The sequence below is a fragment of the Nipponia nippon genome, unplaced genomic scaffold (assembly GCF_047370975.1).
Source record: "Nipponia nippon isolate SJK-2023a ecotype South Korea unplaced genomic scaffold, ASM4737097v1 scaffold_14, whole genome shotgun sequence".
NCBI classification, from domain to species: domain Eukaryota; kingdom Metazoa; phylum Chordata; class Aves; order Pelecaniformes; family Threskiornithidae; genus Nipponia; species Nipponia nippon.
In genome coordinates, this window is record NW_028262330.1 from 7,915,463 (window position 1) to 8,139,872 (window position 224,410).

Below are 224,410 nucleotides of genomic sequence, written 5' to 3' on the forward strand. Positions count from 1 at the left end.
CGATTCTCAGTATCAAGGTGGATAGTGAAAGGTGTGAGACTCCAGCCCTCGCGGCGCTGTCAGAAGCTGGGTGATGCCTCCACCCACCCTGCCTCTCACAAGCTGGACCAGTACTGAGGCCGCAAAAGAAACTTTTTTTTAAGGATGCCTGTACTTCCAGGTGTGAAATACAGACTGGAGAGAGACTTCACATGGAGAAAGCCTCATCCCTACGTCACCCACTGGGTCTTCACCTGCAGACCTGGCCCCCAAGGTCACTGGGGTTTCCTGTACACAACCGAGTCCCGTATCGGAGCCCCTTCAATGCTGGAAGCAGCACTGAGAAGAATATCCCCAGTATCTATTACGCAGAGGGGACAATAACCAGAGAGGAACCAGGAGGCAGATTTTTTTAAGTTAAAAGAGGAAACAGTGGATAGCTAATTAAAAAAAAAAAAAAAAAGAAGCAGCTACCCCTGGTATGGGACTTCCCATCATGTAGGGAAAATCGGCGCAGTCCCCCAAAAGACAACAAGTGCCCTTTGGTTGGATTTTTCCTTCACAAAAGCCACTGCTGACAGGCGGATGGAGACAGGCTGAGCACTAAGCTCTACCTCATTGCCTTGAACCGAAGGAAAAGCTGTAAAGGTTGCCTCTCATGGACACCTTTGTTGAAACCAGCAAGCAAGTGGCCATCAGGATTTGTGCTGTAGGACCTGAGCCTCCACATTAGGAGCATTTACACAATTCTTGACATAATTTTCTAGAACTAGAACCAGAAAAAATTCATTGTACTTTTGAGGCACAACATACACCCAGCTGCCAGCCCTTGTTCTCTAGAGGGGCAGCAACATCCAGAAACATATTTATTACCATGGGGCCATCCTGCTCTCAAGCAAATCCCTGGGTGGTGCTTGGGAGAGTTCTGCCTGGGTGTCATGGCACTGGGTCTGTTGAGCCCTTTCTGCCCAAGGAGCACAAAGTGCAAATTTTTGGTACCATTTCTTCTAGGATCAGATTGCACTGCTCCCCCTTCTCCCAATGTATCTGAATGATCGTATCTTCCTCTGCCAAAGCCCTATTGATTGTATGAAAAGGCGTTTTCTTCCACTGTAATCCTTTCAAGAAAGGTTAAACAATTAATATTAGCATCTCTGTTGCCCCTTTTCACTAAATGTAGGGGAAGCTCAGTAAGTGTGAGGTCAGTGTCTCTCCAGACTAGACCCAATGGCTGCTTGGACATATGTTTCATTAAGAGTCATTAATGATTTTTTCTTTTTAGTAGAAATCATAATGCTGTGGGAGAGACCATCAAAATATTATTTTAATCTTTTCTCCTTTTGCTAGTTATGCTTTCTAATCCTTTCATAGAAGCCTGGAAATCACTTGCCCAGTATCCTTTCTCCCCATAAGAAACCGGGGGGGGACTGGGAACCTTGCTGTATCACTGAAAATGAGGAGAAACTGAAGTGCTATTAGACCACATCCCCACTTCTGCAGTCCCCAGCTATAGTCCCCGAAACCAGGTTCTGGGCTTCTCCCTCTCTTCCCAAAGTGGCTGAAATTAAGACACTTTTTTTTTCTTTCCTTTGAAAACAAATCTAACTTGAGTCTCCTGTTATCTTGAGAGCATATTCCTGGCCCTTTCACATCACCACTGACAACTCCCCCCTCCTTTTTCACAGCATTTGCATTGGTCAGGATGACTGTTCCCCATGGTCCTCCTGGTCCTCCAAGAGCCCTTCCAGTCCATGGGGTTGTACAGGACGTAACCCAGCCCCATGAGGGGCCTCTGGGGACTGAAGCAGTTCCTAACTTGCTATTAGTACACTGGAAAAGGCCAGCACGTTCCCTCCCACATGTCCCATGTCCCCCTCTAAGGTCTTCTAATAAAACATGCAGATCAGCTCATTACTCGTGACGCAGCGGGAGCCCCTGATAGGGTTGGTGGCCATGGCAAGAAGCACCAAGGGGAGCAGGAGGTTGCTGCCACCTCCTAAGTCCCAGCTGCTTCTTTCTGAGATGAGTTTGTTTTGTAATGGGAACATTTCCACCTGGGGGAAGCTCTAAAAACTCCTAGAAAGCAATAAAAGCTGAAATCCTCGTGTGGCTAATGCAGAGTCAGGCTGTGAGGGCTACAGGGCAACTCCGCTGCTGCAGTATTTCAGATCTGTGAAAAATACCGGTCCTGAGGATTTTGTTAGCAATATATTTATGGGTCTATTTACCTCTGTGCACTCCCATTAATGTAAATGAGAGCTTCCACACAAGCCCCTTGCAAGCTGAAAGGAGAGCGCTCCTATCGTCTTAATCATGCATGAAGGGTTTTGCTTGGAAATGGCATTATGGAAATAGAGCTTTGCAACAGTGGAGCTGACTACGATCCCCATTCGCCTGCCTGGTTGGTTAAATTAAACGAGAGCACTGCCATGATATGTCTCTCCCACTGAAGTAAGTTGGGGATGATGGTCAGCTCTCAGGAAAACGGGGCACCTCCTGCTCCACGCTCCTGCCAGGCGTGGAGGACGTACCAGCGGGACGCCCGTCCCCGGGATGGCGTGGCACGGGGGGCAGCTCCGGGGGGCAGAGACAGAAACAAACTGGCAACAGAGGCAGAGATTTCTGAGCACATTTTTTACAGATCCAGATCTGCAAGTCAGGGCTTGCCTTGGGCATTTGTAACATATGTTCTAGTGCTTGGTCCCATTTACCCACCCCGTCTGTGCAACTGATAATAGACTCATTAAAAGCACAACAGAAATGCTGAAATAACTGCTTATTATTCTAGCCATAACTTTACACAATAACATAAATTCCATAGATTTAACCAGTATGCCATTGTCCTTTCATTACACAGGCATATACCTAACATGAGAACAGAGAGAACAGCTTATATTAAATTGATTTCAGTTCATAAAGACGGTACTATCAATGCAGGCTAAAAACTCACGTTATTTAATACATTTAAAAGTATGCAGTTTCCACAAGCTTATAAACGTTCACATCTGCTGTTGAAGTGAGCACAGATAATGAGACGCTTATGTGATACACCTGACACCAGACAACACTGGAGATGTTGATCTGTCACGCGTGGCTGCAAGCACAACGACAAAAACCTGTGGGCCAGATCCCTGGGGTTAATCAGCACTGAGCTCTTGCCTTCAACAGTTTTAACGAAGCCACGGTGCTTCAGAGCCGCTGATGGTTTGGCTCTGCATTGCCAAGCCGGAGCGGTGGGAGAGTTTTGAGCGGGGGTGGGCTGTCGTGGAGGACCGCTGGAACAGCCCCGTCAGCAGCTGAGGCACTGCTAAATATCCTGACCTCAAACCCAGCCCTTTCTCCTGGAGTGCACTAAAAATATAATTTGCCTAACACTTCTCTCTGCTATTCTACTGATGCAAATTAGAAGGAAAAGATTACACCAGTATAAAACCTGCTGTACACCACTATAAACCAGTAAGAAAAAAAAAAAATCCAGGTGATATTTCTTCTCTTGATGACTGCAGGGAGGCTGAAGCAGCTGGGGACGTTCTCCCTGACTACTAGAAGTTGCATGGAGCCTTGCCACCAGCCTGAAGTGGCAGCAGCCTTTCTGCAGAGGGGAGCCGGGATGTGTTTTTTGGCAGTGGGGACAGCCCGTTTCCTTGGGCCACCCCCTTCATTCTGAATGCTTCGTGCATTAGCTCAGGGAACTCACCCAGTTAAAAATAACCCTCCCCCGCACAAAAAATAGACAAAGAAAAAGGCTATTTATACCCTGGATCAATTCCTGGGGCTGATTCACGGTGCGGCCCAGGAATGGTTGCATGGGGGCAAGGCCCGAGGAGCCCCACGGCCGCGCCTGCTCCGGCAAACCCAGCCCAGGGCGACCACGGGCACCGCTGACACGGGGGGACGACACCCATTTACCTGTAAAACACCTTGGCATCTACAGATGACTTTTTTTCCTACAACTCTCACAGGTTGGAGATGGGAGGACTCTTGTGTCCTTTTATAATTTTAATTTTAGTTCATGTGTTTTCAGTTTATAAATGGTTTTTACGTTTACCTCACGTGGCTCCCCTCCCGGCTGAGTCAGGGCTGTTCCTTTATGTGCTCTTTCCAAATTCTTGGGTTTAAAGGCCTCATACACAGACAGCAAAAGGGCCAGATCCAAATGCCCGAAGAGAAACAGATGATTAGCCAAACAGTTTGATAAAACTCAGGGAGAATTATCCATCCACCTCAGCAGACAAGTTTAAATATGGATAAAGATAGTTGGAATAATATAGATAGTTTTTTTTTTTTTTCATGTTGTTTTCTGTTTTGGCTTCTTTGGGATCATTCAAAGGGAGGTTCAGGCTTTGATCTTCTCTATTGGCAATATTTTTTTCATCTAGGTTTTTATAGTTTGAGAAGAGATGTTACATGCTTGCAACAGAGACTATCAATATGATGTGGGTCTGAACAAAAAACCTGGTGTCAGGTTCTCCATTTGGAGTGTTACCTCAAGCTTTGAAGTTTGTAATGATTCAAAAGCATCTAGAGCTGCTACAAATGTTAATAAAATTAAAGCCATCTGAAAGTGAGGCTTGCATGTGCCTTTGAAAATAGGTCTGTGATCAGTTATTACCCTCAATTACCTTGTTGTCCACTCTTTTAGCTCGAGGTTAAACTCTTAACACTTTGCTTTGAAGTGGTTATCCTTTTATCTATGACCGGACTGAGGAATTTAAGGGCAATAATCAATGAGAGCTTCATAAGAATAAAGGGGAGACGAGGCAAGGAAAATAGGTGTGAATGTTCCCTTCACGGCTGGCTGGGGGTTTGGAGGGGCTGGGAGGGACACCGAGCCCTGACATGATCCTTAAAAAAAAAAAAAGAAAAAGGAAAAAAGAAGGAAAGAAAGAGGGAAAAAAAGGGGGAAACGAAAGAAAGAAAAAAGGAGCCCCAGCAATTTCCAAATCACTGCTAAAAATAAAGCAAAAGCACTAATTCAGGGTGGGGCTGGGAGTGGGGAGAGCGCAGAGAGGTGAAGCCCTCATCAAAGGCGCAGGACGAGTAATGAGGCACGGAGATACGATTAAAGTATTGGCTTAATCACGGCTTTGATGTCCACCATGGCACCTCACCCTGCCGAGCCTCAGCAGGGACCCAGGCGGGACGGGTCCCCCGCACCGGGGTCCCGCTGCCCTCCCGGCCCCCAGCCATGACCCCCGCCCCAAAGCAAGCGGGCCCTGGGCCAAGCGCCGGCTCCAGGAGTTGGACAGCGGGATACGCTGATTCCTTGCTGGCCCGCGTAGGATGCCCCAGCAAGGGGGTCTCTGCCCTTGCCCGGGAGCAGCAGCATCTCTGCCACCTGCACCCCGCTGGCCCCCACAAGCCACCACAAAGCCGCCGCGGGACGCAGGAGGCCCTTCTTGGAGGAAGGCAGGCCCAGGGAAGGGGGCTCAGAGAATGAACCTGCCTGCTGTCTTGGTCTTGGCCACTTGCTGTCAGCTGGTGGCATCCCTTGTCGCACCCCGTGAGGACGCCGGCGTGCGACCCAGCACTTTCCGCTTTCACTCTGTCAGGGGAAAATTGGTGTAATACTCCCGGCCAATTTTTTTTTTTTTTTTTAAATCCAAGGTGCCTAAAGCAAGGTGTTGAAACGCCTGGTGAGCACGCAGAGTTTGGCAGGGGATCAAGTCCAAATGGCCTGGTTTTCTGAAGTCCTGAGCACAACCTACAACACTGTCAAGTGAGAGCTGCGTGTGCTCAGCATCTCTGAAAATCGCACCGCTTCGCTTTGATCCGGTGCCAACGTTTGGATCTGCGTGTCTAATTTAAGGTGCTTGGGTTGGAAAACGTTGACAATTATTGTTACTCTAAAATTAAATCAGTGCTTAATTATCGAAATTGATGGTAACTTAAAGTGGCATTTTCAAAAGAGCCTAAGGGAGTCAGAAGGAGATTTTCAAAGGCAGTTTAATGTCTCAGGGCCACGTCTACCTCCTCATACCTGCAATTTCTTACTGACTGTTCCTGCTTCAGCACCTTTTTAAGGCCATCTGAGAGGTGCTGAGGTCTCTTTACTGAGAAGGTACAAGGTGGACCTGAAACCATGAGCGCAGACCAGCCCTCCAAATGCACTTGGCTAATTCACAGCGAAAAATCAATTGGCTTTGGGTGCCTAATTCTCCTATAATCCTTTAGATAATCCCAGCTTTAGGCTTTCAGATACTGATTAAAAAAAAAAAAAAAACAAAAAAAAACCCAAGAAATTTGTGCAAATAGAATAGAAAACAAACATATATTTCATATAACTTTCAGATACTCTGAACTTAATATGAAATAGGTTGAGGACAATAGCAATAAAATATTGCTCAAGAGAGAGTAAAGGCACCGAGACCATGAAGCCTGAGGCTGAGAACACTGTTTCGTAATTAAGGTAGCCTCCAGACAACGATTGTCATACGCAGGCATTGCTCAAGGACCCAACCATTATTGCTTTCATTATAATTTTTCAGGAGAGGATCTTTTTCTGGCTTGGCTCCACCTTCATTCAAAGCTCCCACTGGCCCCAGTCACTAACGAGAAAGTGTTGATTGAGAAACGCTAATGACAGCCTCCACGGGCTGCAAAGGAGCGCACCCGTGGGAGCCTTGCCCTGCGAGGGGCGGCCACCGAGCGGGCTCGTGGCACCACGGGTCCAGACCAGGAGGTCTGCTGAAAGAGGTGGCACCAGCCGGGGACATCAAATGCCACGTCTGGGATGAGGAAACCTCCAAGAGCAGCACAGCAAGACGTGGATTGCTGAGCCTTGCGGAGCGAGAGAGAGCACAGCCGGCTGCCGATGCACCCCGGGAGGATCCTCGTGCTGCTGCAGCCCGGACCGGGTGATCGTTTGCTGGTTAAATGAGGTCCTGCTGGTCTTTGTGCATCGAACTGGTTGAAAAAGGACTGGCAGGAAGGGTTTTCCAAAGAAAACTGAGCTGACTTTTAAAAAAAACCCTGATAAACCTTATATTGCAACCAAATAGCTTCTTTTTTTTTAATTGCAATACAACATGGGAGCTGTAGTTTCTGTGTCTCCTGCTCTGCGCTTTTCCATAGACCTAGACTGCGTCTCCCACAAAAGGCTGGGCTTTGTGCTTGGACAAGGAAAGCGTGGGGCAGCAGAGGAGCACACGTGTGGCTGGGAAATGGCAGCGTCAGGCATCCCCCACAGCGATGTCCACTACGGATCACTGCTGCATTTCAGAATTTACGCATTCTGGGTTTTGGCTGAAATTGGCCCTGGAGTTTCAGCTTTGCCGTGGAGGGGGAAAAAAGCATGAATTAGAAACTCCTCTCTGTAGACAATTTGATTTCCTATCAAAATCCAAATTTGACTAAAAATTTCCAGTTGGTCATAATTACACCATCTGGTCCTGAGTGAATCCCATTGGAATCGCAGGATTAACTCCCATCACCTGACGTTACGCTGAGCATGACCGTGCCTGTCTACACTTAACTGCTGACCTATCTTAATCACCCTAGTAATGAATATGCTGAAGCAAAGTCATGTTCCAACACGGTCTAATTTTCTAGTGAAGACAAGTGGATTAGAATCCAGGAAGGATTAGAAACAAATGGGAACACCCCGAGATGGCTTCCTCATACACCGAGCCACCGTGGGTCATTGCTCCTCTACCTCCAGAGCCCTTCATGCATGAAGCCAGGAGGACCAGGAGGACGCCCGTCCCAGCTCATTCCTGGCTGAGCAGAAATCCTGAATTGTGGCGGCGAGGCCGGGGCTGAGCCACTTGCTCCTGCTCTGATGTTTGGCCAATTATCAGCACCTGGCTACTCAGGCAAGAGGGAGGTAACGTAAGGAGGTAACGAAGGAAGAAAGAAACACTTTCAAGTTCTCGTTGCTTCTGTAATAATGCTTCTGCTAGACAGCCTGCCCGGAGACGGTCAGGGCACAGCCCAGCTCTTGGGGAGCCTCCTTGGCCGCTGGAAATCCCAGCCGGCTGTGTCGTGGGGAGCACGGGCTCATCCCATGGAGGGCTGAGCCCCATCCCATAGGACAGGACTGGCTGCAGCGATGTACCCTCTTGCACTATGACTATTACTTCTTTTTTTTTTTCCCAGCTCATTATATCAAAGAATGGAGTCAAATACCATAGAGAAGATCACTTTGCTCTAAAACGTCCCGATCCCTCTGCACAGCAGCGGAGGTGGCCGAGCGGACGCCGCTGTGCTCCCTGCACCGAGCCCCCGATAGATGCGCGGGGCTTTGTTCCTCCCGGGGCTGGGACTGACCCGGGCAAAGGCTGCGCCGGTGCCTGCACCCGAGAGCTGCTGCTGCGCTCGCAGGTGGAAGAGCCTTGTCTGGGTCCTCCCCCAGACCCAGCAAACCTTGCAGGGAGGGGACCAGCTTCCGTAATCCTCGAGAGAGGGGAAAAACCAGTGCCGCCAAAAGACCAGATATTCAGCGGAGCAGTGCCTGGAGCTGCAGGACCTCTCACCGTCCCAGCCCCACCACACCTCCATGAAGGGGGGGCTCAGTGTAGCAGCAGCTTCCCGCAGCCAGACAGGAGTCACTGGCTAATGAAGATTAATCAGGTTCTTTTAAGGCTTTAGTTCATTTTCTCCCCCACCCAAGATAAACGGTCCTCTCCTGGCTCTCCCACCCACTCCGCCCCCAGCACCTTCCACTACATGAGATCTTTCCTTTTTCTCCCTCCATCAGGTTTAAGAGAGAAGGCAGATAACAAGAGAGAGCAACTCCCCTCCCCGTGTTTTACCCATTCCTCTAATGTATTGCCCCAAAAGCCCCCCAGGACACCGTGTCGTGCGCGTACTGGGGCAGACTGGTCCTATTACGACTTCTCCTTGCTCTGGTACATGACCCACTGCCGCTGCTTAAACCAAATCTCCCAGCTCAGGTGTCCCTTGCCTTTAAAAGAGCAGGGGGTGATCCCAGGCTCCTGCAAAACATCCTCCCCTCTCCCAGAGGGGAGCTGGGGCTCTGCAAAACCTCGCTGGGTCCCCCCTGAAATGGCAAGGGGGGGAGAAGAGGCGCAGCCGCCCTTTGCGAGGCCGCAGCAAGGTTTTGTGACTCCACAGAGTTGGCAAATCCCCGGTTAAAAGGGAAAATATGTTCATAATAAATAACACTGAAGTAACACGTTGCGAAATATTTACTCCCTCGGAAAGGCGGCTGTTTGCTTTCAGTGGAGCTGCTATCTGATCCTCTGCCAAACAGCACTGAATGGCTGTAAAAGATACTTTTCTGTGGCTGGCGAGAGAAAACCAGGTGCCCCAAAGTGCAACGCCTGCGTGTGCACGGGCACGCATGTGCGGGGGAGACGCGCACGGAGTCGCAGGGGTCTCCAGCTCCTGCGAGCCCCGCTAATGCTTCTGCAGAGCGGAGACGCCATATCATTGAAACTTTAATTTTAATACAACTAATCATATGTCAGTGTAGAGACTGGGGAAAGGAGAATAGAGGGGGGGGAAAAGAAAGAGGTGTTGATAAAATACTTGTTAGAAAGCAAATTGGATTAGTGGTGCCATTCTGGCCATGAAGTTCTTTGAGCTAGAGAAAAGAAAATAATAATCTTGTTCCTTTTTTCCCCCCTCTCCGCAGCCCACAGAAGGCCTCACAGCCAAAACATCAGTCCTTCTAATCTTATTTTCTTTTTTCGAGCATGTATTTTATTAACCCCTTTTCTCATTTAACTACTATGAATAGCTCAGTGGGTAACATCCTTCTTAGAAAGTGAAAACCTCCTTGGAGATGCGGTGCAAGAAGAGAAATGCAGACAAACTTCCAGCTCCCGCACTCAGAAGAAAAGCCCCCTCTGTAATCCTGTCTGGTGAATCCCGACATCGTACCCCAAGGTAGCTGCCAGTTCCAGGTCCCCTCTTTGGAGCAGGGACAATCGGGGAATTTATCTGCCGACACGCTGGGAGGCTGTTCCCGGCTCTGTGAGCTCCATGGACACGGAGCAGAGATTAGAAAACAAACAGACGCCCATGCTTCTTGTTGGGAAAGCATATATACGCCTATAGCACTGTAAGATGAAGTCGGGCACTCTGAATTACCTTCCTTTTACAGCTTCCCTCACCAGCTATCGGTCACGTACAACGAAATCCCCCAGCGTGGGCTGGGATGCTCGCGACGGCGAGCCCAGCACCCCTGTGCCAGGGCTGGGGGCTCTGGGCCAGCCACCGTGCTACTGGCACGGGGACTTGGAGTGGTTTTATCCTTACCAGCCCAAAGGGATGCCTGATTTGTCCTCTTACACCCATGGCAGGATTTTGTGCCCCAAGTAAGACGTGGTCAAACTGGGATCTCAGAAGCCTCAGGGGCCAGTCTTCCCTCTGTGCAACAGTGATATAAATGTGGCCAAAAGGAAAAAAACCACAATTAAAACATCAAATCCAATGGAGAGAGTCCTGCCCTGCACTGCTGTAAGTGAGAACAGAGATTTGGCCTCGCCATAAAGAAAATACCAGCTCCAGCGAGCTTGGCTGCCGCCTCCTTCCCTGCGAGCAGCAAACCTTCCTGGGAGAGGAGTGGGAGCAGGATCCAGCCCCGTGCGATATTTCTGTGTTATTTTCCTTGACAGCTGTGGTGCATAGTGGTAAGTGCATGTTTAATTCATTCACAATTTATGGCGTAATGAGAACAATGAATGTGTCTGAGGGAATAATTGCTTCACGGCGGGGATGCTGGAGAGTTCAAGTTGGTTGGCACCTGGACTTTGAATCGGGGCTGGCGGGGATTGGCTCCGCCGGCCCCACAATAGCACCGATAACAAAGCTGCCGGGGATGGGGAGGGGGTTCAAAGTCACCCCGCACCCCCGCGCGAGCTGCGAGAGCCTTTCGCCGGGACGGCGGCAGCCGGATCCGAGCCCTGTTCGACCCGTCTGGCCCCATTTACCGGGTGCCCGGTGAGGGCTGCAAATGTGGTAGCTGGCTTTTTTCAACCTGCATTTACAAGCGAATTTTGCTGTGCTGCAAATCCAAGCCCCTTGAAAACCAGCGCTTTCCCCCGCTCTGTCTCCCTCTAAGACCCCTTCACCACTTGGTCCTGGCCACATCTACCAAACCCCTCCTTTTGTTGGGGGGCAGAGGGGGGGCTGACCCTTTCCAGTGTCCTCAGCAGCCACATGGAGTTTCGGAGGCCTCAGAGGTCAAGAGCATCCATATGGAAGGCCCAGGAGCTCGGTGCGTCTCCCAGCTGTCCCCACGGCAGCTGTGCTTGCAGCCCCCGAACAAAGCTCGTTAGGGGGCTCGTTAGGATGCTCGGGGGCTGCTCTGCGCTGTCCTGGAGGAGCCCTGAAATCAAACTACCTCGAGAAGGCTGCAGCCAGAAGAAGGCACCACGCTTGGCTCCCATACACGAACGGCTAATTATTCATCAGGCTGAGAGCAGCTAGATCGCATTCTCTGTCGCAGGCTCTCTCCTGCAGTGGCCGAGCAGGGCCAGATTTAGAGTCGACACTAAAGAGATGCCGACAAAGCATTGCTCGAGCCTTGGCCCATGCAGTGCGAGATCTGCAGCAGCAGCCCTCTCGGCAGCTCCTGCCTCTTGGCACCTAGCGGAAGCGCAGATCTAATTTCTCAAACAGATGTGTCAAAGCACGAGCAACAAATCTCCCATGCCACAAATCCACCCCGAGGACATCATCTATCAAGATGGGGCTCTTGGGCCCAGCATCACACGTCTGAGGGAAACAGGCTTGTAAAGCGCTGTGAGACTCTCAGATGGAAGGTGCCATATAACCACAGAGGCTGGTGTTAATTATTACACCGTTATATTGGGGAGCTGCGCTATAGACCATCAGCGCTCGAGCGTTTCCATACATGGACCGCACGGGATGAAGCTGGGACCCCATTCTCCTTCTCCATATGGGAAAGCCGTGGGCTGGGGATGTGCTTGCCTTGGACATCTTTCAGAGATGCTGAGCCAAGAGCCCTGTTACACATTAACCCCCGCGCAGGGCTCTGTGAAACGTTTTGAACATGTATGTAACATTTGGTAGCAAACGGAGTCTGCTTTTAGCTGGAGCAACATCTGGGTACAAGCAGATGTGGGCCAAGCCGATGAGCAAACCACCGCAAGGGCTTTGCTTTAGGGACTGGAAGGCACCTTTTAAAAGTGTTTAAATGGTTTAGGTGCATAAATTCAAAACTGTCACTTGCATTAGGAACCTAATTCAGATTAAAAGGATCAAGATTTTAGGCTCCTATGTCCCCCTGAAAATATTCCACCTGTCTACATGACGGAAATAACCACAGTTAGGACTGGAAGATAGAGTTTAGGTGCAGACAAATAGGAACTTGTAGTCCTGACAGAGAACCGTGTTTTATCCCATCTAGTCTGAGGTTAAACACAATGTTCTGTCAAGCCACATACGGAGGAAAACATGGTTTGGCAGCGGCGTCTCGCGTAACCACGGTTAAACATGGCATACCTCCGCGGGGCCGCCGCTGCAGCGGCACACTATTTGCATCGCGTAGAGCGGCTGCCAGTTTTACTTTCATCTGCGTCTTAGGAACATCGAGGAAGCAGCGTAAATACATCAGCCGTTACGTCCTCCCTGTAATGCTCTGTCTTGTCACCCCTTTCTCTCTGGAGCTACAGCTGCTCACCGCAAACCCTGATACCTCTTTGCCTGGGGAGGAAAAATAACAGACGCCAAGTGCTTAAAGAGAGACCCCGCCAGGATGCAGCCTTCATCTCTCCATGGGCAAGAAAAGTTTAAAACCAGACGTGACTGCAGATATAAAATGTGAATTTGGCTGGGGTGAGACACCTTCTCCCCCTGCCCCATCCCCTCCCGAAGCTCAGCTCTGGCCTGAGCCCCGCAAAGGTCCCATCCCCGGGAGGATCCAGACCCACCCCCGAGCCCCATCTCCTCTTCCAACACGATAAACGCAGCCCAGATGACAGGTCGGGATACAAATAAAAACCATCCATAGTTGCACATCGTTAATTACTGAGGGTGTTTGGGTTTCTTGGAGAACACTAGGTTGTGAAGAGTCTCAAAGAGCCCTTAGGGCATTCAAATCAAGGCAAGCATCAAAACTCATAGCTGTTTTGAAAACACAGCTTCAAATGCACGCTGTGGAGGGGAAAGGCTTGAACCCGCCTGCCCAGTAAACAACACGCCCTGGAAGGGCTCCCTGCTCCAGAGCCGGCTGTGCGCAAGGGCAAAGGCTGCGACCTCGGGGGTACGAACATCTGCCGGAGCCTCCAGGGAGTCCCAGGACGCCACGGAGGGCGATTTCAGCAGCTTTAACCACAGCCTTCACCCAGACACTGGAAGTAGCCATCGTGCCGCAGGCAAGGGAGGGAGGCGTTTCCTCTACTGTATTTTCTCCGTTGTTCTCCCAGGCCTAATCTTTTGTGCCCATGCAACGCAGCTCTGCGGCTGCACTGCGAGAGATGCATTTTGCAGCATTGTTCTTCACCGGCTTAGAAACAATCAGAGGAAAAGTCAACTTAGAGAGAAACTTTTGTCAAAAATTGTGACTGATAATTGCAACCCCTGAAAATATTTTTAGCTAGACCAAACCAATGTATAATATGTAATTATGTTTTTATAATGATGGAACAGTATTGCAGGCAAGTAAAGCGTGCAGAGAGGGAGCGAAAGCAGCAAAAAGTAAAATAAAAAAAAAAATCACAACTTAAAAAGAGAAGGTAATGAATACATGCCAAATTCAGGGAAGAAATTACAAATCAAGAAAAAGGACATGGTAAAACCTCTAACTAGCAGAACTGAAGACAGTTCAAAGGACAGTTATTTTTAAGAAAACGTTCCAATGAAACATGATTTGCATGATAGCCATCCACTATGAGATCAAAATGAAAGACTAATGGTGAAAAGTCAAAAGTGATCTGTATTTGGAAAAGAGCCAGGTAAGCTATAAGAATGGAGATGAACCCTTTCTATGGCAAAAGAGAACATAAGAATATATTATACATCCTACAGTAGAACACGAATATCAGCAAAGCTGCCCAAGGCTTTTTCGGCAGCCCACTGCCACGCTCTGTGAAACTCCCTGCTTGGAGGGGAAGGCCCGGGGCCCACAGCAGACGACTATGTTGTGTCCATATCTAAAGACACGGGGGATGTTCCACATTATTATTGACCTAAGCCCTGAATTTAATTGCAAATGGGATAAAAGACTGATGCTGAATAAAGATTTAAAAGAATGCATTATAATTAACGCCAGTCTATTTAATAATGTCCGATTGAATTAACTTGGTATTATTTTTCATGGGATTTTAGAGAAGAAACATGATGACGACTAAAAGACAGGAAATTACAACCTGTTGTGAGACAGAGGGAACTTGCTCTGTTCTGCTTAAAAAGGTTTAATCAGAGAGGATCTGATCACAGTAAGAACATAAAAGAAGATTTCGATAGTATTTGGGTAGTAGTTCTTTTCCTGATAGAGATGTTCTATTTCAGCCAAATCCACTGGATATCAAGCAGAACATTAATTCAGAGAAGTTTTAGGAATGGTGTCCCTAGGCCATTCCCGAGTCCCCTTTTGGTCTTTAGAGCTCTAAATACAAGTTTCTAAGCACCCATGCAGCTATTTCACAGCTTAGCACTCATATGAGTATACGTACATTTACTTGGAAATAGCTTTCATATGAAAAAAAGAGAAATAAAGGTCTGTAGATCCAGAGAGATCTGCGCACATCAATTAGAAGCTTCTAGCAGTCGCATTCATTTCAAAATATTATTTCAGTTTAAGCTCGGCATTTCTCACCCTTCTTCCTTACGATGACTAGGCACCTTACAGTGACTATCTGGCCAAAACCCAGCGCCTTCTGTAACACAGCACTTGGAGGCAAAGGGCCATCAGTCCCTCCTCCACCAAACGCTTCCCATCCTATAGTTTAACATACCAGCAGCCATAATTTTCAAAAAAAACACGTGCACATTGCATGCATTGCACATTTGCTCAACCTGAGCAAAGCACTCCTCTTCCTCTGCAAAGATAAAAGCGAGGCAGAGCGGTGAACTGGGGAGGGCTCACCCGCGCTCCCGTGGGGGCACTCCCCGCAGCGGGGGCCGGGGCGGTCCAGCCCCCGGCGCTCACACGCACCTCGGGATGCTCAGGCCCATCTGCTGAGGTGGCACCGCGCCAAGTCACGAGCGGGCTGGATCCTGCGCCAGGCTCAGCATCGCAGGCCAGCTTAGTACTGCTTGTCACAAGGGTGCGGGCTCGCTCCTGAGAACAAAGCTCTTGCATCTATCCTAAAATACGGTTTAGCATTGCCTGGAGAGAAAGCATCAACTCCCACCAGAAGTACGTGAAATAAAATAGTCCCCAGCCCTTATTAGATCCATCAGAAAGGTTAAATAACTTGATTCCACCAATGTATCACAAAGCACTACTGATGCACAAGCCCACTCCACGTGAGAGCCCGCTTCTACCAGCATGAAACCCCACCAACTTACTGCGGGGTAAGGCCTTCAGTTGTCCTTTGCAGACAAGATGTCAGCAAAGCTGGAGCTGCTGACACACAGGGCTGCGCACACAGCTCGCGGGGTGCCGAAGGATTTTTCGGGCAAGAAGAAGGTAGCAAGATGTATAATACTGCTGTTTAGAGAAGGGCTGACCTCAGCTTTGAAGAAGACATTTGGGAGCATAACCCAGCTCAGGTATAATCTGCGCTAAAGGCAGAGGCTCACCATCAAACCTGGCTGGAGGTCTGAAGCTCCCAGAAGGTCCCTATTCATCAGCACATCCAAGCATGGGGATGGGCCTGGCCTTAAGGTTAAGTGTCTGCACATGTGCTTTATTGAATTAGGGCCACAGGTTCAGGTGGGGAGTGCCCCACTGGGAACCGGCTGGTTTGTCCTGCTGCTTTTTGCCCGTGATCGGCAAGCGCTCCGGCCCTGCTGGTGTTGGGGCAGGGTGTGGGGTGGCAGCTGGACCCCGCTGCTGTAACCGGAGCTTGCCTGCAGGTGCCTGGTTACTTTTTTACTACACCCAGTATTTATTTTTCAAACTGTAGCATAGCAGTCTAGTGGTTTATAGCACCCATAGACCTGGCAGGAGGAACCATGGCAAAGGTCTAAAAAAGGCACTGAAACATCACCGGGGCCACCATCAGGGGACAGGGTTGGCAGGAGATGCTCCTCCCGTCGGCTGCTCCATGTGTGTGCTGCTGCAGAAAGGGGGATCCACGCCTTTGCTGTCCTCTTGTTTAACTTCTGCCTTTACAGCGAGGAAGCCGGGCCTCGCCCAAACCGCGTAAGCTCTGTGAGAAACTTTCAGGAGATTGAAGTTGGCTCTAGGTGAGAATTTGTGGGTCTTGCTGCTCCTTGCTCAGGAGCAAGCTGGAGGAAATGCAACACATGAAGCCCCACGTGCCCCATCTCTGTGCCCGTGGGAGGCTCAAATCCCCTTTCTCTATGCTAAATGCTCCAGTAACAGGACGGGGAGCTTGGATCGGTTGTATGACACAAGCCCCAGGGGCTGGACCACCTGTCCAAACGTGCAGATGGCAACACGGAGGGCCCGTTGTTCACTGTTTCATGGTAGGTCTTATTGCTTTGCACTTGTTCAGATGCAGCCACAAACGGGTGTCCTGCCAGCCGTGCCAGAGCAGCAAAACGGTTAAGTGCGTTTCTGTGCCTGCCTCCAGCAGAAGGACGTGTCCACCTCATGTATGTGGCAGCCACTTCTTACAAAACCACTCGATGCTCATGTGCCAAGAGAGGAGAAGGCAAGAGAGCAACTCCAAGTCTCCAAAACCACACCAGCTCGATCCTGCGGCTCCCGGGATTTCCCAAGCGGAGCAGCAGTGAACTACCCCGCTTGCTGCACCCTCCGCTGGAGATGGCAGTAACATAGGTGGTCCTCTGGAGTGAACCTACAGGGCTTGGTCTAGGGCCAGCTGCGGTCTCCTGAAAGTTTCTTTTTGAGCCTAAAGAGTTTCGATTAGGCCCAGCTTCATGGCTGTAAAGGCAGGAAAGGTTTAAACATGAGGATAGCATATTCTGCGACAAAATTGGGTCTCTATTATGAAGTCAGGGGAGAAACTGGAGACTGTAACTTCTGGGGCATTACTCAAAACCTTCAGAAAGAGGCAAAGTAGGTGGCCAGACCGTGGCCAGCCTTGCGACCCGCCTGTTGCCTCCACCTAACCCTGCCCGCTCTGCAGCTTCTCCGTCACTTTAGCTATGAGACACCTGCACTAAAAACACCCTTGCGTTCTTTTTCTCTGCGAACCGATCAATCCCATGGGTTACTTTGAAAAAAATGGTTGATTCAGTTGGTTTCTCCAGGTGTTTTGCTACAATCAGTTGAAATTGCAGAATAGTTTTAGGAGGGGTTCAGAAGACTTCTAGCAGCAGAGCCAGGCTCCCTTCCCTCTTGCAGGAGCTCCATGGTGGTGACCCACCTGGCACCATCACTTTGATAAACAGCCTTTAAAGAAAGGGAGAGAATTACCCGAGGAGGAGCCAGCATCTCTCTCTGGGAGCTGAATCCCCATTACTGATGGCTTTATCACCCCATTACACTGAAACCCGGCTGGGGCTGTTAATTTTATATTTTGGCAACTTCAGCTTCCCACTAAACCATTAGGACTCTCTGTCTCCTAGTGGGTGGCAGGTTTTCTTCCTTCCTGATTTATGAAGAATTACAGGACCTGGTGAGGGGTATGGCTCGGTCAGAGCACGTTGCCTTTACTGATCTAACATCTAATAAAATGGAAGATCTTTCTCCAATTATTTCAAGTGCGAAGCACTTGATTTTGTGTTATTTCCACTTGCATTTGAAATATATACGGAGTGTGGATAAATTCACGTAACCTAATTTTTAGGACTTTCAGAGATTTTTCCATAACACCTTTAACTGGTGTGCCCATGCTGCTCTATAAACAGGGGAAAACCAACAAAACACGGTCTCCTCAGCACAGGTCACTGACAATTTCAGCTGTAATATTCAGCTCTATTAGGAGCAGTAATTAACGGTAAATGGAGTCGTCAAATGTTTGCTCTGCTCCAGAGCCGTGCCTGGATGAGGCCTGGATGCCCAGTGGCTGGATCATCTCCTAAACAGGTTCTCAGTGGTGTAAATGCACCGTGGGCTCTGTAAACAAGCGTGCGGGAGACACCCTTTCTGGTGCTCGGAGCACCCTAACAGAGGCATTTTGCTGAAATACTCAGCTACAGACTTCGGAAGGTATTTAGATTTCATAGAGTGCTAGCCTGGAATTTATGGAAACAGTATGTTTCAGGTACCTGAATGCCTGAGGAGCTTTATGTTACACCCACTGTTACCAGGTTTGTGGCAGGACAGCAAACTGCACACCGGTTCCCCTAAGTCCAAGGCTGGCACCCTGACCGATACATAAATCTTACACAATTGGGCTAAAAATCTGGCTTAAGCAGAAGACTGAAGACATAAAACTCAAGTTTCCTCACTCCATTTTGCCGGAGCATCCTCACGCAGATCCAGCTGCTGTTCTGCTCTGCTATTTGAGCTCTGAATTTCTCTTGAAGGAAGCAAATGGGGAAAAGGGATAGGGGAAGTGTCTTCTCCTCCTCCGCCTGCAAACTTCTGCACAGTGGTTTTGATGCAAATACATTTATTGCTGATAGGAACAGGACGGTGAGCTCGTTCGAGCAGTATGGGCCGTGGGCCGGGTGCTTTTGGTGGAGAACTCGCTGGCACTCAAGTGCCATCAGTGGTCACTGCCAGGGCCACGGTGCATCTGTGCTTCCTGCAGGTGCGGCTGACTGGGGAACGGAAAATGTAGGCTTTGTGGGCTGGGGTGTTTTCAGGCTGCTGGTGAGGTCAAATGGAAATACTAAATAAAGCATTCAAGATATCCTGTATGGTCTGTGAGCATCAATTACATACGCAGCTGAGCTGGCCCTTTGAGGTTTCATCCAACTGAGCTTTAAAAACATGAGCTTCAGCACCTCTTTGTAGAAGAGGCTGTCAGCACCTTCTGTCAGTGGGCTACACAACGTACCCTGCCACGGCGACAGCGTGCAGCACAGCCAGGAGCAGCTCCCGTCTCCCAGTGCCAATTCCCCATCCCTTCGCTGCCCGACTGCGCTGTCCTCCAGCAGGAACCTGGGACGAGCAACATTTCATGTACGACAGCCCAGGGAAGATGAGGGAGAGGGGAGGAAGAGCTGGTTAAAATCAGAGTTTTCATTCTAGATTCAAATCTATACTGAAATTAGTCAGCCAATGACCTCATCCAACAGCCATGAACAAACAAGAAGATGACAAGCAAGTGTCGATAAGTCTCAGAAGACGTAACATCATTCCTGAGCACAATTAAACACAGCCAGGCTCTGTTCATGAAATCCATATGGAGTCATTAGCCTTCTTAGGTCTGTTTTTCCACCACCCTTAGATGCAGAATGAGAGCCTCGCTGTATAAAAACTTACTGAGATTTAGGTAGGCTCTGAATTTAAAGAGAAAGAGCCAGTTCTGAGGAATCCCTTTCTCAAAAGGCTTGCTCTGGAAGAAGAGTGGTCAGCTGTGAATCCCCGGGCCATTGCAGACCAACTCCCTAGGCTGACCACCCGCATCTTCAGTGCCGCGTTGAACGGCTGAGTCTGTGCTACAGCTAATGGTGGAGTTCAGCAGGAAGGAAACCAGCTGGTCAACAACGGCATCGGTATTGTGTGTTAGGGGTAGGTGTTACCTCTTGGGTCACACAGACTGTCAACTAAATCTCCTTAAACATGTCCTGCACCATCCAGGAGTTCTCAGCACATTGGTCCTCAGCACATTGGTCCTCAGGGAAGAGACAAGGGTGGTATTATAGAGTCCTCAGTTTTAGCTCAGGATCACTTTGACCGACAGATTTCTTATGGATTCTATGTCCAGAATTTTAATAAATTCCTATCTTTCTTTGGGCAAAACTGGACAAAGTTAACTTCAGCATTAGTTTGGCTGGGATAAGACAACTGCAGAATTAGGACCCACAACCTTCTTTTGCAATGATGGCCAAATCTGCCTGTTATTAAACTTTAGTATCAGGCTTCAAATGGGAGAACAGGATTCCTAAAGTATAAACTGTCCAGCTGAGATAAAGGTATTCCTTTACTTTGCTCATTTCACAAACACACAATCCCTTGTTTTCAGTTCTAAGTACTGAGACTGTCTGATAGATGTGCTGACGTGTATAATGCACATCTCTCTTTTCACTAAGCTATACGTTATGCAGCATATGAGACAAAACAGGCTGCTGGGACCCAGCTGTGCAGATAAAATTGTTTCAGAGAGCTGCTCAAAGGAGGTCACAGCTCTGAGTCCTCCTTGTGTGAAGGTAAGCTGTTTGTCCAGCTTCCCAAGGCTCTTCCAAAAATACCACCCTGAATATTGGATATATCTGAGTTAAAATGAAAATTAGTTCACCATTGCTAGCAACAGCATTAGGGGAACCATCAGGAAAAAAAATGTCTCTCCTCCCAAGGAGGCCTTGAAGCAAGCACAGCACTTAACGGCCGGTAACCAGCGGTCGGGTTCCTGGGATAAAGGCTGGATCAGCAGAGATCAGGAGCAGGGACGGCAAAGCACAGGCATGACACAAGGTCTTCACTCTCTTCCATTACCATGTTTGTCCGACAGTGAAGGAGAGATCATCTCATGGTAGCAAATGGTAAATAAATGATATTTTGTCCAGGGGCTTGACTTATTCACATTATTACAAATGTCAGATAACATGCAAGAGCGCTGCATACCTGCTATGTAAAAGTGGTACGAACTGCTGCCAAACACAGCACACACACAGACACACTCTTTCTCTCCCACATTTTTGCAGGATCAGATCCTTATTCAGTTCTTTCAATGCTTTTTCACACAAAATAACTTCTAATTTAGGGAGGAAAAGTTTGATTTAATTATCTTCATTTTTTTAGTTTGAATTGACTAACTGCGTATCTTCCACTGGCTTTATCAAAGAAGCCACCAGTACCAGAGCACATCTAATGTTAAGTGGGCTTTAGTTGGCAGACTTAAAATTGATCATGCATTTTAGTTTCAGTAACTTGCAATTTCTGCACTCTTTGATAGCGCACTTTAAAGAACAAGTCTTCTTTAATGACAAAGGCTTAAAAGAAATGACCTTTCTGAACAACATATCAAAGCTTAGAAAAGACAGTTCCTTGAAAAAAAAAAGTCTGAATTAAAATGACCTTGTGTTCTGAAACTTTTTCATACAATATCTGACGTCTTACTTTTCCTTTGTACCCTCAGAAGGAGACCAAGTATGATTTAGTAGTGTGGTGCCTCCAGTACATTTTCTGATTTGGGAAGGACTCGCAGTGCATTAAGATAATTAAAAAAAATAAATCAGATCCCATGTACACTATCAAGACTGCTCATTGTTAGAATCAAAGCTGTCCACGTTTTTTCAGAAAATTCAATAAAACAATGTAAGATATTCTAGTGATCACAAATATTTTCTACTAGTCACAACAAAATCTTTTTCTGCGCAGCAAAATCATTTCTCAGTTTGAAAGCACAGTCGGCAGGGATTTGGGCAAGTAACGGGAGTATCTGCTGTCGCCAGTACAATTAAAGCACTGTTGTAGGAGAAAGCAGGAGAAGGAGGGAGGTTGTATCCCTTTTCTTCAGCCGCACCAGAAATGAGCAGATTTGTTACGCGTAACACAAGAACTGTGAGTGGCACTGAAATAAAGTGTCACCTTGATACGGGTCACCTCCCTTGATACTGGTGAAAAATGTTACCGTGCCTTTTTCTTGTGGGGTTTTATATAGGGTGAAACAATTTTCTCTCCCACAGCAAAAATAGGTAAAATTAAATACATAACAAGTACAAATAAAGCTCTAACCATACTCAAGCTGGTTTCACCAGAGCTTGTTTTATGGGCAATGAAGCCCGCTACTGGCAGCTGGCAATTCCTTACCTAGTAGGTGAAAAGAGAAGTAGAGAGCAAGTAACATATATGAAAATATTTCTAATCCTGCAATTTGGACGCCAACTCTTACTTGTTACAAAAATGATCAAAGAAATGTTAACAACAGCTACAAGAGGACTCCAACCAACCTTGAATCTAAGTTCTTATCAGGTTTATAAACACCTTCAAAATGGTCCTCACACTATATGTGATGCTGGAGAGAGCTGCCCAGAGTTTTAAAACTCCCAGATTGACCAAGATCTGCTTTTCTCAAGCTGCTTTTTGATCATCAATGACATCAGCAACCCAATTCCATCAAAAAGAAGGAAATTGAGGCCTGAATTCAACTAGCTAGAAGAGGGTCCATGTGTTTCTTTATGGATGTACCCCCCCTTACTGCTTTCAAAAGCACTACAATCACCCAGATGTCATGCAAAAACACAAGCAGAACAGCAGAATCAAAAATCCCTCGTTTCCTTCATGCATGAGAAATGAGATTTCCCTATCCCAACGTCTGCCGTTTGGACACAGGGCAATATCCAACGGGTAAATCCCAGCGCGCGCAGCCTGCAGCTGTGTGAGCTCTCGGTGCTTCTCCCGAAGAGCCCAACCATCGCTGCCGTGCACCTCTCTGAGTAAATACATTTCATTTTACTGCCCACAATTAACTAAATGCATCCTAACAAATTCCTCCTACTAAAACTCACCGTTGCCCCAGGCGAGGCTTTGTGGCACCTGCCGCAGCACCTCCTCGCTTATCAGAGCCATGACAACCCCTTATCTATAATGAGAAGAATCACTTGTTGATTCAAGGAAGGTGGAAAACCTGCCCAGGCCCAGACCAGACTGACAACCAGCAAAGCACCCAGCAAAGTTGGAGCCTGTATTTGGCAAGGAGCTCCCTGCCGGCACTGCCAGGAGGTGGGGGTGGATAGAGCCCAGCCTGCCAAAGCCTCTCCTCATTGATCTCCATGCCAGGCGGAGATAAGAGCGCAGCTGGCAAGCTGCGGCTCGGCAGGACAGCCGCGACCAGCCGCGGGCACTCAAGCGGTCAGGACCCTCCGAATTCTGCCCGGACTGCGGCACGTTGAGTGCCGGTGCCACCAGGGCGAGGGAGGAGAAGCGGCCGTCTCTGACAGCAGCGATACGGAGGGTCTCGCCGCTGCTGCCAGTGCCACAGCTGGACATAGAAGACAGGAATTTCTGGCCCCCTCTCAAGCACTCAGACCATTAACTATGCCTTGATACGAACGCTGCCGGCACGATGGTGCCTAGGGAAAAAAAAAAGCTATTCTTGTATTCGGCATATCTAAATTTACAGATTACAAATGTACTAATGTACACTCTGGCTCAGGGATGGCCAAGAGATAAGGAAGCCTTCCTATGCCTGGGAGGCAGAGCCAGCTATGAGGAAGACTCCCTGTCCAGGTCCTTCAGCTTTCCACCGCTGCTCAAACCTCATCCCTGCAAACGCCTGGGAATCTGCTTAGATGAACCAGGATCATCCAAAAAAGCCTGTGTACACTCATGCAGAATCAAGGCCGTATCAGTTACGACTCTTTTTCAGTAACACACCGTAAGTGTGTTATCAGTAAATGACGAAGGGCTTTCCTGTGACTGGCCATGCAACCCCAATGATCGCTTTATATGCTATTAACTGGCAACGGTGGCTGCCATTGTCATCAATGTCATCAATGATGATCAAAATCATCAATTTGTCATCATGGTGTTTTCATTCTTGCTAGAAGATTTTTCCTTGAAACACAGCATGAAATATTTTCCCAGTTAACAAAGCCATACAAAACCCTCATATGCACCGTGGCTACTTAGGTGAGTGAGATGCCCAAGCAGGACAATAATGTCAAAACAAAATAGTACAAAATAATATTTTAATATTATGTAAACACATGGACACAAAACAATGTCAAAATATGTTAAAATATCTCGGACAATAATAATAGAAAATGGGATTCTCTTCATGTATAAAAGCGAAAAGAATGGTACTGGGAAGTAATAACAAAAACATTAATAGAGGAAATTCTACTGGCTCGGTAAGCAAGCTCAGCACAGAGTCAAACACACAGTATATCAAAAGCATAAGTCTGTAATAAGATAATGATAAAAAAATAATGGAAGGAAGATACAACTAAAAACATGCTGGCACAAGCAATGGATGCGTTTTCATGAACTTCATTACATTTTATGTGCTAACAAGACAGCCACTGATCTTTGTATTTTAATTTACAAGAGCCAAATCTTCAAACCTATTCAAAGCAGTCCATTTGGCAATCGAAGAAATCCAACAGCTCCAGCAGCTACCTGAAAATGAAGAGATTCTCATTAGTTATATCTTATTATTCTAACTACAAAAACGTAACAGGCTGAAGCCAGGGCTGGGTCCGGTCGGCAGCAGGCCTGGAGACGGCCGTGACTGCTGCCGTGCCGGGTGTTCAGAGGCACGCCGGGGAGCGTGCCGCGGGGGAGCTCCAGCGCATCTGCAGCCACGGGCACACAAGTGCGTTACAGCAGCAAAAAGCAGTATTTCAGGGAATGAGAGTCAGGCAAATGCTAGCGCAAAATTTAGTGTGTATGTAGTCTTGGAAAAAGATCTGGTCAGGAAGAAAATTTCCCTGACCGGAAGCAGCACGAAAGCTTTTCCAAGTCTACGAGCAAATGCCGGGGCAGCCTTGCCGGGGAAGAGCTGCTGTGTGCCATGCCGGCTCGGTCCCTGCCCTTCCTCTCCATCAGGACGTGGATGGGGCTCCTTCCACCCCCAGTGTTTCAGTCACTTGTGGCCTGGCCTGACCTAATGGTATGGGATTATTCATCTTTTTAAATAGCTGTTTTCCTAACTGTGAAGACACTAATTCAGAATAAGTTTGAGACAAAACGCATCCCTTGGTAATGCTACTGCTGCTACTGGAGAGAGTCTAGAGACTACATTGCAGCTTTATATTCATCTAACAAAGTTACCTACGCCGGACATATTACCAAGAATCTATGACATGTTCAGTTTCCAATTAGCTGTAGCTAATTCTCGTTAACAAATAGTTTAGGATTAATATTTTCAGACAACTTTCACACTGTTAACATTTTTACAAATGTTTAAATATCTGACAAATTTTTACACTATTTTTACAAGCACACATTCTTATTTGCAGAAATCCTCATGTGAGATATGCAAGTATCATCAAAGTCTGTAAATATAAAAAAGATGGAGTGGCTTTCCTAGGAAGTTTGCTTTTACTCACCTCTCCATGTGAATCACTTACTCTAAAGGCACAGCAAGGCTTTTTATTGCTGCAGCACTTGCCATGATTTATATTGGAGGGTGTAAACGTCTGAAAAAAGCTCAGGCTGATGAAGATCCGGTACTTTGAAGATGTGATCTGTAATATTACGCATTGCATCATTGTTTTCTATCTTAAAAGGAGGTGGCATCACCGCAGAGCTGCAGCTGTGCACCGAGCCACTGTCTCATCATGAATGTCGAGGCAAAGCCCAGACTTGTAATGCACCTGCAGGTTCTCTAATCTTGCTCTAATAGTACTGACTAAGCACTGGGAAAATTCTCAGATGCTTGTTTACTGAAAATAAGGATCTTTTAAAACTGCAACCATATTTGAGTGTTTTAATTAAGCCGTAAAACTTCAATAACTGGGATCCACAGGTGTGAAATGGTACAAATTGATCAAAGATAATCACGTACCTTCTGGCATGGTAGGCGTTCAGCTCTTCCTGGAGGACAGAGACTCTTTTCTGCAGAATATTCACCTGTAAAACACATCCCACATGAAAATGGTGTACAAAATTCTAATTAATAAATTTGCACTCATTTCATAAAGGGTCTTTTTCTGCCTAAATAAAATGCAGTAACACTTTAGCTGCATACTAGAATTGATACTTGATAGACGATCGTTAGCATGGCTTCCCTGGCCCTGCTCCAGCTGCACACTCTCTACTCCTTTAGGAACAGAGTCAAAACAGTTTTTAAACTCAGCTGGTGGTACCATCGGGGTTAGGCAAGGGTTTGGGAGCTCCAGTTCTACTCTCAACTCCCATATGATGCCTGTGCTCTGATCCCGGCACTTTTGCTCTTGTGATGAAGGTACTCACCTGTTCTTGAAGGGTATGGAAATTAATGTTTATTAATACACTGCGGCCACTTTTGGACAACTCACCAAGAGCAGACAATTGGGCAGCATACTGTATATTTAGGAGCGTTTTTAGAAAACTTTACCCAAGCCTCAAGTATTTTCTTTTTTGTTGTTGTTGTTTATTTTTATCACTGCTCAGTGCTTTTACCCAGCCTATCCTCTTCATCATCCTCCAACAATAAATAATCCTGACAGGTGCAGAGGTTCCACTGCCGCCCTTGTCTGATGTTTTCAAACAGGAATTTCAACAATTTTCAAAGACCAGGACACCTGTGCTTCAGAAAGAGCCCCGCTCAGCGAGTGGACTGCAACGACAGCGTACCGCTGGAAATACAGCCGGCAGCTATGTGTTTCTGGGATAGCACCCAGATTTTAGTGTGTGTAGTTACTTTTATTCTTTTAAAATGCTGCTGCTGCTTACAGAAGCCCTGCAGGTGGATATCAGATTCTACTTTTTTTTAACTCATTAAAAGGTGTGGTATTCTTATATTAGCTCCAGAGTAACACTTCCTACCAGACAGCGCTAATAGTCAACCACACTTTTAAAATAGCTTTTTACTATCAACTGGAAATAGATTTTCTCAGCAGATCCTTAACTCTTTATTTCTCACAACTATTTATATGAGAAAAAGCATCACTTCCATTAGGAATCCTTTGACATGTAAGCGGCGTGTTTGCAACCATAATGTTGAAGTTGTGTCACTACTAGCACATAGGAATATGAAAGTTGCCCCCTATGAAAATTTCCTACTTCTATTAAAGGCACACTTTGCCAGGGATAGTGTCTCATGCATAGCAAAAAATACTACAGAATAACCCTTATACATTGTAAAGAGGAAAAAAAAGGGCGGGAAATCCCAAATGCATTAAATTACCAACCATCTTCATAGAGAGAGATTGCATAAGAAAGAGAAACTGAGAGTTTGTAGATCTATAATTGCTTGAAGAACATTTCTGAAAATTGGTATAAGGTGTGTCCTGGTATCAAGCCTAAACTTGTACGCCGTGTCCTCAGGGCCTGTGCTCTTCCCAGAGCTCACGGGCAGCTCTGAGTCACCAGCATTGCCCTGTCTTTCTCTCATTTCTTCCCTTCAGCCCAGGACAATTCCCAGTCCTTCCGACACGTTTAAATGTGCAGTCCTGCACTGGGCCATATGCGAACACGGACAGTGTTTTCTTTGGATTACCGTTATTCCACATCTATGATCACTCCTCTTTTCTGATATTTATCCTTCCTCCTGTGAGTTCAAGCAATCATGACGTTTTGTTTTCTTCCAGCTCATAATATACTGAATGGGACAGGATCAAATAACTTCTGTGGAAACCACGTACAAGAAACACACCCACTTCATTAGTACTTCCCTATTTACAATGACATTTTGATATTTCTATTAGCCAGTTTTATAGTCTATTTCATATAAATAATACTGATTCTGTATTATTCTAGATGAGCTAGTGTTTTACAATATTAAAACCAAAGCAGTTACAGAAGTCTATTAGAGGCTCTTTATATTGGAAAATGTAGAAACAACACGATTATTTGGACTACTATCTTAAAAGAAATACCCCATTTGCTTTATTATATAGGCTGAAAGAAAACAAAATGATTTGTCATTCTCTTCTGCACCCTGTATATGCATCCTTTAAATGATTCCTTCAGGAGAAACAGGGTAAAGAAGATGAGAGATAACTGTGTGCTATATTTGAAAGGTTGACCAAAAAAACCCTAATACTGAATACAGCATAATTTATACTTTCAACTGCCAACGGAAGCAAAATCTGGGGTCAAAAGATACGATATGGTAGCTCTCAAGGTGAGGAGACTGGAGGAGAAAAGCCTTGTGAAAGATGACTGAGTGAGAAGCATGCAAGTGCTGCCATAATTTGGTTTTGAGACTTATTCAGTATTTTTGGCCAAATTTTAGATGGCCATAATTTCTTGTCTAGAAGAGAGAGTTTTTATCCAGTCCAAAAAGTTGAAGATGAATAATAAAAATTTACCTGAGATTTTAAAGACACAATGGTGTCTTCAAGTTCTTGTCTCAAAGATGCTGGCATCAGACCTTTGAATGCGGTTTCATATTCTTGTCGTATATGGGTCATCTGTAACAGAACAAAAAGAAATTTCTATATAGATGGCTACTCCTGGAAGCCAGAGAGTAACTTTTTTGCTTCTTTTGCCCAATTTGGAGTCCAAGTGAACTCAGAATTGGTATATCAAGGGAAAGGGAAGGAGAGAGAAGAAAGATCAGCAAAGACCTGTAAAGAGCAAAAGAGGTAAAAAAGAGGAAGAAAGGAAAAAGAAAACATAAGAATAAAAAATATATGGAGAGGAGGAAAAAATCATGAAAAGGAAACAGTAAGGCATTTGCTGGGACATGGTCTGAAGGAGCAATTATCATTCCTAAATCTATCTCAATAGAGCATTTTTGCAGACATACACTTTGCAAATTGATAGTCAGAAGTTTTCTTTTTGTCTGTGGTGGGATCTGAACCTGGTCAGTAGAGCAATATTTGCCCCTTACTCCCTTAGACAAGGTGAATTACTGTTTGCCAAGATTTTTTTACAAAATTTCTCAACTTCTAGGTGCCTTTAAGGCCTTTTTTTATTTATTGTGCAACTATTTTTCATTGCACTTTGTGTCTTCCTCACTTCATTGATGCTATGGGACTTTCAACAAATAGGTTCGAGTATCTTAGATGTTATGAGATCAGATGTTCACACCAAAACGATTACTTCTAAAGGAGGACATTTCAGTCTATAACCTCATTCAACAGATGCTGAGTAAACAGTACGGTTACAAAGCAATGTTACATGAAGACAGATCAGCTGGAAGGATTGTGCTTCGTTTCTCTCTGGTGGGGTTGTATTTGCTGAATCTTGAACCCAGGAAAAGTACGGAGAGTCTGGGTCAGCTCTGTCCATCCAGTCGCACAGGACTGCTCACACACGTTATTACTTGGCTGAATCAGGGCCTCACATCTGTACTTAACTTCCAATAGGATTAACCGCTTAATTCAAATTAAGCAAGTACTTAGGTGTTTTTCTGGATTAGCAGCTGAATATGTAAATAAAGGATAAAAGGGATTCAATATCAGATTAACTTCTAAAATATCTTTAAACTTTCAAATTGAATCTTTTTTCCAATGATTTACACACCAACACCATTTTGTGCTAATTTTGTTTTAGTTACCAAATTGCTTAAATCTACCATTGCAACCACAAATCAAAACCTCAGTCGTACATCTGAAGAAGCCATGAGTTATAACTTCCAGCTCCCAGCTTGCGAGGAGCGCACGCGCTTAAACACGTGAGAACCGAACACAAAGTTCACTGCAAGATGTGCCAGTTACCATCTTTTGGAAAAAGCAGGTCATGCCAAAATATGCATCATGCATAATACAATTATCAATACAAAAGGAGTAAAACAATCTGATGAAACTTTAGGAATATTCTGTCTATGAGTCATTCCAACATGCAGAAGAAATCTCCAAATCTCTATGCAAATAGGCAATTAGAGGCTTTCCCTGTGAGCTGCAACTAAGTGATGCCACTATGCAAATCCAAAGGAAAAAAAAACGGTGAGACAGGAAACCTTGTTTGAACTCTGCTTGTATATAAGCCAGTGATCAAAATTTATGTTTTTGAAAGTTACTCTGATAAATTTATGCTACTACTTCTATAAAGGCTTACAAAGCTATGCATAGGTGCTTTGCCAGGATAAATATTTTCTGAGCCAACAGCTCATTTGGGTGGGGACCTCGATAGAGCAGAAACATATATTTCAGTTAATTCAACATGTTACATTTGTTCTTGGTGACATGGGAGCAGAAACAGGCAGCTAGAACAGCAAAATGCTTTTCTTTCCTAAATGTTGAATCTGAATAAAGATCTGTTTCACGATGAAGAGGATCTGGATGATCGATCACCTTGACGATATGTTGGGGTGACCCAACCAGCACAGAAACTCTATCGCAGGGGCCTGACTCGCACTCAAGCTCTCCCTTTGCAGGCGTTGCAGATGCCAGGAGCTGAGCCTGGACTCTGATATAACTCACTACACCACGATCTAGCCGTGCCTACAGAGCATCGAGGACTCACGCCCGCTTCCTCAGGTGCCAGGCACACAGCAAGAGCCCCTCATTATAATTGCTCCTAGAGGAAAGTCAAGAAAGTTTCATTGTAGGTAGATGCAACAAAAATTTTAATACCACTCTCTGAGTGAAATAATAATGTTCTAATTGTGCAACAGTCTTCTTTCAACCAGGTCACTGGTTTTAATAGTTTAATCTGTAAGTGTCTTCTAAATACATGCTTTCATAACACTGTTAATGTTCGTTATTAACTCTACAAAGGAGCAAGGAGATTGTTCCCTTTTGACGAAGCTGTTTCTTGGAAAGTCAGGAAGAAATATGTACTGTGCTTTAAAGTAAGGACATATATCACTGGGTCGGCTGAAAATGGAGAAAGAAAATGAGAAACAAGCCCTGGTAGCTGAAGTATTGCTTGGGGCTGATTTCTTACTCTGTTTCAGAGAGAAGACACACACTTTTTTTGCAGTGCAAACTGTTCTTTGGGATACAACTGCAATTTGTTTGCTAAGCAAAATATGCTACTTTCAACTGTGCTCACTAATAATGGCATCACAATAAGATGAAAATAAGATCCCAGCTGTTTCCTGTCATATTATGACAAACAACATGCTGATATTTTTGGCTGAAGTTACTATCAAGGTTTATTGCCCCAAGAGATTAAAATAGTGCATCGCAAAAATCTGAATCACTTCTTATAACTGAAAAATAACATATAGTAGGCTAATGTATACTAATTTTAATGGGGGAATGTTTTTATTTTTTAACACTTATTTTTGACCAATGAAAGCTATGTCTGCAAGGATTTTTTTTTTTTTTTTTTTGTGCCTTAAAGGCTTTTTTGTTCTTTTATAGCCTCAAGCTGCCTCCCTAGGATCCACAAATACTGTGTCTCCTCTTGCACTCTTGAGAGATGTTTAAAATTGCAATTCTTCAGCCCTCAGGAGGGCTTTAGTCTGCTGGATGAGGATAGCTCTATTTCATTTACTGTTGTGTTCGTTTTTCTTCAGTCCTGAGAAAGATTTTTTTGAAAATTCATTTTGGTGAGTTGATTTAATCCGTGAACCCCCAGGAAGGTTTTATAGCTTTTAATATTAAGCTGCCACACTGGTCTTTGTTTATTCAGGTTGGTGGCTAACATATGAGGTTTAAAGTTTTACCATCAATCATCTTTGGTGTCAGTAGAAACAACTGAAAGCTGAGGTTGCCACACATAGCTCATGTATGCTTAGTCACACGATAAATTAGAAAAAAAAGAAGACAAATATTCACACAGTTATAGAAAGTGATGCAAAAAGCGGGGAAGTTATAATTTCACAGACTACCATGAGATCTTGTCATAGTTGGGCACTGACTGTTCTCAAATGAGATAAAAGTTGGTTTTGATGCCCAGAAGAGAAATATCCAAAACAGAGCTTTCCAAACCAAGCAGTCAGCCCTGGCCCAGCGCTTTTCAGTAGCATAAGACGAGTTTTAATTTTACTACTTGAAGGAGTCTTCAAGTGGCACAATTCAGTTTTGCAGCTACTCAGTATTTCTAAAAGCTCCCAAAGGACATTTGTGGGGCTGGGTTAGAAGGGGAAGAGAGCACAGGGCTGATCAGGAACAAGTCCCGCTGGCACCGAGCTGCACTGTAGTCACGCTCCTTCCTTTTTGAAAGAAACTACTTAAGCACACCCAGGAGAAACGAAGTATCTTCAGGATGACCAGATGCATTTTAATCCATGTGCTAAGAAGAGCCCGCAAAGCAGAGGATATTCTGCTTCTCTTCTATGCTTTGTTGCACAGCCACAACCACACTATATCTTATTCAGGCTCCTGATAGCCAGTGCTCCCCTTCTTACTTCTGAGAGGCCTGTGATGCTGAGTTTATCATCCAGAACACACTGGCTCTGGTGCAAAAGCCTCATCTCATTAAAAAAAAATATTTAAAAGACCCCAAAACAATTGCAATCTTCGCCAGATCTCCCAATTTGGTAAATTACTTGATTTGAACTGCAAAAGCATAAGGAAAACGCAAATGAAACACTGAAGTATACATTGCCAAAGCAAACGAAGGGACCACAGAAGAGTTCTTCGAGTTCTTTTAAAAAAACATAAATCTTGTCTTGAAGGGCATGAAGTTGACATTTTGTTTATGTCAGATAAGCATCAAAAGGCAGTTCACTTAACTAAGGTGTTGTGGTTTCTTTAGTATCTTAATTTCTGCCTGTTTATAATATTTGTGAAGGATAATAATTCCACGTGTGCCAGGAAATACTAGGATAGTGACCAAAAGGCATAATTAGGATCATTTAATTATTATCAAATTTTCTCCATGTTTCAGGGGGCGGCGTAAGATATGAGAAGTAATTTCCTTTCTCAAATCCTTTCCTGCATTATTTAAACAATGGTGTGTTACAATGCTGTTTAAAAGAGAAATCTCTTTAAAAAGGTTATGCATCTGTTCTGCAATACACCTCTCTGAAAGAAGACATGAAAGATCTGCTGTAATAAATCTGAAGAAAGGTTAGAGTACCAAAAAGGTAAAAATAACTCCTTCAGCCTCAGGCAAATCATTTCATCTCAGACTAAAGTCTCGTCCTTCTAAATGAGGATAATAATAATAATAATAATAATAATAATAATAATAATAATAATAATAATAATAATAATAATAATAATAATAATAATATAATAATAATAATAATAATAATAATAATAATAATAATAATAATAATAATATTGCATAGGTCAACTTCATTCAGGTGATGTGAGGATTGCTGAAGTAATTTTCTAAAAGCATTTTGAAAAGGGCAAGCGAAGGACAAATTACTACAATGCCATCTCAATTAAAAAAAAACCCAATCAACAAAAAAACAAAAAAACAAACAACAACCCAAAGAATGTCAAAGTAATGATTAATCACTGCTTGTTTCTGCTCTCCCTAATGCAGTGACTCCTCCTCTGCATCTCAGCACTCCTAATCTCTAAGTGAGCATAGCTCTACTCCCACAAAACTGCTACGGGTCCGTATGGGCCCCTTCGGGCCCCTTCCTCCACCAGCTGGCCTGGGGACACTGAGCAATGCCTATAACCGAGGAACCAAACCTACCAAAATCTGAAATTTCCTTAAACTTCAGATCTCTCAGTGTTCTGTCGTAAGAGAATATTTAATTGGAGCTTGAAATCTTCTCCAACAACTTTTCCTAATGAAGAGTCAAATGATGCATCCATTTTTTCAATGAAGAACAAGGCCTGAATATTTGTCTTTTCACAATATAATCAAACACAAATATCCACTGCTTTTTAGTCCACATCCTCTCTTATTTCAGGCAGTGGGAATTTCTATTCTTACTGTGAAACGTATGTTGAAATATGTTTCTTCCAGATTTAGAGAAATAGAATGCAATTTGATACAAATGTTCTCAAGTTCTTAAGAAAAGTAATGAACGCTATAAATCGCATGAATTTGGCTCAGCTGAAAACAGTAACCAAGCAAGATCAGCCGAGCAAGATATGTTGTCAAGTGTACACCATGTTGTTCTCCACAGCGAAAATACTGCTGGAGAACCTCCTCTGTTCTGACAGTTTCAATAAAACATAAATTGGTGGCATAGCTGTCCTCTTTGTTTTTCTATCTTTAGCTAGTAAACCATCTGAGCGTCCAAAACAGTTTTGCCTTGTTGTTTTACCAACCCGCGGGGACCTCCAGTTACGCCGAGCTGCTCGCTGCACACTGAGCTTTCTGCTCTATGTCAGGTTTTTTTTGCCAACCTGCATCCAAGAAGCCTTATTACTTCAGTGGCTTGTATTCTGATATCTTTCTTTTCTTAACCAAGATCTCCCACCTGGAAAATCCTCTGTTTGTAGTTAAGCAATACGCGTCTATATAATTCATAGCTGCAAAGGAAGGGAAGGCAGGGAAAACTTTTTAAAAAAAAACACCAGTGGGCTGCGTATGGCAAGAACAGCATTCTTGGGATTACGCGAGTTGGAGAGGAATAAAAGCTTTCACTGTCAACACCATAGAACAACCAGGAATGTTGTGGCTAGAAAATTCGCGCTGTTCTCTCAACCTCCCCCTCTCCAGGGCTCCGCTATTGTTCCAGCTGGGATTTGGAGGATCCCTGACTTCTTTTCCCCTCCTTCCGAATGACTCATCGCAGATGCCATCTTTGTCCCTGAGCACTACTTCCTTCAGCTCTTGTCAATGCCGGCCGGAGAGGCCATCATTGCGCCCGGAGCGGTCCTCCCCTCTGCGGGGCGAAGGGGACTCAGGCACGGCTCGCACCCCCGGGCCTGGAGGAACAGAAACGAAACCAGCCCAGCCACTAACCAGCGCTGCCGGGCCAAAGCTGAAAACACATGGTGCTCATTTCTGGCTCTGTCGATTCCTAATACGCTATCAAGATAATTAAGTCTGAAATAAAGCTATAAGCATCTTTGACACCACCACTGGAATGTATTTATGTATTTCAGTTTTACATTCCAACATGTGTTACCTTCTATATAATCCTTTCCATCCTGGGGTGGTTCAGCAAGTCAAGGTTTCAGTGTCCGATACGCAGAGGTGCTGAGTGCTTGCTAACAACAGGGAGACCCGACAAAGCTCAGCATCATGCAGGATTATGCTCGGTACTTTCACACTGACTGTGTGAACAAGCAAATCTTTGTAGGTAATGATCAGAAGCTGCTTTTACTATCACCATTTCCCCTCTTTCAAGAACAAAAATCTAATCAGCATCTCAACTGGCAAACGAGCTGCCAGGTTTACAAAGCACCATGGCTGGTAAGAGCCTGCTCAGCTTTGGGCACGGGTGAGGATGGGTAGTGCAGGAGACGGCCACCGCTGCGCTTCCCCGACGGACGTCTGATCGATGGCATTTTGTGCTGATTACATTGCAAACAAAATAATACTTTAGAATTTAAATTATGTTAAAGATCAGCATAAAGCTGGCCTTTTTCAGTCCTTTTTAGCTCCACACAGGCACCTCATCACCTAGAAAAAATGAATGGGACAGTTCACTAATTGAGCACGCATCGCTGAGAGCCCGCACTGGAGATGAGGTGCCTCTGCTCTTATCTTCCGTCATCCGACTGGCTCCTCCATGCATTGACATTTCTTCTTTTTTTTTTAATTCCCTGCATTAAATACCAATATCATTGTCCCTTGTAGTCCTACTTTAAACATTTATGAAAGAACAAAATTCCCTTAATTGATAATATGCAAGCAAGCCACAGACACTCTAAAATGATGTACTGCGCTCTTAAAAAGAAAGATCTCTTTCTCATTCGCTACTATTTAAGACGAAGAGCTAGAAAACTGACATTTTAAAATACTCTCTAATTCCTGCATGCCGGCATATGCTTCTATTCTTTTTTGGTTAAAAATGCTCTTTTTCCTTTTAACTATTTGTTCTGTAGTTTCTGTTTTACTGTCTTTCTCCAGCTGGCCACTTCGTTCCAATAATTCATTCTGTTCTATGAAGTAGGTATATATTTGTGTATTTTCCAGTTGTGTCTGATTACCAAAGCTAACATTTGATCGTTGACTTCCACACGTACATCATCATCTACCTCTTTTCCCTTTGACAGTTGCACAGTTGGTGAGAGCTTTCTCTCCTGCAGTTCCTGCCATATGGAGCTCCTGGGAACTTTCAACTCCATTGATTTCCATCTCCTTTCAAATCCCACCTGCAAATCTGTTTTTCTGTGCTTGCATCTCAGCTTCTATCTCCTTCTGCTAATCTGAAACTTCATGCTACACAGTATAACTTACTATATTTTGTTTAATTCTGCATTCCCTTCATCACAGGCCGTTAAAGAAAATGCTATCCAAAATATAAAATATGTCAAATGCAAAGTTATGATTTATTCTAACAATCTCAGTCTTCATGAAAAATTGGGCGGTGCTTTTGTATCAAAGCGATTAATGAATATATCAATGGAATTGCATGTACAGTAGACACTAACCAACGTAAAAGTGGTAGGATTGGGCTCCAAATAATGTCAGTAGTCATTTTATGGTACCTTCGTCAACATTGCCATACACCTATAGGGGCACCTATATCCATGAAAGGTCCCTTATAGAGATATAACCAGAATCAGTCTGATTCTCCCCCAACGGCCGCTATTGGGAAGTCTGAAAAGAGAACAACATACTAAGAAATGGATGTCTTGGTCTGTGTACGCCAAACAGCCTGACCAGCGTGCTCTCGCTGACATCAGATTCTGCACTGCTTGTATGTGGCTCTCCAACATCTTCTCAATAAAAATGTTTTAAATTTGAAATTTGTTCACCGTAAGTAGTTAGAAAAGAAACCTTCTATTGTGCTGTCTGCAGACATTGAACCAGCAGATTTTCAGGTGCCAGCCTGTGGGGAGCTACACCCCTCTGGCTGTTTGTTTCCTATATCACAACATATACACATACATGAAATGCTTTATGGGAGGAAAACAGCTGAAGTATGCAATACCCTCCTGACGCCAGTGCTCGGGGTGTCGGCAGAGCAATGGATGGACAGAAGTGAATGGGCAAGCAGGGAAGGACCCTCCTCCTCGCAGAACTGCAGAAAAACAAGTGCTCTTCAGATGCAACCTCTCCGGTCTGTGCTGGTCACATACAGAAACTGCAGGAACTATTTTAATGTGACAATATTTGGTGTTGCTGTTCTTGAAAGTCACAGTGGAAACTTCTTTCCCATTCTCACTTTCTTCTGCATCGCAGCAGAGGCTGCTGAGCCCTGGTGCCAGCGCTGCCTGCCCAAGGGGTTAATCGCCTGGTCCGCAGGCAGCGACAGTGCAAGGGCTGCTCTCTGTGAATCACTGCTGTGGTTAAGATCATTCAAATCTAGACTAAGCTTCCCATTCCTGTGGGAGCAGAAATGGGTCTCTGGGGGAAAAATCTGGAAGCGTTTCAGTGACGTGGGCTGAAGCAACCAGAGCAAATGGCAGAATTTCATCACTACCTCCTGTGCGTGCTGTTTGTTTCTCAGTTTCCAAAGTGCTCGTTGGCTCTGCAAAACAAGGGCGGCCTAAATCCTCCTCACCTGCAGCTGGCCACAAAGCAAACTTTTACTTTTAAATACCTAACCTAGAGCTTATTAGCCTGATTTTAGATGACTCCAACATATTCTGAGAAAGACAATCCTTTGAGAAAGTCTGGAAATTGAGGGCAGGGGCCCCAGAAGCACTGCCTGGCTTTCGCAATCATCTGGGGCACCTGAGCTAAAAGTCCTGTACCAGGAGAGAGGCTGGGTTTGTAACAAACGTCCTGCAATGGCTCACCCACCTCCAGATGGGGAAACTCCACTGCTTCCACGGGATTTTTCCAGAGCATATAGAGCAGGGCAGGATGACAGAAGCGAGGGCAAAGATTTTCTATGAATTTATCTGATTGCATTTAAGACTCTGTGATATCTTTAAAAATGAATCTGAAAAGAAATATAGACCAAAAGCCCTAAAGTAAAGGGATATTAATATGACTCAAGTCTTCCAGCCATCGTTGTATTAAGAACTATTTGGGACCCATACCTTGGACATAGGCATACATTGCTCATTGCTGTCTTACTGTTCCTTTACTCACAGCTCCACAAATCTGCAGGCAGTAAGTAGCACTATTCCCATCAAGGAGAAGGTGTGGCAAATGTTAGAAGTTCTCTGTGCTACACAGCAACTAAAATTTCAGAACAATGCATCACAGCATTCATCTGAGAACAAATAGATTTAGTTGGCATGGAAACAGTAAGTTAGGCTGAATGTGGTAAATATCCAGCAGTCATAAAAAATTGAGCAAGTCAGAATAATAAACATTAAAAATGAAAACTCGCTGAATGCTTTTGAATCATAGCTCTTTTACAATTATCGCTCCTGTCTTCATTTGAAAATGAGTGAAATCCACTTAACAAACTAAGCTGTTCCATTTTATTCCAAATACTTCTTTAACATCCTTATTCAGATAACTCCTTTCTCCCTTTTTTATAATCTATTTGAGAAAAAAAAAATTAAAGAGTTGGAAATCTACATTGGTATTCTCCTTCATTTCCTCAGTAATATTCATCAATTGAACATAATTGATTTTCTGTCTTCAGAGAATCTCTCTCCTTTAAGACTCTATTTGTGACTTGACTGCTTGCAGGAGTATTCCTATGGTTTGAGTATCTTATAGTGATGCTACTTCAGTTGTTTGTGAACATGAGGAACTTTTTTCCCTCTATTATCCCCAATTGGAAATTTTACATCATACTCAATCCACCCCTACAGTTAAAAACATTAGAACGAGGAATGAAAAGAATAGGTTCTTCTTCTGAAAAAAATATTGCGTGTAATTTCCAAAAGAGAGATTCTTGGAGCTTTTTAGTATACCGAGTTGGGGTGATTGCCCTTACAAAAAGGAATTTGACATGAAATGAGGTATTCTAAAGAAATCTAGGTAAAAAAGCAAGAAGATCACTACCATTAATTTTTACATAGGCCCCAATTCAGCAAAATTTGTTGCCCATGCCTGAATTTCCATTCAGGCACACACTTAAGCTCTCAGTGATGTGCGTCATTTTTAATTAGACATTCACAGGATGTAAAGTCTGCTGTATGAACAATTTAGATTTTTTAACTATGACTGACAACTGCACAGAGCTGTATGACTCAAGGAAGAGAAACATTTTTAGTAGAATGAAAGATCTTTCTATCAGAAATCTTGTCTTACATTAGATCTAGGCACGATCAGAGACAACCAAGTGATACACCAGAAGAGTACACGATACAGGAACACAACCTAAATGGGATTAGTTGACGAGAAGCCGGTTCCCACAGTTACATATTACTGACATATAAGAAACTTCAGCATTGCTTTGGAAGGAAAAGGTTTGGACGCACCCAAATTTCCTAGGAATCTTCCCAGACTGCTTTAACTGTCTTGGGGCTATATATCAAGAAACTTATACATAAAAAACTATGTATTAAGTGTCACTTACACTTTATTTACTGCTAGTTTGTCACTTTCAATGAATACAATTACATATGTCTCAAGAAGTCGGACATCTGATTTTTGAAGGAATCATCCAGCATTTTGACATGAAGTTCTGAGATTCCAATCTAGAAGTAATATTACTGAACACATGGGCCGTTGTGCTAGAAAACCATGCCTAGCAGAGACAGGACAGCCTTTATGGAAAAGATAAAATTACTCAGGTTCGTCAAAGCGGGAGAAGTTCCCAGGCACTTTTGACAAATGTATGTTCATCTGCATTGGAACGCATCATTTGGATAACGTTGCCATACCACAGGACTGATGAAACAACACAGATATAACGTGATTGCATCTACTCACACTGTAAAGAGGATCGAAAAAGTAAACAGCAGTAAACACAAGTTCATACAAGAACATGAAGTACTGGAATGAAAAAGCTCCATAAAAACAACAGCTCATCTTCAACTGCAGTGCCACGCTTGCCTCTAGACAGCTCAGGGCTTGCCATCAGAGTCCTTCTAACATATTCCCCCCTCCTTATTTATAGGATAGTTTATCTCTGTCTCTCTGGATAATTATAATAAAGAAAGGTTAACTCTGTGCGATCACCAGAGGGTTATTGTAACAGAGTTAAGCTTCATGGATCCGTCAGTCACTCTTAGAGACTGAAGAGTTATAAGGACATTGCACTGAAAAAAAGACAAACATGGAGCACTAAGATACCACCCAACAAGCCATAACGAGAAACAGCTTTTTATTTTTAATTAAAAGCACAACAAAATGTTTTTTCATGTCTCATTCATTTGTTTGTTGTTGTTATAGAATCAAAACACAAGATTTTTCCTTTTAATGAAAAACAGAAGCTGTTTAACCCTCTCTCCTCCTTATTTATAGACATGTAAAAGCTCAGAAAAGTGGCCTTTGTAATAGCGCCAGCACAAATTTTGATGTTTTATGCAATTCCGATTCAGACAATATTTGGTAAAAGCAGAAAGCAAGTTCTAAGTTACTGCCTTAAATATTTCAACTCCCTGATCGGCTCATGAGTCGTTAGCTACTGTTAATACTTGATGAACATGTTTACAGGTAGCCTGGCCAAGACATAATAACTGGAAATATGTCAGAGCTGTCATTTTTGCATTTTTCTTCTGGAGAGATAAGCATAACTAATGGATTAACCAGGCACAGAGAAGACACACTAACAGCTTTCAAAATGTTTGTCTGCAAAATAGACGAAAGCCACCTAAACAAAAACATCCTCAATGGCTCCAGCTTCTTCAGAAAGTCCCAACGGAGGAATGGCAGAGACAAGCCCTTTGACGGACTCAGATATGAGCGTTACCAGAAGTCTGCTAACATATTACCACCTTGCAGGAAAAGCTCTAAGCTGGATGATGCAGTGTCATCTAAATAACATTTCTGTGCAATTTTTACTGGGGAATGGGGCATTACCAGCTGAGCTAGTCCTTCATTAATTTAGTGTGGACAGGATAGTCCTGTAGGTTGGTTTGGACCAGGTGCTCATGTAAGAGAAAACCTTGAAGGCAGAAAGGGGGGACCATCCTGTGAATCTGCATGTCTAGCCTTCTATGTCCGTATTGCACAAGTCATTTTTTGTTTCTTCTTCTGGATCCTCTCTCAAAATGGGTCAGGAAAAAAGCAATACGGTAGTGGCAAAGATGAAAAAAAAATTCTAAAAAATAAGAGATTTGGAAGAGGACTCCCATAGCGTGCAGGCCAGTGCTGTTCCCTGGGAGGGACAACCATGCACCAAATAGCTCATTTTCCTTCTTCTTTTCCAGGAGACTCTTTGAAGCCAAAATGCAATGCTTGGAGGCCAACTCGCTCATTACACCAAATTCCTCTGATGCTGCAAGCATTGCAGCTAAGGGTGAACCTGGCCCAACATCTAGATTTGGGAGGTGGAGGGGGAAGAGCAGAACAGCTAATCACCAACTCTCCTGAGAGGAAATACATGAACGTAAATGGCAAGGGCGAATGAGGGTTCCTATGTGCCAGTAGGATGTCAACAACTGGGGAAAAAATATTTGAAATTAATGATTATTACTCTTCTACAACCACCCCAACTTACTATTCCTGCAGGTATAGATTTAGAAATGCTTTATATAGGATATATGTTATGGATACTGTTTGCTCAGCACCAAATAATGTTCTCAAATGCCGCTATTAGGAATCTGTAAATTCATATGTGATTCAGATATCCACCACCTGTATATTTTCCTGAATGCTTCAATTTAATCTTGTTTGGGTGCAGATCATTGACTTTCCGTTTCAATATTAGTCTGTAAACTACATATACTATTTTGCTTGAAGCACACTAAATCTCTGATTTCACTGAAAGTGTCCAGAATAATTTTAGCACTATTAATCATATGAAACTGGTTACAGACAACATGCTAGGACAATGAATGCGTAAGATCAGGAATAAAGCTTATTTTTAGCTCAGTTATTGTCCTATTATAATTCTCCTCATACAAGCCATTAAACAACAGGTTAGAAGAGTCTCAGAAACCTCTATTAAAACAGTATAGTCAGTTCAAAATAAATGCGTCATTTAACAGCTAGAATAGTTGAAATACCAACTTGAAATAGAGAGCATGAGATAAGTATTTGCCTGTAGGGTTCAGACAATTTAATTCTCTTTTATTACCAAAAAAACAGAAAAGAAAGCTAGCTGAAAATTTTGCAGGAAAATAGGTGCTTTGGCTTTGAAGCAAGATATTATTTTTAAACATCGAACCTCCTTGCCCAAGGGAAGAGGACTGCGGGGGGACTGCACCCGGTACCTGCTCGTGGGTCTCCAGCTCCCTGCGTTGCAGCTTCTTCTCTGCAGCCCGCGCCTGAATGCGGTAACTTTCCACTTCATCTTGTAAGACCTGAAACAATACCAATGGGTACAAAACACACGTGAGAAACACAGGATGGCAGAAAAACTTACAGGTAATATCATTCAATGAGCAGATTAAGAAAACAGTGCAATATCTGCAGCTCTTCAGCTACAGTTTCTTCCAGCCGTACATGATAGATGCTAAGACGTGACAGACCCAGTTTGGCCACCCTTACTGAGCAAAGTTATTCTGCACAGGTAGGACCATTGATTGAACAGGAATAGTTAAATCTAAGGAGTTTTATCTTATTATAGGCTACAAGTATTCATACTAAAAAGGTAATGAATATCCTCAAAGATTGAATGGGAAATGGAAATGTTGCATTGCAACAATTGCATTTGTATTTGCAATTGCAAATGTCTCAGATTTTTGTTATCATCATATTTGTACAGCCTGTGCTTCCTAGGAACACTTTTGCAGTGTACCAATAACTTTTCCTTTAAGCCAGCAGAATAATCCTCTCTCTGGAAAACCATGTCTGGAATTTGCAGGGAAAATGTATTCCATATTATTGAAACGGGATGCTCGCCGAGACGAGGGGCTCCCCTCCCGCCCTGTAGTAAAGTCTAGCATGTGATCTACAAATGAAGTCTAAATGGCAATAAATAAAAGGAATATTATGATCATGTCACTTTACCACAACTATCCGGTCTTTATTTAGTTCAGAAATAATCACTTCTAAATCAAGCTCATAAAATGCATTGACAAATTTATTTTGTCATTATTGTTCTTCGTATATATTTATTTTTATTACGGCAGTCCCTCAGAGCCTTGATCTTTTTGTTATACGCCTAACAAAAGAACAGTCATGCCCCAAGGAACTGATAGTCTATGTTATTTCTAACAGATACACACCAAACAAACAATACAAAGTTTCAAAGATTTTTTTTAAAGTTTCCTAGTCATTGTTGAATGTTTGAATACACACTTAACATTTACTTACACGTTTACTAAAAGCTTAGTTATGTTGTCAGCTTGAATAAAGGCATTGTTAACTGCAAGTGCTGACTTGAAGCAAAGTGCACAATGTGGATGTTAGATTGACATCAACACAGAGGCGGCTGTGGCAGCAGAAAGGGAATATTTTGAGTTATCTTTTGTACGCCCGGAAATCAGGGCATTGCTACCCATCAGCTGAAAAGCGTGGCGCAGGGTCAGGACTGGACCTGGGAAGGGACTCCCAGTGGAGATACGCTAGAAATGACACTGAAGGTGCCTCCAGTGTGGCTTTTGAAAAGCTGAGCTGCAGAGATCTTCTGCAGAGCGCCCTGGAAAGGAGAGACCAACGAGTCCATGGACTCTTAGTGCGCTTGGCAGAACATGCGATACGGTTAACATTTGCTTCCTCCAAGTAGAATACCCATACACAAACCAGGATCATTAAAAGTACTTGCAGTGCAAAGATTTAACAGAAAAAAACCTTTGCTCTTTTCCACAGCACTGAAATACTGTACTCTCAAATCATTTACAGGATAAAATTGCTATTGAGATAAGATAAGAGGACTACTTATGATAGATCTTGCACATTGTTTTGAAGTGATGCCAGGCATTAACTTTAAAGTCTTATAGCTATAAGACTATTACATGTTCTGATGCCAAAAAATTTAACCAGACCCAAGCATGAACTTCAAATCTGCCCAGGGACTTTTATGCTATCACCATTTCTGAGAAAAGTTGAAATCCAGGCTTTGAATATATAACCAGTCTTCAATACTCAACAAGTCTTGCAGTACCAGGAATTTACATTAATGTAATGAAATATATGTGTGAATCGTAGGCTTTTTGTTTTCTTTTTGTACATCTAATTTTGTAAGGTAAAATAGAAACAAGAATACTTTGATTTAAAAACTAAAATGATCAGGTCATGCAATAAGGAGCAGGGCCATTTCACATATCAGAAAGATCACCAAAGACCCAGTTAATTTGACAAAAGTCCTGCGATAACTCCAAAGTGTCCAGACATAATCAGCACAGGACGACTCTCAGGAACATTCACAGAGCACGTGTTGGATAAACTACAAAGTATAACCGGTCGTCTCCTGCTAGTTCCATGTGATCAGCTTATACAGTCCAAATAGCTTGGCACGGCAGAAAAACAAGGAGGGAGGAAACCTTGCTACACGTCCGTCGTCCTACCCCGACTCCCTCCGTGTGCTCAAGAGCAAGTTTCACTCTTTCACCAGACTTCGAAGACGGTCAAGAGATAGCATGTGTACGTACGAATGTATATGTATATATATGTACATATTTGTCTCAGAGAACAGATTTATATCACACTCTGTCACACAGATCTGCAAGTACCGAATACAAAACAGGATCTCCAATTGTTCCTGATAAAGACAGCAACCACACGGTGGCAAAGAAGAGACTTGGTGCGCTGCTGTTTCTGTCCTTAATTTCTCCAGTTTTCTTATTTACAACAAACAAACATATTTTGCAGAGCATAAAATAAAAGTTTCCTTTAAATCTGAGGGTTTGCAATGCATCTTAAAGTAATGGGAAATTTGGGAAATTCAGATAACACAGTCTTTGTTAGGTCCACCTACTCTAGATAGTGTTTGCCAGCATGGAGCGCACGTGTTTTGTTTCGTTGTGAGAGCAGACAATGTCTTAAACAAGTACAATTTAGAAATAAGGTATTTTTACTATAGCACGTAAGTGTAGCAAACTATCAAGTCTTACAATTTGTCCATTCACCAACTGTCCAAACCAGAGTATACTGTATGAGTTTACAGACTTTTCCAATCACATCATAACTGGCTGTTAGTACGTTTTGTATTTGGGTGGCAGAAAAAAAGACTAACTCCTCTGAGCAATCATGAATACCTCCAACTTGACCGTTTTTGGACTATTGCTGTGTTGCACACCAGCTCTCCTACTGGTCACTCTGTAGAATCTAGTTTGGGGTATAAAGGATGTTCTATGAGTAATTAATTTTCATTTGGGTATTTCAGCTTGCCTATCAGCCCAAGGACCAAAAAGTAAACCCAAAAGATCAGTATTTGATCAAAGCCATGCCAAAAAAAAAGTAACATCAAAATCTCACGGTTGCTGTAGATTCCTGCATATGATTAGCTCTGAAAATAGTAATTAGAAGTAAGCAACTTTGTTGCCCATGATTTAATTTTCTAGGAGGAATCACGATGGATGTCATGAACAATGCGCCTTTTTGAAGATCACACCGAAAATTCTCTCTATTGTCAAAAAGCTTCACATGCAGTGGCCAGAGCCTGAATGCTGACAGCTGTTTCTGAAGCTACCCAGTACCCTCAAATCTTTTTCTGTATCTGACAGAGAAGCTTTTGTCACATAGAATACTCTTAAAAACAGCAAACGACTTACCCCAGGTACACCACAGAACATCTCTTTTGTAAAATTAAACAATGGGGTTTGGTTTGGTTTGTTTAGAAATGCAGTTTTTATTCCACAGCTTCAAAGTGTCAGATTTTGCCCAGAGAGTAACAGAGCTTATGTTTAATAACTGCTGAGATGAAGAAAAAGGGATAAAAAAACCTAAGAAAAACAGGCCAATTTTTAAGTGTCAGAGGCTTTTTTCCCTAAATGGAAAACAAAGCCTAACTTATTTAGTTAAATTTTTCCAGGTACAGAATTAACCCCCGTCCCTCAGCTTTGCTAACTTGACTTACATCATTGTTATAAAGACAGCATTTTTTTTTTCAGTTAAACCGGCTTTCAAATGCCGTGTAAACATGTTTGCTGTTGGAAGTCTACACCATACCTGACCTTGGAAGTGCTTTGTGTTGGCCTGAGAACAAAGAAATGAAATGTTTTGCTTTCCAGCCCAGATATCCTACACTTTGAAAAGCACTTAAAAATGTAAATGAGATAATCAGCTCTACTGCAACAATGTGGGTGAATTACAGCTGTATAAAAGGAACATTCATTTGATTTATTTATAAAAATGGAAAGGATCCTAAAATAAAATAATATTGTAAATGTTTTGGTCGCATACAACATTGAGAGACATGAGAAGGATGGAAGGGAAAAGCAATGGCTTTCAGACTAGACCACTGAAATGTCACAGTCAGATTTTGGGACCTCAAGTGGAGCTGATGGACGAGTCCATCATTGTCACCGTGATGCACGAAATGTTTGGGTACTGGCTGATAGGAAAGGAGAAGGGAACATCTGAACTGCATTTCTGGGTAGGCACTTTTTTTCTTTCCTATTATTCTATTGTGGCTTGATTATCACCAGCAAAATGTTTAATGAAGTGTATTTCAAACCCAAGTCTGCTCGTTGGAGCGCTTTGGAGACCACAGAGTGGCACATGTGGAGTTAGTGCGGCGTTCGGCCTGCGCGGCTCGCAGAGATGTTGGGCTGATGCACGAGGCCGGCGGAATTCCGCCTGACTTCTGCGTGCCAGACTGAGGCGGCAAAAGAGGGGATTTTTAAAAAAAAAACACAACAACTTGTAAAGCGTATAGTTTTGACAAGGAGCTATAGAGAGACAAAAAGGTACGATGCCAGCATTACAAAATCCCTTTTCAAGGCAGGAATAAATTTTTTGCATTAGTTACAGGGCTTAATCTAAATCAACTAAAAGCTGGTAAGAGAAAGAGTTCTAAGAATCACAGGAACAAGTATGGAACGGGAATATATGAAGGATTTAGTTGTTAATATACGAAAACTGATTTGATTATCCTTCAACCACAGGCTATTTTTAAAAAGAAGTGTTGGATGCCCTGAAAGAAAATTCAGTTCTGGAAGAAATACATAAACAGAAATCATTATTATTTTTAATTCCTTGGTATTGATTATTACTGTGAAGATACTGTATTTACAAAGGCGTGATGTTTGGCTTCTTCAACCTGAAATAATCTCCCACTTTTGGTGTGTTCCTGAGAGCAGACAGGGCTCGCGTGCTGCTCCCATCACGTCAATGGCAAGTTTGGGATCACAACGATTTCTCTCTCTGGTACTGAGGGATGAATAAAAACGTGACACTTACAAGGAAAGGAAAATCTTCTAAAAAGTGTTAAATACCAATGTGTTTACACTTTGAAACAAAAAGTGTCAGCAGGAAAGTCGCTGCTCATCCTGATCAGATTATGCCAGATAATGGCAGAGTCTTTTTTTGATATACATACGTAACTCTTAGTAGCTGTACCAGCAACTCAGCACACATGGATGTGCATCTGTATCAAGAAAAGACCTCCATATTTATGACCAGTGCAGAGTAATACTACAACTAAAGGTAGTAATAGTTAGCACTTTTCATCTTCAAATGATTTTTCAAACATTACCAAATTAATATAATTAGTTAATGAAAGATGCAGTAATAAAAGCTACCATAATTACCTACTGTAGTTTTAATTATCTCCTTACTCATGCCCACAGAAGAAGGCTTCCACTTTACATCCTCAAAACATGTGCCAACAATAATTCTGAATACAGGCCCCTCTTTAAGTGCCTTCTAAATTCAAATTACATCCATTGATGTGTTTTCTCTCCCCGTTCATGAGAAGAAAACCTAGCTCTGGAACGTTAAAGAAAATCCATGTGAATGTTAACAAAAATTAAAGCAAATTTTGTTTGAGAAATATATAGGGAGATGCTCTAAAATTTGTCATTAAAACACTCAATCTTGAGTACCTTTTTCTCTCCGTGAAGCTGGCAGTATGGGCCGTCTGGGCAAAAACTTCTTCTTTATATTAGGCAGTCTCACAATTTAGAGTCAAATGCAACTCTATTCAAAGAAAGCAGGCCAAGTATCCCATCAAAACTAATCTCAGAATTTTTATAGTAATCATTATTTTTGCTAAAATATTTTATGGAGATAAGTACATTTGTCTGGGTTTATTACAACTATAAATAAATTGGGAAAAATCTATGAAGATCACTGATGTAATGCCATCAGTCAGAGCAAAACGAGTGTAGTTTTAAGAAGTGAAATACTGATGTTTGAGCCAAATTGTTCGTGCATCCACAATGCTTTTTAGGTTTTCACAGAGCTTTTGTCCACTGACACTGCTCCGAACCTCAGAAACTGCTCGTTCTCCGTACTCCATTCCAGTGCACGACTATTTGAAAACCTCTGTACTTAAGTTCTCTCTTGTTTTTGGTGTAAAGCAAAGGAAATCTTATGGCTTTAACCTAATACATATGTTTGCCATTCACATATGGCAAAATTCCTTTCTGGTGGGAACTTTTTCGCTGTTGTTGCAACACACTATATATCCAAGAAGTCTCCTTTGATGTTGAACTATTCCTCCGCTACTCATTATGCTACTGATTCAATATGAAAGGCAAAATTTCTGTGGTTTTTGTTAAAACAATAGCTTTGTTTCTGCAAACAAAGTTTTCCACAACCTATATGCAGGGGCCAACATTACTGCAACAGAAAAGAAAATCTCTCTATTATTTTATACACTGAAAATAGTTATGGTGTTTAATAACACAAATTATTCTTCCATCCTATAGGTAACATCACTATTATGACTGTACAGAAAATTCATGCTTTATTGCTCTTCAGGAACAGAAATTAAAACACCTTAAGCAATATTTTACGTCTCTCAAACACTTTTTTTCCACTGTCATCCTAGCGTTTTACCATCAGCTCAACTTCATTGCCTGGGTGAAGTTGCTAACAACTATGTATGGGTGGGGGAAAAGAGAAGTCCTGCGAAGACCAATCTGCATGGTGTCCTACTACGCAATGACAGAACGGCAAATTTGGGAATCTTCATGCCTAATACATGATTTTAACCACTAAACACTGTTTCATGAACTGTGAACATGAATTACTATATGGAATGAAAATGCAAATGGTAATACCTTTTTAAATGTGTCCCTAAAGGAGCTGGTTGCCCATTTTCTGCTATCATTATGAAAAGAAGGTTTCTTCAGTCAGGAATCAGAGAAAACGGCTAATTTTCAAAGGTACAGAATTAATCAACTACCACTTGAAATAACTGGAACTCCCGTATACTGGGCACATTTGGAAGTCTGGCCCACTTTGCTGACATTTCAGAATGGGAGTGGAGATCTTGCAAAACCACCTGAGCTGTGGGCTTTGTCCATTCAAGCAAGTCAAGCAGCTCCTTTTTGCGCCGGTCTATATTGCTTCTGAAATTTGCCAGTAGGAGATGCCGTTGTGAAGTACAAGAATTTCTTCCCTTGGGGGAGTGTGGGAAGAACGAAAGGGGTTCAGGAAGGAAGGGAATAATTTGATTGCAGAAACAAAATTGAGTCTCTCTAGTGGTAGTGAAAAATTTTAAAAGTAGGTCACTTAACATAAAAGAAACATATATGCAAACATTTTTCCAGTGTGGTAGGCTCTAATGCTACACTATTTTCATTTTTCGCAATTCACAGGCAAGAGACTGATTGGCAGTATATTATGTGCTTTGGCTCTTGAGTGGCTCATCAGCATTAGTTCCTGAGCAGTCCTTTAACACTATTTCACATCAGACTTCATCTGGATTGGTGTCTTTTGGAGGTTCCTTGAGCACTGTTAGGATTGTCAACATGCATATTTTTTCATGCTTTGCTCCTATAAAATACTGGTGTGGTTTTGGCATTTTCTGTAAGTATCTTGTTGAGCTGACCAAAGTTTTAGGACCATTTTTCTGCAAAGTCTTTAGCCATGTATCCCTAAAACACCTTGATAGTATCAGCAGAGCTATTCATAGGCTTAAAATTAGGCAAGGGCCTAAGCATTTTGCTGAGTCAGGGCTTCACTGCATGGCACTATAAACTCAATTCTCTTTGAAACACAAAGGATGCTGTAAGTCAGAGCAAGTCCTGCAAAGATAAAAATGCAAAGAAAATAGCCGTATAATTGTACAGTTAGGCATTTTTTCAGGGGAAGCCAAGGAAGGAACTGGTTTTGCTTTGTTTTTGGTGGCTCAGGTGATCGGAGAGGGGGAGGGAGGCAAGGTTCAAAGAGCAGTAATAAACTTGCTTTCATCTGCTTCTCTCAATGAATCACAAAAGCCAACAAGCAGCTGCCATGTGCAAGCATTGCTTTGTCTATTACCAGGACGTTTTAGGGTTGTTGCGATGAAGTCATTCAGAAAGCTGGTCACCTTGGAAGATTTACTATAATATTTACCTGGAACATTTTGTTAGTATGCTTTAAAACTGGCTTTCCCTTTTTTCCAGCCTCCACAAGTTTCATGGTCAAGAGCAGGGGCAGAGGTCGCCAAAAGGAGAAAACTGCTGAACTTTTTCCTCCTTTCACTCTCAGAGGTGTAGACAGAAACACCAGTGGTTCACATACACCAGATAAAATGAATCTTTTAAACCCAAAGATACCGTGACATCTTAAGCATACACTTAGGAAGGAAAAGTTCAAAACTCCATTTTAAACCACTTATGAGAGGATTTACCAAGATCCTGCCTAATGTTCAGCTGACGCATTGTCAAAAACATTTATCACGAACCTTTTGAAGTTTCTTAGCTCCCCCCTAGTTATTAAAACTTGAACTGCAGAGTTTGTTATCAGCCTCGGAGCACACGCAAAATACATCAGGTATTTTTTAAGTCAACCTTTCAGTCTGATTTTGAGACTATTATACAAAATAAAATGTTCCCAATCAGGCTAATGTCTGACAGATAATGCTGAACAGGCATAACTGCTGTGCCTGATTGATCCACGAGACAATTTTCATTTCCTAATTTGCTTTTTATTAAACACTTTGCAATCAAAGGGAACGGCAAGGAGTCTGCCATTCTCAGAGCAGGCTTCCTGTGAAGACCTGATGTCGGCTTCAACATTTTCAGACAACTTCTTGAATTTTTGATGCTATGTCGTAAGAATGTCTAAAACGTCACGTCAATGGATATGCCGTGCTAGTGAAAAACTGCTATTGTGAATACAAATGAACTAGTAAAACATCTGGTTTTGCTGCTTGCTGTATTCTTACCAACAGCCCTGCAAAAACAAACATCAGGGGCTCGAGCAGAATTTCCTGCAATGACTTAGAGAACATCTGACTCACGATAAAGCATATTTATCAATCACTCGCTGAACAAGGCAATCTTCTCACCGCCGGGGGCTTCATTCCCAACTAAGTTTATCACCAAACTGCCACTTTAAGTGGGTGTTCGGAAACTTTACACCTGGAGACAGACCAGCGGTTCCAGTAGACCCCTGGTGCTCTACAAACGTCTCCTTAAAATGCATTCCTTGTCACAGATGCATGACGACCTGGAAATATAAACATTTCTAACAGGCTTTACAAAACATCTTATTTTGCTATGCTTTCTTAAAAAGTAAATATGAAAGGCTCAGATATTTCTAACCAATAGGCTAATCTGATTCCCAGTAAGAACAAAAGAAAAGCTATTAATTTTGTGCAATGAACTAGCAGGCTGCCCAATATTGCTGGAATTCTCCCCATTACATAAAATAACACACATTCTCTGACACACACACACAAAAAGAAATCTAATAATGTCTTTATACCTTTCAAAGTAACCTTAATCAACAATATTAACTCGCAAGGCAAACCACTGCTTTTTGAACTGAACAAGAGTGAGCTTGACTCAACAGTGCCTGCACACTCAATACGTGTAAGATGTGAGGCAGCAAAGTAGTATCTTCTAAAATTATGTCTGTAAGCCAAAAAGGGGATGATTCTTGACAGGGGAGGATGCACACTTGGAAACTTGGAAATTCTTTTATTCAAAGTCTTTAATGACCTCCAACCAAATTACATTTGCAACAAGACATGATAATGCAATTGCTCCTATTTAAAAGTATGTGTGAAAGCTGAGCATTTTTGAAGCTCGATTCTTTTTTTTTTTTAATCATGTTGAGATGAAGCTCATTTACTTAAATAGAAAAAAAGAAAAAGAACGTCCTCTGCAGCTGGTCAAACAGATTATGAAACTCTAATCTCACTAGCCTGAGGAAAACGAAAACTGTTTTTCAAGTATCTATTTTACAGAGCATTGGCTTTATACTTTTTAAAAGATGCATTAACATAACCGATCAGAACATCCCAGAATGTTTCTGATCTAGTTAATCATATGACGTTATGACAGAGATACTTGCTGTCATAATGCCAATGTTTCTAAACATTTCTAAAATCCTTTAAGTTCATATTTTTTTTCCAAATTAGACATGGGTAAGATCTATTTCAGCTTCTTTAGAAGTTTTTCCTTCCATTTTAGAGCTCTAGCATACTAGTACAGAATATTTTAGATAGACGGAGATATATACACGTAGCAAAGAACAACATCAGGCTCCACAACCTATTTAAATGTTTCTGCTAGCTTTTTATTCAAAACATTTTACTCTCATTCCTGCACAACTCGTTTCTGGGAGGACCCACCACCCTATTTCTTTAGCTCTAAAGTAATCTTTTTTGCTGAACCGGAATCACCAATAAAAAAATTCAGCATTTGTCTAGCTTAAATTTATTGGCCATGCTTCCCTTAAAAGCCACACTTGTTGCACAGCTGAGTACCCACGCATGTTGGGCGATTTTGGTCTGCAGAGTTCTCGCGGGTCGGTGCCCCTCCAAGCCAGCCCGGTAAGATCAGACTGAGGGTTCCCCGGCAGAGCCCCCTGGTACAAGCATCACTGCAACAGGCAACTGCTTGGCTGCACTTAAAACAAACACCCTACATTTGATCTTTTGACACTGGCAATTCCACCAATACAAAGGTAACAAATTAGGTGTAATTTATATACAGGCAAACTAGGAAGAGGATAAGAAGGGGAAAAACACATGCCAAAGCTATTGCTGCCTCTCAGGTATAGTTTTCGTGGAATGTCAAGAGCTCTCATCACGGTTGTGACAAAGCAGATCTGATTTCAATGGACTTTTGATTTTTTTTTTTTTGTCAAGTCTTTTTTGACTCACTTTTGAGCTGAATGATGGCTGAAAGACTGTGCTAATTTAGTTAGTGGATCTTTCTGCTATGGCAGAAGAGTCTTACATGGAAATGCACAGGCAGGAGAGAGCCTCAGTGCCACACAGCAGAAGTTTTTATTGAGTTACTTGTGAACATAACCAGCATCTCCAAGATATCCCTCTGCTGCTTCTTCCAAGGAACTCCCACAGGGTCATGACAAGGCAGTTAAAATACTCGCAACAGGTACACCAAGCCCTGAAACCATACAGTGGGGCATGTTTTGCCTCAGACCATCATCAGCAATAAAAGTATTGAGGAAACGTCCCTAAATCTTCAGCCTGCTCCTACGCTCTTTCCTAGGCATCTGTTATCAGATCCCACGTCCCAGAAAACGGAGACAGATGGACTCCAGTTTGACCCAGCACAGCCACTTCTGTTTTCCTTGAGCCAAAACAATCTTTGCAGTTTCTCTTCTACAGGACTTTCAAATGACAAGTGTCAAATCTTGATATCCACAATACACTTCAGTCATCATCCAAAATGCTCTGAACAAGAAAAATAGCCCAATCGGTGTCTTCTGTTTTCAGAAATGCTTGGCGAGAATGTTTCTGCGCGGGTAGAAAATGCTACAAGAGTTTGCCTGGCTGAGCAACGCTTGATCAATGCTAAGCGACTGACTGCCAAACCTGTTTGGCACATCTAAAAGCAAGGCAGGCTCTTTTCATTTTCTCTTATTTTTTTATATGTAAGTAGTTCCAAATATTCTTATATGGATGACATTTTTAAAATGCAAAAGCATTAAAAATAACAGAAAACAGATCAAGTTCTAAAGCGCCACCGGTTTCTCATTTGTGCAGCTACATACTAACGTCTCTCATTAGACGGGCGCAGCACAAAGAGCAGAGCTTTCCAGCTACTTTATGCACACTCAGAAACCTTTCCTTATCACAAATGAGACATAAACTGCAGGAAAAACAATATATAGTGCAGTGGGAAAGAACTAAGAATTCCAGTGTTGTTAAAGTTGCATAAATCTTGATCTAGTTGCAGGATCTGATAAGGAAGCAGAAATCAGCTTGTCCTCTGCAGAGGCAGGTTTCGCCAACAGCGCGTTAAAGAGGGAGAAGGGACATCAGCCTTCTCACATACGCCACGAAGGCTGGATTATTAGAGACAGGTGCTAGCAAATGAGTCCACAGCAATGCCAAACTTGACTTGGAAATGCACATTTCCATATGATTCAGGACGGAGGGGAGACCTGGTAGAGGACAGTAGAAAGGAAAAAGCAGCATGTAAACACTTAAGACAAGTATTAACGTTAGCAGTGACGACAAAGACCACACTGTATTCTTTGCCCATCAATCACTTCACATTTTCCTGTGTCCTTCTTGCTTTTCGGATTTACACAAACGTAAGTAGAAGTGATGTGTTATTCTGGTAGGAGGAAGAAAACAATAGATCAGATACGAGCTGCTCCTTGGAGTTTAGAGCACAGCCGTGGTCAAAGGTGTTTCCAGGTATGCAGACAATTAAAATCCACTGATACAATTCAAATTGTTACATAGTCTTCAGTAATTGCTGTTTTACCTGGCTGAATTACAAGTGCAAAACTGTAAAGGTTAAGAATGATATTAACATGAGGAACAAAAATAGAAGGAATTTAAATATAGCCATATTGAGAAAAGCGATGCTTTTTTCTGAAGCTAGAGAGAGCCAATACACGTCTTAGCTTTCTCCTTCAAACTGCCTGCAGAGTTCTGGCTCGGTCCAATTGTGCGGGTGTTCCTGCAGGTATCTAATGTTTGATAGCCTGAATTTTCATTTATACAGTTTCATTCTGCCACTCCCAAGCTTCTCAGTAAGCAAACAAACTCACTTTTCATGTTTAGTTTTCTCTCCTTTGTACTTTGCCCCCCTCTTACATAACTAACTTGGAAGAGGGCAGCAGCACGGAGAGCGCCCGGGGCTCCTGGCCCGCGTGCAACGGGCCGGACACTCGCCTGCAGGCATCGTCCCTCCCTCAATAAGCACATCCTCTTCCCATGTCTCCTCCAGTTCACATCCTGGTGGTGGAAGGGCGGACGCTGGTGAGAAGGGAGTCACACTGGCAACAGGAATAAAAGGGTCAAGCTGGACCACGATACCACATATGGGTACCCATGGCAGTCCCTGAGCAGTCATGTAGAAAATACAAAGGAAAACGTTACAGCACTTCAGGCTTTAACATCTTTTCCACAGTTCTATTAGGAGAGAGCTAGTACGACCTTCTATTGAAATTAAAATGTTGCACTCCAGAGACGGTGACTCTCAGGAGCCCAGATGAATTCTGGACTAGCACTGCTGCCCATCTGGCAAGAAGGCAAATGCTGTGCTTTCCTAAACCACAGTATATCTGCATGAAGCTTTGGTGCTGACATGTCCTAACTAATTATTTCCCAGGAAAAGGGACTGCTTTGTTTTCTCCTGATCTGGTTCTGGAAGAACTTGCATTCATTCATTTTTGTTTCACAAATGATCTGATTTGTTTTCAGGACATGGTTGAGTGATGCTCTCCTTCCTCCCCATGCAGCAAGTGATACTCCTTTGCAATGGTCTAAACTGGAAGAGAGCAAACCCCAGTGCAACCCAGAGTGCTACCCTAGAGACGTGACCTTATGGCAGATCTCAAAAAGGGAGTGAATGGTGCATTGCATGTTTTGTCTTCTAAGGCCAACATGGACAGGTTTGAAAGCCATGATCTCATGCCATGCCGGGCCATGAAAATGGCATATTCGGGGCATAGGTTTCCAGCATAAAAATACTCGTGAGGTGATCTGACGTGACTCTATTCACCTGCCAACAGTCCTGGCAGAAAAATAAACAGGTTCTGGAGATGAGCTGCTGCTGGAGGCAAAGCAGGAACCATTAAACGAGCTGCCCTGACCTGCGAGGAACTGGCCTTGTTGCTTTGAACTTCAGCAGATCTTAATGAATTCTTCATAATTGGCAATTTGGGGTTTTCACTGAGGATATATTTCTTCAAGAGAAGAAATGGTGCCAAATGCAGGAGACATATTCAACATCAGAAATACAAATTTCGGGTCTCCTGGTTGGTTGGCCAAGCTGGTGAAGGCAGTTCCAACAGGTATCCTCACCACTACTGCAGATAACTGTGCTGTGTCAGGGATTAGATTCATACATGAACATGCATCAGTGCTGAAGGGTTTGCTTTCATAATTGTTAACATATTGACTTAATTGAAGTTATTGACTTCAGTGTTGTGAAAGCTTGAACTAAAAATAAGCAGAGCCAGTTTTAGTAACAGGAGAAGTTAAAAAGTGGTTGTGTCAGAGGAGCAAGTCTTTTGTTGTGCCTGACTAATCTCTGCTTTACTGCTCTTCCAGTCTTCTGTTATCTTGCAGTTTCAAAGGGGATGTTGCCAAGAAGCTCATTTAGAGTCCTAAATTTTATCCCGTAGGCAACACTTATTTCAGTTTCCTAAGAATAAATTTAATAGACAGACCCCTGAAGAAGAAAACAGGTGAACTCTTTTTGCTCCATAAAATAGTCTCCCTGCTGGAGGACCTCAGGCTTTCTGAAGAGGCCAAAGATACAAAACTATTGATGCCTGCACAGAAGAGTTTAAGAAAAAGCTTCAGCCTTGACGTTCCCAGTCTTTCCTATGAGCTTCAGCCTCAAGTCCCCAGTCTTCTTCATGCATGTTTTCAAGGGTCAACAAATAAAATATTTACTATATCAAATCCTGTTCATCAATGAAGAGAATCAACACAGTGTAGATGGTGCATGAATCAGCAACAAGAAGCCATTCCTAGGGAAGGCATCCCAAACTCCAGTGCAAGATTGGGTATGCACATTAAGTGCAGAATCCATGTGCAAAAGGCTCAAAGAATAATGTATATTTTCAAAAAAACCTTAGCTTTTCACCTTCTGGTATATGCATGTACTATATGAACACACAGAGACGGTTTCCTTGAACTGCAAGGCAACAAGGTGAACTGGGCCTAACTGAAAGTGTTTACAATACAAATTTTAATGGGAAAAGGAGCAAAGTACAATATACAGGAATATAATTTTATTCTGTTTCTGGACTCTAGCACTAATTTGGCTGCTTATAGTACACAAAATTTCCACTGAAGGGCAAGTCAAACCAATTTCCCTTAGGATGGAGGCATCCAAAAACTTACTGAGGTTATTATATTAGTGCCTACGCATTCTTTAAGCAGATGAACTGCTTCATTTTGAATACATGTCAAACCACAAGAACTGGCTGATAATAACATTCAACTAAAATGATCTTGTTCTTCTAGAAAAAATTTGGCTAACAGCTACATCTCATATCTTCTCGCTGGGCACAATAAGGCAATTGATGCTAGAAGGAAACAGGACAGGTTTATACCAAGGATCCAAAGGGTCAGGTTTGGTGACAGCGTTTGTAGGTTTAACCTCTTACACAAATTTTTTAGATGAAAAAGCCACTTCTGCTGAGCATGAAACGGTGAGAAAGTCAGAGCTAGAACTCACAAATATGCAAGTTGTGCTAATTAGACAGATGTTTTGAAAAACCCAAACTTTACACTCGATGCATATTTGTACCGTTTGATGTTGTACTTGGTGCTGCTTCACACCACTCAGGGCTTACTGAGAAAAGCAGAAGCTGTTCCCTGCTAGGCTGTCTGGGTGAGTTTGCCATCTGATCTACTGAATACACAGATAAAAGTTGCCGCATACTTTTTTCCTTTTCGAGTACGGTACTGTAACTTGGAAAGTTCCTTTATTCTCAACTCCACTGATGCAAGAGAGTGGCAGAAATATGGCAGCTTCGGCTGCTTTCCTTTAGTACTTCTTTGTAACTAATCCTTTAATACTAAGGAAACAATAGGTATTTTCATTTTGTATGGAAAAACCCACTCTATTTATAGAAAATAAAGGCAATGCCTTCCAAAGACTGTAAGAGTGCTCCTGACCACTTGATTCTACTGCTACCCTGCCTTTAAATATTGGTAAATAGTTACCCTGTACAGGTATCAGATGCACCAGGTTTCTCTTGTTACGGCTAAGAAAAGCCCAACTATTACGAAAATGGTAAGTTTAACAAAGATATTTCTATTTCACTGTGATCTGCCATTCAAAAGTGTTCGCCAGTCATTTTTTAAAAAACACTCTGATATTTGATCTGCTTGAGTTTCAGTTACACGTAAAGCTGGAGAGCCAGCAGAAAATTCTAAATGGAATCTGAAGATTTCTAAAGTCAACACAAATTTTGGCAAGAGCATTTTAATGCATAAAGCTGAAATCCTCGGTGACTCTCTCCTGCTGATATCCCTGAAGCAGCCAGCACCATGATTAGTAAAAAAACAAAAGCAACCTATATTAGAACATACGGTTTTGCAAAAAATGTTTACACAAATACTGGAAATTGTGCAGGCATGCTGGAATCAGCCAATGCAATCTGGTGCTATTTCAGCTCACTCCTGGGATCAGCCACACCATAAGAAAGATATCTAAGGGAAATGTATGTTGATAAGTAGACCAGGTCCACATCCCCAGATCTCTATTTGCCAAACCCTGCAACTTGTGTTACTGTGCCAGGCTTTAAAAATCTTTACTACAGAGTAATAAATGTTTGTGGACTACGGCAGGTTTGCTTTGAAGATGTCATTTTCTCCAGCAATCTTTTGTTGGTTGAATATATAGTTCACACATATTGTGTTTCCACCTACACGGCTGGAGAAGCCCTGCAGTCAAGGCTGTTCCAGGAGCAGGGAAGGAGGCTGCGTTCCAGGAACTCACTGGAACTGGAACAAAGAACAGCCCTTGGAAAGTCTACACAGCCCTATGCACAGACTGTTTTACAGATGCCCTGTGTTTGGAGGACATTAGACACTTGTTTTTATCTTTATCTCCCCCCCCCCCCCCCCAGTAAAGTCTCAGACTTTTGAGCACAGGCTCTTCCTCCCAGGCAGTCTGCCTCATAACTTCTGGGTATCTCCCCAACTCTGTCTTTCTAAGCACCACTTGCTCCTCCACATAAAAGTCCCTGTGCTCTTTGGAGAATAAAACGTCTTTGAAATGCAACAGTAAATGGTAACCATCACAGCAGCCTTAAAAAAAGCTAATTTTCATTTTCTTATATCATAGTTATAACCATTGTCTGCCTGTCTTTATTAGCTGCGTGGGCTTACGTCAGCATTACGTGACACTTACTAATAAAAGTGTTTTCTCTGTACCTTTCTAATCGCCTAGGACCCCATTCGGTGTTGTTATTCCTGTCTGGTCAGTTAAAAGCAATGAATTTTCTGGCTTGTTTTGAATTCCTTTTCACCATTTTTCCAGTGCAAAATTAGTGTAGTCCACCTCATGAAAAGAAAGTGATAGCTTAGCTACATAAAACTTCATATTTTGTTATGCATTTATGGAATCTTTAATTCCGTAATTTGGAAACTGGTAGATGTAAGGTGGCATCACTTCTAGGGCTAAAAAAGAATAAAAAGGACTACACGCAGCAAAGTGCCTTCTGGAGGGAAGGCAAAACACCAAGGCCAACAATAATAATGTAGGAAAAAGTAAAAATACAAACTTTTAAACCTGCTGGATAAAACTGGACTGCAGTTCAGAGGACTAGGCAAGCACTAGTTCTAGTCTTTTATAAAACTTGTAAGTATGATTTTGCTGTTGGCCATGGTAAGTTCTTCAATGTGTTGAGACATGAAAAGTCAAGAAAAATGCCAGAGTGCGAAGCTTGCTGCAGGAAAAAAAGATGACTCAATTCTTTGTCTCACAAAGCATGTCAAAGATATTATAAAGTACTTACAGATGCTCAGCCACTCGGATTGCCTGATTGGCCAAACATCTGAAACCCTGTAATTTGGAAGAGAAGGTACTATGCTTCAGACAATGAAATGATTTCTGTGGCAGCAGAGAGAGAGATATGATTAAGAAAAGGAGAGAGGACTTTTTAAAATCAGAATTTCAGTTGTGATTAACAACTGCTTAACCTTAACACAAAAAAGAAGCCTGTTTTTATTACCATTTATAATGAATGTGTCAATACAGCCTTTCAAAGATAACCATGTAATGGAATCAAGAGACAGAGCATGAGCAACAGTCGATAAGCTCGGGGCTAAACCCTCATTTCTCTAACAGACTGAATCTGGGTGAAACTAGTATTCATACAAACGACGACTGAAAAACAGGTGCCTCAGAGTTTGGACCCCATGTAAAAGAGAAAGCAAAAGCGTAAAAGCCCTGCAGATTTCATTTACCTGTCCTTTTGGAAGACACAATTTCCTCCGCTGATCAAACAGAATATAGGAAATTATGAGCAAGATAATGTTATTTACCTGGTAAATTTTAATGACTGCTTTACAATGCTAAGGTACAAATGTTGGTGCCTTGTAATTCTCCACTAACAAAAGACACTGCAGAGTTATTAGTAGTATTCTAGACTAAAGTCAGCGACAAAGAAATAGAGATCCATGAAAAATGACTCCCTGTATTTAACATCAAGAGGGTCCCTTAAAACTCTTTATTTCACCATGCCAAATAGTTTCTCATGGTAATGGTTAGCCACAAAACCAATTAGATGGATTTGAGATCCCTCTGGAGAACTCTGTGACATACACATCTCTGAAGATCTTCAATGACTGACAGAATTTGGCATGTCTGTCGCCATCGAACCATCACAAACAGTAATGCATGTTCTGACCAGATGTCTTATAAGACCTGAGTCAGTGTCAGGTTCAACAGTGAAATGCTGACCTCCTTTTTACAGGCACCGATAGCTAAAAAAAACCCAAAAACCAAAACAACCCAAACACCTTCAGCCAAGTTTAAATAAAAAATACAATAAAATATAAAAAAGCTTATAAATAATGTGGATCTTATTAGCAAAAGTTTATTGCGCAGCTATTCAACAGTAGTCTAGATTATAACCGCTAACCCTACTGCATCAAAGTATGCTGGAGAGGAGAGCAAGTCAGGACTCAATTAACAAAAAGTCCTTGAAATAATATATATCTTCACTTTACCCTAAGTTTCAGGTTTTCGTGTTTAGTTTACACTAAGCTTACAGGTTCTTTTTCCTAATTAATGTCCTCAGTGCTATCGGTTACACATGCTCATAGCCTTCTGAACAACCAGTCATTACAGCCTTTCTGCTGTAAATACAAAGAAAATGCTGAACATGTAAATTGTTCCCCCTTTATTTGCCACGGCTTGGAAACTTGTTAGCAGCCTTACAAAAAGGTAAAGAACTGAACTGGCCCAGCTTTCTCAAAAGGGTCTGGCGAGCCTGCAGTGCACTTGTTAGATGTGGCTTTATCACCGAGTGATCTCATTTCCAAAAATCACTCTACAGTTTTGTTACTGTTTGGATCCCCAAACTGTTCTCGCAGAAGGGCCGATGCACCGACCGACGCACGGAGTCGGAGCTCTGGAGTCCGGAGTGAATTTCCATCTTTGCCACAAACCTTGGACAAAGTCAAAGCTCTACCTTCCAGTGTCTCATTTGTAAGACAGGACCAAAAATGCTTCTCTGTACTCTAGATCAGGTCAATTTAGGTTGTATGCTCTCTGATGCCTCTCCTCCCTTAATAAGCACTAATAAGGACATATAAAACACAGAGTTAGCTTTGCTCTGGACTTTTAAACCAACAAATTAGAATTATTTATTTCTTACTAAAGCCAACATTGGCTATTGCAGAGTACAATGGTGCCTTTCCAAAAGGTATTTTGAGGACAATAGACTAAATACTTCTGCAGGACTACAGTCACTCGGTTAATGTTGCCATAGCTCTGACATGCTTTTTCTTTCAATACAAAATATTATTTGTAATTATAAGTGGAATTTGCTAATAAACATGGTTGATAATGAAATATAACTACATGCAAAATTAGCCTGTTCACTAAATTTTTAAAAACAGTTTTTCTGATACACTGCATTTTAGAGACGTTTGTAAATACCGTCAGTATATTTTGACAACTACTTTCTGGAAACAAAGATATCAGGTGCCCTTAAAGAGATGTTCTGAATGCTTTAAAACATCCCAAGGTTTAAAATAAATTGTTTTACTTTTAGCAGGAACCAAACATGAAAGGGAGGGGGATTATGCAAGACAAACAAGAAGGACAGGCGGCCAGGCATGTCACCCTGGCGCAGCGGGCCGCAGGCAGACTCGAGGGGTGGGCTGGGCGGCAGACGGGTGCTCCGAGCACCAAGCCCAAGTGACCACGCACTCTCTTTATGGGGCAATTTGCTGGCAGGACATGCCTAAATAGAGTGATACCAATGTAAACCCACCCCGTGCGGAAACAGTATTCCAGAATAAAACAAAGCAGAGTACCCCACACAAGGACTGACTCAAGCCTAACTACAGCAGAGTAAGTATCCTGTTATAGTTGCACTGAGAAATGTCACTGAGTTGATAAAACCCTCAGTCCAACCTTTGCATAAGGAAATTCTCTTTTTGCTCCGCGATACGACAGCATCGAACAAATATATGATGATGCTGAGAATACTCAATGCCTGCATTGGTCCAGACAATTTAAAAGCAGAAGTTTTCTCCTTTGTTCTGCTATGGCTATAAAACACACTTTTGATTTTTTTTCCCTCTCAACATTTTTAAACATAACAAAGAAAAGCAACTGTTTCAAAATTTTTCACACGAAGGGGAACATTATTATACGACATTCTTTCCTAGAAACCTTTTAAGTCTTATTTATTAACAGAATTAATCTGATCGTAAGCTGGCTGACACACAAAGTGTTGAAATATGTCATCTTCAAGCCATGTTTTGCTAATGAAATTTTGGTGTTAATTCAGGGGATATAACAGAATCCTAGAATCTGTAATATGAGCCAAACAACAAATGTGGTTCCTCTGGCAAAAAAGCAACATTTTCTCCCTTTTCTGTTGTGGGTTTGTCACTGCGTGCTCTCCATCATCCATTTCTTTCCAGAATCTACTTTTTGATGTGGAGTCCCCACTTGGCCATCAACTTCTACTTTAAAATGCTCTGAACATGTTTTGCAGTTCCAATCCCAGAAACTGTTTTGCACTTTCAATCCCAGGATCCAAAAGGATTTCGTAAAAAAAAAAAAACTAAGGCTGGGATTTCATAAATAACCTCAAGGTATCTCTGCAATGCGATCAACTTTATGCTAGTGCCGAGTCCAGCCAGTAACCACTGTCAAAAGCAACAGGAAAGTTAGGTAAATGCTCTGACCATTTGGCTGTATTGAGCTCCAGGTTATTGTGGCTAGATTGCTATCGGCATGCAAGAAAGCTAGTTTAAATTTGGCCTTAATAAGTTTACACTACACTTCAATGACCAACATAGACCCTGAATAGACATTCTCAAGCGTTCAGCATCCAGACCCTTACTGGAGGGTGCCTTCCGAAATCCCAGTCTAAAGCATCACAAATGGGTTAACAGACATGGCAATTTAAGCAGCTTTTCCAAGCTTCTGCAGGGCATTAATATAATTGTGCTCTCAGCTAATCCTACGGTCTAAACCAATGGTTCCTGATCTTTGAAGTATAAGCACATTACAGGAGAGGCATGGCACAGAGACCAGGTGAGCTTTGCTGGATTTGCCCCATGCCAGGCCAGTTGCAGTGTCCTTGTACTCTGCTCCAAAGAACGCAAGTCCTGGTAAGTTCAAAGCAAAGATATCTATTCGGCACTGAACGGCGAGCTGTGCTTTTGGGATCGCTCTCTGTGCCAACGCTGTCGTAATCCCAACAGGCTCAAACTCAACAGAGGCGAAAAGGCAGCGACAGGAGTCACTCAGTGGTTCAACACCTTGTCAGACTATTGCTTCTTAGGTCTTTGCTATTAGGCACTGCAACTCGATGGCATCCAAATCGGTTACTTTATAAGCCACAAGAAAGGAATGCGATGAGCCAAAATTTTATCCTAATTTTATGACTCTGATGGCACAAACTTTGACTTGCCCTTAGGCCAGACAAATCATGGTGTAATACAGAATGCCAAGTGCTTCAAGCATTTGTCTCAAACTGACAAAGCCAAAAAGGGTTGCTCAGATTGGGTTTTTAGGTTGTCAAAAGAAGCAAAATGTTCTTAGAAGTTTCATTTATTCTTTTTCACTAATGTTTAAGATCCTATTAAAAAACAAAAAGATTAAGGAGATAGATACAATTGTGGAATAGTAACAACTTGGAAATCTTTGACTAGCAAAGAGAGTCAGGAATTTGAATTAACATCAAAACCATGTATTATGGTATCCACATCTGGATATCACTTTACTGACTAAATCCAAAACTTTTCTGAGAGCCAGTTGGTTTCTGTAAAAATGTATTTCTCCCTTTGAAAGGAAATAATAATTGGAAGGTCTTACAGGAAGTCAACCCAATACCATTGCAAGGAAATTGCAATCTGTTCCTCAATGTTAGTTTAAATCAATGTTATATTTAGCAAATGCCAGTTTTTTAACGACAGTCTTTTCAATAGCTTATAGTATACTAAGTCTTCTCAAAGGCTTATGCTGTATTAAGAGTTGCTTTGTCTTTAGAATGTTTCTTTAACCATCCCTCAAGGTCTTCAGCCTGCCCTAGGTTAGATGTTGTTCCCCATCTCTAGGACATCTAGGATTCCACTTTCACCAAAACCAATTTTTTTTGCCCCAGGCTAATAAAAAGCGAAGTATTTCTGCATATGCTCATCTAGAAATATGTGTGGTTCTTAAAAATACTAAGTGATCGAGTATTAAAAACACCTCTTTCTGCTTCCAGAAGCATACACAGCAGTTCATCTTCCTAAGAATTTTCTGTCTGGGTATCTGACTTTCAGTAAATTTCCATTAAATCAGTGGTTTCAAGGGAAGATTTTTTTAAAAGTACAATATTAATGATACTAAACAAAGTTCAAGAACTCCAAGCATAACAGCTCCTGCAATTTCTTCCCCAAGCTGACCAAATCTTACAAAACGTACTTGCAGCACCAGCACTAAAATCTCTCTGAGAGACTGCTCAGAAAGCCTGTGCAGAATTCCCCTTTGGTTTTTATGCATTTCATTACGTTTTGCGGTAACAATGTCAAAATTAAGTTTATAATAGCTGAACACAGGTTTACATGGAGAAGGACTTCACACAACCTATCATCATTAGTGTTTCAAAACCTGTTGTTATCAACAGCTGAAGTATTTCCACTGAATGTAATTTAGTTTAGGTAAATCCATAAATTCAACAGTAGCACTTGCATCAGGTGCTAAGAAAAAAGCTGGTAAACGGTCTAAAATACATATTTCAAATATATAACTCAGGAAGGTATAATGCATGCTAACTGTTGAATTACAGCATATTTCTGACTGCATGGAAGACTATTCCACTGTTACAGGGTTTCTGTCTATCTAGATGGCCACTGGAAAAGTGGAGAACTACAAATAGCACATTTTCCTAATTGGCAAAAATCCACCTGTACCACAAAATAATGTGATTTAACTATTTGGAGATCCTAGTGATAATAAAAAGCTACCTCTAGTGATTCAGTTTGGATAACAGATTATAGCCAACATCTATATGGTTATACCTTTGACAGAACAGACTAAAGATCATTTGGAAAAAAAATTCTGTTCCTCAACACACGAGGACAGACAGATATTTTTCCTTGAAGGAAAAAAAAGATCATTAAACAAAAAGATGATGAGATAGTAAGGTCAACCTAATTTCCTTATGCAAACCATTCAGATGTAGAAGACAACATTAACTGTACCGTAACTGAACATCAGATAGGTCCGACATGTAAAAACTCCCATGGTTTCTTTTCAGCACAAAAAGTTAGGAGTTCATTTTTTCATGAGTTTCTAGATTTAACAACAGAATTCTTTGTTTGGTACTAGTAAATGTCTTTACAGAGAAAAAAAGGAATTTCCTTCTTCCATACAGCTCTTAATGAAGTGTTTTGGTTGTCAACCCTAGCAGATTACATACTTTCAAAAATCTTCCATTGCTCTTCACTACTCTGAAAGGAAGAATGTCTAAAAAATAATTCTACTTGCTTCTGCAGGTGGGATTCTCTGCAGCCGCTTTGAATCAGGGTGTCAAAGCAGCAAGGAACAGAGTCCGAATATTCAGAACCTGTAGTCTCTTAAAGCTTCTTTGAAAAAGACCAGAAAATGCACCTCCGATACAAAATATGTAGAAATCTAATGAAAAAAAGTTACAAATAATAAATATTTCTTTCCATTCATATTTAGCAGAGACTTTGTTTTCAGTGGAACCTAAGAACACATTTTCCTTCATTGCAGCCTTAAACATGAAAGGTGAGATTGCCTTGTGAAAACCAAGCTAAAGCCCGTGCCGTACTGCTGGCTCTCAGGTGGTGCAACTCGGCTCTCCTATTTTTCACCTTTTTTTTTAAGTACTGAAAGCACCGTATAAAGGTGCTGAAAACACGTTAAAATATCAATATTAAAAGAAAGAGAACAGGAAAGTTTCAACTTTTGACTGAAGTGGATGGATTAGACCCGCCAAAACGAAACGCTTTATGCAGGCATGTGATCAGCTAGAGGAAAGGGAGCCTGAGTCATCAGCTACATCAAAGTCAAGGTCCAGTGAATGGAATTAGTGAGCGCTGTGTGAACAGGAACGATACCTGCATTCATCTGCCCACTGCAGAACTTTTAATTGCACTCAAACAGCCAGTAGCATCAGTGACTAAAATCCCCAGATTACCTTGATTGCTCTGTCATTATCTGTAATCAGCTGCTGCTTCTTATCTTCAAACTTTTGTACAACTTCCTGAAGCCGCTGCTCTGCGGCAAGCTGCTGCCGGCTGTTCTCCTCTGTCAGAGAGGAAATGGTTGTCTTAAGTTCAGCTATGATCTAAAAAGAAAACAGCATGCTAAATCTCTCTTCAGTAAAAGGCATGTATTTTGCATGTTTTTATGCTCAGTACAAGCATGGCATTGGCATACTCTGCTGCGCAAGCTAAATATTTTAAATTAACATATTACACACTAGCAAGCATGAAATTCCACGCAGAGAAAAAGGAATATAGTAAGGTTGCGAATGACAAAAATTGCTGAACACAAAATATTTGGAAGGGTTTTCCACTATGACATTCCAAAATATTTACTCATGAGAACAAAGCACATCTGTGATCTTCAAAATAGAGCATGTTTCCAGTCTTCCACTGCCCCGAAACCAGTACTGCAAATTTACATAGTGATGGTGGCGTTTGTTTTCTGGAAGGATACTTTACAGCTTGATACTGCAGAGAAGGAAAAAACCCCAAATTTACATACTGGACTGAAATTTAAACTTGATAGTGAAACTTCTGAGCTGCTGAAAGGAGCATATTCTGCTTAAGCAATAGAGCGGGGACCTGATTCCGTGTCCAGGACCCTTGAACTAGACCTTTTACATGATTCACTCAGGATTTGTTGAAACGTACTTCTTTCACCTTTTTTATCACTGTGGAAAGTCATAACTAAAGCTGATCCTTCAGGCATATTTACAGAATTTTATGCTGACATGTAAGTCATCACCCAGCAAAGCACTTAAACATATGGGAGTCACTGACTTTAATGTATATATTCAAGCTTAAGGTTAAGCTGCTGTAGCAGCATAATATAGTCTAATTCTAAAAACACTTCAGCATACAGGCAGTTCAGGGAGAGACTACCAGAGCGCTCGGACTCGGGTGTTTGCAAGGCCTCCTCATTGGCAGAGAAACATTTAACTATACTAAGACCACAGTTATTTAGGAAAAAATGGGGTTTTTTTAGAACTCCTAACAGGATATAGGACTAACATAATAAGAAATACTCTACAAAGGAAAGTACTGGAATCACTGAGGAAGGGAAAAAGGACTGATTAAAACTCTACTGTAAATTTATTTATGTTTTACTACCTGAAAACCCCAGAGAGTAACAAAGATTATGAGTAAAACCTACACGGGTATTTCTGTATTTCTTTTCTAAAAACAAATATGTATTAAAAAAGAAAATATACTGATCAAAAGGAAGGCTATTTGCTCTTAATGAGATCAGGGGGCCAAAGTTCAGAGATTATCTGGATAGGTGTAACTCTTTAGGCAGAATTAAGCAGTACAACTGGGCTTGCAATTTCAACCATCTTTCAGATGACACACAATTTGCACAAATGTGGCTTTGCTAGGTGTGTAACACATGCAGCGAGAAAGCAGGAGAAAGCAATGGATCACAACTTGAAGCCATGCACACCTATACCACTTTGTGTATGTTCCATTTTGTTACTTTTAAAAAAGAAAACAAAATAACAAACCCTTTAATATAACGCAAGAGTGAAATCTAAAGCTTTGACTGGGTGAAGACCCTGGACTAGCATAAGAGTTCTGAAATGCATGCAAGGAAATTTCAGCATGAATTGATGGAGAAAGATCTGCTTTGTGCAGTACTTTTCAGAGAAAAAAATCTGTTTACTTTGTATAAACTTCAGAGGAAATTTCTTGAAATATCTTCTCTGTGTGGGTGTTAAAAGTGAATGTTCCAAGAGGCCACAGAGAGTAAGATTAGACAGATGCTGTCAGCAACATGACCACAAGAAAAGTTGCAATTGACCTATTATTAATACTGAGCTACAAAAAAAACTATGTTCAAGTAACTTTAGGGATTTGGATTCAAACCCACAAAAGTAAAGAAATTCAGACATCAGGGTGAAACTCCTTTATTGTGCCAAAGAGCCCTGACATATGATGCATGTGTTGTGTCTGCCACAGAAAGCGCAGAGGAACGCCAGTTCTGGTCGTTGGGTCCATCTCTCCCCAATAAAGAGAACAGTGTATTAGCTACAGCAACGCCTCGCTTAAAAAAAACATGGCTCAAAATTTTTCCATTTTGAGACTATGCTACAGGCCAATAAATTTCAGTCTGACAAAATTTATTACGACATTTAGGTTAAATAGTTACTACCTTGTGCTATACTACCTAGGTGTTCCCACTGTAACAATTAAAGCAATTTTCCTCACCCCTTGTTTAAAAATTGAGAGAGACTTAAATTATTCCATCTGTGTTTAATGAATGGACCACAACCCGTCTCTGTTCTGACAGTAAACTATGTCTGGCACAGAGAGGCTGACTTCTGATTACACTCACTAGGCACTACAAAAGCATAAAAATGACAATGCCAAAAGGTAGCATGGAGTTAGCAATGAAAAGCATCTCTTCCTTAACGTCTGGCATGCATTAAATGGTACTTTTTGAGCTTTATCAATTTTCTGCTATTCAGGTTCAGATGGCAAGATAAAAAATTAGGGTTTTTTTTTTGTTGCCGTTTCTTTCTTTCTTTATAAATAAGGCTCTCAAAAAATGACTAAAAAGGCATTTAGGAGAGCATTCTCTCTGATGTATCACAGAATCATGGAACTGGTGAGGGTGGAAGGGACCAGCTCAAAGCAAGGTGACCCAGAGCTGGTTGCTCCGCATCATGTCCAGTCAGGTTTTAGGTATTTCCAAGGATGGAGACCCCACAACCTCTCTGTATGCAAATAAATGTGCAGAAAATACACATTAGGTTTTAGAAATATAATGTAAAAACGCATTTACCAATGATTCTGATAAATGCAGTCTCAAAAAGTGTAGTGTGAAAAAGTGATAGTCCAATAAATTTCACTGAAACAACTAAAGCGAAAATTTTGGACAAGTGTTACAGAGAATGAGACTCAAAGGTTGCTGAAAAGCTGAAATCAGGACTTTTAAAATATTTTGAAGTGTTTGTAAAACAGCTAAGTTTACAGTTTCTTGTCATTCTGTCACTGATCACTTCTGCCTAGTTTGAGGCTTCTGAACCATTCTTTGTAGTGTTTTTATTGATTTTAAAAGAGTATTATTAGACTATTATTACTATTGCTGAAAACACACTTTGCAAGTAAGAGGCAGGCATTCTGCTGTGGTTGGGAGGAATGAGAAGAATGACACCTCCACATAAATCCTCATGGCAATTTTCACATTATTAAAAGCTTAACTTCTGGTTGCAACTCCATCATTTTTTACACTTCAGTACTACCTGTCAATCAAACTGAGAGCTGAAATATTTAAGAATCATTCTGTCTTATCATTTTTAAGCATATATGTAAATTCAACACACATTTTCATCTTCCATGTTCAAAAGACTACTCTGAAGAACGAAAACTCAAGTCAAAACCAGTTTGCTTTCAGGACACTGACACTCTTCAGAGCATTGTTTGGGGCAAAAATGCTCAACTGGCTAGGAGCAATGACAAACATCAAGATGGCACAGTTGGGACTGCTGTCGTACCATCGGTTGAGTGGGCAAACACCACCTTGTGACGCGAAATGCAAGTCCTGGTTGTGCAACTGTTGCTGATTTTATGAGATGTGCTCGTTGATGGGACACCTCGCCTTCCCTTCCCACCGACGGACTGACGGAGGACTCGGTCCTCTTGGGTCCTCAGGAGAGGAAAAATTAAACAGAAACACAGAACGGTTTGGGTTGGAATGGACCTTTAAAGATCATCTATTTCCAACCCCCTGCCGTGGGCAGGGACATAAGTAGGTGAAAAAGATGAAATTTAGAACTCAAAAAAAAAACCCCACCCATTTTTTCTAGTCAGCTTAATGCTCTGTGTTTTTTGAAAGGTTAAAATCTGCAAGAAAGACACTGGATGTTTGATTTGGGAAACGGTTATGGCTCCTCTTGATCATCGAGACCTACACTTAAGAGCAGAAGTAATTACACTTTTCATCAAGTTTCCCAATCAAATGGCTTCATGTGCGGTTCCTGTCTTCTCGCTACCTACCTGTGAGGATTTAGTCAGCTTCTGACTGTACTCCTTCTCAGTCTGCTTCAGCCGGCTGTTTGCCTGAAATACACACAAAAGGCAACCAGATTAGCTCAGATGAAGAACGTGTACAGACACTTGCCACCGACCCCTCCGCTTGGCACCTCATCCACATGCCTATCGCTGAGCGGCTGGGACCCGCGCCAACTCCAACGCCCTTTTGTGGCAGCCAAAAAACCGCAACGGCTTGCCTTTGATCTCGGGCCAACTATTCATCACTTAAAAGAGGGGAGAAATTGTACCTCTGCTGCCAATTATTAGAAAAACATAAAGACTTCTGCGGAGTAAAAAAAGAAAAAAAGAGTGAGTGCGTGTGTGTGGCAGGGGGAGGGAGGCAGCGCACACCCGGGTTTATCAGGGTGACTTCGTTTCTGAACGGAGGGAAAGGGCCAAGCCCCAGGCACAGGCTGCGAGGGTGCGGCGCGACACGGAGGACACGACTTCGTGTCTCAGCTTGGTGTGCACAACTGCCTTCTGTCCCATCGCACGTCCCTTCTTTTTTAAAGGTGGCAATTACGCTGAAAATCGACCCAATATGCAGCTGAACCAACGGGAGCTTGGTTGGTTGGACGTACAGCTCTTTCCTTCTCCTAGAATTTTTTTTTTTTTCACAACTTAGATAAAGAATAAAACAAACAGAAAATAAGGCTGCTTTGTCACATTGGAATCCAATAAGCAAATATTTCTATAATTCTGGGGAAAAATAGCTCTTAAGGTTTTCTCCTCAATTCAGTTTCAGAAATAATTCAATAACAACTACAAAATAAATTCAATTTAATTTCAGGACATAATTCTGATTTGTATTTTTCTTGCCAAGTGCCACAGTATTGTATTGATAGACCGTCCTCAAAACACTGTCCTCAGATGAACTGCTAAGCGCTCTCTTGTTCTTGGCTCTAAATTTCGAGGACAGGTGTCTAAGCAAAATATTTTCTTAGGGGGACAGAAAATTATGAAGCTGAGTTCTGAAGCAAATTTAAGCTGATTAAGTTTTCAAAATCTATCTGACCTCGCGTTCAAATCTTTGATCTGTCGTCCTTAGTTTTACGGCACAGCATCCAGCACACAAACACGCTCCTGCAGCTGCCTGTGTGCCAGCGCCTGTTTTGGGGACCACAGAAGCCGCGGGGGCCCCCTGAAGCCTCTGAACCCTGCTTGGATCCAGTTGCAAGACTGAAACTCCACTTCTGCAAACACCAGGGATTTCAGTCAAGCAAATAGTCTTATTGATTTTACTGGACTCTAAATTTAGGAGCTTAAAGTTGCAGACAGTGTTTGCGAATCACCGCAAAGCATGATAGGGCTCAAATCCTCTTGTACAATCCAGGCAGTTATGTATGGTGCAGCTTAATAAAAGTATATTACAGCCAGTTAAAAATAATCTTAAAGTTTACATGATACTGCAATTCAAGATCTTGAATCCCTTCAAATTCCAAAATTATGAAACATATGGAGGTCTCTATTTAATTTGTTTGTTGGTACTAAGAAATTTACTAAAAAAGTTAATCAAAACCAATTATCAAATATGAGCATAACTTTTGATAACATGTTTTGGTCGTTTTTTTGTTATAAATACAGATAACGGCACTACATACTGGTTTAAAACAGCATATACAAGAATTCTGGAGCACCAGACAAATTAAATTCCACTTCGACATTTGCCATTTAAAGTGTGCCACAGACACTGTAAGGGCACCTTGTGGGGCTGCATAAATAAAATGAGAGCGGTAACACAGAAGCAGTTATGCCAGACAGCTCTACGCAGGCTACATTTCTCTTTGTACTCAGGCTGACCCATGTTAACACTCTTTCCTCTGTATTGTCATCTGGTTTCAGATTACGTTTTACCACCACTGCATGCCATAAAGTGACTGAAACTGCCAGTTTATCTTTAGGGAAAAAAGTAAAAAATAAATTACAGTAATAGTATAAATTACTGTTACTCCCAGAAAGAGAGAGATAGTAGTCAGCAAGGCTCTGCGAAGAAGATCACATTACAGCTGCTCTCACTCAACTTGCCTGGGGTAAAAGACTTCATCTTTCATAGAAGCAGCTTTATAACCTCCTGAACCCACAGAAGAAATCCCAATAAATAATAAAGAAAGCCCCATAACTTCCATAAACAAATTAGAACTTGTTTGTTCACACTGAGTAGAACCAGGATGACCTCTGATAGACATGACAGAGGCGATCCAAAAGAAAGATATGCTGAATTTCAGTGTTTTATTCCTAACTGAAGGCAAAGAAAGTATATCCTACCAGTTTATTTAAAGGCAATTACAACATTTTATTGTATAATGGCTTTAACAAAATCCAATTAGCAAAATATTTATAAGCTGTCTCCCAGTCATCAACGAACCACAGATTCTGGCATTTACTTGCAGTCTCAAACATCCTTTTTTGAGGGGTCTGATATTCAGAAGTACTGAGCTACCAAAACTTCCACCGGAGATGGCAAAACCACATTTCGGTCGGCTCCAGCTGTGTAAAACTGGCTATCTCGACCTTGTGCCACTAAAAAGTATGGACACCTGCTGACTTCGGCTTTTCTCTGGACCTGTAACACCGTACAGGTCTTGCATCATCACAAACTGCACAGGAGCACCAGCGGAGCTCTGCAGAAGGCGGTTTCTACAAGTAATGTCACACTGGTCAGCTGAACGGATCTAATTCATGGCTATGCACAGGAACACGCTTTTCCCTCCTCTTCTTTTATTGTAGAAATACAAAACTTTTCCCTTTTCAAAACCTACGACTAAACTAATTTAATACCTCTTGACTATAGGCTGTTGCTTTGCAGCCTAGGGAGGCATAAACCTACTCCCCTGGGGCATGTGTAGCCCTGCTACACAAAAAAATGTGCCTTTTTACTTTTTTTTTTTTTTGGTAAGAAATGGCTTACTGCAAAGTAAATAGACATAGCTGCGTGCAGTGAACATCGTGGAAGATTTATATTACATTTATCTTGACAGAGGAGAAGGTTAAAAAAGGCACGGTGTCCACAAGCAGCAGTTTCCTGGGCTCCTTCTTCTCTAACAGGCTGCTCGGCTCAAGCGTTGTATGAAGCATAAGCTGCTCCTGTATTATTTTAAGGGCATTCCTTCGCTTTCAGGTTACATGCTATTTCAGAAACATAATGAATAAGAATCCTACTGGAAGGTGAACATTTGGAGGGTCAGCCAGTATTCATTAAAGTCTAACTCTTTTTATAGCAATGGGCAGCGCTGCAAATACAGTTAATGGGTCTTAAACTAGTTTTCCATGTGCGAGAGGTAGCTGTTGAAATTCACACTTGGCAAAAACTTGTCAGAAATATCAATTGTAATATCCATTTTTATAATAAAAAGGTTTAAATTGGATAAGCCATAGAGGAATCCCACTGATTCAAAAATTAACTTCTGTTTAGTTTCACACAGTTAATACATATTTTAGCTAAAATTATCTGATTATGACAATTTTACATGCAGTTATTTTATATTCCAGAGTGAGGACTTTTGCATTAAAAAGATTATGTCCTTGTTACAGTTAATTGGTTTTAAAAACCAACTATAATTCTATAACACGCCTTAAAGCATCATATTGTGGTTGCTGAGCAAAACTGCACTGACTTCAACAAAACATTTCACGTAAAAATTAAAAACGGTATTAGCACTACAGATGTGGTATCTGAATTAATGGATGCTATTCTAACGCAGTCTGATTTTCATTTTTTCCTTTCATGAAACAGAGCAGCATTACTACAAATAAAAGAGCAAAGGATCTATGATGGGACCACACCGCAAAAGCATACCGTGCCCTACCCTAATTACAAAGTTTTTATGTGTTATTTATAAGGTATAAGATGTATTAGAGGGGACTTTTAGTTCTAGTTCCACTTGATGGAACGCATCCATGGAACAGCCCCGGGGGCTGCTCACCGGTACGGCCATCTCCAGTGTCGACAGTAGCTCTAGCTGCACTATGGGGTCGGCAGGTACACGGACAACTTCATCTTCCATCAACAGCCGTGAAGGCGTTTAGGACATCCTGAATGTTTATCAAAAACGCAGCTGTGAAGAATTTTTTGGAACAGTACAAATCTGTGCGAAGGGACATGGTTTAGTGGTGGACTTGGCAGTGTTAGGTTTATGGTTGGACTCGATGATCTTAAAGGTCTTTTCCAACCTAAACAATTCCATGATACTCTATCTTCCAGCTTTGGAACAGTGATTTTCGGATGGAAAGTGAGATTTCAATTATGCTCCAAAATTAATACGAAAACTAACTCCTGCAACCCAAATGTGGACAGATCTGTAAGAGTTAAGGATGCATAGTGAAATCCTGTTCATCTAGATATGAATTAGTTTTGTGACTGATTCAGTAGTGTTTCAATTTTATTTCAACCTCCCCAAACATAAATAAGCAACAAAACCCCCACAAATATAAAACTCTCATAAACTAGCGGGTTATATGTACACTCCCATATTCACTAATAGAAAAGCAGATTTAAGAAATCTGTTTAGGGAATAAGCTATGAAATAACCATTTGTCAAAATGCCTGCAACTAGCTAAATGATGGCCATACTACGCTGATCCTCCATAATTAGTTAGATAAAAGTGTAAGCAAACTAAAAAAAAAAAAAAATGGAGAAGGAAAAAAAAAAATCAAAGGGTGGGGGAAGGAGAAGAAAGAAAACTTGCTCCAGGGAAGAAGCAACTGTTCTCTGATGTGCAGCAAAGAATTTAACATCAAAGAACTAATGTAAATGGGGCCCATTTACCTTAAAAAACAACACACCACTCCACATTCTGGAATATTTCTATTTAAGTTTGACAGCATTATGCTTTGTACCAAAATTCAAGATTGTGTAATTTGACAGATGTCAAAAGAAAATGACCTTCAGAATGGCTAACTGTAGCAATTTTTGTTATTAAGTAGGTTAAAACACTATACAGTATCTGTTTAAACTTCAGAGATTAGCAGATCACCTTTTAAGTTCATCAGATTGTACATAAAAATTTCATTTCGACCTCAAAGCCTGAAATGTATCTTTTCCTTATGTGCCTCTAATACCGACAGCGGGTGACTTCCTACACCAATGCTCTCGTTCTTTCTCCTGCTCTGCCCACATCAGATAACAAACGGAAAGCTGAATCTCTGTGTAACAGTGAAAATAGCATACCCGTTCAAATGTGTAATTTGAGTCACCCAAAAGACCATTAAAATAGTTCAATATCCAAAATGATGTTAACAGAATAATTAGTCAAGTACCAAATGACTGCAAGGGTTTTGAAAATGAATGATAGAAATCCCAATCTGTCATACCCACAAATCCTATTAATATTCTATTTTACATTCTACTTTTGTAGGTCTATAAATCATCATCTTTTTTTTTTTCTTTAAACATACATCTTTAGGAGAAAAAAACCCTCTCATTCATGTACTAAGTACTTTTCATTGCAAAAAAAACAAGAATGAATAGAAATTAATTTGACACTCTACCTGTATGGAGAATTGCCTTTCCGCAGTATATAGCAATTCTGTGCTTAATGGGGGCCTACTGAAAAACTGCTTGTGCTATTTGTGCCTTAGGAAAACTCTGATTTCCAGTCCTTTCATTCAAACTAATAGTGTATTTCTAATCATTCTGAAATTATGTAGGGAAATTAAATACAGACATTTAACTCTTCCAAAAATTCTTCTATGAGACTCCAACTGCACAGTGTCTGATGCCAAAGTTATGCCATCCTTACACTAGTACGCAATTACTAGGCTTCATCTAAATGGATTTACTGAGCACCTAAATATTTCCCAGCTTCACTAATACAGATTTCTATTCAATGTTGCAGTGAGCCAGGCACCTTATTTAAAACCAGCTGCATGATTTGGCCTAACATACAAGCATTGTATACAATACAAAGTTTTAAAACCAGCCTAACAGTCTAGGTTTGCCACATGAAATTGTTCAATACCTTAAATATACAAGATAGTACTGACATGTGCATCAGGCATTCAAAAGGACAGGGAGCGAATTACAGTTTCATCTGAAGACGTACTGTGACGTTTTGCCAAAAGAGTCGGGAGGCAGGTGGCTTTATGTTACGGCACGATTCCTTCTTTTGCTCAACATTCAAACAAGATGAAGTGAGTAAACTCAGTGAAGATGTTGGGACTGCACCACTCCACATTAGGGTACTGAAGCCTAGTTTTCCCCTGGCTACGTGCCTAAACCTGGTACAGCACAAATACATTCCTGGATTACGATTTTTAATACTTCCTGGTTTTCTTCTGTTCTGTCCAACTAAATTAAGATGGTTATTTAAAGCAGGTTTAAGACATTATATCAAAAGTGGTGGCATTTTCTTTTTCAGAGCCTTAACAAATAAAACATGCACCCAAAGGGAATTATGTGAGCTTTTACAAGCTGCCTTTATTCATCAGCAAGACTGGGCACCTCTGCTACACAGGCACCTCTCCCACTCACGTGCACTCTCTCTCTCCCACTGTAATATAAAGAAGTTTACAGAATAGCTCGTATCACTCAGGCCCAGATGTTTCTGGTACCCAAACAGCTGACAGCCAGTAAAATCACGAAGGGATAGGCTGCTAAACATCTTTGAAGATGCAAGTCAAAGCTAATGGCTCCTCCACAAATAGAAGGCAACGGTACCAAGATGTGACACTGATCCATGATTTGACTCCGTTACAGGCTACTTAATATGAGCTTTACAATACACGATTCCTTCAGAAACTGGAGATTTCTGGGAATCGTGCACTTTCTCACTATATATCAGCTAACTTTGCACACCTTGATTTTTGCCAAGCAGAGACTATAAGGCTCCTGAAAGGACTATAAAAAGGGATAAGAATGCGATATTTATTTTTTAGATTCTCCATTGCTGTTTTAAGTTGAATATTGCGGCAATAACAAGCAAGTGTTAAGAAGATAATAACTAGAAAAAATTCCTACGTATGTATCATTTTGAGAGCAAATATTTTTTTATTAAATAGAAGGAAAACTGGAAACAAAAGAACAGACTCGGTATTACTAAGTTAACTTGATATCACTAAGTTACATCATTAGACGAGAGCCAACAAAAGTTAAGCTCCTACAGTTGGAAAGACAAACATTCAAAATACAACAAAATCCCCTACCAAATCTATGATCTGAAGCAATCAGTGTTTCTTAGCAAGATTATGCTGGATTATTTTTTTGTAGTTTTAAATACAACAAAGCTTCCCAAAAAGAACGACAACTTCACGGAGCCACAAAGCATTATTGCACCGATGACTAACTATGTGCAAGTCCAGCAAAGTCCCAATTAAAAGAGAATGGAATATATTGCTCAATCATAAAAGCAATTAAAAACATAAATAAGATACTGTGAGACTCTTAACGTTCCCAATGTTTAATTATTTATCAATTCTCCGTCCTGCAGCTGTAGGTCAGAATTAACTCCTCTGAACTAAATACAGGAGAAGTCTTTTGGGGATTTGTACCTTATTCATTTTCAAGCAAACACCCAAATTCATTTCAAATTCACACAAGAACTGCAACAGTTTCACCTAAATCAGATTTTCTACAAGTTAAACACCCCTCCTACAGTCAGATGTGATTGTGAAACTACTTTGATCTCTGTTCCCAAATTTATTGCTCTGTGTAATCCATGACAAAATATAATGTGATTTACTGTATCTCTATATGACAGCCCAGCAGCTGACAGAACTTAATAATTTAGCATAAGAAAAAAACCTTCTGGCACCAAAATACACAAATCATAATTGAGGGACTTTAGTATCACATTACAATGAAGCATATGCAGACTGATCGTAAGAACTTCAAAACAATTAGAATTCTTTCTCACCCATTTAATGAAGGTGGGTTTTACTCCATGACATGTTCTGCAGCTGTAAGCAAGTCGTTTTGGAACACTTTTGTTTCTTCACATTAAAGACTCTGAAGGACTAACAACACTGTTTTACCCCTTCCCTATTTCCAAAACACTCTTTCTCCTACAAAAAGGGGGGGGGGGGGGGGGGGGGGGGCCACCTGCAGCTTTTCTCTATTATAAAGATATGAAGAAAGAGCAAATTAGTGTAAACAATGTCTTCAAATTGTGCCAGAATTTAAATATGCCATAAATTTTTTTATATTAGTTTGGTCTTGATAACTGAGCATTTTTTCTAAAACAAAGCTACAGTGAAAATGCAAATATCCAAAGACTGACCTAAGCAGGGATGCGATGGACACGTTCCGTGGGGCAGCTTTTGGTTTGGCTTCTGCCAAGCTCTCAGGTTTGGGGGACCTGAGAAAGTCCTTCTGTAAAGGATGGATTAACCCCAGGAACTTTTCTTAAAAGTAAGAACATGGAGCGCATGGCATGGGATGCAACAGAAATTTCCACTTAGTATTTACTAATTCCAGGTAACAAACACCAGTTACCATTGTCTGCATAAACAAAACCATGAACAAGCCCCAGTGAAATCAGCAGTAATTGCTGCAGGTACCGGGATCCAGTAACAGGGCATCGGTCGTAGGATCTGTCCTCTCACCCCTGTCTAGGCACCCAGACCTGATGGTAGTCACTCAATAATTCTGAAAGAATCCAAGAATGAAGCGGCTGAGTTGTTAAAAAAAAAAAAAAAAAAGTAATCTCACATTACAATCAGCTACCGTACTGGAGAACAGCCAATGTTTTTCCTAATGTTATAATGTACCCTCGGATGTAAAGATAAGTAAAATTGGTAAATTAGAGAAAATTGTACCTACATGCAATCAGCCTTCTCCAAGACACACAGTTTTGTGGAAAAAAAAGGAAAGAATGAGGTAATGATTCAATCGGGCTTTAAAAAATATTTAATAAAGTTAAAATAATAAGCAATTGTGTATTACAAGACAAAGTCGGTGTGTTACAGTTTGTTTGGATAGTGAAGAAAGGCTCGGGAAACTATTGAAAAAATAATTAGAACAGTTGTTCTGCCACTGGAAAAGCCTCCTGCACTTCATAACCAGGAAAGTTAAGACTGAAACATCAGTTGTACTAAAAACATCAGGTATGTCCTCTGGAGTCAGGCTCATGGGCCACCGAGCCCAAGGTCCTCTCCAGAGGCACGGGAGGTGCTGCTTACAGAGGCTGCAGAAACCTCGCCCCTTCTGCAGTTCGTACCCCTCGCATTCCCCCAGCACCCACAGGGAAGTCAGAAGTTAAATCCCTGCTTATTCCCATTAGCGACTGGTTACAAGCTGCTGCTCATAAAACTGTTCAATCCTTTTTTGAACCTACTGATAATATCTGCCTTCACAACCCCCATGGAAATCAATTCAAGCAGCTCACTATCTGTTGTTTAGAGAAGTACCTTCTTTCACCAGTTTTAAATCAATCTCTTATTAGTTTCCAGCAACTACGCCCAAGTTCTTGGGCAGTAAACAACAATTCAGCATTCATGTTATCTACTGTCTTCACGACTTTGTGAGTCTTGATCTTATGAATATACACCAAAGGCTACAACCTGGAAGTTATAGAATTGAGAAAAAGCAGAGAGTGCCCTGGTGAGGCAGAACTAGAAGCGATGTTTGGACACAGACTTGAAAAGAAATAGGAGAGAGACAGGACCAAAAAACCCATCTGTGAATACTTCTTAGATAGATACCTTAGATTAATACCAGTTGGTTAAAAAAAAACCCAAACTTCTCAAACAACTAATTAACTATAATTGATATGATAGGGAGTGAATAAAGTGTGCTGAACGACAGGCCATATGATAGAGCTCTAATTTTAATTATATCACTCCTTGCCCTGTTGAAAGCTATCTTTTTAATTCCGTATTGTGTCATAATTTATCATTTAGCTCAATTATGCTTCCTCTTGTCTGGTTCTCATTTCTTAACAGTATTGCATCAGTCATTTTAATTTGTAACCCTATGGTGTTATTTGTGAATGCAAATAATGTGGTGCCTGATCTCCTCTCCAAACATGAATGAAGATGTTAAAAAGTAAGCCTAATGCTCATGCGTGCTTATTTTTTCCCACAGTGACAGCTATACCAGCTACTCTTGGGTACCTCTGGAACCAGGTTTATAAATACAATTGATGGGCAGAAATCTCACCTGTTTTCTGTTTTGTTTTTCTGAGGGTTTTTTTGTGGTTTGGGTTTTTTTTTTTGGTTGGTTGGTTGGTTTGGCATTGTTTTTTTGTTGTTATTGTTGTTTTGGGGGTTTTTGTTGTTGTTTTGGTTTGGTTTGTTGGTTTTTGTTTTTGTTTTTTTTTTTTTTTTAAAAGAGGTAGAAGCAGAATATCTCTGTGAATAACTGAGACTATTGCTTTGAAATATCTCCTGTAGGGAGAGAGCCATAAATTCTCTTTAGTCTCATTTGCGTGAAATATCCCTGAGATTATTCTACCATATTTTTCTTCATGTTTGGCTCTGCTGATTGAAGACTCTTCCAAATGGCTCCCCTAAGGGATGATGCAATTCCTGTGACCATGGTCCTGGTCCACTATCATCTTTCTTTCTTTTTCTTTGGAGGAATAAGAAGGAGCAGTGCAAAAGGGGACACACTAGAGAGGAAATTGGTTTTCTCCCCTCATCTGTGAGCAAAATTTTATCGCAAGAGTTGCTGTAAAGGTACTATAAAGACAGATTAAACAATCTGCACTTCTTGTGCTAACATACACTAACGTTGCTATACAAATCTTTTCTCTTTATGACATACATTTCTTTTTTCTTGATCTTCTAGGCTTTTGGCAGATTTTCTCCAACAAAGCCAAAGTACTATGCTCATTTTTGATAATATTAGTTGGTGAATTACTAACACAGTGTCAGAAATGTTCAAGGACCAAATGTAAGTAAATGCACACAGACTCAACACAAAACCAACAAAAATATTGCTATTCTGGAATAGAGAGATAATATCATAGACAATAGTTCTCAGATTATAATGAAAAAAATTAAGAGACTCAGGGAATATCCAGCTCTTCTTGGTAAGAATCAGAAGCTCTTTAGATCATTCCTAGCTAAGGCCTAAGTAAAAGAATCTATGTAACAGATTCAAACAAGCATTTAAAAATTTTAGCCTAAAAAAATGGCACGTATAAACCAACAGGTGGAGGTCCTGAATGCATTCACATCGTGGAGAAAAAGATATGTCTGCATTATAATTAGATACCAATTTAATGATATCATTATACTCAGGAAGAATACATGTCCACATTTTATGGTTGACCTATTTGCCCCCATGTAAATAACCAGGGTATCGTTGCAACGAGTGTGAAAACAGTTCATCTGGATGCTCACAGAAACGAAGCTATCTATACTACGGCTATTAGTGTTCAAGTTAATGAAGTGAAAGGTGTCACTCAGATCAAAGACTCCATTATGCTAAGAATTCTTAGCAGAAACCTGAAGAATTGCTGCAGAGATGGTCCAGCTCCCAGAAGGTCTTAGATACAAAGATGGAACCCGTTTTGCTAGTTAATGAAATGTAGAGTTGGCAGAGAAAAACAACAGCTAGATAGACAATATTCAACAACATAAGCTAATGGAAAGCACGCAATGCCTATTTTTTACGAGCAGAAGTAACTTAACTGCTTAGAGGAAACTCAATACCTTTAATAGAGTACCTCTTGGAGTATCTCTTTAATCTCTGAAGATGTCATATTCTTTCTCTTCATCTTCTATTTCTTTGCCATGCTGAACAGTATGACATCATCTGTATGAGTACTGACAATAGTGCCAGGGCAGATAGTGTGAATTAAAGATATTCCTACGTATGCAGGATGAGAGTATGCCCAACAAGCATGTCCAACTGGACTGCATCCTAGGGCTGTACTTGCTAGTTAATTAATCCAGCATCACAAAGCTTGATGATAAAGGAAGGACTGAAATGTTCTTTAGGGCACATTATCAGGACGTTATTTGTAAACTATATGCAAGTAGAAGTTGTTAAAAAATTAAGCATCCAATTATAGGCTGCTGTCCGCAGATTTTTGAAAAAGGCCCTGTTACAAAAACATTATATTACAACATAACTACCTTGTAAAATAGTTATTCTTAATTAGGGAAGCGGTCACTTACACTGAGTACAATACTTTTAACTTTTTTTTTTTTTTTTAATTTTAACCTTCACTTTGAATTTCCTGGGCATTTTACTTTTATATGGACTTCCCACCAGACATAGGTAGAATGGTTGTAACAGGTATAGGCTAGAAAACATTGTAAATGTCGATTTTTGTTTAAGATAACAGAAATCTCAGAGTACAACTAACCGCTACATCATTAAAACCTACAAGCACGATTTGCACGGCTCTGGCCAGGTTGCCTGCCATCTTGGAGTCCCATCTCTCCAGAGTGAACCGTTTCACAACTTTACTGAAATCAGAAGAATTGCAGTCCAGAAACTGAAGTGTTTGACTCTCCCCTTTTTTTCTTTTTTTTTTGACTACAGCTTCATCCTGTAATCAACTATTATGCGCATTCAGTACAGTCAATACAGAAAAATGTAAATTACTTCTCCACAAGAAAAGCAGCACTGAAAATGAATTAGTGTTCCTGGAACCTGCATAAAGATTTAACAGGATGAGTCAAAATATCTATTTAAATATAGAAGAGAAGGCAATAAAAAGCTAAATGTTGAAAATTATTTAGAGAGGGAAGAAAAAAAAAAAACCAACTTTTTCTCCCACTCCAATTTACTCATGTGCGCTGCTCAAAGAGAGCTTTTTTTATGAGATGTTTTCAGCTCCAAGGTTGCTTCCTTTGAGCATTGTTAGCGCGTCTGCTGGGCTGCTTGGGTCATGCTTTCTGAAGGCTCCTTTTCTTTGCCAAGAAAATACCACAGATGAATGTTACAAACAGTTGTGTTAGCCAAGCTTCACATCTGCACGCACTTAGAAATGCAGTTTGTCTCTTGCTTTTAGTAATTTCTGGCAAACCTGAAAATGCTCATGAGCTTTGTACAGTCTGTTACACCTGGCTGATTAGCGTTCATGCTGTAAGTGCTGCTGATGCAACCTATAACACACCTGTCTCCTTGCTGAAATCAGTCTTTAGCGGAGCCTAACTACAGTACTATGTATCGCTAATATGTTCATTTCTCAAACAGTTTATGTTTCATTTCATCATAATGAGGTATGACTTCAAATAAAAAAAAAAATAAAACTACCATCATATCAGAAAATGCTATAATCACTTGCTATAACAGAATGCAAGCAAGTTAAATCTATACTTTAAAAGTAAATCAAAATCATTATGATTGAATACCAGTGTTCTTCTGAAACGATATTTAAGATTCCTTAACTAATAGACAAGAAATAATTTGGAGATATTCTCAAGTCATTTTTATGTTAGAGACAGATAACAGATATTACGAAAGTACTGAAGTCCTAAGAACATGGTAAGTACTGTTTCAAATTCTCTATGCTATCGTCTTGAATTTTTCTCTGATTTATGTCCAGCACGGCTTATCTGACCTTAAGGACATTAAAATTTGTTATCCTTATCTGATAAGATGGTTCTGTCTTCTAATATAACTACCATGTTAGGTCTTAAAAGGTGAGCAATAAGGTGATTGCACGTGATCAGGCTGTGGCACCTGATCTCACAAAAAGCAAGGCTAAAGAAGAATCGCTGCACTGCGCCAGCAAGAACAGCTACCTCTGCACCGCATTAGCCCGGCACCCGCCGAGCTGCTCCGGTATCACCTCAGCTCCGTTTCTATGTACCAGGTTGGTGGTAAGGACCTTGCTTACAGAAGTCTTCTGACAGCAGTTCAGGTAGAGCCCTCGGCACCTTCTCCAGCGCTGCTGCAGCTCGGGGCAGCGCTCAGCACGGAGAAGCCTCAGGGGTGCCCAACTTGCCCACAACAGGTTCAACACTGCTCATCATGGGCATATTTAGGTCAGCTATAGCTCACTTTTTAAGAAGGTGGTGTTTAATTGAAAACAATACCTGCAACAGGGAAGGTCACTGGAAAATTATGGACTTTTCCCTTTATTATTATTTCCACAACAACAAATGCCATGTTTATCTTTCCTATAGTGCAGGTTACACGGTGCCATTTGGCAACCCGTTTGCTATTTTCCCACCTGTCATTCCCTAGTGACTGGGAGATGCAATAACTGTCAAAAGATATTTGCTTTTAGAATCATAGGTTGAAAAACATTACTGTACCACATTTATTGAGCAACTTTCTGGCATTGTATGCTGTAATCACTAACAAAATGAATCAAATAAAATATTACAATAAACAATGTACTATCTTTACAGTGGAGATTTTTAAGCAACAGACAATTAAAGACTTCAGTCAATTATGTGTCCCTAAATATTGAAAAGCTGTCTACAAATACCAGCAGATATTTAAATGTCCAGCATGCTTGCACTGAAAACTGTTCCTCTGTCTGTGTCCCCCCCTCTCCTCCTTCCCACCCCCACTGCAGCAGGGCCGTGGGGAGGGCAATACCATACCAACCCTATATCTCCTTCTACCCATTTTTACTTCAGTTTTTCTTTTCACTTAAGTGTTAGCCATTTCTTTTGTATTTCATCATGTTCACGTGAACAACAGTCCACAATTACACAAAGCAATCCACACAGAAATCAGTATTACTCACAAAACAGACCACAGAGGAATGAGATCCTTCACTTGGGAATAGGCTGACCTTCAGAAAGTCTGGACAGTCAGATGTTCCAAGCCGAAACAGTGAAATTCAGCTTCCCCTTGGATTTTTAAGCAATCTTTACAGAATTGGCAGAAAACAGTAAATTTAGAGGACAAATTTTTCTCCCCTATTGTCCTAAACTTCAAGGTAACAAGATTTGCTAGAAAAATAAAGAGACTCTTAAAAACAAGTTTCAAGACTCATGCTGCAATTAAGTGGCTTTCCCCCCCTTGGATAAAATCTCCTTCATCAAATTTCTGTGGACTTCAATAGGATCAAGATTTGAACTAAGTTAGCTGAAACTGTAACTTTTGAGCTTTAAATGGAGTTTGCCCTCCAAGCTACTTTGACTTTCGGACTTTGTGGCCAGTTTCCACAGCTCTACATTTGGAAGACAAAAATGAAGCAGAAGGGTAAAGAGAGATTTGAAGGTAATACAAGGTATTTTCACATGTCTGTGAAAGACTTTCCAACAGAGATACCTTCCACCCCCTCCTGTCTTTTATTCAACATGTGCTCTTCTGATTAGAGGTACAAATAGGGAAGTAGGTTAAATTTAAAAAAAAAAATTCAATAGCAGTTAATATAGCTTAAAATTAGCAATTTTTTTAAAATAGAAAAAATCCAACAAATTAAAAAAAATAGTATTTCTGTCAGAAATGACAATTCAAGGCTATTAAAGATATTGCCCTACGAAGGATTATTTGTAACTTTAATTTGAGGATGTAAAGAAGTTAACTTTTCTTTTGCTATACTACACATGTAAAAAAAGATCAAAGAAAGAAAAGAATTGAGATTCAAATTCCATTTTTAAGCAAAAATGACAATGTCTTCCTGAGTTAAAATTAATCCTTTAACGATGAATTTCAAAGGTTTAAATACTTTCTGTGACCTTGGCTTTAAATAATTATGCCAAGCGAAGATTTCCTTACATTCAGAAAAGATTCTGAATTGTTGATCACAGCCATTTAATGGCTTCAGGCTGGCTGATTTCCAACATAATCCTCCGAATGCTGTTTAAAATTACAGACCGAGAACCTGATGCAGGTAAATGAAATGTCACTTTCACAAAGGCTGTTCAAACACTCTATGCAAATTGTTAATTTGTGCCACGGTACATTGCTTTGCAATAAAATGTATGATTTATTACATTAACGCATATAAAAGATACTTCAACAACTATCTGCTTACATATACGCAGCACCTACCATAAATATTAAGTAGGGTTTTTTTAGTTTAGCTTTTGAAATAAAACTCACATGTTTTAGCTCATATCATCCCTAATGTGGTGAAATACTTGAATGCAAGACGCTGGTACAAGGGGACGCTCAGCAAGCACGGATGTGCAATCAGTGACCCCGCTGAACAGAATGGGGAGGGAAGCCTTGATGTATCTCAAACATTAATTTCTATTTTCAAGCCTTTCACACAGCACTCGCTCACCCGATGCACACAGGCAAAAGCAGACCAGCCATTGTTAGCAACTAGACCCAATTTCCTTGCAGTTTTACCCTGAACTTTTTCCTCCTTAAGAACTTTCCCTCTTTTTAAGGGAGAAAAAGCTTGGTTAGACAGAACCGCCCTTTCTACTCTATCTATTCCAGCAAAGGAAAAGTGATTAGCCTAGTCCTTGGCTGGCTTTGCCTTTGAAATCATCTGGATTTTTGAAGTCCTGCCAGCTCCCGAGCACCGCACGGTCGTCCCCGTTCCACACTCACCACGGCTGGAAGGTGCTGCCCCAGCACCGCTCTCAGGGAACACAGTTACAGCAGCGACCGCTGCCACTGCGTGTGCAAAGAGAAGTCTTTCATTATAGAACCACAAAACTTTCCATACTCGCGCTGTGACTGCGGCATCCAATGTCAGATCTACAGCATACGTCTGTTTTTTCAACTTGAGTGACCCCTAAACATTTTTCCTCGGTGAAACTTTGCTTATCTGCCTTTTGGGGCGATTGCTCCCCTTTTGCCATGCCACAAGAAGCAGCCCCACACAAACCTCTTACCTTGTCCAGGGCCTTCTCTGTTTCTGCCGCATGTATCTTTTTCAGGTCTAATGTCATTTTTTCAGCCTCCAGTTTCAGCTTGTTCACCGCGGTCTCATGGTCGCGAGCTGCCCTCTGCTTCTCCTCGTCCCACTGATGGCTCAGCTCCAGCAGCTGTTGCTTCCGCTGGGCATTTACCTGAATAAGCTCTTCCCTCAGCTTGTGGATTTGGTTCTCCATATCACAGATCACCTGAAATAAAGAACAAATGAAGTAAAAAAACCCACAAAACACTTGATTTCTCAGACAGGCTGTTAGCTGGGGTAGGAAGGAGACTCAAAGGATTCTCTGTCCCTTTTCTTGGCCTCTTTTATTACTCTTCCCCCTCTCTTCGTATATGCAGACGAATATGGCTCGCCCCTGCCCAAAGCATGGATGGAGCAAGATTTACCTTTTTGGAGGGCGTGCCCCCGTAGTTTGTGGCATATAATCACTACGTATAATGCCCACGCCTTCTTTTTTTTCCTTTAAGAAATGACCTGCTGCCTTCTAATGAGATATCAGTGTATCATCAATCATTTATCAATCACTGCTACAGATTATAGACTGTATTTCATCATAACGTGCTAATGTGCACCAGGAACGTATCAAAGAACGTCCTTCTCCGGGTGAGGGAACTAGAGCATGCCGAGAGAGGATGACAGGGGCCAATGCAGAGAACCCTTAAGACTCTGCAAACAGTATAGAAAAGATACACAACCTTCAAAATGCAAGACACAGACTTCAGAACCCACAACTCTCTTTTATGTGATCACAGATTATCCTTCAGTCCTCGGGAGCAAAATATGTTGTGCGACGCAGCAGTGGCATCAGAAGCGGGGGACTGCGGTGCGGCAGCAGAACAGCGGGGAGCCGGCTCACTGCCTGCCTTCGAGGGGGGAACTTGAAAGGGTAAGGAATGGAAGTTATGTGTGGTACATCTGTGCTACTCCTAAAGTATACAGTATAGACATGGCTACTTTACAGTAGTAGTAGTAGAGTATACATTTATTACTTTAGATTTACACTTGCGTACAACTCTCATTAGTTACTCTTCTAACTGCGGTTCTTCTATAGCTTCTTAAACGAAGTATAGGAGCATTGTATCTGTGACATCAAACCGTTGTCCTTACAGCTAATTGCAATGTATGATGTTGCAAGCACATACGTTTTCATTTGTAAATACAATTCTGAAAATTAGCATTTTTCACTAAGAACCTCGCACAGTATTTCCCCCTTTTCCCTCCCTGCTTCACAAGGAACTGTGCAGTTCCCTGGGATTCTTTCACAGAGGATGCGATAATATTGAGATGAGAAATTGATGTTCTACCAAACAGATGTAGGTGACTCAGCTCAAGCTTATTAAAGGTTTCATAAGAAAATCTGATGAAAATTACCGTATATTTAAAGATCCCATTGCCCTGGAACGCCAGTTACTGCTTCTAGAGCTCTGAACGGATCACTCTCTCCAACTATTATTTTTCTCCTTTAGACATTTTTAATATACTGTCTGTATTCAGCTCAACCATCTATTTGCAGTCTCTGAGAACCACATTACTACAAATCTTTGAAAAAGAAACATTCATTTCTGACCAAAGTTGGGAAATGAATGACTATCAGAAACATTGCCTTGTACATTAATATCCCAAGACAGATTGTTATAAATTCTGTGATCTGAGAGAGAAAAATCGAGGCTTGAAAGTTTGCCTATTTTTTTCAAACTATTTGAACTATATGGTGTAATAAAAGACATGTCATCTCCCCTCAAACCTTCAGTTGTGTCCTTCGACTATCACAAGTGTAACATGTATTAAATAATATTAACCATCTCAGAAATTTATCAGAAGACTGACTTTTGCTTCCATGCTTTCTTAATTACTCATTGGCATTATTCCCTACTATGTCAAAGGCAGAATTTTGTGTGTATGTGTAGGGATGGAATGAGCACATCGTTTGTATACAGAAGTGTAACACAGGCCACATACTTCAACTATATCAGCATTATCTCAAACATATGGTTCACATAGTGTAATCTGCACTAGATCCTTTCCTTCCTTTCCTGATCTTTTCCTCTACATGTTTAATTTTTTCTTAAATCTATATACAGTCTAAATATGTAAAGTACACTTTAGTATATAATTATGCAGACTAAAATGTAAAGTACATTTTAATATATAATTATAATCTACAATATACTTTTATAATTCTTTTGGAAAATAATTTCACCTCCAGATCATAACAAAATGTTAGCCTAACTGGCTTTTACTTAACCAAAGAAATGCTACAGAGCTACAATTTCTATAGGATGATATGGTCTGAGTTCTAAACTGACATACGTAGCATTTGGGTTTTTTAATAGCCGTTCCAATGCAAATCCTGCCCGGAATAGTAACAATTATCTTTTAATCTGTGAGAGCTTGTTTTGAGAGCTTATTCCCCCTCCGCTACCATTTTCCTTCCCCCCCCCCTTCTTTTTTAAAACAAAAAACTTCCTTAAACTCCCCCCCACCGCATGTAAGTGAAACTAAGATATTACATTGCTCAGAAGTTTCCTAAAGAGTTTGATAAAATATTTAGGATAAGGAGCCAAGGCTAACTTCTTCTAATACAGGGAAAATTCATTCATAAATCATATTACAAGCCAAAACAGAGACTGAGTGAATTCCTGACTCAGCTGTTACATCTTTCTGCTTTACTGTGCTCTACATTCAACAGTTCTTATACAAAGCCATTAGAAAATCAAATGGCACAATATAGTGTTTTCTACTGCCCCATGGAAAAAGTAACAGCTCCAAGCCTTCAGATTCAAAGCTGGGGAGCCAAAAGATAGGGGGCTGAATGTTATAGGTAAAGTAACAGTAATTAATATGCAAAGGAGCATTAATGTTGGACCTGATAGATGGCAAAAGCAGATTTGGTTCTATTAGGAAAGAAGAAAGAATCTGAAGACGGGGTGATGGCAGCGAAACTAATATGATTAAATAAGTCCTTTTGGAGCAACTTCACTGCTAGTAAGATGATGTTAAGAGACATCTGATCTCTCCACAGTGACTGGAAAAAGCTTATATTGGGGATCACAGACACAGTTCCTGTCAATTACTTTAAAATAAGTCTAGTTCTCGCAGCCAGATTATTTTTTCCCATAAACAAAGTCACTGGCAGAAGCAGCTTACAACCGAACAACTTGCTGCATAAGACAGCTTTGTGTGACATGGATATCTTCAACCTGCTAAAGGAAATGAATCCCAAACTTTCCATCCCTAAGATTCTGCTATTCCACATGCCAGGTTTAATAAACCATTATTAGACTTAAATGTAGGCAAATTAGTACTACTAGGAAAAAAAAAACCCAAACAAACAAGATGACATAATTCCCAGTTGTGAAAAATCCATGAAATATAAAACTTAAAAGCAACTGTCTTGTCTTAACAATTCGCTGGAAAAACAAAAAATGCAATTACAAAATCTCACTTCTCATGCCTGAGATCTGAAGGCATGATGCTTGCTTGGTTTGTTTGTAAATCCAAATCCTCTTTCTCAGTATTGGTTTCTTAAATACTTTTCCTAGCTGCTCAAATCTATGTTTGTGACCCATGCCTACCAAATTGTTTGCATGGTCCAAACAATAACTTGGGCACAAGAGCTGCTGTGACAAATACATGTCCTAAACACTCCACCAGAGCAAGTTATTCTTCTGCTAAACATAAGGCTTAAACAAAAGAAATAAAGACTTCACAGTATATAACAGGTCCAAAATTTTATTGCTACTTGCTGCCCCTTTTTTGGATCAAAATGTTACAGTCTTTATTTCAGTTGTATGGGTACGAGTAAATGAAATAAGAGATCTGTGAATGCAGAAGTTCATAGCAATTCCACAGGATGGCCATGCCACAGCAGCATGCCCCAGACTAGAAAGCGTTTTGTAAAATGACTATTACTCCGCATAAAGAAAAACAAACAGAAAGAAACCACTAGCTTACAGAGTATCCCAAAGGGAACAAAAATACAAATATGTAAACTGCGTGACAGGGTAGAGATTTCATATGAATTTATATGGCATACTTGTACGTATGTGTATGCACGTATCACAATCCCATAGCTGAAGAAACTGCTAGCTGAGATGGTGATTTCTATTTCTGTTTCAAAGGAATAACTTAGAATTCTAACTAAGAATATCTGTGCTGAAATAGTGTCATAAAATAGTGTCAAATTGCCCACAGCAATTTGCCTGTAGGGAAAAAATAGACTTGAAAGAAAAAAAGAAGGTTGCTCACTTACTTTAGCCCATTTAAAATGCCAATAAATGTTCTGGATGTTATTTGGAAGGAAAACATGTGCTCTTAATTTTAAAAAGTAAATTGCATAAGAAAATATAAAGCTGGCAAAAAGTTTAAATTAAAATCCGTTGCTGATGTCTGAAACTCTGCTACAGTTACATGCAACAGAGATGAGAAATGGTCTGAATGACTACAGCCTAATTAAAAAAAAAATATATATAACCTTTATTTTTCAGGAGCTCCTACTTCAACCCCATGAAGCATTTACTTGGATCAGTTTCTAAGGAAGAGGCTAGAGCATGATTGCATCTTTTATACGCACAGTGATGGAATACATGGACTTCACCGTCTCCCGCTCAATGTATTACACACCAAACCACATCCACCCCATCACCGTATTTAGCTTCAAATAGTGTTGAGGGCATTTTAAACTCGCAAAAACAAGGCAATGCAGAGTTAAGATCAAATCCATTCTTAACATATTCCCTGAGGCTCAGATCTAGAGTCATTTAGGTGTTGCTTCAGCAGTTTTTACAGTAAGTGACTAACATCTCCCAGCAGATGAAGTTGCAATAACCCTTCGTTGTTCTTCATTGCTGAGTGTACTCAGGCTGATGAAAAAAGTATCACTTTTAAAGACCTCTGCATTTCTCAAGGGGATCATGACAACTCCTCAAGCTGAGTTTCAAAAGTTTTCCACACTGGGCTAACTTGGCTTCAGTTGCAGATGACTGCATAGGTCTCAATTTGCTGTGTTTAAATTTGCTTGCATGTAACATTTAAAATAAAAACAACAAAAACCCCAAAAACCTCTGAGCAGTTCCATGGACTTAGCTCAAACATGAACGTTAGGTTACATGATCACAATCATCCTTTCTAGGATAATAACCTAAAATATCAGCCCGTAACTAACAGCCCTGTTTGAACCGCCGATATGCAGCTTCTGCCTCTGTGCGCGCCAATGCTTTCTCACCTGAAGAACACTGAAATGAGCGCCTGCATTGGAACAGCGTGCTCTGTGAAACCATCAGCTGAGCCCTTCTGAAAGGGAGATTGGTTTCTTTGTGTCTTGTTAGGCTGGCGTGATGTGACAGAGATGGATGAGGTACCCATAACATTCGTTATTGGGTGGTGGATTATTTTTGAAAGGAGATCAGCCCAGTCAGGGGAAAGGAAGTGTGTGGTAAAAACAAATCTCACTTCGATGATGAAGAAGAATTAAAAGGAAAATAAGGAACAAAGTAGAAACACCCAGTGATTCAGTGGTGACAATGACTCCCTTTTTACCCACCATCAGTGCAACGTCCCAGAAGAGGTGGGTAAGTATCCCATCCCAGGCATGCAGTCACCGGTGACATATTTAGTGTAAAATACCTTAGAAGGGATTATACCTTGAAAGTGGGAATCTGAACTAATTTAGCTCTCTTATTAATAAACAAAGCTTTATAAAGTGCTGAGAACCAGATAAGACAAGTTTCTCTACCATTACAAAAATAAGCAATGCATCTAACATAAAAGAATGCTAAAAAAGTAAACAAATATTATTTGTTTGCAGCTCTAAGCTTAGAAAAAAATAATAGCTGTAAGAATTTCAAAGATGTGTAATGTTAGTGTGCGTTTAAAACAAAATTGGTTTATATTAATGAGTCTTACTACTGCAGTTTCAGCAAGTCACAACAATCGGTCTTACACTTGATCTCACCCTGGCTTTGGGGAACTGTCCCCATGATTTTTACTCCATAGAGCAACCACGTGCAGTACCCAGGGCAGGCACAGTCCTAATGGCTCTCTGATCTTTTTGCCCACAAAGCATCTTACTGAGTGGGACTCACTGGTCCCAGTATACCTCTGCTTTTCTCCGTGCCAGACGAATTTCAACTGGCCACTTCAACCAGCTGGCAGCTGTATTTGTGGCTCCTTTGTAACGTGACAATGATACAAAGGGTACACAGCAGTGCTGAAAAAAGCCATCTTTTTGTTCAAGCTACAATCTAAATCTGAAGAGATATCAAATCTAAACCGGTACTTCAAAAGAATTTTGAACTAGCAAGAGTCATTAACATGTAGTAACTCAAGTTTTTAATGTCATCTTCTAAATAAAGCTTTGCAATTAACTCAATTATCTCCATTTTAACCAACTATATTGAAAATATTGTCTACACCATAGCAATTTCAATTAAAACATGTTAAGAACTTATTATCCAATTTTTCTTGTGACTGGTAAAATCAGCAATTTGTCAATATTATGAATCCTTAAAAAGATAGATTTGATTTGCAAAGAAAACTACTTCCACAAATGTCACGCACGTTATCACAGGGGTAATGATGTGGCAGAGCACAAATTACAGGGATAAGTAATAAACAGCTATTTAGCTTTCACAGCACAATTTAAACACTGTCAAGTTTAAATGCCTTTTGGGTAAGAACACACAGACCCATAAATATGGTAATTAAGGGAGCAGATAAACGAAAAGGTGTGAAATGAAGTGAAAATGAACAACAGTTCAGTGACCAACAGGTTGGTCTCACCTCCTAAGAGCGCTGATCAAATTTTCCACAAAGCTGTGCAAGCTCTTCCAGAGGAAATCAGGGAAGCGCAGGAGCTCTGCTACCACTACCATAATTACAAGTAGTCCTGATCAGTAGCCTAGTACTTCCGGGAAACACTAAAATATCAGCAAAATTAAAACTTCAATACTCAAAGAGATGCATTTTATTACATGCTTATACAGTATTTTGTGCATACTTCAGTGTCCTCGTTCTTGAGGGAAAAAATTCTGCCCATAATGTCGGTGCTATTGCACAACTTGTTAACTACAAGACATCTTTATCCTATATATGACTACATTGCAGTGATGGGGTGAAGTTATTAATACATTCATTAATCAAACGTCCACAGTTTATAAATCAGCTTGTATAACATCAAGTCTAGGTATTCTCTTGTAGGAAAACTGCTGCACAAACCTAAGCGGTACTCACTAACCTGCACCACATAGGAAGAGTGGCAGTTCTCTAGACTCAAACAGATGAATGTTCAGTGTCAAAAAAACTTATGTAAAAGCAGTGCAGATGGCAACCATGGTACTAACAGTAAAATGTTTGCTGTTCAGCAGTGTAAAATCTGAATCCCCATATTACAGGGCTTACGCAAAGGTGTATCAACTCCATCTCAACACAGTCCCAGCTTCTCTCACCTTTGCAAACGTACCTCTGACATCCCTCTTGAAAATAGCCACCAGGGCTTGTAAAGTGAGGTGTTGAGCTGCTAACTTACATATTTATTCTATTAATTTTAACAGCATTAAGCTGCTTTTAAATGTCAAACCTCCTTTGTAAGATTCTTTACTTGGACTGTTTCAGCACTGTGTATGCTCTGAAAAACACCTCTAACATTTATGAATCTGATAAAAGTATATTCCTACCAACCTTGCTTATTTTGTATCTACTATGGTGTTAGGGGTGGGGGCAGGTTTAACACCACCCTACCTGTACAGTGCTGCTGGAGGCTAAACATCACTCTCTTCTTCATATTCAAACCATGGACAACTTCATTTTTCCCCTGCACTTACACAGTCCCCAAAAAAGTCCAGCACCCTTTACACGTTATCTCTTAGTAACGCATTTGCTGTATCTTGTCTACTCTTGTTCTACAGCTTAAGCATTTTCCTGAAACGCGATGGAAGTATTGACTCACGAAGAACAACAAAGAGAAGTTACCTTCTGCTGAGCTCCATTTCAATAAAATTAATGAAAAAAAGAGCCTACCCACGTCATTCCTATAGAGAAACATGCTTAGGCAACACTTCCATAGGTAATCTAAACCCCAAACTGTGCACTAACTTTGCGACATATTTCTGAAGGCTGGAAAGAAACATGCAGGACATGGGTATCAAAGTGCCAGTAGGAAAAGTTATGCTGAAAGTATCAGCATCATTCTGGTTTCTAAATCTATGACTACGTGTGAGAAAGGGGTAGCAAATTCTCAAGATCTGCTGTGACACGGTATTAAGCAAAACACAAATTTTTATCTTTTTTTCCAAAAGAAGTGCACTGAAATAGATCTGGAGTTTTAAAGAAGCCAGTTAGCTGCTTAAATCCCAGTTAATGTAAATGGCATTTAAGCTACAAACTACTGGGCTTTTAAAAAAAAAAAAGGGGGGGGGGGAGGAGCACGGAGAGAAAGAAAATCAGACATCCATTTGAACAGCTCCACAAAGAGCTTAAAATTAATGGAGCTTATTTTGATTTCTTAATTTACATAAGTACATTTGATTCTAATTTAGTTAACACCAGCTAGAAAGCAGAACTTCATACAGGTTGGTTATTGTCACTGCCTTCCTAATAAAATGATTTTTAGTCAAATGTTAGAACCTCAAGCCTACACGTGTAACTAAAGAATACAGTGCACTGGTGAATGAAAGGATTACTAAGTTGAAATTGAGATGAATGTAAATAAATTTTCCATTTAACGGTTCTAAGATCTGGAAAAGACTTGGCCCTCTTGCCTGGAAGACAGATCCAGAACAGTTTCTTATTACCTGATTTACTGTATTTGTTTTGAAATAGATCAGTGAGTCAAAAATTAAAACATCCAGCCTTCGTTCTCCTCTCTTTTTATCTGATGAAAGAAATGTATTTGTATTTTGCTTTGTACAAACAAAATGATTTGAATAAGACGACTAAGAGACCTACCTGGAAAGGACTAGTTGGAGGACTCATTGCCTTGTGTCTTTCTACTAAGAAATTTAATGGAGACACTCAACTGGGCACCTAATAATCCACGTAACTGCATTAGTGTAACTTAAATATGACGGAGATGGGAAAAAAAATCAGCCATAAATTCCTGCTTAGCAGTGATCCGCTAAAATGACTTATGAGAGCAGATTATAGATAAGATACAGAGTGGCTAATAAATAAATAAACATCTGTATCTAATACCAGGTTTGCTGCATCATACAAACCATAACAACCTATCCCTAAACAACGATTGATGAAAATTACACCAAACACGTGTTTAGTCTTCCCTGTTTTCCTTTGTGAAAAAATACAGGGCTTTATTTTCTGTATTTCAGAATGTGAAAGGAAAATATTCCTTTCAGATGAACGTTAAAGATACATTCAGTTCTGAAATAGCATTACAGAAAACCTTATTCAAAAAGTGAAGAAAAACTACTGATATTTAAGGAAAGATAAGACTTTCCTGCAACGGAATACAGAAATGGAGGCTAAAGATCTCTGCAGCATGACTGGGAAGTACTACCTGTCAATCTGATAGAGTATTTCTGTGTCCAGCATCCCCTAAATCAAAGCTTTTAAAAAATATTTGCATTTAAATTTTCCATGCATTATATTTAAAAGCATTAGCAGTTCCTGAACAACATGTAATTCTGATTTAAATGCAGACATGATGTATTACAGATTTAATGATTACTACATTCATCTCTATGAGGCAGCAAAATTAAACATATTATAATTCCTAATTTGTCCCCAGAAGAGGTACAGGCTGTATTGTCTATGGGAAACGTCTTTGCCCTGTCAACTAATGAAAAAACTTCACTGTAAGTAAAAAAACCAAAACAATGCCACCCCCCAAAAAAACCCACCCAGAAAAGCATCACACACTTCTCTTTTGGTTGCATGTGTTTAAATTACTACTCGAAACACATACATCTTTTGAGTATTCCAGAAATTTTACCCCACGCATCCCGTAAGGGTTTTATGGTGACTGTAACGGAAACGGTGTCGGCTGCAAAACTTGACAGGACAAACAGAAGACAAGATGCAGATACAAAGCCTAAGTAATAAGCTCTTCATGCACAACAGATCTCCCATCTTCAACTTCTGATGTTAATACTTGTAAAAATGCAAACTTTGGACACTAACTCCCATTCCGGTCATCTGCCATGACTATCTCCTCAACAGGCAGTCGAGGGACTTGAGGAAGACCTGACATTCATGCTACTGTCCAAGCTCTGCCCTGACTGCCAATCAAGGTGAAAAAGATAAATTTTTCAAAACTCCAGCATAATTTCAGGAAGCCAACTAAGGAACCTAACGCTGTCATTCTCTGGGCTGATGACTAAAGATGACTTAAATGCAGTAGCCTGTGTGTACTATTCTGCTCTACTAAAGAACCTAATACACCAGGAAACTCTCTCATTACTGATGTCATGCTGCTATATTGAAGATGACAGTCTTTAACCAAGCATGAAGTCCTCATTCTCGGTCTTATGAATGGCAATATGTGTGGGCAGAAATACTGAAATCCAGCAGCTTCAGAAATGAAAATTGTGAGACTTACAGGTTTAGACTTTAAAGAAATAATCAGATTCTAACTTTCAAAAAAACCCCTTATTTCCACAAGGCAGTAACAACAGCTGCAGTATTTCTGTTAATCAATGAGTTGTGGTAAATTCTTATCTGTACGTTAGCTGCTTACGCAAATAAGACGCAGAATTACACACACGTGCAGCTTTTGACTTTCTCCTTTTTGAAATCAGCTCTTAATTGGAAGAAGCATATTCTAGTTGACTAGTGTCAATCCTTATATCAAACAGCTAAATTTGTCACCTCCCTCAAAGGACAAAAGTCCTAGAGAAGGAAGTCTTCACTGCAACCTAGATGTTAGGTTGGAGTCAAAGGCATCAGCTGATGGTACCTATTGTGTATTTTGTACACACACATACAGCTGACACCATTTCTAGTCTCCCTCTCTGCACCTTCATCCTCAGATGACACCAAGTTGGGTGGAAGTGTTGATCTGCTGGAGGGTAGGAAGGCCCTACAGAGGGACGTGGACAGGCTGGACCGTTGGGCCGGGGCCAACTGTATGAGATTCAACAAGGCTCAGTGCCGGGTCCTGCACTTGGGTCACAACAACCCCATGCAACGCTACAGGCTGGGGGAGGAGTGGCTGGAGAGCTGCCCAGCGGAAAAGGACCTGGGGGTGTTGGTTGACAGCCGCCTGAACATGAGCCAGCAGTGTGCTCAGGTGGCCAAGAGGACCAATGGCATCCTGGCTTGTATCAGGAATAGTGTGGCCAGCAGGACCAGGGAGGCGATAGTGCCCCTGTACTCGGCACTGGTGAGGCTGCACCTTGAGCACCGTGTTCAGTGTTGGGCCCCTCACTCCAAGAAGGACATCGAGGTGCTGGAGCGTGTCCAAAGAAGGGCAACGAAGTTGGTGAAGGGTCTGAAGCACAAGTCTTGTGAGGAGCGGCTGGGGGAGCTGGGGTTGTTTAGTCTGGAGAAGAGGAGGCTGAGAGGAGACCTTATTGCTCTCTACAACTACCTGAAAGGAGGCTGTAGCGAGGTGGGGGTCGGTCTCTTCTCCCTAGTAACAAGCGATAGGATGAGAGGAAACGGCCTCAAGCTGCACCAGGGCAGGTTTAGGTTGGATATTAGGAAAAACTTCTTCACTGAAAGGGTAGTCAGGCATTGGAACAGGCTGCCCAGGGAAGTGGCTGAGTCTCCATCCCTGGAGGTATTTAAAAGATGGGTAGACGTGGTGCTTGAGGACACGGTTTAGTGGTGGGCTTGGCAGTGATAGGTTAATGGTTGGACTCGATGATCTTAAGGGTCTTTTCCAACCTTAACGATTCTATGATTCTAAGTGCTGGTTGCACTATTCCCATCATCTCAATAGTGGCTACTCTGAGTTCAGAGACCTTTTGGAAGCATCATGCTCCACAGCTACCAGTTCAGAAAGACAAGATCAATCACAGGATGATCTGTACAAAATAAATGAAAACTGTCTGCATAACATTTCTTTTCTTGGAATCGAGAGTATTTTTGGCTCAGTATCTTCCTCTGGCACCTTTACATTGATCTCTATCCTTTTCATCCTTCTCAGTTTGTCCTTGAATTCAGTTGATGCCACTTCGTTTTCTGAATGACAAATAGGCCACTGCATCCTAGGGCAGGAATTTCTTCAGATTTATGCATGCAACTGTTTTGAATCTACTGTACTTTGAAGAATATTAATATATAGTTTAAATGTAAAATCTACATACATACTAAACATGCAAATTCTATGAAATACCAGTAAAATAAAATAACCCATTAAATATATCCATTTATACAGGTCCATGTTTACATTTACTAACGCCACCCCCCGCCCTCCCCAGAAAAAAAACAAACCAAAAAAACCACCGAAAAACCCCAAACAAACCAAACCAACCTCAACATTGCATTAAGAGATCAGGAACAATGTATTACTCCTAAACTGAATACTCTGGCAGGGAACAACGGTTGTGGGAAGGGCCTGAAGGAGAAACCATTGACTGGAGGCAGAGCACCAAAGGGAGCAGTCTGCTTTCTGTACCACAGGGAAGCACAGTGTTTTAAGAGGACATAATTTGCAGACTTTTGAAATCTACTGCTTTTACTTTCCGGAAAGCACCACTGTTTTGAAGGACACAATCTTATGTAAAAGTAAGAGATCATGACTATGTACCACATTTTGACTAACATGAAGCACGAAGATCAGGGAACTATTAGAGAGATTATTTCTTGAATACCGTGAGGCGGTATTTTTGACGAATGGCATCTGATGCATTTGTTGAGACAGAGCTTTCAGTTTTCTCCATATGCATGCCTAATTACCACATTAATGAAGGCTATTGCTATAAAGGAATAGCAAGGCTGTCTCTGCTAAACCTCCTTGAAACTCACGCACAGAAAAGCAAACATTGCTTTCCATGTAAATGACTACATTAGAAGCCATTACTGATTAATGCCCGTATTTTCTCTCAGCCTCTGATGCAAAAGATGCCAAAGAAATGTTATCACAAGGGTTTATTTGCACAGCTTTAGAAATGATAGTAATCTACTAAGTATCCGACACAATACTCAGGTAGAGCAGGTAAGAATTAATTGGCACCTTCCCCCCCGCCCCGAATTTGAGATGCTGAAACTGTTTTTCCCTTTATTGAACCAGCTCGGCCTAGACTAGCTTGTCCCGCAGTGACATGTATATTGAATACAAATCAGACAGCATAGCTTTAAATCTGTGTTGCAGCTCTCATTTCCAATTCGAGAACTGTACTATAATCATAAGCTTCTGGTGGATGAAAGGAAATCAGCTCTCTGAATATTAGCTAATGCCACATTTGCAAGTCCTGAAGAGATCTGTGCTGTTTAAAAAAAAAATAGATCATTTCTCATGAACCTATATATATGAATCGCTTTGTACTGCTCGACTGATAGAAGCGATGCCTGTGCTGGGATTAAACCCTTTTCATCATAAAACCTCATCTGGTTCGGAGTCCAAGTCCATCAAACCTTTTCCCTTTAAAGTCCCGCCTTTGATTCTACATCAATTTATTCAAACCGCAGCTGGGTGGCTGAAAACGAAAGGACAGCATCATTTAAACCAACCATGTTCCTAACTTGAAAGAAGGGCTATAATTAAAAAAATGGGCATAAAAGAATGGAAATGGGATAATATTTTTTAATGGTAGTTCAAAGGCCGACAGATGTCAGAGCCTTTGAAGATGTCAGTACACTAAGCAAGAAGTTGCCATTAAATAGTTTGCCTGAGAGGTGAAGCAGCTTTTTAATGACTGAAAAAGCCCTTGCAGACACATCCTTGTGTTTTTAATTTGTCAGAGTTTCTGCAGTATTTTCTGATTAATGACACATGATTATAACTGCATAGCATACATATTTTTATACTTTGCTAAATGAATACTTTATTCCACATTCCTTCAGTGCCAGATAAGAACAGGAAAGCTTTACTACAGATTCCAAAACTATTCAGATTGCTCAAATATTTATGGTAATTTGAGGGGACTGGCCAGATACAGAGCTACTATGTGTTGCTACCTTTTGTTCTTTAATGGTGCTATTACTACCGCCATCACAATATGCATGCATTAAGTGAGCATGTGACCCCGTAATGTATTGTACTCTTCTCGTGCGCTAAACAATCGGAGCTTTCATAATTCACTGACGAACAAAGTCATCAAATCAAAATAACATTTCGAAAAATTCCTCAGTTGATTTTAAACAATACAAACAATGGCTGCCAATGTATTGTAAGTGGAAAATAACTTTTCTCAGAAAAAAAAAGTATTGCTAGGAAACATCATGTTCAGAAGAAAAACACCAGTATTTATAAATGCAGATAAAGTCCCCATCTTGGGCCGAGAAGATGCTCCTGCAATATCCTTCATCTCTCCGTTAACATATGCAAATTTTTTCTATTTTCACCATGAATGAAAAATGTAGTAGCCCAAAACACAGGCACAATTTATTTTGCTGCAGGAGTAAGCTCTCAGATCACCACAATAGTTTTTTGTGAAAGCATGCCTGCCAAGCTGAGCAGAGAGAGCGCAGGGAAGCGCCCCAGCCCTGGGGAGGGACAGGAAAAGCCAGAACAGCATGCCTCGCGTTGTGTCACACCTTAGAGAAGTCATTCATATGAAAACACAGTCATTACAAGGGAATTTGATTAACGTACTGTTCTTTCTGCTCTTCCAACCTAGATTCAGCTTGTTAATTGGATCATAAATAGAAATATGACGGACTCAGCTAAAACTTAATGTACAGAGAGATTGGAGGTACCTTAGCGGAGCTTTGTGAAATCAGTTTCTGGTCTCCCCAGAACATTTAGATGATTTCCCAAGTATGAATATTTGGCTTATTGCAATGCATATCCATCAGGAACCTCTTTGTAATAACCATGCCACCTACCACCACCATCATGAACCTCCTCGAGGGGAGAAAGATAACTGCTGGATACTCACTGCTACTCTGAAATCGCCTGCATCTACAACTGGAGATGAAGAAAGCTGTTAGCAACGAATGTTCTGCCGTGTGTTCAAAACACTACATAGTTATCCAACTGCAAAAGCAAGCACTGGAAGTTTTGAAAAGGAAAAGTCTATGGCTGCAGAGAGAAGAAATGTAATTCTGAAATTTAATTCTCCCAAAGGTATTTATTGAATGAAAACAGAGTCCTGCTAGGAAAAAATATGACTACGTCAGGACTCAACTCTAAAGAACATGTAGAAGGGGACTGCTTTCAGTACAAACAATTGTAAATCCAATTTCCAACTAACCTGCAGCCTTCTTTCTCATGTTATTCTAAAGTCATCTTCAAAGACAGTTTTATTTAAAAAGCAAAACAAAACCTAATCTCCTGTGCATCACTAGAATACTTGACTTTATCATGAACCTCATCAAGATTTGAAACCTCAGTTTACAAACATTACATTACACACTTTTGCCACCTTTCCTAGAAAACAAACCAGGTGAGCAAGCAGCCAGGAAGCTGCTCAGCAGGATGGGGTGGAAGCGGCCAGAGGGAACACCCGCTACAGCCAGCCTGGCGACCAGAGGAGGGAGACGAAGATCTCACTCCCTCTTGCAGCCACATCTCAGGAGCTTGGCAGGTCCTGGTTGCGTGGGGCTCTCAGCAGGAGCAGTACGAGACAGGGGCATGCTCTGGATGTAAGAAGGCAAGGGAAGCTCTACTCATCTACTTCTCTCCAAAGGCCGTTGATGTTGTCATTGTACACAGGCGTGGTACTTTTCTGTTCATATTCAATTATTACTTCAGCATTATGGTAAAAATAGGAAAAGAAAATGACAAAATTTAAGCAGTTATAATTTAGCTGAAATAAAACTTCAGAGAACAAAGAAAAGGCACTTCTCTAAGCTGTGGGACTTTCTACTGAATTTCAAATTAATTTTACAAACTAAAGGAATGTTACCCACAAAAGATGTATCAGAGTTATGAATAAATATTACAAGATTCTTCTAAAATGGGAAATGTCAGACACCCTGAAAACAATGTTTTGCTACAGAAACCCAGATAAGCAAGCAAAGCTGAGCCATTCATATTCTATCCATTAGAGGGCAATAATACATACACACACACTCATACATACATACATACATACAAACACACCCTCTCTCACACCCCCCCAGCTGACTTTAGCAGGAAAACCAGTATTTTCTCCCTAATATTACCAATGGTATATTGACAGCTTGCGTCCTGTTCCATTCTCTCCCCCTCCACTCCCCAACAACAGCATCCAACAGATCAAAAGTTACAATAACAAATTATTCTTTAAATTTGCTTTCCTACAAGGAAATCAATACAATACATAGTTTTAGAAGGCTTAGTTAGTTGTTATCAAATGTAGCTTGGATAGATTGAACAACTAGCATTTATATAAGCACATAAATCATTATAAAAGTTCCCAAACTTTGAACAGACAAAAGTGTTGTTCATGCATTCATCTCCCACCTACAGTCAAACCCTTCTCCTTTTCTATTCAGTCACATAAGAAACCTTTGGCAACAGCAGCAGCCACAGACGTGGCAAGTATCCCATGTACTTTAGGTGTCTCTTAATGCTACAGACAAATCATGGAAAGGCATTTTTACTCTGTCATTAGTAGAGCCACTTGAGGGAAGCAGGTCACGTGCTGTGTCTTCTGCTTTCTTGCTCCAACCATGTCAACCTGCTGATAAACTTCATTGTTTATCACGGGTCCTCAACCTTCTGCTTGCTGCCCCCACTTCTAATATCCTGTAAGCACACTTATGTTATGAGCTCACTGGGCCAGGAATTGTCTGTTACATATTTTCACTAACACAACGTAGACTCAGACTCCTGAGAGGATTCCAGCAATACAAATAATTACCAGCAGCCCCTAAACTACTGCTTGTCAACATCTTATTAGTTACAGGATTGTTGCAGTTTACAGTAACGCACAGGCAGCTGTATCAGTCACACGATGCACATAATGACCAGTAATTCCTATGAGCATCCAGACCACATTGACTTGTGTTTTGTGGTTTGTTTGCGTTTTTTTAAATACATTATTTTGCAATGATCAATCTGTATTTCATTAGAAACAGTAATTCAGGTGATGATTTCAACTAACAGCTAGTTGTTTCCATGGACTGTTGAATAAATATTAATTTCATATTACACTAGAGGTTTAATTGAAGATCTGAACTCAACTTCACAAGGTCCAAGATGAAGACGTAGAATAACACACTGGTCGTATGCACTATCCCAGACAGCCGGCGTGCGCCCCCCAAAAGCGGCAGGCACCTTGAACTCGCAAATCCCTAATGATACCACCTACGGCAGGAGAACAGGCAGCTAGTTTCAAATATTCCAGCGTACTCTGTGTTTGCAGTGCCTGCCTCTCCAAAATCACTTCCTCGCTATTTCTCTTTTCTAAATTCGTTTTACAGATGCCAATACAGCAGAAAGCACAGACTACAAAAGAATTCAAGCTGTCAGAGACAACTTTAGAAGAATTGTATCACCCGTGCGAAAGACTGAGTTCATTCTTCATGGGATTTTCAGATCTGTTTCAAGTAAAACCAATGTGTCAGGTTTTTTGTAGTCTTTTTTTTTTTTTTTAAAAACTACATCAGTGTTGTTTTTATGAACTATGAAGAACAACTTTAAAACCTGAAAATGGAATATTCACAATCAGGCCAATATTTTAGGGGCCAAAAATAAAGTTTTCTTATTTGCAATATTTCAGGAGAACTTTCATACATAGGAATACAAATTACTAGAAGATATGTAATTGCAGTTTGAAATATATTGTTTTCTCCATTAAACAGAAATCTACAGCATCCTTGACATCGATTTCTGTCATTTTGTCATGATAAACACGCAGGTATTAAGTACCTTCCACATCATGCACCCAGGCATGATTCCAATTAGTGCCGAATGGAAGACAAAATGTCAGCCTAATAAGCTTCAATTTGCGAAGTCTTTGAACATTTGATGATATCATCACTTTGCCAATCATTTCTTGTACTCTGGCTTTTTTTTTCCACATCGCCTTTCCTGTCAAAAGAAAGTCTTTCAAATCTACAGAAACAGAAGACATGAACAATGTCAGTCATTGGTCTGACTGAGCTAAAAGATCCAAAAGTGACTCCCCAATACATCAACAGAGAGCTATGATGTGCACAATATTCCCTCAAAGCTAATTTGCTGCCAACATGTAGAGTAATTGGGGGAAAAAAGTCTACTTTAAAGTCATACTGTGAAAAATATTTTTTCGCATGAAATCAACACTAAAGACCTTAAATCACTGTCAGAGTCTGTGCCACTCTTTCAAAATCAAGAAACAGTATTTGTTAAAGTAGAGATGACAATCGTTTCTTCAAAGGTGACTGGACCAAAGAACATCTCTGCTGTCTGACTTTATATTGAACATACTATATTTTAAAATATGTATTTTCTTTCTAATTTGTTTCTAAGGGAAAAAAAAAAAAAAAGGTAGGTTTCCAAGAAGGAAAAAAGACAACTTGCAAAAAGGGCATATACAGTTCTGTCAGTTTGAACATACATGCCTAACACATGTCCAAAGCCTAGAGCTGAGGACACATGAAGCTTTCTCTATCTGGAATTTCCCTAAATGCAGAACCTAAAATCCCTGCTCTTCTCTGGGTTTGAAGGAAAACAGAAACAAAAAATGGCAGCAGAAAAGACAAGGAGATAATGAATCAGGATGGGACATGTGGAGCAATACAAAAGACCACGTGGGCCCTCCAAGGCTCTGCCAGGGCAGCTGGTCCTGCCTGAGGACCAAACGCAGGGTCCCAGTTCAGAAAAGGAGGCAGGCAATGGTCTCTTCTGAGCTGACTCCCCAGAGGAGATGGATCGCAGCGGGGCTGACCAGAGCACATGACCAGTGACCGACAGGCTCCACCACCCAGGTCCAACACGATTCCTTGCACCGCGCCAAGTTGTCTCTTTTCTTTGGTTTGCACATCCCGTGGAGCCCGGTCAGGAGACCTTCGCTGGCATGTATTTGTTACTCACTGCTCAGAACTGTCAGGACACAAAACTGAGCCTACACCAAACGTGGCATGGCATGGTGTGCCAAGAGTCAGTGCTTTGGTAGAAAAAGAGATCAAGCAGCGTGGAAGGGGTGGATCAGAAACTGCCTCCGGGAGCTGAAATGAGGGGAGGGAGTTGGGAGCACACACTGAGCACGGCACTGGTGCTGAAAGAGTGCAGAGCACTTGGCTACCCCTCCAGCTGATGGGTTAGCAAATTCCTAACATCTGAGGCAGAAACGGAGACTTCGAAGAGTTGCTACGAACGCCGGGGTTAGGCCAGTGGGCAAACAGCTGCGGCGATGTTTAACAGCAAAGTACTCAGCCTGGTGTCTGTGCCAGTAACATCATCTTCAGATCCGCAGACAACCCATCACGGGGTTTGGGGTTTTTTCCCCTCATAGATCCTGTCTATGAAATAGAGGAAAACCAGAGAAGTCTTCCATTTTTCTTCCCAACTAAAGCAATATACGGAGGAATAAGCAGAGCAGTAGTAGGGTGCCCAGGACAGTGCAGTATGCCATAAGCATCTCAGCTGCAATTTGTTACTGGTTTTCCACTTGAAGGTTTCTCTATAATACTTTAATGTGGGAGCGTGCAGAGCTTTATGGATGGTCTCATATTTCTTAACTGACATATCTTCAGCCAAAGTATGTCAGCTACAGGAGAGGGCAAGGCTTTTCACTGGCTTTGTGATTTCTTCTTCCCCCATCATAAACCACATAAAAGAAAAATACAAATAATCAGCTCTCCAAAATTGCTATTTATTACCTCATCATGAAACCATCTACTGGACCCTGCAGTGGTATTGAGTAATATCATTACTTAAACCATAAAGAGGTTGTATTTATTACTCAAAATTGGGAAAATTAGCATCCATATGGATCCTATTGTTTTAAGACCAGTAATACTGCCAAAACAAGTGGTGTTAACATTCCAAACTACAGACTGTCATAATTTCTCTTCTAGTGTTTCATTCTTTCATTTGGTATTTATAATACCTTTGAATTGAGGAACTGAATGGATCATAAAATCTCTCCTATCAGATAAATCATTTAACAGCTAGACTACTGTTCAAAACTTGATTTATGGTGGCAGTGAGTGAATGGAATTAACATCTGCTGACCTAAGGAGGAGACTAAATTGATTTTGGATAATCTTTCTCTAGAAGCAGGGACAAGAGAAAAAGCACAGTCTGAAAAAATTAATTACTTAATTTGCAAGACATAGCACCTTAGTAGGCAGTCATAGACAGGACACCCTAACCTCCATCCCTGGAAAAATTATGGAGTAAAACTCCAGGAAATTAATTTCCAGGCACGTGAGGGATATAAGGGTCACTGGGAACAGCCAACCTGGATATACCAAGGGCAAATCATGCTTGACCAAACTGACTGTCTTCTACAATGAAATGACTGACTGTGTGGAAAGGGGAGAACTGTCAATGTCTTTTATCTTGACTTTAGCAAGGCTTTCGATACAGACTTTTATATCATCTGTATAGTCAAACTGAAGAGACACAGACTGGATGCGGGGACTACGATGTGAGTGGAGAACTCACTGCACCACTGGGTTTTAAGAGTAGGTTTCAACAGGCAACAAGCTATAAGTGGCATTTCTCAAAGGTCAAATGGGGCTGACGCAGCTTCACATCTCCATCAATGACCTGGATGATAGGACACAGTGAACCCTGTGTGATACTGTGGATGGCATCTCTTGGGGGGAAGCGGTCAGTATGTTGGAGAGCAGGGTTGCCATTCACAGGGACCTCAAACTCGGCAAGCTGGAGGAATGGGCCGCTAGGACCTTCAGGAACTTCGACAAACTAGGTTTGTTCAGCCTGGAGAACAGAAGACTAAAGAGGAATCCAATCGCTGTCTTCAATTGAGCGTAAAGAGGAATTGTAGAGAAGACAGAGGCAGATTCTTGAAGGTGGCAGTGAAAGGACAAGAAGCTACAGATCCAAATTGTAACAAGAGACATTCCAACTGGATATAAAGGAAAAGAAATTTCACAATAGATTAGTAAAGCACTGGAGTAAGTTGCTCAGGGAGGTTGTGAAATCACCGCCGTTGCAGATTTTCAAAACTCAGCTGGAGTTGGCCCTAAGCCACATGATGTAATTTTGAAGTTAGACCTGCTTTGAGCAGGAGGTTGGACGTGATGACCTCCAGAGGTCCTTCCAAACCAAAATATTCTATGATGCTGTGAAAGACTTCAATATGACTCCTGATCTCCCATTAGAGCATGTCCCTTCAGCCATTCAGTGGAATGTTTGAAGTAGATATTGCTGCTGTTTTCCAAATGGCCGTACTTGTTCTATGGATTAGGAGAAGTCAAATTCCTTCTATTCAACAACTCTCTCAAGTACATTATAAGATCACTCTAAAAAAGCAGTTTCCAAAAGAACTAAAAAAACATTAACAAAGAATGTTGTGAGTAAGCACCTCCTTCTCTGTACAGCAGATATTTGCCAAACAGCAAGTTTAGTAGTAGTATTTGGAACAATCTAATATGACAGAAACCACATGCAAAAGAGAAGATTTTGACTCTTACACTTGGAAGGAATACCAATAAGCAACTTTAGAGTCTGGCTTTGCCATACTCTGAACTTCAAAGAGAAAGTGTGTGCCGCTTTTATTTCCAAATCAAGACCTTATATTGTAAGATGACCATTTCTGCAGAATAGTAACAGTATTTTTGCCTCTCTGCTTAGAAATTACGTTACACCATTTCAAATGCTACAGTTACTATCACCTGTTTTGTGTTTACTAATGTACTCGATCATTTATTGCTTCAGTATTCTTTTATATACCTTCAATTTTAAAAATAATTTCACACTATGTATAGCTTATTGTCTATTAGTGTTCATCATTCATTGTAACCATCACACGCAAAGCCTATATGCAAAGCCACGCCTAGTGTATGTGTTAAAAACTGGCATAAAGATCCTTTACCCTGCAGATGAGCAAGACTGATCTCATTTTTTCTCAGAAAAATTATTCTGTATTTATTAACGTCTGTGCAGGAAATAGTCACTTTTTCCTAAACAAGGAGTACTGGTATAAAATAAAATTCCTGCCATATGATACACACCCTGCCCCTACACAAGTGAAGTGACATACTCCACCTTTTCAGCTGCCGATATTTAAAATTAAAAGAAAAATTAATAGAAAACGTTGATTACAGTGTAATAACTACTACCACATATATTCATTTCATATTCTATTAACAGAAAGTCCATTTTACTGAAAAGAACTCCATCTCAGACTCAGAGTTCGTATCATGTGATGAGCTAGTTTCTATGGCAACTGCTTTCTCTTTTACATACACAGTAGACAGCACAAAATGTCAGTTCTCTCCTAAGCTAACTTAAGATTTTTAATCAGCAAATGATAATTTATGCACCATTATGTATGGCTTCCAAAAACGTCTTTAGTAAATATTTCAAATGCTGAACAGCCTGAGGTATAAAAGGACAGAGAAGCAAGTAAAGTCACACCTCCTGCACCGAACTCCTCACTATCTCATTTCAGTCATATGGTAAAAAGTGAGAGTCAAGGAAAAATGTGGAAGAGATCATAGATGATCACCCACTACAGCACGAGAACACTTTGATGATTCCATTAAGCAAGGAAGCGGCAGATGTTTACAGCTTGTTCAAGTCTTTTGAAAGGCATCTCAAACAGAAGCAGCAGCTTAGAAGCGGGGACCAGAAGCAGAGTGCTTGACGCAGAACAACAAACGTGGCGAGGTGGCTTCATCTGAGCAGGGAAGGGGAAGGTGCGCAGCAGGCCCAGACCCTCGCCTTCATAGGGGGAACCCTGAGCCTGAACTGTGTGCTTCAGTTTTAGAGCAAAGGCTCATTTTTTCCTCTAATCTCAAAGATTATGTCTACACTGCAGCCTAAATTCTTCCCACAGCTCCTCTGCATTTACTCAAGTGCAGCCGAAACTAGCTGTGTTGATCACCAGAGCCCAATATGGGATAGTATTTGAGTATTTCCCCAGGCAACTGGTGCATTTGGGCACTTCGTTGACCTCTCAACTTCACAGCAATACTATTAGTTAAAGCCCAGTTTGAATGTCCCTATAGGACTCATCATCAGATCCTTGATTTTAGTAGATATTCCCCATCAATGGGATCCATCCCAACCCTGAGTCAGCAGACTACGAATAACAACCAAGGAAAACCATGCAAGTGCTGCAACAAATATTTGGTACTTTAAATATTTTACATCAACAGTCGTGTTCATTATACTGAGTTGATTGGTGGTAAATTAAACATGCTGCAATATAGCCAAAACCTTTTGTTTAGGAAAGGCAAAAGGGAACGGCTGTCTATCTAAAGCAGTCTGACTGTCAGCCCAATAGCTACTCTCCAAGTAAAATATAAAAAACAAATATTTAGATTGCAACCCCATCATTTAGATTGTCTGCAGAGAAAGCCTGCATAGCAAACAATGCATTTCTTCTCATGCCAAAGACATCTTCTATTGAGAAAAGAAAAAGAAGTCAAAGAAAAAAATGAGTCATAGAATGTATTTACTCCAGACTGTATACAGAAGTGACTTCAGTAGCACCATCAACATCTGAACGTTTCACAGGCTGCATCTATCTGTACCCTCCAGACACGATCAAGCAACCTCCTTCCACAGATACTAGAATATCTTTGTGGAAACTGGTGTTCGGAGATATTAGAACAATTATGTGAAGTAGAAGAGTTGATCAGTGATTTATCTGTACGGTAACAACAGGGTCTTTCAGATCAAAGTTTAAGAAAGTTTCCTATTGCGAAACAAATGCTCCCAAATTCCTTCTGTATTAATATAGCACTGGAAAAGTTACTGCTACAGCAATATTTACACACAGACAGATTGTGTATGTGTTGGGGTATTTAGTTATCATTAAACAAGTACATAATATTTCTATTTTTTTTTATATTTTCTCTTGCCAATAGTTGATAAAGCTCTCCATCAGACAAACATCAGCGCAGTACCACTTCAGACTGACTACCTATATGGAGGCAAGACAAATCTCTTCTGCTCCCCCCACTTTGTTGATACAGTCATTATCTATACAGAACCATAAACATATACCAAGGATTTGCTGGAACAAACCCAATGATCGTTACTGTGTTTTTTTGATCGTTAACTCAACAGGCTCAAACAGCTTGGAATTAGTTCAGACCAAACCAGGTGCAAAGCAACAGTTGCAGAAAGATCACTGCTTCCAAGTGCAAAGCAGCACATTTTCAAAGAGGAGCAGCCAGAAGAGAAGGGAAAGGATGCCCTACCCCCTGGGCCCCAGGGAAGGAGCCGCCGATTTCTGAGAAGGTAAAGCAAACCAGGATGGTAAAGGCCAAGGGGATTACGGGAAGTGCAAAACGCGAGAGAGGATAAAGGAAGCAGATACTCTGGCCACAGGAAAATACCTTAATAACGCTTCTTGCCACCTCCAGCCTGCTCTTTTTTTATAACAGCTTCCATTCTCAATATGTGTGTTCCCATGACTGCAGAACTGCTCGAGGTTTTCCTTTCCCAAGCAGTAATGGTTTATTGAGAGCCCTAAGACACCCCCAAACACCAGTGATCTTCTCTTAAAGCAGCCTCATTTTTGAGAGCATAAACGGTATATGTTAAAATTAAATACCGTGACATCAGTGACAAATACTGGCAAAACGTGCCTCGGCGTTCAAGCTACTCTTGACCCAATCACAAATGGATGAAAACAGTGGACTTGCCATTTATCTCTTAACAGAACCTGGAAAGAGAATTCTGTTTCCTCACGGAAACCTTTTTCCCTCTGGCTTTAGTGTAAAGCGCTATATTTGAAGTTACAGGGGTTCATTTTTTTTTTCTTCTTCTTGCCCGAAGGTCAACGGTCAAAGAACAAGCACAAAAATGATCCAACTTTGTGCGGCAGCTGGAACATGAAAATCTTTGAGCTGGTTGAGGGCACGTGTCAGATGCTGGGGAGAGAATGACATTCGCAGGATAAAGGGAAAATATAAAGGTACAACTGGCACCACGGTCCATCGGGCATCGGTTATTAAAATTTCCTAACCTTGCTATCTTATTTCGCAGAAGCAAACTAGATGTATTATTCTCTGTAATCAGCAGTCTTGCTTCAGGAAATCACCGATTCAGTAGCAAGGCTGTTTTTATTAGACCAAAAGGAAGACCTCTATCATCCAAGGACTTTCCCTGTTTTGTGAACTAATGTTTGCACTAAGATTATTTAGGGATGTAGGGAATGAACGACCAATGAAACTACAGCTTAAAAATGCTCATAAAGAAAACAATCCAGATAATATAAAAAAATCTAAATTAAATAGTAGTGATTCAAAAGTACCTTTTTTCATTAAAAAAAAATCCTGTATTATTAGCTACTATTTAAAGAATAACAATATTATGGCAGTTCATAGAAAACGTATAGGATTTAAAAGACTACAAGAACACAGCATGGTATAAAAGCCCTTGTACTGCTTTGACTTTTATTGACCTACATGTCAATTTACTCCTCCCCAAGCATTACAACCCTAGGTGAAAAAAATCAAAGCAAGCCTCCTAGAAATGGATAAATCCAAGAGCTACAGTGGAATGCAATTGTTATGCAGAAATTCATCACCAATACAAAAGGTGATCCACCTAAATCAAGTTCCTTTCCTGAAAATATATTAAACTTATATTTCAAAGCAGCAGTAACATTTTTTTATATTTAATTAAAATCTGGCAATGCACTGAAATCTTGATTTTTATGCTTTAGTTCTGAGTAAAGCATTAACAAATGTATTCATATTTGAATAAAATCTAACCATGTTGTATACTATCTTTTATAGTAGTTGAAGACCTACGTGGAAGTAGAGACCTTGGATACACAATAAAAATAAATTAATCTTTTCAGTAACACTATAATAAATTGTTCCACAGTACTCACTCATAGCTGTCTTTAGTAATATAGTAAGAAATACGTATTTTAAACATTTGCTACTCTTTCATATGGAAAAGGATTTAAGAAAGAACAACAGCGAATACCTTTAATAACTGTGCTTTCACATCATTCACCAAACATTGAACAGACAGGTCCTTCAAACCAAGCTACTTGTACGTGATTAACGCTAATTATTATTTAAATTCTTTGAAATACCCAGCAAATCTACTTTTCATTTAGCGAAGCAAAATGGCCTCTTCTCCCATCTCATAGCACCTTCACTGTAATATAAAGCAGTCCTAAAAATTACTGCTGTCAAACACGGTACCATTTTAACAGGTTTTTAAAAAACTATGTCTACATAAACTCATTAAATTGCTGTGATATCTTTGTTAAGAGACCGCCAAATGTTTCATAAAGGACACTGGCCATTAGTCACGTTAGATGTCCAAAACACGTATTTTAGTAAACACATGCAAAGATTAAAAAATTTTATGAAAAATATGTGCCATAACTCCATAAGAAATGCCAGGATTGTCTATTGAGCTCACTGCAAAGACAAAAGTGAATTCTAATACAAAGACCAGAGGACGGAACGAAGAACGATTTATTTTCCAAAATGGAAAAAATACGCACCCTCGAAAGCAGATAGGTTCTTACTAGAATTTAAATAAACAATAGCTCTTCTAGTCAAAGGCAACCGCATTTTCCTCCCTGATTTACATGTCATTCTCATGGCAGCAATGTTCAAATGACTGTACAGGGATATTCAAACTACAAAGAAAAGCCCTGCAAAAAGGCCAAAGTTTTTGCTATTCAGACTGTTCAGATTTTCCTAACAGCTGCGATAATTCCCAGTTTTTTACATAGCACCTGTAGCAGCATTATATATCCCATTGCAAACAGAAAGCACAACTAAACTTTGATCTCCAATCTTTGCCAGAAATGACCCACAACAGAACTAAATAGAGAGATACGCTTACAAGACACCTCCCAGGGTCTCTGAATTTGCTGAAGATAGTTCCTTTACCTTTGCATTCAGTGTTATACAGAGCAATACAATAATTGCAATGAACGCTGGCCTGTAGAGAGAACCATTCTGTATATAATTCTAAAACTGGTTTTTTAACCTGAGTGCTACTGCCCTTGTACACAAACACAACATCAGGAATGCAGTTGAGAGGACGATACAACTTTGAAAAGGCATTTGCAAATAGCTATATAGTTAAGATGCATCTATTTTGGGCCAAACAAAAAAAAATGCAAAGACAAAAACCAATCCCTTTAAGAATTTAAATCTTTGTTCACTCTTACAATAAAGTGGAGAATAAAGGGTGAGGTTTAATTTTTCAGAAGCCACCTGAATATCCTCTTCCCAAGCGTTCTCACAGAAGTATCTCTCATTTTCCTTGGAAAACCATAATGGTGGAAATGGAGAAAGAAGTCCTGGCTCTGCAATATATCCTTCATCCTCCCCCAACGAGCCGTTTGTTTTCCAATAGACTTAACTTAAGCCGGATTTTGATAGAGTCTGAGTCGTCCAAAGGTAACAAAAAAAAAATTAATTTAAAAATTAAATATTCAATTTCACTTAGCTACATTATGGTGGCCAGTGAAAGGCACAGCCTACTAGCCCACAGGAAAGTAAAGGGAAAACGCCTCAATGTCAGTCTTACTTCTCATAGGGAAGGAGGTGGTGCGCGGAAAACATATGTCGTTAAAGATGCCTCACCAAAATGTCCAGTTTTGGTGCAAAATAATCCATGCATGTTAAGTAATTCTAATGCTGATTAGTAAAGATTATTTTCTGAATACTCTTTAAACTACAAAATCACCTTAAATTTTTAAATATTGCCATTGCAGGCCTTTTTAATATAGGCTCTTAGGAAAGTACACCATGCCATCCTTACAAAATATATTGAAAAAATGCAGTAAGATGTTTTTTGAACTGAAAACTCATAAAGATCATTTTCCATGCTGACAGTGCGCATTTCATCCAGAAGTTTGAAGAGTCAAATGCTACCCCAGCTGGGGGTTATTCTGCCAAATGGCTTCCAACAGTGACCACAGAGATGGAGGATGGGAGGGGTGCGTGTGTGTGTAGGAAAACAAACGTGATGGTAAGCAACCCCAAACCCACAGCATCTTATCGAATATCCAACATACGTAGCCAAACACACAATACAAATCTAGAATACAAAACTGAAACAAAAAGACATGAACAAAATGAAATAAAGCCATTTGTGTGTTACCTGCAGAGATTTAAAACAAAAAAAGCATACGAATGAAGCAGATATCATTCATATGGATTTGCCCAGGAAGGAGAAAAGGAGGGGTGAGTGTGAGGGCTGGGGGGGAGAAGAACAGATACCTTTTTTTCTTAAACAAATCCATCATGAAAGAAAATGAGACAAGATTATAAATAGGCCGAGTTATAGCGCACCATGGGATTTTTAATCTGGCTACCTGTGGTTTTTGCAGTTAAAGCCCTATTCAGCAGTGGGAAGGGAGGGGGGAAAGCGGGGAAAAAAAAAAGAAAAAAGAAAAACAAAATCACGTTTATGTGCCAGTTTCGCAAATGCTCACACAGCGTGCATCACCAACAATGCTGGCAAACAGGAAACACTAATTATTAGCATTTTCTAATAAGCGTACGCCTTTCAAACAGTATTGATCATTACCTGTCCGTCTCGTTTCCTGCATTCTTGAGTTTTACTCTCGTGCTCTGCCATGGCAGCGCGAAGCTGTTTTTCCAGTTTCTCGATTTCCCGTTCATGGTCTCGGACCAGGCAGTCCTTCTCTGCGTTGTGCTGCTGGAATAGGTGCGTCTTCTCCTGTTCATGCTCCAGCTTCAGCTCCACTATCTGATTGGACAGTGAGGAGTACAGTTCATCAATAGAACATCCTTGTCGTCATGACAACTCGTCTACAGCTTAATTTTCCCCTTAATTTCATCAAGTTGGCAATTTTATTTTTACGTCACTATTACCTCACCTTTTAAAAAGCCACCGTTAGCATGACAGAATTCCTCCAGACGATTCCAACAATGGAGACAACTGAGCAAATCCAGCGCATCCTTAACCAATTTGTTGGTACAAATGTCGGAGCGTACAAAAAAAAAAAAAAAAAAAAGGCATTGTCGCATTCTGTGTACGGTCCCCCCGTATCCTGCTGCTGCTCATCAGCAGGGCTGAGGATCCTAAATGGTTAATAGGCAGCCTGCTCTCCCCTTCGCTTAAGTATACACACACAACCCCCCCACCCCAGCAATTAAATCTTTTAAAGATTTCTTTATGATTTCCAAAGCGAAAGCTCTTCCTTCAATATTCCTCAACGCTGTTGTATATACAGTTGTCTTTTTTTTTAATAAAAAAAGAAAGAAAATTATAAAAAACAAAGCTCTATTATCCCGTTGTCAGCTACGCTATCCCAACATAAACAGATGTACGTGTTCCAGAAGGGCACCTGCTGTGCTGCAAGCTTGCACCATGATTTCATAAGAAGCCCTCTATTCTCAGGATCCTTTCCCAGTCTGCACCACACTGGATGCTGTGACCTTGGCCAGTCTTAGCTTCTCCCCGCTAGACTGAATGGCAGCCCGAGACCAAGGGCCTGGTTGCCGCAGCTTTGATACTAATCCTCCCCGCCTGCGCACAATGGCACCCTACCTGGCCTGCACACTGGAGCAGCCAGGCTGCCTTTGAAGCAGGTGATGAATAGGGACGGCAGGAAGCCGCTTCCCCACTGAACTCCGGGCCACACAGCTGCTAAGAACAGTCACTTGGATTTTTCTTCAGTTTTGGTGGATTTCGGAGGGGGGGTTGGGGGGGAGAAAAAAAAAAAAATGCTCTTATGAATATGGTGGGTTATTTTCAGCGTGAGAAAAAAAGCAAACGGGAGGAGCCGGCTGTGTGTGCGCCGAGAGCGCCCCGGCACCTTATCTTAAAGCTGTAGCATTCAATTCTGGAATAACATTAGCTGTTTGCGTGGCTTTCGGGTTTAAAATTTGAAGCGAAGTAAAAAAGGAAGCATTTACTCAAACTACGGATCAGCATCTTCCAGGTTTAAAAGTAAAACGTCATCCGTGCTGTGGGCGGGAGCGTCCTCCCAAAAACGGGGCAAGTGGAACAGATGCAATATTCTATGGTTTAACGTATCTACATTATTAATAATACTAAAGAGCTCATTAACAGACATGTGAAGTCCCTGAAGGAGTTATCCCCCCAGGAGGCATACATTATCTGCACTGGGCCTGGGACCCTTACACAAAGTTCTTTAAGTCAGGTTTTTGCCCAAGGTTTGTGTGCAAAACTGGTGTCTTTTCAGATGCTATCGGTGTCCTTAGCGTGCCTAAACGAAAGAATTCTTCCTCCCTAAAATAATTGTAAAGGCTTTGCCTGAGTTACGGGAAAAAATATTTAACATTTTTTCATAAATCAGACCTGATCAAAAAGAAATCATGTCAACAAGAGAGGTCTGTCTTTTAATTTTCTTAATTACTGGATTTTCAGCTGGTTGTGCCATGTAAGGTCTGGGGTAAGACAGTTTGTTGTGGAGAACTTCAATTATTTAGGTTTTCACTTTTTTAACTGAAGACAAGAAACAGCAGCAGGCAGGGAACGTGTGCCCGCAGAAGGCAAGGGACGGATCCTGCTTCTTCAACCCGTTACATGATAAACGTGTACGTCACCACTTCACCCCACCAAAGTAATCACAGTTTTATTTAGTAACCTCTTCACTTACAGCATTTATATTCTAGACACAAAGTTTTTGAATTTAAGAGGTGGAAAGAGCTAAAAGGGACGGGTCCTTCTGCATGCAGAAAGGGTGTCCCCCCAGTCTGCTACGTGGGAAGAGAAGAGATGGTAGTGTGAGGGGAGGTATTTTATAAAAGCCGAATTTGTTGAAGAAAACCTCACCACTTAAAGCAAAGTATTCCCCATGATGTTTGTTTTGTTTTTTATGGATTTCTGGCAGGGATCAGAGGTGAAGAGACAGGAAAGGACAGAAGGATGGGGACTAGAGCATTTTCTTCCCTCAAGTTCAAAGACCTAGAAAACCCATCTTCCCTAATGAATATTAACAAGCACCCCACACTTGTAACCAACAAAACGTGCTTTCCTGTCCAAATAGCATGAAGTGACCGAGTAGCTATTTGACTGCACTGGTGAACACTCACTGAGCCTCCTGTTCTCCTCAGAACTGCTGCCAAGCGCTACGGTTTCTCTTCCACTCCTCCCTCTCTCATTCTTGTATTGTTGTTGGGTTGGTTTTTAAAGGAAAAAAAATTAATGCATACCAACAAAGGGAAAAAAACCCATGCTGTTTTGCAGCAACAACAGGACTTCTTCATCACAGGAAGCTGCATGAAAACTATATTAATTCTTCATAAATCAGTATGGATTCTGTCTCCTCTTTGAGGTAGAGAGTGCCTTTATGAATGATATAACAAAACCACCTCCTTTAAAAATTGTACTGGGTTGAGATCTTTCTGCATCTACCCCTAGGTGCTTAGCACTTCATCAGATTACATTAAAATGACCGCTCAAATCCAGCATATGAGTGTCTAGAAGACAGTTTTAGGTGCTATACATTTCAGACAGACAAGCAACACAATATTCACAATGGGAATTAGGGGTGACGCTGAGAAGAAACAGTCGTTAAATAATAGTGTGCGCCCTATTACCATAATCAGATCGTATTCATTGTGGCTTAGATGTTTCCTCATCTTGCCCTCCCAAAGATGAAAACCTCTTATTCTCTTCTCTGCACATCTGTTCCTATCTCCAGCCATGGCCTGGACACTAAAACAAGCAGGACTGTCTGACGCGATATAGCTGTTCTTACCGCGAAACACTGTTATTACCAAGTAACACAAGCATTTTAAAATTATGATCTCCTCTTACATGAATTCTTCATTTCTTAATTCTTTCCACACCAGTATGACAGAACCATATTCAAGCCAACAGCCAACACCTGATTTACTAAGCCATCACCAGAATTACATAATTTATTTTTAAATTTCTGCTTTTAACTGAAATTTAACAATATTTACTTAGTCTTGCAAAGAAGAAAAGAGAGAAGACAAAATTCGTAAGAAAAAACTAAAAGCAGATTAACCCAAGAACTGTGACCATCTTTTGCAATTCACTAGCACAGACACCCACATGCACACAGACTGCCAAACAAATCCGGCAAGGCAGCTCGTGCCCATCCTAGGCAGGACACCGACAACCGCAGCTGCTGCTGAACGACGGCCTTTAGTGCAGGCAGACTTCACTGCACCCAAAAGTGGAGGTGCTTTACAACAACCTGCTAAAACGAGAGACAATCTAATAAAGACCTAAAGCAAAATCATGCTGCTGTTAGCACTGGTTCAGTTTGTACATCCAAAGAACAAAGATCTACAGTAAATAGCCCGCTGATTGCAGAAGGTATTTTCAGAAGCCAAATACTTGTAATACAATCAACGTCAGCAAATATCTTTTTAAAGTCCCTAATATAGACAAGACCTTCTACTATCCAGTTTTTGCTTTTACATCACACACTAAGTTTAGGGTTTTCAATTTTAGAACAATTTCAACTTGTTCTCAAGAACAAGTATGCCTTTGAAATTCTTTTTATAGTCCCCAAAGGAGGGAAAGGAAATTAGTTAGCTCACTACCTCTTTGAAAAATGTAGCTGCTACAATAAATATTTGACACCACAGTATGAAAATTCATGTAAATTTATGTCCACAATTCCAGAAATATCGTAAGTAAGAGCTATATAAAATATAGTTTTGCATGGCAGGATGATTTTATTAGCGCTATTTTGGCATGACTGAACTTCTGAGGGCTGGAGAAGCCACCAATAAGTTACACACACCATGGCAAAGAACTGAAGTAAACTCACCCATGTGGCATGCACACAGCACGTCTGTTTTGCGCCAGTTCTATCTTGTAAGCATTTAAGAGTGTTTGTAAATCAGGTGTCCTCATTATCATTACTCTGCTCAAAAGCAGCCCTAACCTCTGCCCAGCACAGCATACAGCACATGATCTATCCCCAAATTACAACTCCAGTAAAATCTAGCATTTTCTGTCTCCTAAGCCTATAAATAAACGTGCGTGTTTCATGAGGATATGGGGATTACCCATCTCCGCAAATACACTGCTTCTAAAAGTAATCTGATATAACAGGCTGGAGGATCGAGTATTAATCATGCTGGGCTCTGGCTTAGCATAACTTTGGGCAGAAAAGAGGAAGCTTCACTGCAAGGCAAGGGAGCATACCAGAACTACTTTGCAGCTGATAAATTAAATGGATTTTAAAAGTACACATTTTTGTGAATTTTTGCCATAGCTTGGAACACAAAGTACTCCCAAGATAAAAGGGCTGTAATGCGCCAAGGGCAAACGGGACAGCAAAAAATGTAACGGTGCAGAACCACATATTACCACCGAAGTAGCAAATACATATAGGGTAATGCACATGCATAGCGAATGCGTTTTACTTTCTATTTCATTGCAGGCTGCAATAATTTAACTGGCATAACTGTGTTTCCTGTTACACTTCACCTTATAATCAACCACTAATAACTGTATTTCAACTGCAAACTAAGAATTGCAAGAAATTCTCTAAAAGAGACAAGCTGGTCTATTAGCCAAACTGCACTTTGATTTATCCTCCCCAATACAACAGTATACCTGAGTGGTGTCACTAGGTATATAAAATGATATACCTGATCTGGAAATTTTTACTTAGAAAGGCCTCCCAGAATTTTAATATTTTTAAAGTATGGGCAGCACAAACCTCACCTCAATCCTCTTATCTTCCCAATCCTCCTACCATGAGTAAATTTGTTTTAAATCACCAACATACTGGAAATGAAGTTGCATCCCCATGATTAAACCACACTTAGCGTGGTGATGAACGTCAGGAGGTCCCACTCCCCTCCCCAGCCCATCTGCTCCAGTAAAGCCAATGCGGTCTGCAAACAGAAATAGTTCTTTCAAACTAATATACCTTGAGTCACTGCAAATGCCTGTTTGTAGTAGGTTCTGGTACAGAATTTACTGTACATAGTCTTTGTTTGGGGATTCAGAGTTTATCCAAGGACCTTCTTTGAACACTGAGCACTGACTTCACAGGCGTTTGCAGCCTGACTTGCTATTTACTGCAGGCACCGATTTATGTTCCTGGAATCGTCTCCCCTCTCCCTCCTCCCCCCAAAGTTGATTCTGTTGACTATACAGGGAGCTAAAGCTTTTAACTCTGAATCACACACAAGTTAGATGCCTGCAGGAGACAGTGTAAATACCCATCTGTCTGGTTAACAATTCTGTAAACAGCAATGGTACAGCGAGAAGACTTCCACCCGCTCTTTACTTGGAGGTTAAATTCATATCCTTTTCCCATTTGTCAGATTTAGCTATATCATAAAGTGAAAAGTTGATGTTGATTGAAGAAACTATTCCTCAGATATTCTGCACAAATGGCATTCATCTGTGTGTTAGGATGGTTCAAAGGAAACATTTATGCATCCTAGATTAATTTATTAAACAAAATTTATGCAGCTTGTTGCTGATGACATGAAAAATTTAGAGCCTCTGCTAACGTACTCATTTGGCCTTCATGCAAGCACAGACTGTATTTCAATTATCTTAGACTATAGACAAAGAGGAGATGAACAAAGCTTTTTACAAAGACTGTGTCCTTATAACTAAACCAGCATACTAAAAATGGATCGTGAATCTCTGAATATAACTGGACTGTTTAAAGTACAGCTACGAAATGCCCGGAACATTGGTCCGCCTGAGGAATACCATATTTCAAGTATGTCTTTGCAAGTGTTTTCTTCACTCGAGCGGGTAACAGTGCTCAGAAAGAAGCCAGAAGAAACAGAAAAGGAAGAACGAGGCCAGAAGAAAAGCTAGGACATAAGCGCGGTGGCAGGAACTCTTAACTGAGAAAAGGTACAGGGACAAAGCAAGCTGAATGTTAAGCTTGTTATCTCTGCTAGTGTGTCCAGCTGAATGTCTCTGAAGGCTTGAGCGTGACACTGGAGTCAGAGTTTAAGGTGCACATATGGTGATCATGTCTCGTGATAGGACTGATGATGTTTGTAGTAGTTCTGAAGACAAGATCACCAGCTGGAAGATCAATTGAGCTAAAAGTAATATGCCAAATAAACACGATAGGACTGTAAACTCAATGCATCCAATGTAGAAGCAGCACCTATCTGCCCTGCTTCCTACCTTAGAAAGGCAGAATGGCCACGGTTAAAGCAGGAGGTAATAAGGAACGCTGGCTCCTGGAGAGCCAACTCGTGCTAGATGGACCCTTCAGCCCATGCCACCCCTCCAACTGACCCCTTCTGCAGGACTTGCCTCTTCAGCGCTCCCAGTCCACGGGACTAAATGACATTTCTCAGCCTAAATACTCTAGGCTCCATTGCACGGGCTTTTCACAGCCACTCACAAATTCTTTTCACAGACAGTACTTATTTTCCCCGAGGAGCTTCCTTTCCAAGTCCCATCCCCAGGTCACTGCAGTTTCTTGGTTTAACGCTTAATCCCCACTTTTTACTCTATTCCTTACCTACCCTGTATTTTCCCCTTTCTCTCATGAGGTCACTGCTTTTACACCACACTCTCATACACAAACTGTTCCGGCTCCGTTTCACAGAGCGGACATGGAAATTCTCAGTGAGACTCTTCAGAACATTTAGCTGCTGAACTCCTGAACATCTGAATTAAGCAATGTTTATTGCCTAAATACACTTGAGTAGATCTTCAAGGGAAAAAAGACATCCAGGTCAAAAATACCTTACCCTCCAGCATTTCAAGAAATTATCACTACGATTCTAAGCAAAAGCAAAACAACGTCATCTCAGCCTTGATAATCCAAACACTGGTGAAATCTCTTGGCACAAAGTTAAATCGTTAAAAATTATCAAGGGAGATGCCCAACCATTAAATGTTAATCTAAATAACACTTTAGAATATTTTTAAGCAACTGAGCATGACCTTGTGCTTGGAACCTTAGCATTAGGCTAGCACTGAATAAGATGTTTTTAAATATATACACTTACGTATAAAAGCAATGGTTGTGATTACAAAATTCATATTTTACCTGAGATAAGCTCACTCTTTTCCTTAAACTAACCTCACTAGAAAGTTATAAAAGACATAGTGAAAGATCTAAAGAATATTCTTCCTCTCAATAATATTTTCCTCTGCTCCAGCACACTGCTAAAATAAGAACAATTTCCCAACACTACCTTGGACACTTGTCCTTGCTGCTGGCAGGTTAGATTACAGCCATGCTTTTTTTCACTCTTAACCAGCTGATTCTGCACTTATTTACCTCTCTTTCTTTAATATAAAAGGGCATATTTAAGCTCAACCACATCTTTGTCTTGCTCCCAACTTAAAAATGTAGACTTTTTCTCTCATCTTGAACATGATTTCAAAGTGATTTTGTTAAAGACCCAGTAGAAGATTTCTGAAGGTGTCCTGTTTCTTTCCTATTTGGCTAAATAGGACAAGAAGAAACTCCAATTATTCCTTCACAAGTTTTACAGAAGTTAGAACCCAACAATAAATGTCACAAGAAAGGATTTCCTGAGATATGGGGAGATTCTTCAGCTATCACGTAATAGCTTTCCACTTTGCTATGGAAGCATGAATAATTATTATTTTAGAATGGAATAAACACCATTAAAGAAAAGATGAACCAAAACAAAGGGCTTATTTATACATTCAGGTTGGCATCTAATCTCAGAAAGTATGTCCATAACTCAGCAAGTAACACCATCCTGCTATCGCAATAATTCATCAGCTTTTTCATAGTGTGTTCTCCCTGCTAGGAAAATGAAATTTCGTAGACTTTGGCTCTCTTACTAATCTTGCATCTCAATTCTTTCACACTCCCTCAGTCATAGGACTTCAGCAACTATTTATAGCAAAAAATGGGTGTAACTGATCATAGTGATCTACTACTGTATTTTTTTTTAAAAAGGACAAGCTAATACCATTTAAACATTAAGATCTCCAAAAGTTCACTAAAAATGTTCCATTCATGACAATTTATTAAAATCTGCTTGAAACAAAGGTGAGCACATCCTTGACTCTGTTGCGAAACACCCCTGCGTGAAGCCCTGCTCCAGCACAAGCGCTCTGCTGTGGCACCGCGGCTCGCCCCGAGAGACCTGCTCTCAGAAAGCGCCCAACCGACGTGGATATGGGAAAAAAGCAAATTCATTAACTTTTCTGTCAAATTTGCCTGCCTAAAATCCGTTACTGCAAAGTTTGGACACATGTTCTTTCAAACATTTGGGCTTGAGGAAAATTATTTCAGCAGAAACACTTCCCAGGTATTTTGAGCTAAACCGAGGATGTAATTAGAAAGTAAGGGGGGGGGGGGGAGAAAAAAGGGAGGGGGTGCAAAAAAACAAACAACCTTTTTTCCTGTGCTGATGGTGCCATAAAGCCGGACTATAGATACTGCAACCATTTCAAAGGCAGGAAAGGCTGAGGCCTTCGCTGTGGTGTCCACTGCCTTTGAAGTGCCAAAAGCAGCTGCTCCCAGCAGATAGGAACTGTGGTGCTGCTGGAGTTATTTTTTTCTTCAAAATATACTTTCAAATCTAACAGCTGCAAGTAGAACAAAGTTGAGCTAAAGTATATTTAAAGAAAAAAGCGCCACCAGTTTCTCTCTAAGAGTGTTCTCAGTGGATACTTCAAAAGAAAGTGGCACTGAATCAGATGAAGCTGGAACCAGGAGTGACACACGACAGCTGGAAGCAAATACTGCAAGATCCAAAATTTCTTCTTTGCTTTATTAATGGATTCAAATGCATTTGAAAAGTTAACAAAATATTAACTGCCATGGGTTTGTATGGTTTTATCCTAATTCTTTTTCAAGGAAAAAAAAAAAGTTATATATATCAATATATATCAGGTTATTTATTGATACAAATATCAGATAAATATCAATATATATCACTATATCTAATCTGTAGGCAGAGCAATCTTTCAGCCCCACAACGAACAGCCCATGGTCACACCAGTAATCTCTCTGAAATCAAAATTCAAGGAGAGTCCTGTGAAGCGCAGGCAACCATTCCTATAAAGCAGAGAGGTGAAACCACAGGTTTCAAGTTCCTACACTTCCAAGCTGTTTCTCAGGTTGGAGAACTGGATAACACATCAGTTCATTTGGTTCTTCATTACCAACTTGATTAAATTCATAGGCAACTGAATTGTCCAGTATGCTGCCCGTGCTGCCTCTGCTACTCACCATGCCAACCTACACGATCTCTGAAGGTCAATTTTCCTTCCCTTTGTGTATAAATTCCATCTGACAATTAGATTCAGACACTTGAGGCAGAACATCTCAAAGCAATTACAACATTTCTCAGGTAACTAAAGTATCCGGTTTTTGGTTGGGTGTCTATTTCCCAACTGGAAGTCCGCTAGAGCCCTCCTGAAATGCACCACCAATTCCAATTTACTGCTCTATTTAAACAGTTTAAATCAGTCTGTTCCTCCACAGTTAACCACCAAAGACATATGCAGTAAAACACGGCAAGGAAAAGTTTGCTTTAAAAATGGTTTAGAAGTTCTGAAGCATAAATAGAGAGTAATACAGAGAAACAGAAGTTGGAACTACTGAAAGGAAATTTTAAGAGTGGAAGAACTGAGCTCATACCGCTCTGCGGCTGGGCTGAAGGAGCTTTGTACTGCAGAAATGACAATAGAGAAAGAACGTCGTTTCCAGTGATAACCCATTGCGATCTGCAGGAAAGGTCACATATTTTTCATGTTCGCAAGCTTTCAAAGAACATTCTAAATGAAGTATGAAGAGAAATAACTTTTAAAAGGGCATAAACAGGATTCCTCTGGAAATTCTTCTGAGGCTCTCATTGTTTAGCTGTTTAGTGCTGAAAGCCTTTCCTTGGGTTTCAGTGATGTTTCATAAAGTCTAGCTGTTCTTTCTTACAGTAAAAAGTAGTTATCCTAAATAAAAGTGAAGCAGTAAACATCTCCTCTTAGTGGAAAATGCTTTCACTGATGTTTACCACAAAGTCAACGTTGTTACTGAATACCAGTGTAAAAAGACTCACCGAAAAAGTTTTAAGTATCACATTCATTTCTTGGGGTTTTTTTTTGTTTGTTTTTTGTTGTTGTTGTTTTTTTTTATCCAGTCTCCAGAAGGTCTGAATATAATAGGCATGACAATACAAGAAAACAAATTAAAAATAAACCATGACACTACTAGGCATTAGGCTTGGTAGCTCTTGCCATGTATACTGAAAGTAAAAAAATTACCATTTGTAGGTAGGAACAGGATTGTCACAACATCTGATGAACTGCAGATTAGTATTTATCTCTATAGATCATGTTCCTAAACCTGGGAACAAAATATTTGAATAAATGCTTACTTTGAGCTTTAAAGATGGACCACAAATTACAAGAACCGTAAAGAAAAGAGTGAACCACCCATACCACTAAAATGATGTGAATATAAGATTCCATTAAAAATTTCACCTTAAGGTGGACACCCAGCTAACCCCAACACTTCCCCATGGTTCTCCCTTCAGTACATGCTTTAATTGACACATCAAACTTCCTCACCTTTAATGCATGAAATTATTGCAATGGGTTTCACATGAATCAGTGTGAAAGCCGCTCTACTCTGCACGGCTGCGGCCTCATCTCGAGTGCTGTGTGCAGTTTTGGGTGCCGCAGTATAAAACGGATACGAAGCTACTAGAGAGCGTCCAGAGGAGAGCCACAAAGATGGTGAAGGGTTTAGAGGGGAAGCCAAACAAGGAGTGGCTGAAGTCACTTGGTCTGTTCAGCCTGGAGGAGACTGAGGGGAGACCTCATTGCGGTCTACAGCTTCCTCACAAGGGGACAAGAAAGGGCAGGTGCTGATCTCTTCTCCCTGGTCACCAATGATAGAACCCGAGGGAACGGCAGGAAGATATGCCGGGGAGGTTTGTGTTGCACATTAGGAAAAGGTTCTTCACCCGAGGGTGGTGGAGCACTGGAACAGGCTCCCCAGGAAGGCAGTCCCGGCACCAAGCCTGGCAATACTCAAGAAGCATTTGGACAACACCCTCAGACATATGGTGTGAATTTTGGGGTTGTCCTATGCAGGGACAGGAGTTGGACTGGATGATCCTTGTGGGTCCCTTCCAACTGAGGACATTCTATGATTCTATGAAATAATTTGAAGAAAATCTATTGCTGTGATTACATAGTAGTGACTGCATTTGTGATTTCTAGCCTTTATTCCAGAGATTATACTAAATCACAACAGAGAGGTAGAATTCTTACTGTTCTTTCAGCAAATGAGGTAATCTGCAAGACAAAAGCCATGAAACAAAAACCCCCAGTATCTCTGCAACCTGGACTATTCCTGAATCCTTAAACAGAAGAGCCATAAATAATATCACTCAGTAAAACAAAATGCCTGTGGAGATGTTATCTATTACATGGGACAGCTTCTCACCCTTTGTTAGGTGACAACACAACTAGTAATGTTGACAATTCTGAGTGAGGATAAGGAAAATACTTTGATCTGAACAAACTCCTTTCGATTCAAATCTAAGTTGAGAGCCATGCACAAAACACACTATTGTTCTCCCAAGCACAGGCAAAGATCTCTCTCAACACCTACCAAAGTGATCCCATTCCTTAATTAGTTGAAAAAACCCCTTCTAGACAGACCAGGGCAGGTCTTGTACCACAAGCCAACTGCAGTATTTCATCCTCTTACCAGCACAGAAGATAAACAGAAATGAAACCACATTTCCCTGGTGGAAATGTAAACTTATATCCATGCAAAAACATTGATAAGAGAGAACTTCAACCTTATGGACTAACTGTATCATTGCTAAAAAAATTTTTTTAGTCCTTTACCAGGTGTTACCAAACAGACACCACTTTAGTTTCATGACAAACTACCACCTTACGCAAGTGTTTGATGGGCTGTTTCAGCTGCGTAGCTCTCAAGTCTATATCATGCAATAATTTGTCTGCTTCTATTTCTGTTTTTTCCCTTTACACTTCACAAGACTACTGAACTCAACTTTCTTGTCTCCACCCAAATGTTTCCTGAATATTTCCCAACCCTGAAATTACAATACAATAAAGAAAATCACTATCAGTGGGCCAAAACAAGCATTCATATGAACACTCCCTCTGTTAAAAATGATAAAAAAAAGAATAAAACACTGTTTCTTGACAAGAAGAAAAACAGATAACACATTAAATAATTTCATCTGGCCATTATGAAAATAGGTGTTGCCACCTGTAAGCCTGGGAAACAATTTGAAAGAGTCAGAGGTACAAAGGATTGCAAAGAGGAAACAAAAATATTTTCTGTGTAGACACTTCCCCCTCCATCCCCCACCACATAAACTGCATACCTATAAATGTGGTCTTCGTACAAAGAACATTTGTATAGACATCTTTGCCTGGCGGAAAAGGACCTGGGGGTGTTGGCTGACAGCCGCCTGAACATGAGCCAGCAGTGTGCTCAGGTGGCCAAGAGGACCAATGGTATCCTGGCTTGTATCAGGAATAGTGTGGCCAGCAGGACCAGGGAGGCGATAGTGCCCCTGTACTCGGCACTGGTGAGGCTGCACCTCGAGTACTGTGCTCAGTGTTGGGCCCCTCACTCCAAGAAGGACATCGAGGTGCTGGAGTGTGTCCAAAGAAGGGCAATGAAGCTGGTGAAGGGTCTGAAGCACAAGTCTTGTGAGGAGCGGCTGGGGGAGCTGGGGTTGTTTAGTCTGGAGAAGAGGAGGCTGAGAGGAGACCTTATTGCTCTCTACAACTACCTGAAAGGAGGCTGTAGCGAGGTGGGGGTCGGTCTCTTCTCCCTAGTAACAAGCGATAGGATGAGAGGAAACGGCCTCAAGCTGCACCAGGGCAGGTTTAGGTTGGATATTAGGAAAAACTTCTTCACTGAAAGGGTAGTCAGGCATTGGAACAGGCTGCCCAGGGAAGTGGCTGAGTCTCCATCCCTGGAGGTATTTAAAAGATGGGTAGACGTGGTGCTTGAGGACACGGTTTAGTGGTGGGCTTGGCAGTGATAGGTTAATGGTTGGACTCGATGATCTTAAGGGTCTTTTCCAACCTTAATGATTCTATGATAACAGCAACGCACAGCGAGAACAGGATTAAGCCTGCCACAGGAACTGACCTGCGTCTGCATGAAAAGGTGCCCCTCCTCCCCTCCACCCAGAGGAGCAAACCAACTGACCTGTTGCTCGTATCTTTGCTTGAGCTCTTCCAGTTGCCAGGAGAATTCTTTGGATTGCTTTTCCCGGAGCGATTTTGATCTGCTTAGATCTGCTTCAACCTTTTCCATCTACATGGTAAAAGAAAGGGAATATTTAATTTTTTTTAAAAAGGCATAGCTTGAAACGTCCTGACGTTTCTACAGTTGTTTGCAAACCATCAAAAGATACGAATATAACTTGCTGAGAATGACGATAATACTGTTTTTATGGAGTGAAAATCAATATTCAGTTAATACCGGATTATTAGTTACTTAAGGATATAGTGATCACCTACACCATGCCACTCCCTGATTACAAAGCATTGGCTCAGTTTTTCACTTGACAGTGGTGAAGATCCCATCAAAATTAAGTGAGTATTTTTCCCAGACATATTTAAGACTCAAATATATTTCACTTAAAAATATATTGCCTGTGGAAATTCAAGGGAAATCATGTGTGAGTCAGTGCACAAACTACACATTTAAAGTAAGTTTACATTAAATCAGTAAAATAACTTAAAAGAGAATTATTTGGCTGCAAGTAAAGTTCTCTGAAGATAGTCATCGCCTATGAATAATGAGTCCCACAGATTCCAGCACACAGCATCAAGGAAGCAATTTCATAACCCAATTAACAAAGGCTTTTGTATCAAAAGCACAACTGTTAGCTGTACATCAGGCACATTTTCAGGGGAATGAATATATATATATATACACACACACATATATATATGCGCAGTACTATGCTGCAGTGCATACTCATCAATTACTTTTAGATCTAGGTCCCAACCCAAGCAGTGAATAAACTGTCTCCCTAAAAAAGACAGAAAAGGGGTGTAGCTGTCAGGAGGACCAGTGCTGCCACAAGTCCATCTGCTGTACCAAAAGAAGACACGCATGAATTCCTGAACCACAAGCCAAAATCCTGTTTGGCCTAAGGGAGTGCTATGTCTTCAACAGATGTCTCTGCCAATCGGCCTGGACATCACTTCTAAGCCAGGGAAAGAGGAGAAAAGGCAGTACTCAGAGTGGGAAAAGCATTTTATTGGAAAATACTGCAGCAAGAGAGGAAGATATAGGACTAGGAGTAGTTGGCCAGATGGAAAGCGGAAAAATAGAATAGAAAGGAACAAGTTATCCTTCCAGTAGCTCTTGAACCTCACTGCTACTATCTGCTATTAAGAAAAGGGACTTCAATGAATATTTTATGCATAATTTCTTCCGCCTCCAAACTTACTCAAATTGCATGTCCGTAGCCATATTTTACTCAGCTCAATAAAAAACAGAAAAATAAAAGATCTTGTTACTTTATTAAAGGATTTTTATTTTTAAGAGAATCAAAAAGTGAAATAGTAAATTCTAAAAAGTGAAATAGTAAAAACATATGCAAAGATGCTATAACTCTACTGGATATTGTGCTTTACTCGTTAGGTCACGTTCATATATTTCCTACAAGTGCAATGAGGGCTCTTGATCATTATTTGCCAAACGCAGGAAACACTAGATCTAAAGGACCGTGACACAGCCTATGTATTCTTTCTCTTTTTGACAGTTACTGTTAGAAAAAATGCAGATCTTACAGATAAAAATGTACCAGCTGCCCATCAACGGGCATCAGGTGACTCTTAATAATCACAAGCTTGACAAAATAGGAAGCACATAGCAAAAAAATATCACAGAGCCAAATTAACGAATCAAATCTTGATTACAAGAACTGAAAATGCCAGACCCCATCCACTTTTCTCCATAATTAACTTTACCGCAGACCAAAAAATGGTTTCAGAAGCCCAATATTTCTAGTGTAGTTAAAAGTACGGTGTTGCTATAGCTACTACAGTTGTTTTATATGCAATACATTCCAGCTAACCACAAAAAATAGAATTTTCCAATATGTTGCAATCTAAAGGGTGATTTATCTAAAGAGTATGTGCGTGCAGAAGAATGAGAAAGGACAAAGCTATGAAGACAGTTTCAGTAGCATTTCTTTGATGTATTTCCCTGAACCTTGGTTCCTGTAGAACAGTACTGCTCAATCGTACGATATCATTTACTATTTCTATAGTTTAGCATGCAAGTAGGGACAGAATAAACCCACGGCTGATTCCTGGAGTGCAGCAAAATTTATGTTCAAAATTTCCCCCAGCAATATTTTAAAATAAATTTGCAGTCATTTTTAAATGACAATTGACTTTAAGTTTTCCAAATTCTTTTGCACATTTTTTTGTTTTGGATTGGTTTTGTTTGCTGTTTTTAAGTGAATGAAACTATTATTAGTCTTTCTAGAATTAGACTATATCCCTTTTGGAGCAGAAATAAGATATTATTCTAAGTCATTGTGAAGAAGTTGGAGGAGTGTCTCACAGCACAGAAAATGTCGGATTAAAACTGTAGGATTTGTCGTATTGCCCTCACGGGTCTAGTTTGCAGAACAAATCTTGCTTTTATAAGTTTGTTCTTGCTTTTTTGTATTTCCAAATTCTATTATTTCCTGTCTGCATGGGTCTTAAAAATACCAGCAATGCCTTACTTAATTTCTCACTTTTGTTGAAGATTTTCAGAAAAAAAAACTTCACGAGAACAACAAAAAGATAATTTGTTAAATTATAAGCCAGCATCCTTAGAAATCTATTACAATATCAGACTGCAGCGTCCTACTGTCAACAGCAAGGTTTGGTTATGATAGTTGAGGTTGGAAAACTGAGTATATAGTCAGGTAGAATTACAAGCTTGAAATATGTAGAGAGATTTCAGCCACATGGGCAAGTTAAGGAAAGGCTCCCTTCTCTCCCCTTCTTTTTGATCACCTGTCACTTGTTCTTTATTTCATTCATTGTGCTGCATTTGTAAAATTCCAGGGACAATGGTTTAACTATTGTTTGCTCCATAAGGAATTCAAGACACTAAAATCTTTTGACATAAATTCCTACTACTAATTTTCAGGGACAGAAAAATGGATTTTCCTGTCCTCTGCACATGACTGCCAACAGCCACAATGGCTCTGCCCCTGTTTAGGCTCAAACTGATTACGAGACCTCATTAACGGAAGACAGAGTCCTTCTGAAAAGAGTAGGAAGAGACACACATTTAAGTGGAAAATTACAAACCTTGTTCCATAGGGATGTATAAACTAACACTTTGTACTCTCACTCCTGAAAAATCCCTAATCAGTATTATAACCGCAGATATCTTTATAACAATGACAATTCTGGCTTTGTTAGAAAGATGAAACAACTGCTAACATCCCTTTTTGACTTGCTAGCAAAGACACTACATTCTGAAAGATTTTGATGTAGCACTCTCAAGTGAAGCATGTTTCTGGCATTATAAGATCAGAATATGCTATCCTACTGAGACAGAGTTTCAGAAAGGCTGGCATTGTGACCTTCTCACCTGCTGTTTCATTTCAGCATAGACTTTTTCTGAGTTCAGCTCCACCTGCCGCTTAAACTCCTCCAGGGCAGCATCTGCCTGCTGGGCCTGCAGCCTCTGTACCTCTGTCACCCGAGTCAGCTGCTCCTCCTTCTCCCTAGAAAGTCACAGAAAATTTTCAGAGTTCAAGTATCAAATAAAAGAACAAGTGTGCCAGTGTAAAAGAGAGGCCTTTAACCCTATCAGTTTAAAATAGTATTCAGATTTCAATTTCCTGTCCCAGCTTCTGCCAAACTTCCCTGAGCAATACTTTGAAGAAGGGAATAGAAGGCTAGAGTTATTTTCGCTTTCTCTTATTGAATTTCGCACACCTAAACATGGCGTTCATAGCTTACAACACCTCCATCTTCAAAGTCTGCACGGACTTGAATGGTTTACTACCTGCTGTATAACCCCCTTTTTTAATCTCACCTTTAGAAGTGTATCGCCCCCCCCCCCCCCAATATTTAAATTAATTCCTTTTAGCATGATCATCATCTCCCATTAAAAACAAACAAAAAAATTATCCCAGTGCCATCTTGCTCAGACAAGATGCAGGATTACTCACTGCTTGGCATATATCAAAATGCAAAGCAGGGTAATGCGTGACATATGGTACCTTCTTAATCTATTAGAAACCCATAATGCTGTGATATCTATTCAGCCTTTAAAGTAATGACAGATGGTAAATCTTTATGCAAAGATACTTCATATTAACAGCCTATACTATTTGACAGATTAATGTCGATACATGTACAGAAATCGGTTTGGGTTTCTTAAGACATTCTAGTATATAAATAGTAATGCACGCATAACATTTTATGTACATGCACGTACATATACACATCTGAAAAACAGACACATGCACCATATTGACACATCACAGACAAAAGTTCTGGTAACTTGTAAGCATTTAAGAAATTGCAATGTGATTCCTCACATAGAAAACCATCAGGCAGCATTATTAACTTTCTATTACGCATTTCTGTTATCGCAGGTCAGCGGAGTTGCCTGACTTTGTGGTAAAACACAGAGGAACACAATGGTGGCATCAGTGGCCAAAGCTGGCTCCACCAGTGGTTTATAACAGAAGACACATTCAAACAGACCTGCGGTTGACATTTTCATTTTGCAGACAAAGGAAGTACCTCATGATAAATTTCCCATTTTGACAGAAATTATTTCCGTCTAAAACAAAGAATCTGACACATAAGAGACGGAAAAGACCAGCTAATTCATCTAGTCTGTCACCTTGCCAGCACTGAACTAGCTATTACAGCACTGAGCAAGCCTTTTCTAAAGGTCAGGAAGCTGCCAATCCCAAAGTTACAGTATTCACATCCTCCGCTGTGGTTTTCGTACCAGACTTTGACAATGGGACAAAGAACATAATCCTACATCTTCACAAAGTGTCCATTTGCAGCATAGGAGAGCAGGGTAATTCTATTAGCAAAGAGATCAAAGAAATGCCACAAGCCCTGAGTAAGTATATTACTGTTTACTTTTATAGTTTTTTCATTACGCATATTTTAAAAAAACATATTTGATTTTGGTACTTTACTCACAGCTGATGGAATAATTGAGACATAAGGAGACAGCATTTGCCTTACAGAAAAAGGAAAATAACTTTTCTTACCCAGCAGAAACTGGAGCAAAACTGAACAAAATCCTGTATCACATTTTTGGTGACAATTGTTAGGTGTTTTGGGGTTTGTGTTCATAGAAGAGGGTGTGCAAATTTTCTTCAAATTTGCTAGAGAACTTCCGTCACCCCTACGCAGGTATCCTTTATTTCTACCGTCACAGCAAGTCCATTTTCTAAACTCCTTTGAGGGGGAAGCATGTCTGTATATGCTAAGCTACCATATTCTCCACTCATTTATAAGACAATAAAAATGACACAGAAAAAAAAAAAACAACACCAAAATCAACACTTTTTCCCTGTCTAAATTCAACTGGCAAAAAGAGCATTTAGGATTTAAATTTCTACCACAGAGGATCCAAAAGATCAAAATTGCAAGTACAAAAACCCTCAGACGTTTCTCAGAACGGGCACACCAGTGATGCCTCCAGTATGGTATGGAAATGGTATGAGCTGTCTGAGGAGTGAGTTACGCACCGGCTCTAGCTCCAAAGGCATTTGGCTCAATTATCCCCTTGAAGCCCATGTACTAGGGAGCTCCTGCAAATGGGAGTTTTTAAGTTAATAGCTGTTTGATACTGAATTACAGCGAGCATGTTGTTCCCCTCTCCCACAACAAAATCCACCAGCAGTTCACGGGAAAGAATACGTAAGAGGATGAACGTACGGCTCAACACCCTGAAAGAGAAGATGGGCGCCGGGCGGCGGCACGGCTCACCAGCGGAGCACTATCCGCGGCTGTTACCTTGGAGGAAACACTGAGAGGGAAAACCTCAACTTCTCCTCCCAAAGATCCTTAATTCAGTTATGGGCACTGGGTAACAAACCTCCCTCCCCGCAAAATACATCTAATACTGCCAATCCACACTGGACACAAAACTAAAAACCAAAGTTTATTCAAACATACACACACTGATAAGTGCCAAGAGACATTGGAACAACATTTTTGGTCCAGTCAGATGGAAACGCAACAAATCCAATTGTAAAAGGACAAGATGCCAGTCCTTGTGCTGTTAGTGAGCCTTCAAATTTATACATCATCTTCCTGAGGAATATATTATTATTTTGAAAGATTATGATGTAAACTTTTAGGAATCTGGTTTTATGCACCTTCCTTTCTTTTAAGGACTTAATCCCATGAATAGATGCAACATCTCATTATAACCAGGAATAAAACTTCATTTTTTAAGGATGTGGGAGCTAGCGCTCTCTACTTTTTGTGCATTAAGATTTGTACAGAAGCTTAGAAAACACGTACAACAATAGACCACAGTTCACAAATATAAGAAAAGCTTTACTTTTTTTTCCCAAGACACTGAGCAATATGCCTTGCATGAAGCACTAAAATATTCACTTTGAAGATTATTTTTTTCAGTTGGACTAGTTGTGGGGCCGAATACAATACAATTACATCTTTTAAATCCCCTAAAGCTGAGCCGGCTTGAATATAAAAATAGGGTGAATTTACTCTTTGGCCCCAATTTAAAAAGCAGCAAATTCCTCTTGTTTCAGCATATAAAGGATATGGCAACAGAATTAGCAATCTTACACAGCACAAACCATCTCAGAGAAAGTTGACTATGAAGTCCAGAACTGCAATTTCAGAAAGCAGCACTCTGAAGTGTACTGATAAATGGAAAATATAAACATCTCGCATACTTCCTCTTCATGCTTCATCATACATATTTTCCTTGCTTTGTAAAACGTCTTCCAAGAGGTAACAACTAAACACAGTAAGACATTACAGCATTGCGAGTCAAGTTAATGAAACACAGGGCAATCCAGTGATTTACTCAAGAGGTTAAACAAACTCAAGCTGTCCCAGCAAACGTGGTACGAACCAGCATTGTCACTCGCAGGGTTCTCGCCATTCCCTGCACGAAAGCAAGGGCTGACCAACAGCCAACAAGAACAGGAGATGCACCTATCTCAGTCACAGCCTCTTCAACAAATTAAAGCATTTTAGACTGGGTGTAAAGATACAGATGTACAAAATGTGTACCTCCGTGAGCTACGTGTGGTCAACTTCTGTGGACAGCAAGTTTCACATCCCATTAACAAATCCGCACACAAGCGCCCTGTGTGTAGTTTTGAGAGTTTTTCAGTGATACGAAAAATAACCAGATTGTGAAAATCCTAATGTTTTCTTATAAAAATTATACCAGGCTTTAATTCATGAATATGCAAATTCTTTGCCAGGTTTTCAAATCCTGCTGGCAGCAGTGAAAACCCACTCGTGTCCAAACAGGCCGTTGTTTCCCGAGTTTAGTGCAGCACAAAAGCAGAGCAAGGCATTTCTATGGTAAGGATACATTTTGCCACTGAATAAGCTTCTGAAGCTTAGATTCTGATGGACTCCACAAGAGGGAGAGGCTTCATCTCTTGTCTATCACAGATTAGTATGGCTCTGGGTTTATGCCTTTAGATAAAAATGAATCTTGCTCTGTAAGGTTGAGGCATGGAAAAGCAGAGTAATGGCTGAGCCTTCAGTCCCACCGATGAAGCAGAGATCTTCAAATGGTGATCTGCTCGGAAAGGCCAGGCTCTCCTGCTGACTACCCTGACGATCCCGCACTACATACATGCACTGACTCTATGTATTTAGATTTGCTGTGCTTACACAAGTCTTTGCCCATTCCTTCCTCTCCTCCCCAAATATTCATACTTCTGAGGGAAAATTGCTTCACTACCCACCAACCTGCAAACTATGCACTTGCTGGAAGGCAGCTGAAGAAGGATATTGCTGGGTTTGTTTCTAAACAGCTTTCCTTTTTATTTGTTGACAGAGGAAATAAACAATTGACTCTTACTAATCTGTGCTGAAACAAAATTCATTATCACCATTTATATAGTCCATTTAGATTTAAAAAAAACCTATATAAACATATGTTCCCAAAGGAGAGGACAATTCGCTAGACAACACAATAGCATACCAAGTAGCTAAAAACATAACTGTCATCAAAACATGTATTATCTGCCCATGCAAAAGCAAAATTCAGGAAATTTACCTTAGTATCATTTGTGTATAAGCTACAGACACAAGTACCCGTCCAGTATACGGATGCATATATTTCCATATACAAAATCTCATATAAGTGACCCCACGGTCCTGCTCCTGATCTCAGAGATACTCTCACATGGAGGTGCCCTGATCCGGGCAGGACTCCACATGAATGCAGCAATTTATTGATTTATAGCCAAATGCAAGATCCATGACACCACTTTTTAGCTGGGTGCAATAACCATTAAAAAGATTCCATGCAACAGCCCCTCTAATTTAATTTCTAGAATGCAGACTATTTCAACTACATAAACAATGTATTAAGGCCTAAAGTACCGTGTATTTGTAGAAAGAAGGGGTTACTGGTTTAGTTTATTGTTACAGAAAAACGCTTCAGTAGTAATAACAATTCTTTGAAATACACAAAAAAACCAATTTTACTTCTCCTGCTCCACTATTTTTAGCAAACAGTGACAGTTAACTAACAGCTTTCTGTGTAAATGACATATTGGGCCTAAGCGCACGCATCTCACTGCGTTAGAGTATCTCACTGTAGAGGCCGTTATTGCCAGCGAACAAGGAGGACCAACGCGGGCTCTCCTACAACATGGGCGCCCAAACATATGGAATATGTGCAGAACACTTCTTCTTGGTGTGGAGAGGAAGAAAGAGCGTGTGAAGTCATTCAAGCGGAATGATAACTAAACCAAAGCCAGATCAAAGGAACTAAGAAGAAAGACTGAAATGTGAAGCTGAAATATTTATTGCCTTCAAAACATCATCCCTATCATGTCCCTGGGCACTTTAATATTTCGAAGTTGTTAGAAAGCATTCTAACTTGTTTCATCATTTCAAAGAAATAAAGCTAAAAATATAAAGTAGAGAACAATTTTATCTTTCGTACCCCGAATTTAAGTATATAAGATGAGCTTGTCTTTATAAGAAAAAGCACAAATCCACTTACAAATTGTTTACAGTTTGCATAATTTGAGATGTTAACATCAAAAAGCTGGTCTGCATTCCTTCAAGTAAGCTATAACAATGAATGACATTTGCAATACAATTACTATTTTAAACTATATACTTATGTTTAAAATAAATCATGAGATAACATTAACAAACTAAACCACTACTTAAAGCCGTTAATGAATTTAGAGTAAATAATATTCCACGTGTGTATATCACACTTCTGTGAAATAAGAAGAATAATGCATTACATTCAAAATTAATGGCTCACAAATTAACTAGACATTGGTTAAACACACTAATAATTATTACAACTATTTCTCATTATAATAATGACAGGGTACCGTCGTGCTAGGTGCTATGCAAACAGAATAAAAACAGCAACTGCAAAATGATGAATGAGATGTGGGTTAAAAAGCTGGGCAAGCCTTGGAAATGTGGCTGGAAAGGAAAATGTTATAATTTTGCTCAACACTGCAGAAACTGTCTACAAGATTTAGATACACCACATATATGAAAGGCCACAGAGGCTCGGTTATCAAGAGAGGAGGATTAGAACAGAGATTATTACTCATGGCTTTTACATGCTGAGATGACAGCTAAACCTCTACAAGGAGAACATGGAGGGAGAATTAGAGAGACAAGTGTAGATAATGGCTTAGATAAAAGGAGACAAGACTGTAATTAAAAGGTGGACCAGAAAGTCAGCAGCACAGACAGTCAATAGATTCATGAGATACCCAGAGAAGAGGTGCAAAGAAGGAAAAGATAGGGATCAGAGAAGAGTGCTGTGGCACAGAAAGTTGGAGGGCGAATAAAATAAACCATCTGAGGGACAAACTATGGGAGAGATCACCGAGCAGAGGAGGAGAGCCAGGCAAGAAGAACCACTTAACACTAACAAAGAACAGCCCAAGATGTGTTACGAGTGGCAGAGCCAACAGTGGCTGGCAAATCAAAGGCGAGGAGGATGAAATAACAGTATTAAGACTGTCTCCAATTTTTCCAATACAGAATTCTAAGTGAAACATCTAACTAATTACTTCAGCTTAAAGCATGCCAGGTTTATTATTTCAAAGAGGTTCTGATGAAAACACCCTGGGTCAAAAGGCCTTTAATAAAATAAATTATTTCCCACCAATCCTGTTTCTCTTCTGCCCTTAGATCACCCTGGCTACACCACCAAATACCAGTTTTGAATAAGCAAGTAAAGAATCCAAAAAGCAAGCGTATCACTCGCCTGTACAAGGAGGTACAAGGATACAGTATTCATTCTGTCATTCAACATATTTAAGGTAACTATTTTTATGGCTGAAATAACTGTACTATTATAGTTTAGGATTCACAATAATAATAATAATATCCATGTTGTAATGGACACTATAGTAACTCAATACTGAGGAATGATGAGTATCTACTCAGCTCATCTTCTTTCTAAGAAGCTGGGATGGTAGACATGGATTTTCACTTTTTCTTTCAATAAAAGTACTGTTTGAAATACTAACTTTAATTCCTCAATGAAGGTTGGTTGCGTTGTTGATGAAGCTGGAGGAAAGTTGTACAAAGTATGTAAAAAGTAAAAGTAAACTTAAGATTACCAAGTGTAATTGAAGTCTAGCAATCATAATCATCTAGAACACCAAAAGGAACAAAGTCATTCCGTGTACTATTTTTGTAGTTAGTTTTTAACTGACCCAAAAAAGGTGACAGCCTGAAACATTTCATGCTCATTAAAAATCAGTAATTGAATTCAATCATCTGTAAGACTTTCTTTAGCCAACTGAAGGCTCTTCTCATTTCATCAACGTTTTGGGCACTAGATAGTCTTGAAATACACTGCACTGAATCCTAAAGATATGCTAATGTGAAAGGGAAGCCTTTCAGAATAATAAGGGAACAATTCTGACATTTGTGTTAACTACTTTTATATTCATTTAGTGAGGTCAAAATCTATAGCCCTTAACTACATTAATTATTAGAATAGCAATTTACAGCAGTTAACCTAAGTGTTATAGCACGATACACTGATGCTGTTCATCTCACAAGGCAATACTTTTCATTTCCTACAGGTATATATTATATCAAAGCATTTTCATAGTTGATATCATTAAAAAGATGTCATACGATATCTCCATAACCATCTTGAGGGATATAGCGGTCCCATAGACAAGGATTAAAAACTGAATGAACTGTTACTTTTTCTTGTACAACTGAAGCTTTCCTTTAAATACATATTTCATTATTGCCAGTAGGTCTCCAGAGAAACTGGTGAAAGAAAATGAAAGGCTGTAAATAGTTAATAGAACACTTTATTTTTTCTTTTAAGTGAGACTATTAAATAAAGCTACCACATTTTTTTGTCCTCTGTTCATACTTTACATTGTGCCCCCTAGAGCGAGGGTTATGTCAGCATGTTCACTAGGGCTAAAGGAATGTTTACAATATGCTGGAAACTTTGACTGGTTTTGCTCTAAAAGGTTTCAGATGCTCAAACAGAGCACCAAGTGGAGAACAGCTGGCTGGTTTTCCACTGATTCTTAGAGGAGGAAAAAAAACACCAAAAAAACTCACAGCCCTGTTCTAAAGAGGAAAATTATACCCAAAGTCTTCAGCCACTTAACATTACCACTGGTTTTAAATCACAAAGTATACTTTTTTCATCATATTGCAACTGTTGCAACAAGACAACACTAAACATTTTAATAAAAGAGAATGATGAACACAACGAACATGAGTATAAACTCTTAACAATGTTCTTTATTGCAACGTTTGGAATTAAAGACAATGCCTTCTCATATTTCTTTAATTATTTCTGGCTTTAAATAGCTTTTCCATTCCTACAAGAATTCCTCCACACACAAATACTTCATTTCCAAGGGAAAATGGAATTAACTACAGGAGAGCAGCTACACTTAGGCAGTTAGCCTAAAAATATTAACAACAACAAGTAATTATTCAGAATCTGGATTCAACCCTGAGGAGCAAGAAAGCAAAAAAAAAAAAAAAAGGAAAAAAAACAACTTGTGGTTAAAGCTATCACTCCGTTCATTTATTTATCATTGTATTGATGATTATCACGCGGCTGTATTTTCCTGCGTGCAATGGCATTTATGACATCCCCCACTACAGGGAGTCCATACAGTACAACCCATACAATACGGTTCCGAAGAAACTGTTCAAAAATAAGTTCTCAAACGGTTTGGTATCATTAAATTCTCAAAATCCACTGTAAATCACAGGTTTTTAAAAACACAATTCCTGTATATTTTGAAAGTCCAAATTTAAGTTTTTTTAAAATATTGGGATCCAACATAACAGTAAACGCAAAATTATGCGACTGTAACCTGCCAAATAAAATGAAATTGTATTCACTGCTGTTTATTCTATCTTCTTCTGCCATCTACTTTCACATTTTTATTTATCCTTGCCTTCATCTGTTTCCCTTTTATTAGCTCAGAAGCCTTACGTATACCATTTATTTCTCTCAGATTTACATGCCCTCATTTTTTTTAACATTGTCCCTTTTATGATAATACAGAGAAAAGAAAAGTTATATAAACACCATGGGAATTTTGCAAGAGATTAGTAATCTCAAAGACTAAAAGACCCGTACATAAAATTTCTGGTGCTAAAATTTGATACATTCTTACCTATTCTGAACAAAGCAAAAAGAGCCTTTCAGACCAAACAAATCTTGGCCCTCTCTTTGTATATCAAAGAAAACTATACAATGAAAAATGAGTCATTACACAGCCATTGCTGTAGGAAAAAGTAGAACAGAGATTCTGCGAGGGACCATCTTGCCCTGTTCCCATTTTTGTCTTGTCCCCATTTCACCAACACAGGGGAACTGTGGAAAACACCAGGCAGGACGCCAGCTGGAAGTGGACAAGGAGTGGACAAGGGAAAAAAAAAAAAAAAAAAAAAGAAAAATATACAAACACTCAGGACAGCGTAACAACATGATCGTGTAAACTCAAATCATTTCACTGCACCATAGTCCAAACCAGACTGAAGCCCTGTGGATGTAAAAACGAGAGGAGATGGGAACGTACTGAACCTCCACGGAGCTGCAATCCAGGCATCCCTTTCGTCAGGGATTCAGGCTGCAGCTGCAGAACAATTATAATTAGATTTCTTCTTGCAGAACACACTGACACTAGCTTCTGCTTTTGAGTAAGTGTGATATAAAAGACATTCTCCTAAGGCTTTACAAGTATCAGTACTAAGTTTAAAACTTCAGGACAAGCCTGAGCAGAGCTCCAGCTCCATTGCTCCATATATCTTGTGACGATGTCAGGTAGGGAACAAATGATTCAGAAGGGAATAACCAAATGACTGGCAAAGCATACTAGGGGATGACAAGTAGTCCTTTGAATAAAGAAATGACTAAGGTTTCAAGAAGAGTAACTGGTATGAAAAAATTGTTATTTCTTTCCCAAAACAGCATTTTTCCAACTTGTTTTAGTAAATACAAGTGCAAACACATTTTTATCAGATACTTTCTACAAAACAAAACCTTGTAGTAGTAATAACTGTACTACACACAAAAACTGAAACTTAAAATATATATTAGTATCACTGAACTATACTTGACAAAGTGCCTAGAAATAGTAAGAGTCCAGCATCAGCATGTGGAGGTAGAAAGGACTGACGCAGCTATCATGTTGGGAAGAACGAAAAGCAACGATATCAGGCTTTTTAAGTCTACAGTGAAGAAACTCCACGGCACCATTCCCGAAAAGAAATTAACTTCTTTGTCTTTATTCTCATGTCAAGGATTCCCAGAGAAAATATGTGCATGTACACAAGCACTTTTATTTCTGTATTTTATTGAACATCTACATGCATCATCTTCATACCATGCCTTTGCTTGAAAGGACTTTGCAACATTTTGGTCTGCTGTCTAAACCAAATCACAAAATACTGGGAAAACTGTATGTGCATGCTTTAGAAACTCCCCAGAAGAGTTTTAAACAAGTTCAGATGAGGGGTAGAGAAGCAATGGAGAAAAGAGGTGTTGCTAGTTTCTTATGTAAACAAACAATTTTATTAAGTGACTTTCAATAAACCAGCTGCCAAGCATTTGCTCTGTATCATCACCACTTGCAAAGTGCTGAGATTCGGCTCCATAGGCAGGCTTAGAAAAAAGGCAAAGATTGAGAGGAAGAATGTTATGAAGCACTTAACTGTAGATAGTGTGCACGCGTTCCTTGACACTTCAATGTTCAATTATAGCGTTTGCACCTGTAGAGGTAACAATTCCTTTCATTTCTCCTAACACGACTTTTTAAAAATTGTTTCCTTCAATCACGCTACAGAATAGAAGAGTAAGAACTCGGAAAAGCTGTATTTCAGTAGCATAATGAAATACTAATTTTTGTACGAGACATGCAAATCAAAAAGCATTAAATCAGATCCCATAATTATTTCCAGTATGGGAGAACCATCACAACCATTATCCTGAGAAACCAGCAGCAGCCAGGTGGTCTGCACTTCCCTGCAGGTGACAGACGATAACAGCCTCAACTCTTACATATGTTTATAGTTTAGTCCAAAACCTCCATCTCAAGATGGACAAACTTTATATGTCTATGCAGTCATAAAGCTATTATGGACTCCAGAATGGAAGTGGCAAAAACCAAACCACATTGCAACTAAGGTGGTCTAAATATATGCTGTATTCACACTTCAAAAAACCTGTAACTATAACTATTTACTTATACAATCAAATCCTCCCTTCTTTACTGTTTCATCTTTAGTTTTTTATATATTATTACTAATAATATATTTTACAGTTTATGGTGGGACTTGACCTTAAGGGTCTTTTCCAACCTAAGTGATCCTATGATTCTAATAACATATAAATGAACTTCAAACTAAATGCTGTAAAACAAACATTTCCTCCTGTACACCCGATACCCTCCTTGATGTCGGTCAAGCTGGCAGTTATACCTCGTACGCTGATGGAGTATATAAATACTAATAATGCACATGGCGATCCTGCTCCTTTGGATCATAAAAGAGATTTCTACCCCCGATCTTAAGCAACAATGTTCAAAGTTTCTCTGTTTATCAGCAAATAAATGAGGCCAGCCTTAAAGTATAGGCACTTCTGCTGGCTGCAAATAACGCCTGGCACAGAACGGTGATACTGCGACGGGAAGCCTTCGGGATCGTTGCTACGACTACCCTGCTAACATTAAATTCTGAACATTTAAACTGTGAATGTAATATATAGTTATCTCCAAGGTCCTTCCTTATTGAACATTCACTCTCACTGGTGTTTCATGAAACTACTACTATAATTATTTCTAAAATTTTTGCAGTGACTAGGAAGACTGTCACCTGTAGTTTACAACGCTATTTTGGAACCAAAAGAAAAAGTAAAAAAGGAATAGGTTTTTTTGTTGGTTTTTTTGGTTGTTGGGTTTTTTTTTAAATAGTACCTTCAATAGGTCTTTAAACAATTCTATAGTAAGAGGGCTAGAGTTCATCTTGTTCTTTGAGGGCTAATATCAGAGGTCATTATTTAGTACACCTTCTCTTGAAAAGAAATAGAATTAATATTTGTGATTGACACATCAAACTGACTAAAGCATTAACAGCTCAGAATGCTTGCATCCTTTTATGAAAACAAGTTAGATACAACTTCAGGGTTTTTGTTCAATAACCGGTGCAGATATTTACTAAAAACTGCTGCTTATAGACACAGCAAGAGCCTCCACAGCCAGCGAATGTGCAGAACAGGTCCAAACTGAAGGGAACTTAAATACTTGAACATCTTTAAAACACAATTATTTATTTTGGAAAAGAGGTCTTTAGACCTCGGTGTTAGGTCTTCAAGAAAGTGCATAAATCCTCTACCTAGTGTTGGGAACATTACTCAAGTGCAGATCGGAGAAGTAAAAGTTGCTTCAAAAATGATCACTGAAATAGAAATAGGAGTAAAACCAGTCAAACACACATGTCCCAGCCTCAGTTTTAAACAACATCAAGGCCATGCCTGTTGCCAGTTCCCTAAATTGCCGCAAGTCTCTAAGCTCCTATTTCAATCCTTTAATAAAATGGGAAATATTTCCCTACAGCCTAGTAAATTAAAATTATGAAATAATTAGATATTAAAATATTAGCAGAGGCAAAATAAATATTTTTAATAAATAGGTGTCCAAATTTCACAGAGCAAGACAAACAGATCATGTTGAGAGCTACTCTGGATAACGGTGTTGTATAAAGTCAGCCAGACCTTTTCTTTCTCTTCCATGTAATTTCTTCAGTAACAAATGGATACAGATTTTTTCTTAATTTTTTTCTGTTGTATTCAACTCAGTCTGTAGTGTGACAAATTGTAATATAACTATACCTCTTTATTTCCCATTCCTCTACTTAAAATAAAAAAAGATAAGAACCACAGAGATTTAGCCTATTTGTAACCCACTCTCATGACATATTTTATGCAACCGAACTAAAGGGATTAGAGAAACAACCTTTCCCCCCAAGTAATTACACAGAAGCTTTTTAAGAATACTTTGTTATTATATAAATGCAGTTTAAATTACATTCTAGAAAAATCCTTGGAGCACTTCCTATAGTCACTTTTGCTATTAAGCAATGCCTATGACATGCATTGCTAAACTAAATATAAAATTTATATCTACAAGTCACCACCAATAGTCATGAGTATTAGAGCAATTCTTCTGAAAAAGACTTGTTTTTGACAGAGATTTCTACCATAAACTTCAGAAGAATAAAAAAACCCTTCCATAAACTATGTAAACCCCTATTCAGTATTAAAACTCTGGCAACACTATTTATTTGAAGTGAAAGATACTTTTAGAAATGTGGATTTTACTGTTCCACACAATGTCTCAAATCACTTTCATTATGCATCTGTGTAGATATGTTTGAAGCCGCAATAGCACTGTTTGCTGTCACAAACGCTGGAAAAATAATAACAATAATAAAAAAAACCCACTAAAATGCCTGCCACTTCCCTTTCTATGTGTTTGCAGCTGACTAGCTACTCAAGATATAATCCTGTGGCCATTTCAGAATCAAAGTGCATTCAGATCAAAGTAGCTTATGAGAAATCACGGATGCACCTACTGGGTTCTGAGCTGCAATTCCACAAGGCATCACTTCTATTGAAGACAGTGAACTATATTTTCACCAATCTCAAGGAAGATAAGGTTGTGTTCTAAAGGTTTACTGTGTCTGCCTTAGCTTGTAATTGCTTAATTTGAGTCCGCGAATAGTCACAGAAATACAGAAAAAGAAAGCATTTTCACATAAAACATTAGATCTTGTGGATGCATATTAATAGCAAGAGACTGTTAAAAGGACTAATTTTTGCGGCAATGGGGGAAAAAAAAAATGCCATAAAGAAGCCATCCATTTCTGACACAAAATTATTACTGCTTGTTATGTATTTCTTATGTACATATCATATATAAACACATAGATGTAAAATCTTAATATTGTCCAGAAACATTGGTACTAAATTAATGGCTCGTTTTCCAGATAGTCAGCCTTGCAGGATTAGCAGTTCCTCTGTACTGGGCACATGAATTTGTTCTTAACACTCACATGCACTGACACATCCATGATCAGAAATGTACAGATGCAGAGGTTTTGCACTAGAACTGAAATCTGAAAGAACCGGCCAGCAGAATATATGCTGGGCTTAGACTGGGGGACTATATTTCTATAACTACAATATTTTTAATCTTTAGGAGCACAAATCCACCCCAATGATTCTGCCAACTTCTATCTCCATCCAGACAAAACCAAGGATGATTACAAAATAATTACTTATTAGCATTATTAATTCCATTACTAATCTTAAAATTAACCCCAAATCACTGGTATAAAACAACCAAAAGAACAGTAGTATAGACTCATTATTAAAGAGTAAGCTATCTCCAAAATTAAAACATTTTCCATTGTAAATTAGGAAAGTGATATATCATTCAATATTAGAAACCCCCACATTATTTTCAAGACCCTGAATCAAAAAAATAAAATAAAAAAAAAGCATAACAGAAACAGAGTACCACAGGACATGGAAGTGACCTGAGAAAAGTACCCTACAATATGAGCAGAAGCAGCTTATATTAGAAGACACGTTGAAAACCGGGAACAGGTATTAATCACTTGCTGTAGGGGAAATAGTCTAGACATAGTTTTAACCTGTCAGGCAGCCTCCAGGGCTCTCGGGTCCCACAGGCTGACCCATCCTCCATTTTGGCCAAAGGACCCACTCACACAAAGCACAAGGTTGGGACTGGCCTCACCAAACATCATCTTAATTTGGGGGCCCTGAAGCATATACCAGTCAACTGGGCTCTTGAAACTTTAGTCTTTCAAATCCTTACTCTATCCCAAACATTAAATCTAAGCTGAATTACAGCTGGGGAATATCTGAAATAAATGAGGACCTCCTCAGCTAGCTACAGAGCTTCTCAACACAGTGCTGTTAACTAAAAAGCAAGTTCAAAATCCACAGCACGCTAACCCCCTTTACAAATACCTGCCTGAAGTGGAGCACTACCATGTTTACTCTGCACCGAGAGCACCCACATGGGGAATACATTCTGAGCAGCCAGTGGACTGTAAAGTCAGACTTATTTTATTAACATAAGTAAGTGCAAACTGACATGTTATTTGAAAGCCATGGAAGATAATTAATGCAACTACATTACCAATGAATCAGACGTTAAAATACTAAAAGATTAAGTTTAGTTGATAACAGCTCAATCTCCCTAAAATTATAAATAATAGTCAGTGTAAAGAATTTAAAGATTAAAAGCTAGAATTTTTATTAATGCCTGTAGTGATTTAAGATAGTCTCTGTTTATGCCAAATACCTAAAAGATTATAGAAATAAAGGAATACAGACTTCAGCCCTATGACTTTTATTGAATAAAAGTATCGTCACAATGCCTCTATCAGCCTAGATAAGATACAATGTAACATTCAACTGAGTAGTTTTAGCAAATAACTTCTGGTTTGTTTCAGAATAATCTGTTTTTTCTAGAAATCATTTCCATAACTTTTAATTTAAACTGGATAAACATATGGAAATAATACTTTACATAATCAAAAATGGAAGCAGCATAACAAGAGTCAATCTTGTCATATGTGCATCTGCTGTATGTAAACCACTCCTCCGCTCAGAAAATATCAAACTTGTTGTGTCCTGATTAGTGTTTTAATGTACAAGGTCAGCAAAAAAGCTGTTCCAAATTAGTTAATGAAAAGTGTCCTCTGTTTGCTGCAGACCATTTCTCCAAGCCTTAGCTACATTTGAAAAATAAGTATTTACACAAAGAAGTGTGGTATCAAAGAGGAAAAATCCACATTAAAATTGTAATTTATGGACGTTAAACAAAAAAAATCACAAACATTATATACTAAATCAAGATAAAATATAATTTAAATAAACACATCTTCCAAATTTATCCCTTCCTCTAAAATAGTCCAAAGCAACTAGTCTTTAGTTTGAATTATTTGCCTATTATGTATCCGTTGTAAATTGAAGCCAGTTGGCAAGACCAGCTGACATCACTAACTTCAATTCTGTTTTATTCCTACCACTTGAAAGTCAACAAATTTGGGTGGCTTGGTTCTTGCTTCGCTTTTAATTTTTATGGCTGACTAGAACCCTGAAGATGCAGCTTTACAATGGGAAGATAACCCAGACAAATTATAGGAAGGCAGTTAGATGAGACAAAGCATAAGATTATTTAATACATTTGACTAAAAAATTGGGGATGGTTTAACAATTATTCCATATTCACTTACTTCAAAGCCTCTTCCAGTTTGCAAATTTTCTTTTGAGCATCCCCTCTTTCTTTATCAAGATCATTCCGGATGCCATGAATCTACCATTTGAAGGAAAAAAATACCATATTTTAGCTAAAACAAAGCCTGATTACAAAAATGTTATTTTAAATTATAAAAACTATTTATTTTGCATATTTCTTTTGCACTGATGTAGACAACATCTATATATTTCTAAAATTACATAAAATGCAGGAACAAGGATTAACAGAGAGATGAAGTATGAGAATATAGCCAATAGAGCTATTTTTCTTCTCAAAATGAGTATTATTCTCAAGAATAAACAAATATCAGTAATTACATAAAAAGGAACTAGATTTTCTTTAGGTAAATACAGGAAAGCAAATAGAAATCTGCCTAAAATAATGATGTGTATTCTCTATGGTACAGAGTTCCTACTTACCAATTTGTGAATATCCAGTCAAAGTGAACTACTTTTTATCAATTCTTACAGCAATAAAAATACCAAACATAATGAGAGTAAATAAGATTACTTTTGAATAATACATACTCAAACATTAACTAGCTGAGGGTAGATACTCCTAAGAAAAGTAAAACTTTGAGGAAAAGTGGTTTCCTATTAATGAACTCCTGACCCAGCGAAATCAAAACAAAGCGCTTGAATCATTCCATAAAACTTTTCATTTTTCCATTTTGCATCCAGACATTAAAAACGCCATTTGGAAATGTGGGGGTACGACACTCTCGTATTAAGCGTACAACTAACAAACCCACGAAAAGCACACAGACATCTCTAAAATGACAGAGCATCTTCACTAACTATTATTCCATAGTAAACTGTGACCACACGCTGCTTGTAACACAGTGTGAATCCAGAAGCCATCGTCTGTCACTCCAATGGATGTGGCAAGAAATCAATCCTAGTGCAGCCTGAAAGCCTTGGCATCCTCCCACAACAGAAAGCAGCTGCCCCCATCATCTTCCTATCTCTTCCCCATCATCTCTTACCTAGATCAGCATGAGTATATGTGCACTTTGAATAATCTTGCAGTATAAAAATCTTCCACATCACCAAACATGACCTCAGTCCACAGCAGAGGATCACTACTCTCTAACATCACAGGGTCCCACACCTCTCTCCGTATCCTTCGCTCGGCCACGCTGCTTATCCCTCTTCCTTTCCATTTCCCCAAGCAAACCGTGCATTTCCAAGTAATTCTCCTCCATGCAACTGCCATTACACCAGGCAATATCTATACACACATATTTTAAAAGACATCTGCACACAAAATGAGACAAACGGACCTCTTACATAAATATCCTAAAAATACTCAGTTACAAAAAACTTTGAGGGCCTTTAATTCTCCTCTAAATGTTTGTATTTTTCCCAGTATATTTTAGTTACCATTTAAATTTGAAATACTGTTTTAATTCCTATTAGTGTTTAATCAATGCGGAATGAAAATGGCAACTTTGAAGACCTCACAAGGAACATATCCTAGCAATCTGAGAAACTGCTTCTCTGCCTACAAAGCAATATAGTCGCAAAAAACATTGAACAAAATCTGACTCCTGCTTCCTGAATTCGCTAACCAGGAATAGACATTTTTACGAAGAGTTCTTTTCTCTAGTACTTCTGGATCAAGAGATGAAAGCAGCTTCAGAATTTGGCAACCTCCCAGGCACGGTCCAAACCATGGGTTTTCATAATATTTTTTTGCCAAAGGCAGATTAAGTACAAGAGCTTGTTTTGCTTTTAGGATTGCTCAAGGAACAATGTGGCGATGTGACGTACTATGCACGCTTTTCGTTACCGGATGGGGAGCACAGGAAATCCTTTATTCAACTACAATCATTTGCAATGTTACATGCTATTCAGTCCCTACAATGAAGAAAAATGTGTTTTAATAAGTCAGAAGCATAAGAGTACAGTCCAATGAAAAAACAAATTTAGAGATTCTCTGTTGTAAGCAGTTCCATGTAGGTGCCTACTACATGGAAGTCTGAATACTTAGCTGGTTTGAAAGAGCCTCCAAACCGATGGGCTGTCTGTCAGAGAGTAAAGAAGGTACTGCCAAACCTGGTAAAATTATATATATTTAACAGCTGGCTTGAAAATGGCTCTCAGGAATAATCTGTCACTGTTCTTGCGCTTAGCTGAATGTTTGGAAAACAAGCAGTAGATTATTTATAAAAAGCAGGTGTTTCCTTTGCTTGTAAAACCATTTAGCCTAACTGGTTCCTGATTCAGCAGATAAGCACATTTAATCAGTGACATTTAGGGTTACTACCTATTATTTGTTTGATGTTTAAATATCCTAGCAGGCAATAGCCACTGTAGACTAATAAAGATTATTAGATAATGGGTAGGTTCTTAAGTGAACAGATTGCACCAGAGACTTCATGATTCCTTTACTTGAAGGCAAGCCTGTTTTAGTATTTTATGGGCCAATCTATACTATTTTATGGATTTATATTCATAGATTGTTCATATGTATTTTTTCTCCTCCTTTCTCAAAGATTTGATTTCAAAAACACAGTTACATCAAAGTTTATGAATAGTCAAACTGCTGTAAAGTTATCTATTAAAAATAAAGGGTCTACTTTCTTGTTGACTGGTACAGAGTTACAACTTCAATATCTGTGCTTACTGGTACAGAGTGATTGCTGACATGCTCTTAGCCCATGCTAAGTAGCATTCTCCCAAATGATCCTCAAACCTCATTTAAGATTCGCACGGGACAGGCACCACTGCAGAAAGGTAATACAGATGCATCCCCCTTACTGTCCAGAATCGTAAAGTTTAATTGTATAGAAATGAGCTATTTGATGGCATTTGGACTTGGTACCTGGAAACATTACCAGCCACATTTAATCTGTACTTATCTGCAGAGGAAGTGAGGTATTGCAATAAACCAATGTCCACTGTACTTCAATAGCTAGAAGATATCCAAATTATGCTAATAGATTTTTAATTTGACTTGCAATATTATTCCAATCCTAGGCTGTTCTTGAGGCCAACATCATAAAAAACATGACTTCTCTAAAAAGGCAAGTGTAGGCTAGGATTAGACCAAAACATATCTTGGAACCAAAAAGTATTTGACTTCAAGTCAGCAGAAGTCACTAACTCAAACCTAAAACTCACTACAATTTATGTTGCAAATGCTATTACCAAGTGACAAGTAGCTATGGTCACAATTCATTATTTTATGTTATAAACTTCCCATGTTCGGAAATGACATGTTTGAATAACACATCCTTTCAATGAAATAGGCATCTAACACACCCTCTTACTAAACACCGCATGAGTCGAACACAACATCACTAAACTTGAAGCTTAATTTGAAACCTACTGATGTTTAAAGTCTAAAAGAGTAGACAGTATTTGCAAAGTGCTTTACAATGAAGTGTATCTAGAATCAGAGACAATTATTTTTCCAACCCATGTGAAATGCTTCGATTCCAAAATTTACTACTTTGGGGATTTCAGAATTTAAACCTTTAGCTTCTGTATACAACAAAACTGGAAACGTGCATAAGATGGCATATTTTCCTGAAAACATTACCTGTTTTTCATATACACGCTCCAAGTGAAGTTTGTCCTGTTGAAGCTTGTATTCTTGATCCTGCAAAGGAAGAGATGTGTATTCTAAATAGACAAATCACATTTTTCTTTCATTTCAAAGCAGTCATTAAACACACGCACATTTGCTATTATATAGAACAGTCTATAAAAATTAAAAATCCACAAACTCAAACAGGATTGATACAGATGTGGAAGTCATTGTCCTGCGATAAGAGGATTAATTTAAATGTCTATGGGAAGACAGAATATTGAACTGAACTGTTAAATAGCAACAAAAATAAAAACAATTTTGAAACTTACTTAAAAATGTTTGCACTTCAGGAAAAGAAAAAGATAGCCGTAATTCTGTGACATGCTTCTCTATAGTCCACTAATAACATGTTTATACTGTTTTAACATGTGAATTACAGCAGTCAAAAAGTTCCTGTGAAAATTCTGCTCTTACCCTTAAAGTGATCTCTTTTAGTCATACTTTTTAAATCAACCTTTAAGCATAAGGTGACACTTTATATGTTTCTATGAATAAAATACATATAAAGATGCATGTTATATATAAGTGCATTTTAGTATGGCTATCTAAACATTCAAATCACTGGAAAAAGTAAAAAGGGCTGGTCATTCTTGAGTAAGCAATTCAGGGCTCACCCTCAGCTGTTGCTGTCTTTGATGTTCTGAATCTTGTAACTGTTGTTTTAATAGAGACACGCTATGCTGTAATTCTTCAATCGCATCAGATGTCTGCAGGGATTTAACAGAAAAACGAAATTTTGTGTTGCATTCCTTATTAGCTCTACAGATACATCTTTTGCTTTTTTAAATTTCTCTCTCAAAGGTGCCTGGAAATCGGAAAAAAATTATCAACTTGGGAGAAAAACTTGTATGAGTTTATAGCTCCAGATATGTCACTACTGTCCGCCTGGTGAACTTAGAAATGTAAACCACACCACAAAAAAAACCCTAATAATAAAAAAACAAAAAGCAAAAAACGTCGGCACTAACAATTGAAAGAAAGAAAAATATCTTGTAAATTAAATGGAGTAAAGTATCATCAAAGCTCCCAGAATTCCAGTAAATAAATGCAAAAGACCCCATTTGTCCTATGGCTCTAAGGATCGGCAGGATGGTATTTAAAACATGAGCCTTTTCTACAGTTATTTAACTTGAAAATTATATTACATACATACTATGTATCTACCTATGCATATCAGTAGATATCAACCTGATAGATGTTTTTACAGAAACAAACCAGAATTATTACATTTTGGGTGGAATGTCCGCTTGCAGAATTTAAAAATAAACACATAAATATTTAACATAATGTTCCATATTAAGAGGCCTGCAAGACAGTTTATTTCTGGAAGATATATCTTCCCTCATTGAAGAGGCCTTATGAAAACATTAAGTGTGCTGAGGTCCTCTGGTAGCCGGAATTTTCACAGAAGCACAAACAACATCAGCATATTAACGGTACCTTATCTGAATCAGCTATGGAAATACCACCTGTATGTACACATACACACACACACACCCCCCAGAATTATCAGCCAACTTCAGATGATTTTTTCAGTCAAATTTGGGGATGAAAAATTAAATCACAATTTTTTTTTAAACTTATACACATGAATAACTTGGGGAGCTGAACAGTTCCTTGGATTTATTCATAAGCATTACATTTATATTGAGGAGACCACTTAAAAAATAAACAACATTTTAATGCCTATTATACATGGAAGCATACCTTAGCTGCAGAGAGAGCATGTTGCTGCTTTATAAAATTTGTATCAGCATCATATTTACTTTGTAGTTGCTGAATGTTCTCCTCATATTCCTGTATAATATGGTCCTTGTCTTTCTGAAGTGAGTTGTGCCTACAAGTAGTAAGCAAACAGAATATGGAAATTGCTTTCATATTTTGGCATCTTACCTGCTCAGTATCAATTCTACAGAGTATGCAAGTCCGCCTGTACCACGTGCTCATTGTAACAGAATGAAATGCTTATCAATAATGGAAAGATAACATACTTTTTACGATGGTCATTTGGGTCAGTTACAAAATGAGTTTTACATCAATTAATACATTTTCATAACAATTTTGTAATGCCAGCTACCATTCACTGAGTTCTTGAAATAAAATTAAAAATGTTTGCTTTTGGAAATTCCATATTCTTCAACATTAAAAACAGCAACTGCTATTTAATTACCTTGCTTTCATTTCCTGAAGTTCAGAGCATACCACCTGGTAACGTTGTTCTGCATCAGCCTTTTCTTGAGATAATTTTTGACGCTGTAAATTACTATTTTCAGCTTCAACAGTCAACTGCTGGACACGAGCCTCCAGTTTTTTGACCGTCTGGTTCTAAAAGAATAGGTCATTGTTGAGAAAACACCAGAATAAATTAGGGTATACCTCTGGTGTTATTCAGTAGCCTAGAGCAACAAGGTTCTATGGTGGTCCAGAGACACAAGAGTTACAATAGCAAAGCTGTCATCAATCATGACAGTAAATTCTATATAAAAAATAAATACATCTTCAAAATATGGATGTCTAATACACCCACCCCCCTGCCCAAGTAACGTGTCTTCTCCCCTAAGCAAAATAATACGTGCAACTGATTTCTAAACTACAAACCTTTTAAAATGGGAGAGAAGAGAGATATTTCTATGAAAAATTGTGATGGAGGATAATATACGTAAAGCACTTTTAGACCTTCCATTAACAAGTGTGTTATCACTAGCGATATGTACAACCTCATGTGGGAAAGAGTATTTTGGGGAAAAAAAACCTATATATATAAAAAGATTTTACTGATCATTATGGTGAGGAGCAGCTATGAAAGTCAGCTAGAAAACATATTAAACTACATAGCATCCAGTAAAATCTGTAGTTTTCTCATGCTGAAATATTCTTCCAAGTACTTTTATGACCATCATAAGTTGACATAAAAATATATATATTTTTTATATATATATATATATATATGTATATCAAATTTCTAAACTAAAGCAAGGAGCAATGCACTTAGGTTGCTAAAGAATTTTAGCTTTTAAACAACTGCCTTTTATGTGCACACTTTGGCAAAACCACATCCCAGCATGTAAACAATAAGATACAGTAACACGTAAACAATAAGGCACAGCAATATCTGCTAGGATTTGGAGGATGTAAGAGGAACGATTCTAATGCAAATGCTACATTAACAGTGCAAATGCTATCAAGTTTTGTTTCATATCAATTAACAAATATTAACTAAATAATTCACCGATCATCTTGTAAGGTAAGTATACCATCTCCATTTTATTACTGGAAAATGGAGGCACACGGAGAAGGAAAGTGTTGCGCACAGGAACGTAGCAAATCCGTATCAGGACTGAGAGCGCATTCTCCAGTCTCTGCTGGTATACCTTTCCCTAATCCACTTCTTCGTATCATTTGCTTAATTACAGTGATTTCTTGTCAAGAAATTACAAATATCTACCAAAAGTTATATCTTTTTCCAATAACTTCAAATTGTAATATAAGCAATTTTAAAAACGAGCAGAATAAGAACAGGCCGGTAGCATGAGACCTCTCTACTACTTCCCATTCTTCCCTAAATTTATGTTAATATGCACGGAAATGAGGGAAGAATTCCTCAGGAGGCTGGAGTCAAAAAATAAGACACAGCTGTCCTTCCAGGATGTATGTATCATAGTTATTTTTATATTAACAAAGGTCCGAAGATGAGGGAAGTGGAAGAGTATTTTCACCCTCTGTTAAAGAAAAACTCCAACATCTGCCATCTCAAGTCAGTGCCCCAACTGTCACAGCATGGTTAAACGAGCCTGGAGTAATGCAAGAACCTCACACAGCCAGAATGGTCACCTGAACTTTGTCAAGTGGCTTAAGATATTTCATGAACATAGCCCAGCAAACTTTTCCATCAATACAAAGCCAGCTGCACAGTGGGGGGCATGTGTGTGTGTGTGTGTTTGGTTGTTATTTTTAAAAACAAACAAAGAAACAAGACACACACACAAAAAAGAAAGATTTGTACTTAACATATCGCCAAATATCATAATTCCTCCCTGGGCCCCCACCCCTCAAGGAAGTTAATACTTGTTCAATGCACAAATCCCTACTTATCAGTTCTACGGTATTCGTTAAATTGTTCAGCCCATTTCACTTGCCAACAGCCATAGCATTCTTGTCAATGTGAAACTCTGAACAAGGAAACCCTGAATTACCAACAAAAACCACAAAAATCAGGAGAGAAAGAGAAAGAGAGAGAGAGAAAAAAAGAAAACTAATTTCCAGTGACAGTCTAGTCTTTCATCTTAAGCCCTGCCTTGAACTCTACCTTGTTTAATTATTAAATCAGAAGCTGCTCAGCAAGATCTGTCTAGTTTTGATGGTTCTTAAATTCAATCTTGCTGACAGACTGTGTCCATTTTTCTCTGTATTTACTGTTACCTATGACATGACCTGAATGCTAATTTTTAAATTCAACATTCGTTAATAAAGGAATAAATTTTGTTTGACATTGTCTTTTCACTCATTCAATTTTCTTCATACCTCATCCTGATAAAAAAGTACAAGATGCTTCCTTGGGGATGCTTGTTAATTTTTTGCTTTTTACATCATTTATATAGCGGGCACAAAATCCAGATTACACCTGCTTACATGTTTCTAATTATTCTAGGAAAGAAATGCAATAAATTAGAATAATACAATAATTATTTTAAGAATCCTTTTTATTTGATCTTTAATCTAACAGAAGAATTTGATCATTTGAAGAGGAGGTGGGTAAGTAAGAAGTCACACATATCTATGAAAACAGATGTACTATATAAATCCTTTTTTATAGTCTACAAACCTACAGAGACCAAAGTTCTGCTAACTTGAATGAAAAACAGTGAGAAATGCTAGAAACAGTCCTTCAATACAAATATATATCTGCATACTATTCATTGAAGGGCTCTACTTTGGTGAATTTTATCCAGGGGAAAAATCCTTGGTTGGACTGGCTGCCAGGACACTGTTCTCTCCCAAGACAGAATAAATGCATTGCACCATCAAAAATATTTCTCAGCCCAACAGTATTCATGTACACTTTTGCACAAATGCATGAAATCTGAATACTGCAAGAGACACTTGCTGTCGTGACATATTTACAAAAAACTCACAGTTGACTTTATCTGTTCCAAATAATCCTCCTCCATTTTGCTAAGACGAGCATTGGTGTCCTCAAGCAGTTCCTGCATATCTTCTGTGTGCTTCTTCCGAATATTAAACTTCTCCTTCTCCATCTCAGCCACAGCATTGTGAAGCTGCATCACAAACATATTACCAAATAATAAATGGCATATAAAACTAGCATTTATAAGTATTATTATAGCATATGAATAGAATTACTGAGAAGTACAGGCCACATTTCTGTCCTTATAACAAAACTAGATCATTGTCTCACTAAACAGGTCTACTATGACTCTATAAAGCAGCAATTTAGAAGTTGAAGTCATTTTAAAATGTATAGAGGGCGTAACTTATCCGTACAGAATACTAAAACACATGCATATTTTTTGCCATTCTCTGCTATTCTATTTGTTTCCACATGTAAACTGAACCCCAATGACTGTTGCAAAAAATTAATGAATTCCTATTACAGAAACACTAATAGTCTCTCCAGATACTTACTCTGCCAGTTTATCTGCCTCTCAATTTGTAAGAAGCTGGAGAGCCTTGACTATCTCCTTGTTTAATAAAAGGATTATTTGTGTCATTACTAACCCTTGATTTATATTCTAAACGCCAGTGGCCTCCCTTTCTAGTTAAGCAGCCTCAAATCAGCATACAAAACTTGTATGGTGTATTGGTTTTATAACAGCTATCATGTATTTCCCAAGTTTCTAACAAATCCATTTCACGGATGAAGGAGAAAGCTGCAATATACAAAATAAAAGCATCATCCTAAACACACTGCTACAATCAGGTTAATTTGCACAAGTATAGATTTTTCTCTCCAATGTATAGACTAGCAAAATCATGGAGGTGCCTGTGAATCTGGACCATTATTTAACAGACTTCAACAGTGCGCAGTAACTTATCTTTTGGATGAAAAAAAATTTATGTTAAGAATGCTAATAAATTATTATTATAAGTATGATGTATATACTGTGGTGTTCAGAAGATTTGCTGAATTTGAGATTCTTTTAAAAATAATATGGGGAAATAAATAAATAAATAAATAAATAAATACTTAATCTCCAGGTCCATAAGATATAAATAAAACCAAAAATTCTGGGAATGTCTCTACCTCCTGTACAACCGATTAGAGTAATATTTGCATTATTGTCAGCAACGTCTATATTCAAATAACTTGCATCTATTCAAAGGAAAAAATACACAGAAGGAAGTAGTATATAAAGTTATAAAAATATTGTACTGTTAACTTTTACTATATTTCCATCATACTTGCCACTGTCCACATTGTTCCATAAGATACATGATTTCACTTCTATAATTTCATTAAGATAAAATTAATATTAGTATTTTAATTTGCCTTCTTGTTTGCACACTGGCATTACTGAGGACAGTTACAGCTGTAGAAACAGCATTTGCTAGGTAACTACAAAAAGCGGGATGACCTCGGGCTGGAAATAAGGCTTCTCTAAAACAAAAAAAAAACAAACACCTAACAGTGAAGCCTCAAAGTCTCAAGCACAAAGGACAAGATTTATGATTTATCTCTTACAAGACAAGAATTAAAACCAACATCACTTCCAGATGCCGGGCTGCAAAAAAATTAAATTAAACAGCATACTTCATCTACGAAGGGAGGTGGTTTTGCCCTTTTTGTGACCCTCCCTCTCCTGAGAGGGGTAAGCAAGACAAATACTGACAATAATCTGGGCAAAGGTGAAGCTGTCTTGCAATGAACATGCTTTTCTCTCTGCTTTGCTGCTGGCTTGAGTCTAACAACAAATAAAAATACATGGAAGAATTCATGACCCAATGCAAAAATCATAGTTCAAAGGAATCACCGTGGCAGCAGGTAGCAGCAGGTTTACCAAGATTAAAATTCCATGTCAGGTCAACCAGAAATAAACACTTCCCTAATACACCCAGAGACTTGCCAGGAGGGCCAGATGAGCCCCAAGAACAGAGTGACCAGCTGGGCACGGGCGGGTGGGCAAGCATCAGCAAAGAGAGTCTTGCGAGATTACTCCAGAAAAAAAAATAAAATCAGCATAAGAAAATATCACTAAAAGTAACATATTCCTTTTTTTTTTTTTTTTTTTAAGTGACAAAAGGCATTATCCCAGATATACACTGTAGGAGTCTTTCAAAGAAAGCAAGTATTATTCATTACCCTTTTCTCCCACTCATTGTTCAAAGAATCATTGCTTTGCTCACACATCTTCTTTAACTCCGCGATCTGCTTCTCTTTTGCTTCTCTGACGACTTGTGACTCACGAACAAGGGTCTGAACTGTCAAAAATGGGAAAATAAACAACCATTCAAAAGACACCTTTGGGATTTTTCAGTGTTGGTAACAGATGCAATCAGATTACATCAGTTTTCCAATTGACCTGGCTTTCTGATGTTTTGTGGCTCTTAAAAATACTTAATGCATGTGTTGCTTTAAAATTTAGCACTTAGATTCTGTGTCACTAAAACATTAAAAGGTGTTCTCTCTTCTCTACTTTATTTACAAAATATTTCCTAGTGAGTTTTCCTTGCTGAAGCAGTACATATACATCAACAAAATTCTGTAACCTAAAGAAAACAGGCATTTTTAACCCGATTTTATCTGCATCTTTAGGAGAAAAGGTTCTTTTGAAGGTTGAATGCCCAAGATATACAAGGAAATTAAGTTCCCCAACTTAAATTGCAAGCGATTGCATCAAGAATTCACAGTCTCACAAATTTTGTGGAAAACAAAGTCGGTACATACTCACTTTTCAAAAGTGACTGATGATTTTCACTATCTGGCAAGAGCGTAGGTGACTCAAACACAACGTGTTACAGCTGAGCGCAACCACCAGCCCACCAACAGAAGCACCAGATCCCTTGCTGGACCATTTACTTTGCCAAGGAGCAGGAAACAATATACATGGAACTCTCTCCTTTTTTGTACATAGGTTACCAAACTCGTCTATTATTTTACATTGTGGTTTAGTCCATAGTGTAAAGGGACTCCAAGGAATTCTAAAAGAAACTAACATTCAAAAACTGCTGACAAGCCACATTCAGGCCGTTTAGTACTTATGACACATTCAAGACTACCACTCAGCTTTGAAAACTCTTGCCACAACAGTCCTAAATAAATAATACCTTGTGGGTTGATTAAAATGTACTGAATGTATAAATAAATTAACCTTGAGCCAGAGATTCCAAAAAGTTTGAAATAAGTGGTCAAAATATATTGGTATCATCAAAGAAACTTTTTTGGTGACTTTCATAAAACCTGTAAATATTAAATATAATAAGATCACGCTGCCTCTTGGAAAATTTGGTTTGGAAACTGGACAGCAAAGTCAACCGGACAAACCTCAAAATCTAAAGGAAAAATTAGGTCAAGACCTGCAGGTGAAGTGGAAAGGGACAGCTGCACCTAGAAGGAACACGTAAGCCCATAGCCACAAGAAGGATGCAGTACGATACCACCGCACAGAAAACAACAACCGTGAATATAAAAATCACCTTTTTTCTCCAGCTTTCTAATCGTCTCCTCAGCTTCGTTTTGTTTGGTTTTGTAGAGGGACTTCAATACTTCTATTTCATCATTCTTTCTATCCAAAATCTGTAGGGAAAATTCACAATACTTTAATAAAAGTCCAGAAAACCAAAACTACAACCGGTGCACAAAATAATATACACCGACCTCTGTCAAAGGAGCTGCCTTCAAGAAGTGCTTAGGTCGTGCAGGATTAAGTGATTAAATCTAAGCAATTTTCACAGCTAAGGCTGCCAAGTCATAAACAAAGGACTGATTTAGATAAATGTAGGCAGAAGAGTAGATTAAAAAGGAGTTTCATGTTTTAGGAGAGCCTTTTTGTTTCCTTTGAAACGTGGGCAAAACCAATGTTGCTTGTGTTGTTGGAAGTTTCATGGTGCTACTACTGCAAATAGAAAGGATTTGTTTCCATTTTCGTATTTATGTTGGCTAATATATTTAAAAACATCTAAAATTCTCAACAGGTTTAAGAAATAGTTACATCATTGGTGAACTTCATTACACTCTTGTACTTCATCGATTGCAGTTCTTTGCAGGTATTCCAAGAAACAACGGGTTGGAACAGAGCAAGTACGTGAGGTGTATCTACATTTACATTTCTGTGCACGCTGGGTTTGGAAAAAAAATGCTCGAATATTTGCACACTTTGAGACAGTAGTTTAATTTAAACTTCGTGTCTAAGATAAACATTGAAGTCACAGAAATTTCCTAACAGTGCTCCAAATCTCTCATCAAACAGAAGCTTTCATCTTAAAACAATATTACTCCATCTGCATTAAATGTTTTGTGTCTTTAAAGATTAATACGACACTATTTAACCTTTTCTAAAATATCCAACGTTATTAAACAACTTCAAAAGACAGAATTCTAACATCAGTTCGAAAAGGATGACAACTCAAGGGATGAGAAAGCATTTAAACTATTTCTTATTCCCACAAAGCTGCTTCCTTTAGACTCTCAGCTTTGCTAGCTAGTTATGCTTGCAGACTTTGAGAACAGATGAGCCAAATATGCACCTGACCAAATATTAACATCCTTTCAGGAGGCTTTGATGTGTCACAGTGTTGTGTCAACTAACTTCCTCCAAGTCTGTGACTCAGTCTTAAGAAACAAAACAGAGGTACTCAGTTAGGCAAAGCTTACGGTAGGATAAGTCACCACGATCCTGACGCTGAGCATTTAACTCCCATTATGTTCCTGGGATCAAAGTGCTTCAGGAGGCACTTAGGACCTCGCAGAACTTGACCCCACATGTTTAAAACATGGTATTAAAAGTAACAGTATGGTCTTTGACAGTCTTTTTGTAATCTTCCCAAAAGTGGTGTTATGCAACACAATAAAGACAAATCCCAAAGGAAGCATATCTGGTGTCGCTTTATTGCTGTGACGAATTAAAAGCCACATACAGCTTTAACAATGCAATAACGTAAATAACAAACTGTTTATTGACCAGATTATGCTTTAAGATACATCGTCCAAACAGAGACACGGGTAGGAACGCATGTGGTATACTTGCAGAATTCCCTACTGTTATTTTTAGCATTTTGTCCATAAAAATTTAATTGTTTTAAGTATTTTTGTTCACATTTTTCTACAATGAGTGCTTTCTCTCTGAAAGAAAAATCATGACTTTATGATTTCATCAGCATATGATTCCATAGAAGCTGTTGGGCTAGTAAAATAGGTTGTCTTGTTCAAACAAACAATCAAATGACTTTGTATTTTCATCTGCTTGTTTTTCCCTTCCTAAGTTTATGTTATCATAGAATATTCTGCATTCCTAGCAGCTCATGCAAACTGTTACCTACAATCTTACTTTAAAGGAACATTAATTGCAAATGTGAAGAAGTTAAAGTACAACTGAAAATTATTATAATCGTATTCTCTATTATTTTGTTTTATATATGACTTTGGAAAAAAAAAACCAAACACTTCCTACCTTTTGAACATCAGTGTCATGCTTCTGCTGTAATTTAAGTTTTTCTTCATGAAATTTACCTTCTGCTATTTTCATTTTCATGTCCAGCTTTAAAAGCAAAACAGAACAGATATAGAACTTAATTAAAATAAAGAATAAATTACACTAATCACCTCTGCATAACTTTTAAATTATTCATTCATGTCTTTGAGAAGGCAATGGGAAGTCACTAACAAATAATCGCTATGAAAAACTCTATATTCAGTTTCTCAGTATTTTCATATTTATTTGATAAAACTGTGACAAAAGATTTCAACCTAAAATATTTATTTAGAAAATGAATTTGTAAGATGTTTTAGTTGGCAATAAAAACAACTGCTACTGCCCAGAAAAAGCTATCATCCTTTATTTAAATAAACACTTAAGAACAAAACTTTTAATATTTCTGTTAACACACGAAGTATGGTAAACTTGCTTTTATTCTTTAGGCAGGTGTTACATTTATACAAAGAATGTCCTTTAGCCCAGATGCACGCTTATTTTTGTTTGTTTTCTATTATTCATAGATTTCACAGTATAAACACATTTCCTTTTAAAGGTTACTTAAAATGGGATTAAGGATATTACTGCTGAATTTGATTGCTAAAATACATTTCCTGCCTCTGCTTGTGTTTGTTCAAAGTAGTGTACTTGAGCCCCTCCGACACAATAACACATTGCCACTTCTTACTTATAGTCTCAGTTTTCCTCTTTACAGTATTTTTAAACGTCTTGCATATTTTCACTACGCCATTAAAGACTATCTTCAGGACTCTGCAAATATGGTAGGTATTTTGTGTTTCTCAGAATTGGCTAAGAAAAAAAGTGACACCTCAAGTTCAGATTCAGGCTACTCCACTTCTACATTTAATCATTTCTACCGTTCAGAAAGCAAAGTGGACAGAAAAGCTTCCCCAGTGTGACAGATCCCAACGACCCCCCTCACTTTAGAAAGGGCAGACCAAAATCATTGGAGTGTGAGGACCAGCGTCTCACCAGAAAACAACTTTAAGTGGTCTGTTGCCAACAGTAAAATTTGTATTTGCCTTTTGGATGTTCTAAGAGCCCATGGTGCTGAGGTCCGCCTGCCTTGGAGCTGGCCGCTGGACTCCCATCACCATCCAGCTATTTTCAGTTCTCAAATTTTTGTTGAGCTCAGCTAAGAACCTGACCTCTAATACTCTCAAACTGACAAACTCTGAAGGAACCGACAAGCATTATTCATTCCGCCTTTATTCCTTTGACTTATCAAAAGTAGTCATTCAAGCATGAATCTTTATCTAACATATACAAACAATAAACACACTGCAAATTATTGATTTCTTTTATACGATTACTTCGTGTTATGTATTTCTGGGTTTTGTGACTTGAAAACATGAGCTACAAAAATCCAAGTCAACTCAAAAGTACAAAATGCTGTGCAGTAAATACAGGAGACTCCTCAAGAACTGAAAAGAGAAGAAGCAAGAGCAGCAAATTCTTTCGATTTCCGGACTCCACATCCACTGATACCCAAAGAACACGCCTGCTTATTACACCGCATAGAAAGAGGCTACCTATCTCCCAAGACTAAATAGGTACATAGTCTTATGCAAATTACCAGGGGAAAAAAAAAGGTTAGATTGACAATTAATCCAAAGAAAACAGATAGTATTCTCAGCTGTCAGCCATCTCTTATCATCCATAAATAAGCATCACGATAAAAAAGCATGTTCTATTCATGAAATATACGCATATGTATATATGAAAAGAAATATATGCATATATCTCTCCAAAAAAGTGACATTATAGAAGAAAATCTTAGTATCAGGTGATAAATAAGTGTTGATTTTAAAAAAAAAAAAAAAAAAAAGCACAGTAATCCACTTCCAGATAGACAGTTTGTGAACATTGGATAAATAAATATGAAGGTCTTGTAAAAACACAAATACTGGAAACTAAACATGAAAGAGACTCCAATCTACTTGAATTACATTAAAAGCTTATGAATTACTGATGTATAGCTATGGCACTCCCATAGCTATTAAATCCACACAAACACATTACATTTAAAAGTCATTAATAAAGTGAGAATGTCTTGGCTGATGTAAATTAATCCTTGGCGGTTTGCATCAGCTGAGATCTGGTCTACGTTTTATTATTCTGTAGGTTGAAAGAACATAAAAATAAATCAAACTCGAAAATTTGTCTTGTATTAAATATGGACATATATTTTCAAGTGATGGCGATTGTTCTCAGCCACAGGGCTGTTTTCCCACAGGCTGACAGCAGAAATCCCTGTACTCGAAGCTGGCTCCCACTCCTTGCCATTAATCTTCCACTTAACACCATTCTTGCACTTGCACTAGTTCTCATCGATTTTAGTTCATTAATTCATTGCACTACGTCCAGCAGAACAGACGTCCCTTAAAATTTCACAGATTTAGGGACTACTTTCCAACAAGGATTGGCAGCTTTGTCTCAGGAGACCTAGTTGCAACTAAACAACAAATTTAAAAAATGTGTCTGTCCGAGATACAGCAGTCGGCTCTTAATGAAGGCAAGCACTGTAATAAGAAAATAGATTACTTTTTCTTTGAATACTAAAAAAAAAAATTTAAAAAAATCTCTTACTTGAAATATCCCAAAGACCAATTCCTCATCAGTTGAGGGCTGAAAAGGTGATACCTTCAAAAGCACTCAAGATCCTCAACTTCTATAAACTTAATGAAATTCTGAAGTTTCAGCACCGCAGGCATTTTCCTGCCCTGTCTGCTTCGTCCACAACTTACATAATTTTGTCCCTTCAGGGCCTACTATATAAATAAATGTGAGGAGCCCCATATTAAAGTGTTTGAAATTCAATAGTTGATGTGCACATGGAGTTTTCAGCTAGTCTTAAGAGGAAAGCTGTGTTTATAATGAGCAACTGGTAAAAAATAAAATAAACCAAAAAAATCTCCAACAACATTTACATTTTATAATGGTCCACAGTTCCAAGACACACATGTATCTTCATCACAAATTCTGGAAGTGTTAAATTTGAGCATTTGCTGTAAAAATAAAGACACGTTGGTTTAAAAATCCTACACTTACAATTTCTTCTGTGGAAAACTGCTGGAACAGCCAGAAAGGGTAAGGACAACAAAACAGTGTCCTACAGCAAAGCTTGGAGTACTAGCTTCATTTAGAACTCTGCTTTTTGACCCACCCTTTGTGTAAGGCAGACTTCCAATCTCACTGCACGTGTAGATAAAAAAATTGAGTCATATAAACACATTTTAAACGTGATCTCATTAAGGCTGGGGTTGAAGCAAACAGGCTCATCACTACAACTGGGAGTGAAACTTCTCCCCTTCCATTTCAATGGCTAAACACATTATTAAATACTAATTTCAATAAAGGAGTATCTTTCAAATTAAAACCATACCAAACGGAGTCAAGCGCGTATCTGTAGTTACCAAATGCCAAACCTCATTTGCTAAGTCAGCCTCAATTTCCCGTGGAATAGCACTTTGTAACGTTGTGTGCTACCCTTCCATAAAGGGCCCTTCGCACTTCAGCTTTACTTTATTTATTAAACACATACTGAGAAGCAAAATAACCTACAACAGTATCAAAGGCCTTTCTAAGTTTTAGAGAAAACAGATAAAAACAACTCAGAAGAGTCATTCACCTTGTTCGAAGCAACTAATTGCGCTCACGCTCATCAGTTTTAATACCTTTTATTACCAGGTAAGAGGCAGCAGAGAACACCAACTTTATGGCATGTTACCATTCAGACAAAAAAAAAAAAAGGGGGGGGTAGGCATTTAGCTATAGCTGAGAAGTTTGCAACTATGTATGAAATGCATCCATTGCTGTTGCCTGAACATCATTCCTTTGGATTTCTGTCATTGTTTATTCTCCTTACAAAGAGTATGAGGCAATTAAACCCTAAGGCCATGTAAACATTACTGATGTCAAACATCTGTGCTGTCCCTGTTATTTAAAGCCATGGAGGGTGGTATCAACAGAACTGCTTTTATGTGCCTAGTCACACTTTCTTCCTAATTTAAAAAAACAAAACACCACCAAAACCAGCAAACAGTTACCTGAGAATGGGTTTTTATCGTATCCCTGTCCTGTATTTTCATAGCACAGGTTAGGTGCTATGAAAATTCAAACAATAACCATCAAACTCAAACCAATAGTCTAATCTGCAACTATCGCAAATCTTTGTCAAAATAAAGGTGATAGCCCAGTTCTTCCTCATGACAGAAGACAAACATTCATCTTGTCACCGTTTACAAAAATTTGCAGGAATATTTAAATACCCGATTTAAAGTAAATCAATAAATAGCCTAGCAATATTAATCTGAGGCTGTAGATCAGAGATAGCTTTGAACTACTGCTCACTGTTCACTTGTCTTCATTACAGGGATCACCCTTAGGCCAGAGGTGGCATCTTGAAGTTTTCACATCCATCAGAGATTTTTTTTTTTTTTTCTGGCTATTTGACAAAACAGTAATTGTTTACTTGCCAGATTTTTTCCCAAGTCTATGAATATATGGGGGAGGGAGGAAACGAGGAAGGGGGAGAAGGATGTAAACAATAAATGAGAACTTCAAAGTAAGAACTAACAATGCAGAGCAATGACCTGTATATCTTACAATATGCGACAAAACTTATTTGTCTTGGTGTCATGCAGCTGCTAAAAGAAATCAGTGCACAATACAAAGCTTTGATATTGTCATAGAAGAAAAGAGATTTCTTTCAAAAAAAAAAAAAACCAATAAACAACCAGAACTTTCTACTGAATTGTGTTTACTCAATTTTTACATCCAGGGTTAAAAAAATAAATATCGATAATTTATACAGTGTTTTAAACTATACAGGCAAGCCAAGGCAGGAGATACTGTACTTGCGAAACATTTGAGATTTATTATACATAAAGACATGTTGACTTCAGACAAAAGTAATTTGGAATAGTGTATCTCACATCATAATTAACAAGCTATCTTATTTCACTGTGTTATTTCCATATCTTATATTGTAGCCTCAAAAATTGTTAAGATCAGCTTTGAGGTATATTAAGAGTTTTAATATTTAGAGCAATTTAAGAGGCAGAAGAACCAGCTAAATATCTAAAAGAAAATCAGAAATAAGGAAACAAATTCATACTTTATAGTAATTTATTGGAACAGAAATTTCTGCTGTAAATATAAAAATTTAATCATATTGGAACTGATCTTCCATTTTCAAAACTGAACGGCTGAAAAACTTGCACTGAGTTTACAGCATGTGGAAAAAAATACTGTTCATTTCCAACTTCATTGCATGCAGAGGTCTGTAACCAGCACACTTATCACGATATATAACTTAATATCGCATTTTATATTTAATAAGCAGCTCAAATAATTTTGAAGATCAATATCTACTCTTGACATGTTTTTAACTGAAGAGAGAAATGCATTATAGTATGAAAAGGAAGCAGGAAGAGTAAGAAGGTGTAAGATGCATACAGAAATATACCTCATCTTCCACACATCGATGAATGTGGGGATCATACTGCCTTCTCAAGACAGCCAAGAGTTGCAAAATCTTCACAATTAAAACAGGCAAAGTACATGAGGAGAGAAGGCTCGCTGATGTTCTGGGTCTAGACCAAAGTGAAATGTGCATATCATGACCAAAGTATCAAATATGACCACAGGTCTTAAAAGCGCAAACAGATTTGATTTCCTTGCAAGCGCAGATGGTGTTTGAGGAGCACATTGGACAGGTGAGTTTAGCGATCTTTACTTAAAGTCTAAAAGACAGGCAATAGAAAAAGTTATTTTCTGGAAGAGACCCTCAAGCCTGTCTGGTTCTCTTAAACTACTTAGAATAAACCTTTCTGAGGGGTAACAGGTGAAAAAGTCTCAAGACTTGAACAAAACACAAGACAGACCTGACGTGGATGACCTTGTGTTTAACAGTTCACCGTGAAATTCCAGGAAGGCTAAAACCAGGAGAATGTTTAAGCTGTGCCGGTGTAAAGCAATGTAAGTCCACAGACAAGCTTGCAGCCCTAGCAAAACTCCTTACAAACAAATAAGCAAGATACAAGGATGAACGTTCTGTTGAGAAAAAAAAAAAATGCATTTTTGAGAAGTTTGCTTTTCTTCTCAGATTAGGATTTCAAGAGGAGTTCCCAATACAGAAGCAGTACCTGCTGAATCTCCCTGAGGTCCAGCTTGGTTCCCTTGACAAATGGCATTCTATACAATACAGAATGACCATTTTGAGTCTTTGACAAAGAATTTTTATGATATGCTAAGGAGATTCTTTTAAGTATCAAGGGTCATTGTTTGTCACTGTTTCAGATGCAGACATTTTCCCAAAATGTCCTGGGAGGGACAGGGTGGGCAGTTTTGCCACCAACTGGTTTTACTTGATTGAAATTTCCAAGGTTCTATCATACTTTAAGAACAAATCCTAGAAATTAAAGGAAGTCATAAATAATATTTTTCCTAGTGGAACATTACACACAACAAAAGCAGGTTTTCCATCTGGGATTCACATTAATATTGGGCTTTTTTCCTGATGTTTGTGCTCATCCTCTAAGTGTAACACAGAAGTTTTAAAAAAATAAATTTATAACTACACTTTGAAACAGTAGATCATCAACCACTCCAAATTCTGCGTTGAATATCATCAATATTTTTATCCGATGCAATGCCTATCATGAAATAAATGTCTTGTAAAGTCTCCGCTGCAAAGAGTTTACAGTCTGGACAAACCAGACAGACTGAAAGAAAAGCTGTATCAAACAAGTGAAACATCCAAGCCAGAAATTAGAATGTAAAAAGACCCTTTATAAACACGGCATTTTGCCCAGATTCAAAGGTCCCTCCAAAAAAGTCGATGTTTATGATCTGGACTATATTATTTGACCTAACAAACATTTATACTTCTCTCCACATATCTAACCTTCTTTGTATCTTTACTCTTTAAAAACACTACAACTACTACTTCCAGTTATAATATTTTTACAGAGTACTCTTTGAAGAGAAACGAGATATTCACTTAAGTAAAAAATTAATATGACATTGCCCCATTATTATAGCCACTAAAAATGAAAGGCTTTGTCCTAAATCAAATCGTACAGCTTTCCCCCATCAAGAAAAATCTGACTTTTTAAATGACACTGGACATTAATACACATTTGCTGTACAAAAATAATTGAATGGACAATTGTTCTTATTCATATGTAAATGTCATTAGTCTCTTTCAAGAGAGAACAATGTATTTTTCATAGATTTCCAAGTTGGGGGTGGTGGGACAGGGAGAAAAGCATACAGCTTTGTATCCCAACAACTGTAATAACTTGAAATGGTATTTTTACTCTAAAGGATGCTTGATATAGCTAATGAACATAACATGCATATTAGCACTACAGGACATCATATTACTTGACAGCTTTATTTGGAGTGGCAACTGTCCTGCTTCCATATGTAACAAATATGTCTGCCACTAGTAGTAGAGACTCTGACATCATTAGGTATCAAAAACAGTTCAAAATATGTTTAGAAATTGTGAAAGCTTATACACGGTAATAACTTATTAGATGCAATTTCACAGAAGACAGCTCAAAAATGCAACAAACTGTATCTTCAATTGCCAGCACTGAAAGTTGAACTCAGTTGAACTTTGTGAACATGCAGAAATCATACTAATTTCAAAGGGAGTTAGTAAAATCTGAGCGTAACAAAGTAGTAGATACTACTTGAAAACTTCATATAATTCTGCATAGTGCCGAGTCCAGTGAAGTAAAGGAGTCTGTATACACTGAGTCAACACAACGTACTTTTTCTCCCCAGCGTTATTCCCTTTTTTTTTTTAATATGTTGTATTTCAGCAGCTACTAAACTTTTTACACTCATTTCAGGATCTCCTAAAACAGTCATTAAAACTGTACTCCTACCTTTATTTCACAAGTGCACCATGTAGCAATAATAGTGGATAGTACCTGCTTTTTCTAGTCAATGTCTTTCTCCCTTAAAAAGCAGGATCCATACATGGTTGTCTTTTTTAAAAAAAAAAAAACATTTTTTTTTTTTTTTTTTAAAAAGAGAGAGACACTTTGAGGTAGAGATTAATCATGCAGCAAAAGATTAATTCCCAGCTGCTTGGCAACCATCTGGACATTCTACTGGTTAAAACACTAGTTTGAATTGCTAACCTACCTCTTTGATCTTTCTCGATGTCTCCAGCACATATGTGCAATAATTAAAGACATAGTTCACAAACTATTGCAAAAAAAGAAATAAATAACTGTATATGTACATATATATCTCCATGACCAGACCAATTAGTATCAGGAATTATAAATCACAAGTCAGTTTATGAAAACATGTCTCATCCTGACATGCACTGTATGTCTCACACCAGTCTAGCAATAAAATAAGGTTTGGGTTTTATTACATTACATTCTGAAGAGTTATCAAAGCAAGGCAGGACGTGATTTCCTCACATGGAAGACAATGGACAACTTGCATATGTTCTCAGGAACAGGACATTAATCAGCCAGGAATCGTGTTAACAGAAGTAAAGATTGCTGCGTTTTTAAACACGAACTAACAGATTACTATTCAGAATGATTACTCGGTGACGAGAATCAGTTTACAACTGAATTCTCAATATAAATCAGACACTGCATTCAAAATAGACATCAGGTTTATGCATAAAAGGAGAACGTTCAAATGAACCAGAGAATATTCAAAGTCACAATACACACTGCTTGGAATATTTTTAAGGGGAATAAAACAGTATTTTCAGAACCAAGTTGTCATAAGAAAAAAGTTACGGAAAAGTGGAAGCAACAATGATGTCTTATCTGCCTTTTTGCATTTTCTTGCCCTGTCTTATGGGCCACACTTGTGTGAACAGAATTCAACAGGCATTCCTACATTTTAACAAGAATATTCACCAGCGTTAAAAACCTAAATGATTTTTACCCCTTGGAAAACAGCAAGAAGTTTATGACCAGAAGCATGACTTGGACTGTTCTGGATGAACAGGATGGCAAAAGAAGGGGAACAGGAAAGGAAGAGAAGAGGAAGTAAAGAACAGAGAGATCAGAAGAAAAAAAAGAATTCCAACACATGAAGCTCCGGTTATTGCAAGAGTCAAGTTTTGGGCCCACCTGTAGATGCCTTTGCAACTCAAATGCTTTCAGAAAGTCCATCAAAACCACTCTCCTCCTATTATTAGTAAATACCTCTGAGCTTAAAAAGCGTAAACAGGATCACCAGCCCCATTACCTGCCTAAGTAGGCTCCTTTAGCTGTATTCAGCATGCCTAATTCCATACACATATGTATCTACATCCATCTACCAAGTAGATTTAAACTCTAGAGACATACGTACACATGAGCACATGAACACTTTTTTTCATTATAATATACAAAAGAACAATACTGATATATTTTGTTACCATTCTTGGAAGATATGAACAAAATATCTGTTTTCAATGAGGAAAAAATATCAAGTCCATGATGTAGCTAAAAGTACAAGAATGTTAATTTTACATTGGTAAAAGCTCAGTTTAATTGTAAGAGTCCTTCTTTTAGGATACTATCTCCATATTAGTTTTATTTGTTGCTTTTAATTTGGCATGCGTTAAATGTTTAATTTATGTATTTAAATACTTTACCATAGAACAGAGCAACTAAGACGAAGAAATCAAAACAAAAAGAACAATGCTCACTGATTACCACCTCCTTCTAACTGCAGGGACACATATTTTTATCTTCACGTGTTGGTTTTTTTTTTGCCTCCTAAAACCCCACCTCTTTTCTATGATAATATTGGCAAGTGTTATTCACTCTCCCGCCGAAGTCCTACAACTTTCTTTCCTCCCTGCGTTCTTTCCTCCACATTCTATGCATGGTCCCTCTTTCGGGGAAAATCACAGCCCTTATTGCAGCTCTCTCCCTTGCAAGTTATAATCTCTGGCCAGATAAGTGAGAAGCGCAGTACATCTGCTGCTTTCAACACCTTAAATTCAGAACACTTTTAGCCAGATCAAGACTTAACTACATCATCATCACTGCAGCATGGGATTTTATATCACTAGATCCCAACACTTTTGTTGCAGTAAAACTATATACATGGCTTGATGATCTTTATAAACAGTATTTGTGTCACGCAACAAACGGGAGTGCTCATTCATAAAAAAAGGAGAAAAACATAAAGAAATTACAAAGATAAAGGTTCTAAATAGCTTTTTTAAAGAGGCTGCATCTAAAGATAGAATTCTTGAATACAGAAAAAAAATCCCTCTTCTCCTTTTCATCTTGCTTCCAAGTCTTCAATCTATGAAAATGCATCTTCAGGGGAAAAAAAATGTCTTTTTCCCATTCTCTACACTCTAAGTTATCTTTCCCTACCCAGCTCATCTCTCCTTTTCCCTGGGCATGTACTCTCTCTTCCTCGGTCCTCATTCCACATGACAAATTGGTGGAAATTATCCTGCAGGTATTCTGTATCCTCTTGACAACTCCCCCGTTGCCTTCCCCAGAACTACTCCTCCCTCCAGTTACACTGCACTACCTACTGCTCCAGCTAACTGTAGGAAAGACAACCGTTTCTGCCAGACTGCTTGAGCATACAAGAAGCTGGAAAAGCACCCGGGCTCCAGTATCCAAAGACTTTATCACTGGATTTCCTGTGACTTTGTCACTGGACGTGACGGGAGCACAGTGATGAAGTCAACAAAACTACTGGAAACATTCGATGTTCTCAGTTAACCCAGACAGATGAAGCTTCATATACAGTTATTACATAAAGCACCGAGCTTGCTGGTTTGCCTAAAAAAAATTATTTAAGAGTTGCTCAGTACATATTTACTCCTGATGTTAATTATAACCTTCAATTTAAAAGAATAAAAAGAGAAAATTATTTCCAATATTCTTGCTTCAAATTTGTTTAGGTTTCATTTGCTGAGTCTAGAGAAATAAATATCTTTGCTTACAGAAATTATACAGAAGGACATTGAGAAAGATGCTAAGAAAAAATAAAATTGACAAAATGAAAAATTAAGAATCAGAACTTCTTTAAAGGAAACACCAAGACTTCTTTAAAGGATACATCAGATAAACTACTTGTTTGAGAAAGGTTAACAAAACACCATATTTTATTGACACAGCTAAATTTGTTTTTTAATTCCAGAAGAATTTCAAACCCATATCTTAGCAGTAGCATTGGTTCTGGTTTGCTGAAAAATCACAAATAAGAACTTTTTCTTTCCCCCCTCCTCTGCTTCATGGAGTATTGGGTGGCACTCAGGATGACCGAAGGTGAAGTTCAAAGGGAGGCTTTTTCCTATTTATCAAGATAAGCCAGTCATACCATCTGTTCTGTTTTGCTGTACTGCTGAAAACTGATACGTTCCTGTTTTGTTGCATCTTCCTTGTTTGAACCCATGATTTTTCAGTAATGACAGTTTCCCAAATGGTTTAATCCATGTCAGAAGTATTTGGGGAAAATATGACTAAAAACCACTGCCTGATGATATTCACATTTTCATAAATCTGTGATGTGGTTATCATTGAAAATGGCCATGTGTTTAGCATTACAGAGTCAAAACAGGTGCAGGAATGGTTTATGAACAAAGGTCTAAAGGTTAAAAGCAAAAAACCGCAGTTATCCTATTTTATGTTCTCCCATTCTACTACAAAGAGGTTGAAAACAGTTAAAGGTTCACCAAAAGCACCATTTCTCTGTTAATACATTTACATTCTATAAACGAAAAGGCTTTATTCTTAACTGAGCTTCACAAACAAAATAAGATGAAAACACATTTCAGTTTTGTACTTAATAGCACACACATGGTGATTGTGAAACACTGTCTATAACCTTTCCAGTTTAAACTAGCCCACAGTTGAGTACCATTAGCAAAAAGCACTGGATTTTTACTGTGTGGTTTAGAGGATTTTTCCACTGAACTAGCGAAGTATTCACTGAGTATTTTATGTAGCTACTTGGCATGCATTCCTGTTTATTTAATTTGAAAATATTATTTAAATGGCAACATTGTGCTTTCAATTTATTTATTTTTTTGATCTATTTTCACATCTTATGAAACCTTGCCTTGCCTCATCCTGAGGCAATGGTGGTTTGAATATTGTCAATACAAAAGAACAGTCACTCTGAGACCAGAGCAGAGAAAGGCAATGTACTGTGCAACTGCCATATCAGGCTGCTTGTTTAAGCATCCAATTAGACTGCCAGCTATCAACATAAAGCAGACTTTCATATCCATTACTTTATTAACAATAGAAGTATCTGCAAACCAAATTTACTCTCCCCTGTATCTCAGCTAAAGATGTCTTCTGAAGTGTCCTTGAAAGTAACTTTAGGGCAGTTCTAATTCATAAGTGTCCTTACAACATACCATGTAAAAGGAAGGACGATTTCATGGTTTGCAGATGATGCCCCTTCCTTTCCAACTCGTACATATTTGGAGTCCTATGGAGGTCTAAGTACTTGTGGATAGCTAGGGAACTGTGTACATATGCCTCTATTTTCCAAGAGCATGTGGCTAAAAACAGAAATTTGAAGGGCAAAGAGAGAAGAGTGTTGGTTTGGGGTTTTTTTTTAATTGTTTTCCTAATATATGTTGAATTTCCTTTCCTGAAGTCTGGTCCATCAAACCATTGACTCACTGACTTTCAAAAAAAATAAAGTGGTTTCAGAAGAATCTGAAATATCTATGTGCTAAACATAGGATATTTGAGCTTTATCTCATGACTGATGTTTTAAATAAACTGAGTAGTATATGACAAAAATATCATAGGCATACAACTTCCTCAAACTACGAAAAAGGTAAAAATTACCACAAAACTACTTTTGTACACGTTCAAAACAAAATAACATAGTATGAAAGAATTAGATAGGCAAGCTTTGACAGTAATCTCGCGAATTAACAATGTTCAAAAGAAATAACACAAAAACCCATATGAATAAATGAGAACGGGAGCCAGATGAGGCAAATATAGAAATAACATAGGTCCTAATAGAAATAAGGTCTAGATCTGCAGATTTTTAAAGGTACATAGAAAGTAAACAAAAATCCTCACTAAATTAAGGGTTCCATTGCTTCTGTTAAAAGGTACTTTGGAAAATTCCTAGAATTCAAACCCTTCTACACTAAAAATTCCTTCAAAGGAACAGTAAATGTGTTCAGAACATCTTTTTTATTCCCTAAGTAACTGAGAAATACATTAAGTATTTAATGTAAAGCCCTGTCACTTCAGCAAAACTTCTCTTACATGAGATTTTTCTGCTATAACAAACTGCTTTGTGAATACCCAATTTCCAAAGAAAATGCCCTAACTTACTAATTTGGGTGTAATTTTCTTTTTCTAAAAAGACTAAAAAGAATCTTACCTCTTTTTCACGCATTCGAAATAGTGCCTGTTCATCACAAAAAGAGCTACTTTTTCCTAGGCCAATTTTCGGTGTCATCTATTGAATGAGAAAAAGTTCAAAACAACTTAAGTTCAAAGCAGTAACTCCAAGTAAAATCAATTCTAACCAGAAATGAAAAATATTAAGCATGTTTGTTCGCCCTTATAAAATATCAAGGGAATATAAATACCTACCAAAGACACTGGCATTGGTTTTTCCCGCAAATACCTTGGATTTTCTAACTGCAAAACAAAAGGTTAGAGAAAAAGTAATTATGTCAGCAACACTGTTTGTTACTGTTTGTAAGAAATATCTCCAAATATTCAAAAAAGTTTGCAAAGACAACTCTGCATGCGTACTTTGAGAGGTAATCTGTATCAGTGAGGGTATACTTAACACAGGAACTGTATCACTCAAAAGCACGACAACGGAACCGATTTAAGCGTGCCTTCCGACATACACACCAGTTCAAGAACTGCTTTCCACTAGAAAATTTTAATCTGCAAATCAACAAAACAGTACCGTCTCTAGATAAACGGCTGTAACCTAGAATAACACACAATTTACTTTTCCTGTGCATAATTCTTTCTCCTTTACAACATTTCAATGATCCTTAAGAAACACACTCGGCAGAATGCAGAAGTCCAATAACATACTGCCACCTTTTACAAGTTATAGAAAATCTTTATAAGAGATCATGTTGTTGGACACGACCTACTCAGTAAGTTTTAAAATTTTAGTGTTTCCTAATGCAAATGGATCAAAAATGGCACTTTTATTTTTCCAAACCCTTGTGCTTGTATAAATTCCATCAATGCATGTTTTAGAAGAATTTGGCAGCTAAATACATAGCTTATACAAAAGATTTCCAACTTCATTGGATAAACTTTCATTTAAATCAGTGTAAAGCTAGAATAAATTTACATATTACAATGATTTTAATCTACGTGTTTTCAAAAAAACTACAGTTGAGTGCATTGAAACTATATCCACATATGTAAGTCATAGAGACAAAACATAAGGAAATACTTCATTAACAGTACTGTATAATTAAAGCAGCTCTTTCAATCACTATTTTTAAGAACTGAATACAAAACATTGTTCACAACCCACTTCCTCTATCAGACAGCTATATCTTTTTAATTTTCCCAGACGATGAGGCTCAAACATCACATCACAGAGAATGCGTAACACCCAAGAAAAGCTTTCAAGGGTATAATCTTGTAAAATGTGGCAGTGAGATTTGGAATACGAATGTGATTGCAATACATCATCTTACAACATTTAGACTTTTTTTTTCCCCAAAAAAAGATTAAATTGATCTATGAGGCATGGCAAATATATCAAATGCTTGCACTTTCTCCAGTATTATTAAATAAATTTGTGTGTTGAATTTATCAGTGAAGAAGAGGCTTAATCCCTCTGAAATTTCAATTTGATACAGTATTATTCATTTCCTGTCCTAAAAGGTTATGTAGGATTTCTATATGCTGTTGAAGAGTCGTCATATTTCACCCAGAAGTAGTTGTAGATATTAGCAGCTTTAACACGTACATTCAATTTCAATGAATAGTATTATCTAATATTTTAATACCATACCTGAAAGTATATAAAAACAATAATTTAACAAATAATCTATTTGTTTATTGTCAATGAGTTTCCTAAAACAGATACATTAAGCTTTCTTTCATATAAAGCATCCTGAGTTGTTTTATTTCAGGGGTTTTTGGTGTCTTTTTTTTTTTTAAATATGCCACAATGATTGGCATGCAAAAAACATGGGTAGACATTAGTGCATAAAGGAATCCTGTATGCACCTACTGCAAAAAAAAAAAAAAAATTTTTGGACACAGAAGAGGAGATTGGTGAGGAGAGGAATACAGGAGCGACAACATCATGGGGCATTAACCACAGAAGACAGATAACAGTGGGGGGAAAAAAAGGCAAGAGAGACGGAAATAAAAAGTACAGAAATTCTAAACCAGGAAAATTTAGGAGTATTTTCTTTGTCCTACACATTTGTACCTGCAATAGTATTTTCTATCTAAAATTATCTAATTTTACTAGTATTATACTCTTCTTTCTAGCTCATTCCGCCTACTTCCCCATCCATCTCACACACCTAATCATCACCTGTACAGATATAGGCAGGATTGAAGGTGGCTTGCCACAAGTCCAAGGTAGAGCCCTGATCTGGCTCCCCAGAAAACTGAGCAGCAGATAACACTGAAAGCCTTCGCCAGTACCTGGGGGAGAAGGCTAAGGCTGCAGAACCAAATTTCAAAGGCTTAATTATTTTCAAAAGCACTCTCTCTCACGCAGAATGAATACAATCACCCTTTACTTTCCCTTTTTTAAAGGTAAAAATTATTGTAAATATTTACAATTAATTCAAATATCTGACCATTTAATTCAAATCTGACCATGAAATTAAGCTATTTACAGTCTTCATTTCAAAACCAATCCAAAGAGCTAAGGTATATCCTACTTGTTTATGAGAAAGAAGGAAAATGTGTCTCTAATACTTTGTATGGCCTAAGTCTTGCATTTTTTGATTTTGTAACAGCAGCCATATGTGCTTTGAAGTTAAATGTTCCCACTTTGTTACTTGTTGTGGATTATATCCACTTAAACTGATCTGTAAACATTTAATGTCTCAACATTCATTCTTTTCATGCTGGTCTTCTGCAAAACTTCTTGTTCTCAAAATTACACCACATTAAAGAGGGAATATCACAATAAAGAATGCCCAAAAAAGAAAAAAGCTTGTATTTATGAGAAACATGCAAATTTAAAAATAATAAGCAAAAGGTCAAAGACAAACCAAAATACATATGTATGAAACTGAAGGACTGCCATGAGAAGAACAGTAAATCACATGCTTTTTTAAGAGTATGAACCAAATAAATGTCATCATGAAAGACATCTTTATTTGAACTAGAATTGAACTCTAATTTGTAAATACCACTTCTTAACAAAAATGGCATTTTGAATTTCTTTGTAGAAGAGAGTTTGCATTCTCCTGTTCTATTAGGCAGTCAAACAGACAACAAACCATGTTTCAATTTGTGAGGACAGGCATAGTCACCTTCTAGTACTTGAGTTCTCATAAACCGGAGCTGGGAAGGCTTTGGATGATCAGATCCCATTTAAGAGATTCCCATTACCTAACAGAAATAATGTACTTTCTGAAAATATACTCATTCTCCTAAGTTGAAAAATGTATGGCAGAAATCTGCATAAAGACACAGATTCCAAAACTGAATTTGAGGTAAATTAACCATAATTTTTAACCTATTATTTTCAATTTCTATTTCTATATAAAGCGGTCAAACGTAAACATTTTTGAAGTACACAATTTTAAAGCTACCAGTGCAAGCAATAGGAGAAGTAAATCGAGCTGAAATGGTTTCCCCCAAAAGCAAGGACAGTACAGAAAAAGCACAAATTCGAGCACTAAGTACTTCCACAAGACTCATCCTCAGGACATCAACTATATTTCACCCCTCTGGCTGAAAACAGCACACAGGCTCTGTATCTTTCATAGTCCAGAAACTTAGGCCAAAGTTTCTGATCCTTTGACACAGTCAATACCACAAAAACGACAACATTAACGTTATGCTTCCATTCTACCCTTTCGTACATTTCGTCACATTTCGTTCTTTGGAAGATGTTTATCAAGGTATACGACTGTAGCTTCTTACAGTTCAGTAACAGAGTCAGAAGGTATGTTGTACATATTAAGATTCAGGAAGAAAATCCACATTTGGATCAGCAGGCTTGTTGCACATTCCCCCTTAAGCTTCTTCAAAGACAAAATGTGATTGTTTTCAAAACAAGGATGGAAAAAACACACATGAAAGAGTTAAGAACACTTAAGATTTTGAAATGGTAAACAACTGAACTGAACCTTGCCCTAAGTTTTTACTTTAATCTAACAAACCCAGCCAGCCAGCATGTTCCCTACAGAAATAACTGCTGAGTAGCTTCAGGAAATTTGAGTAAGGACATTCTTATCTAACATCATAATTTGTAGGGAAGTTCACTTTAATGCTGCTTCTGCAGTCTTAGTGGAAGGACATTAAAGCACATGAAGATTGTTTGTCAGCATGGAAGTTGAATTTATTTTTTGAAGTCACAACACCACTTGGAGTTCACTGTGGGAAAGTTTTTACAGTGTTGCTGCCCTCCAACACCACAACATATACAGTAGGTATGTTTATAGTAAGCAGACAGACTAAGAAACCAAACAAAAGATAATCAAATGGTTTGTACAGAAAGGGTTGAGCTTAACTAGACTGGAAAGACACAGGCAGATGTGAGCCAAGTACACAAAACAGGCATTAACATACACTGTTGCTGTAGCCACCCAAGAATTCTCTATGCTTGCATCTACTTTAACCCTGTGTTATATATAATTGCTCCAAGAAAGGAGAACATAATGCAAGCCACTGACCGTGGAATTTCTTTGGTCTAAGCCCTCTTAAACCTTTATTAGGCAATAACATTTCCCATGATAAATTCTTCTGGGCAAGACCTGAGCATCCAGGTTCTTTGTACTGAAGATCCCACATCACTTCTGGTAAAAGCTAAAGAGTTAATTCTTGTCCTGGCTGAATTCCAATGATGAAAAATTGTGTTCTCCCTGATTAAAAAACCCTTTGCTCTTTCCCCAGGGTACAATCTCTTTGTATGCTTTCTACCTAAAATGAAGTGCTGAATTTCCTGGGATGTTTGAAAGAGTTGCTTTGTCACACCTAAAATGGGCTACAATTCAGTGACAAATTAAACTACCAGAAACTGTATCAGAAGCATCATGAAAAAAAAAAAAAAAAAGATAGATATATATATAGGCAGGTCAGGTAAGAATATGCAGTGGTCTAATTCACTGTTGTTCCTTTACATAACTTAAATTTTATATCCAAAAATTATGTTTGTCTACAATCTAAAAAGGTTAGCAACTACAAGAGGAAAAAAAGAAAAGGAAAAAAAAAAAAGGCAAGTTTAATTCCGTTATCCAGCAAGCTTCTTTTCCTGACACTACATATATTCCACAATAATTATTTTTGAGACATAACTAAAGGGCAGGTGAGGATGTTCCACTTATGAGGTGTACTAAGTTTGCAACAACATGTAGAAGTTTATTGCCAGCTGTTAATAAAATAAGACAGCTGAGGGATTTTTATTATATTCTAAAATAGCTAAAGAATGACAAAGAAAGTTCAAAGTAACAACACGACCAAAGATTACTTGCATTTGTTCAAACTCCTGGCTCTGAGACTTCTCCCTTCAAACAGCAATACAAAAGGATTTCTTCTTTTCTACATTGCAAATGCAACTTCAAGGCATGAACACTTAATAAAGGATAGTTCCCACATCAGTTTAGATAAGAGTCAATAAGGGCTAAGAAAACCACATTTTTATAATGTATTTAAAATTAGCTTATATTAGTATTCCATGTATGAAAGGCAAATTCATCATAATGAAAAATCAACTCTTTTTTTAAACATTTACCCATGCATGACTAGAATCTAAAGAACTGGAACAATAAAACATTTGATAATCAGGAATGCTGCAAGGCAAATGGAAAAATTCTTTTATTACTTAGGAGAAGCAACAATACTAGCAAAGTAAAACAATAGTCTTACTTCTCGTGTAGAAAATGTTATTACTAATAATAACAAATATATCTGAAGCCTACATATTACAGTCTATTAAGCTTTGACCTCTCTGCTAAGTAGAGAAATCATAAAATGATTTCCCAAATTTTTCACAATATTTCCAATAATAATAATAATAAAAAAAATCTCAGCAACCGATGTAAGTATATCATAAAAAGTGAAAACACATTCAGTATGTGACCTTAAAAATACATGACCTTTGAAGAAGAGGAAATTTAGAATATATGAAAGAAGTAGAAGCCCAAAAGATAAGGGTGAAAATAAATTAACAGTTTATAACCAGTCATTATAACCCAGCCAAGCCTATACTGGAACAGTGATGGCTTAGCAGCAACTCACAGCTGGACGATGCTAAGCTTTCCTCACCTTTATGTAGGGCACCTATCTCGATATTTGCAGATTCTTGAATAAAAGCATATTCTCCCTATATACTTGCCTGAAATAAGAAGAGCTTCCTAAAATTTCAAGGATTCTTACTGAGAAAAATCCTTGTATAAGGACTTGTCCAAAATTCCCAGGATCATCCCCATCATTGCAAGAAAAATGTACAGAAGCACACATTCTTTGCCAGACTAGGAACCTCAATTCACCATTTATTCCGTGACACACAATTAAAACTCAAAAAAAAAAAAAACCCAAAAAAAAAAACCAAGGAAATTTTGAAAAGCTTTTTAAAAACAACTGTTCTTTATATTAGGCAATTCAAAGTGAAAGCCATTCTGTATTTCCGTTCCCAACTTGCCCCCACTACTGGGGGAATATACTACTGGAAGTATTCTTTTGGGTCAAGGGTCTTCTGTACCTGAGGTGGGATCGCTTGTAAATTAAGTTTCTCAAATGTTCTGCAAATGTCACTAGCAATTAAAAGATAGTTTGATGCTCCCATGGCAATGTAAATGCTTAGAAATAATAGCAGTCACATCTTACACTCAACCTTACAGATTCTGAAGTGCTGCGATCATTTAGTAAGCATTTTTTTTCCATTTTTAATAATTACATATTCTTCTTTACTTCCTGACCCTTTAAGAACCCATTGGAGGTTGTGATCCATAGCAGGGAAACACTGTTCAACAGCAACCACTTACAGACTTCTCTCTTACAACCTCAAATCTTCTTTGTCAGGTAACTCCCAACAAGTCTTATCAGGCAATCAAAGTCTCTCACTAGTGACTTGTTTAATTACCATCCCTGGAGAGGAGACTTGAAAAACTGATTTATGTGTCACGGTAGCCAATTTGTTATCCAAGAGAGCTCCCATATCAGTGGAGGATCATCATAGTTTAATAACCATCCATTATCAACACGACATGATTGCAAACTGGAATTTCAATTAGAAAAAGAAATAAAAAACAAATAAAATTAAAGAGATAAGCAAGCAGGCAGATCAACACAGATATAAAAACGCTGGATATAAAGAGATTCTTTGTCAGCATCAATTGGAACAATTTGTAAAATGGCCATGAGCAAGTTTCCCCCTTAAAGCAGCTTTCAAAGCTCAAGGTATTACAACTATCCATTCATACAATCCAGGTATTTATACAGCCCAAATATCCAAAACCTGCAAGTGACTGCTTGCATATTTGTTTCAGACACCTGCATAGCGCTTTCGCAAATTGGAGTTGACTGCTACTGAAAAGCTTTCTGGAGATCCACTCTCCCCACTTTACAAAACTTCAATTCCTGAAAAATATATTCGTCTAAGCCTGGAAGTGCTAGAAATTGATCTTGTATTACTCTATAAAAGACAAGACCTTCAAGGAGCAATACCATGCACCCAGACTAACATTTTCACTTATCTCCACCTTCAGTTTGGAGAAAGCAGTCAGGCAGCTGTGGATTGTCTCAAGGTCAAGACTTCCTTCTCTCTCAGAAGTAAAGCAAGCAAGCAATTTGCATTTAGAATGCTAACAGGCACCAAAACAGCAAGAGAAACACCAAGAAGGACATAAAAAAGTTAACATTCTCTCTTATCATTCATGTTTTCACTGAAGAGAACTTAGCCATCAATGCAAAACATTGAGTGTACAGGCAAGATTTTTAAATGCTGTCGTATCCCTCTGGACTGGAAGAATAAAGATTATTTGGTAGCTGACTAAAATGACAACATCAAAATACATTATTTTTAAAAAACAAAGCTGTGGTGCTTCATTAGAAACTAGCTCTCATCCCTCCTAACTTCAGCTGCCCGCTCTCCCAAACACAACTCAGTGAGCTTTCAACCCATGAGAATAAACAGAAAATGAGAAAGGGGAAAAAAAAAAAAAAAAAAAAGAAAAAAGAAAAAACTCTTTATTAAAATAAAAGTGATCTTAATTAAATTAAGATCTTAATAAAATTGTTATGATGATATTAACCCTAATCAAATAGGTTAAAGATTTGGTGGTACAGGGAAAAGGGTTAAAAAAAGACAAAACAACACAACAGAAAAAATACAGCAGAACATAGCTACAGAGAAAAGGAACTTCACTATGACCTTAGAGTTGTCATGGACTAATACCACAGAAAATACAACCAAGGGAATAAAGTCTTATTATAACAGTAGCCTTAAAATAAAATTTAAATTCATCTGATATGCCTAGGTCCAAAATAGTTGATTAACTGCTCAGGAACAACAAACAGATCAAGCCCCACATATTAAATTTGTACGTGCAAACATCAAAGAAGACTAACACAGATTCACATCGATCTTAGCTAGTAATTTTTTCATCTCTCCTTATAAAAATATATTTACTGCCTCACTGTATTTACCTCTTGTGCTATAGCAGCCCAAAAATACAGAGGATGTGTTCAAATCCTAAGAAAAAATGATAGCTTGAAAATAGATTTGATTTTCCAGAAGTGGTTACAAAAGTGGTTTAATCTTAAAAAAAAATTAAATACAGATTAAAGTTCTCCTAGCTGTAAACATGGCAAGCTTTGGAGAGATATCTTTTACATTTTTGCTGAGATCCAATAAATACTGGTTCTGAAGTTGTCGAGCCGTCCAAGAAAGAACTCCTCCTTATTCCATCCCCACAGCAGATTCTCTTTCAGATACTTTAGTTTTAATACATCAAAGTCAGGACAAATCTCAGTATCGTAGCAAAAGTACCGCATTCACAAACACATTCTAAAGCCAAGGCCACACAAGAACATAGACCAAAGTACTGCAGAAGTTTCCACAAAGGTAGATTCTTTCCTCAGCAAAGCAAATTTGCAAAGACACACTATTCTTTCCGTGAGTAAGAGCCACAGAGCTGGTCTAAAGATTCTAATTATTAAAAGGGAAGGAAAGAGGTTAACACACTGAAAAGTCTCTTGAACGCTTCTAAAAGGAGGCAAACTCTGGCAAAAAAATGTTGAGTTGTAGTAATGGCTTGCAAACCCTGTATTCCTTACAAAAACAAAACAAAATAAAAAAAAAAACCCACACACACAGAAAGCCAAACTCTTCTTTCATTTACACAAGCATTAATTCAAAATAATGTTATCAAGTTATCAGGAAACAGTCTGGATTTCTACTAGAGTAAGACACTTGGTTTTGACCAGTCAGTATTATTATTTTGCTTGATTTATCAGTAACTATATCAAATACAATAAGACTACTATTGCTTAAAAATTAGGCATTTCTAACATTTTCTTCTCAAAATGACACGTATTCATAATTAACCTTTCCAAGCTTTACCAATTCATTTCTAAAAGACTGATTCCTACATAAAGTTTTGTTGACTAAATTCGGAGATCCAGACTACATTACTAAGGAGTTCTCATTTCAAGTCAATAAATAAGTAATGTGCTCTGTTTATTTTACCCCAAGATTCCAACTATTGAGACGTGCTTCGAGGTCACTGTCATCCAAAGAAATGGTTTTTTTATGACGATGGTCCTGGAACATAAAAAAGTCAAACAAAAAATCAGAAGAACTGGCAGATACATAGTAAAAAAAAAAAAAAAAAAAAAAAAAAAAGCAGCTTCTCATTAACTTCACCACGCCTACACTGCACTTCCTAATAGTGTCATGATACCTCTGACAGCTTTAATTTAAATAGCTCAGTTACCAGTAGCATACTGTGCTAAGAAAGGAAAAGAAAAGAATTCAGAGGACAAATGAGCCTGCCTCCTCACTTTAATGTTGTTCTTTATTTTACTTATTTCCAAAGCAACAGCCTCCTTTACAAAGGGTGAGTTTACTAAACAAAAATCAAAATACTCCATTCTTCAGGCAACATACTTATTCTACAAATGATCCATCCCCACAGCACCTCGTGGGGCTAATCCAGAATTCAGAGATCACCTGATCAGCTTCCAAATTAAAAAAAAAAAAAAAAAAAAAAAAAAGGAAACTACAGCAAGGCAGGGACAGTTATACCGGGCAGAGTTGCAAAAACAGCGGACAGAGTAGCTGCTTCACAGCTCAAGGCTAGGGGTCCTCTTTGCAGAAGCAATTTCCAACATTCAGTAAGGACTGTAGTTATTGTTGCTCAAGGCTGTGTCTTTCAGATAAAAGTTTTTCCTCTAGGATAACAGTAACTACTGCTTGTATTTAATGTATCAAACAGGGGAGCTGGTACAGAAAATTTTCCTTAACTGAGATAACACTATTTAGAAAAACAACACATTGAAGCATGAATTACTTTGTCTCATTAAGTTCTGTTCGCAAGAGGTTTATGTATTGGCATGCAAGCACCTCTTTTTTAAATCTGCTCATTCATTATGAACATGTAGTGAATGAAGCTTTAACATCAGTTAATCAACACTTGGTTGAGGCAGTTCTTAATGTTTCTTAAAAGACTCCCTGTTCTTCTACCTGGGCCTGAATTATGCCAGAACATCTGTGCGTCACTGACAACAGAACAAGATACTATTTGTTCCAGCCAGCCAAACGTTCATCAAACTGTTTGGCAAAGCAAGAGAGGATTATTTCACTTAAAGGCCGTTTTAAAGCTGTAATCACGGTAGAATCCAGTATATGAAGCTGAAGAACAATGAAGTGCAGTGATTTGTCTAACATTGCCCTGGAAGCCTGTGGCAGAGCCGGGAACAAAAAAAAAAAACAAAACAAAACAAAACAAAAAAACACAATAAAAAACCCCACCAAACTTTAAAGCCCCAAATCCAGGTATCAACTGAAGGAAATCCTTTTCTTTACAATAACTGTTCCATAAGAAATATTGCTTTAAGTCAAGTAAAACAAACAGGAAACCAGTAAGGAGAAATATAGTAAATCCAGCATCTGTTTTTATTTTTTATTTTTACTTATGGCATTTCTTTTTTAAATTACATTTGTATATATACAATCAACACACATATTTTAAGTACATTCATACCAACCAGAGCCTAGAGCAGAGACATTCAATTTTTGCCCACAGACCACATGTAGCCTGCCATGATAAAGCATTCCCTTGCTAGTCCCCTATTCCAAATGCACAGCAGAACACAAATTTCCTCAGAAAGACAGACCTCAGAAGCAAGCCTCCAGTTTACCCCACTTGCACGTCACGTCCTCATGAGTTCTTGATTGTGCCCAGTAAAGAAACGTAAGAACAGTCTATACGAATTGCTCAGGTGTGAACAACCCACTTCCAGCTGTAATCTTTCTAAACTGTTCCTCTGATACAATCAAAAAAATAAGTGTGGGCAGACCTACAACGTACATACAGCAAATTCAGTGTTTCACGGAGGAACGAGAGCTATTATAGATGCACTGGCTGCGGTGAAGGAACCACAGCAGACAGACCTCTCCAGTAATAAAGACTGGACACTACCAGGCTACAGAACACATTCACAAAGGAAAACAGCATACCTGTTGATAACATATATTTGTTCAGGAGTAATTTTCAGTTTAAACGCTTGCAATTATACATCAATATCATTAAATATTTTGGACTAAAAGAGTTTTACATGAAGTCTGTTTAGTGTTCTTCCATCAGCCATAATGCTAGTTGTGGAAAGTTTGATAAAACAGACTGTCCAAAATTCACTCTTTTAGAGGTCAACCATCATTAAACAGAGCCAAAGACATCTACGCAGCTTTCTTTAATCTACTATTGCAAAATACAAGATGATGTCAATACAGTCAGTTTGCCAAGCCTAGGGAAAACAATGCAGCAGACATTAAACACACTACACTAAACAGAGGTCAACCATTAGGATGAATTGAGACCATCCTACAAGAAATTCTTTTCCCCTGCACTTGCAGAGGGCCTATTTTGGTGAGCTTTAGTCTTTCCTATCACTCCTTCCCAAACGTCTGCACTTGTACACAGGGATCACGACTCATGCAATTAGAGATAACAGCTCTGTGGGGATATACAAAAACAATTCATTGAAACTAGAGCAAGTTTTATGACAAAAAGGAGAAGCATCTTACAGACAGTGGTGTGGCTAGGTTATCTTCATCTGTCCGGTGAGGAGGACTCATAGAATGTGATCTTAATGCTGGCTTCTCATTGTACTTGAATCTTTCCCTGTTATTAACAAAAAGAGTAAGCAGAAAGAGAAGAATTCATTTTCTACAACTTGTAGCACATGAAGGATGTTGATCTTAAAAGAAAACCTTTTAAAATACACAGGAGAAATAATTGTCAAGATTTAAAGATCAAAAATAGTAGAATAAAAAAAGAAAAAATTTCTTACTAAAGGCATGTTAAAGGCAAACAAAAGCCTTAAACATTCCATTAAAAAAACATCAGCCAAAAAACCCCACACCAACAAAACCACCAGAAATATCGTGTACATCACAGTATATTAAAAGGTGTTCTTTGCATTTCTCAGTTACTATGTGACCCAGCATCTCCCAACAGATTTTGAAATAAATCTAAATTAACTGATTTGAGGGAACGTTTTTGAAACAAAATGGCTAAACATATGAGACATCATAGGATAAGGTCCAGAAACTCAGAGAAGAAAAAGGAATGAAGGTGATGGTTAGCTGCACCATAGAGAAGGAGACTTCGGGAAGACCAAAAAAAATATGAAGTTAGATCAAGGTATATCTTCATATAACACACAAACTGGAAGACAAGGATAGAACTATGCATACAGCTCAACAGAAAAGCAATGACTTGAAAGGTCAGGATGGAGAGTAACATGTCAAGGAAACCAGACATAAAGACTGTATTAGTTGCATTTCATTTCAGCTCTGTTTTATGGACTAAAAGTGGTATATACAGGGGGATGGTAAAGAAAGACCCGCAAGACAGGATACAAGTACAGCATGATCAAGTACTCTGTCCAGTAGAGAAAAAAATTGGACATGGATTTTTTGGAAAAGCTTTTTGTCATAAATAAAGCATTTGAAGAAAAAGAAATTAAGAATAGCAGATACGTGAAGATAACCTTCACTGATGCACTTGGTCAACAGACCTTTCTCAACTACAGAACAGTGAAAGAACAGAACAGTCTGGAACAAAATAAAATTAAAATTATAAGAGTTTATTAGATAGGTTGATATAGCAAAAGATCCAAAACAGTAGCGAAACACCCTTTAGCATATACTCCAATGTCACATCCACATGTATTAAAGTAATTAAAAATTCCTGTTAGTCCACTCACCTTCCTATGACTAGCTATACCGTATTAAAATCAAGGCAGACCATTAAAATACCTTTCATTCTTTCCATCTGGCAGCAAATTAGACAGTAAGTTATGCCAAAAAGACACTGAGACAAATTAAGTGTTTATGAACAGAAAGACAACTGTTGGATGTACAATGTAAACTAGTCACTTCTAGGAAGACAAACACAGACAAACTTTCCATGAAGCACACCACCCCAGCTTTCATCAGAACAGCAGGGAACAGTGAAATGGAACAACTGGGAGCATACCTTCCCTTCCAACACCAATAAATACCAACAACATACATGGATGCAAATAACAATTACAAGGCTGTAAATAGTTTAGATAAGCAAAGACTGGGAGGTAAAAAAGATCAAAAGAAAGAAAAGAATACAATTACTGTTTCTAGCACTCCAAATCATGCATTTCTTACCAAGATTTCATTTGACACAAAACTATCTTTCATTAAAAGGAGACAAATCTTTGCCTGTCAGTAAATCTGCACTTTTATCAGACTTCTTTTCTGAACAAGACTCAGGTTACCTAACAATTCAATAAAGTTCCAATTGTTTAAAATGAGACAAAACAGAATTCATGCCCCTACCATCAAGAGATTAAGGAATATCAATAAATATTCAAACCAATCCAAGTTACCGATAATATTTTTAAATTGACAAAATGGGGGGAAAAAAGTCTAGATATATTCTTAGTTCCATATTTGCTATTTTGAAAAGGAACTGAAAAGGAAGTTGCTTTACTTGATTCTATAAACAAAGTTCTAGAAGATCGTTAAGGATGGACTGCAATTTTGCTCATATCAAGCATATACTACCCTTTCACTCCCTTTTCCAGCCTTCTGCTAATATGAGTCAGACTCCAGAAATCACAAGATTATTTCTTTTTCCTCCCACGGCAGGTGAGCGTAGAATGGTGAGTCTTGACACCAGCGCTGTGACCTCCTGCTTCAGCCAGAACAGTGAGCTACCACGGGAGAAGGAAGCAATTTGCTGCTAATAAAGGAGATTAGTAAATAACTTCCTACTAGGAACAAAGTAAGGGAAACTCACTGGTTCCTCCTGGTACAGCACAGCTACACACTAACCTTTAACAATGTTTTTCAGGTGTAATCTATAAACATACAGTAGAATTTTCCTATGGGGTCAGAAAGACCAGGTTTCGGTTCAAACCAAACTACACATTCATGAAACCAATTCTCTCATGTTTCAAAATAAAGATGCACCTTTCTAGCACCAGCTGGCTCGGTCTTATTCATTTACACCCTAGTTTGCAAGTAAGGTTTGTCTATCTACTTTTTATTTAGCCAGATAAACAACTTCTTATAGAAAAGCCCAAATCTTCACACATAGAAGTATGTGTATTGCAAGATAAAAATAACTATGAAAAGAACTTCTCCATTTGTTCGCTTCTTTTAAAGGAGGGAATCTTGAGATAAACATCAAAAAATTACTCAAACATTTCTCACTGGCATTATCTATTTTGCCCTGAGAAAATGTTGTAGTCTATCTGTAAGAACTGAGTCATGTTTGGAATGCAAAATTTTTATCCAGCTACATATATTACATGCCTATGGATACAGTTTTCCTAATACCATTCTGACTAGGACAAGTATAACGTAACAAGATCACCATCTGCTGGCGCTCTCTACAAACTGCGGATTCCAGAAATACTCGATATTTGACATCTTTACTTGCACGGATAGCTCATTCAAAACCGTAAATACAAAGAAAGACAGGATCTATACATCGAGTATAGCTAACATCTTAATATAGACACATGTAAATAAGTATTAAGTAAGCTGTTTCTGCAAAATGTAACAGCCGAACGTTTACCTTCAGCATTTCTTCCTGCATAACTCACACATTCAATGTAAGTTTCTCATTGCTATCAAGCTCTACAGAGCTATCAAAATTTCTAATCGCCAACACATAAATTCTGATTTCCTTAGACACAGCTCCGTTCCTGGTATGAGTACCCATTAGCAGAGCCACGACTATACGCCTAAGTTTCACTTCCAGATCTCTTTAAACCAGTAACTTATTCCATCACATTTAACTTGCTTCTCCTGGCATGAAATAATATGCAATACAGGTCTCCAGAGAACTCACCAGAGCCTTGGGAACCATCTGTTGATCACCAGTGTAGGTATTGCTACAGTCCCACAGGACAAAAAAGAAAAAGTAAATGAAATAAAGCTTTGTTACCCTCCCGTTCCCGTCTTAGGGAACTTTGCCAGACCAAGCCGAATCTTAGGTCCAGATACTGAAGAGGAAAAGGGGTCAGAGTTCCAATATTCTACTATAATCCAGGTAGCAAAGAGACAAAAAATATGGCAAAGAATATAAGGGAGGCAGTAGGTGGAACTGTACCTCAGCCTTCCTCAAATAGGGACAAGCACCAGCTGGATGCAGAGGGAGGAGTATGCTGTCCCGTCCCACTCAAATAACACTCCAGCTGACAGTACAAGTAAGGAATTCAGAGGAATTAGGTGTATTATTATGCTGCAAATATGGCCTTGTAGAGAGAGCAATATGTTAGATTGGGCCTAATAGTGGAGAATTGTGCTGATATTGCTTTATTGCTTCTAATACCCAGAGTGATAGTTTATCATGATGGTGCTACTCCAAGTGACCACGATAATCTGAACAGATCTATGCTGGTTATCTTGACATAGCACAACGGTATCTAACATAGATTGAGCTGAGGTCTCAAAAAGCACATCTAAAGCATAATACACTCCTTGTTTTCATAAGGTCAAACCTAACTTTTTTAATTGAGGGTATTTGGACAGCTCTACCCAAGGGCCCTTTGTATCACCAAGCCTAAAGCAGTAATACGGGAACGCAGCTGGCAATTTTTCCATTCTCCAGCTTTGTTTCTTAAACCACAAGTCTGCTATCAAAACCACAGGGTCATATCGGAGCATTTGAATGTAAGCAACCAGAAGACCCCTTAGTATTAACGTTGTAGGACCTGGAAAGAGGAGATGCATCAGTCCTAAGAGCAACTTTTAAAATGACTGTTAGAATTACACAGTTAATGGATACATAAGAGGAAAAGTTTCAAGATACTCAGTATCGACGTGATGTAACTTGTGAGAGCACCTATCTGTCATCTATCCAAATCACAGCTGAAAAATTAAAAAATGCAAGACTCAGCACTGTGATATACAGCACAAACACCAGGCTGCCTAAAAAAAATGAACAGCTAATGAAAACCGCTTACGAAAAATATAAGTGAACACATTAAAAAAGCATTAGACTTCTGAAACAAAACCTGAGAGCATATTTATAATGCAATGAAACCAAACCAGAAGTTTCATACAGAAGTAGAGCAAACATTTACTTCCTCTTGTACAGAGTTTACTGAGTTTTGAATAATATGTACGCCCTACCTCTAAGAGTGTTTTTTTCACCAAGGATTTCAGAAAGTTTAAACATTAACTAGACTTCAAAACGAGCAAACAAGAGGCAATTCCATCCGTGACTGAAATGCAGCCACATAAAAAAGGAATATGGATCTTGATAATCAGTGCAAAGTTGCACTGCATAAGAAAAACCAGAAAGAAAGTTAATATTTAAGAACAGAATGTAGATTAAAATAAAATTTACCTAAGATGCCCAAAAACAGGACAGAGAAAAAGTCTATGATTTTCAACAGTGTCCAGCTGACCAGCTTGGCACACCTTCAATAGGGCAGGGACATTTTTCTAAGCCAACAGGAAAACAAGCTTTAATAACCCGACACATCTCATCCCTTTACCTGCTCTGTAAACAGTTCTATACCCAACTGATTGGAACTAAGGATACAGCTTAAGCTTACTGGCTCCTGCAAACCTACAAAAGAGACTGTTCAATGGATTGCCATAACAAGATGCCACTACAGATACTCAGGATTCTACTGTACAGCCGCAAATAAGCAAAACTGAAATTTTTGCATTATCCTAATGACAAACATGCAGGATCTAGGCATAGGGGATGCTAGTCACCAACACAGCACATGTATTTGTAGTAGACAGCATGATATAAATCAAAACATTTTAAATCAAACTCAGAGAGAGATTGTTCAGAAAATCTGAAGAAATCTTGCTATTTCATAAAGAAGCCATGATGAAACACAAAACAAACAGGTAAGTGTTTAATAAGAACTAACATGCTCACAAAAAGATGTATCAAATCCCTCTTTCTTTGTACGCATCTAACTTTTCTTCCTTTGTGACAGAATGGCAAACCTTGCTTATCTGCAGGGAGCCACTATTCTGTTTCCTCTAAAAAACCTGTGAGCAACAATGCTAGAACATCCTTTAAATCCACCATCTGTTTGCTTGTTTATATTTCTATTCTCTATAGAAAAAAAGCCATTAAAAACTATTTGATGTAAAAGCTCCTTTCAGCATTATGTCCTTAGACTACAACTTTTTTTTTTAATATTATACATTTACTCTCCCCACAGTTTTTCTCACTTGCTTACTGTACATTCCTTTTATTTTGAACTGTATACAAATAGTGAAGATTAATCTACCTCAGCTTCATTAGTTAATACCATTTTCCAGTTTCCATACATCAGCATGCAGAAAACTGGACAGTACAAGAACTCTAAGGGGACAGCAACGGTTTTGATCGGTTTAAGAAAAATCTGGCCTGAGAGTCTTCTGCATCTATACAAACTTTTACCACACCACTTCTTTCTTACTGCCTGTCCACATTTGTCTGTGCTTCCCTCTCCCAGTTAAGTAACTTTGTATGAATTCTGTCTCTTGCCTTGTGACCACTGTGCTTTGCCACCATAATATCTGAGGTCTGAAAAAGATAACCAGAGTACCAGCTTATTTGATAGATATTTAAGATGTCAGAACAATAGGTATTATCTACTTTTGAAGTCTACAGAGAGTATTAACACAAAGAGAGATAATGGTGGAAAGAAGTGGACAGTGACTATTAGCTACGTTAGCAAACACGCTCTTTGTACAAGTCACAAGTACCCCACAGTAACCACTAGTCCAAATCACTATAAAGCCCTCTCTTCAGTTGCTGCTAAATTTCTCAAACTATCAGTTTGGCCTATTGATTTTCCATGCTAAGTGTCTGTAACTTAAAGGGGAAGGAGAACAAGAGGAAGGGAAAGAGAATAGAGCTATGGGACATGGAAGACGACTTAACAGAAGCCAGAGCAGAAGACATAATGAAGGAATGTAATAACACAAAAGTATAAAAGTTATCATTAAGTTAGAAGCTATTACCAGAGTTTCTGCACCTAAAGTACAAACACTATATTCGAGATGAGTCCATGAGAAAGTGTGTTGAATTCATACAAATTCAAACATACAAAGCTTATCAAATCAAACATCTATTAAATACGAATCAGCTACTGAATAAAGCATACACAAAAATCCTACCCGTATGTAAGTGGTGTTGCTAAAGATGATTCCTCTTTAGAAGATATCTTGAACGATTCCTCAGGCTTAGATTCATTGTTTCCTAGTTCTCCCATTACCCAGTCAGGTACGCAGTCTGGGCTACTACTCCGAACTCTTGTTGAATTTGGTTCATCAAAATAAATTGACTATAATTAAAAAAAATAAATACAAAATCAACACTAGAATTTATTTACACAAATATATTCTTTACACTGTTAATGTAGTTTCTTGCAGGAATATCTGCAGTATAAAAATTCTTTTTCCAATGAAGTCAATGAGGTGTGCAAATACTACCTTCCCAACCCATGGAAATTAGTACAACAGGCAATGGTATAAATGTTTTCCAGTACTTCATTCAGTACGGGTAATTTTAGCATAAATCAGGACTGTTATCTCACTAAAGGTAATGCCAGTGATTGACACAGTATATTCAGATCTTCACAAAACAAACTGCAAGCTTAATATTTATGTGAAATACTATTAACTTTTCTTTCATAGAGTTTAAATACCTGGAGTGTGTAGCAAAAGCCAGAATGGCAGACTACTAAAGTCATCTCATTTAAGCACATTTTTCTTTTTAGAAGAACTATCTGCTGATTAAGACAAAAATATAGCCTCAAGGGTCTTTTATTACATCCTTTCAAAGAATTAGACAAAAATTATCTTTCTGTTCCTTCAGAACACCCATTTTTATAAGCCTTCTGAGAACCTGAATTTTGAAAAAGAAACAGGTCTCATAAAAGGTTTTCCAACACCAATTACAAGATACGCAACATAAATGCCTGTATTTACTACATGCAATTCCACTCAATTCATTCAGAATTGTTTTTCAAATTTATGCCACATCAAAGACTTAAAGTATTTTCAGAATATATTTAAGCTGGTTTGTCTTATAAAGAAGTTACACCCACCATGTATGAAGGTAAAGTTTTCAGCATTCCTGGTTCTGGTTTATGTGTAAAAGGACCTTCCAGCACACCTCGCTTTAGCATGTGGAGCAGAAGTTTTGCATATAGGTTCCGATTCTTCCTTCCCACTATTCCTGTGCCTGCTCCTGAGGGTTCGCATAGTTTTTTAATCCACAGTGCACATCTTTGTCGTTCTAAAATATAGATATACATAATCACTATACATTCTCAGAGCAAATCAGACACATAAAATTAACAGAAGCCGTTATGGTCACCAATTTTGTAGATGTTTCCCTTCTATCCAAAAGCTTAAAGCAAAACAAACAAAAAACCCCAAAATGACTAAGCCAAATGAAAAAAATGGTTAAATACTGAGATTAAAAATAAGTCTTTAACAATAGTTCAAATTTATGTCACCTAGAAATATTTTCCACAAATTCATGTTTACCAGAAGTTTACATGACTTCTAGAAATAGCATGTTCAGAATCAATGTCTAATAGGTACAGAACACTTAGGTCAACAGGTATTCTGAACTCACTGCAAGTGCTGCCTTTAACTATAATGTACAGCTTGCATGAGCATTAATATTTTAAATGCACAATAAATCTTCATTCATTTTAAAAACATCTATTTACAGAAGCTTTGCTATCAGATGATGAAACTATTCATTTGATTAAACGTTTACAAAGCAAGGTCTTAATTTGTAGGGTTCGTGCCTTTAATAACCACCAGTTTGTTCCAATCATTAGATTTATAAAACATCATTTATTAATTGATGTTTATATTATTACACAGTCCTAAGCCAAATTTTAAAAACCTTATCTCTAAAAAATATTTGTAACTTTTTAAGCGTAATCTCAAAAACAATGCCTTTTAGAAGCTTTCAGTTTCTACTGAATTAATTTTTGAAAAATAGAGAAGTTAATGTATTTATGCAAAAGCACGTTTACATCACCAAGATAAGACAGATAAGCTCAAACAATAGCAACAGGCACCTAAAGAAGCCAACTTCAGAAGTTGTACAACCCTACCCCCCAAAAAACAGTGTCTTCTAACATTAGACATTAAGCATCTAGTTAAAGACAGTGATACAAGTATGCATAATTACCAGTAACCTAGAATTTTGTTACTAGTGTTTCTCTAAATGCACATTTTACCATATTTACCTGACCTATGCTGTAGTTTTAGAACATGAGGCTTCATATCCACAACACAGTGATCAAATTCTGCATCTAGTTTTTCCCATATTTCCTCTTCACCATTCATTTTGGAAGAACACAAAGTAACCTGCAAAATTATTCACACTGAAGTGGAAAAGATCAAATAATACTATACATTAGTCTCTGTGCATCTTAGGCTATGCGAAGACATGTTTTGGAACTATACAGAAAATTAAACCTTTTATTATGTTCAAATAAGCACAAAAATAAGAGTGGTTCTTTGCAAACAACAGATATTCAAGGTACTCCAGAAGAATGTGCTTGTTGAGATTTGAAAATAAATAGTCAACCACACAAAAAGGTATTCAGTCACACACAATTTGTATAAAACACGTAAATGAATGTCACAGCCGTTATTCATAAGTTTTTCTTCCGTAGAATTAGTGGGTTTTTTTTTAAAAGAAGCGGGGGGGGGGGGGGGGGGGGGGGGAAGGAGGAAAAACAGCAAACAGACCTATAACTTAAATGTAACAGAACCAACAAATGCCAGAATTGTTTTTTAACCAAGGAGTATTGAAAAGACAGCCAAACAAGAGCTCTTTATCCAAGGTCATCTGTCATTAATTTCCCAGCTGGAGCACGGATCTCTTGTACTTTTGAGCTTGCAGTTAGCGCGTTTCTTTGCCCACTTAAGCTGACCACAACAGGGGCCTTTCCCTGCGGACAAACCCCGCTGCAGCCCCGGCCCCGCCGAGGCCCGGCCGCTCCCCCCCACACCCGCAGCGTCCTCCCCGAGCAGCGGGGCCCTCACCGCCCGCCCCGAGCTTCAGCCGCCTTCCCCCCCCCCCGCCCCGGGCGAAAACAAGTGTTTCCCTACTTCCCTTCCTTCAGGTGCGCTATCAAGCCGCTTGCTGGCAGCCCCGCGTCCGCCCGAGGCTGATTTACCACAGCGAACGACCCTGTTCCCGCCCTCTGCCGTGACGAAGTTGGCGGGATTTGATGCCACAAACCGCCCCCAGGCCCCGCACCCCGGCGGGGCAACCCCGGCGAGCTTCGCCCGGCCCCTCTGCCGCAGGTGAGGCCGCCCCGCTCCCCTCACTGCCCCTGGGACACGCCACCCCCTTTACCTCGCTCTCCGCAGCTCCCAGGGAGGGGGGCGGAGGGGGGCCGAGCCGGGGCGGCGGGCCCCGGCCCCCCTCGGCGGGGGAAAGGCCGCCCCGCGCAGAGCCGAGCCGGCCCGGCCGAGCGGCCAACGGTTCAAACCGACCCCACCTCCGCTCCCGGCGGCCCCCGCCGGCTGCCGGCCCCGCGCGTTTCCGTTTCCGCGGGCCGCCCCAGGGTTGCCGGGCGACGCGGCCGGGGACAGCCAGGCCCGGCCCGGCCCCGGGCGGCGGCCTCGGGGCGGGAAGGCCGAGGCGGCCGGAGCGCTGGCGCCGCTCGTCAGGGGAGCTCTGAGGGGCGTGGGGGGAGCGGGTGGGTTTGCGGAGTTGATCGCGCCCAGAAGCCGGTACGGAAAAAACTTTTGGGGCTTGAGAGAGTAAAACCGTGCGTTGGAGGTGGTGCCGTTGTCCCGCAGAAACGCGGTCACCGCCTGTCAGCATTAATCCCTGTCCGAGGTGATGAACGTCACCTCGTCAGCAGCGGCTGTCCCCACCGACCTGCGCCGTCATCGCTGCGCCCAGCGCTCTTCCCCCCCAAAATCCGTATGCGTACCTAGACAAATACTTATACACTCGGTCACGCACGCACATTAAAAACCTCAAGAGGCTGAGGGAGCCCCAAGGGAAAAGTGGGAGACGGCAGAAGTTCCGTGAGGTTGGCTCGGGCCCTCGTTACGCGGGGGACAGGCCCGGTGCTCCGGCCTGGGCTGGCACAGCGAAGGCGCGGAAGCGGTGGGAGATAGCTCTGGGTTGTTCGGGATGTCTTCCGTTGTTTCAGTTGCTGCTAGTTGGATATCGGCTATATCTGTTTTTACACCTGCGTTGTGATCAATATTTGGGAAAAAAAATGCTTCCACTCAAAGCTTAGTGAAAAATATTTGCCGCTCTGAAATTAAAGGTCAGTAAACCAGAAGTAGCTTTTGAGCCTGAGCAATGTTTTTGTAGCTCCACAGTGGGTGTCAGAAACACGAGCTGATAAAATGAGACTGAAATTGCAGGTGCAGGCTGAATAATTGCAGAGCCAATTTTAGCCACAGTTTTGAGTTAGATTCTGAGTATTTCTATGAGAAATTTGTTCAAGTATATCCTTGTAGATAATAGAGTGATTTTGAGTTCACTTTAAAACATTTGATATGCTCAATATTGCTCATGTTTCATGGATTTTTTATGTCCTATCCCAACGACAGAAAATAGGAAGGGGTGTTGTGGAATAGGAAAATTTAAAAGTGCATGCCTGACATTTCTACACAAAAGACATAGGTACCCTCGTTGTTTTGTAGCCATGTCAAGAAAACCATCGATTAATCCAAAAGAATTAGACAAATCTCCTGGCCCTTTCAGCTCTTCAGCCTCTTCCCGAGTCAATGAAATAATTGTGTGTCTGTATGATCTCAAAGAAAACGTCTGACCTCTTTGATTCAATTAATTATTTCTCTTTCCCCAAAATCTGTCATTGACCTTACTGTGTGGGTGTAGCATCTAAAGTCCTTTTATCTCAAATGAGTAAACTCTTCAAATCTTCAAAGCTTGATTCACATGCACATATGCATCAAACAAGAATTCTTTAAAGGTACGGTAGAAAATTGGCTGTTTTCTTTGATTTCTCAGCTGATCTTCAGAAGAAATGATTCTGCATTAGGGCTCATTTGGTGATAGCTATGACAGCTACACTGGTTGCCTACTCAGATTGCACATAGCTCCTTAAATCAACATTTGCACAGAAGCAGTGCAAGAATCAGTGATGGAGCATTTAATCCATGGTAGAATCTCATGAGTAGATTAAAAAGATTATTTATTATCTTTAAATTCCAAATTTTAAATAATTGTAATTTAATATATTTTTGAAGATGTGACTACTTTTAATCTGTTTTAAAATAGTGCAAGATTCCTGCAACACAGTAAGACTACTGGGTGGCTGACTTGCTCAACTTTTTACCTCTGAATGACCACTTCAGATACCCAGATTTGTTACAGGAATTTTGTAATCAGTATGAAATCAATTTGTCCAAGTCAGTCCAAATCATAGGAGACAGACAACAGTTTTGTTAGTCGGTAGACTATGGAAGGCTGAATGGACTTAAGAACATGACTCTTTGCGGGCAGGTTTTTCAAGGGCAGCACGTCAGCCAGGCGATACGGTGAAGTTTGCATTTCTGTCTAGCTTTGCAAATCTGCTTTTTGGCAGTTGAAAAGGGAATTTCTAAGCCAACTTTTTTGTGTGTTGTTGTTCATTGATTTGTATCTGCACATTGCCTTCAGATTTGAATATATATCTCTGTCATGCTCATCACAAAATACTTTGAAAAGCTGAATTTGCTGGTATATGGTGAAAAAGAACAGGAGGCAGAGCAGAACCAATGAAACTGGAACCAGTACTCCAGGACAAATTTCCTGAGAGAACAGATTTGGTTTCTGGGTCTGCTTACGAATGCAGAGCAGGGTGGCCAGAGAGGTTGAAGCCTACCTGCATTGATTTGACAACGCATAACTTCTGTCCAAAAAGAAAGAAAAACTAAAGATTCAAGAAATGACCAAAGTCTTGCCTCCAGCCGAAGCTGCAGCCTGGGCACGAGTACTGATGTGCACTGACCCTCCAGAGGAAATCGCTATAGATACACGATTGTAGAACACATAGATATCCCAGCCAGAATACAGAACAAATTCCCAAATTGAATTGCAAAAATATCTTCATTTAAGTAAAACACATTCAGTACTTTTTTTTTTTTATCTCATTTTACCATGTTCTCTTATCTCCGTAACTGTCTCAGCAGGTTGCCACAAGTAACATGAGCACAGCTTAAGGTATTCTTTCAAACATCTTTAAAAAAAAGGCAGGTTTCACTCACTCGTACCAGCCTTTGGAACACCTCTACTTGCAATACATTATTTTTCAGACCTTCTAAGCAAACCTTTCATGTCTGAAAAGTTGTGATTCACAAACACCTCACTACTTCAAAGACTTATCAGGTCACAGACTTTTTTTCTCCTCTTCTTGCTTCAGGAGACTAGATAATAAATTCAGCGTACGAACATTGGCTCCTAAGGGTGATTCTTTAAAATATTCAAATGCTGCCTATCCAGCTAGGAAGCAGGGCCAGCTGACGTGATCAGTTGTTATCCCGCTGCATGGCTAAGTGGAACTGGGAAAATTTACTTAGAAAAATCTGAATGTTCCTGGGGCAACTGTTTTTGTGCAAAATACAAACCATTTCAGGGAAAAGTAGCATTTCTGTGGCAGTGAATGCTAACTTTACTTATGCCAACTTCACAGTGTTTTACTGTGAAAGAAAAGTTAATATTAAACTGTTCGGTATCTCAGCTACCATCCTGAACATCCCGATCACAGAGATGTATCCAGACAATATTTAGACTAGATTTCCAAACAGATAGGTTCCTGCCAGCTGATCTATGTATGTGTTAAAAGTCGTTATGAATATCTTAGCCCGTAAGTCAAACGTCATTCAAGGATCCTGCTTAAACATGTTAGGAACCAAAACACAGTGCACATTGTACCAACAAAATACCCTCTTCAGTTGCTACTGTGAATTTGTCTGTCTGTCTCTACATTAGAGAATTAAATTGCTGATGAGTACAAAGTATTAAATACTTAATAACAGCTGCCTCAATCTCTCCTGAAAAATAGGAAGTATAAGAACAAATGGTATCAGTCATACTATTAAAATATTCATGTGCAGCCTTCAAAAAAAAAAAAGATAATTAGAGTATGTTCAGAGTTTTTTAATGGTAGCTGTAGCATCTTACAAGTAGTTTGATCTTAATGTTAAATGGTCCTTTTAAAAAGTTCTACAGTAGCTTGCTTACTGTGTAGCTTACTTCTGCTTTTAATCAGAGAAAGCTTTTATACTTCAGAGGGAACCACATCTGACTCATGACAGTTTATTATAAGTGTACAACAAATATTTTTCTATCACTTGCTAGTATGTTGAAATTATAATTATTTTTTCTGAATGGAAATACAGACATAAGCACAAAACTTGCCAGACTGGATCATACCAGTGAACTACCTGTATCATAAATCAAATTAAAAACACAGTTTACTTCAAAGCTACTTAATGACCAGAAATGATTACTATTGCTCAATGGTGTACAATTATCTTTTTTTTTTTTAAAAAGGAATCAGTTACATTGCGTAATATTGAAACAGTGGTAAAAGTTAACAGTTGTTTAAAACAACAGTTTCAGGTGAAGTTAGAATCTCAAAAACATAAATAGGTTTACTAACTTCAGCAAAATTTTTAAAAAGTGTAAAAGAACCCTTTGTCTGATGCTATTGCCATTTAAACCATGGCTGGATACTTGGCTTCTAAACTCGTTTGGAAAGCTGTCTTTCTACTTACGTAAGTTCTGGAGAACCCTAGGCTGATGACCCTCTGTCTATCCATAATTAAAGGTCCACTCCCTGTCACGGGGGAGCAGTAATGGAATCAGAACCCCGCTAATTACTAATGATGAAGGCCTTTCTGTATAAATCAGTTAAGAGCTAAAGGATTTGATTGATGCTTAGGTAATATTAAATAAGAACACACTATTGGCTGAAAATTACTTTATTGTAAAGGGACTGCTATTGAGAAAGTCATTTTCAATTGCATAAATGTTGGAAATATGGAAAGAGAAGCAGTACTGCGGGGATTTTGAAGGCGGCAGAGGAAAGGGAATGAAAGTTAATGGCTGAAATAATGTGTCATAGCTTGTGAAAGAGGCTGGTAGGGATGGTGGTTGGGAAAGCAGCTGAGACTGCGTTCACAGAGTCCAGAGTTCGCCTGGAAATTTACACTCACAGAACCTAAGTTTTCCTCTCATATATAATGTTTTATCTCAGTAAGGCAGAGATTTAGTACTGTATTACTTTTCTGATTCATGCCTGATCTTCACATGGCTTCATGTCTGATGGGTCCTTCTTCACAAGAGTTGAAAAAAAGCCACGTTCTGTTGAAAACAAGTTAAGAACTTGGGTTAAATTCTTGAAATGTGTGATAGCTGAAAACAACGTCTCATGGACCCTGCTAGGTGGGCAATCACTCTTTGCATCATAGTAAAACTGCTAGAAATACACTGTTTTAATTTCTATTTTAATGAAAGCTAAGCTACATCCATCAGAAGCCAAGCCAAATGTGAGGAAAGATGTTTTCATCATGCATAGGCTGTGTTTTTTCCTTCACTTACAAATGAAAATAAAACTTACAAGGAACATTCTATCCAAGGGATGTTGATAAAACAAATGCAAAGCATTTTCTTTTGCTAACAAACTTCAGTATTTAGTCTGTTTATTTATCCTAAAAACCTGCGTGCCTGTGAGCAAGTTCCTCCGACATCAATTCCTCACTACAGCTGTCAGCTGCTTTTTAACACTCTTGGTCCCAAGTCAGAACCAATGTGTCACCATCAGCATAACGTGGGAGTAAATCACCAGAATGGGAGTGAATACGTCAGCTTCTCAAGGCTGCAGCAGTGTTCAGGCTCTTTTCCCCTGTAGAAGACATTGACCCAAGGATTCATGAAATCCTGGAATACTTTATGTATGGCCTTTTGTTTGGGCTAGGCCACCTCTAATAGCACCTTCCAAGAATAGGACAGAGATTAAAGCAGGGCTCTGACATATCCAAAAGAAAAGTCTTGCTGTGCATTCTCTCCTTCTCTCAGGCCATTTCTTCCTAAATACCCAATAAGTTTAGTACGAGGCAGATGAATCAGCCAGTCAAATAGGGCTCGAAGATGAATTATGACATTGCCCCCCCACTAAAGTACTTGATATTCCACCAACAGAAGCTGTTTTATGATTAGCCTGGCTCGTACCTTTGAAACAGGCGGGGAGAGTAAGGTTGCCATCCACACATGGAACAGCTACGGTATAGGCACAGGATTTTTCTTTATTCTTGCAGAAGAAGGATATGGTTTCACCATGCTGAATGCCTTCCTTAAGGTCATTCTGAACTCTCTTCTTCTCGCCATTGTATAATACTACAGCTTTCTTAACTGGTATTTTACATGGTCCTGTAAAACAATCCAGTTATAAGCAACATGTAAAGATAATTAGAACTCTGTTTTGAAAAGTGGGTAGATTAGATCCCATCAGAAATCTGTACAGGTGACATTTGGGAATGAAAAATAATGTGTCCCATACATACATAGTACTTCTGCTGGCATTACAATGCTGAAGAAATTCAGACCCCTAAGTATTGGGTTGGAAGTTTCCAGTGAAAATCCAGCCTCAGTAAAATTTCTAATTATATTAAATAAGAAGAGGAGAGGAAATATTCAGACAAATAAAGTTATGTGGCTGATTATCAAAGTCAATTAAGATACATCATGTCATAGAACGAACATTCAGTGTTGGGAGCGGTCTTAGATTATCAGGGCCTTGAAGTGACTATTTTGGTTTTCTTTTGAGGACAGCTCTTGCACAAAGGTGTAATAGCTCATTAACAATCTGAGCGATGGTCTTTTAGGAAAATTCAATTTGATACATGGTTTCTAACAGATAGTGTATGTATACCTTTACAGGTTGGCTTTGTGGACCAGTTTCCACTCTTTTCACATCGGGAATGCTTAGGTCCGTCCAGCACGTAGCTGGCCTGGCAGCCGAAGCTGACGCTTTCATTATAGTGATATGTTCTGCGAACAGCAAACTCTATGAATCCATTTTCTATTCCTGTTGGAGTGGGGCATGTGACAACTGCGGTACAAAACAAAACCAAAGCTTTATCAATGTTGCGGTTCTAAAAGGCACACTATATACTTTGAAAAATACATAAAACTCATGGTGGTTCATTTCAGCCTCATGCACAGGAAAAAATAGCCAGAGGAAAGATATAGTTTAAAAAGCCACAATAAATAAATATTACTTGTTTTAAATACATATCTATTGCAATCTGTGGTTATTTCCAAAAACTACTTAAATGTGGCAGAGTTTCACTGAAACCAGTGAAATTCTTAGGACTAAGGCTAAGGTTGTCTATTTCTTAGCTTAATCCTAACACTTAGGAGAATGAAATGTTCGCTGTGCTCTGGAGGCCAGGCTCCGATTCCCCACTGTGAACTATGTTTGGCAGGTTTTGTTTGCACAACCTTTATACCTGCAGCAAATATTTTGTCGATCCCATGGTGCGTGCAATCCTGTTAGCAATCACCTTGCATTCACGAGTCTTTCAGAATAATTCTACTGTACGTTTGCAATAGCAATTGTAAAAAAAATAATAATATTAAGGTTGTTCATATAGTTTTATGTATACAATTCTAGGGAATGTTTTTAGGTGTTGATAAAAGTAAGTTACTTACCCTTGCACTCTGGAATGCTGCTCCATTGCCCGTTGGCCATGCAGGTAGCTGTCTCATTCCCAATAAGTGCAAGAGGAGGTACGCATTCAAAAGTAATTGTGTCCAGGAAATTAGAAATATCTCCGGGTTTTAAGCGACGGTAAGAAAGGACTCCAAGTTCAGGAAGCGAGGGAGGTGCACAAGTCACCGCTAGAGAAGCACAGCATTCATAGAAATTAAAGCTTAAAGATCAAATTATTACGAGAATCAGAGGAGCAACGTGCTTATAACCAAATTAACCCACACCACCCTTTACAGAAGCGTAGCTAACAAAACAAAAAGTGCAGATTAAAAGTCTCAAGAACCTTAGAGTATGTAATTGATGATTTTGGGTATATTTTTTGGACAATATTATGCAGTATATTGCTTTTTCAGTAAAGTGTTTATGCAGGACAGGTTATAGCAAAAACACTTATAACAGTTGCAAAGGCATGACAATATCCTCTTTTTATACACAGGGAGAATGAATTTGAATGGATAAGCATCTTACCTTCAGCTGTAAATAGCATCCCTGATCCTGGCCTTTCGTACAGACCTTTAAACTCTTTTTCTCTAAAACTAGAACTCACACATCTAAAACCAAACGTACAGGGTTCTTCTTGATTTTTCCTAACCATTTTTTCACGGCACTATAGGAGACCTCTGAATAAGAGTATATGTAATTCTGAGCAATATAAAGGAATCTTTCTGTAATAAGAATAAGGATAGAGTAGTCCTTCAGTATTTAAACACATACGTTGACACTGTGGAAAAGTTCCACTCCACTTTCCATCTGCCATGCATTGGCTTGTTCTTGTCCCAGCAAGGTTGTAACTGTAAACAAAAAGATCCGGTTATCAGAAAGCTTAACGAACATGGAGAAGCATCAAGTTGTTCTTTGCAAGGAAGATTACTATTTCTCATAAACAGACTTAAGAGTCCAGGTCTGAAATCCTCTAGTTCTAGCACTTACTGACCTCAAAGGAAGTTCAGATTCAAATATGAAAAATTGTTAGTATTTGCGTATTACAAATGTCCAGACAAAAGGCTTGATAGAACCAGATGTTTTGCCATTTCAACTGTATATCCTATCTTACATATTAATTTCTGCAAGTGATTAATACTGTGGATATATGTAAGTAGTGAGCGTTGTTCTGTGATTGCTAATGTAAATGTTATGGTTTCTTGGGAGGAGTTCCTAGCTAATTATGGCAATTAGGATCAAACTGTTGCAAAGAACTCAGCACTCTTTAGAGCTAAAGTCACTGAGGTGCATCATTTTATTTTAATGCCAGATAGCCCAATTCAATTTCCATATGCACTCTAAATGCTTCTCTCCCATCCTCTGTACTGATATTAGTAGCTCTTACTCCAAGTTTTAAAGAAATGTTCATCATGTATCTGTCATTACAATATCACACAGCTGAAAACCATTAAATTATAATTAGCAAAGCTAAATCAAGTCCCATTGCTACATTTGTTGCCATAGATGAGTTTATTTATTCCTTATTTTGCTCTTCTTTTGCAGAAGGAGGAGGTAGCTGAGGTTGTTGATATTCTTCAGTGAACTCTAGCTTATTTCTCATCTATTACCTTCCCAGGTAAGCACTGTTTATTTATTAATTACCCAAGTAAAATGAACTGTATGTTGCTATCAAATGTGTCTCTGCATTTACTGTAACTATTTTTCTTTAAGTGTGTCCTCATTTCTAAAACTGGCAAGTAGCCTTGAGTAAAAGTGTATTTGCTTTAGGGACTAAATTAGGATTAACCTCATGTTTTCACTTACTGAGCTTGGAAAGGCATAGAAACAAAATTTTCAGTCTCCAGAGCCTAACAGTGTAACATCTTAGATGGAGATTATCTTCTCTCTGCTGTAGGATTTCATCTCATGATGTAATAAGAGGATTTAAAAAGCAGGGGAAAGCAGTCCAGAATAAATCTTTGCATAAAATCTCTGCTGTTTTGATGGTTTCTGTATCTGTAAGACATCGCTTTGGAGTAGCAGAGCTCCAGGATGTTATAGCCAAGACTGAACAGAGGAGGATCACCAGATATGCAATTTTTTTTTTAGTTTCTGAAGTGGAGGTAGGCTTTTATGTGCGATTTTCCAAGTTCCCTGGCTTGCAATACTGCAGCAGGTGATACTAGAACGTAATTTTGTGGTTTAAGTTATTTGTTTAACAGCATGAGGAAGGGAATGCTTACCCTGGTTCACATGAAAAACTTATAGAACTCTGATAGTGGAGGTCTATAAAATCAATTTTTCCATGCTGCAAGGGTCCAGGACTGGGGCATCTCTTTGCTGCTAATTAAAGATAAAAAAAGAGGATAATATTTCATGAGGCATGAAGCTAGGATAATGGAAATGAGTTCATCTTAAAGGGGTCCCGATGTCTTTCATGTTTCTCCACTCCCATGTATTACATTTTGTCAGTCTAGCTACTCTATGTTTCTATCAAAATATAGTAGTTTCAAAGTTTTTGTGATCAAATAACTTTTAACATTTGCTTGTCTGAGGAAAATAACTTCTGTGCAATGAAATTATAAAAATGAACACAGAGGGATACAATAAATGCAGGTATTATCAAGCAGTATACGTCATTAGAGTATAAGTACTGCTGGGCCACGTCCGATTAAGGTTCACCTCGTCTGCGTCCAATCTCTGTCACTATCTAGGAGCAGAGGCTTAAGGGAAAGCGTGGGACGTGTATGGGAAGATCCTTCCCCTGTTACTTGCCCCTCTTCTCCCCCACACTCAGTTGTCTTCCGACAAGTAAGGAAAGAACAATCAGAAAACAGAAGTATATCAGTTTAAATATACTGGATTAATCACAAGGACTACAAAATATCCTTTTCAGGTCAGTGCATGGCATGTCAGCAAGATGGTGTAAAATCTAGGAATAGGATTTACTTTGTTTTACTTACGTAGGCATAACAGGGTATTGAGAGGCCACTTGCCAGTCGGGAGGCAGGTGTACTTCCTTTGGCCGTTATTGGGGACGAACCCAGGCCTACAGGTATATTCTATTTCCTCACCCACATCATACACGCTTTTGTTTACATCAATTGTGGCAAATAGCACTTCTGGTGGCCTGGGACAGACTGGAGGAAAGGAGACACTTTACAAGAAATTGGGCAGAAAGTTGGAGTTGTCTTTACTCCTCAACTGGAAGCACAGGTTTCTGTATTATCAACTATAGCATGTTCCTGCACTGAGCTAAACGGTCCTTCTGTAATCTATAGGTACGTAACTTACTGAGGCAGCTGATGGCTGCTGTAAGTATTAGCCAGAAAAAAATAAGTTCTTCCTCTTCTCCTTGGCGGATCTATCGGTGACCCCAGTTAGATTTTGTGTCACTTTCTTTTACTAAAATTTACTTTGGCTTCAAAATGGATTTATGAAGGTATTCTGCGAAGTGAGTCAATGACGGTAAGTTATCTTGGGCAAAAGAGGGTGAGAGGGACTTTTAGAAGCAAACTAATGCATTTCATTTTTAATCTAAATTAGTTTGATGGGGTCAGCCTGAAATGAGATTTTTTTTTTTAAATTAAATTCATTTTTCTCTGTTTTCCCCAGTTTTTCTGTTCAGTGGGGCAAACACTCTGTTACATTAGACAATTCTGATTCCAAAACAGCTTTAACATGTTGACAGCATGAACAACTCATCACTCAGTGAGAACAGGAGGGGAGCAGTGAGGGAGGAATGGAGGGTGCAGACTGTGCTTCTGCAAAGGATGTGGAGAGAGGCTCCTGCTGAGATTGTGGGGAGAGAACAGAGGAACACAAAGCTCATGCTGTAGAGATGCATCACAGAGGGAGAGAGTACATGAAACGGTGCCCAGAGCCCTTGGCGTGGAAGAAAGGAGGAGAAAAGCAAGGCAGGAGCTGTGCCAGGCAGCCCCTGCAACGGAAGGGAAAGCAAGGTGAGCAGGGAGCTGGGCAGAGGGACGGAGCGAGGTTAACTCCTGGCACACGCAATGCCCCCAGCATGCAGGCAGCGTGGCTTCCACAGCTTCTGTCAATATTTCTTCTGTTTTCCTCCATTTTATACTTTTGTATACAGCAATTCACCTCACCGTAGGAAGGGACAGAGGAAAGAATGGAATGGAAAAAGAGAGGAAATAGGTTTCAGAGAAAATTCCCCTTCAAAACACTTGACCAGAATTGTCTGAAGGCTTTAAAATCCTGTTGCTTTCTCCAGCTTCCCTCATTCACACTTCAGAATAGTATTGGCTGTTAGAAAGTGGAAGATGCTTACCTTTTGCTGCAAGAGCACAGTGGCTCAGAGCAACTACGCACGCAACCAGTGCCAGAGAGTACATTGCTGCCAGTCCGCAAGCCCAAATGACCCTCAGACCAGTGTTCCTTCTCTTAAAAATAAGGGCATCCACAAAAGGATGGTTACATATTAACTCTTTGTATTTATTCCCATCCCAGTAAACAGAAGATAAAAGGTTCCTTGTGTGGCGTGTAATAAAGGATGAAACAACCATCACATGTTGCATTTGTACATAATGCAGGAATTCAAATGGCGATCTCTGCTGAAAACATCTCCTCTCCGGTTGTTTCTGCAGAGCATCTCCTGTTGGGACCGATGTTTCTGAAAAAAACAATATTATCTTCTCAGCGTTTTTAGAGGATGAGGATGTTTGGAATACGATATTGGATCACATAATAGAAGTGTCACTAAGAAGCTTTTGTTTATCACTGGAGTGTGTACATTTGTATGTACCGAAGAGTCCTGAGAGTTATAACAAAATCTTCTTAAGATGAAATGATTAGTGTTGGAGTGACATTGGTATTGTCATACGCCTCCAGTGATGATATCAACTTCATGGCCTTTTATACTAGGTGATGATCTGGCCTGAATTTCGGGCTTCAGGAGCCTGTTTGATCAGATTCATGCCGTCAATAAGCATCTTTCAATTAACAGATAACTAAAAGTAGCAGAGCCGGGGCTCACAATGCCAGCGCTGAAGGAAAAGTGAAATAATGATTCTGGACTCTGCTTATTTGTGACAAGGGGGTCAAACTCAAATAATATTTTTGGGTGGTATAAAAACTTGTTTTGGTGCTATTATTTGGGGTCACTAAGTCGAAACTCCACAGATACCAGCTGAGGTTCTGATCACTGCAGTTCTCCTAATTTAGCAGATTTGAACTGCAGGAGCATCTGAAGTGCAACCAAAATAACATTTGTGTAATCATTGTTCCACAGTTTGGTGTTTCTAATCTAAGTATCCTCCTTCCCTGCTGACTCACAGCCTGTGAGGGGGAGTGAGGGACATTTGAAGCTCTAACGAGAAGCTAGGTTATGTCAAACTCTTACTGCTGTGATCTCAAATAGTTTGTTTGGTTTTGTTTTATAAAGTTTCTCTGTTTGCATTTAAAACACAAATTCTAGCCACAACATTAAACAATTAGGAACATGCTATTCTTCTCAGAAAGAAAATGCTGTGAGTGTTCTGCTCCAAATATTTACCAAATACACAGTGCTAAAGGGCAAAGTACCACTGCTAAATCAACAGGAAAAAATGGACTTAATTTTCTGTATTTACATCTGATTATTTTTCCATTTGTCACAGCCTGCTTCTTCCTCTTGTCTTTCTCTACAAAATTTCGCAACTATCTTTTCCCTTCCCAACGCACTGCAATGCTGTAATGAACTTTCTTGCCTCTGATTTAAATCCCTCCTTAGATCTGCCTGCTATTTTGATTACATTCCTTTCTGTGTTTAAAATAGCAGAGGAATAGATGGGCACAATTTTATCCATTTCAACGTTGACCGTATGAGCATTTCTCACTGTGCTCAGCAGATGGCAGAATGTACTCTACCATATACCATACAGAGAGAAACTTGAACTGAAAAGTTTTCTATACTACTCTAGGAAGAGGAAAAAAAATTGGCTTCAACTATGTGCACATTAATTTTTCCACAGATTTTGTGTGTGATAACTTTACTGCTTTTAAAATTGAGAGTAAAACTGAATAGTTGCGTATGAAACTGAAAGAGGAGTGAATATTCAAGTATGCGTTTCACACAACTGCGTAATAACTGCCAATATTGTGATTCCTTTTGAAAACTTATTTCTCTGCAATAAGAAGCATTAGAAAGTATGTTACAAATAACTCTGTCTTTTCCAGTAACTGGAGAAGAAGTGATTATTATTGTATGGATTCACCTTGGCAGAGCATGAGCAAACCAACCTAGTTCTTTCTGTACTTGGTGATAGTATGCAATTACATATACATCATCTGATTTTTCCATCAAATCCAACCCACTCCTTTAGCACGTGTCCCGTTTATTGCTACGGCTCCTAGAAACCGAATCATGAAGCAGAACTTTGTTTCGTTAGTGACCATATAAATGGTCACAGAGCAGACTGATGGTCTCTACCACAAATAGTATAATATTCTAAGGAAAGAAATGGTAGCTGCAAGCAGAGAAAGTAGTACAAGAACACCCTGAGATGATATCAGCTAGCATGGTATGCTAGCATCAGTATCGCACATATTGTTACCTGATTTTGTGCTAGCATAACCTAAAAGGAGAATACGCAGGAGCGATGTGAACAAACTGGCTTTGCAGAAGCGGTGTTGCCCAGATAAAAATGTGAAGGGCAGCATAGCAGAGCTCGAGAGTGCATGGTTGAACAGACAGCAATTAAATGATGGAGACTGGCATCACTGGCTGATCAGAGTGGTTTCAGTAAGGAATAAGAGAGAGGCAGAGGATAAGCCAGCAAAGGCCTTAAAAGTGAAGGTAAAGTTGTGATATGGAAGAGAAGGAGCGAAAAAATAGTAGAGGGATGCTAAAAGAAAAATGATGATGAAAAACACCCTATGCAGCAGCATTCTTCATTTACACAAGGGGTCAGCTGGAGCTGTCATGATAATAGGAAAAGACATTGTAATAATCGGGACACAAGATAATGAGAAGGTAGGCAAAGACTTTCAGACAGGAATTGGTCTCTCCTAGTGATATTATGCAGAAAGTTTGCAAGAACTAGACAGACTGAAGGTCAGTGCAAGGTAACAGTTCCCCCAGCTAATGAGCCAGGCCTTATATCCTTCTTCCAATCTGTCTGTCTGCTTCTCTATTTGATGTTGTAATTTTCCTGATATTGTAGGATATGTCACACCTCCGATCCTGCCACAAACCTCCTGGCAGTCAGTCCTTCGGGACAATAAGTGTTGGGTCTGCATTACCCACCATTCTCAAGATTTTATGACTGTTCTTCAACCAGAAAATGCATGACACAGCCAGTTCAAAATGCAGATGTTTCTCAAAACAACAGGAATGTATTGATTACAGATACTGAGGTCAAATATTGAAGAGAAGCCTGAATGCAGTCCTCCCTCACGTGCCAGCATTTGCTTGCTGAGGCACTCTCTCTGGCATGAAAGCTGGCCATGGGACTGTACTTAGACCAACAATTTCATCCTTTTCCTGCAAGGATAAGATACTCGGATTCCAGCTTCCTTCATGCTGTTCCTTTTGTTTCATATGTCCATCACTGGGTTTTCGTGTGTACACCCGTTCCTCTCTCCGGAGTATGAAGAGGCAATGGTCAGATGGCTAATGGATGTATCCATCTTCCTCTGCAGGAGCAGGTGTTAAGTCACAGGTCCAATCATGGCCCTTCATGTTGCCAAGATAGTTCTATTAATATTTGTTCAAAGTTCATTTATGCACTGCACAAACGTTTTTATCGTCTCTACTCAATGCATCCAATATTGAAGTGAATGCTCCATTGCACTGAAGAGATAAGAAATAAAAAGTAAGAAGGTAAACTGAGTCATTTTTAGCCTTAAAGAAAAATAATTGTATTCAGTTCTGGACAAGTTGAAACTATTCCTACTTCCTAGGTATTAGTTGTGTTTCATATTTAATGTAGAACTGTATAGACAATTTAGATGAATACATTAATTATTAGCAAAACATTCAGCCAGCTGGAAGCCAAGACCCATTTCCAGTGGTTTATTTTCTAGTGAATGTTTGTATTTCATGTATTTGGAGATGTTGGAAGTAAGCACACAGTAACTGTTACTGACCTGAAAGAACGTCTCTGTGACATGAAAAGTAACCAGTGTCCGTATAATTCTTAAGAATATTATTTTCACTTAGTAGCATATTTTAGGGGTAAACTGCAGTTCTAGTTACCACTGTTGTCCCACAATGGTTTCTCTGAAGTTAGCGAAATAATTATCGTTTTAGTCCTAGACCTTAAATCCCTTTAAGCACACACCAGTTTACTGGAAGTGCGGTATTAAAATACCGAATCCTGTATTAATCAGAGATGTCAGAGGGCTGGCACTAACACATTTTCCAGGTGATAGCAGGCCTATATTCTCTCACAGAGGCATGAAGGTATTCTAGTTTTCACATACATTAAATTTACAGTGTACAAAACCAGAAAGCATTGTAAAGCTACTTCTTCCTCTTTGCCTTCTCATTTCCTGCACAGAAAACCCAGAGAACCTCTCTCACAGGTGTAATGTGACCCAGATATTGTGAAACAGTCTGTTCCTCTGAAAAACTCTTCAAAACTCTGTCTAAAAAATCCTGCGTTAGATTTCTTTAGTGGGGATGTTAAATTATGAAGCCTTGGGGGCAAATTATTCTCTGAGAGTTTGAATCTGCAGTGAACAGATCTGCAAGGGACAATTTTTAAGCTGTGGATGTAAAAGCGCAGTATGGAGCCATAGACCTTCTCGCCCTTTTTTGCCTTGCCCCACCTTTTTGCCTTTTCCCTCAGTGCAGGTGTAGAGATACACAGTTGTATTCAAGGAAGAAGCCAGCCGGCCATCCTAAGAGAGAGGCCAGAACAGACAGGGTGCTCTCCAAGCTCAAGCCAAACTGTTTCGCTTTTTCCTGTCAAGCTTGAAACAAAGATTCAAGATTCCCTTCATCGTTATTGTTCTGCTTTCTATTAAGCTAGATGCCACAGGTTTCTGTGAGAGCAGCATCTGGCCTTTTAATTTATTTATATATATATATATAAATATATATATATCATTATTCTAGATATATTATTTTATATATATTATTATTATTTATATAATTATATTTTTATATTTTATATATATATATCTCCTTAGGTTATCATCTTGTTTACAAGCTGGAGAGAGTTCAGACCTGGTCAGGATCTGATGCAAGTTCTCCAAGGAAAGCGCACTGCTGCAGGAATGCACTTTACACTTTCAGTACATCAAAAATGTCATTAGCATTTTACCACTTTGATCCAGCAGAGCAATCCTTGCTAGTTTTTGTGCTAGGATGACTCCATCCCTCCCGATAAAGGATTTCTCTGGGTAAACGAGAATGCTCTTAAATTGCCTGTGCCTCCCTTGGCACATTGCCTTCATACTATCAGAAAGCCCAGCTACCACCAGATTTATTTACTGCCACTCTTTGGTTTTCCCAAATGACGGATAAGGGGATCAATAATCGAGAAGCCGTTCAGTATATTCATCCATATTAAAAACTTGATTGAAAAGTGCATGTGTCTAAAAGCAGCCTAGAATCGATGCTCTTTGGCTGTGTCGGAGACGTGCATTGGTATCACCTAATAAATCGACAGCTTCAATGTAGATAGATCCTATGATCTCTATTAACCCATGGATATCATCTGTTAAATTCTTTCTGGGCGGAAGTCCAGAGTGTTCCAGATGAATAAATCTACCTTCTTTGTGATTCAGCTCCTGTACGGTGTAATCAAAAAGTGGATACTGATCTCCCTTATAGTCTAAAGTGAAACCTTCACGAGCCAGGCGGACTCTTCTCATTCATTGACTTCATCCGAGGGATTTTATCGATGTTTTTATATGTGATTTGAAACAATTTATATACAACTAACAAAATTGCAAGATTAGGATTTTTTTCCCCGAATCTTTATTAATCAACACAAATAGTTGACTATCATTTTTCCTCACATATTTTTAATCTGGTATTCTTAGCAAATTTACTCTGAAAGGGGAAATTCTCAACTTCGCTGTTGGCTGACAAGTCTGAAAAAGCTAAAAAGTAGTCTCGGAACTGAAAATTTCACAAAATGTTGGATCCAGAGGGAAGGCCGTTGACTTTCACAAGCTGATTTTTTTAAGAGTGTCCTTGAATGTTTAAGCACAAGTGGGTGAGTTTAGGGCTAGTGCAATAGGAAAGATTAGTTTGTCTTGAGCTAGACGTTTTGCTAGAAAATCACGCTGCTGTTGAAGCTTCCTCGTACACCTCTGATGTAGCCCATATCTGATGCTCATGACATCGCATTATTCTGCGTCTGGATCCTGTTAACAGCCTCGTATTGTGCCACGAAGTATGGTACTTTTATAGTGTGGACCATTAGAGAGTAGGAAGATATCAATAAACTAATTTCACTTTGTAACAGCCTGTAATCTCCAGCAATAAATCCAGAGCGAAGCCTTTCTAAGAGGAAGCAGATTTTGAAGGAGCCAGTATCAATAACTGGAATCAGATTTTCAGAAGGGCTCAAATTCTATTTAGACAACTAAATGAAGGCCATGCTTTTAAAAGTGCTCACTTTATTAAAGTAAATTTTTGGTGTATTGGGTTCTTCGGAAAATGTGACTACCTCTTTCGGTTTCCAGAAGGCCACTCAGCTGCTTTGACAATCTCCACATGTATCTCTAAAAAATTGTTATTCTAGTGTTGTAATCTGCATCATCATCTAGCCAGGTTTTCCTTGGAGTTTTGCATTTATTTTGTAATTTTATGTAAAAATAACAAAAATAAATATCAGAGGTCGATTTCCTTTATTCATTGCACATGGAGACTTTTCATTGCACATGGAGACACAGAGATGCTGCCAGCATTTTTGTAACAGAATGAAATAAAATTGCAATCATTCCAACATTGCCAGAACTGATACCAGTGACATTCTCATAAATTCAAGTTTTGAAAAGAGAAGATGTCCAGGTGTTTTGGAGAGAACAGGTCATGAGCGTTCTAAGGAGTGCATAGTATTTATGATACAAGTTGAAAATGCACAGAAAGCACATGTATGTACACTTGCTACACATTTTATTCCTTTTTTTTCTTATTTCTAGGAAAAAAAAATCATCTCATTTTTCTCCCCGTCGCCTAAGCATGTGGTCATTAATGAGAGGGTCGTTGTATTTTCCATGACTGTCAGAGTATAGTCAAGTTGAATATTACTCCACTGTACAATTTGGCTTAACCACTGTTCCAGACCTTTTTCAAGCCAGCTGCCTGGCTCTTATATCACAGCCATGACATAATACATCTGGAACAAAATCGACTGGCACTTGCATCTGGGATGCTCTGGGTTTTATTTCCTTAGCAGCATTGTGGGTGAGATGTCTGATTTTTAAAATTATGTTTTCTAGAACAAAACTATTTTCAAATGCAATTCATGTTGAAAGAGCATCTGTAGCATTTTATTTTCTTACAAACAGCGATTTGGGGCTATTAATGTCACCATACCTTGTGGAACTGAATGGCAGCATGAGCCTTACTTAACGCAACCTAAGGAGATGTTCCCTTGTTATGATATGTATTAGTCTGCTAATCTTTTCAGTCTTTAATCCACAATACTGGATTAAAAGACCAAAAATAGTCCCTACTGTCATTAAAGGACAGTTTCTGGGTTTTTTTGAAAATGAAAATTCTGGTGGGGACTTGAATGAATGTTAAATCCTAACAAACAGAATCCTTCCTCGTGTTATGTCTCTGCGGCCTACAGGTTTTCCACACTTCATTTTTCAGTTAGCTGTCACTTCGGGGTTTTGAAATGTTTTTTTTTTTTTAAATTAAGGTCAGCTTGTTTTGTGCGTCACTGTTTTCTCTTTTCAGTTCTTCTAGATTAAACAAATATTTTAAAGCCGTGTTTGTCCAGCCAAACTCTTGTCATTCCAGTTATTAGTGTTTCCATAAGCGTAAACACTTGTGTAGAGCACAGACGGACGTGGTGTAATTGGAAATCATACCATTGAAAATGGCATTCTGCTTTCTCTACATCAACATGTCATAACATAATGGTGGCACAGAAAAAGAAGTGAATAGCCTGTATATTCCAGCTGGTATGATTTTATTTTCTTCTCATGTTTATTCTCTAGAATAAACCAAATGCAACATGAAAGTTACTATTTCTTGTATATGTGATAAATGATACTCAGCTGTCAAAAATAATAATTTGAAGTATGAGATATATAGTATCTATTTACACTTCATCTTCACATGACAAAATTCTACTCAGCTTACTCTTGCAAAATTATCATACCTTTCAGTAGAAGATTTGTGGAAACATGGTAAATAAAATAGACCTTTCTGTTCACATTGAAATAGTGGGAAATTTCACTTTGACTTCAGTGTCAGCGAGATGACATCGCATGGCCTGTATCTAGCGTAAAGAAACTGTATGTATTGCCCTGGTATGTCAGGAGCTATCTGATGCTAGACAGGCTGATATTCCAAACCCGTTGTTTTCCAGCAACCAAGCAGTAGAAAGTAATTTACTCTTTGTTTCAGTTTAGTGTTGGAAAAGCCCACTGGAGATTCGAACAGACTATCGGGGAAAGGCTTCAGTGCAGTGCAGCGACTCTGCTTTCCTAACCTGTTTTTGATGGACATATTTTACTCTTCAAGGGATCACATATAGACGTACGTACAGAGTTCCTTTTACCTGCAGACTTAAACCCTACATGTACAGCTGCCACTTTTAATGCAGAAAGACTGGAAAAAATAGTTTTTTGAGGGTAACTTTTCATCAGCTGGCAGCGATACAGTAAATATTTTTTCTTTAGTTAAAGAGGAGGAAGGCCGTAGGAGTGGTGGTGCTGGTTCAGGCAGGGCCCATTTAACCCAGTGTTTTGTCTCTAACAGTGCCCACTGGCGCACACCTAAGAAGCAGCAAGAACAGGGCAAGCAGACGTATACTTCCTCCTCAGAATCTCTTCATTTCTGGGCGTTTTCTGTTTAGGGAATTTTCCGAGCCAGCTGTGGTCTGTGTTCAGTGACATCCAACGCTCGTCTCTCCCAGGCTTTCTCACTCCCCTGAGCCCATGCAAGCGCCCTGCACCAGCGCTGGGTTCTTGCGTTTGGTTCTTCTGGGCAAGGAATTCCAGGGGTCAAGAACCCACCTACTTTGTTTCCTACAAACCTGCGTGCCATGCTTCTCTGAATGAATAATGGAGGCTCTCTTTAGTTGGTACAAGAGAGGTTTGTTCTTTTCTCCACATCGTTTGAGTGCTTTGTTTCTATTTCAAAGTCTCAGTCTTTCTGCCTTTTTTGTGTGTACAGTTAAAGACGGAAAATTTGCCTACACAAGAGAATTGTTCTGATGTACTCAAAAGAATGTGAATTATTTTTTGCAAGAGATATTCAAAATTTTCCGGAGCGATTGCTGGTGGAAGGACAAAATCTGCAAAACAACAATGATAGCAAATACTCCAGCTGAGGCAGAAAATTTTATTTGTACAATCTAGAAAGAGATAAAACCTATAAAACATCCCAAAGGACCCCCAACACATTTCGATGTATAACAGCACCAAGCTCTGATTGCGCTGTATAACTAGGAGATGTTTTAGGATGTTCCTAATACGCCTGAGATACGAGAAAAGCAAACAATAGGTTGTCACTCAGTATTCTGATGAGAACACGGATATAAAAAATGTCTTCTACGCTCAACGTTCTGTATATCATCCGCCATTTATTTCCAGTTCTATGGAGAGCTGCTGCGAGGGTAATTCACAGGCAGCTACAAGATACCTGCATAAGGAATGGGTTGTGCACCACTTTCAAGGAAACTCAAGTTGGAATAATGGCATCATTTACATGTCGCAAAGGGAAGTGGGATTTTGCTGATTAGGACATATCAATGAACTGTAATTTCATCCCTGGCAAATGATTAGTTATTAGGATATGCCATTTTTTCCCCAGAATTTTTCAGGAATTTTTCTTCTGCGACATTTCATCTCTCATAGGACTTTTTTCTGTACTTAGTCGTTTTGACTGTGTTTTGGTACATACATTCGAACTTTCACATTAGTACTAGCATGTGTAAACAAACTGCCTGTCACATGGAGTAATTTAATAATAAAATCTGTCTAATGTCCCAGTGTTTCCCAACCCGCAGTCTGAGTAACTTTGAAGGGAAAAGGGCAGAGAAGAGAGTTAGTGTAAATACAGAAAGACAGAGCTAGTGTTGTGCAGACTGTGAAGGCACAGATGCAGAACCAGGGTTGATATAGAGAGAGACAAAATATTTCTACCTCCTTCTCACCACTCGGATACCAGCCATACAAACACTCGCGCAAATGTATTTATTTATGTTCCCACATCCTACCTTTTCCTAATTTTTGGAAACATTTAGGGTACATTGTTGCCAAAGTGTCTGGGTAAGAAGAATAAACAGTTTTGTTGATGAATGCGTAGTAGGCTCTGGAAAAACCATAGGAGTAGTGGACATTATCTCATAATTAATAGCTACTGGTCAAAAAATGACAAACTTATGAAAGGGAGTTCAAAACTAAAGTCTATAGGTGATCTCAGGCAAAGAATGTGTTGCGTGGAAAAAGAAATTAGGAAAACCTGGCTTCTGAAATTTGACTCTGAAGTCCAGCCACTAGTGGGAAATGTTAACTGCTTTTTACTTAATTATGGCAAGTAATTATTCCGCAGTAGTTGCTGGTAGAAATGTCTCATAAGTTGACTGCATGGAAATTCCTTTGGAAGATGAGACCGGGTGAAGCAAATCATTTGTAGCCAGGGGGTTTGCAATGATCAAGTCATCGTTCCTAAAAGGGATTTGGAAAATAGCTACTCGTTCTGATAGCTCTCTAGAAGAGGAAGTGGTTGTAATTTGCTTTGAAATGCGAGGAGAAATTAGGTTGTGAACTTCCTTACAGCCCTCAAGCAGGAAGCGATTCCTGTTTGTTGAGTATTTCTTACAAGCAGGAAATAATAGAGAGCCACAGTTGCCAAAGACGCTGATGAAGGTGTTCTCCTTGGCTTTGCCTTTGAGCTGATCTGATGCAGCGCATGTGAATAGGGACGGAGCAATCCAGACACTTTTCCTTTAGGAAGGACACACTTTTTAAATTGCTTTTTGATCCAAAAATAATACAGGCAGTAGCGTGCTGATCCAGCAGATGAGTAAAAAGAGAAGGCATTTCACAGGCAGCAGAATGACTCTAAGAAACCTCTTTCAAAACGAACACAGATGCTTGCACTTACAGGCCTAGGGTGGTATTAATGCAAATATAGAAAGGACTTGAGACGTTGTCCTTGTTACAGCAATAATCAAATTATTCAGAGAAAAACTCATAAACCATCCAATGGGAACTTCTATCAGGGACAAACTCTCTAGGATATTATTCAAATATTGATACAGGAGTAAATTTGTTATCAGAAGACCCCATAAATGGCGCTTTGGAGTCAGGAATTCTGGAGCTTCTTGCCAGGAGATTGGCAAAGCTGGTACTCTGACGGAATAACCATATATATGCCCACAAACAACGATGACGCCGACTCCTTGTCCAGATGGCCTGAATCAGAAACCAATTGCGAATGCTGCCCTGAGCAGAAGAGCAAGTCACGGGCTGCTGGTGGGAACGTGCGCGCACAGGAGGAGATGGCAGACGTCTTTCCTCCAGTAGTTTGCAGAGGAAGGCTGAGGTCCCGTGTCACCCACAGGGCCTGAGCGCAGAGTAGGAAAAACGGGTGTGCAAGCAACTAAAAGCCTCCCAGCAAGGAGATGCTGCCGTTGGGTTAGCATATACCAAAAGCATCTGCTGAAGGGAACGTAGCATGCCTTCATAGCACCGCTGCAAGGGTGCCCTGAATCTTGACATTTGACGGTGAATACATACACATATATAAAAAAGCATTGTCTAAGTGGCATGTGTCCAAAACACAGTAGCAAGGGGAGTTATATATTATATACAGTAAAGGGAAGGTTGTGTTATAATGGTTGTCTGAGGATTGCTATGCACACATAATAGATTTTTTTCTCTTGCCTGATGGGTATGATCACAACATACAAATAATTATTCGGTTTGAGATGAAATGATTGCTTTACAGAGGCAGAGTAAAGTGATCCTAGCATGATCTCATAGTGCCACGACGGGTGCGGTTTGGCTCGTCCCTGGGGCCTAAGGCGGCAATGGGCAGGTGCTGGAACTAAGAGCCGGGGGCACTCGCCGATGTTTCGATGAATGAGTCTTCAGCAGAGTCGCTCTCAGGAAAGAAACTGGAATCCAAAATGATTCAGCAGGTTTGTGAGGTTCTGAGGAACAACCAAACGTACAGATTGCCCCGAATCTGATGCAATGAGAGCTGCATCTGATTCAGGCCGATTCTCCAGTGTTGGTAGCTATGTTTGTAATACCGCGCTAAAGGAGCAGAAATAAATACGTCCCATATTTCTTGATAGAACACTTAATGAGAGTACAAAATGTTTCTTAGTGCTCCTCATGCTTTGGCATAAGTTAATTAAGGCAAGAAGAATCTATTCCCTCTGAAGAGGAATAAGGGATTTGAAACGTGTAGAATAGGTAGAAACCAAATAAAAAATCGTTAGATTGTATTGAATTTCAGATCAAATTTGAAAGTAGTTGCTTGCAAAATAAAAGTCCATGAAGCAAGGGTGTATGGGAACAGCTTATAGGGCATCTGGCTTGATTCTAAAAGCTTAGAAAAAAAGCGGGGCTATCTCTGTCATCAGTTATTTGATGAAATGCCATGGACATACCAGTTCAGCCAGGCTGCACCCAGAAACCCAGGTTTTAAAATTAAGAATAAGATAGCATGTAACAAGTCATTTCTGTTCTGTGGTAAACGTCCGTGTGCACTTTTCCCATCAGCAAGTAAGACTTAATTTGTGTTAATTAGCTTGCTTTCATTCTTGTGAAATAAAACATATTACACATGCTTACACAGACAGACTTCGGAGCATGTAGATATATTGGGGTAGAGGAACTTTTAATAAGCATCCATTTCCCCTATGTGAAAATTTGTAGCCATGGGAATAACATCTATTAAAAAAATCATGATTAGGGCTTGGGTTTTTTGTTTAGCACATACTGTGTTTTTACACACAGGCAGTCATGCTTTACGTGGTGTTTTTCTGAATGTGTGGAGATACTGTATAAATTGCAATATGAGAGAATGTATGTATGCCATAGGCAGATAATATTTCTATGTCCAGGGACTTGTGAACATTTTGCATGTAATGTGAATAAATGAAGATGAACGGTTCTGTTATTTTACAGAATACTTTATTACATTATCAGTGTGCTGCAAAAAGCACAGTAAAAGTCTTTTGTGTATGTGTTGGGTGTGTTAGTTAGTGGAAAAGACTTAGTGTACGTTTCCTACGCTTTTTGTTGAAGATATTTATGTGGTAAGGTAAATTAAAGATATGACACGCTGCAGCGGGGCAAGGCAGTGAGGCCGCTCTTCTCTTGTGTTTGTTGTACGTCCGGCGGGTGTTGTGCGGTGTACGGTTGTTCAGTATGGCCTCAAACAGCATTTGCAGGTATGCTGTCGGGTCTCTGGGTTGCAGGAAGGGGAAAGGTTTGTGAAGGAGAGCATCTGGGCTGCACCTTTGTTGTGGTGGTGGTGGAATAACGTATCTCACGGTAGGTACAGGAAGCACGCGCTGTGAAAGTGGCAGAGAGCGGCAGGGTGTAGGTTGGCCAGGCTCTTTGCGATGGTGGTGGTTGTGCTTGTGGCACGGGGTAGCAGCTGCACCGAGTAAAGGTAACGGGGAGGCAGCGCTGCAGTGCCGGGGTCACCCGGGCCTGTTGCTGCCAGGTCCCTGCCCGGGCCCGGGGGCTGCTGAGGGCAGCAGCACCGCTTGGTGCCGGGGCCCGCTTTGGAGGGAAGGTGTCAGTTTCCATGGCTGACACAGAGGAAATTCTGTGTCTGAGCTGCCTTCTGTGTCTGCCTGTGTGTGAAGGCAGGCAGCTGCTGTGTGTGTGTGAGGCAGAGAGAGAAGGGAGCCGAGGGTCTGTGTGCGGTGTGCGTGAGGGAAGCCTGGGTGGGTGTGAGAGAGAGAGGAACCGCTGAGCGTGAGGGGAACCGGTGTGTGGTTTGGGGGGAGCTGGGGTGTGCACGGAGAGCCAGTGGGGTGTGTGTGTGTGTGTGTGT

At 39.4% G+C, this 224,410-nt stretch overlaps 2 protein-coding genes and 1 long non-coding RNA gene across 12 annotated transcripts; 1 reads left to right on the forward strand and 2 right to left on the reverse strand.

Moving 5' to 3' along the window:
- Nucleotides 1-23,737: 23,737 nt before the first annotated feature.
- Nucleotides 23,738-199,270, reverse strand: CEP112 (centrosomal protein 112). 7 transcript variants are annotated; one of them, XM_087750763.1, is made up of 27 exons: nucleotides 198,930-199,270; nucleotides 197,809-197,929; nucleotides 196,645-196,835; nucleotides 195,713-195,879; nucleotides 189,113-189,209; nucleotides 186,554-186,628; nucleotides 177,277-177,324; nucleotides 177,062-177,139; nucleotides 163,649-163,735; nucleotides 161,676-161,775; nucleotides 160,342-160,460; nucleotides 158,156-158,299; nucleotides 155,194-155,348; nucleotides 154,731-154,860; nucleotides 153,638-153,730; nucleotides 152,973-153,032; nucleotides 149,404-149,483; nucleotides 132,974-133,109; nucleotides 129,566-129,673; nucleotides 115,984-116,166; nucleotides 87,247-87,477; nucleotides 70,563-70,625; nucleotides 66,497-66,646; nucleotides 41,872-41,961; nucleotides 28,024-28,125; nucleotides 25,575-25,639; nucleotides 23,738-24,184 (listed from the first exon to the last, which is right to left on the reverse strand). In XM_087750763.1, the coding sequence occupies exons 2-27, from the start codon at nucleotides 197,906-197,908 to the stop codon at nucleotides 24,181-24,183; spliced, it is 2,856 nt and encodes a 951-aa protein (XP_087606889.1). In that variant the 5' UTR covers nucleotides 197,909-197,929; nucleotides 198,930-199,270; the 3' UTR covers nucleotides 23,738-24,180. The 7 variants fall into 7 exon arrangements, 5 of the variants coding, with proteins under 5 accessions (XP_087606889.1, XP_087606892.1, XP_087606891.1 ...); XM_087750766.1 differs by having other exon boundaries at nucleotides 197,809-197,946; nucleotides 198,930-199,069; XM_087750765.1 differs by lacking the exon at nucleotides 66,497-66,646.
- On the forward strand, nucleotides 198,739-217,226 carry LOC148056446 (uncharacterized). The gene is made up of 3 exons (XR_015703218.1): nucleotides 198,739-198,877; nucleotides 207,805-207,877; nucleotides 215,383-217,226. It is a non-coding gene; the product is annotated as an uncharacterized LOC148056446 (long non-coding RNA).
- On the reverse strand, nucleotides 203,512-210,668 carry APOH (apolipoprotein H). Of its 4 annotated transcripts, none has more exons than XM_009466998.2 (8): nucleotides 210,539-210,668; nucleotides 209,205-209,381; nucleotides 208,485-208,581; nucleotides 207,034-207,110; nucleotides 206,259-206,447; nucleotides 205,477-205,656; nucleotides 204,777-204,974; nucleotides 203,512-203,909 (listed from the first exon to the last, which is right to left on the reverse strand). In XM_009466998.2, the coding sequence occupies exons 1-8, from the start codon at nucleotides 210,600-210,602 to the stop codon at nucleotides 203,839-203,841; spliced, it is 1,053 nt and encodes a 350-aa protein (XP_009465273.1). In that variant the 5' UTR covers nucleotides 210,603-210,668; the 3' UTR covers nucleotides 203,512-203,838. The 4 variants fall into 4 exon arrangements, with proteins under 4 accessions (XP_009465273.1, XP_087606894.1, XP_087606897.1 ...); XM_087750768.1 differs by having other exon boundaries at nucleotides 208,485-208,584; XM_087750771.1 differs by lacking the exon at nucleotides 209,205-209,381 and having other exon boundaries at nucleotides 210,539-210,656.
- Nucleotides 217,227-224,410: the final 7,184 nt, after the last annotated feature.

Bases quoted from the DNA above. Each gene is read 5' to 3' on its own strand.
- APOH (XM_087750768.1), bottom strand. From the start codon at position 210,602: ATGTACTCTCTGGCACTGGTTGCGTGCGTAGTTGCTCTGAGCCACTGT. The intron at 205,657-206,258 runs GTAAGTAACTTA...TTTGTACCGCAG, and splicing joins CAGCATTCCAGAGTGCAAGG to TTGTCACATGCCCCACTCCA. The intron at 204,975-205,476 runs GTATACATACAC...ATTGTTTTACAG, and splicing joins CACAAAGCCAACCTGTAAAG to GACCATGTAAAATACCAGTT.
- CEP112 (XM_087750763.1), bottom strand. From the start codon at position 197,908: ATGAATGGTGAAGAGGAAATATGGGAAAAACTAGATGCAGAATTTGAT. The intron at 177,140-177,276 runs GTAGGTATTTAT...CTCATTCAATAG, and splicing joins AACCAATGCCAGTGTCTTTG to ATGACACCGAAAATTGGCCT. The intron at 153,033-153,637 runs GTGAGCCCTGAA...CTTCCTTTGCAG, and splicing joins AAAGACAGCAACAGCTGAGG to GATCAAGAATACAAGCTTCA.